This window comes from Carcharodon carcharias, chromosome 15, assembly GCF_017639515.1.
Source record: "Carcharodon carcharias isolate sCarCar2 chromosome 15, sCarCar2.pri, whole genome shotgun sequence".
Taxonomy (NCBI): Eukaryota; Metazoa; Chordata; class Chondrichthyes; order Lamniformes; family Lamnidae; genus Carcharodon; species Carcharodon carcharias.
The window spans coordinates 45,198,555-45,435,595 of NC_054481.1; the positions used below are offsets into that span (position 1 = coordinate 45,198,555).

At 43.4% G+C, this 237,041-nt stretch overlaps 2 protein-coding genes across 3 annotated transcripts; one reads left to right on the forward strand and one right to left on the reverse strand.

Moving 5' to 3' along the window:
• Positions 1-6,641: 6,641 nt before the first annotated feature.
• Positions 6,642-72,942, reverse strand: wipi2 (WD repeat domain, phosphoinositide interacting 2). 2 transcript variants are annotated; one of them, XM_041206199.1, is made up of 12 exons: positions 72,693-72,942; positions 48,375-48,457; positions 45,984-46,153; positions 38,895-38,991; positions 38,104-38,201; positions 31,076-31,168; positions 22,413-22,483; positions 19,286-19,393; positions 18,501-18,665; positions 14,836-14,943; positions 8,982-9,112; positions 6,642-7,494 (listed from the first exon to the last, which is right to left on the reverse strand). In XM_041206199.1, the coding sequence occupies exons 1-12, from the start codon at positions 72,764-72,766 to the stop codon at positions 7,376-7,378; spliced, it is 1,317 nt and encodes a 438-aa protein (XP_041062133.1). In that variant the 5' UTR covers positions 72,767-72,942; the 3' UTR covers positions 6,642-7,375. The 2 variants fall into 2 exon arrangements, with proteins under 2 accessions (XP_041062133.1, XP_041062134.1); XM_041206200.1 differs by lacking the exon at positions 48,375-48,457 and having other exon boundaries at positions 72,693-72,932.
• A 29,754-nt stretch (positions 72,943-102,696) lies between these two features.
• On the forward strand, positions 102,697-236,641 carry mmd2a (monocyte to macrophage differentiation-associated 2a). Its single transcript, XM_041207078.1, has 7 exons — positions 102,697-102,751; positions 161,833-161,914; positions 189,563-189,723; positions 201,310-201,384; positions 222,818-222,919; positions 232,042-232,111; positions 236,283-236,641. The coding sequence occupies exons 1-7, from the start codon at positions 102,720-102,722 to the stop codon at positions 236,484-236,486; spliced, it is 726 nt and encodes a 241-aa protein (XP_041063012.1). The 5' UTR covers positions 102,697-102,719; the 3' UTR covers positions 236,487-236,641.
• The last annotated feature ends 400 nt before the right edge of the window (positions 236,642-237,041 follow it).

Genomic DNA, 237,041 nt, shown 5'->3' on the forward strand with positions numbered 1-237,041 from the left:
AGAATGCTGGAGTGTCAGCCTTGTTTTTTTTGTTCAAGCACCGGAGTTAATGTTTCAAGTTGATTATCTTTCATGTTCCAATTTTGATGCAACGTCACTGACCTGAAATATTAACTCTGTTGCTCTCTTCACAGCTGACCTGCTGAATATTACACACCAGCATCTATCCAGTTATTGGTAGTTGTCCTGTGTGACATCCTTGACTCGATAACTATGTCTTTCCAAAATTACTACCATTCTGTATAAAGAACACACTTGGAGATACTTTCAAAATGCATCCTAAATCATTACAAAACACTTGTGAAAAAGGATTTGAGTCAAAAATTTTCAGATGCACACATTTAGAAGCATGAGTTATAGTCATAAGGAAAAAAACGTGTGAAATGCTCGTGTGAAGATGCAGTGAAGTAACATGATTTTAGTAGAACTGTAGAATTTCTAATATCCAGTACTCTTACTCTCAACCATATGGTGTGTTCTTCAATCTGCTTCCTAGCCCTGTTTGCTTTCTGTGAACGACAGTATTCAAGTAAAAGCAGCACCCAAAATTCTGATGAAACCTGAAGATATAATGGAAGTTCATACAGCCTGACATGTGGTGTTGCCAAGAAAGGGAAAAGACAAACATACTTGTAAGCCACTTTTAACAGTTGTATCAATATTAGTTCATTTGATATGAGTGTTATTCTTCCTGCTTCAGCTCTCAGCATTCACAGGCTTCTGGCAACACTTGGCTAAATGACCTGATTTTGTGCAATTGCGGCATCTAGTCCTCAGGCAAAAACATCGGTTAGGATGATTATTTTTACATGATCTCCAACACGGTTGAGTGACTCTTCAATTGAAGTTTTGGACCCACGGGCATGTAACATGCTAATATGGCTTGCAGCAGTCTCCACAACAAGTGCTATTTTGAGAATTCTTTATACTGACCTTTCCTTCAAAGCACAATCTCCCAGTTGTGTTTCAGTTTCCTCAGTTCTGCCATAAACCATCATTCCTTTGACACCTTAGGTAGATGTGAAATGTTGCTCTTTGACCACTTGGTCTAACTCTTCATACGTTTTTTCTTTAGGTTGAACAAGAGCAATCAGATTCTTAAATTTTGTGTTCTGGGTCCGCAGAGAGTAACCAAAACTACTCACTTATCTTCCTCAAAATAAAAATTAAATATTCCTTTACGCATAATCCAGCTCAACCCATTTGACACTCTCCAATTTTTCCAACTGATGTTGACATCATTAAAAAGAAAATTCAGAAATAAGGCAGATCACTGTCTGAGTAACAAAGATGTGCAATATTCAATTTATTTAACAATGCATTGCCCTTTAACCTCATCACCACTGTTGTGTCTGAATAGCTACACGTATTGGTGTGGTATTAACCAGGTGCTTTTATTTCCCAATCTTCTAGATTTCTAAGCCTCACAAGGCTATGATGGTGCCAACCTCTCTGCCTGCATTTGTCCTCCCCCACCTGATGGTTTCCTAACAATTCAAATGCGATTAGGAATCTATCGCTGTTATCATCATTAAGAACTGGAATAAAATTAGATTCAATAAATTTAATCTGACTAGAGATATGGGCTGAATCAGCTAGGCTCTCGTTGATCAGTACAAATTTCTTCCAATTCAAGGACCCAATAGTGTTATCTCTCCTTTTCATGAACTTCATGTTAGCTCTAGTACGCCTTCTCGTTAGCCTTATGTTGGTGTTTTTCCAATCAGCTTTCTGCCTGACCACTCCTTTTTCTCATCCAATGCCAGTCTACATGCTTCAGCTTCATCCTGTGCAGTCTTTCTACCATTAGGGAAGCCAATTCAAATTATTTATCTGTCCTTTGTAAGATCATATGCTCAGAGTACCTAAGTTTGCTTCCAATAATTTAAATTGGGCTTGTTTGGCCTGCATTTGATATTTATCCACTTCAGCTGGCACCAGTTTTTACAACCAAGACTTATTTTACTTATGCTCGTTGGCAGACAATTTCCATAAGCAGAGTCCTTTACATAATAAATCTTATACAACACCCATATGGTTTAGCTTGCCAGAGGTTAATAATTAATTGCACTAAATTGTTCACTGGAGAATATGTGGAATGCTAACCACACATTCCTATCAACTCAGAATAGAAAATAACATTGTTCAGGTACTCATAATTAGTCTGGCAATCTGAAGCTCTTTTCTCTAGAAAAGACTTATGGATGACCTAATAGAAGGCTTTAATTATGATAGGGTAGACAAAGATGTTTCCACTTGATGAGGAGACAAGAATTAGGGATTATAAGATGGTCAACAATAAAGATGGTCACCAATAAATCCATTAAGAGATTCAGGAGAAACTTCTTTACCCAAAGAGTAGTAGGAATGTGAAACTTGCTGCAACAAGCAGTTGCATTTAAAAAGGAAATTAGATAAGCAAAAGGGAGAAAGTAATAGGTTATGCTGAAAGGGTTAAATGAAGAGGGGTAGGAGGCGGCATAAACACTGGCATAGACCAGTTGGGTTGAGTAACGTTTCATTCGTTCATGGGCTCTGTGCTGCCACGGCCAACATTGAGTGCCCATCCCTAATTGCCCCCAAGAAGGTTTATGTACTGTAGATTCAATGTAATTTTATTTAATGCCTACAGGTTGAAAGCACATGGTCAAATTTATTTACAGGTAAAAAAAATACAGAAGCAAAAGGATATTAGGCTAACCATGAGCAAGCCTACACAGTATATAAACTGACAAATCTAAAATCCTTACATTTTAAATAAATTCTTAGTAACAGTTTCTGATGAGGATTACAGAAGAGTACTTCCTGAGTTCCTGTTCATACTCTGCATGAAGGTTAGACAAAGGTGACTGAAAACTCAAAGCTGAGGCATGATCATCATCCAAGATCAAATAATTTATCAATAGCCAGGCAGTCAAAAGGATTTTAACACTAAAGTAGACCGAGATCTGTTTTTGATATCCGACAATTGGAAAACACAATCCCAATTTGAAATTAAAGAGCCTATAAATTGATTAATTCGGAATAAAGACTTAATGAACTACAGTCCAGTGATGCCATCTGTGGCAGCCATTACAATTTTCCAAGGAAGCACTGGACATCAACTCAAGCTGACACAACGTAAACTATAATGTGAACACACAACTCCAAGGGGCAAGCCTCTATATATCAGCACACACTCAACAAAAAGGTAGATAGGAACATCCTTTGCAAACAAAAGAAAAATCACTGAGCTGTTGAGTCTGTGAAGCAAGCACAATTTACAGATGACTCATCCAAAGCACAATTCAATGCTTTTCCTGATGGCACACTTAAGCCCAGATAGTAAATAGCTGCATTCTTATTCAAAACTGTTACAAGGATTATTTGTCAGTCCTTGGCTGGAGTTTCCCACCCCGCTCCCCTCCCCTCCCCATTACCCACAGGAGTAAGCAAGCTGTCAGTTGTATACCCAGGTACCATTCCCCATCTACATTCCTGAACCTGATCTTAGAAGTGGCCAAGGACTAGTCAATAGAGGTACATCATAACCAAACCACACCTGGTGTCGACTTCATTGACTGGAAAGGACTGAGACATCTTCTGGCCTTATTTTGTTTTCTTTGGCACATGGAGTAGAGATGAATAGATGAGGAGGAACAGGAGCATTCCTCTCCCTAGCTGCAGGACACCAAGGTCAATTGTACTGCATCCAGAGGCCCAGTTGAGGTCTGACAATTCAGTACAGATCAGAAAGCTTCTTTGTTGATTGGAGCTGAAGGCAGCCAAAGTATGTGGTGCATTTATTCACCAAGTTGCTGGGAGCATCAAGATCAATCTGTTGGACATTGAGCATCACAGTCACAAGCTGTTCAATATTGGATGAAGGTAAAGGGGAAAACAACAGCCACACACGCTCAATCTCAGCGGCCTGTAGTGAGGTAGTTTAAAAGATAGGATTAAAAAGTAGCATTTCTTGCTAATTAATTGTTTTTAATCATTTTCTGTTGAAACCTTTCTTCAATACAGAGCCACCGGTGCTAAAATGTGCAAATTCATTGTCTCTCATCTCTGATGCAAACTGAATTATTCAATTTATGACTTCAATTTTTCCAAATTCAGTTTTAAACTGGCAAAAACTGTTACTGTAACTTTAATCGGAGTTATGTGATGAGGAAAGCAGGAACAATTTTTCCATGGGCGATAGATACCCTTCCACAGATTATATTTCCTATTTAGGTAACAATCCAACTTAGTCAGTCAAAGTTAAAAACTTACTCTACACATAAGAATGATGCCCTCAAACTACGAAACAAGTGTTTACACCACAAGTATTTTTGCTATCAGAAGGACATTGCTGCGTTAGCATACATAAAATGTAATCTTTTGAGGATAACTGCAGAACTGATCTAGAACAATTAATGTATCAGAAGTATATCATAATTCTGGGATCATACTTTTAGATAGCAAATATAAGTGGGTTTACAGTAAATAAGTATAGAAAATGTCAGTGCCCAAAGGCTGATTAAAACATACAAAATGCATTTCTGTTCAGTGTATAATTTGGTTAGGCATAAGCAGAGTTCACAGAATACACTTTTATTTTACTCTCTCTGCCAGTTGATCTCTCCCACCCTTTCCTCACCTTAACCCAACCCTCAAACCATGAAGGTAAAGATTCTTTGCTGAGGTAAAGTCCCGCATTCTCCCAAGGCAGGCTCCTGTACTGCATCCAATTAGCTACTCTTCACATGCGAGTCTGGACTTTAGTGGATTGGCAGGCTTTTTGGACAGGAGCTATTGCAGAGCTGAGCTCAATTCTCTCCTCACATTGTATCCTTATTTTAAATAGGGCTTTTTGGATACCAATCATGAGTACGGAAGTTGCTTTGAATTTCCCTTCCCTAGCCCTGGAGCTCTGAGGCCAACCTTTAATGCAGCCATGTTTGAGATCAGCTAATTCGAATCAAATGAGTCTTTTCTGGTTCCAATGGCTCAGTTACTCATGCTCCACTCAACACCCCCACCGGAGAAGCCCTGCAGTATACAATTCCTCCAATATAGAAATATTAAATCTTAGTTTGTTAAGGAAACAGGAACTCTGAACAGTTGAGCACAGAAAATCCAACAAATGCTACCTGTGTTTTCACATCTTCAGCAATTTAACTGAGATGGGTCTCCCTTTGCCACCCAAGGTTTAATCATCATAGATTTCCAGTTGTTACAGTACACAGTGCAAATTGCTGCTGAGAGTTACATTGGTCTAATATAGACTTAAAAATACACAAGCATTGTTGCCGTTCAGGGACATTTTTAGCCTCCTCCAAAAAAGGTTTGCTCCAATAACCCCATAAGCAGTTGCTGGGGAAAAAGAATGCAACGTAAGGATTACATCTGCTGCAATGCCAACTATTGCAAAATAGTTTTCACATTGTTCTGTCAATCTTTAAACAAACTTCAATAAAAATGAAATATTTCAGCTACACACATCAAAATAGTGGAACATTTTAGCATCACTAATCACATCCTTGTACATATCTGATTACAATATTGGCAAAAGGGCATGCAAGGCACCTACCAGCACAATGATACCCCTTGGGTTACAGTGCATTGCCGATGGGACAATTGTTAAGAATACTGGGTTAACTCTAGGCTGGTGCACTCTTCTATTAAGCATGGCCACCGACATAAGCTTAAAGGAAATGGCTAATAATTTGCCTGAAAAGCTGCAGAGGAGTTAAACAAAGTAGCAGCCGATTTCCTCAATACCACTATCATGAAATTTATATTACTAACTACTGGAGAATTTTTAAGACTGATTGCTTATAATCAATGGGCATCTATGAATACTAGAAGAACAGAGAGACTGCTCTACATCATCATTAAGATGACCAAGGGGCATCTGGTGTCATTGCCCAGATTTTCAATAACTTTCGGTGGTACTAATTCCAAACATGATACGTGCTGAACAACATCTATCATAGATTAGGTGCAAATCATAAGTGTGTTGCTTTTCTCCATCATAAATAGAGGGGTTGTAAGTAGAACATTGTTGCTTTGATTTGATCCAGTCATTTTATACCTATGTAACAAAAAAATTGGTCTCTCCTGCATTATTTAGTTGTGGAAATAGCCAAATTCCAGCAAACCATTACTGCTCCTTGGCAATTCTTGCAAATTAACTTTCTGTATCATGTTAAACTACTGAACTTTAATAAATATAAAGGCAAAACCTTCACATTTTCAACTTACAGCTGCAAAATAGAAATATTCCATGGTCCCTTCCATATACCTCATTTAACAGCCAGCACTTGAAATGTACTTCTTTATTGCTACAATTGTCAAAATAAAGCCATTATTATAGGAATTCCACTCACTGCAAGAATTTCTGAAACACTTTACCGATCAAAGGGCACAAGTGGGCTTCAGTGCTGACTCGACACTGGCTTGCTGAAGTTTAGCCATTTGGACAATAAACACAAACTCAAAAACCTTCAGATTGCCAAGCCTTTCTACAATTTTAGGCTAAAAGTAGCAACCCCACCCCATCTGATACAAGCAATTGCAGCCCTGCCGGCAGAAATGTAAGGGGGTCAGGAGGCAGGAGAGAAGTAGTGTCATAAATATCGCTTCTCTGGAAAAGAAACTGTCATACTCACAAGATTCAAAAACATGTGGGATACCAGCTTTTATTTTCAGAGTAAATTACAAATATTCACTCAATATTTAAACCCTTAGGATTAAGTTGAGATCATTCTTAGTGTCACACTCAATGAACTGTCCCTGTTTGGAGCAAGTTTTTTCTTAAAAAGTCACCAATTTCCCCCAAAAGATTGAAATTTGAAGCAGCTCAACAAACAAACTTTCAATAAATTCTAAATACAGGAGGAAAGAAAGAATGTTTTATTTTTAAAAATTGGATTGGGTGGGGTTGCTACCTTACAACTCTTTAGAAACCTATTTCCCTGGATGGAGGAACAAAAAGGTCCAGTAATCTTTTCGTTTGGGTGACAAAAACAAAAAGATGAAGTCAATGGGAAAACAGCTAGACTGGCAACATTATAATGGCTTCTAAACTCTCAACTCTTGGCACATGTATACACGCAAAGCTAAAAGGCTCCAGGGCTGCATCAGGCAGCTGTTTTTGGCCAGAAAAGGGAAAAAAGACATACTTACTCTAATTCTTTACAGGAATTAAAAGCCACTGGGGGAAAAAAAACAATATATTTTTTATCCAATATTATAGAATTAAGCTACAGCTACAATTTTCTTTAAAATTTTCCTTTCATATTTTTCTTCACTTTCTGTCCTGCAACGATGAAAGTCTGTAGCAGCATCACAATACAGTCAATTGCAAGTGTTCTCTGCCAACATGTGCCAGTTCACAAGTCAAAGGTCACTCGCTCTTAAGAATCAGGGGAGGGGTCTCATTGTCCTCATCTAATCGCAGTGTGCCAATATTCAAATCGTCATCTGGTTCAACTCCGCCCACTGCTCCTTGGTCCTCCGGGTAGGCTGCATAGAACAGATGATATAAAAGCACAAGTTCCAATCATTCCATTTTATCACAGGAAACAACTTGAGCAGAACTTTGAGGCCCCACCATCAGTAATTTTCTCTTCACTGACATTAATGGGAGGTAAATAGTAGGCAAAACGCTCCTGGTTTTCCCAATAGGTTATACACTGTGTGCAGAGCCTTGCTGACAGCATGGAGCATTGCACAGTTCAACCTGTTATGTTTAAGTCACACCAAGTGAGAAAAGTTACTGAACCAGACATCTGAGAGAGCTGACAAACTTCAATGAAGACCAGCAGTTAAACATGTCTCAGTGATCCATGATCCACTATTGTAACAAATGACAACATCCATTAGTTTGCACCTTCCACATAACTGATCAGTTTACACTGGTTTATGAATATCCTGGGACATAGGTCTAATATTTTGGATGCTCACTCCCTATTTATTATCAGGGGTACAGGAAGACACTTCCAGAAATCCATCAGAAGAGTAAACGGTTTGGGTAGATTTAAGGATGGGGCATGCATGACCTATTGAAGGAACAGAGTTCATTGCTCAAATATCCTTTTGCCAATCTACTTGCTTTTCTTAACAAAAATACTCAAGCTATCCTCTAATTAGAACTTCTCTACAATTAACATTACAGAGTTTCTACAGTGATGTTCCAGTAGACTGAAAACAGTTTCCATTTATTTGGGAATTTGATATCATGCATCAGGATCATGCAATCAGCGCTAAGACTTCTAACTTATTTAACAAGCTGCATTACTAAACTGTAATTTTTCATTTCAATGGAATCAATTTGATTCACACCAACAGACTGAAGTAGAATTGAGCAAGTCTGGTCAAAATGAATGCAATGTATAATGCAAACAAAAAAACCCATAGAAATCAATCAAGATCTTAAAATGTTTCAAGTTGGAGCCAAAAACTAAACATTTATTACAGTGTAAAATACCCAGCTACAATCAAATTCTCAAGATCAATATCACAATTAAATTACTTACAGCCACATAGACACTCGCCACCAGTAATGTGCTCTGAAATGTCAGAGCAATTATTGATGAAAGTTACTACCGCTGTAGTTAAATTTCTAAACACTTGAAGATTAATGCACAAATAAATAAAAACAGTTCATGTAGATTCCACAGTCACTAGAATAACACAATACAACCTCACTCTTTTTCACTCTTCTGCTCTATCCTATTAGCTCTCTGAATTTATAAAGTAATGTTACCCCAGTGATTAATATTCTGAATGCAATCTGCATAGGCTAAGAAAGAAAATCTGTGCACCTCCGAATAAATGGTGCCTTGAAGTGACTCTCAGAATGACAGAATTTACAGTAGTGTTTACACTTAATTATCATCACACTGTTCTATCCCTTTCTCCTTTATGTACTTATCTAGCTTCCTCTTAAATGCATCTACAAATCAAAAATTGGGAAAATACGATTATTTCAGGCTACTACAACTCCTTACCATGTCTTGTTGGCGACGAAGGGGTATAAGTAACTTTGGCAGCAGGTGAACTATATGTCTGAGACACTAACGGCCGATCGTGTGGTGAAGGCTCCAGAATCTCATTGGCTGGCTCCACGCTACCATCTAGCCTGCAAAAGACAACAGAGAAATCAATTTTTTTAAAGAATGTAATGTGAAATATATTCACCTTCATTGCCAAATAATCTTCAGTGGGCTAAGAATTATGCTGACGACTAATTTAAGACTGTCAGTCAGGCTTGCAGTGTGGCGCGTGTGTGTGTGTACTGGAAGCTACATATATTAATACACAGGGCCTTGTTCTTTTCAGACAGGCAGAACATGTACAGACATTGCACCTGTTTCCGCTAAACAAGTGACAGCCATTACAAAAACAGAATTACCTGGAAAAACTCAGGTCTGGCAGCATCGGGGGAGAAGAAAAGAGTTGACGTTTCGAGTCCTCATGACCCTTCAACAGAACTAGGTGAATCCAAGAAGAGGGGTGAAATATAAGCTGGTTTAAGGTGGGGGGAGAGAAGTTGGGGGGGGGGGGGGGGGGGGGGGGGCGGTGGTGGTTGTAGGGACAAGCAAGCAGTGATAGGAGCAGATAATCAAAAGATGTCACAGACAAAAGAACACAGAGGTGTTGAAGTTGGTGATATTATCTAAACAAATGTGCTAATTAAGAATGGATGGTAGGGCACTCAAGGTACAGCTCTAGTGGGGGTGGGGAGGCATAAAAGATTTAAAAATAATGGAAATAGGTGGGAAAAGAAAAATCTATATAAATTATTGGAAAAAACAAAAGGAAGGGGGAAACAGAAAGGGGGTGGGGATGGAGGAGGGAGGTCAAGACCTAAAGTTGTTGAATTCAATATTCAGTCCGGAAGGCTGCAAAGTGCCTAGTCGGAAGATGAGGTGCTGTTCCTCCAGTTTGCGTTGGGCTTCACTGGAACAATGCAGCAAGCCAAGGACAGACATGTGGGCAAGAGAGCAGGGTGGAGTGTTAAAATGGCAAGCGACAGGGAGGTTTCAGTCATTCTTGCAGACAGACCGCAGGTGTTCTGCAAAGCGGTCGCCCAGTTTACGTTTGATCTCTCCAATGTAAAGGAGACCGCATTGGGAGCAACGAATTCAGTAGACTAAGTTGGGGGAAATGCAAGTGAAATGATGCTTCACTTGAAAGGAGTGTTTGGGCCCTTGGACGGTGAGGAGAGAGGAAGTGAAGGGGCAGGTGTTACATCTTTTGCGTGGGCATGGGGAGGTGCCATAGGTGGGGGTTGAGGAGTAGGGGGTGATGGAGGAGTGGATCAGGGTGTCCCGGAGGGAACGATCCCTACGGAATGCCGCCGGGGGGGTGAAGGGAAGATGCGTTTGGTGGTGGCATCATGCTGGAGTTGGCGGAAATGGCGGAGGATGATCTTTTGAATGCGGAGGCTAGTGGGATGATAAGTGAGGACAAGGGGGACCCTATCATGTTTCTGGGAGGGAGGAGAAGGCGTGAGGGCGGATGCGCAGGAGATGGGCCGGACACGGTTGAGGGCCCTGTCAACAACCGTGGGTGGAAAACCTCAGTTAAGGAAGGAGGACATGTCAGAGGAACTGTTTTTGAAGGTAGCATCATCAGAACAGATGCAACGGAGGCGAAGGAACTGAGAGAATGAGATGGAGTCCTTACAGGAAGCGGGGTGTGAGGAGCTGTAGTCGAGGTAGCTGTGGGAGTCGGTAGGCTTGTAATGGATATTGGTGGACAGTGTATCACCAGAGATTGAGACAGAGAGGTCAAGGAAGGGAAGTGTCAGAGATGAACCACGCGAAAATGATGGAGGGGTGGAGATTGGAAGCAAAATTAATAAATTTTTCCAAGTCCCGACGAGAGCATGAAGCGGCACCGAAGTAATCATCGATGTACCGGAGAAAGAGTTGTGGAAGGGGGCTGGGGTAGGACTGGAACAAGGAATGTTCCACATACTCCATAAAGAGACAGGCATAGCTGGGGCCCATGCGGGTACCCATAGCCACACCTTTTATTCGGAGGAAGTGAGAGGAGTTGAAGGAGAAATTGTTCAGTGTGAGAACAAGTTCAGCCAGACAGAGGAGAGTAGTGGTGGATGGGGATTGTTCGCGTCTCTGTTTGAGGAAGAAGCTAAGGGCCCTCAGACCATCCTGGTGGGGGATGGAGGTGTAGAGGGATTGGATGTCCATGGTGAAGAGGAAGCGGTTGGGGCCAGGGAACTGGAAATTGTTGATGTGACGTAAGGTGTCAGAGGAATCACGGATGTAGGTGAGAAGGGACTGGACAAGGGGAGAGAGAAGGGAGTCAATATAACGAGAAACGAGTTCCGTGGGGCAGGAGCAAGCTGACACGACCGGTCTACCGGGACAGTTCTGTTTGTGGATTTTGGGTAGAAGCGGGCCATCCGAGGTTGGGCGACTATCAGGTTGGAAGCTGTGGGAGGAAGAACCCCAGAGGAGATGAGGTCAGTGACAGTCCTGGAAACAATGGCTTGATGTTCAGTGGTGGGGTCATGGTCCAGGGAGAGGTAGGAGGAAGTGTCTGCGAGTTGACGCTCAGCCAAGTGACAGCCATTCACTGACTCATTCCTCAGGGCAATGCCTTGACCAATCAAGTTTAAGTAAATTTCAGACAATGCTTGGCAATTAACTGTCAGTCAATAAATTTGGTGCATTCTCTATGGCAACGTCTCTACCAGAATCCACTTGCCAAAAAATCAGCACTCTCTTCTCCTACAGCATAAATTGCTGTTTTCCCCTTACATTGGTATCCTTGCAAATGTCCTGATGAGTGCAAGACGAAAAGCTTTGACGTCTCTTTTTCAGAAATAATCAAGTTCTGTACTATCAAATGACTGTTCAATCAAGTTGTATGAATCAATAGTAAGGAAGCAGATTTTAATTTAAGAACTTATTTAAATTCCTGTAAAAGCAATCTGGGGGAATAAAGCACGTTATGAATTTTGGGAAGGGAGAGAAAAAAAGGTCAGGATCATAACAAGAATACTGAAGCTGGCCAAAACCATTGTGATTGTATTAAACTGTATCTTTGACTTTTAAGGGAGCAAATTTGAATGCATTGACTGACCATCTCCCAGTGTTCATTAGTCCCACCCTCAGGAGAAGCCATAAACTTGTGTGAAATGCCCAGCTCCTGCTGCAGATTCACAACCAAACCTAAACTATCCATGCATATTTCAAGTATAAGTATAGCTACACTAGATGACCGACAGCAGTTCAAGAAGGCAGCTCACCACTACCTATTCAAGGGCAATTAGGGGTGCACAACAAATGTTGGCCTTGCCAGCAACCTCACATCCCATGAAGGAATAAAAGAAAAACAGGAGCCATTAAAATTCAAAAGATGTAATAAAATCACATCACTTCAGCTCAATTCGTATCTATTTGTTTTCCTCAATTCATCATTGATGCTTTGTAATTTGCATTTTGCAAATTAAAAATGTACCATTTCTTGTTTTGGATATCCGCATACATGCGGATTTTCTAGTGTGGAAGATCTGTTCCCTGATCAGGTCAGGCTTATTAATGACAGTACATCAATAAATGTATTTGGCACCAATTCACTGCTCCATCATGCATTTTATTTCATGATTGTCAATTCAAAACTTGCAACATACTCTCAAGTTGACTGGCACAAAGTGATTTGGTAACTTGAACTACAATTAATATGGAAGGTTCCCTCAGTACTGATAGGTGAATAAAGCAGTTGTGAAAATCCAGGGAGAACAGTTCTAACGCCTGAAGTGGTCAACAACACATCTATATAATATTACGCATAGTGGGATGGAACTCTGCACCACCTGAGCTGTAATCTGGCAGAGGGGATTACTCACTATTATAGAACCTGCCTGATTGCATTGGTTTCATTGGGATAACAATGAAAGTCAGGCAGCTTTTATAAGAAGTGAGTGACCTACCCTGCCAATTTATAGCCCAGGTGGTAAAGGTGAAGTCTGATACAGGTATTTTAAATACAGCACATTAAGCTCAATTGTTATGATGAGAAACACATTCAACAAATATTCAAGTGACTGAAAAACACAATATATTTAGATTGCTTATCCAAAGGCTGATTGGAAATACCAATTCTACCTAAATGGAACTTTCCATATCTGATTATTTGACAGAAAGTCACACAGCTGTAGATCTACAAAATTACTTCTGATAACAATATAGTTCATATGCTCAGAAACTTCTGCTCAGTCAACATTGGAAAAAGACTCAAGAGGTTGAGGCATTAACCACAACATAACCAAAAGTAAACATATTATCAAGAATATGTAGGCCTATTACATCTCCATTTGAATGAGATTACATCTCTGTATTAATCAACAGAGGATGTGAGCAAGGTAGTACTTCCGGAGAACTAATATGTTATTTCCAGTCACTTACAGTCATTCCAATCCTTGTACAATAAAAGTTGATTCAACTTCACAAAAGGGCATATACTAACATAATTCAAACTGCTTCTAGAATAACACAGCCACCAATTTCTAATGTAAGTTTCCAAATGAAACACTGGGGGAATGACAATTTACGTGCCGAAAAGCATTACTAAATGCAGATAAAAGATTAAGCAGAATATTTAAGATCGAAAAGGATTACATCAAATCAATGGTATTTAGAAGATTGCCCAAGTCTCTCAAACATGCAGTGCTAATTTATTTCTCCAAATGTTTATTTTCTGTCTCATTGCCAATGCTGTAATTCTTATACAGCAATTTATATTTACATTACACACAGCAAGTTGGTGAGTCAGTTGAAATAGGCACTATTGCAAATATGCAGCATGATCCTCCTGAACAATGAAAGTTCAGCTTCTGTGCATTTTCTGGTCGCTAGAGTGCAGTAATTCCAAGGAAGATGGTTTAAGTCTTACAGTGCGACAAGTGTGTTCAACTATTTTTACTGGATCTGTAATGCAGCTACAATGCATTTTTTTCTCCAAAAAAGGTAGATTTATTTTTTGCCTCAGTTCGGGTCTCTCCACATTCTTCTACTTCTCAGTCAAAGAAACAAAATGGGTGGAAAATATTGACCTGGATTTCACAGTCAGCAGCGAAGCAGATTTCCCCTTTCCCAAAGTCAGTTTAAATCCGGCGCAAAGGAAATTTCCAGGCACGTAACAGCAGTAATGTCATCAGGCAGGATAAGTAGCCAATCAGATTGAATGACTGACACAGACAGCAAAACCAGAAGTTAGAAGCATTTTTTCCTTCGCTTTTAATTGAAATGTCAAGATAGGGAAATAAGTAATGATTGAATTTAGATAGAAGCTAAAATATCAATATAATTTTTAAAAATTTAAAAATGTTTTTAATCATAATGGAGAAAGTTGACATTCCACAAATATAAAAAAAAATTTCAGGCCCAGTTAGGGTGTTAAGCAGTAATTATGAAGTCACTATGCAATTAAAACCCAGTTACACCTCATCTAACAAGGTGCAACTTTTTCAAGGATTTTTTACAGCAACTTTAACAGTGTAAGAGAGAATTTTCTTGTCAATTCATAAATTTCAAATACATTCCTCTTTGGGGGGCAGGGGAGAGAAGAGAGGAAGTCTCAACAGCACACCACCTGGAGAAGCATAAGAGTCACTGACAGCAACTGCTGGTTATTCTGTACACGTAATGACTCCAGAAGATTTTATCAGTTTCAGTGAAGAAATGACAGCTAATGTGGACAGTTTCGACATCAGCACTGACAAAAAATCTGGACTACCATGCTTCATCTTACAGCTGATAGCTTCAAATAATCATTTTATGCAGCTACTTCTGGAACGTACTTCCAGCAGGCCAATGCCGTGTTGCTTACTTGTGCTGTTTCATTAGTGTGCACTCGCCTCCTTCTTGTGGGTCCAAGTTATACATGTAGAGATAACCATCGGCTGCTGCTACCAATAGTCGAGGAATCTTCTGAATTCTGGAACAACAGAACCAAACGTCAAGTTAAGATAATAGGAGCTATTGTTTTATTTCTCTTATTCCTGGTGAGGTGAAGAACAGATAACAACTTTCACTGCTTTACACTTGTTCAAATAAAATGTATCTCATCTTTCCTTATTTATGCACCTTAGATTTTTTTCTATTCCTAACCTCTCCAATTCCTTCCTAATGTCCCACTTCTTCCTTTCAGGTTAATTTTTGATTCTTTCTTTTAGCTAACTGATTTATTTTGCTCAATTTGTTTCAACGTTTATTTCTTTATTTATTGTTTTATTATCCCAGGCCATACAAACATATGAATTAGGAGTAGGCCGCTCGGCCCTTCGAACCTGCTCCACCATTCAATAAGATCATGGCTGGTCTGATTTTAATCTCAACTCCGCATTCCTGCCTACCTCTGATAACCTTTCATCCCCTTTCTGATCAAGAATTTATCTACTTCTGCCTTAAAAATATTTAAAGATTCTGCCTCCACCGCCTTTTGAGGAAGAGAGATCCAAAGACTCACAACCCTCAGAAAAAATGCCTACTTATTTTTAGATTTTCCCAGAGGAAGCATCCTTTCTACATCCACCCTGTCAAGTCCCCTCAGAATCTTACATGTGTCAACCGCCTCTTACTCTTCTAACCTCCAGCAGATATAAGTCTACCCTGTCCAGCCTTTTCTCATAAGACAACCCGCCCATTCCAGGTCTAGTTTAGTAAACCTTCTCTGAACTTTTTTTCCTTTATTCGTTCATGGGATGTGGGTGTCACTGCCCAGGCCAGCATTTATTGCCCATTCCCAATTGCCCTTGTTCAAAGTCGACCATATTGCTCTGGACCTGGAGTCACATGTAGGCCAGACCAGGTAAGGACAGCAGATTTCCTTCCCTAAAGGACATTAGTGAATCAGATGGGTGTTTACGACAATCTGCAATGGTTTTGTGGTCATTTTAGTTCCAGATTTTTATTAAATTCAAATTTCACCATCTGCCATGGTGGGATTTAAACCTGGGTCCCCAGGGCATTACCCTGGGTCTCTGGAATACAAGTCCAGTGACAATACCACTATGCCACCACCTCCCCAATGCATCCATGCATTTACATCCTTCCTTAAATAAGATGATCAATACTGTACACAATACTCCAGATGTGGTCTCACCAATGACCTGTATAACTGAAGCATACCCTCCCTGCTCTTGCATTCAATTCCTCTCACAGTAAGTGATGGCATTCTATTTGCTTTACTAATTACTTACTGTACCTGCATACTAACCTTTTGCAACTCATGCACTAGGATACCCAGATTCCTCTGCATCTCAGAGCTCTGCAATCTCTCACCATTTAGATAATATGGTTCCTTTTATTTTTCCTGCCAAAATGGACAATTTCACATTTCCCCATATTATACTCCCATTTGCCAGATCTTTGCTCACTCACCTCACCTATCTATATCCTTTTGCAGCTTCCTTATGTCCTTTTCAGAACTTACTTATCTGTGTGGCAAACTTAGCAAGCATACCTTTGGTCCCTTCATCCAAATCATATATTTAGATCGTAAAGAGTTGAGGCCCTAGTACTGGTCCCTGCGGCACACCACACATCACATCTTGCCAACCAGAAAATGACCTATTTATGCCTAATCTCTGTTTCCTGTAAGCTAGACAATCTTCTATCCGTGCCAATATGTTACCCACTACACCATGAGCTGTTATTTTCTGTAATAACCTTTGATGTGACAACTTATCAAATGCCTTCTGTAAATCTAAGTATAGTACATCCACTGGTTCTCCATTATCCACAGCACACGTTACTTCTTCAAAGAACTCCAGTAAATTGGTTCAACACAATTTCCTTTTCACAAAACCATGCTGCCTCTGCCCGATTACTTTGAATTTATCTAAGTACGCTGTTATATATCTTTAACAATAGCTTCTAACATTTTCCCAATGACAGATGTTAAGCTAACTGGCTTATAGTTTCCTGTTTTCTGTCTCCTTCCCTTTTTGAATAAAGGAGTTACGTTAGCTATTTTCCAATCTAATGGAACCTTCCCCAAATCAAATGAATTTTGGAAAATTAAAACCAACGCATCAACAATCTCAATAGTCACTTCTTTTAAGGCCCTAGGATGAAATCTAATAAGGACCCGGAGATTTAATCAACTTGCAGTTCTAAAAATTTGCTAAGTACTACTTCCCTGATGATTGCAACTTTTTTTTCCAGTTCCTCCCTCCCTTCCAATTCATTTTTTACAGCTATTTCTGGGATGTTATTTGTATCCTCTATAGTGAAGGCTGACGCAAAGTACCGGTTCACTTCATCCGTCATCTCCTTATTTTCCATTATTAATTCCCCAGACTCACTTTCTATCGGACCAATGCTCACTTTCTTAACTCTTTTCTTTTTAAAATATCTGTAGAAATTCTTACGGTCTGTATTTATATTTCTAACTAGTTTTCTCTTGTACTCTAACTCTTCCTTTCCTATTAATCTTTTAGGTTTTTTTTGCTATTTTTTATATTCTATTCAATCTTCTGACCTGCCACATGTCTTTGCGCAATTAAATGCTTTTCTTTAAGTCCGATACCATCTTTACCTTTTTAGTTAACCAGGGATGGTGGGTCCTCCCCTTGGAATTTTTCTTTCTCGTTGGAAAGTATCTATTGTGCATCTCTAGTGACCTATCCCTTAACCTAAATTGCCAGTTCACTTTCACTAGCTCTGCTTTCATGCCCTCACGATTGCCCTTATTTAAACTTAAAATATTAGTCTTAGACCCACTCTTCCCTGCCTCAAATTGAAATTAAAACTCAATCATATCACTGCTACTTGGGGGCACCTTCATTTTGTGGTCATTAATTAATCCTATCTCGTTGATCAATACCAAGTCTAGTATAGCCTGCTCGTTGGTTGGTGTCAGAACTTACTGTTCTAAGAAACTATCCCAAAAACATTCAATGAACTCCTCACCTAGGCTACCTTTCCCCATCTAATTTTTCCAGTCTTTTTGTAGATTAAAACCCCCCATGATAATCACCGCACCCTTCTGACAAGCTCCCATTAGTTCTTCTTTGGTACCCCATCCTACCATGTGGCTACTGTTGGGTGGCTTGTACACCACTCCTACAAGTGACTTTATCATTCCTCATCTCTACCCAAACCGCTTCTGTATCCTGGCTTCCTGAATTTAGACCCTTCCTCTCTATTGTGCCAATATCATCTTTAATTAACGGAGCCACCCCTCCACCTTTTCCTAGCTTCCTGTCCTTCCCAAATGTCACATACCATTTAATATTCAGGTCCCAATCTATGTCACCCTACAAGCAACAAACATTGTAGCAAGAGTGGCAACTTCGCAATCAGACTGTAACATTGAACAATCACAGCTTACTGTCTATCCAATGGATTTTATATCACTAACAACTCAGATATTGAAATGCTCAGTTTGATGGTCTATAAAGGTCTATGCATTTGTTTTTACAACAAAGTCCAAAACTGGAGTCTTTAAACTTTGCCATTGTCTAATGTTTAGCAAAATGTTATACTTACGATGCCAATGCACAGATATTTCTGTGCCCCGAGAATGGCAGTCGAACTGTTGCGAATGCCCTGCCCTGGTTGAACATCTCAGTGACCTGAGAAGGTAGATAACTAGTGGAAGCCATGAGCACCTTCCCAAAGTAACCAGTCCACGTGGTTGGCTCTTCCTGTGGTCTGAACAAAGATGCATTCAGAAATATGCTGTAACCAGTTCTCCTCCTTGCCCCCATCTCCCCAGAGGCCCACACTGTCAGAGGCAGGGTTGTCTACATCATCTCTTTTTAAAAAAAAACATATTCCCCATCTGTATCATTTATTGGCCGAATTGGGCAAGTAGGTAAATTGCTCCCAGACCCATTTCTGAAACAGCTGCTGGAAAGTGTACAACAGTAATGGAACACAGGAACAGCAGTAGACCATTCAGCCTCACAAGCCTGTTCCACAATTGGTGACAAGCCCCCTGATTTTCTCCCCTTACAGGTAGAGAAGTCTGAATATGTATGTATATCTTACAGTTAAAATTAATACTCAAGGATTAAAAATCATGACACAGGATGTATCCGTTTTAGATGGGTGGAGAAGGAGCGAGAGAGGGATAGGGTGAGGGAGAAAGGCTAATACCCACATCTGGATATTTTAAGTAATGACAAATTGCACAGAACATTCTGGAAAGTGTTTGAAAATAGTGTAATCACAAACATAACCCTGTGTTGCTCTGAAGGCACTTAATTGAGAACTTTTTACTCATGAGGCTTGTCAGTCAATTATTGACAATTATTTCAGTGTTTACTTACTTTTCTTTTTGTGTCTCCAGTTTGAAGATATGTACCGTCTCTGTGTTACTGGATGCAGACAGGAACATTCCATCCATACTGAATGCTAGTGAACAAATACTCACACACCTAAATAACAAGAAACAAGTCACTGAGGAAACAAGAACCTGCTTATAAAACTGAAGACTAGAAATTAATGTTAACAATCTTATGAAAGGAACATTTAAAAATTTAAAAATATAAAATTTCTCTCTATGCTACCTTTCTGCTAAAATACCAGAGCATTTGGCTGGAATGCTATTCAAGAAAGGATGGAGAGAAAACAGAACTGTAGGCCAGTTTCCATGTGTTAGTCAACTTTGAGTGACCCTAATGCAGACCCGAATGGCAGTCTTAAACATAATTTTAATTAGTTTGAACGGGTGTTGCCTTGCCCTGTTCCCTCAATTTAGCTTAGTATAACATTCCAGATTTACTTTTTCCATCTGGTTTATTACAGCATCTTAAATACCTTAGTTCATGTGATAAAAGCCTCCTTTTAGGCTAAAAAGTTTAAATTTCTTCAGTTTTTCTTCATATTTCATCCTTACACCAGAGATTAGTCTTGTGATTCTTACCTGCACTGCCTCTAACACTTAAATATCTCTGAGACTCAGCCATCAGAGCTGGGCAAAATGTGAGACCAGAGCACTATGTGGTTTAATCACAACTTTCTCTGACTTGTACTAAATTGCATTTGTCATTTAGTTCATTGCTCTATTGACTGTTCTGAATGGGTTAGGTATGTGGAGGTATCTGTCGAAGGGTCATGAGGACTCGAAACGTCAACTCTTTTCTTCTCCGTCGATGCTGCCAGACCTGCTGAGTTTTTCCAGGTAATTCTGTTTTTGTTTTTGTTTAGGTATGTGGAGCACCGCTTTATTAAGGCTCGTAGATCTCTTTCACCTTCTTCCTTAGTAATTTCAATACCATTCATGGAGTACCTACATCATCCCATTTTCCTTATGTACATTGTCAACATTAAATTTCTGTCACTGTCCTCCCCACCTACATATTTTGCTTAACTCAGACTGCTAATTTGTGCTTCTTTCCTCTAATTTAGTATCATCTGCAAATCTTACATTGTATTTGGAATCCAAGTCATTGGTTTCAAATAGAAACAGTAGTGACCCTAAACATTGAGCAACCAGCTCACATCTCCCACCACCCGAGCCAATATCATTCCTTTAACAAGCAGCCATTGATTTCTATTCTTCAGCAAGTCTGTAATCCAGTTACATTATTTACCATGAATCACTGCAACTTTTAGCTTAATTTGCAACTGCTTTTGTGAAACTGTCAAGTATCTTTTGGAAGTTACTGTAGAAGACACAAAAAACATACTGAGAACAGTAAGGAACCCAAAGGTTCCTTTGAGAATAAGTAACTTAAAGAAATTAGGATTAATAAAGAAATGGTACTGGAAAAATTAATGGGAATAAAATCAAAATTCCTGCAGATTTAAAGGCCTGCGTCCCAGGGCTTTAAAAGGTGGCTACAGAGATAGCGGATTCATTGGTTTTGATATTCCTAAATTCCCTAAGTTTTAGTATGGATCCTGTGAATTGTAGAGTAGCAAACATAACCTCGCTATTTAAGAAATGATAAAGAGAAAACAGGGAACCATAGGCCAGCTACCCTAACATCAATTGTAGAGAGAGAGAGAGAGAGTTATTACAGCCATGGTAACAGAGTGCTTAGAGATCATAATATGATTGGATAGAGTCAATGTGGATTGACCAAAAGGAAATAATGTTTGACAAATCAGTTAGAATTTTTTGAGGTTGTAGATAAAGGGGAACCAATGGAGGTAGTATATTTGCATTTTCAAAAAGCATTCAATAAAGTAGCACTTAAGAGAATATTACACAAAACTAGGAATTGGAGGATAGGATTGATATTAACAAGGGTTGAAGATTGCTGAAGGGACAGAAAACAGCTATTTTTGGGTTGCCAGGCTCTAAACTAGTAGGGTGCTACAAAGATGAGTACTTGGGCATCAGCTATTTACAATCTATATGAGGGAACAGAGTGTAACGTATCCAAGTTTGCTAACATTACAAAGATTGGTGGGAAAGTAAGCTAAGAGAAGGATGCAAAAAGACTGCAAAGGGATATAGACAGGTTAAGTGAGTGAGCAAGAACGTGCCAGATGGAATCCAAAGTGGAGATATCCACTTTGGCAGGAAAAACAGAAAATTGATGAGAGGCTGGAAAACGTTAGTATGTGGAGGGACCTACGTGTCCTTGTACACAAATCACAGCAAGATAACATGAAGGTACAGCAAACAATTCGGAAATCAAATGTAATGTTAGATTTATTACAAAGAGATTGGACTGTAAGAACAAAGTCTTACTTCAATTATGTAGGGCCTTGGCGAGACCACACCTAGAATACAGTTTTGGTCTCTCCAAATAAGGTAGGATATACTTTCCTTAAAGAGAGTGCGACAAAGGTTCACCAGACTGATTGCTGAGACAAAGGGGAATCCCTAAGAGGACAAATTGAGTAGTGGTTGAGTAGACCAGGCTTATAGTCCCTAGATTTCTGAAAAATAAGAGGTGACCTCATTGAAACATATGAAATTCTTAAAGGGGTTTGAGAGGGTAGATAATGAGAGGATGTTTCCCTGGCTGGAAAGTCTGGAGCTAGGGATCACAGTATCAGAATAAGGTTTGACCAGTTAGGACAGAGATGAGGGTAGACTTATTCACTCAAAGGATTGTGAACCTTTGGAATTCCCTATCGCAAAGGGCTGTGGATGCTAAGTTGTTGACTACATTCAAGACAGAGTTTGACAAGATTTCTAGACACTAGGGCAACTGAGGAATATCAAGATAGGTGTGGGATTGTGGAGTTGCGGTAGAAAATCAGCCATGATCTTTTGAATAGTGGAACAGGCTTGAATGGCCTACTTGTGCTCCTATTTGTTATATTCTCATATCCTTACATTTCCCAAAGTTTACTTGGTTGTTAATTCCTTACAAGTCCAGCAGGTTTGTCAAACTGGATTATACCCCGTGTAAAACCACAGTGACTACTGTTTACCATATTACTGTTAGTAATGTATGGATAACCCTCAAGTTTAACATTGCCCAATTTTCTTACCTCTTAACTCCCCTTCGGAATTCAAAGAGTTTCTGACCCTCTGGAATGGAGAACACTCGGATTACTGTTCCCTGCAGAATCAAAGCAAAAGAAACAAAATCAACAAAAGAGGCATGAAAGCAAAAGTTATACTAAGCAAAGCTATTTAAATAAGGAAATGATGATTGTTCAGTAGTATATAAATATATTTATTTAAAAAACTCCAGGGTTGTTTATAAGATGAACTCAAATATCTTCATATACATAGAGCATAGGCTTTATCAACAATCTGAATATAAAGTGGTTGATTAGCAGCCTGGTGCAGCTGTGCATTATGTCAGAGTGTTAACCAATATATACTCAACCACTATGTTCTAGGTCTTAGTGAAGCTGCCACAGGGGATGGAACGTATACTGGTAGGCCAATAACACTAGGCCAGCCCCAAATGCCTTGTAGCAGCAGGTCACATGTGCTATAGGGCCAGGAATGGCTCACCCGTCTGACCTCTAGGCCCAGGAATGGTCCCACATGCTTCAAATTTTCCATCACAACTTATGTTTTAGTAATTGTAAAGGAAGAATATAAAAGGATAAGGGGAACCACTAGAGAAATAGAATTAGAGTAAGCACTCCAACTACTGTTAATGGAGGTGTGGCGATTACAATACTGGATTAGCAATAATATTCCATCTGGCAGGTTCTTGCTCATTCACTTAACCTGTCTATGTCCCTTTGCAGTCTTTTTGCATCCTCCTCTTAGCTTACATTCCCACCAATCTTTGTAATGTTAGCAAACTTGGACACATTACACTCTGTTCCCTCATCTAAATTGTTGATGTAGATTGTAAATAGCTGATGCCCAAGCATTCATCTTTGTAGCACCCTACTAGTTTAGAGCCTGGCAACCCAAAAATAGCTGTTTTCTGTCCCTTCAGCAATCTTCAACCCTTGTTAATATCAATCCTATCCTCCAATTCCTAGTTTTGTGTAATATTCTCTTAAGTGCTACTTTATTGAATGCTTTTTGAAAATGCAAATATACTACATCCATTGGTTCCCCTTTATGTACAACCTCATAATCCCACCATGGCAAGTCATGAAAATGAATTAAACAAATTCAGTAAAGCTGATGGCTGTTGTAAAAATACAACTAGCTGATTAATGTATTTAGGGAACAGAACCAACTAGCCTCCCAATTAGGGTCAACACAAAACTTCAGACTTATGAAATGTGGTCAACTCCTAATGTCCTCTGAAATGGCCTAGGAAATCTCACACTTTGCTGTAAAACAATTGCTGCATTCAAAAGTTGAAAGTAGGGGTGGACAATAAATACTGCCATGTCATCATTGCCCACATTCCAAGGAATGTTTTTAAAAAGAGCAAGCACCCTAAAGGCAGGAACAAATGACTTCCTCCTGTGCTGTAACTGTCATGATTCTACACCGAGATTCTTAAAAGTTCTCAATTCAGGGTTCAACAGATATTTCTTAAAGCAGAATTAATTTAACCCCTTTTAGAGTGTAATATTTTAAGCCAAGATTTTGATACACATTACTTCATCATTAGATGAACATCATGCTGGCAAGACTGTAGCATACAGCATGGTAGAATTATTTGTCAGTGGTGAATTTTTAGCAGAGAGAATCAGGCTGGCATATGTACAACTTTAGACCCATTCTATGTAGCCAACTCAGTGAACAAACGAAATTGGAGAAGTAGGTCAATCGGTCCCTCAAGACTGCTCCGCCGTTCAATAAGATCATGGCTGATCTGCTTGTGTTTCAAGTTCCACATTCCCATTTACCCCCGATGACCTTTGATTCCCTTGCCTAACAAGAATCTACCTACCCTTTCCTTAAAAATCTTCAGGGACTCCGCTTCCACCACCTTTTGAGGGAGGGAGTTCCAAAGTCGCACAACTTGGAGAAAATATTTCTCCTCATCTCTGTCCTAAAAGTGCGTCCCCTAATTTTAAAACAGTGCTCCCTAGTTCTGGACTCACCCACAAGAGTAAACATCCTTTCCATGTCCACCTTGTCATGACCATTCAGGATCTTATATGCTTCAAACAAATCACCCCCTCACTCTTCTGAACTCCAGTGGAAACAAGCCCAGCCTGTCTAACCTATCCTCATTAGGCAGCCCACTTATTCTAGATATCAATTGAGTAAACCGCCTCCAACGCATTTACTTCCTTCCTTAAACAAGGAGACCAAAACGGCACACACTATTCGAGATGTCGTCTCATCAATGACTGTGTAACTGAAGCATAACACCTATGCTTTTATGTTCAATTCTTCTCATAATAAAAAGGACAGCATTCCATTACCATTCTTGGTTACATGCTGTACCTGCATACTAACTTCTTGTGACTCATGCATGAGAACACCTAAATCTTGCTGCACCTCGGAGTTTTGCAGTCGTTCTCCGTTTAAGTAATATTGTGCTTTTTTATTCTTCTTGCCAAAGTGAACAACTTCACATTTTCCCACATTAAACTCCATCTGCCAGATTTGTGCCCACTCACTCAACCTATCTATATTCATCCGCAAACTCCTTATGTTTTCTCCATAACATACTTTCCTACCAATCTTTGTGTCATCTGAAAATCTGGCTACCATGCCTTCACTCCCCTAATCTAAGTCATTGATGTAAATTGTAAATAGTTGAGGCCTCAGCACAGATACCTGTGGGACTCCGCACGTCACATCCTGCCAACCAGACAAAGGCCCATTTATGCATACTCTCAGTTTTCTGTCAGCCAACCAATCTTCTATCCAGGCTAATATGTTACCCCCTACACCATGAGCTTTTATTTTCCACAATAACCTTTAATGTGGCAGCTTATCAAATGTCTACTGGAAATCCAAGTACAGTACATTTACAGGCTCCCCATTATCCACAGCACATGTTACTCCTTCAAGGAACTCTAATAAATTGGTTAAATTTAATTTCCCTTTCACCAAACCATGTTGACTCTTCCCCATTACCTTGTGTTTTCCAAGTGCCTAGCTATAACCTCAATGATCAACTCTAACATATTCCCCATGACAGACATCAAGTTAACTGGCCAACAGTTATCTGTTTTCTGCCTCCCTCCCTTCTTGAACACAGGGGTAAAATTTGTTACTTTCCAGTCTGATGGCACCTTTCCAGAATCTAGAGAATTTTGCAAAATTAATACCAACACATCTACTACCTCATTAGCCACCTCTTTTAAGACCCTAGGATGAAGTCCATCTGGACCCAGAACTGCAGGCTGACAAATCTCCATCAGTTTGTTCAGTATTGCTTCCCTAGTGATTGTAATTTCACCAAATTCCTCTCTCCCCTTCACTTCCTGATTTACAGCTATTACTGGAATATTTTTTGCATCCTCTGTAGTGAGGAGAAAAGCAAAATATTTGTTCATTTCACCCACCATTTCCTTATTATCTACTTTTAACTCCCCATTCTCACTTCCTAGAGGAACAACACTCACTTTACTTACTCTTTTCCTGTTTAAATACCTGTCGAAACTCTTGCTACCTGTTTTTACATTTTTAGCTAGCTCCTCTCATACTCTTAATTTCCTTCTCCTGATTAACCTTTTAGTCATTCTCTGCCATTCTTTATATTCTAACCAATCATCTGACCTGCCACTCATCTTTGCACAGTTATATACTTTTTCCTTAAGTTTAATGCTTTCCCTAACTTTAGTTAACCATGGATGGTGGGTCCTCTCTTTAGAATTTTCCCTTTATAGTAGGAATATACTTATTCTAAGCATTCTGAAATATCCTCTTAAGTATCTGCCACTGTTTCTCTATTGATCTATCCCCAAGCCTAGTATTCCAGTTCACTTCAGCTAACTCAGCTTTCATGCCCACATAGTTGCCTTTATTTAAGTTTAAAATACTAGTCTTAGACCCACTCTTCTCCTTTTCAAACTGGATGTAAAATTCAATCATACCATGGTTGCTGCTAACTAGGGCAGCCTGAACTCTGTGGAATGTGACAGGATTAATAAATAACCTCAAAGCAAGTCTAATACAACCTGCTCTCTGGTTGGTTCCGAAATGTGCTGTTCTAAGAAACTCTATTGAAAGCATTCTATGCACTCCTCATCCAGGCTACCACTGCCAATCTGATTTTTCCAGTTCGTATGTAAAGTCACCCATGATTATTGCTGTCCCTTTATTACAAACACCCAATATTTCTTCTTGTATACTTTGTCCTACATTGTGGTTACTGTTAAGGGGCCTGTTGACCACTCCCATTAGTGACTTCTTTTCCCTACTATTCCTCATCTCCACCCAAACTGATTCTACATCCTGATCTCCTGAACCAAGGTCATCTTTAACCATTGTACAAATGCCATTCTTGATTAACAGTGCTACTCCTCCACCTTTACCTAGCCTGATCTTCTCGAATGTCATATATCCCTCAATATACAGGACCCAATCTTTGTCATCCTGCAGTGTGGTCTCTGCATTGGCTATCAGACCATTTTTATTTACGGCAATGTGTGTTATCAATTCATTTACTTTGTTCTGAATGCTACGTGCATTTAGATACAGAGCCTTTAGCTTAGTCATTTTGTTATTCTTGTAACAGCTAGTCTTGATCCTTTGTGCATTCTCATGTGTTTTTCTCTCTATCCCTTCCTGCCATTCTCTGACTCTCATTTCCTAGCTCCTCAGACTCTGTGCAGAACCTCTTTCCTAGTTCTACCTATATCATTGGTACCTACATGGACCACGACAACTGGATCCTCCCCCTCCCACTGCAAGTTCCTCTCCAGCCCTGAGCAGATGTCCTGAACCCTGGCACCGGGCAGGCAGCACAGTCCTTTGGACTCTCGCTCTTTGTTGCAGAGAACAGTGTCAATCCCTCTCATTACACTGTCCCCCTACTACCACGACCATCATACTGTCCCTTAGTACCACGTTCCTTGTTGTTCCCACCATTTGAACTGCTTCCTTACCACGGTACCATGGTCAGTTTGCTTATTCACCCTGCAACCCCTACTCTCATCCAAACAAGCTGAAAGAACCTCAAACCTATAGGACAATTGCAGAGGCTCACACTCCTGCCTTCTGGATCCCCTTGCCTACCTCACGCGCAGTCACATCCTCCCTGATCACTGACCAAATCAGAAGACTCTATCCTAAGTGGTTTGACTGCCTCCTGCACCCGGGTGACTTTCCCCTTCCCTGATGTGCAGAGTCTTCAGCTCAGCTTCCAGCTCAATGACTCTGAGCTGAAGTTCCTCAAGCCACAAACACTTACTGCAGATGCATTTTCTCTGGATCACAATGTTACCCTGGAGCACCCATAGGCTGTAGCCTTGATACATCACTTGTCCCGCCATTCTTAATGTGTTTTAAATAATTACTTAACTATATTATTCACTTATTTATGTTGCTTTTTTATATATTGTATTAACTTTACCACCAATTTGCATTCTATTTTAAACCTTAGGGATAGAACTTACCTGATACTCTACCACAGGGAAAGGAGTTTGATGAGTAAGAACCAATTCCTACCGGGTGAGAAAGGCAAAAAAAGGAAACAAATACCCACTTCTCACCCAACTCACTAAACTCCAAGTCCACAGTCAGTTTCCTCAGCTGCATTCTTTTGCCTAGTGCCCTCTGAAATGGCCTAGAAAACCATCCATTCACTTAGAAATACACAAAAAGTCAGCTGTTGGAATTGGTGCTTGAGCAGAGGTCTTAGGTCCCAGTAGATACTTTAAAAACATACAGATGATTGATATCTTTAAAACAAATCACCTGTGGGTGGATTTAAGGGAATCAATAACTGGGATTTGATGGATTGAGGTACAACAAACTAGTTCAATGCAAAATAGAGTTTAGCATAGCATTCAGCATCTAATGAGGCCATTCAGCCCATTGTGCCCATGCTGGTTCTTATTTTTAAAATATATTCATTCACGGGATGTGGGCTTCGCTGGCTGGGCCAGCATTTATTGCCCATCCCTATTTGCCCTTGAGAGGATGGTGGTGAGCAGCCTGCTTGAACCACTGCAGTCCATGTGGTGTAGGTACACCCACAGCGCTGTTAGGAAGGGAATTCCAGGATTCTAGCGACGGTGAAGGAATGGCAATATACTTCCAAGTCAGGATGGTGAGCAACTTGAGAGGGGAACTTCCAGGTGGTGGTGTTCCCATCTATCTGCTGCCCTTGTCCTGCTATATGGTAGTGGGTTTGGAAGGTGCAGGAGCCTTGGTGAATTCTTGCAGTGCATCTGTAGATACAAACTGCTGCTACTGTGCGTTGGTGGTGGAGGGAGTGAATGTTTGTGGATGTGGTGCCAATCAAGCATGCTGCTTTGTCCTGGGCAGTGTCAAGCTTCTTGAGAGTTGTGGGAGTTGCACTCATCCAGGCAAGTGAGGAGTTCTCCATCACACTCCTGACTTGTGCCTTGTAGATAGTGGGCAGGCTTTGGGGAGTCAGAAGGGGAGTTACTCATCACATGATTCCTAGCTTCTGACCTGCTCTTGTAGCCACAATATTTATATAGCTAGTTCAGTTCAGTTTCTGGTCAATGGTAACCCCCAGGATGTTGATAGTGGGGGATTCAGCGATGGTAATGCCATTGAACATCAAGGGGCGATGACTGAATTCTCTCTTGTTGAAGACGGTCATTTCTTGACACACGTGTGACGCGAATATTACTTGCCACTTGTCAGCCCAAGCCTGGATACTGTCCAGGTCTTGCTGCATTTGGACATGGACTGCTTCAGTATCTGGAAGAACTCAGCCAACCCCACAATCCCTCCTTTTCCTCATAGCCCTGAAAACTTTCTCTCTTTGGGTGCTTATCTAATTCCTTTTTGAAAGCCACAATTAAACTACCTCCACCACGCTCTCAGACAATGTATCACAAATCCTAACTACTCACTGTGTAAACAAGTTCTTCCTCATGTTGCTGTTGATTCTTTTGTCAATCATCCTAAATCAGTGTTCTCTAATTCTTGAGCCCTCTGCCAATGGGGACAGCTGTCTATCTTTTCGGTCTAGACCCCTCATGATTTTTAACACCTTTATGATATCTCTCTCAACCGTTTCTTCTCTAAGGAAAACAACTTCTGTTTCTCCAACTATCCATGTAACCAAAGTCCCTCATCCCTGGAACCATTTTCATGAATCTTTTCTGCAGCCTCGCTAAAGCCCTGACATTCTTAAGGGTGCCCAAAATTGGACACAATACTCCAGGTGAGGCCGAAGCAGTGCTTTTATAAAGCTTCATCATAACTTTACTTTTATACTCAACTCCTCTATTTATAAAGCCAAGTATGCCTCTTTAATCACTTTCTCAAGCTTCTTTGCCACTTTTAATGATTTTTGCACATACACCCAAGTTTCTCTGTTCTGCACCCCGTTTAGAATTGTATTCTTTATTTTATATTGCTTAACCACATTCTTCCTATCAAGATGTATCACTTCACACTTCTCTGCATTAAATTCCATCTCTCATTTGTCTACCTGTTTATATTCTCTTAAGTTTATCGCTACCCTCCTCAGTCAACAATGCTTTCCTGTTTTGTGTTATCAGCAAATTTTGAAATTGTGCCCTGTACACCTAAGTCTAGTTATTTGTATCACCAAAAGCAATGGTCCTAGAACTGAGCCCTTGAGAACCATGCTATCTACCACCTTCCAGTTCAAAAAATTATTTACCACTACTCTGTTTCCTGCCACTAAGCTAACTTTGTATCTATACTGTCACTGCCCCTTTTATCCCATGTGCACAACTTAAAGTTGTAGCAATCTAATTTAAGTAGGATGAACTGCCCTGCTTCTAGTTTATTAGCTCAAGTTAGTCAACACAAAAATACAACATTGTGTGCATGTATATAAATACTTTTTGTTCTTATGCCTACAACTCTCCAAGATATCTGTGCTCCAATTCTGATCTCTTGTGCATCTGCTATTTTCACTACTCCATTGCTTGGCAGCTGTGGCATCAGTTGCCTATGCAGCCATGATCACACTGAATGGTGGAGCAGGCTCGAGGGGTTGTATTGTGTATTTCTCCTCCTATTTCTTATGATCTTATAAAATTCTTAAGCAGGGTAGATAGTAGGATGTTGCTCCTGGCTTGGGAGTCCAGAACTATAAGCCACAGTCTCAGAATAAGGGATCAGTCATTTAGGACTGAGATGAGGTGAAATTTTATCACTCAAAGGATTGTGAACCTTTGGAATTTTTTTGTGGATGATCAGTTGTTGAATATTTTCAAGAGAGATAGGTCAATCGATTTCTGCCTACTTATGGGTGGAAGCAAGGGACATGTGAATAGTGGGGGAAGGAGTAGCTGAGATACATGATCCTATTCAATGAAGGAGGATGTTCAAGGACCAAATGGCATACTTCTGCTCCTAGTCCTCAAATCCATATGTTCTCAAAACCTACCTCTTTGGCTAAGTTTTTGATCACCTGCCCTAAAATCTCCTTATCCAGCTCAGTATTAAAATTTTGTTTGATAATGTTCCACGGATAATGCCCTAGAATGCTTTGCTATGTTAAGGATGCTATGCAAATGCAAGATGTTGTTGTAAAATGTTTTGCCTATCAAAAAATAGCTCCTTTATCATATCCAATTGTTATTGTGAAAATATCATCGTTAAAACTCACTACGCAAAACATATACATCCGCCTCAAATGGCTTACCTTTTCAGAGGCTGTTGCCAGTTTCGTACCACTTGCATCAAATGCCAGAGCAGCAAGGGGACTGTCATGAGCTGGGATCATATTTGCAGCTCTCTAAGCCAAACAAAAACAGTGAATGAAAACTTGCCTTACATGAATATTCTGTTTACTGAACACTAAAAAGGTAAAAATAAATCTATTCTCTTTTACTTGTGTGCATATTACTTTAAGGAATAACAGCTCAGGGTCAAATATGATTTTACAAGCAAGGGAGTGAATAATTCAGAATTTGATCATGCTAAAAAATCAATTACATAAGCATATATGATTAATATCAAGTATTTAGTTAGGTCAAAGGCCTTCAACCCATTGGCATCGCAATGCAAGGGCCATGAAAAAATTGTATACCAGATATTTGAAAGCTTCATATTCAAAAATATTCCATTACAATGCTTTGCAAAAATTATGCAGCACAAGTAAATCAATACTGGGTGCAAGGATCAAGCTTTAACAAGTCATTTGAAGCAAAGGATTATGCAATTGTACTGCAATTCAACCCCTGCTCATCTCAAATTGCATGCATGCTACGACAGCATGTATAAAATCCAAATAACTAAAATTGGTTGTTCTGTTTTTTTGCATAGTGACAATGTACACCAGAGGGACCAAATAGACTAGAGCAGGGTCTTCAGTTGTACAAAATGGTTATGTTTGGTAGAAACATCACAGAAACTGTCCCATATATTGATACCGTTACATTTGCATGCATCAATTGTGATATTTACTTTGGAGAACTTGGCTTTGCTGAAGACTGATACCCAAAGGAAATGAAATTGAAAATCCAATTCAGAATTATTACTAACCAGAGGAGAAAGTGAATATATGCTTTCATAGCTCATTCTCTCTGTCTGGGTTTGATTTCAAACTTGATCCATTAGCATACAGGCAAGGTTTTAAACCACAATGCTGTCCAGTACAGTTAAAATATTGCTCTTTCGCAAACCAAACCTAAGAACCATTGACCCAATTCTGGGCCTCCCAGACAGTTCAGTAAACAGGACAAATGTAGGGGTACTTCTAGCTTTGCTAACTCACACCAGCTGATAAATGGGCAATAAATTCCCAGAAATTTATTTTTGCTAGCATGGTTATTATAAGCAAGAACATCACTTCATGTGGATCTCAATGAATGGCAGAACAGGCTTCAGGGACTAAATAGCCTACATTCCTGTTCCTATGTTAATGGATTATACTTAAATCCCAATTTACAAATCAAAAGCACAGTCACCAGAAAGAATCTATATCAGGTATGCTAATGCATCTTAAAATAAAAATATACTTGTACATTATTTAAGGAACATAGTATGAAAACTCTTCCATGTATTATCAAACCTAAATATATTCTTGAGTCAGTTGCATTATAGATTTCCAATCACTGGAAGCCTTTATTCTATCAATTTACAAATCCAACAGTGAAACCCAGCAATATTCAAAAGATAAAACACATACTTCTTTATTTCTTTTGTTCTTACAGATGGGTTTTACCAGGTACTGATTCAACCGTGCAATAACGAGCAAAGACTACGGACTAAAAAATGGTTGCACTATTTTTTGAGCACAGGGCACAATTTACGATTTTCCAGGGCTGGTTCCAGTGACAGTAGGCATCATGCAAAATTGTTGCTGCCACTTCTTGCTGCTACCGCTTCAATTGTATGATTGTAGCAGAGAACCAAATATCTACCGCCGCCCTGCGGTTGCCTTTCTATTCAGCCAAGGGTCGAGCAGCATTTGCTCATCTCATGCGGTGCAGCTAGTCTTCCATTCTTAAAGACAGACTGTCCTTCTTCAAGGAAGCTTCACCGAATGACAGAGGCAGATGCTGTAATACTGTTTTTGCAATTCTAAACAAGGAAAATGGAACATCAGTGCTGAGAGGGGGCTTCGGATTCACAGATGTGATGCTGGAGTATTAGTGGTGAAGATTAACATGAGGAAAGATGCCATGGTTTTATGGGGAGAAGGCACCTGGGGACAGGTGTCCAGGGAGGTCATATCCTGGCATCAGGACCAGACGGCTTTGCTGCAGTGCCATAAGGTCAGTGAATGCATCTTTATATGACATTTCCTCACCATCACTCCACCAGCTTCTTAAACTACCCAATACATTACACTCCCATCACTCACCCAGCAGCACTCCCTGGCACTCAGGACTCGCACCTAAAATCCAGATATTCCACTTCACACTCTCTAATCCTCCAATGCTGTCACTCCCACACCTCTCGCTGCCTTCATATGTTTTCAGCACTTCAGCTATGGCAGGCACATCACCCAAACACAGTGCTAATTGATCACAGACATTCTTCCCTCTCTCTTGCATGAGAGCCACAGCATAGAAGAGAGCAGAGCAAAAATGGCAAGGAACAAGGATGTCTGCATCTCCTGATCCTGACAGAAGAGATGGTTCTCAGCATCATGGGGCTAGCTGTGACAGAACCCAGGGCACCTGGTGTTGCTGAGGGCATTCAGAGTGACAGTACCTACCTGCCTTATATCCCATCTCAACTCACAGCTCACCCTCAAGCATAATGATCAAGCTACAGATGTTGATGTCTTGCTTTCCACTTCATCTCCTTCCTTCACTACAACTTCTAGTTTTCTGCTTTCAGATACCCAAGGACTGCCTGCTGTACAGCCATAGCAGACCCAGGTGGAGGGGAAAGAGCATCAGCGCAGCAATGAGGTCACACCACTTGTTTCTGAAGCTCAGCTAAGGGCATGGCACATAACCTAAAGGATGGTACAGAATTGGGATCAGAACATGGGGAATCACCAGACACAAATAGTTTACAGCCTGGCCAGAGGTAAATGAGGGTAATGGAGGGTGTGCCAGCTCACCAGAGGGCAAGGTCACAGATGAATCCTGCTACAGGGGCTCAGGTGAGGACCTCAATGGGGTGGCATACATGAGAATGATGATGGGCATGTTCACCAAGATGCTGGGTATATTAGCTGGTCTTTTAGGTAGCCTTCCAAAACGGTCCAGGATCATGGATGATCCAGCTCCATACTGGTATTGCACCAAGCTTACCTTTTCCACAGCCTACTTGCTGCATCATGTGTCAAACTGACAGACACTGCAGCTGCAGCCCCGATAGCTGTTGCATCTGGTGTGTGGACAGATTACCTACTCCACTGTCCTGCCTGTGTGCCACACTCCCTGTCAAATTCAGAAATCCTCCAAAAAAACTCCAGAGTACTTTATGACACTTTACAATAGCAGAACGTCTTGCCTGCAAGTTGGGTGCTTAGCATTTTAAATACTTAGTAGCACTAGGCCCCTCTTGCAGCTGAACACTTGACTTTCAGTGAGTTTAGTACAACTTTGTTAAATTTGCCTGCACGGTCTAAATTTGGAAAATGGGTGTCACATCAGCATGTGGGGCTGTGTGACATCATATTGCCTGTGCATTTACTTCTGGCGCTTGTAGGTAATGCCCACTCAAGTGTTCTTCTCAAGGCAGTGCACAATGCAGGCTGTGCCAGAAGCAGTTGGCAGCACAGCTTGTGCTCCCAGGAGGGCAAATGGCTTCTGTAGCACCATTGCCAGCAGTGCTCCTGATCCAAATTTCATGCCCTATAGTTTTTTTAAAATCACTTGTAGAACATGGAAAGTGGAATGAAGAACAATCTGACGAGGCAAGCTTAAAATGTTACATTTAGTTTGGTGAATGGTGTCAGAAAACAATGGGTTCTAAACTATTTTAGGTGTCTGGGCTGCCAGAGAGTTAAGGGGCAAAGACTCCGGATACCTACTCCTCATAATGGAAAATAGAACATTCAGGTCACTAGGACTAATTTCTTCATAAATGGAGGAGCCCAACCAATTAGATTTGGGGATAGAAAGTAAAATGGAATACAGCTGCAGGTTCCTGGAAGCATTATCTGAGTAAGCATTCTATTTGTCAGAGTTTGTGTATTTATTATTGTTTGTGATCAAAGTTCTTTTCATACGCATGAGGTTCGTGCATATTCTTGCCCTCAGAGGGATTTGCCCCAATTCAAATAATTTCCAGCAGCCAGCTATTGTGAATTAATATCACACTCTTGCCCCAGAGGTTTTAACACAACGTCTCACACATACTGTCACACACAAATAGAGAACCAATGTTGTAGCTGGAGTGGAGGTCAGGTAAAAGTGAAGGATTCTCAATAAGCTGCGAGGTTTTTTGTAGTTGAATTGTCAGGAAGTCAGCTGTCAGGTGAACATGAAGTTGGAACAGGTTGGCGGTAAGATTGCTTCTCCCTCTTTCAAGGTATAGCTATTTTACCTTGGCTGCTTTGTCTTGTAGCTGGTTCAATGGCTTTCTGGATGGTATTTATTATGGTGTTTCTCTGATCCAAACAGCTTCTGCTATAACTTTTAAAAGCAGAGGCAAACCTGGCTGCCTTAACGATATAACCAACACAAGTCCAAAGACCCATAGTGGGTAGGGCCAATACACATCCTGTACCAAGGCATTTCACTTTGAATGTTTTGAGATGAGGGACCATCATGATATGAAAGATAGATGAGACTCATTTCATATTCGCCTGACACCCATCAAGTTTCGACATCTCTATTGTCTATGGTGAAGCAGAAAGATGAATCGATTGGTATCATTGCCTTGGTTGTTTACAATTCATCCTTAACAAAGGGACTTGAGTTTCACAAGTGGCTGAAATTGTTCATATTTTAATGAGGCACTTGCTTGAGTTTCAGGTCTTGTCTGGAGCGAATATTGCCAGAGTCACATGATATGATGTCAGCATTTTTAAAAACTGTTGAGTCCATTTTAAAAAAATACAGCTTTAATATAGATAGTTTGGAACATAACATTAAATAAGATTAAGTCACTGCAAGTTCAGTGGTAATGCTTCTTGTAACTGGCTAAGTTTTTATCAAGTAGATGTGAAGGTATTTTCATTTTTGTTTATATGATAATGGTGAGAGCCATATTGACAGCTTGGGCCTTCTAGTAACACTTTTACTTGTGTTCCCAGTTTGAAAATAGTTTTCATAAGCAATCTTCTGTCAACTAAAACTTGCATCTTTATCCATCATCATATTGGAATTATTGTAACCCTAATTATGGTAAATTATAGGAGACCCACCATTTTTATCCATCAATTCAGAAGTGGACTGATAGGTTTTAAAACCTGTCTGTAGGTTTTTCTTATAAAAATCTTTTGCTAAGTTCTTAAAAAGACACAACCTTCGAAATTTGATGATGCTACACCAATTTTTCAGGGCTAAATGAGAGTCTAAGCTTCCAATATGGCAGGCAGGAAGTGCATGCTCAATATAAGCTCAAAGTGTGCCACTCATTGTGTTGGAGACAAAAAAAATAGGTATCATGGGTCCATAACCTAAACAAGTAGGGTTAATACCATTTTGAGTTGCTGTTTGCAATATTGGCTTGCCCAGAGGTAGCTGGCAAACCAATGGCTTCATTTAGGAGAATTAGGTGTATAGCTGGGTTCCATAAAAGGGCTGCTGGTCAGCACCCAAAAGGAATGTGTTAAAAATGCCTAAATGAATGCAGTGGCAGGAGGAGTTGGACTGCTGTTCCCAATCCTAAGGCCGTCACTTTCGGCCCTAAAACGTTTCCAGTGTGCCTCAGATTATCCTGGAAGGGCAAGGTATCTCAAAGATTTGAGCAACAAGTGAAGCTGTTCCATGCTGCTACTATGCAAGTGGTATTCGCCACTAACAGGATGCTCCCGTCAAGCCAAAAAAGATGTTCTGCCTATCACACAAATGGGTAATGTGGTATATGAATTAAACTGCCAGTGTGATGCTACACATGTAGGCGGATCGGATCAAACAGCATGTCCCAGCCACTGTTTGCATCAGGCAAGGTACAGACCATACCGAGCCAGCCCGTGCTTGCAAAACTCAAAACAGTGTCCCAGATTAGGTGTGATTCTGTGATTGGACAACATTTGCTAAATAATCCTCAGTGTGCTGAGAATTACACTGACAACCAATTTAAGATTGTCAGTCGGGCTCGCAGTGTGGTGTATTTGCCTGCGCTGGAAGCTACATATATTAATATACAGCACCCTGTTCTTTGCAGATAGAAAAAGCGTGCACACATCAGGCGTGCTTCCCGACATCATCGCGCTGTCCCGCAGTGCTTTGTTCGGCGGGCGCGTGGAATCGGCTGCGTGCCCGCTGATATGTAAACGGCAGCCATTAAGGAACTGATTAAGGTAATTATTAACGCTGCCTGTCCAATCTTAAAGTTGGCAGGCAGGCAAAAAGGCCAAGGGGCCTTTGTGTTTTTTTAGGAAACCTCATCCACAAGCAGGATGAGGTTTCCTAAAACTTTTATTAATTTAATAAAAGATTTTTCCTAAATATAAAAACATGTTTAAATAAACTTTTAAACCTTTAATTCATTATTTACAGTAGTGATTCAATCTCCCTGAGGCAGCTCCGTGTCTCAGGGAGATTGAAGCACACGGCCCTGGCTCTCTCTCCTCCCCCCACCTGCACAGGTAGCGTTGAGCACTATGACTCACGTGTTATGCTGGGCAGGCCTTAATTGGCCCACCCGCGTAAAATAGTGGCGCAGAGTCGATCATGGACGGCGATTGGCTCCACGGCTGCCCCCATCGGCCGCCTGAAAAATTCAGACCATTGTGCCTGTTGCAGCTAAACAAGTGACAGCCATTCACTGACACATTCCTCAGGGCAATACCTTGACCAATCAGGGCCAAGCTGCTTCGTTTAAATTTCAAACAACGCTCAGCAGTTAACTGTCAGTCACCAATTAGTGCATTCTCCATGGCAACGTCTCTATCAATGAGAACCCACTTGCCAACCAATCAGCACACTCTTTTCATACAGTATAAATTGTTGTTTTCCCTTTATATTGGTATTCTTACAAAATCTCCTGATGAGTGCAGGATGACAAACTTTGACATGTCTCTCTTTTCAACAATACAGGAGTTAAATACATAAACAGTTAAATCAGTTTTTATCTATTCAATATGTAACTTACCAGATTGATAGTATCGAAGACCTGTACCTCCCCAATTGTTGCACTCCCAGGGTATGCAAGGTAGCAATTATCATTATTAATGGAAAGTGCACATAGTCCTGAAAATAACACAACCGTCTTGAATAAGGAATTTCATAAATGCTTCAGGATTTAATATACATTGTAAAATGGGGAAGTGGGAGGGCACTGTGCTTATGCACTTATTAACTAAATCAACTGATGAGAATTCCAGAATAAAACAATGTAGCACAATTTATAATCCATCCAAGATTTTGTTTGCACACAGAGAACCACTGTTCTTACCTTACTCAATTAGGTCACTGCACTCAATGAACTCACTCAGAACCCAGCAATAAAAGATGAGTTCAAATATACAATACAATGCAATAGGACTTACTTAATCTGAACAGTACAATGCTGATTTTATGCATGAACAGCAGTTGTTGAGTTTGAGAAACTATCTGATTTTCTTGGTATTTGTTTTGCTGCCTACATCCTGCAGCTGATTTGCAGCTCTTCAGTAACATTTGAGGTATTGTTCAATTAAGAGTGATTTGATGCATTTTTACAACTATAATATTTTAGCTAATCAAACAAGTAGGATAAACACTTTGTATGCAAGATGGATAATTTTCCCATAGGTGCATACTGGATGCTATTTTTTAATTAAATAGGCTCATTGCGGTTGTTGGCTGGAAAATACATACTGGTGGTTCTAAAAGAAACCTAGTGCATAAAGTCACTATCCCGGCTCTTGGTATTATAGCTGATATTTACTGCGTAGGGATTACCTGTGGGGTTTGGTGGCGTTTCTCGGATGGTATGCAGTACTTTCATATCTCGGATATTGTGAATGTATAAACTCTCTTCCAAGCATACTATCAATCTCTACATGAGGGAAAACAAGAAAATATTAGCCTTAGGGAACCACAACACCGTGTTTATACCACAAAAAAAACTAATACCACTAGTATTTTAAATCAAAGAGTTGGCAGAATTCTACTCTACAAGCCTTTTCACTAACGGCATATGGGATTGGGGATGCAATTATTGAAGGACTGAGGAACAATCATATGTGAGATGCAAGCTATAAAAGTCAGTGCTTAAAGGCATAAAGCTGTAAACCAGCCCTCTACAGATGTAATGCTTTCAAGAACATTCTAAATATCTTTTTTATTAAATTTGTGCCACAAAATATTCCCAATGCAGCACAAAATGTTCTCTTACTAACCACTTTAAATGACAACATGCCAAGTGTAGTCAGACCACTATCAAATTTCAGCTGGACATAATTGTTCCAATGAATGTCCCATAGAATACGTTTTGATTGCAGAAGATTTTCTGTTGGTTTTGTTTAGATTGAACCTATGCAACAGTTTATATTGATAAATAAGTTATACCACACATGGTGTAACTTCTAAAAGCAACAAACTTGAAAACACTTTATAAGGTTCTGTAACCAAAGCACACAGATTTGAGGTAACTGGCAAAGAAACATAGGCAAATGAAAATTATGCAGTGAATTGTTATGATCTAGGATGCACTGCTTGAAAGGTTGGTGGAAGCAGATTCAATCATATCTTCCAAATAAAAATTGGATAAATACTTGAAAAGGAACAAGTTGCTGGTATATGGGAAAAGAGCAGGGATTGGGGCTAATTGGATAGCTCTTTCAAACAGCTGGCACAGGTACGATGAGCCAAATGGCTGCCTTCTGTTTCATTCTAAGATTCATTAAGATAGCAACTTCATCATCTGACACAAAAAACAGACAAGCACTTAATTTCTTTATCTCACATTTATAGACTTCCTGATAATCAACTGAAAAATAGCAAGTTAATGAATTTACAGAATTATATTACAAATATTCATTATTCATGTGGATATCATGTTTTTTTTAATCAATTTGTTAATTTTATTCAGGTGGTAGGCATTAATTGAGGGCTCATCGGTGCTCATATATAGGAGCAGGCTAAGCTTGGCCTAAATAGCCAAGTGGTTATGGTACTGGGTTTGTAACCCTAAGATTAAGAGTTCAAATCTCACAATGGCAAACTATGAAACAATGTAACTTCATCTGAAACAGATGGAAACAGGTTTACTCAAAAAAAGAGTATCAAGAGCTCAAATCTCACAATGGCAAACTATGAAACAATGTAACTTCATCTGAATAGGAACAGATGGAAACGTGTTTGTACTCAAAAGAGTTATAGGAGCAGGCTGAAAGGTTGGTTGGAGGTGTGTGGTATGTAAAGTATGTCTCTGTCAATGAAAGCTTGAAAGTGTATCAAGACTTTAACCACCTGGCTAACCAAATCCTAACATTATGTACTAATGTTCAACTACTAGCATTTAATTCACAGTCTCTGACAGGGAAAACAAAACACCTCACAAAACCCCAGAAACTCTACAATGCATAGCTTATATGAAAACAAAGATTGTGTAGGAGCGTTACATCTGTTGGTTCTGGTGATAGTTCAATGAGATAGCGATCTTAAAATCACCATCATCCATTTCACTTCACTGCCAATAGTCTAATACACAGATCAACCCATTATGAAAATACAGCAGACGCTGGAAATAAAAGCAGAAAATGTTGGAAATACTCAGCAGGTCGGGTAGCATCTGTGGAGAGACAAAGAATTAACATTTCAAGTATGTAACCTTTCATAACTGGAAAACTAGAAACTAGAAATGCAATTGCTTTTGAGCAAATGAAAGGAGAGAGGGTGGGAAAAGAACAAAATAGTAGGTCTGTGATAGGGTGGAAGGTAAGAGAAATTAAATGACAAAGTGTTCATGGTACAAGGCCAAAGGGAGTGGTCAGAGAACAAGTAGCATAAGAACATAAAAAATAGGAGCAGCAGCAGGCCATATAACCTCTGGAGCCTGCCCCGCCATTCAAAAAGGTCATGGCTTGTCTGATCTTGGCCTCAGCTCCACTTTTCTGTCTGTTTCCCATAACCCTCGACTCCCCTTTAGTTCGAAAACCCGTCTATTTCAGTCTTGAATATATTCAACGACTCAGCCTCCATACTTCTCTAGGGTTCAGAATTCAAAACATTCATGACCATCCGAACAAATTCTTCCTCATCTCCATCTTAAATATGTGACTTTTCAAAAGGACAGGCAGGAAGGAAAGGGTGGTGGGGTAGCTGTATTAGTACGAGATGGAATAAGTATGACAGCAAGAAATGATCTTGTGTCAGAAGATGTTAAATCCAATATGGGTGGAGGTAAGAAATAAGGGGAAGATGACACTGGAGGGAGTAGTCTCTAGGCCCCCTAGCAGTAGCTATACTGTAGGACAGAGAATAATCAGGAAATAATGAGGGCATGTAAAAAAGGCTGTACATTAATCATGGGTGACTTTAACCTTCATGTAGATTGGGAAAATCAAATTGGCAGAGGTAGCCATAAGCAAGAATTCATAGAGTGATTTGGGACAGTTTCCTAGAACAATATGTTGTGGATCCAACCAGGGATCGGGCTATTTTGGATCTGGTAATGCATAATGAGGCAGGTTTAATAAATGATCTGAGTAAAAAATCCCCTAGGAAACAGTGACCATAACATGGTTAAATTTAGCATTCACTTTGAGTGTGAGAAACTTGGGTCGGAAACAACTGTGCTAAACTTAATTAAGGGTAATTACAAAGGAATGAGGGCAGAGCTGGCTGGAGTGGACTGGGAAAGGAGTTTAGCAGAAAAGACGGTTGATGAACAATGGCAAACTTTTAAGAAAATAGTTCATGACTCATAACAAAGGTATATCGCAGTGAGGAAGAAAGATTCTAGGAAGGGGATAAACCAACCATGGTTAACCAAGGAAGTTAAAGGTAGTATCAAATTGAAAGAAAAAATATAGAATGTGGCAAATATTAGTGGGAAGCCAGAAGATTTGGAACATTTTAAAAACCAACAAATGAGATCAAAAAATAATAAAGAGGGAGAAAATAAACTTTGAGGGTAAACTAGCAAATAATATAAAAATGGACAGTAAGAGCTTCTTTAAATGTATAAAAAGGAAGAGAGGCCAAAGTGAACATAGACTCCTTAGAGAATGAGGCTGAGGAAATAATAATGGGGAGCCAGGAAACGGCAGAGGAATTGAATAAATACTATGCATCAGTCTTCATGATAGAAGACACCAATGGCATTCCAAAAATACTAAATAATCTAGGGGCAAAAGGCTGGCTGGGGGGGGGGGGGTAATAAATACAATAACTATCCCCAGGGAAACTAATGGGGCTAAAGGCTGATGAGTCCCCTGGGCCTGATGGGTGGCACCTGAGGGTATTAAAGGGAGTAGCTACAGAGATAATTGACAGTAATCTTCCAAGAATCCTTAGATTCTGGAAAAGTTCCACAGGATTCGAAAACTGCCAATGTAACACCTTTATTCAAAAAGGGAGACAAAAAACAGGTAACTATAGGCCAGTTAGCTTAACATTTTCCCAATGATGGATGTTAGAGTATATTATAAAGGATATAATAGCAGAGCACTTAGAAATGCATAATATAATCAAGCAGAGCCAGCATGGCTTCATGAAGGGGAAATCATGCCTGACAAACTTATTAGAATTCTTTGAGGAGGTAACAAGCAGGATAGATAAAGGGGAACCAGTAGATGTAACATAACATTGGATTTTCAAAAGGCGTTCACTAAGTTACCGCACATAAAGCTACTTAACAAGATAAGAGCCCATGGCATTGAGGGTATTATGTTAGCATGGGTAGAGGATTGGCTAACTGATAGAAGACAGAGTTGGGATAAGGGGGGATATTTTCAGGATGGCAACCTGTAACAATGGAGTGCCACAAGGATTAGTGCTGGGGCCACAAATATTTACAATATATACTAATGACTTGGATGAAGGAAGTGAATGTACTATCGCCAAGTTTGTGGATGACAAAAAATAGGTGGGGAGGCAAACAATGAGGATGACACAAAGAGTCTACAGAGGGAAGTAGACAGGTTAAGTGAGTGGGCAAAAACTTGGCAGATGGAATATAATGTGGGAAAATGTGAGGTTATGCACTTTGACAGTAAGAATAGAGGAGCTGAATATTATTCAAATGGAGAAAGACTGCAGAAAGCTGCTACACAGAGGGATTTGGGGGCCCTTGTTCCTGAATCACAAAAAACTAGCATAGACGTTCAGCAGGTAATAGGGAAGGCAAATGGAATGTTGGCCTTTATTTCAAAGGGAATGGAGTATAAAAAGAGAAGTCTTAATAAATCTATACAAAGCGCTAGTTGGACCAAACATAGAATACTGTGAACAGTTTTGGTCCTTTTATCTAAGGAACGATATACTGGCATTGGAGGCAGTCCAGAGAAGGTTCACTGAGTTGATCCTGGGTATGGAGGGATTTTCTTATGAGGAAGAGGTTCAGTAAGTTGGGCCTGTACTCATTAGAGTTTAGGAGAATGAGAGGCAACCTTATTGAAACATAAGATTCTTATGGGGGCTTGACAGGGTAGTTGCTGAGAGGTTGTTTCCCCTTGTGGGAGAGTCTAGGACTAGAGGGCATAATCTCATAGTAAGGGGTCGCCCATTTAAAACAGAGATGAGGAGGAATTTCTTCTCTGAGAGTAGTGAATCTGTGGAATTCTTTACTGCAGAGGGCTGGGTCATTAAGTATATTCAAGGCTGAGATAGACAGGTTTTTAATCAGTAAGGGAATCAAGGGTTATGGGGAAAAGTCGGGAAAATGAAGTTGAAAATTATCAGATCAGTCATGATCTCATTGAATGGCAGAGCAGATTCGATGGGCCGAATGGCCTACTTCTGCTCCTACGTCTTATGATCTTATGGACCCCTTCTGAATATATGCTCCTCATTCTGGATTCCCTCTTGAAGGGAAATATTCTCTCACAGCACTACCCTGTCAACCCCACCACCACCCCCTTACTGTTCCCCTGTTTCAATAATTTTACCTTTCATTCTTCTAAACTCCAATATGTATGGGCCCAACCTACTCAAGCATTCTCATAGTCAACCCCTTCAAAACCAGCAATCAACCTAGTCTAAAATGCCTCCAATGCAAGTATATTCCTCCTTAAATGAGACCAGAAATTAATGTAGTGGTATGGCCTCACCAAGACCCTGTACAGTTGTAGCAAGGCATCCTTACTTTCACACTCATCTCCCTTGCAATAAAGGCCAACATTCCATTTGCCTTCCTAAATAATTAGGACAAAGATGTGTCTTCAGGAGGTGTGAATGGCATGCTCATGAATAGCTGCTGCCCAAAAGCAAAGGGAAAGAAAAACAAAATAGGAAAAAAAAAACAAAGAGAAAGGAAACAAAATGGGGCAGACATCACAATCTAAAACTGTTGAGCTCCATGTTGAACCCAAAAAGCTGTAAAGTGACCAGGCAAAAGATGAGGTCATTTGGCATGCTGAAAGGGGAGGATGTGTTTGGTGGTGGCAGCACACTAGAGGTGGCTGAAGTGGCAGAGGATGTTGGGGTGGAAGGTAAGGACAAGTAGAATCTTCTTGTAGTTCTGAGAGAGGGAAAGAGGTGAGGGCAGAAGTATGTGAAATGGAGGACCCTGTCAACCATGGTACAGGGGAATTTCCGGTTGAGGAAAAAGATATATCAGCAGCACAAAGATGAGGAGTTCCACCATCAGAATGGAGGAGGAGAAACTGGCAGAATGGAACTGAGTCCTTACAGGAAGTGGGATGTGAGGAAGTGTAGTCAAGGTAGCTGTGGGAGTCAGTGGGCTTATAGTGAATATTGTTTGCTAGCCTATCCTTAAGAGAGGGAAGGGAAGAGCTGGAGATGTGAAGGTGAGAGAAGGGTGGAAATTGGAAAATTTTCCAATTCAGGCCAAGAGTTAGAAGCAGCACCGATACAGTCATCAATGTATCAGAATAAGAGTTGAGAGAATGGGCCCAAGTAGGGCTGGAACAAGAAATGTTCCATGTACCCCACAAAAAGACAGGCATTGCCATGACTCAAGTGGGTACACATAGCAACACCATTTAATTGGAGGAAGTGAGTGGAATTGAAGAAGTTGTTCAATGTCAGAACAAGGTCAGCCAGGCAGAGGAGGGTAGTAGTTAAAGAGAACTGGTTGGGCCTTCATTAAGGAAAGAAGCAGAGAGCTCTAAGACCATCCTTGTCATCAGTTTGATGTCAAATTTAAAGATTGGACCTGTGAGAACAGTCTGCCAATGACATTAAAAAGTAGGGACTCTGGGAAACGTGGCCAGCTCTCTCTGGTGTTTTTAGCCACCCCTCCCATTGTGTTTAGGCTATTAACTCTCCCCCTCTTCCCCCCACCAGAGCCAAGAGGTGGCACATCCTGTTGAGTTCATCAGCTGACAACGAGCTTTGCATGGCTTACAAGTTTTTACGGCACTATTTTAGTACTCACCAATGGCGGACATTTCTGACTCTGCATATAAATTGCTTTTGATCCATGCAAAGAAGAAATGCAGCAAAACGCTCAGGAGCAGTTCAGCAACAGGGATTGGCAACTATGTAGCATGAGATGGCTTTGGTGCTTGGGGAAGGACTAGTGATAGGCAGGATCAGCAGAGGGAAAAGAAGTTTAGACACACCAGCAGTTGGGCACAGAGGGAGGCTCAGATTGGCTCAGAGTGCCAAACAAAAGGACAATTTTTGCACAAGTTTGATGGGTGATACTTAGAAGTGAAGCTAGAAGGGCTAAGAGGCACATAAGCCTAAATAAGCTTATGACAAAACAGGTGTAACAGAAATATCATGATAGGAAAGTGTTACATTTAAGGAAGTGTATACTTAAGTAAGATTTGAGTAATATATTTCGGGAAGACTGATCCCTTATGCTCTGGTATTACCCAATGGAAGGCTTTGAAAAATTATGTCACAGATCCTCACCTGTCTATTTAGTTTGACTGCCAGGATTGTATTGGAATAACTGTAGTTGCAGATTTCTGTTCCTTTCTTAAAGTGACAAACCTTCAACTTTCTGGGTGCTTTAAGGCTCACAATAGCTACTAGACTGCTGGAAAACAGTCGTTCCACAATACATACATCTTCTGTGTCAGCTGTAAATAGACATCAAGGAAAAAAAAAAGTCACATTAATTTCCAGCAATTTATTAATTTCATCACAGTTGTTTAAACATACTCAGTGCAGTATAATCAACTGTAGCTCACTCAGCTGAACTGAAATGACTCCCCTCTACCAAAAAGACATTCCATTACTCATATGGCATTTCAAATAATAAACACAAGAACTTTATTTATCAGGGCATGTGCCAATCAATTAAATCACGAGTCTGGGGCTAATTATATTACATTTTATATAAACAAACCTCCCAGGTCAAAGGACATTTGTCTTATAATATAACATTCTCCCACTCAGTTCCATGAACCAACGATATTCTCTTAACTTCCCAGCTGCATACAAGGAACTATCGTTGGCACAGATCTCTCAAAGTTACACTCACAATATTATTCATCAGTCAAAATGTAGACGTGCATCCTTGAACAATTTCCTTTCTTTATATATTTTTCTTTGCAATATGACAGAGAGGAAAAGCATGCTACAAGGACTGTTTATATGGACAGATAAAACTTTGAATCTAATGCAGGCACAATACACTGCATTACAAATGCAAAATGATCTTAAACAGCCTGGCCTTCCATCCTGTGTCCTTCTAATGGAGAGCATGAAATTTCCAATCTACTGATTTCCAATTCACCTTAAGAATTTACAATCAACTATAATTCAAAGAATTACCATCGTCAATACTTGAGCACTCAGTTTAAATGAGCAGGCCAGGTTGTCAGCTGAATATCACAGCCATGCTGCAGACCCAGAACATCATCACAGGAGATCTGCTATTACAAAAGTTTCCTTCTGCTGACTGTAACGTTCTTGATGTAACTTGGTATATGCAGTCTCAAGCCAGCTCCCCTATGAGTAATATCCACACTTAAAACTGTCCAACAGATTTGATTCAGGGGGTTAGGGAGATGTTTAGTATAAGCAGAACTACAAGCACTGTGCAGGGGGTAGTGTTTTGTAGACTTGGGTAAAAATACATTGTTGGCAACACCTAAGCTTTACTCTGCATCTAAAAATTAATGTTCAACCTTAATCTGGAACTCACTAAAATGCAGACCATTTACAAGCACCACAGTGCTGCCCATAACCTGACTCTCACCAAATCCCTTTCACCCATCGTCCCTATGTCTGCTGACTTACATCCAGGAGCATCCTAAATTTTAATTTCTCATCCTTCTAATCAAATCCCTCCACGGCCTAACTGCTCCGTGAAACGTGTGTTCATCTAATTTTAGCCTCTTGCGCATCTCTGGTTTCCTTTGCTCACCATTGGTGGCTTTGGCTTCTGCCATCCAAGCGCTTAATTTCTGAAATTCCCTCCCTAGCTCGCTCTTTCTACCTATCTCTTTCCTTTAAGATGCTCCTTAAAATCTACCACTCCGGCCAAGCTCTTGGTCACCTTTCCTAAATCTCCTTATGTAGACGTGTGTCAAATTTTGTCTAATAACACTCCTGTGAAACCCTGTGGGACATTTTACTATGTTGAAGAAGGTGCTATGTAAATCCAAGTTCTTGTTACATGTAGGGATTATAGTAGTGGAGGAATTCACAGAGGCCCATTCCAAAAAGGGATTTAACCACAGGGATGGTAATTTTAAATCTGAGGTATTAGGGGACTAGAAGCCAATGTAGATCAGAGAAGGCATGGATGATGGATTAATGGGTGAGCCGGATATTTGGAGTGGGGATAGAGAACAGGCAGCAAAGTTTTAGATGCTCTGAAATTTACAGGGGGTGGAGGAAGGGAGGACAACCAGGAGAGCATTGGAACAGTTAAACCTGTAAGTGGCAAAGACATGGCTGAGGGTTTAACAGAAGATAGACTGAGGTAATAATGGAGACAATCATTGTGATGGGGGTTGATTTAATTCATCCTCCTACGAGGAACACCCCTTCCCCCAACCACATGTAAAATACAAGCATTCCAATTTCCAGAGGCCTATTTAAAATTAATTTTTTTTGGTTATCTTTGATTTCTACCCTGCCCAAAATGAGAACGTTGTTCACATAACAATTGATTAGAATGGTCTAATTACCTCACTGCCAACATTTCCACTGACCAGAAGGATAACGTACCCCTTGAGGTGGGTAATTTGGTTATTACATTAATACAGTGATGAGGAACACAACAATTTTTACACTTACACCGCATCATAAACAGCTTTGGGCAATTGCAATTCAATTTGGGTCACTTACTGCATTCATAGATCTGTTCTAATTTATCCACCGATGAAAGTGAGAAAAACTTGTAACCAGATTTGGTGCCAACAGCAAGGGACCTATTTTTAAAAATAAAAAAAAAGATTACTTTCAATGGAAAATTGAAAGGAGGTCAGTTTTAATCAGTGGCTGCTCAAAATAACAGCTACTTTAATCTAATCATACAGGTGAGGACAGGACTTATCCTGCCACATGTGTGGGTCGTTTCCATATTTTGCACTCAGCTCCCATATCTTAGGCCATTCTTGCAGCTGTCTTTGAGAATGCATTAGGCCTGATATCAAGGTTAGCCTTCAGTAACTCACTCAGAATAATGAACAGAATGACCTTTCCATTAATTATTTTAGCTGCTGTAAGCAATCCGTTCCTCCATAAATCTCTCTCTCTTCTTCAATAATGGTGCAACATCACATCCGAACTTGTTTTAGGCTTAAACAATTAAGCAAATTTACTTTAACAAAAGGATGAGTAAGTGAATCACATTATTAGAGCATATTTATTGCAGAAATGCTTCTAGTTAGTTACGCAATAAAAGATCTCAAGTTAAATGCTAAGTCTGTTATTTGTAAATAACTTTTTTGCATATGATTTTTGTTCCCTGTATTTCTTACGTGCAGGAAGAGTGTACTCTGAACTTTATCTCTTGGGAGTTTCCAAACTGACTCTCCCAGAGTTGAATGGAACAGCACTAAACATCCTGAAGAAAAACAACTAGTACATCCTGGATTTGGCAAAAATAAAATGGCTGTCATAAACATAACTAAGCAAATCCCACAATCTGCATTTGCTTGAAAGTAGCATGGATCATCCCTCAAGATTTAAAGTAATTGGCAAAAGAAGCAAAAGCAACATGAGCAAAAACCTTTACACGCAGCAAGTGGTTAATGTCTGGAATACGCTGCCTGATAGTGTGGTGGAGGCAGGTTCAATCGAAGCATTCAAAAGGTAATCAGACTGTTAACTGAAAAGGAAGAATTGCAGAGATGCAAGGAGAAGACAGGGAATGGCACAAGGTGAATTGCTCAATGACAAATGGCAACATTTGCAACATCTGTATCGAGTTAAATGTGGACAGGATTCTAGCTGCAGCCAGTTTTATGAAACCTGATGTTTGACTTAAAGGGGCCTCAATAAAGGTAAAATAGGATTCTTTCATTTTGTCACACTCTCCACAACCAGACTATTTCAATGGTACAAGTGGTAAATATCTAATACTTAGCAAAAATCAAGGCTCAAAATCTTCCCACTTTGCCTCTGGCTTAATGGTTAAAGGCACTACCATACCAAAATGTGGTGTTTCGCAATACAAACTGGGAAGATCGTGGATTTCAGTGCCAGAGTAGGAAAGTGTAAAAAAAAATCAGCCAGCTTTCGACACACTGGCAAGGTGCAGGTGTGTGGATATCAGGGAATTACAAGGTTGGTCTGTCTAAGACGTCCCCATGTTCAAAAACTTACTGGCACTTTCACTCTAGGCTCACACATAAGGGAGTTGTAGTGGAGAGCAGATGTTGCTTATGGAATGGTACTTCTGCATATAAGGAAGAGGAACTGATGGCAGGGAGAAAATCTGATGTTCAAACTGAATTGCAGTTTCAAAGGTATCACAATTTCTAAAGATAATACATTTCAAATGCTAAGCAGGTTTAGCCTGGCTAACACCAAGTGTAAATAAGCATAACCTTCAGGGGAAAGGGGACAATTGGAAATCAAGACGTGTTTGAGCAAGGGTGTCCAAGCTTATTAACTTTTTAGACATATTAGTTGCATATCACGAAGCCACAAAGAAAGAACTACAGTGCTCAACACAGAATTGAAGAAAAACAGATGCAAGTACCTTTACAGAACCTGTAAAGATTTGCTTTCGTGTTGCTACTGATGTACAGGTCTTGTGCCATCAGAAGCAAGCTGAAGCACAGCAACACAAAGGGGAGTGGGGAAAACACCAAAGAAAGAAAAAATAAAAAGCACGTTATAGATGAGAAGGAGGACCACAGTATTTTGGAACCTTGTGGTTTCTTCAGGAGAGATCCAGTAGCTGTTTTCTTAATGGTTTCATACAAAGATCTGTTTAGTTTCACATTGTGCAACCCATGGAACAACTTGAAAGGAACAGTGAGTTATCCTGGGTAGCATTCTTTCCTCAGCCAAAACCAATGCAAAGCAATAGAATACTATAATGAAAAACAATAGCCATTACTCTTGTTGCCGTCTGATAGACGCTGATGTTTCAGAAGAGTAGCAGCAGTTGCTGACTTAATTACAGTCAGAGCCCAGAGTTTTGAAATGTATTGATAATACATCATGCTATATAAATGCAAGTATTTACTTTGTTAATGCTTTTTTTTGGCAAAATTAAATCCCCAATTATAATTTCATCACCAGCTGATCAATTTTAACAAGAAAACCCTGTTAAGTCCAAATGGAAAAATAGAATCCCAATGAAAAATTAAACTCAAAGTTTACAGCATCAGACAGGAAAAGACTGGCCAATTCAAAACATTAAGGAAACACAGGAAACCAAAGAATAACCTGCACAAGAATAACAAGATTATATGCCTGAACCTGCAAGACCACAGCTGAACATTGAAGAGACATTTAAAAACTCAAAAGTTTAAGAGAACAGCCAAAGAAAACATACACATCTTTAAGCAAATCAACAATGAAAACATACAAACAGGTTATACACCAACCATATAACTAAGCCAAATACAAGAGGTGTTAGGGAGAAAAAGACACACTACACACATCACTAAGAGAAAGTGTTCAGATATTGGAACTAAAAACAAGTAAAATTACAAAAGGAATAGACTTCTCACAATCTGGGAATGCACTCTACTGTACCTACATTCATTTTTAAACTAGAAAAGGAGGAAAGCAGAAGGACAACGTGACCTGAAAGATAAAATTAACAAAACTGTGCAAGAGGCCAACTAGCAAATCATACACTTTCATAATCTCTAGCCAAAACTGCAGCTTTATTTCAAGGCCTCAATAAATATGGGACATGTCTAAACAACAGGAAGATAAAAATCAAGATCCTTGGCAGGAAGCTGTTGAATTGTGACAAAATCGACTAAAGGGCTCAAATAATTTGCATTATTACCAATGCCTGTGACTAGGAATGAATTAACTCTTTAGATCACAATTGCTGGACCTTACTGAGGCAAAACAAAATTAATTTGTGCTTTCTACTCAACTGTGTGGAGAAGATACCCTTTAACCCCAGATTCTAGTCATTTTGAATTCAATAAAAGGCCAGTTTAATGACAGTAGTATCAACAGGTTGTTGCACAGAGTAATTTTTGCAGTACTAACTGGGCAACGTTAATTTGAGGTAATGATAGAGCTATTGAAAGTGCTACAATTGGATTAAGTGTTATGACTGCTGTGATTCTGATCCCTGCAGCCTGGTTTCTGGCTCACATCGAGAACCACATTAAGAAGCAGGAGTGATGGAGTGTCCGCAGCCTGACCAAGAAACCAAAGCTCAAACTTTAACACTCCATTTTCTCTCCCCTTGAACTGTCTCCCTGGAGATCAACATTCCACCCGTCTCTCTCAGAACCATTCTTTACTGCAATGTTAAACATTTTCTTTGTTGCTTGATACTGTAGCTGATGTCAGTTACAATAAAGCTTATTTAAAACGTTTTAAAAAATCACAAGCAACAAGACAACTTGTACATTGTGACCGTGCAACCTTGAAGATGGGCACGGGGGGGCGGGGGGGAGAGATCAATTGTGTATTTTACTGGATAGAAGATTATAAATAGAGAATGAGTACAGTAATATTATAACACAATTCAAGGAGAGGATGCCAAAGTTTTTCAGCATTTTATCTTTCCCTACCGCAGACCAAAATGTGGACTTCCTGAGCTCTATCACAGACCAAAATGTGGACTTCCTGAGCTCTATCACATCTTATAAACCACAAAACTACCAACTACCAAACACAACTTCATGTTACAAATTACAAGATCAAATAGCACTCCTAGGTTTGTATACTGTTTATTTTGCAGCAGTACTGGACCAGTGTTCATTCTCCAAACGAGCTTCCTCCCATTCTTATTAATCTGACCCTATTAGTATAACTTACTATTCCTTTATTTCACGTACTTATCTAGCTTTGCCTTAAATGCATCTTTGCTATTTGCCTTAACACGCAATGTGAGAGCAAGTTCCACATTCCAATAAGTTCCAACTCACTGAGACATCCCACCGAAACTTTAATCCTTTTCAATGCTGATTGACCTGCTGTGCAATCCTGTTTGCTTTAATGATGTGCTGCCTTTGGTCAGCTAATAATCAAGGCTCAAACTACAGCAAAGTGAAAAAAAGGTGATTCTCTATTCACATGGCCATGTGGCTTTGGATTTATGCAGAGTTTGTAGTATAATTCAGGTAAAGTCTCAGGCATCAAATTCTACATACAAGTGTTTGAATGATGACATTATGATGGTAGCCTCACAGCACTTCAGGACAACTGCAACTGATGCAAACATATTCAATTTAACATCTGGTAAAACAAAGACTTCATAAAATGAAAGAGGTCACTTGGCCCATTGTGTCCACACCAGCTGTAAAACGAGCCACCCAGCCTAATCCCACTTTCCAGCATTTGGTCTGTAGGCCTGCAGGTAACATCACTGGAGGTGCATATCCAGACACCTTTTAAATTAGCTGAGGGTTTCTGCCCCCACCACCCCCTGGGTGAAAAATTGTTTCCTCATTTCCTCTCTAATCTTTCTAGCAATCACTTTAAATCTATGGCCCCTAGTTACTGACCTCTCTGCTAAAGTAAAAAGGCCCTTCCCATCCCCTCTATTCAGACCCCTTACAATTTTGTACATCTCAATCAAATCTCTCCTCAACCTCCTCTGTTCAAAGGGGAACAGCCCCAGCCTATCCAAACTTATCTCACAGCTGCAATTTTCCAGTCCTGCAATATCCTCATAAATCTCCTCTGTGCCCTCTCTAATGCAATTACGTCCTTTCTGTAATGAGGTGACCAAAACTGCACACAGTACTCAAGTCATAGCCTAACTAATTTTTTTAAATATTTAATGGTGTTTATTTTGTAAAGTGCACATTTTCATTTGAAACAAAAATAGATCAATGTATTTAAATCATTTAAAGTAAATTATGGATGAGACACAATAGCAACTGTTATAGAGCTAATGGGGAAGTTCATGATGCTCAAGCTTATAGTGAGATCTACAGGATGGACAGCACTGGGGATTTCCTGAATGCAGCCAGAACCAAATGATTGCAGTGTTGTCTTATTCACAAATGCAGCCTCGTGTCGGTGACTGAAGATTCAATATGAAGATCCTCCTTGGTACCTGCATACTCTTTAGGCTTGAAGATACAGTAGGGATCCATCCCTTTCTGCATAGCTTGCAATGTTTTCTGCTCAGGTCCAGTCGATTGTTCTTCCTCTGTTGGAATGCCTGTGGATGCCATGGGCCTGGCTATAACTCCGGCAGCAGGGATCCTTGATGCCGCCAGACGGCTCAGGCTGCAGAACAACAACCTCCACCTAAAAACGGCCGTCACCATCCCGGAACCATCTTAGCTCCAGCATAACCTCCCAGCTCTTACATTCTATGCCTCGGCTAATAAATGAAAGGATTCCATATGTCATCTTAACTAGCTTATCAACCTGCCCTGCTACCTTCAGAGATCTGTGGATATTCACTCTGAGGTCCCTCATTTCCTCTACACCTCCCAGCATCCTCTCATTTGTGTACTCCTTTGTCTTGTTTGACCTCCCCAAATGCATCACTTCACACTTCTCTGGGTTGAATTCCATTTGCCATTTTTCTGCCCACCTGACCAGTCCATTGATATTTTCTTGTAGTCTACAGCAATCCTCCTTGTTACCAACTGAGTGGCCAGTTTTTGTATTGTCTGCAAACTTCTTGATCAGTCCCTCTACATTTACATCCAAATCATTAACATGCACCACAAAAAGCAGGGGGTGTCATACTGAGCCCTGCGGAACCCCACTGGAAACAGCCTTCCAGTCACAAAAAAATCCATCAACAATGACCCTTTGTTTTCTTTTCTTTGTGTGTACGTTGACTCTGAATCCCTTGAATCTCCCCTTTGAATGCCTCCCACTGCCCTGACACTGATTTACCTTCAAGTAGCTGTTTCCTGTCCACTTTTACTAAATACTCCTCAGCTTAGTAAAATTGGCCTTGCCCCAATTTAGAACTTTAACTCCTGTTTTATCTTTGTCCTTTTCCATAATTATGTTAAAACTAACTGAATTATGATCACTACTACCAAAATGCTCTCACACTGATAATCCTTCCACCTGCCCAGCCTCATTTCCTAAAACTACATTCAGAACTGTGCCCTCTCTTGTTGGACTTGCTATATACAGGCCAAAAAAGTTCTCCTAGATGCACTTTAAGAATTCTGTTCCCTCCAGTCCTTTCACACTAAAACTATCCCAGTTAACATTGGGGTGGTTAAAATCCCCTATTACTGTCCTTATTTGCTCTTCTATCTCCCTCTGATTATTTGGAGGGTCTATGGTACACTCCCAATATTGTGACTGCCCCTTGTTTGTTCCTAAATTAAATCCATATGGCCTCAATTTATGATCCTTTTACCATACTGACTTGGAAATATATTGCTGTTCCTTCACTGTCACTGGGTCAAAATCCTGGAACTCCCTTCCTAACAGCACTGTGGGTGTACCTACATGACATGGACTGCAGCAGTTCAAGAAGACAGCTTATCACCACCTTCTCAAGGGCAACTAGGGATGGGCAATAAATGCTGGCCCAACCAGCGAAGCCCACATCCCATGAATGAATAAAAACATCCCTCCTCACAGCTTTAAATTGCTTCTCTAACCAAAATTGTCACCCCCCCCTCCCTTTTTATCCACCTATCTCATCTGAAAACCCTGTAAACAGGAATGTTGAGCTGCTATTCTTGTCCCACTTTAAGCCATGTTTCTGTAATAGCTATGATATCACACTGCCATGTTTCTATCTGCCCTCAGCTGGTCTACTTTATTTGCTATATTCCTTGCATCGAGGTATATACCCTTGAGAACTGCCAACTCTATTTTCTATCTTTTGTTTCCTCTGTATTCCAGACTCCTTGATTTTCTGCCTTCCATTACGATTTCTGATTTTGCCCCATCTGAGTCTATTCTCAAGTTCCCATCCCTCTGCCAAACTAATTTAAGGCCTCCCCAACAGCACTAGCAAACCTCCCAGCAATGATACTGATCCCACCCCCATGGAGGTACAAGCTGTTTGCACAGGTCCCACCTCCCCAGAGCCAGTCCCAATGCCCCAGGAATCTGAATCCCTTCCTCCTACACCATTCTTCAGCCACACACTGATCAGCTCTAAGCTCCTGCTTCTATGCTCAGTACAGCATGGCACTGGTAGTAATGTATTACCTTTTAATGTCTTACCTAACTCCCTAAAATCTGCTTTCAGGGCCCCATTCCTCTTTCTACCTCTGCCATTGGTACCAATGTGAACCACAACCACTGGCTGTTCATCTTCCCACTTAAGAATGTCCTGCAGCCACTCTGTGATATCCTTAACACTGGCACCAGAATGGCAACATACCATCCTGGAGTCACGTCTACAGCCGCAGAAAAGTCTGTCTGTTCCCCTAACTACAGAATCCCCTACCACTATATCTCTGACTCCTCTTCCTTCCTGTCCGTGCAGCTGAGACACCCGTGGTGTCCCAAACTTGGCTCTTGTTGCACTCCCCTGACTAGCTGCATCTTCATTGATAGTATTAAGATTTTAAACAGCATTCAGAACTGACCAGAGAAACTATGTGCACTGATGTAAACATACATTTTGACAGTATAATTTCATATGGCTGACTCTGCATCACTCTAAGCAGTTGGGGGTCTCCAACTAGTATCTGTAATTAAATATCATAATGTGCAACAAAGTGGGCAAGATCAAAACCTGCAAGTGCTAACAGCTCCAGCAAAACTGAACAAGAGAAAAAATGTCCATCTTCCTCGACAACATTAAAGGATACCCTCCCCAATTTATAACAATAATTGCTGATTGTGCATTAATAAAACCTTTCTACTTATCAACAGCTTAACAGGCTCAAGCCTATCATTTATAATTTATGCTCTCCCTCTAAAGAGAGCATTTGAATCCATCAGGACCTCAAAAACATGCTGTTATGGGCCTCATTTATGGAAATAACAACAGCTGGTGCCAACTGTTTTAGGCAAATACATGTGCTCTTAGATATGAAAGGGTAGGTGGAATATGAAACTGACAGCAATTTCTCAAAAATTAATGTTTCTCAAATCACTAAAAGACAGCTATCTTGCTATTTCTCCCAAAACCTAGTAAACAGCCTTTCCACTCCCATCCTCTGCTGAAAACTGGACAAGGTCTTTTTTTGATCCATCCTTCTAGAAAATCTGAAAGAGATGTCCTAATGAATTGCCATGAAGGTTCTAGCAATGGAAGTTTATTTCTGTAATTCATTCAGTTACAATATCTTGCAGATTGTATAATGTATGGGAAGGTGTCCACAAATGACATAACCTTTCTTGGTGAATACAGCAGGAGGCGTACTCAAGCAATGTTCTATAGGATTCCCATAGCACACTTCTTGTACGATTAAAAATCTGAGTATTTAACAGTGCAACAAAATGGGGAGTGTCAAGTCAATAAAAAGGATCCAGTTGTGGAGCAGGGAGGAAGAGAAATACTTTGGAGGCATTTGAAGGCAGGGAGCGAGATAAAGGCATTCTGGGAGCAAACTCCAAGGCACAGTGGCATAGTGCCTGAAAAATCATCAACAATACTGGAATGGAGAACTTGGGGTTCAGATGAGCTGAGAATGTGTTGAGGATGCTAGAAGGTCAAACAGACTACAGCAAAGGCCTGGAAAGATTTGAAGTCACGATGTGGTTCCTGAAGTTGAAACACAGAAATCTAGTAGAGTATAAAATAAAGAATTCCAAGGAAGAGTCAGGATAATTAAATTTGATTTTAATTTGAAGCTGCAGAATTAAGTTAAAATATGACAACATCTTATTTGCCAATTGATTTGTTCTTGCCCAAATGCAGACAAGATCCAACTTTAGTCAAGTACAAAACAGATACCAGATTAAGGAAAGTGAGTGGGTATCTGGCAAGGCGGGGTGGGGAACCTCACTCCATTACTAGATAATTCAATGTAGAAGTTTTTTCAGTATTCTTACATGACAATACAGGATATTAATACAAGAATATTATATTAATATTTATTAGTTAGAAGGTGTGGGTTCAAGCCCCACACCAGCTGGCATGTCAGTGCAATACTGGGAGATTGCTGCATTGTCAGAGGTATTGGCTGAGAATTTCTTCATGTGGCCACCATAACACTGCCAGAAGTAACATGACAGCTTTGAGGAAATTATCCACCAATGCCTTTCGGATGGGATGTTAAACCAAAGGATAGTCTGCCAAACCAAGGTATTCAGATCCCATGACACTATTTGAAGAATGGAGGTGGGAAAGGAGGGCTCACTTTGTGGTCTGGCCAATATCTATCCCTCACCCAATACTGCCAAATAGATCAACTGGCCATTTCTTTCTTTGCAAACTGCAAGGTCCCACAAATGGCAAATTGGCTGTCACATGTGTCTACAAGGCAACAATGGCCACACTGCAAAAGTAATTCAAAAGCAAAATACTGCAGATGCTGGAAATTTAAATAAAAACAAAATGTTTTAAATACTCAGTAGGTCAGGCAGCATCCATGGAGACAGAAAAAGAGTCAACCTTTCAGGTCGATGACTTTTCCTGAGGATGCAAATATGCAGGTTCTTTCTTAATTCTTAGAACTTTAAATGAAACCATTTACTAAAATTTCAATTTTGCCCCATTTTTCAATACATATAATATATATATTATTGGCACACAATGCGCAATTATATAGAGCATCAGCAAAAGCTCAAGTGGAAAAAAATCATAGGCATTCATTCACAGAAACCTAATATTATCTGCACTATACAATTGGTATCTTCAAGTATTTTGCAGTGCTGGGAACCTGTTGGCTGTTCATTGATGCTGATATTATTGTATGTCTCCTCAGCCAATTACTGCGCTGGAGTGATGATTGGGAATACTAAGTCATTGCAGTAAACAGCTAAAAAGGCTGCCAGCACTCACATAAGCAATGACGACAGTGACAGGGGTCAAATATGCCAACTCGACCAACCACCATCCCAAAAAAGAATATGGAAGCATTTTTTGATTAGGTTGTTCAAATTGCACAGTAAAACACTGTTGAGTAAGGATCTGCTCAGCGCATGCAGGGGAGTCAACCAGACTGCACACATTACAACTCTGCATAAACATTGACACAGCAGCAGAATTTAAGTATCTAAACTGATAAAGAGTTGACTATTCAACTTACAATAAAGGCTTGTTAACTTATAACCTGTCAAGACTAAACAACGGGAACTGTTACAATATGGGCTCTCTTCCACTTCAGTGTTAACAGTGAATTGAAGTTTTCATAAACAACCCCTCACCCCTAAAACTTGCAACTTTTTTTATGTGCTGTGAATATGGCACTACATAATTCTATGAATACTTATAAAACAAAGGTTGAATCAGTCCCAAGAGCTAAAAATAAAAACAATCCTATAAATTCAACAATCTGCACAGAAATGAAACATTGAAAAACAAATAGGGACAATCATCTGCATTTATCGCATGCAAGCAGGTTTACAACACCCCAGATGTCCTATTGCGCTCAGTACCTTCCTTTTGAAGCCTCTGATCCTTTCTCAACAAGCCAGGAAATATCCTTCTATCTCCCATGTGGATGAGAGTTGTTTACAAGGCCAAACCTGAAACAAAGCTTCTTGGAATTTCAATATGGCACATGGTTAATGGTTATGGCAATCACAGGCAACTGCAGTTTGCATCTGTCCCTACAGTGACAAGCTTGCATTAATCAAACAGCCTTGACCAAGCCAGGTTGTTTTTAGGTAAGGACTTAAACAGTGTGGGGCTACTTACCTTGAAAATAATGATGTATTGACCTTCTGCTTCACTACCTTTCACACGTAAAGCTAACTGAAATTCAATTCAAATTCACCGTTATTTTCCAAACTCTGCTTCCACCATGGGACCAGCAATCCATTTCTGTGCAGGGAGCTTACATTTTCCCCAAATGGTGACCACCATCTCAAAACTGTTCAATTAGCAACAATAAAACTTTAAGTAAAATAAAAACAGAAAACACTGGAAACACTCAACAGATCAGGCAGTATCTGCAGAGAGAAACAGATAACATTTCAGGTTGATGGTTCTCAGCAGAACCAGATGAAGTTAGAAATTAAGTTTTTAAACAATCCACAAGGGGCCAAGCAAAATATTTGGCAGCAAAAAGAGCAAGCTGTTATTTTTATCATTCTACATTCTTGCATACCACGCTTAAAATTTACTGTTAAACCCAGCAGAGAAGCAAATTGAAAGGTTGGCCATGTAAACAAGCCCTCAAACTTTCTCCTTCTCCTGATGTCTGTGACTCATGTGGTAGTACAATTTCATAGGTATTTGGCCAATTAACTATTTTTCAAGTGAAACCTAGACACCAAGTGTCGACAGGCTCATGATGGCCATCACAGCTGAATTTGGATCTCATGTTTATCCAGCGTCTATGCACTTGCAATTTTCCAAATGAAAAAGTGAAAAGAAAGACTTGCATTATATAGCGTTTTCCACAATCACAGGACATCCCCAAAGTACTTTGCACCCAATGAAACAAAGAAAGACAAGAGCAAAATACTGTGGATGCTAGAAATCTGAAATAAAGACAGAGAAGACTGGAAGTACTCAGCAGGTGAGGCAGCAACTGTGGAGAGAGAAACAGGGTTATGTTTCAGGTCAATAACCTTCCATCAGAGCAACAAGGGTCTGATGAAAGATTAACTCTGAAGTAAAGAAAGACTTGCATTTAAATAATGCCTTTCGCAACCTCAGGACACCGCAAAGTACTTTACACCCAATGAAGTTCTTCTGAACTGCAGTCAGTTTTGTAACGTAGGAACATTGAAAATTTATGGCACTGAGTGGAAGCCATTCGGCCTGTGTCTATGGCGGCCAATTAAGAGCTATCCAGCTTAATCCTACTTTCCAGCATTTGGTCCTTGGCTCTACAGGTTACAATCACTTCAAGTGTATAACCAAATATTTTCTAAATGTGATGAGCGTTTTGTCTCTACCACCCTTTCAGAGTTAAAGACCCCTACTACCATCTGGGTGAAAGAATTACTCCTCAACTCCCCTCTAAGTGTTCATCCAATTACTTTAAATCCATGAGCCTTGGTTATTGACCTTTGTACTGGGAAATGGGTCCTTTCTATCCACAGTATCTAGGCCCTCAATTTTATACAGCACAACTAAATCTCTCCTTAGCCTCCTCTATTCCAAAGAGGACAACCCTAGTGTATCCAATTTTTCCTTATAGCTAAAATTCTCCATTCCTAACAACATTCTTGTGAATCACCTCTGTACTATCTAGTGCAATCAGATCCTTCCTGTAATAAGAGTCATAGGGTGTCAAGAACTGTACACAGTACTCTACTGGCCTAAGTAGTGTTTTATACAATTCTGCCATATCCACCCTGCTCAGCTAACAAGTATCCTGTATCCCTTCTGAATCATCTTATTTACCTATCATGCTACCCCTCTATACTTCTCAGCACTCTACCACCTTACAAACATGGCAGCCAATTTGCCTATAATAAGCTCCCACAAAACAATAAATCTGGTGATAATGATCCACATTTTAAGGGGTTTTACTTAAAAGATAAATATTGGTCAGGACAACAAGGAGAACTCCCCAGCTCTTCCTCAAAATAGTGTCTTGGGGTCTTTTACATTACTGAGATAGCAGACAAAACTTAGGCCTCATCTGAAAGACAGCACCTCTGACAGTGCAGCACTCCCTCTGGAATGTCAGACTAAATTTTTTGTGTTCAAGTCTCTAGAATGGGTCTGGAACTCTCAATCTTCTGATTGAAGAGGCAAGAGTGCTCATTGAACAATAACTGCCATTCCCCACAGTAGTTCAGAAGAAGCCCTAGTGCCTCCAACAGTAAAATCAACTAATTCACCAAAAACTAATGGTCAAATCAGGGACATTCTGCAGCATGTCTCAGTTTGTTAACACAACTATTTTCTTATTGGCTTAAACATTGCATCAGATTGCTAGAGAAATATAACTGGAATTTAATTTTAACATAGAGGTTGTAAATTGTTACTTTTTACACCCTATTATAAAAATGCTTTATTTGGCTGTTTATTTCCTTTGTTCTTTTAAAGTTTCTCAGTTTCCCTAAAACTGAACAATCAGAAAAAGGCTAAAACTGCCATACATTTACATAAACCAGAATCAACCCCGAAAACATTCAATACAGAGAGGTTATGGGTTCTGAATTAGTGCTGGTGTAACCCAGAATTACTTCAAAGGTAGTGCTGTAGTCATTTCAGCAAAAAAGCCCTGGGATCAGATTGGATACATTAAGATGGAGGATATACAAACAGCTGGTGGTGTATCATTCTTTAGCACCAAGCATCAATCCTCAACTCCTACATTCACCCAGCCCTCCCGACTACTTTCCCTCTACACCCATGCTATAAAGCTCTCAGAGAATATAAATGAAATGCCCAAGATCTCAGAGATAAGTTCAAAAGCACATTAATGTGCTTCACCACCTGTTAAGATCTGGCTGTAAAACAGCAATCTCCTCAATCCTGCACGAGGGTCATTAAGGGGTAGCAGCTGACAATCATAAAACTGTTAGTTAACACAGGAATTCACCATTGCCTAGGTCTCCAATTAAGTCCTTAAAACTCCAAGTTACCAAAAGACATTTACTTGAGCCTTTTGCTGTCCTGCTAGGTTTTAAAAAAGGAAATTTTAAAGTGTGCCCCAAAAACAGGACGGCCCTTGTTCTCTATCTGCCCAATTATATTTCCAGTGTGGCAACCAAAATATATTGTAAAGAACACTACTGTTAGTAGTAGGACAGGGAGTTGCATGCTTGACGTTATTAGGAACAACTCAATATTAGGCACATTGGCCTTCCAACACTGATTTTTCATAAGAGGCTTCTCATCAGTCCCATTTTCAACAGATCTGTATTACTTAATATCTTGTGCACATCTAACTAAATCTAGGGTCCAGACTTCAATTTTATGATCCAAACTAGTCAAGGAAACCTTGGTTCTGTATTTGACTGAAGCCAAAGTGAAATACAGGTAAAGTGTCTCAAATCCATGCAACCTCGAGACTGGTTCATGCCAGATTTCAGATCTTGCCAGTTTTCGGAGTCTTATACATATTGCAATATGTCTGCTCCTATGTGTTTGTCCGTCCCTTATGAGTCTTGCTTGACCTTAAAGTCTGGCTACTTCCCTCTATGTTGCTTCTTTTCATTCTAAAGATCACATAAGGCATAGTTTCCATGCTGGTTATTGGTACTACTTATCTGTCAGTAATAGAGGAAACTGCAGTACAGTACTTTCATTCACTAGCTATACCTACAGCGGTACGGAGAGACTGGCAACATGTTGTGACTAAGGTTTATGTTGGATGAGGTCAAGGGTTGCTCCAACCACCTGGAGCACAGGAAATGACAGGTGCGCTATATAGCATGAAAGTGTTCATTTTGTTCTTCATTCTACTACTGGCCAGAGGGCACATTTGGAATTTTGCCTCCTACTGTGGATTTGTGGCTAATTAATTAAAATTAGCAGAATAATACAAATCTTTTGGGTCTGAACGTTTAAATTATTAAGCTTTTAATTATGCACTGCTTCCATGGAGTGTTCTTGCATAGCCCACTTAAAAACGTATGGTTTTCGGACATTGCTGGATTTCAGATAGCCAAATTTGAGGTGCCGCACCTGTATCAAAGACACAGCTAAAACAATTTCAAGAAAACATTTAAACACGTTGTCATGTCAGGTCTGCTCAAATAGCTTTTGCTTTTTACTATGAAATTGAGGGAGCTCCAGAATAACTACTCTGCAATTGGAAGATTGAAGCAGGGAGGCATGTGTAGCAAACGCCAATCTATTACAATAGTTTTAGTTTGTCCGGATTGTTTTGATTGGTTAGTTTAAGGGTTGCGAGTGTTAGTGGGTTTATTTGGTGGGCAGTGTCTGACACACATGGAGGCATATGAGGCGTGTTGAGGGCTGGAGGTGCGAAGCATGTGTGGCTGCCAACAGTTAGTGGCGACAGCAGGCAGGTTGGCGGGAAAAGGGGGTGAAGTTGAGGAAAGCTCCAAGTTATCCTGACGGGGAGATTGTTTCTGTAAGGGATGGGGTTTGGCAGGGGAGGGAGGGATAAGATGATGGTTGTTTCTGAGAGGAATGGGGTTTGGTAGGGGAGGGATGAGATGATGGAATTAGTTAATTGTGGCAAAATGGCACAGACAATTATTTGTTACAATTCACTGTTCAAAAGCAATTCTGTAGGCTAACAATGAAGATTCACTTGATTTGAATGAAAAGGTTTTAGAAAAGCTTTTAGGGGAATTAAAAGAATACATCAGTGATTCCATAGACGAAAACGACAATAACAGACTTTACCCTCCAGAACTTCTACACAGACAAACTCCATTAGGCATGCCATCTCACAAACTTAGACTCAAGGAAGTAGTAGTTATAATGTTGCTATGAAACTTGATTCCTAAACAAGGATTTTGTCATTAAGTTTGGTCATTAGGGACCTGTTTTCTCCAATGATAGATACTGAAATAATAACAGGCAGATCTGAAGGAAATATAATGTTTATTCATTGAATAATATTGAGCCTATTAGATATAAACCTGCCTTTTCAATCTGGAAAAACAGGTCCCAATTAGACTTTCATATGCTATGATTATAAACAAAGTCAGACTCTAGAATAAAATTTGCATTTATATTCCTAAGCCTGTTATATGCAAGGAAGTTTTATGTAGCTTTTTCCAGAGTGAGAAGTTCTGATTCTGTTAAAGTGTTTTGTGAAAGAATATCGAGAAATCCTATATTTAAAGTAAAGTTTCAATAAAGATACAAATTTGATAGCAAACATTTTGCGGCTCTTTGGTGGGGGTTTACATAAAAACTCAGTACAGAAGGCTCTATGGTCTTTCCTACTAGTGCCAGCTCCACATCCAAGCACTGATCCTGTACCTTTGGAAGATTTTTGGTCGAAGTGGTAAACTAATTTGTATTGGATACTCTTTGCTCCTGACTAAAAATTAAACTGAGGTTAATTTCACAGTGCCCTTACAAACCTACTCCTTTCATTGTCATCATTATTAGCTGTCCCTCAATTTTAGGATGACGTCTACTCAGGGTCGCGAATTTCTGCCATGGGACTTCATATGGCCGAACAGGGTAATTTTGGACCTGCAGATCTTCGGGTACATGGGGCAGGGTATTTCATCAGGTAGTGGGATCCGGATTGCAGGAGTTGTTTCCTTTTCTTTCCTTCTCTGCTGCCGTTCTACCTCATCGTTAAGGCGTTGTGGCTCAAAGCGTGATGCTGCTTGATGGCCAAGTTATTGCCAATCTGAACAACGGATAGCAAGCTCCTCCCAGTCATTAATGTCAATGCTGCTGCACTTCAAGGAGAGCTTCAGAGTGTCTTTGAAGTGTTTTATTTGTCCTCCCTGGAATGTTGGCCACTTGAGAGTTGAGAAAACAAGACCTTGTGGGGTAAAAGCAAAAAACTACAGATGCTGGAAATCCAAAACAAAAACAAAAATACCTGGAAAAACTCAGCAGGTCTGGCAACATCTGCGGAGAGGAACACAGTTAACGTTTCGAGTCCGAATGACCCTTCTGTCAGACCTGCTGAGTTTTACCTGGTGGGGTAGATGGTTTTTGGCCATCTGGACACAGCGTCCTGTTCGTCATAGTTGATTCTGCAGGAATCTTGCCTGAATGCTTGTGGAGCTGGCTTCAAGAAGGACATTAGCATTTCTTCAATGGTCCTCCTATTGAATTCAGAGGATGCAGCGGAAGAATTGTTGATGGAATTTCTCTAGCACTCATGTGCCGCTGATACACAGTCCACAGCAGTACATGAGTGGCGACAACTACTCTGTACACTTGGACTTCTAATGATTTGCGGAGGCCTTTGTTGTCAAACACTTGCTGCCGTGGTTTCTAGAAGGTTGAGCTGGCACAGCTAATCCGGTGTTGGATTGCCTCGTTAACAGTGGTCTTTTAAGAGAGGTGGCTAATGGATGGGAAGTGCTCAACATATCCCAGATATCAACATATCAATTGTAACGTTGCACATAGATCCTGTGAAAACAGTCTTTCATCTTCCTCTCCCTTCCATCCCTACCTGCCAGCAAACATCCATAGCTGTTTAAAGGCCTCAGTGTATGGCATTTGTCATAATTCTAACTTCAGCAGAAACATTTATCTCAATCACTGTTTGTGAGGCCTTGCTAATGCGCAAATTGTCTGCCATGTTTACTCACATTACAACAGTAACTACACTACTAAAAGATAATACTTCATTGGTCGTAAAGCACTTTGGGACAGGCTAAGATTGTGAAAGGCATTATACAAGTTCAAATTTTTTTTGTCTTTATTCACTTCCTATCTGCAGAGTTTCTGCTTAATGATACCAGTGCTTAGATCTGAGAGAGGGATTAGAAATGTTTATAATATCACAGCTACTGTGCACATAAAAGTGTTTTACTCTCCAGAATTTTTAATTATCATGATCCCCAGAAGAAAACAAAAAAGTACATCCACTGAGAACTGAATGCATAAATCAAGTTAGTACAATGTCACAATTCCTTGGGGTTACAACACACTAGGCTATGGGGTGATGGAACTGAAAGGGCAAACAAATCACTGAGATGGTCCTTTCTGTAGCTGGTTCAAAAGTGACATCTGAGAGATTCACCAGAACAGATTATTCATCTTCTCAACTGGGTAATGGTGTACAACACTGGAAAGATATAAATTATAGGTGTGAAAATAAAACTAAAGGGTTAGAAATACAACATACCTGTGCATATAATGAGTGGTCATACTTCACTAAACGAACACACAAAAATACACTAGGACAAGCTAAAACAGATTTACTGTGATTTGGCTCTAGGACACATCAGGTCCTCATTGTTCAATACTAACCAAACCATAAGAGAGGTATCAAAAGTATTACAGAAAATCAACCAGATTGTAACTTGAGAAGGAAAGGATTTGACCATTTGCAATTTGGTGAATCCAACATCTAGGAGGGAACCTAAATGGTAAAGAGAACAGATGTATTCATATGTTGGCTAGGGACAGTGGCATTTCAACCAATCACAAGCTATCTATTCTATTCCAAATGCACTGTTAACATCAGACTTGCAAGCTCAGCAATAACATTTCAACTGAGGGGCTTGAGAGTATTTTAAATTTTTTGAACAATACTTTCACTTTCCACTAAGGAGTCATCTGAAAACAGTTTCATTCTTACTCCAAAATGCATCTTATAACTTAGCTAATCATCCTATCCCACATGTAAAAAAAAATGCTTTAAAGTTCAATTGACCAATTAATCGTAGTCTGGAAAGGATGAGTCATTATTGCTGTTCTTTGAGTACAGCTATTGCTGAGGGGTTTTTCCCCCCATTTGGTGTTACATCATTTTATTTTTTCTCTGCATCCCAAATCACATGTTATCTGTGGCTTAAAAGCAGGTTAGGCATTCTTTTCTCAGTCCTCTGTGACTACTGCTCCACACTTATCACTACGAGTAGGCAACAGCAACATGGGAAGAAACCCCCTGATAGCTTTCTCCCACTGAAGAGATAGTGGGGCCCAGCTCGTTGGAAAATTACAATTCTAGCTAGATAGAGTAAAAAATGAAGTCTTCATTCTCTCAATTATGGCACAGCACTACATTATAAACATATTTCTATCTCACAAGCGAAGGAATACCAGTGCTGGAGACTGGATCGGCAGCTGGTGCCAACATCAAGCAGTTCCAGGTCATTATGATCTAGATGCAAAATAAACCCTCTTCCTCTCTGCTTAACAACAGCCCAACACAAGGTGAGGTGCCCTTACTGAACTAGAATAAAGTTTTATGTTTCCATACTGGATAGGTGCTCTTTTGTGCTGTCTCGATGAGAAGGCAGCTTCATCAAATGTGTGAAATTACTCGAATAGTTTTGTGATGTGGAATTCCACCCACTAAGAAGCTGGCTGAAACCCACCAGAACTCAAACTCTTCAGGTTAATTACAAATGACAGAGACTTTCAATTCATCAGTTTGAACTGGATTCAGTCAGGTCTCAGATGTAACTAAACTAACATACTATGTTGTTTTTAAAAAATGGATGCTTACTTTCCTCAGCAGTTTATACATTTAACTGGCGGGGGGTGGGTGGGGAAGACACTTCAATGCTCACAAACGAACCCTAAACTAAAAGGAAACACTATCAGCCACCAATGAATCTGCTGTACATCTGGGCAAATTGCAAGAACATTTGACATAACATGAAGTGGAAATTCAGCAGCTGAGTTCAACACAAAGAACAAGAGCAGTCACACTACAAAGACATCACCAGAGGAAATATCATCTGTGGATTTAAAACCACCTGCCACAATATGAAAAATATCCTCAACACAGCTCAGGGTCCATAACAAAAATGATAAGTTGACAAAAAGCATTAATCAAGAAAGTAAGATATCATCGCCCTCAAGCTCAGAACTTTCCTAAACTCCTTTCAGACTGAATAACAACTTGCAAGAGAGAATCAGAAAGATAAAATACAATGAAAAAGGTAAAGGCTTTAGGAGGCTTCTGAAAGCAGAGACGTTGTAAGACATAAAAACAAAAAAACTCCGGATGCTGGAAATCCAAAACAAAAACAGAATTACCTGGAAAAACTCAGCAGGTCTGGCAGCATCTTCTCCGCCGATGCTGCCAGACCTGCTGAGTTTTTCCAGGTAATTCTGTTTACGTTGTAAGACAAATGTTTTAGAGGAGAGTTTCAGATGCCAACAGAATAGTGACTGCAAGTGTGACTAGTTTTGGAATCAACAAAAATGGGGAGAGAAGACTCAACCAGAGTCAGAAGAATTGAAATGGTAGGCAGAGATTTACAGCCTCAGCAGGGCAAGGCTGTCAAAGAACAATCTTGAAAGCAATTTACTGTGGCACGGGAGTCCAAGAGAGCTTTTCAAGAATAAGGGTGACTGTAAATATAAAAGCAAAATACTGCAGATGCGGGAAATCTGAAACAAAACCAGAAAATGCTGGAAAATCTCAGCAGGCCTGACAGCGCCTGTAGAAAGAGAAACAGAGTTGACGTTTCGAGCCCGTATGGCCCTTCTTCAGAGCTAAAGAGAAATAGAAATGTGATGAAATTTATACTGTTTAAGGGGCGCAGCAGGTGAAGCTGGATAGAAGACCAGCAATAGGTGGGGGCAAAGGAGAGATTGACAAAGATGTCATGAACAAAAGGCAAAGGGAGTGTTAATGGTAGTGGTTAGGGCTAAAAAATGTGCTGATAGCAGCAAAGGTAAGAAAGCAGAATGTGATAATAGCAGAACAAGGGTAAACACTCTGAAAAGAACAACATAAACAAGTAATAGATGACCCTTGTGGGGATAGGGTGGGGAGAGGGATGGTAGTGGGGAAAAAAGGATTGAAAATGAGATAAAAGGGGGATAAAAAAGGGGATAAAACAATGAATAAAGGTAAAAATAAATAAAAATAAGTGAATATAAAATAAAAATGAATTTTGAAAAAAGGTGAATTTAGAGGAGAGAGTTCATGCTCTGAAGTTGTTGAACTCAATGCTAAGTCTGGAAGGCTGTAAATGTCTAATCGGAAGATGAGGTGCTGTTCCTCCAGTTTGTGTTGAGCTTCACTGGAACATTACAGCAGGTCAAGGACGGACATGTGGGCATGGGAGCAGGATGTGGTGTTGAAACAGCAAGCAACAGGAAGGTCTGGGTCATGCTTGCGGACAGACTGGAGTTGTTCCACAAAGCGGTCTCCCAGTCTGCATTTGGTCTCTCCAATGTAGAGGAGACCTGCATTGGTAGCAGCGAATGCAGTAGACCAAATTGAAGGAGGTGCAAATGAAGTGCTGCTTTACCTGAAAGGAGTGTTTGGGCCCTTGGATGGTGAGGAGGTAAAGGGGCAGGTGTTGCACCTTCTGTGACTGCATGGTAAGGTGCCGTGGGAAGGGGATGAGGTGTTGGGGGTGATGGAGGAGGGGACCAGGGTGTCACAGAGAGAATGTTCCCTATGGAATGCTGGCGGCGGCGAAGGGGGTGCCGTGAGCGGAAAGTTTGTTTGGTGGTGACATCATGCTGGAGTTGGCAGAAATGGCAGAGGATGATCCTTTGAATGTGGAGGCTGGCAGGGTGAAAAGTGAGGACACGGGGGACCCTATCATGGATCTGGAAGGGAGAGAAAGGTGTGAGGGCAGAGTCACGGGAGATGGGTCGGACACGGTTGAGGGCTCTGTCAACCATAGTGGGTGGGAAACCTCGGTTAAGGAAGAAGGAAGCGCCGTTTTTGAAAGTGGCATCACCTGAACAGATGCAATGGAGGCAAAGGAACTGAGAGAACGGGAGGCAGCAGGGTGTGAGGAGCTGTAGTCAAGGTAGTTGTGGGAGACGGTGGGCTTGTAATGAATATTGGTGGACAGTCTATCACCAGAAATGGAGACAGAGAGTTCAAAGAAGGGAAGGGAAGTGTCAGAGATGGACCATGTGAAGGTGATTGAGGGGTGGAAATTGGAGGCGAAATTGATAAATCTTTCCAAGTCCAGATGACAGCATGAAGCGGCACCGAAACAGTCATCGATGTACTGAGAAAAGAGTTGTGGGAGGGGACCTGAGTAGGACTAGAACAAATAATGTTCCACATACTCCATAAAGAGACAGGCATAACTAGGGCCCATGTGGGTACCCATTGAGACACACCTTTTATTCGAAGGGAGAGTGAGTGTAACTATGGCTCCAGGCCATGGCAATCCGAATCAGCTGTCACTAGAAGTGGGCCATAAAAGTGGTGGGGAAAAGCTCTGAGGTGTGAAGGATTTGGATTAGAGCTGCACCAATACTGGGAGAGAAGTAGTGGCAATGTTTTGAAGGTGGCAGAAAGCAACCCAGGTAAGGGACTGGACATGGAGAAGGAAATGGAGCTTGGACTCAGGTAGCACACATCAAGGATCCATACCTGTGTACTTAGATTGATGTGACAGTCAGGATGATCAAAGTCACATAGAAGAAAAGCTTTAGTTTTCCAACATTTAATTGAAGGAAATTGTAACTCATCCACATCTTGTCAGACCGGCTGCTGAAGAATGCAACATCCCATCTGCCTTGTCGTCAATAAAGGAGATGGAAGGGTAGAGCAGCAAGGCATCGTCATGCTACGGAAACAGGTCCCATATTTCTAGATGACATTGTTGACAGCAACATATACATGATGAAGAGGGACCCAAGGTTGCAGCCAGAAATATTCATTTCTGCACTTAAAATTTAACAAGATTACCCCCTCCCTAAACCTTTCCTCCTTTAAGACATTCTGTAAAAGCTACATATCCTAATATCTCATGTGGCTCAATGACAAATTTGTGTGATAATAGCTCCTGTGAAGCATCTTGGGACTTCTTACATTAAAGTTACTGTATAAATGTAAGTGGTTGTTGTCGTAAATATCTTGTGATGGCTGCCCTTTGTGCAACATCAGTGGGCTCACTTATACCCCAATTTACCCCATAGTTGGTCTACACAAAGTGGTCCTTTAAAGATGCATTATTTATGAAAGGTCTGGCTGGGTTTGAAAAAAGTACGAAGAGACACTAAATGGAGGAGGAATCAAGTTGTTTCCTATTAAACCCTTTTCAAACCACAGTGCAATAAATTCTCCGTCACAGGTAGATAGCACCCTTTACTAAAGGAAATCAAGCCACATTTGTAAAGATGGTCCGAACACTGGCAAACTAATACTAGGTTTCTCTATTGCCCCCATCCAACTAAGTTCTACATGGATGCTGCAAAATCTGCCAGCACTACCACTCCAAGACACTATTAATTAGTGTAATACTGGAGAATTCACCATGAGAAGCAGCATTCAAAAATACTTGTAATCAAATAAGGCACAAGTATAATAGATGCATACACATAGATTAGGTCACCAGAGTCAATCTCATTTATACTGCTTCCAAACTATGCAGCCTACAACATTTTGAACTGTGAAAGCCCACCTTATTGTTAATCATCTCAAATCACTCCCATCTATGAAAGGGCAGTGAAGCAGGAACATTCTCAGAATAAAGTGCTCCTGATCAACATAACTTTAAAGAAAATCAAGAGCTAAAATCTCCCACTTTGAAAGAAACACCCTCCCTACTGTCCCCAGAGTGACCCTGGGGATTAGTCTAATGTGAGAACATACCTATATTGTTGGTTACAAGTGCACCTGGGTGAGGTTCTATAGCTGAGGCCTGAATCAGCACAATGAACCTCAAGCGTGACATGCTAGAAACAAAATATTAGCAGCAATCAAGTCTTTTGTACTGATAACACTCTCTTTGATAATTCAACACAAATGGAGGGCTGAACTATCATATTCAATACAAGAGATAATAAACAGGCATGCAAATGTAAACAGTTGCTATACAGTAGATGTTCACCTAATACTGCAGTAATAGTCCACACTGAAAATACATCTCCATACACTATCCTTCCTCTCCAGCTATTGGATTGAACGTGAACCTATACGACAAGATGAACTGTATTTACAAACTACCACAGGATCAGTCTCTACTAATGCATACCTTTCTTTAAATAAAAAAGAAACTTGTTGCTAACACATTACACAAATCACATCATGCTGGTTATGCAAGACATTATAATAAATGTAGAGACGATTTCCATTTTTTTTTAAAATGCAGAAAGTGTCGCTTTAAATTGGATGTTGCAGCCACACACAAAGCTGACATTTTTTTTTCCTGTTGCATCTGTCTTTAAAAATAAAATGCATCCCCAGGGATGTTTTCCTCAATGTTTGGCTTTTAACAAATTTAGAATCCTTTTATGATGTTCTAAACAGCCTTTCATGAAGGAAAATAATTAAAATTACAAAAAAATGGCAGCAGAAGTAGTGAGAAGATTGGCAGAGGGATGAGTGCCAGCATTGCTGGTCCCTTTCTGCCTCCCCTGCAGCCTCGGCCGCAGATCCCCGGCCTTGCCTAACCCTCGGCCCCTCCAGCCCCCCCGGCCCTCCTTACGTGGTGTCCTGGTTGAAGTTGGCGAAGAGAAGCAGGCTGCTGCCGCCCTCCCCGCTCTGACTGGCCAGGTTCATCGGTCCCGGTGTTTCCCTCCCCCCTATGGGGGGAAGGAAGGCCCGCACCGCTCCGGCTTCTCCGATTATTTTCGATTTAAATCGCCCCCGAGGTTTTGTTTTCTTTTCTTTAATGAAGCAGCTCGCGCTCCGCAGCTGTCATGGTGTTTGTGCAACGGCAGCCGCACTGCGCATGCGCCACCTCCCTCCCTCACCACACAACAATAACATGGCACTCAGGCCTGAAAGCTGCAGAAAGTTGCATCAAACTCCCTGCGTTATCTCCCCACTCCCACCACCCTTATTGACTCCACTTTTCCCCTCTACTCCACTCTTCTCATTGCCTCTGATAACTCCCCCCAGTGATCATACATCCCAAGGTTTATGGTAAGGTGTGTGGCAAGGTGAGCAGTGGGTAGGGCCAGGTGAGCTGTGGGTAGGGCAAGGTGTCCATTGGGTAGGGCTAGGAGTGCAATGGGTAGGGCCAGGTCATTGAATCATAGAGGTCTACAGCACAGAAAAAGGCCCTTCGGCCCATCGAGTCTGCGCTGGTCAAACAAGTATTCACTAACTATTCTAATCCCATTTTCCAGCACTAGACCCATAGCCTTGTATGCCATGGCATCGCTAGTGCACATCCAAATACTACTTAAATGTTATGAGGGTTTCTGCCTTTACCGCCCTTTCAGGCAGTGAGTTCCAGATTCCCACCACCCTCTGGGTGAAAAAATTCTTACTCACATCCCCTCTAAACCTTCTGCCCCTTACCTTAAATCTATGCCCCCGGTTATTGATCCCTCCGCCAAGAGGATAAGTTCCTTCCTGTCTACCCTATCTATGCCCCTCTTAATTTTAAATACCTCAATCATGTCCCTCCTCAATCTCCACTGCTCCAGGGAAAATAACCCCAGTCTATCTAATCTCTCCTCATAACTAAAACTCTCCAGCCCAGGCAACATCCTGGTAAATCTTCTCTGCACTCTTTTTAATGCAATCACATCCTTCCTATAATGTGGATTCCAGAACTGCACACAATACTCTAGCTGTGGCCTAACCAATGTTTTATACAGTTCCAGCATAACCTCCCGGCTCTTATATTCTATGGCTTGGCTAATAAAGGCAAGTATCCCATATGCCTTCTTAACCACCTTATGTACCTGTCCTGCTACCTTAAGGGACCAGAGGATATGCACACCAAGGTCCCTCTGATCCTCGGTACTTCCCAGAGTCTGACCATTCATCGTGTATTCCCGTGCCTTGTTTGTCCTGCCCAAGTGCATCACCTCACACTTATCCTGATTGAATTCCATTTGCCACTGATCAGCCAATCTGACCAGCCTGTCTATATCCTCCTGTAATCTAAGGCTATCCTCATTACCACCCCACCAATTTTCGTGTCATCTGCGAACTTACCGATCAACACTCCTACATTCAAGTCTAAATCGTTTATATTACCACAAACAGCAAGGGACCTAACATTAATCCCTGTGGAACCCCACAGGACACAGGCATCCAGTCACAAAAACACCCCTCGACCATCACCCTCGCTACTGCCACTCAGCCAATTCTGGTTCCAATTTACCAAATTGCCTTGGATCCCATGGGCTCTTATCTTTGTTATCAGTCTCCCATACAGGACCTTATCAAAAGCCTCGCTGAAGTCCAAGTAGACTACGTCAAATGCATTGCCCTCATCTACACAACTGGTCACCTCTTCAAAAAATTCAATCAAATTGGTCAGACATAACCTCCCCTTAACAAAACCATGCTGACTGTCCTTGATTAATCCCTGCCTCTCCAAGTGTAGATTAATTCTGTCCCTCAGAATTGCTTCCAATAGTTTCTCCCCCATTGAGGTTAGACTGACTGGCCTGTAGTTCCCTGGTTTATCCCTTCCTCCCTTCTTGAATAACGGTACCACATTGGCTGTCCTCCAGTCCTCTGGCACCTTCCCTGTGGCCAGAGAAGTATTGATTATTGCGCGCACTCCTGCTACCTCCTCTCTTGCCTCACTCAGCAGCCTGGGATACATTTCATCCAGGCCTGGAGATTTGTCTACTTTTAAGCCTGCCAGACCACTTAGAACTTCCTCCCTTTCTATGCTAATTTATTTAATTATACCACAGTCCTTCTGCCTGATTTCCATACCCATGTCATCCCTCTCGCTTGTGAACACTGACACAAAGTAATCATTTAGAACCCTGCCTGCATCTTCTGGCTCCACACACAAATTACCACTATGGTGGGTGTGCAGTGGCTAGGGCAAGGTGTCCACTTGGTAGGGCCAGGTGTGCAGTGGGTAGGGCCAAGTGAGCAGTGGGTAGGGCAAAGTGTCCATTGGGTAGGGCCAGATGTGCAGTGGGTAGGGCAAAGTGTCCATTGGGTAGGGCCAGGTGTTCAGTGGGTAGGGCCAGGTGTGCATTGGTTAGGGTTTGGTGTGCAGTTTGTAGGGCAAGGTGTCTATTGGGTAGAGCCTGATGTGCAATGGGTAGGGCCAGGCATGCAGTGGGTCAGGCAAGGTGTGCAGTGGGTAGGGTTGCCAACTGTGATTAAATGTATTCCTGCAGGTTCCATTGCATGACTTGCCAGTCATTAGTCAGCCAACACATCCATCTTTGTGATGTACTGCACCAACTGGAAAAGAAATAGACTCATTACCCAATTGGATGATGCTTGACTGTCAGCCAAACAGCCTTGTTCTCCCTGCCATTTTCATTATTTTTAGAGAAGAATGTTGGAACGAAAATTTTTAAAAATATTTTTTAATGTCTCTATGAGGTTTCTCCAGGTTTGCATACAGCAGTGTCCTGGAAAATGATCTTCAATTCCTGGAGACTCCAGGCCAATCCTGGAGGGTTGGCAAGCCTAGCAGTGGGCATTACAGACAAGGTCAATTCTGTCCCCACCCAATATCCACATGCATGCACACACTTTGAGCAGAGCCCTCTCAATAGCAACCATGAGCTCTCGTCCAGGCCATGAACAAGAATGAGAACTTTCAAATTGAAGCACTATCGGATCAGGCACCAATGCATGTCAGTGGACACATTTACATTCTTCATTCAAAGATTCACAGAATTGTTACAGTGCAGGGGGCCATTCGGCCCATCATGGCCACACCCTGAATGAACAATTAATTAGTGCTATTCTCCCAACTTCTCCCCGTAACCTTGCACATTCTTTCTATTCAGATAACAGTCCAATTAAATGTTGAATGCTTCAATCGGACCTGCCTCCACCACAATCTCAGTCAGTGCATTCCAGATTTTAACGACCCGCTCCAAAAAAATGTTTTTCTCATTTCGCTTTTGCTTCTCTTGCCAGTTACTTTAAATCTGTGCCCTCTCATTCACAAGTGGGAACAATTTTTCCCTATTTATTCTGTCTTGATCCGTCATGATTTTGTATACCTCTATCAAATCTCCTCTTAGCCCTCTTTCCTCTGAGGAAAACAGTCCTAACTTCTTCAATCTATCTTCATACCTAAAGTTCCTCATTCATATTCTTATGAATCTTTTATGCCCTCTCCCCAATGCATTCATGTCATTCCTAAAGTGTGGTGCCCAGAACTGGATGCAATACCCCAGTTGAGACCAAACCAGTTTTGATACAAACTAAATATTTATAATTGACAGAAACATTAAAAGTGGCTCCAAGTTCTTAAAATGCCTCAAAACTACTCTGAAAACTCAAGCAATATAGGGCAGAATCTTCTGGCTGGCGTGCAGGTGGCAGAGTTGGCACGCCAGCGCTTAAATTGTCACGGGCTGACATCATGCGAGCGTCCCAACATCAGCACGTGGCATCGTGATATTTCGGTTGGCAGGTGCGCCATGCAGCGGGACGCATGCCCGCCATTAATTAAAGGCCTTGTTAAGGCCATTAACTCTCCAATCGACCAAGATTTTGTAGGGTCCGTGCAAACTTCAGGTCGGTGCACGGGCCCAATGGGCAGGCGGATAAGTGATTTTTTTACAAACCTCATCCAGTAACAGGAAGAGGTTTGATATCGTGTTTAAAAACTTTTAATAAAGTGTTTGTGTTCTTCACTAACGTCCCATCTCATGTGACATTTTCACATGAGGGGGACATGTTAATGATTTTTAAATTTTTCTATTTTTAGACTTTCACAGAGTTTCAGCAATCTCCCTGAGGCAGCACTTTGCCTCAGGGAGATGTGCGCTCTTTCGTATGCATGCGCGAAAGGGCGCACTCTGGCAGTTGGGGAATCCCCCACCCCCCCGGCCCGCACAGGAAGTGCATAGTGCTTCCCATCAGGCGACACACTGGGTGGGCCTTAATTGGCCCGCCCACTTAAAATGACGACAGGGCCCTTTTCGGCGGTGACGATCGGCTGCCTGCCCGCCGCTGAGTCGGTCGGGCCCGCCCACCCATCAAGGGCAAAATTCTGCCCATAATGTTTATCAAAGTCTGCAGCATTTCTTTGAGCAGCAATGTCTATTAATTATTAAGATAAAAAGAACTGAGACATAATAGAAAGATACTTGAAAATTTAGTGGGATATTTGCTAATAATTTTATTTTAGCATCAAGATTATTCAATAAGATAAAAGCAAAAAACTGCGGATGCTGGAAATCCAAAACAAAAACAAAAATACCTGGAAAAACTCAGCAGGTCTGGCAGCATCTGTGGAGAGATGCACAGTTAATGTTTTGAGTCCGAATGACCCTTCAACAGAACTAAGTAAAAATAGAAGAGAGGTGAAATATAAGCTGGTTTAAGGGGGGTGGGTGGGACAAGTAGAGCTAGATAGAGGGCCAGTGATAGGTGGAGATAACCAAAGGATGTCACAGACAAAAGGACAAAGAGGTGTTAAAGGTGGTGATATTATCTGAGGAATGTGCTAATTAAGGGTAGAAAGCAAGATAAGCAAGGTACAGATAGCCCTGGTGGGGGTGGGGAGGGGTGAAGGAATCGAAAAAGGCTAAAAGGTAGAGATAAAGCAATGGATGGAAATACATTTAAAAATAATGGAAATAGGTAGGAAAAGAAAAATCTATATAAATTATTGGAAAAAAAGGGAGGGGAATTGGAATGGGGGTAGGGATGGAGGAGAGGATTCATGATCTAAAATTGTTGAACTCAATATTCAGTCCGGAAGGCTGTAAAGTGCCTAGTCAGAAGATGAGGTGCTGTTCCTCCAGTTTGCGTTGAGCTTCACTGGAACAGTGCAGCAAGCCAAGGACGGACATGTGGGCATGAGAGCAGGGTGGAGTGTTGAAATGGCAAGCGACAGGGAGGTCTGGGTAATGCTTGCGGACAGAACGAAGGTGTTCTGCAAAGCGGTCACCCAGTCTGCGCTTGGTCTCTCCAATGTTGAGGAAGCATTGCAGAACACCTTCGGCCTGTCCGCAAGCATTACCCAGACCTCCCTGTCGCTTGCCATTTCAACACTCCACCCTGCTCTCATGCCCACATGTCCGTCCTTGGCTTGCTGCACTGTTCCAGTGAAGCTCAACGCAAACTGGAGGAACAGCACCTCATCTTCTGACTAGGCACTTTACAGCCTTCCGGACTGAATATTGAGTTCAACAATTTTAGATCATGAACTCTCTCCTCTGTCCCCACCCCCTTTCCGATTCCCACCCCCCCCCCTTTTTTTCCAATAATTTATACAGATTTTTCTTTTCCCACCTACTTCCATTATTTTTAAATGTATTTCCATCCATTGTTTTAGATCTACCTTTTAGCCTTTTTCGATTCCTTCACCCTCACCCCACCCCCACTAGGGCTATCTGTACCTTGCTTGTCCTGCTTTCTACCCTTAATTAGCACATTTCTCAGATAATATCACCACCTTTGGCACCTCTTTGTCCTTTTGTCTGTGACATCCTTTGGTTATCTCCACCTATCACTGGCCCTCTATCCAGTTCTACTTGTTCCACAACCCTCACCCCCCCACCCCCGGCCCCAGCACTACCCCGCCTGTAAACTAGCTTATATTTCACCTCTATTCTACTTTTACTTAGTTCTGTTGAAGGGTCATTCGGACTCGAAATGTTAACTGTGCCCCTCTCCACAGATGCTGCCAGAACTGCTGAGTTTTTCCAGGTATTTTTGTTTTTGTTCAAGATTATTCAATGTTATTAGGGTTTTAGACATGTGAAACCTAGCTTCCAAATCTCAGGAAAAAGATTGATTATGAAAGCTTATCCCAGAGGAACGGATCCACTGGGAAAAGCTGGGCATATGGACGAAAAACTGTGGCAAGACTTTTTGTGTGTGTTAGGTTGTTTCATTTATGTCATGTAATAACCAATCTGTGATGCCCTTTTCTCCCCTTCTTCTGTGTTTCCACACAACATACAGACCCTGGATTGTCAGAGACCGGAGATGACCCCAAAGATGTTCTTCAGGACCCCTCGGAAGTCCTGACACATTGACTCCGTGGGAGTTGCCTGGGAAGTTTGAATTTCCAGTGGGCTTTTCCCTTGCTCCCTGGGATCCTCTGTCAAAGTCTCTAACTCTGAGTTAGACTTTGGACAGTTCCTATTTACTTACCTGGATAGTTACCCAGGAAATGTTAGACAGAAAATCCGAGCCTAACTCCTGGGTAGCTGTAAAACTGACCCCCTAACTCCCCCCTCGACCTCTCTGATTCCCCCCTGAAACCCAATTACCCACCCTGTACCTCCAACTTTCCCTTATCCAACCTGACTAGCCCCCGCCTACCAACTACCCTCCCCGACCCCTGACTCCCGCCGACCTGACTGCCTAGCTCCCACCTGACCCCATGACCATCCCCCTGATCTGACCTGACTAGCCTTGACCTGACAACCCCTCCCAACCTGTCTACCCCCAACCCACCTATCCACCTCAGCCACCTGCCACCCTACCCAGCTGCCAGTCTAACCAGGTGCCGCATTACCTGCCTGCCACCCTACCCACCTGCCACCCTACCCAACTGCCAACCTATCCACTTACCTCACCCACCCTATCCACTTACACACCTACGCATTCACCCTGTCACTCACCCATTCACTAACACACTGAAAAACTGTTTAAATGTCCCAAAGCTTTTCACTGTGTTAGTGAATACTTACCAGAATACAGCAGGTAGTGCCTTAAAAAGGAGATATGGCTTGTCCTCCCCTGACAATCTACTACAAGGAAGCAGTTCCAATGGTGAAGCCAGGATCAGAAGACCTGGCCAGAAGTGCAGAGCTCCGTCATGGTGCAGAAAAATAGGAACAGAGCAGCAATCCAAAAGTGATTGCCGCTTGTCGGAGGATTTAGGCCATGGTAGCATAGATTTTTTGATCACGTTACACCTATGCTGTTGTGCAAGCAACTGACTCACACAACGCATAGTGCAGCTACCCTTTGAACACATTTTCATACACAGCTTAAAAAGAAAAAGACTCACTTCTATATAGCACCTTTCATGTCCTTAGGCCAAACGCGCTTTACAATCCATGGAGAACTTTTGAAGTGGAGTCACTGTTGCCATGTCAAAAAGGCAGCAGCCAATTTGACACAGCAAGATCCCACAAACAGCAGTGCGATCATGACCAGAAAATCTGTTCTGGTGATGTTGATTGAGTGAAAGGTTTTGGCCAGAACATAGGACAACTCCCCTGTTCTTCTTCGAAATAGTGTCATGGGATCTTATGTCCATTGGAGAGAATACACGGAGCCTCGATTTAACGTCTCGTTCTAAAGACGCATCTCCAGCAGAGCCGTACTGCCTCAATACTGCACTAGGGTGTCAGCTTAGATTTCTATGCTCTGGAGTTGGAATTTTTATACAGTGCACAAGTTTAAGGAATGGACATATTGGTCAATAAGAGGTGGTCTAGGTCCTGTCATACAATAAAGCCATTAAGCTTCCTACGAGGGTCAGACAATATTAAAATTTGAAGCTGCCAGCCAGTGAATACCACCTTCACAACACTGCACATCTGAAAGCAGTCCAGAAAATCTTTCAATGGCCTTACCAAATCCATCAAGCTAAATGGACAGTGTAGCATTTAAAATATGGCAATTGCAGATACCTCAGGAAGTCTCCAAATTTGGTTACTGGTGCAATGCAGGAAACGCAGCAGCCAAGGTCCCACAAACAGGAATGTGATAGTGACCAGATAACCTGCTTTTTAGTGATGCTGGGTGAGGTATTACTATCAGCCCAATCACCAGACAGAACTCCCCTGCTCTTTTTCAAGCTGATCCGCGAGACCTTTTACATCTACCTGAGAGGGCAGATGGGACTTCGATTTAATAATCAAAGCGGCATCCAAAAGACGGCATCTCCCACAGCGCAGCACTCCCTCAGTACTTGCGCTGGAGTATCAGCTTGGATTGTGTGCTCAGGTATAGGGATTGTGACTTACAATTTTGCAATTCAAAGGCAAGAGGGCTACCAACTGAATCAGAGCTAACACTTTGCTCATTTCCTTCTGTGTTGCAACTCCTGTTGTGTCACTTAGGTATTGCTGCATGACATCTTAATGATTGGAACCTCCCTTTTACACATCTTGCATGGAAAGACTGACCATTACAACCATAAGAGGTTATATATAGGGTGATCTCTATCTTGGATGATTTCTACCTATGTCGACTGACCCCATATAAGGAATCAGCTCTCAAAATTCTGGGAAGGAAATTTGTTGAGGTTGCCAGACTTGGGAAAATAGGAGGGTCAAGTTCTATTATCAACTTATCTAGAATAAGCAGCATTGAAACAGGCCCAACTAGCCTGAGCTGGTGTTCATACCGCACACAAGTCTCCTTCCATTCCAACCACTGCACCTCAGACTTTCTGATCTTTCTTCTCATCCAATTCTCACGGTGTTAAAAAGTTTCCTAATATCGTTCTTGAAAAGTCTAATTTTTAGATTATGCTCCCCTAGTCACCTTGATTTGTGTGCAATCTCAGGATGCATTACTATACTTTTGTGGTCACTATTGTAATGTTAGATAGCCTTGCATGAGGGTTTCACATCACTACAGTCACCAGAGAGCATATGCCAAGTCCAGAAGTAACTCCAATGTAACAAAGCAACTCTGATGTCAGAGACCCTAAGGGCATTCAGTGCTACCATTGAGACTTGGGGTTCCTAAGGGAAAGGGTTTACTTCCACTGATTGACTTGCCTAAAATCCATCCATTAGTCCTACTTTTCTTCCTCCATTACGCACAGATACAAAGGGAGAACAATGAAAAGCCATTGTGGCATTATTGGGGGAGGGGTTGGGGGGGGGGTGGGGGCGGGGTGCGGCAGCAGCAGAAGAAGATTGCCATGAAGATTTCTAAAACCTTAACTTAAAAAGAGCTCAACAATTGTCTGACAATTTTAATTCTATCCCTTTAATTTCCCTTTTGATTTCTTTCTCCTTGATTTCTGATGCATTCTGCCTATCTATTAAGATGAAATCCATTGGATTTCTTAGGTCAAATTCCTCCTCCCAGTGGTTTTGTGGAAAGCGAAGCATATGGTGTGTGCTGAGTTATACAGAAACAGAGGCTTCTAGATATAAAAACAAAAATATAAACAAAAAACTGCGGATGCTGGAAATCCAAAACAAAAACAGAATTACCTGGAAAAACTCAGCAGGTCTGGCAGCATTGGCGGAGAAGAAAATAGTTGACATTTCGAGTCCTCATGACCCTTCAACAGAACTGAATAAAAGCAGGGAAGTTCTCCCTTGTGTACTGGCCAATATTTATCTGTCAACCAACATCAATAAAACAGATTATCTGATTATCATATTGCTCTGTGTGAGAGTTTGAGGTGCGCAAGTTGGTTGTCAAGTATCCTACATTATTAAAGTCATTACACTTCAAAAGTACTTTGATGCTGTAAAATGTTTTTGGACATCCTGAGGTTATAAAAGGCACTGTAGAAATTGAAGCTTTTCCTTTGACTTGTAACCCAGAATGAGTCATCACAGAGATAATGAAAAACAATAGAAAAAAAGCAAGGAAATGACTAAGTTCCAGACAATTGCTAATTTATTCTGATTTTTCTTCAAGGTGCGGAGCAATTTAAGGAGCAACTTCATCCACTGGTTACAGTACATAGTCATTCAGATTGAATAATGCTGTCTTTAGGTTACACAACCACTTCAAGAAGCTGACCCAAAGCTCAACTGTGAAATCTGTCTTGTGGAATGACACGAAAACAAATCTGTTTGTGAAGATAGCTTAAAGTCACGGCTGCTAAATTTGCTTCTGTTATACCTTCCCATTCCTCCACTGCTACTCCCACGCACCCACTCCCCCACTGCCTCACCCAACCCACAACACCCTGGCTGGGTTGACTCTTTACAGATCAATGAATGGAAACCACATCCTGGCCTGATTGATTCATGTTTATGCTAAGCTCCTCAGCCAACCAGCAATTAGAAAAGATAGCAGTCTCAGCCATCAGTGTTTTTCATCTGTCACATTGAAATAAAGCAGGAAACGTGATCCCAGGCTCCATAAAGTATGGAATTTTGTGTTCCTCCATGTATGTGGATTCATATTGGGTGAAGCACTGTTGATCTGAGAAGACTGTAAAAAACATATTGAAATATATCATGTGGTTACAAAGTGGAAATCAACATGGCTTTTTGCCATTCCAGTGACCAGCAGTTCTCCACAGGGTAAGCTCATCCAGCACATTACTGGAAGAGCTGACTAGACTAACATAACAATCATGTGATTTGGGTTACGAATATTTTTGGCAGGTACCCAGGTTTGATGCGTGTGTGTAGCCTGCCTGGCTCACATTGAGAGAAAAAAGACATTGATTGTGACATATAGCATGTGACATGTGGTGTTCACTCACTTGCAATAGACTAGGGCTGATGTAGAAATGTACTCAACAGTTTCTTTATGAGGGTCAGTCACTTTTCTAAAGCAAAATTCTGTGGATGCTGGAAATCTTAAATTAAAACAGAAAACGTTGGATGCTGCTCTGGCAGCATCTGTGGCGAGTCAGAGTTAGCATTTCACATCCATGACCTTTCATCGGGACTGTTAGAGATGTAATCAGTTTTAAGCAAATGAAAGAAAGACGGTGTGAAAAGGAACAAAAGGAAGATCTGAGAAGGATGGAGGACAGGAAACATTGAATGACAAAAGGGATGATGGTGCAAGGCCAAAGAGAGTGTTGATAGGACACCGAAAGAAATAAAAGCTGTGTCTAGAGGAGGTGTGAATGGCAGAATCATAATCAGCTGCCACCCCAAAGGTTTAAAAAAAGAGTGTAAAACAAGAGAGAAAAATCAAAACCAGCAAAGATAAAGGAAACAAAATGGGGTGCAGAGGTCACCGTCTGAAATTGTTGAACTCAACATTGATCTGGAAGGCTGTTAAGTGCCAAACCAAAAGCTAAGGTGCTGGAGCTTACGTTGAGCTTCATTGGAACACAGTAGGGGGCCAAAGATAGTGAGGTCAAAGTGAGAGCAAGGCGGAGAATTAAAATGGCAGGTGACTGTATGCTTGGGGTTGTCCTTGCAGACGGAAGGGAGGTGTTCCTCAAAGTGATCACCCAGTCTATGTTTAGTCTCCCAATATAGAAGAGAGTTCATCATGAGCAGTTCACAAAGTATACTAAAGTGAAAGAAGTGCAAGTAAATTGCTGTTTCAAATGGAAGGAGTGTTGGGATCTTGAGTGGTGAAAAGGGAGGAGGTCAAAGGACAGCTGATGCATCTCCTGCACTTGCATGGAAAGGTGCTGTGGAAGGAGAGGATTGGGGGTGATAGAGAATCTAGGATGGTTACAGATCAGAAGGAGGCCATTTGGCCCATCATACAGTTCTCTACAAGAGCAACTCACTAGTCCCACTCCCCTGCCTTTCCCATAGAGCCCTGCAATTTTTTTCTCTTCATGTGCTTAATCAATTCCCTTTTGGAAGCCACATTTGAATCTGCCTCCAACAGACTCTCAGGCAGTGTAGTCCAGATCCTAACCACTCACTGTATTAAAAAGTTTTGCTTCATGTCACCTTTGGTTCTTTTGCCAATCACCTTAATTTGGTGTCCTCTTGTTCTTGACCCTTCTGTCAATGGGAACAGTTTCTCCATGACTGCTCTGTCTGGATTGCTCATGATTTTGAACACCTCCATCAATTCTCATTTCTAAGGAGAACAGTCTTCTTCAATCTAACCACATAACTGAAGTCCCTTATCCCTGGAACCTTCTCCTAAATCTTTTCTGCCCCCTCGCCAATGCCTTCACATCCTTCCTAAAGCATAGTGTTTAAAATTGGACGCAATACTCCAGTCAAGGCTGAACCAGTTGTGGTTCACCATAACTTCCTTGCTTTTGTACTCTTTGCCTCTATTTATTAAATCCAGGATCCTGTATGCCTTATTAACCACTTTCTCAACTCTCCCTGCCACCCTTAATAATTTGTGCACATATACCCCCAGGTCTCTCTGTTCCTGCAACCCCTTTGGAATTGTCCCCTTTCTTTTATATTGCCTCCCCTCACTCTTCCTACCAAAATGTATCACTTCATACTTCTCTGCACTAAATTTCATCTGCCATGTGTTCTACCAGCCTGTCTATGACATCTTGAAGTCTATTACTATCCTCCTCAAATTTCACAATACCTCCAAGTTTTGTGTTAGCCACAAGTTTTGAAATTATGCTGCACACATAAGTGTATGTCATTAATATGGATCAAGAAAAGCAGTGGTTCTACTACTGAGCCCTGAGCCACTATATTCCTTCCTCCAGTCTGTAAAATAACTGTTCACCATTACTCTCTGTTTCCTGTCATTCAGCCAACTTCATGTCCATGTGGATTTATTCTGTGGGCTTTAACTTTGCTGGCAAGCATGTTATGTGACACTTTATCAAATGTCTTTTGGAAGTCCATACACATCAGTCACAATACCCTCATCAATCTTCTCTTTTGCCACATCAAAAAACTCAAGCAGGTTAGGTAAACATGATTTGCCCTTAACAAACCAGCGCTGGCTTTCCTTAATTAATCAGGTCTCAAAGGGAAGAAGAGGGGAAGATATGCTGATTGTACTATCACATTGGAGGTGGAAGAATTGGTGTAAGATGATGCATTGAATACAAAGGTTGGTGGGGTGGAAAGTGAGGACAAGGGGCACTCCATCATAGGAGGGAGAGGAAGGGGAGAGAGAAGTGTGTGAATTAGAATGGACAAGGTCAAGGCATTGTCAAGCATGGTGAGGGGTAATCATTGGTTGAGGAAAAAGAAAGACATATTATAAGCCCTAGTATGGAGGGTAGCAACATCAGAATAGATGCAACAGAAATGGAGAAACTGGGAGAATGGAATAGAACCCTTTTAGGAAGCAGGGTGTGAGGAGGTATAATCAGGGTAAGGTTGAGAGTCAGTGGACCTATCGTGAATATTGGTTGTTAGCCTATCCCCAGATATAGAGACAGATAAGTCAAGGAAGGGAAGGAAAGAGTTGGAGATGGACCATGTGAAGAGAAGGGTGGAAATTGGAAGCAAAGTCAATGAAATTTTCCAGTTCAGGGCAAGAGCAGGAACTGTCTCTGGTACAGTCATCAATGTACCAGAAAAAGAGATGAGGCAAGGGACCTGAGTAGGAATAGTACAAGAAATGTTCCACATATCCCACAAAAAGGCAAGAATAGCTAGGACTCATGCAGGTTCCAATAGCAACACCTTTATTTGGAGGAAGTGATTGATGTTAAAGCAAAAGTTATTCAACTTGAGAACAAGGGCAGAATTTTACAGCCCCTCCTGTCAGCGGGATTTTACAGTACCACCGAAGTCAGTGGACTTTTGAACACTTCGCTGCATTTTACGACCCCACCCCCACCATGGCAGGGCCATGAAATTCTGCCCCAAGTTAATCCAAGCATTTGCTGGTGGATGCAAGAGGTCAGTTTGGGTCTCCATTCAAGGAAGGAGTGGGCCCTCAGACCATCCTGGTGCGGAAGGTGGTATAGAGAGATTGAATACCTCTGGTGTAAAGGAGAAGATTAGGATGAGGAAACCGTTAACTGGAAATAAAGGCACCAGAGGAGTCACCAATATAGGTGGGAAGATGCTGGCTGGGGGATAAAAAAAGTCGAGATTGGCAGAAACCAGATCAGTAGGGCAGGCTGAAGCAATGGGCGGAATCATCTCAGATTTGCACGAAGTGCAGCAGCGGGTGAGAAAGTGACATTTTACCCACCAGGCGCAATGATGGGTTTTCACACCGTATCATCACAAACCCGCTGCATTACTTATGCATTCCCAGGAAACATGCTATTTCTATGGTGGAAATATCCCCATTCGCGCCCGATACAATCACCTTGCCGCTTCATCACGCTGGGCGCCATCTTAAAGTCCAGCCGCACAGACATATCTCAGTGCTTCCGGTGCACGCCTATTGCAGGGAAGATGTCCACGAAAGACAAAAAGACTGCAGCCCCCAGGTTTAATGATGCATCACTGGAATGCCATTTGTATGCCGTGGAGCCCCGCCGTGATGTCCTCTACCCCCGCTCTGGTCACAGGGCAGACAGCGGCATCACCAATCCAGTATGGGAGGTGGTGGCAGCGGTGGTCAGTGCCAATGCTGCACAGATGTTTGTCATTCAATGCAGATACAGGATGAATGATCTCATCTGTGCAGCCAGGGTATGGCAACTATCTTGTTACTCTAAACTCACTCACTCAAGTCCATCACACATTCACTTGCATCTCACTCACTGCCAGCTCAAGGAACATCACCACTCACTCTCTCACACACACCTTCACATCTCCATCTGGCCTCATCTTCTCTGGAGACTGCCTTCTCAGCCCTCACCACCTTGAGGCCATTTGCACAGATCAACACGTGCTCCACACACACACCCTGGCTTACCCTCCTTCCCCAGTACAGCTCTCATCCTGCAGCCTCTTTCCTTGCCTGAGGCCACTTCTCCCCTTTCCCCAAGCAAGACCTTGCCCTGCAGCCATTGAAAAGCCACCCACATGTGGTTGATCTGGTAGATAGAGACCTGCCGTGAGCCCCCCTAAAAGTGATGTGGTGCTTTCTGTGAAGCCTGGCACTGATGATTGTGAGTGCTGCCTGAAGCAAGTTAGGAAAACAAACCTCAAAGTCCTGAGCAAAGTTCCTGCCAGGTGCATGTCACTTATGTGCTGTTCTGAAACACGTTGGTGTGTTTTCCTGCTGACGTGGGCAGACAATCCAGCAGGGAGGGATGCGTCAGGCAGGCTGGCTTTATAATGATAAGCTGATGTATTACAACGAGGTTCCTGATGTCTGGTGGCAGGAAACACAGCCCGCCATTGGCGGGCGGAGCGGACGATCATAAATTGGTTTCACAATGCAAAACTGATTTTTGACCTTCTCGCCATATTGTCCACTCACACCACCAAACACACCAGACGCCAGAGAGCATGGAAAATCCCAGCCAATGAGACTACCAGGGCAGTCCTGCTTGTGGATTTTGGGAAAGAGGTAGAAATGGACTATCCAGGATTGTAGGCCATGAGATTGGCCTATTATTCCTGTCCCTTTTTATCTTAGAAGGTCATACACAGACCACTTTTTCTCTATGTGCATCTACAGTAATGCAAATAATTACCTGCCCCAGAGAGAACCATGGAAACCAAATGTGGGTGATGATGTCCATTCGGACCATTTCTCCTCTAGTCCACAAGGAAAGGGTTAAGAGGGGTTGCTGTTAATAATATTTAGAATTATTTCACCATATATAACTTAACTGCGAAATATTTAACTCTGCCACAGTCAAGCCAAAGGCATTTCAGCACAATCTCTAGTTTCTGAAAGAAAAAGGACACTTGAAGTAATTGAAATAACACCATTTGTCCTTTCAAACAATTTCAGTCACAGCTTAGCCTTTTTGTTAATGAATTCTATAGCTCAGATTTGCAATTAAAAACTGCTTTGGAGAGCCTATTAGGTATAACTTTCCAGATTATAGGAAATCTAATAATCAAGATGAGCACAGTCATTGTGAGCTTTATTTGCAGCTATAGCCTATCTTATCTAATTTTATAACAGGACCAGTTTCTTAACGATTCTGATCTTGTACCAAGTCATCCTTTAATCACAGCAGGCAAATGGTAATTAATACATCTTGATTTTAGTCAGAGGGCATATCCAGCTCCCATGTCTCCTCATCAAATGACTATTCAGAGATGCCTAGGAGAATCTTCGTGTAGTGGTGGTGAATGTAAGAATCTAGTTCTCCTGCTGTGTGTTCCCAATCTTGCTTGTAGGGAACACCGAATAGAAGCCAGGTCCTTTCCCAAAGGTAAAAAGGAAGATCAAATTTACAAAAAAACAACTTGCATTTAAATTCCAGCTTTAGTACACAAGCGTGTCAGAAAGTGCTCCACAGATCAAGAAAGGACACAAGCTTTTGTGGGGAGCTGAGAGAAGTGACCAAAGGGTGGGTTGAAGAGATAGATTTTAAAGAGGCTTTTCTGGGCAGAGATAAACTGAAACCTCCAACTACCCCAGGATAATCACAGCTCCCTTTTGTCCATGATATACTGTCCCTTCCTCCACCAGAATCTTCCAATGCAAAATGTAAGGAGCACGTGGTTTGCTCGCAACTTGCTGTTGAACATCTTTGGAGATTGGAGAAAAATTTCTCAGAAATGTTTTATCCCCTAAATTGGCCTTTTTTAAATGTATTTTTCTGCTTCTTCCAACAAGGTGCAGAGTATTGGGAATTGAATTGCTTTTTGCACTGAGACTATATATTTTTATTCATTCATGAGGTGTGGGTGTCTCTGGCTAGGCCAACAGTTATTGCCCATTCCTAATTGCCAATGAGAAGGTGGTGGTGAGCTGCCTTCTTGAACCGCTGCAGTCCATGTGGTGTAGGTACACACACAGTGCTGTTAGGGAGGGAGTTCCAGGATTTTGACCCAGCAACAGTGAAGGAATGGTGATATACTTCCAAGTCAGGATGGTGAGTGGCTTGGAGGGGAACTTCCAGGTGGTGGTGTTCCCATCTATCTGCTGCCCTTGTCCTTCTAGATGGTAGTGATCATGGGTTTGGAAGGTGCTGTCTCAGGAGTCTGGGTGAGTTCCTGCAGTACATCTTGTAGATGGTACACACTGCAGTCATTTTGCATCGCTGGTTTATAGAGTGAAGGTTTGCCAATCCAGCAGGCTGCTTTTTCTTGGATGGTGTTGAACTTCTTGAGTGTTGTTTGAGTTGCACTCATCCAGGCAAATGGCGAGTATTCCATCACACTCCTGACTTGTGCTTTGTAAACGATGGACAGGCTTTGGAGAATCAGGAGGCGAGTTACTTGCTGCAGGATTCCTAGCCTCTGAACAGCTCTTGTAGCCACAGTATTTATATGGCTAGTCCAGTTCCGTTTCTGGTCAATGGTAACCTCCAGGATGCTAATAAGAGGACTCAGTGATGACAATGCCATTGAATGTCAAGGGGGGGATTGTTAGATTCTCTCTTGTTGAAGATGGTCATTGCCTGATGCTTGTGTGGCATGAATGTTACTTGCCACTTGTCAGCCCAAGCTTGGATATTGTCCAGGTTTTGTTGCATTTGGACACGGACTGCTTCAGTATTTGAGGAGTTGCGAACAGTGCTGAACATTGTGCAAACATCAGCGAACATCCCCACTTCTGATCTTATGATGGAAGGAAGGTCATTGATGAAGCAACTGAAGATGGTTGGGCCAAAGACGCTACTGTGGGGAACTCATGCAGTGATGTCCTGGAACTGGGATGATTGACCTCCAACAGCTACAACCATCTTTCTTTATGCTAGGCATGACTCCAATCAGCTGAGAGTTTTCCCCCTGATTCCCATTGACTCCAGTTTTGCTAGGGCTCCTTGATGCCACACTCAGTCAAATGCAGCCATAATACCAAGGGTAGTCACTCTCACCTCACCTCTGGTGTTCGGCTTTTTTGTCAATGTTTGAACCAAGGCTGTAATGAGGTCAGGAGCTGACTGGCTCTGGCTGAACCCAAACTGGGTGTCAGTGAGCAGGTTATTGCTAAGCAAGTGCCGCTTGATAGCACTGTTGATGAGCCCTTTTATTACTTTACTGATGATCAAGAGTAGGCTGATGGGGCAGGGTTTGTTTTGTCCTGCTGTTTGTGCACAGGGCATACCTGGGCAATTTTCCACATAGCTAGTTAGATGCAAGTGTTGTAGCTGTACTGGAACAGCTTGTCTAGGGGCGCGGCAAGTTCTGGAGCACAAGTCTTCAGTACTATTGGCAGAATATTGTCAGGGCCCATAGCCTTTGCATATCTAGTGCCTTCAGCCATTTCTTGATATCACGTGGAGTGAATTGAACTGGTTGAAGACTGGCATCTGTGATGCTGGGGACCTCCGGAGTAGGCTGAGATGGATCATCCACTTGATGCTTCTGGCTGAAGATTGTTGCAAATGCTTCAGCCTTACCTTTTGCACTGATATTCTGGGCTCTTCCATCATTTAGGATTGGGCTATTTGTGGAGCCTCCTCCTCCAGTGAGTTGTTTAATCATCCACCACCATTCACAACTGGATGTGGCAGGAATGCAGATCTTGGATCTGATCCATTGGTTGTGGAATCACTTAGCTCTGCCTATCACTTGCTGCTTATGTTGTTTGGCACATACCTAGTCCTGTATTGTAGCTTCAGCAGGTTGACACCTCATTTTTAGGTATGCCTGGTGCTGCTCCTGTCATGCCCTTCTGCACTCTTCTTTGAACCAGGGTTGATCCCCTGGTTTGGTGGTAATGGTAGAGTGGGGGACATGCTGGGCCACGAGGTTACAGATTGTGGTTGAATACAATTCTGCTGCTGTTGATGGCCCACAGCGCCTCATGGTTGTCCAGTCTTGAGTTGCTAGATCTGTTTGAAATCTATCCCATTTAATGGGATAATCCCATCAATGGTAGTGCCACACAACACGATGGAGGGTATCCTCAATGTGAAGACGGGACTTCATCTCCACAGGCACTGTGTGGTGGTTACTCGTACCGATACATTCCTGGACAGATGCATCTGCAGCAGGCAGGTTGGTGAGGATGAGGTCAAATACATTTTTCCCTCTTGTTGGTTCCCTCACCACCTGCCATAGACCCAGTCTAGCAGCTATGTCCTTTAGGACTCGGTCAGCTTGGTCTGTAGTGGTGCTACTGAGCTACTCTTGGTGACGGACATTGAAGCCCCCCACCCAGAGTACATTCTGCAGTTTTTCCACCCTCAGTGCTTCCTCCAAGTGGTGTTCAACATGGTGCAGCACTGATTCATCAGCTGAGGGATGTGGGGGGGAGAGGTATGTGGTAATCAGCAGGAAGTTTCCTTGCCCATGTTTGACCTAGTGCCATAAGACTTCATGTAGACCGGAGTCAACGTTGAGGACTCTTAGGACAACTCCCTCCCAACTGTATACCACTGGGCCATCACTTCTGTTGGGTCTATTCTGCGGGCGGGGCAGAACATACCCAGGGATGGTGATGGGGGCACTGTCAGGAAGATGTTATTGGAATTTACTGTAAAGCAATGGTATCTGTGTCTATATGTGTGTATGTATGTGTGTAACTTAATTGGATTAAAGGCAGCTGGTCTGAAGGCTTTGCTGTATTAGAAGATAAGCTAGGTTTGAAATATTAAGTAGGTAAACGTTTAGAATGTAAGGGGTAAAATGATATTTGAATTTTTAAATAAACTAGACTAGCTTGAATTCAAAAGATGGAGTGAAATATTATGTCTAACCAGCAGAAGTTAAGAAACAGCATATTTATTTTTCTCAAAAATTACTGGTAAAATTGGTACTATGATAATTTTTTATGATCAAGGAGGTGAAGTCCAAAGACATAGTGAAACAATGGGAATTTGCATTCAATGGAAAAGTATGTATAAAGGAGAGAAGGCTGTGTGCAAATGCAAATATTTTAAGATCTAACATGTGTGAAAAGCCTTCAGAATCTATGCCTCAAGCTGCTGTCTACAATGAACTGAAGTTAAGAAAACTCATTTTGAATTGAATTGTTCAGGGTATCATGTTTCTTTGCCTGGGTCTTTTAAAATCTATGTCTTACTGTTGCCTTAATAGAGGTGTAACTGGGAGTTAGGTTAATTAGGGGATTTAGAAGCTATTATAGTAGTAATGTGTAGACATATGTATGTGCTTAAAACTATTTCTCTTATTAATAAATGTTTAATCTAGTTTTGTAAAAATCTATAAAGCTCGCTGGCCTTATTACTACTGAATTCTACTGGTATAGACAGTCGGGTAGAAGTGGGCAGGCTGTTTTTAAAGGCCAACAAAGCAGGAACGAAGGAGGGTGCACTTCATTTGGAGTGGGGTGGGGGTAATGCCCTCCATACATTGGCGGGGGGCACACCCCCACCCCAAGATGTCAGCCCCCCCTTCCTTCCGCGTCAGCTCCCAGGCAGAACATAGCACCCCAACCCCTCCCTGGGCTCTGGGATTCCTCCCCACCCTCAAGGGATGTACCTTCTTGGGGCAGCCATGTTCCTTTCAGCCTTCTTCCTGCAGTCCTGGCAGTGCGTACTACCCAGCCCTGGTGCTGCTGGGAGTGATGGAGCTGCTGGCCAATCGGATTGGGTGGAGCTCCCGAAGGCAGGGCATCCTCCCGAGTGAGGGGTGAAAGTCCCCTTCTCTACCAAATTAAAGCGCCCGCAATGTGTTATGTCTTTGGGGCAGGTTGACATGCAGTAAGTTGGCTTCTGACTGACTTTACTTTGTTTACATCTACTCTTTTAAACATAACCCTACTGTATAGCCACAGTATGAGCCAAATTTTGTTATCTGTCAATGACTTTTATCTCAACTCTAGCCTATAACACTGTCTTTTGCCTTTTGAACATTCTGATATATAAACTAGGGGGTCATTTTGACTTTAGGTGTGAGCTTAAAACAAATGATATCAGATCAGGTGCCCATTACATCTCCCCCAATTTACATTTCCATTGCATCCAGGAAAGACGAGCACAAGGCGCCTGATCCACTTTACACAGAACTGGTGCAAGAGTATTAAGCACCCAAGAACCTTCAGCCTTGCTCCTCCCACAATTAACTTTGGAAATGAATACAGTATAATAGCACTAATTCTTGTTCCCCATCAGTCCCACTCTCACACAACCGCTAAAAATTGTCAAACTCATGGGTAGTTGTTATCCACAGCCTGCCCTTGCACCAGTCTCAGCCTCCCACTGTTCTACAACACCATGTTCCCTCAGCTCCTCTCACGAGACTCATGTGCTCCCACACCTCTCGCAAGATCTCAGCCTCCTCATCACAAGATCACCCTGGACCTTTCTGATTAATTGAAGACATGAACTCTTAGGTAACTGGCATGAGTAGTGCAGAGAACTGGAACGGAAGGAAATGTGAGGGGGCAAGGAAAGGGTAAGATAATTGGATGGTCAGCGAGCACAGAGGGGAAAGAGAGGCTGTGATTGGTGGATCAGTGAGCACAAAGGGGAAGGGGAGGTTGTGATTGGTGGATCAGCTAGCACGGAGAGGATGGGGTTGCTGTCATTGGAGGTTTCACATACATGCCCGGGGGTATAGGCAGGGCCAGGAAAGAGCTGCTTCAGGATTTCGCACACTTGTGTAAAATTGCTCATATTTTAATGCACTATGTGGCTTTGGTTCAGCTTTTTGCTGCCCCCAAAACTTTGCTGCACTAGGTGACCATCTAGTTTGCCTTATGATTGCACCAGCCCTAAATTTACACTACTTCCTAAATCCTGTATTACCCCCAGCAAGTCGAAGTACGTGACCTCTTTCTCTTGCTCTTATTTGCTTCTGTCAACTTCAAGTAAAAGGCAAAATTACAGAAGTTGGAAATTTGAAAGAAAAAACCCTGGAAACATAGGCCTGAATTTTGCATTCTTCATGCGCGCATGATCGGCTGGCTGGCCAATTAACTGGGGCCTGGGTGAAATGTGCACTGAGAGAGGCTCGGCGCTGTCTATGGTGGTGGTGGGGGGCCGCAGGGCTGGTGACGGAAAGGGGACAGATGCCGAGGCAGGTGAGGGTACGGGCAGGCGGTTTGCAACAAGCTCCCTGAAGGCTGACAACTCCTGTGGAACTGCCTCAGGGAGCTGCAGTATTGTTCGGAGGATATTTGCGCCCAAAAAATGCCACAAAGTATCTCTAATGTAACTACAAACAACTGGCAGCAGTACTCATAACTCCCCAAAATTCAAATATCTTTTGCCTTGGATCGACAATGATGCAAAAATGTGAAGGCCGATTGGCCCCCGCGCCAAGTGTAAAAGCTCACAGGCCACTAAAAATCCAGGTCGATTGGGCCTTTAATTGGCTTAATTGGAACTTTGATTGTTGGCGGGCACACTCCCGACTCCCACGTGTGCCCACTGACCGTGATTTGGCAGGCGTCGTTAAGACATTGGGACACCCGCCTGACGTTTTCTCACGCAATTTTGCATTAGTTCGGGCCGGCCATGCATCCAATTGTGGCACATAAAATTCCAGCCATTAGCAGCATCTGTAAAGAGAACAGGTAAAGCAACATTTTGGGAGCAGATCCTCCATTAGAGCTGAACATTTGGAGGCGGTCAGGAATATTAATGCAATCAGATAGAAAACAAGGAGGAAAATAAATTATGCATAAAAACGCAAAGAATTACTAAACGAGATTATGAGCGGAATGGTGCAATAGATTATTTCAGTCTGATGAAAGATCATTGGCTGTAAGCATTAACTCTCTGCACAGATGCTGCCTGACCTGTTGAGCACTTCTTTTTTATATTTCAGATTTCTAGCATCCACAATATTTTGTATTCCAGTCAAATAATGAATGGAAAAATTAAGCCATTAATGAAGCACAAGGACATGTCAATAATCAAGGAAATGTGAGCGCTAGGGGAACGCAAGAAAATGGAAAACCTAAGAGTTGGGACCGGAATTAAAACAGGTTTGAACAACAGCTAAAGTCTGAAGTTACTGAAGCCAATGTTCAGACCAGGGGATTGCAAGCTGCCTAGGGGAAGGATGAGACTGGATCAGGTAGAATGCCCGTTGTACAATCCACAATATAAAACAAAAGCAAAATACTGCAGATGCTGGGGATCTGAAATAAAAACAGAAAATGCTGGAAATACTCAGCAGGTTAAGCAGCAGCTGTGGAGAGAGAGATAGTTAATGTTTCAGATTGATGGCGACCCTTCATCAGAATGGGAAATATGACTCCCCATAGAGCTCGATACAGGAATAAAATGGCGTGAGATTTAAACTAGTTTCCTGACAGACAGATTACATTAAAATTGGCCCCCAGGATCTGATTGAGATTTGTCCAATACTTGCAAAACCGCTTTACACTGACTCCACCACAGTAATGATGGAAAGACTAAGGTGGACACCACAGGTGTGAGACCCTGGGAATAAATGAGTTAAGGTAGATGATTTCAGGGAGGGAACCAGTGCAAACGCAGTTGATGCAATGCCTGCACAGTCCCCTCCTCTCACATCAGGGTCTCAAACACTTCTTCTGCACAAGACAATTTATTTTTGTTCATCTAGTTGAGCATTGACTACTCACATGGAGGAAACTAAGTGCAAATTAAGTGACTATTTTGCCAGACAAGCTCTTAATTGCTGCAAGTGCAAGCTTGAGCTGCCCATGTCTTGCCACTTTAACTCCCAGCCCAGTTCCCACTCTGACCTCTCTGTGATTGGCCTTGTGTACGGTTCTAAACTTCAGCAACAAAATTAACTCCAGATTCACACAATTCCATAATATTGGTTATAATTGGGGAAAAAAGATCATATCTTCCACCTTCTGTGTTCTTTTTGTTTTATGTTCGTGTTTACATCTTTTATACCCTGGTCAAATCAATTATCCACTTTTTGTTCAAATCAACTTCTTGCTCATTATTATCCAAATATTGTACAGAAAGATCCATTTTTAAGCTCCCCTGTTTTAAGTTGTTTCGCTCTAACTTTGGTCAGCTAATGGGGGCCTGCATTCTCGTTTAGCATTGTGAGCTTCACTTTAAAGTTGTTTCACACTGGGTCTGACAAAGGGCTACGTGACCCGATTGGCTTTTTTGGACCAACCCCTGCTGCCCCCTTACCCTCGGTCTGGCTGCCAACCCTCCAGTTCGCGACCTCTGCTGCTCCCTGACCCACCCTCTCGCTGGCGACCCTCTGGCTTGTGTCTTACCTCCTGCAAGTCGGATCTGCTCTTTCTGCATCCCACCGCTCATCTCCAGAGCCCTTGCACATCTCCAGGATTCGCAAGTGGCAAGCGGGAGAGGCGGAGAACGTGAGGTTCGGCGAGAGCACGGTTCCGCAGCAGCTGAGTAGCTATTGGTGTAACCCTGGTGGAACCATCCGAAGTTTGCAATTTAAACCGCATTTTCGGATGGTTCTCAGCGCAGTGCAATTGTCCAGAGGAAGTTAGCACTTCTGGGCAATTGCTGTGCAAACGCTTACCTGGGAACTTCCTAGAGGGATTCCCCAGTGCATCTTTGGGGTACCCCCCCAAATCTGGCGTTGGGGAGCTCGGAAGTTATGGCCCAAAGTGTACTGTTCCTGCATGATGTTAATAAGGGGTTAACTGGCACCATCAAGTGGCAGAAGTGAGTATTACCATGGTGAATAATTGAACTCAAACTCTGCTCTGGCCATTAAACTTTATTGCCCTTAGTTATCAGAGAAATGAGACAAAATAAGGATGGAGGGAACAAAAATGGAAAAGAACATGATCGGCATTGAGCCAAAGAAGACAAAAAGACAGGTGACCAAAAATTTGATCAAAGAAGTAGGTTCTAAGAAGTATCTTAATGGGGAGAGACAGATGGAGAGCACCACACAAGCGGCGACTTTCTGATTCTGTACTCCCAGCAGTAAAACTGTGCATCCACAATGCTTCCATTGGAGATAGAGCAACAACATTGTAGCCCCAATTCCCTGAACCATGATCCCTGGAGGTGCAGTAGCCTGTGCGATTGCAAATCACCCCTCAATTGTATTATATCTTCAGTGTACATGCCACATTACTCATTATTCTAAGATAAATTTGTTTAACATAATAAAAATAGCAACATCTTCCATTTCACATTCTCTTCCAATCAAAGAAAATGGCCTTGGAATTGTCCTAGCACTTGTAGTACTGATAATTCTTTATATCTTGCCTGAAATGAGAGAAAAAGCTAAGAGGCATTGGCCTATTAACATTTTTGGAATAAGATAAAACCACAAGATGGTTACAGTTTTTAACATTACTCTAAATCAACTACAGAGAAATAATTGGTTAATGGATTTTACGACATATGCACCACATGCTAAATACACACAGTACAAATGACAGGAGTTCTGTTAATGAAGAAATCTGTGATTCAATATTTTTCTTCTCCCTTAAAAGTATATTTTCTCCCCTCGTTTTTGCTCTTCTTGCTCCAATATTAATCTCCAGTTGCACAAAGTGTGTGAATGGGTGGGAGGGGCTAGAGATGGGAATTGGAAAGCGATTAACTCCTCATTTCTCTCTCCTTTACTCTTGGGTCCCACTGTATGATATATTCATGAGAGTGGTTTGGCTCAAGATGCTGATGATTTTTGTTCCTTCTCCAGGGCAGATTATTTATTGAGTGAAAATCTTTGGCCGCCAAACTACAATTCAATGATATACTGTTATCATTTTGATATATTCACCCTACCACATTTAGAGTCATGCAGTTTTGTATACCAACTGTAGTCTCCGAGACTTGTGTCAACCATGTTAGCACACTCGTTTCTGGCTAAGACAGTTTTGGGTTCAAGCCCCATTCCTGATACTTGAACACAAAATCCAGCCTTACACTTCAGTGCAGCACTGAGGGAGGACTGCATTGTCAAAGGTGCCACCTTTCAAATGAGATGCTAAAAAGAGACTCTGACTGTCTTTTGAGATGGATGTAAAATATCCCTTGGCATTATTTTAATAACACCAGAGGAGTTCTTCTGACCAACATTTTTCCCTCAATCAACAACACAAAAATGGATGACCTGATAATTATCCCACTGCTGTTTGTGAAAGCTTGCTGTGTGCAAATTGGCTATTGTGTTCTTACAATACAACAGTGACTACCCTTCAGAAATAAGTACTCTGTTGACTGTAAATTGCTTTGGGATGTCCTGAGGTTGTGAAATGTTCAAAGGATACGAATGTCGCTGGCAAGACTAGCATTTATTGCCCATCTCTAATCGTCCTTAAGAAGGTGGTGGATTAGCTGGCCTTCTTGAACTGTTGCAGTCCTGGTTGTGTAGGTACCCCACAGTGCCATTAGGGGGAAGTTTCAGGATTTTGGCCCAGTGACATTGAAGGAGCGGTGACTTGCAAGTGGTGGTGTTCCCATGCATCTGCTGTGCTAGTTCTTCTGGGTGACAGAATTGCAGGTTTGGAAGGTGCTGTTGAAAGGGGCTTGGCAAGCATCTGTAGTGCATCTTGTACATGATACACATTGCTGCTGCTGTGCACCAGTGATGGAGGGAGTGCATGTTTAAGGTGGTGTATGGGGTGCAGATCAAATGGGCTGTGCTCATCCAGGCAAATGGGAATATTCCATCACAATCCTGATTTTTGCCTTGTAGGTGGTGCGCAGGCTTTGGGAGACAGGAGGTGACTTATTCCCAACAGAATTCCCAGCTTCTGACTTCCTCTTGTAATCACAGTATTTATATGGCTAACATAATGGGAATCGTATTAGCTAATGTTTACCAATCCCTCCTGTGTTGTTCTGTGACTTGCCACTGGGAGGCAAATGAGAGCAGGCCAGAGAAGGTCCCAGTGCACTAAGAGTAGGCCCTAACTGGTGCCTTAATGAGACATCACTGTGTGGCATTGGAAATTGTAAAAGAATTCCATGAGAACAAAAGAAACATAATCATTATGTGCTACATGTATTATGAATGAAATGTTCCTCAATACTTCTATAACCTGTCAGAAAGATGAATTCGGTCTTCCCTTAAAGTCATTCGCTACTGGACAGAGGCACTAGGACTGTCCCTTTAAACGCTAGCCAAAAAAATGAATTTTCCTAACTTGTAAAGAATTAAAAGCTGTAACTAATTACAAGATTCAAGTGATATTTATAAATTTTTCATGTTTCCTGACTCCTACAATTAAGATACATTAAAGAGCAATTCAAGAGCAAAATCTCAGCAATTTGTTATTGTCACATCAATCTCTGGGTCACTTTAAGTTGACAACTCCAGGGAAGGAGTGCTGCACCATTGGATGCTGCACTATTTGATGGTGCACCATTGAATGTTGCACCGTTGGATGCTGCATTGTTGGATGCTGCACTATTGGATTCTGCACAGTTGGATTCTGCACCGTTGGATGCTGCACTGTTGGATTCTGCACTATTGGATGCTGCACCATTGGATGCTGCACTATTGGATTCTGCACAGCTGGATGTTGCACTGTTGGATGCTGCACTATTGGATTCTGCACTGTTGGATGCTGCACTATTGGATTCTGCACAGTTGGATGCTGCACCATTGATGCTGCTCTATTGGATTCTGCACAGTTGGATGCTGCACCATTGATGTTGCACTATTGGATTCTGCACAGTTGCATGCTGCACAGTTGGATGCTGCACTACTGGATTTTGCATAGTTGGATGCTGCACTATTGTGTGTGTTGTTTTTGGGTGAGTCATTAATCCAAGGCCCCACCTGTCCTCTCAGGTGCATGGAAAAGATCCTATGGCACCATTTAATTTCCCCCAGCCTCCTGGCCAATATTTGTCCTTCAGTCAACATTACTGAAATCTTGGGCAGGATTTTTCACTGAATGGGCGGGCGAGCACCCAACCCGCTTGAGCGTCAAATGACGCGCGATGATGTCGGGTGAGTGTCCCAATACTGTCACTCGGCAGGTGCACATGGGAGTCGGCAGCGCACCCATCAACAATTAACAGGCTTATTAAGGCCATTAAAGTATTAACTGAATGTAATTTTTCACTGCCCATCCAACCTTACAGTTGGTGGGCAGGCGAATCGGCCAGGCGGCCTTTGGATATTTTATGAAAACCTCATCCATGGGTGGGGTGAGGTTTCCAACAGAATTAATAATAAAATAAAACTGTTGAAATATCATTTATAATATGTTCCTGTTCATGTGATAGAGTCATGTGAGGGGACATGTTTTTAACATTTGTAAAACCTTTATTTGTGTGTTTTAAAAAATCCTCAGCTTCCTGAGGCAGCTCTGTGTGTGCACCCACGTGCCTGCATAAACTTCCCCGCTCGCCCTCCTCCCGCCCCCACCCTGGCAGTGTTCAGTGCTGCAGCGCGCCTTTCATGATGGCCGGCCATTCATTGGACAGCAGTTGGCTTCGCATCCATTCCCGGGCCCGCCCACCGTGCCTGCCCGATGAGGTAAAAATCCTGCCCACTATCACATTGCCATTTATGGAATCCTGCTGTGCACAAATGCTTTTACATTACAATAGTGACTACACTTCAAATGTAACTCATATTGGTTGGAAAGTGCTTTGGGATGCCCTTGGGCCACGAAAAGCTGGTTACAAGGAATAGGTCCCATCTCATGCCCCAAATCCATTGGTCGGGATCCTCTCCCTTTGCAATTTCTTCCCAAGATCTCTTTTAGTTAAATACAAGTCTTACATGGCGTATTAAATAGCTGAGGTTTTATTTTAAAGGATAGCTTTATCAACCTAATATTTCAGACACATGGTGAGAACGTGCAGCAGATTTTTACTAGGTGTCTCCGTCAAATTAATGATGTTTGTGATTATTGGGTTATCAATAAGTCCTATGGATCAAATGATGCATTTGGGGACCTTCCAGGAGGCTGTCATGTTCCACTGCACTTATTACTACAATTGAAAATGTTGGAACAATCCAAATCTGCTTGATTCGAAGAGTTAGAACCCTCAATGACATGGCGTACAAATGTTATCCATGAATTTAAACGGAATGGTCCAAGTTGGATTTAATTTTGGTCCATGGACTATAATTCAAATAAACTTCAACGTCACTATTATTAAGGGGTAACCAACATTTTTGAAGTCACCCTGACCGCAAGTGACAAGAAACTCAAGACAAGCCAACTGAAAAGGTAGTTGTAATTAATAAGCCCGTCGGCCCGCCATTCCTTGCTTTAAATAGCGGATCATATCTGATCTTTCCTATCAACCCACCCCCCTACTCCTCACATCGTTCTGTGTTCCTTTTAAATAGCTGTAATTTAAAGAGACCCATTTACTGCAAATACACAGAGGAAACAACGATGTGCCCGCACGGTTATGATATGTACAAGAAATTACATTGTAGAGAAATGTACTGATTTGTGCTGTGTTCAATTTCGCCTTAACTAGCAACAAGAGGAAATCTTTTGGAGGATGTAACAAAAAGCAAACAGCGCGATCGAAGCCCATTGTGTCTCTGAGCACAGGTCTCCTTGCAACATTTTCCAGAAAACTGTTGCTTTTTTCCCCGTTTTACTTTCATCTGTAATTGGTAAGTGTGTACAATCCTGGGGGCATTTGCAAAATAGATCAGCGATTGAAAATGAATTCGTTTCTGTTTTTGACCAGCCTTGTAATTTTATAACTAGTCTTTTGGTTACTTTTGTGTCTCTCCCCCCCCCACACAAAAGAAATCTTTAACCTTAGCTTTGACCGCCACGCAGCGCTTCAAGCTCGGGGATGTCCATCTGGGGCGACAGTTTGTCAACACATCGCGGCTCTCAGTCAGTAAGAAAAAATAAGGCGAGGGCTATTTTTTTTAATCAATCGGATGGGATTTATCAAACTATTGTAATTTGCAGGGGCGAGGTGGTCGGCCAGGCGTTTGAATCCCCGACGAGATGCCAGAGAGGAGTGAACTGGAGGTGGGAAGGAGAGACGGAAAGGTCTGACTGAATTGAACTCCCTAAAGTGGGCGCGATGGAGCTGAGAGGGCAGGTCCACCTCCTTCTCTGAGCAGGGATGTTGGAGCAGGCGAGAGTTTGCAGGCACCAGTAATGCTGCTTTGGTCGGCAAAGCCTTACCACCTCAAAAATGATGAATTTTCGGAAGACCAAGTTTGCAAGGTAAGATTATTTTTGAGTTATTTGCTAAATCAAATATATATATATATATATGTGTGTGTGTGTGTGTGTTTTAGGAATGACAATTGTCGAGTATACAGTATCTATTCAAATGGTGATCCATTTTGTAGTTCTGCTTTGTTTGAAAAAATGCTGTTTTAAAAGAACACCTTGGCAAATATGAAGGCGTTTGTGTAACCCTTTCCTTTATAAAGGTACAACATAGCCTCAGTACTTTTAATAGAAAGAAAAGAGCTTGTTTTTACATCTGTCAGGTTGTTCCAAAGTGCTTTACTGGCTATGAAGTACATCTGAAGTGCAGTCACCGTTGTAATATAGGGAACCAGACCGCCAGTTTGCATATAGCAAGCTCCCACAGGCAGCAATGTGACCATGACCAGATAATCAGTTTGAGTGATGTTGACTGAGGGAGAAATATTAACCAGAACAGTCGGGAGAACAACTCTTCTTCAAAATAGTGGCATGGGATTATTAATATCTACTTGAAGGGGCAGATAGAGTGTTTCACATTATCACCTCACCTGAAAGACAGCCCATCTGACAGTGCAGCACTCCTTCAGTACTGCACTGGCATATCAGCCTAGACTTTAGGCTCAAGTCTCTGGTGTGGGACTTGAACCCACAAGCTTCTGACATTTGAGGTAAGAGTGGTACCTACTGAGCCACAGCTGATATACTGGAAGGATATAATCAAACAGGTCAACTGTCTTTTACGTAGCACCATGAAGAAATTTTTAACATGGAAACAGTCCGTCTGGCCTTTGTTGGGTGTTTATCCCTGCCATGAGCACATGCTCACCGTAATCCCAAATCTCAACGTGCAGCCTGCCCGATTTCCCATCCATTTGAGATAATGGCTGAAAACTCTGGCACTGCACAATGCTTTCAACACCCAATAATCCATTGCACATTCCTACATGAGCCACACTGTACCAAGGCCACAAAAGGTAAAATGACTCCTTTACCATGTAAACTAGCTGTGTTATCAAGTTATATAATTTCACATTTAGTCCTCCATAAAGAATAGTTTCTGTTTTGGGCATGTTTTCTTTTCCTGAAAATTATGCTTCATTCATAAAACTTGTAAAGGTGCTTTGTCAATTCACTTGTGGCAGTACATAAAATACTTTACAGATTAATTTGGTTGAATGCATTATGTAACATTGTAGTCTCACTCCACTTACAGTGCAGATTGCTTCTACATTTACCTTGCATGCAAACATATAGCCCAAGGGATTTTACTCTGCTTCCAGCCGCTCGGTGTCCACTGTGATGGGAGGGCCCTAGACTTCCCCATTGAGCCTTTGCGGTAGCTGCCCCAAACTTCAGTGTGTCCCTCAGTGCGTGGTCCTGGGTCTTGTAATATGCAAGTGTACATCGCCCAGTTGTGGGCAACCCCTTGCACTGGAAGACTAACAAATTTCGGGCAGACCAAAGAGCATCTCTCATCAAGTCGATGGCCTCCCAGCAGCAGTTGCTGTTTGTCTCAGTGCAAGGCCTTGGGAAGAAGGCGTAAAACACAGAGCCTTGCATCACAGAGCTGCCTGAAATGAACTTTGACAAAACCACTGCATCACTCTCCAAACATTCTTTGCAAACACACGTTCCAGAAGGAGATGGGTGATGGACTCTTCCCCGCTGTAGCAGCCTTGAAGGCAGTGTCACTGGGTGTGCATGAAGGATCTGACATGAAAAGCCCTTCTCACTACCATCCAAGCTACATCTTGGTGCTTGTTTGAAAACTCTGGTGATGAGGCGTTTTGCCAAATGACTTGGGTATGCTTAGTTGCTCACCAAGGTTAGATGCATCAGCACTGTTAATTTGAGATAGTTTGCTGCTTTTCAGTGGCAGAATGAAGCACTGCAAAGTCAAAGAGAGCAGGGTAAAGTTCCCAACACTCTGTCTCAATATTGTGCCTCAAGCAAATTTGTTCTTAGACAGCTTGAAGTTAATCAGTAGGTTCATAAGGGACAATGTTGACTCACTTCCCCAATACCCTGGTTCAGCTGCAATGGTGTGGGAAGACGAGAGATTAGGGGCTAAGATGTTAGGGGTTGGTGCTGTGTTCTCCTCTCCCACTTGCCAGTTTACCTCAACTGAATTCAGGCACGGGAAGACCACCTGTGGCAAGCAGGGTCTAACTTTGATGGCAAAGTCACATCCTGTTGACATCATTGGGGTGCCATGCCCTTCTAACCACAGGCTCCCCTAAGGCCCGCCTGTTCTCCAATCTGCCAGCAAAAACTAGGAGAAGCTATGAATTCTGGCTGCAGGAAACTCAGGTAAGTTTGAATCAAAACATGAAAAAAAAATTTCCTCGTAGACCAGCAGGAGCATCTCCCACACACTCCACCCCCGCAACCCCACATCTTCCGCAGCATACCTCCCCCACCCCCCACCCTCTCCAATGTTTCCTGAAGTTCATCTTCTACCATTCTGGGAGTTGCATATGATAATTGAGTTGCTGACCAATCATAGCAATTAACCTCTATCAGTCCACCTTCAACAGACTCAGAAATTATATGAAGAAAACTGCAGAGGTGGAAAGCTTTAGGAACCGTAGGCCCGAAGTAATTTTTTTCTTTCTAATCACTTACCAGCGTGTTAAATCTGAAATTACTTATTTGCTGTATGTATCCCAAAATATTATTTTCCGAAAGAAATAGATCTAATTTGGATTTGAATGAATCAATACTAACTGCTTTTATCATCTCCGTAGTGAGGCTTTTCCATAGATACACTACTCACTCACTGACATCTCCGCCGTTAGATTTAAATACCCCGCTCTTCGAGCAGAGGATGTGTCCTCTGGCTCAATGGTTCTGGACAAGATAAAACAGCTTGTCATGGTCAAACATGATCCAGTCCCTTTAGAAACCTAAAAGTAGCAATATATTCATACAATTTCACATATATTTATTATTTTTATATAATTTAGATTTTATTCATAGAAGTCATATATTCTGCATTTTAGAACACTGTTGCAGACAGGGTCAAGCGAGAACTGAAACCCTTGTACCCTTTTCCTTACTGTCCATAATTATTGTGATTTTGGAGAGTAAGTTATTTAGTCCCCCCCTGCTGGAGTATGCGCAGTCAATGTAAACAACAGCAGCAAGCTTTTGTGGATTTAAATGAACAGGATTATTTATTCACGCATTCACCCTGAAAATCTAAATGCTACATCACTCGTGCACGCGTGCGCGCACACACACACACACACACACACACACACACATACCAGAAGGATACAGTTCAAGAGAATAGTGCACTTTTGCAAATAGTAAACAAAAGAATAGTTCATACTTCATGGATTTGGATCATCTTAGGAAAAACTGTCATTGTGGGCCCAGCAAAGGAGGCGATATATGTGGTTTCAATAAACTGTTGTCATATACCAGGGATTATTGTAGGATTCCCTCGAAGAGTTGGATGTTCAGCAAATTGCAAAGTTAGTCACCTGTAGTGTCTTCTTGTCAGGATATCAAGTTTTTTTACAGGTGGGCTTGGAATAGGAGACTTTTAAGATGATATAGTTTCCAGGTTTAAGAAGCCGTGGGTCTACTGCTTTTTCTGCTGCTGATGTCTTGTAGCTGGTAGCCTGTGTAGACTGATTGATTAGTTTCTCTCTGCTTCTTGGAATAATAAAAGATTTGCTATCAGAAGCTAGTTTCGGGCACATGATGGCAAGTTTCAGTGCCTTCCATTGTCCACATAATGGATTGGAGCCAGAGAGATTGATACACAATGGGGGAATGATTGGTAACCCATCAACATACCAGCTATGAATAGCCCACTGGAAGACCTTATTTGGTATTCCATCCTCATGGCTCTGACATGTCTGACAGCGATTATTTGTTAGATCTCGTCCATCTAGCTGGTAAGGATGGTCTCTATCCATCTGAGAAACCCATTTGCATTTGAGAATTTTCCAGAGGCATTTTCCAACATGATTTAATCCTTTGTGCAGAAATTGTGCCTGACCTTTGGCAAGCATCTTAGCCACGTTGTTAGTGTACATTTTGAAGTAAAAGTTAGTTCCAGAAATTTATTTACTGAATACATTCCATGTTTAAAGGTATACATAAAACATGCCTTCATTGGACATGACAAAACTAACCATTCCATTTATAGTTATTAAATATCATAACTTCCAAAAACAGAGCAGTTGCATACATAAACTACATTATACATTTATCTCCTTATCAACCTGCAATGATCAATAGAACATGCTATTTATCTAGTAAATTTTTAAAATAATTTTACTCATAAAAAAATCACATGGCCAATTATTAATATCTAGGCTCAACTATCTGTGTATTCCTTGATGTCAAATAGCAACTGAAAATATTTTAATTGATGGAAGGAGCCACGGGGGTTAATCTTCAATGGATTGCTGCAGTCAAATACTGTCTCTGGCAGAGGAGAGTGGGCTTTTGTTGTAAAGTCTGCTTGACTTTCTTTTCCACTCAATGAAATGAATAACAAGTGCAATCAGTAGTTTTTATATCGGCCACAGCACCAGTGGCAAATTCAAAACCTCTCCAGCAATTTCTGATAAACCTACCAGTCACATGTACAAAACCTGAAGGAAAAGCCATCTGTAGGACTGAAGAACATTCAAAGTCTCCTAACATAGAATCACAGAACCTTTAGAGTGCAGAAGGAGGCCATTCGGCCCATCGAGTCTGCACTGGCTCTCTGAAAGAACATTCTACCTGCCCTCCCCTGCCTCATCACTGTAACCTTGCACATTCTTTCTTCTCAGATAGCAATCCAATCCCCTTTTGAAATCTTGATTGAACCTGCCTCCACCACCCTATCAGGAAGCTTGTTCTAGTCTCCAGCCACCCTCTAGGTGAAAAAAAAATCCTCACATCACTTTTACTCCTTTTGCCAATTATTTTGAATCTGTGCCCTCTAGTTCTTGATGCTCTCTTAAGAGGGAACAGTTTCTCACTATTTATCCGGTCCATACCCCTCAGGACCTTGAAAACCTCTATCAAGTCTCCTCTAAGCCTTCTTTTCTCCAAGGAAAACAGTCCCAACCTCTCCAATTTATCCTCATAGCTACAGTTCTTTATCCCTGGAATCATTCTTGTGAACCTCCTCTGTTCTCTCTCCAGCGCCTTCACATCTTTCCACAAGTATGGTGCCCAGAATTGGACGTAGCACTCCAGATGAGGCCTAACTAGCTTCATATACAAATTCAACATGACCTCCTTACAGTTGTACTCAATGCCCCTATTAATTAAACCTAAGATACTATATGCTTTTTTAATTGCTCTCACCAAATGCCCTGCCACCTTCAATGACTTATGTGTATATACACCAAGATCCCTCTGTTCCTGCACCTCCTTCAGACTTCTTCCCTTTATTTTATACTGCTTAGGACAACTCAGTACATCCCTAAAGGGACACTTTCATGTGGGCAGCAGCATAATATTTACGCACTGCATGGTATAATGCTTGTTGTTTTACAAGACTGTATATCACTTCCTCTGAGCTACACCATGGGAGAGCTAGTAGTATCAAAACATTTTGCACCTCGTATGTGTCCATCACACACCAGATGAAAAGTTTTAATATGTCGCACTTTGCTGCACAGAGCCAAAACAATCTTTAAAAAGAACAAGATAGCTACTCACTGACCTTGAGCGTCAAAGTTACATTTTGCTACCAGTTTAGAAGTGGCTACATTTGTATGGATTTATCTATTAAGAGGAGGAGTTTTAGAGAGAGGTCAGTTTAGCAATTAAACACCACAACCATGATCCAGACCCAGACTACCATGTGTAATATTTCCTGATCCTTTCTTATTGTTGACAGTTAACACATATTTGAGTCAGAAGTTAAATATAATCCATTATGATTCAACAACAACTTCTATTATGTAACACCTATATGGTAGTGTTAGGTGAGCAGATCTTTGTGCGGATCGGAATACAGGCAGCAGACTTATGGATGAGCTGAAGATTATGGAAGGTGGAGGTTGGGAGGGTGAACATGAGACCATTGGAGTAGTGAAGTCAGAAGCTGACAAAAGCATGGATGAGGGTTTCAGCAGCAGATGGACTGAAGCAATGGTAGGAATGGACAATGTTGTGGAGATGTGATCTTTGCAATAGAGACGATATGTGGTCAGAAGTTTAAGTCAAAATGAAATAGGGTGCTGAAGTTGCAAACAGTTTGGTTCAATCTGATGCAGTGGCCAGCCAATGGGATGGAATTAGTGATGGTGTGAGGGGTCTTGTAGCAGGGCCTGAAGACAATGGCTTCTTCCCAATGTTTGATGGGGGGAAATTATGTCTCCTCCAGGATTGGATGTTGAACAAACAGTCAGGCAACACAGAGGCAGCAGAGGGTTCTGTATTGTCTGTAGAAAGATGGAACTGGCTGTCATCGACATAAATGTGGAATCTGATCCCATGCCTTCAGATGATGTAAGAGGCTGAATGTAGACAATAATGAGAGGGTAGGACAAGGATTGATACATGGAGATAAGGGAAAAGAACAGGACTGTAGACACTGTTGTTAAGAGTGGAATCAAGAAAGAGCAATCACACTGAGCTGGACAATGGAGGAGAGACATTGGTGTGGTCGATCTTATCAAAGGCTACAAATGGGTTGAGAAGGGTCAGGAGGGATAGTGCACCTGCAGAAGTTAAGAGAGGGGACAGACGAGAAGCTAGGGTAAGATGCAGTTCAGGGCCAGGACATGGGGAACAGCCTTGAGGGATTTCCAGCATCCGCAGTTTTTTGTTTTTAGCCTTGAGGAATGTTTGGTTTGGTAGGTAAGGGAAAAGAGGGGATGTAGCAAAGGCAGCTGGGTGGAAGGTTTCAATCTTAGTATCAAAAAGCCCATAAGCTTCATGTACTTCTTGGAGGGGACAGGAGAGAGTTACCTAAGGAGATAGTAGGGAGCAGAGAAAAGAAGAGATTATTTTTGCTCTTCAGGATGATTCTGAAGCAGTGAAAGACTCAGTGAGCAGACAGGAACCACAAACGACATATTGCTTTCTATTAAGGGCTGTTTTTGAGATAAAATCTTCCTGTTGTGTAGGCAGTTGTCTCACTCTCTGGTTGAATAATGTTATTATGTTGACCAGTTCGTCATTGTGCTCTGTTTACATGACGTGAATAATGCTTGTTTCTTTGTTGACTGGTTCAAACCAAGACAGGAAAATCAGATAAATTGTTATGACATGTTTGCATATAGCAGATGTCTCATCTGTTAGTTTATGGTACCAAGGATTTAGAAGCAGCAAGTTCTCCGGGGGGTATATTTTACTTCAGTCTCTAACTTGAGTGAGATGTCGAAATCCTTTTTGTTAACCTTGCACCAACTTTTTGTGCTGACGTTAGTGACTGGATTAAAATGGGCCATCTGGGGTAGAAACAGAGCCAGAATAGGGACCAACTAATGACTACTAGTTTCCATGATTTGACAATTGCTACTGGTTTCGTAATCCAGAGGCCAGAACAAATAACCCAGAGAAAATTGATTCAAATCCCACCTTAATAGTTTGAGAATTTTACTTCAGTTTAAAATGTTTGTAAATAAAAATCTGATATCAGTACAAAAGTGACCATGAAGCTGTTGAATTTTCATAAGAAGCCAATGGGTGTGATAATGATCTTTAGAAAGGAAAGATGCCATCTTTACTCAGATAAAAGCAAAATACTGGGAATGCTGGAAACCTGAAACAAAAACTCAGCAGGATCTATGGAGAGAGAAACAGAGTTAATCTTTCGAGTCCATATGACCCTTCTTCAGAGCTCTGAAGCACTCAGTCAAGGTTCACCACAGCCAAAGATAATCTGAAATGATCGTGCACTTTCCAGCCATTAGTCTTAAATTGGATTTGAACCCAAACCTAGAACCCATTGGTTCACTGTGCATTAGGGTTGCCTACCCTCCAGGCTTGTCCTGGAGTCTCCAGTAATTCAGAGCTCTGAAGAAGGGTCATACGGATTTGAAATGTTAACTCTGTTTCTCTCTCCACAGATGCTGCCAGACCTGCTGAGTTTTTCCAGCATTTTCTGTTTTAGTGCCATCGTTACCCAACCTGGATGACTCAAAGTGGTTGACTCTTAAATGCCATCTGAAGTGCCCTGGCAAGTCTCTCTGTAAGATCAAACAGCTGGACTGCAAAGATTCAAGAAGGCAGCCCACCACCACCACTGTCAGAGGTCAACCCTGGATGAGCAGTAAATACAATTTTTTCCATCGGCACCTGCCAATCAAATTATTAGTTTATTGAATAGTTTGCCCAAAAATTATTTTCGCCTTTTTCCCTGTCTTTCCCACATGTTACGGTTATGAGTACTTGTTCTGGCCTCCAGCTCATCATCTGATTTTTCCAATCTTCGGGCTGGATTTTATGGCCCCTAGCTGGGTGTATTTTTGGCACTGGGGGGGTGTGTGTGTGTGTGGGGCAGGGTGGTGGGGGGGTGCTGCGTCACATGGCTAGCCCACCATCATGTTGTGTGGCTAGCCCACCATCTTCCTGCCCACCCCCAACTTGGTTCCAATAATATAGGGGGTGGATAGGGCACCCATTAGCTCACCCAGTCTTAGGCCTTTTGAGGGCCTTAAGTGGCCAATTATTGCCCACTTAAGACCCTCAAACTGCCTGCACTGACATAAAACACTGGATAGTGGCAGGCGGGTGAGAGTGGGAAGGCTGTTTTCTAAACAACTTTGTGGTAAGTACAAAAGGAAGGAGGGCACATCATTCCGGAGGTGCTCTGTATGTATTGGGTGCATACCACCACCCACCCCCTATTTGTTTCTCTCCACTGACCTCCAAAACCCGAATCCCCCACCCCTCTTGCCCCAGCCCATGCCGAGATGCTCCCCTCTACCCACCCCCATCACCAGGCTCCACAATCCCTCCCCGTCCAAAACCTGAGACTTAGTTCTCTCTGGCTGCAATGTTCTCTTCATCCTGAGGCCTGCTTGCAGTCCCAGCATTGCCTACAACTGAATTTGAGGGCGGGACTTCTTCCCACTGAGGGGTGGAAGTCCAACTCTCAGGTACTGTAGAGTGCCGGCTGTGTGTGTTATCATTGCGGGGCAGCCTTATTTAAAATCAATCAGTTTGGAACTGTTAATTCAAGCCCGAGGTGTGAAACTGGGTGATGAGCACTCAGCCAAGGGTCACCACAGCCAAAGATGAACTGAAACCCGCACATGCACTTTCCAGCCATTAGCCTCAAATGGATTTGAACCCAAATCTAGAACCCATTGGTTCACTGTGCATTAGGGTTGTCTACCCTCCAGGTTTGTCCTGGAGTCTCCAGCAATTAAAAATTAATCTGCTGTGAGCAGCCTGGATGAAAAATCATAACGACATTAAAAATAATTGAGTGCTTTTTTTCATTTTCTTTCAACATGTTCATTTATTAGTAGTAAAAATATTGGAGATGGTTTTAAAAAAAAGGCTGTTTGACTGGGCAAGGCATTTGGAGACCTTTTGCACTTGCCTGTATAACTGCACCAAAGCCATCAGTACAACTCATGTTTGAAGTCTGCAAGATAAGTGGAAATCTTCTTTACGCTCTTGATGATCTTGGAAACGTTAAAGGAATTCAGCGCAGTTTAAACATAAAGTCTTTTGTCTCTTTTCTGAAGTAAAGAAGTACATAGGAATCCATTCAAATTCACAAACTTTGTATGGAGTTTCTGTAGGCCTTTCAAATTTCTTGAGACCAGTTTGCTTATTACCTAATCTTCTGGCACTTGCCCGTTGTCAGCAATGCATGTATTAACATGCATTGGACATTTCACCAACAGAATTGGGCAAAGCAGCACTGACGTTTCACTCAAATTAATCACTTTATTGAAAGACGGACCCTTCTTTCCAGTCTTTTGCTGTTTTTAGAAATGAACATGTTCAAAGAATATGAAACACAAGAACGTGTTTGTCCTTGTGTGCCTAAAATAATAGCAGGAGCCTTAGTTTCTTATACACATCTTTCGTAAAGGGACAGATGAATTGCTGACAAACAGAAATAAAGGGCTATGATGTGATAGTCATAACAGAGACGTGTTTGCAAGTTGGCCAAGGCTGGGAACTGAATTTTCAAGGGTATTTGACGTTACAAATAGGTAGGAAGAAAGGAAAAGGAAATGGGGCAGCCCTGTCAATAAAGGATGAGATCAGTACAGTCGTGAGAAATTATCCTGACTTGGAAGATGACATGAGGAAAGTTTGGGCAGGTTGGACCTGTATCTGTTGGAGTATTGAAGATTGAAAATGACCTTATTGAAGCATAAGATCCTGAGAGGACTTGACAGAGTAGATGCTGAAAGGATGTTTCCCCTCTTGGGAGAGACTACAACTAAAGGACACAATTTAAAAATAAGGGGTGTCCCATTTAAGATGGAGATGAGGAGAATTTTTTTCTCTCAGAGGGTTGTTAGTCTGTGGAATTCTCTTCCCCAGAGAGCAGTGGAGGCAGGATCATTGAATATTTTTAAAGCTGAGTTAGATAAATTCTTGACTGACAAGGGAATCAAGGGTATGGGGAAAGTAGAGGTCAAAATCAGACCAGCCAGGATTTCATCAAATAGCAGAACAGGCTCGAGGGGCCGAATGGCCTACTCCTGCTCCTAATTCATATGCTGATGTGTAAGATCAGATGTAGAATCTGCTTTAGTGGAGATAAGAAATACCGAGGGAAAGAATTCATTGGTGGGAGCAGTTTATAGGCCCCCTAAAAGTAGTTACACTGTAGGACAAAGTATAAATCAAGAAATAGTGAGGACTTGTAAGAAAGATAATGCAAAAATTGTGGGTGATTTTAATCTTCATAACAATTAGACAAATCAAATTGGCAAAGGTAGCTTTGAGGACAAGTTCATAAAGCATATTCAAAATTGTGGAACCAGTCTGGTAACAGGCTATTTTAGACCTGGAAATGTGTAATGAGACAGGATTAATTGATGGTCTCACGTAAAGGATCCTCCAGAGAAGAGTGATCAGAAAATGATAAAATTTCACATTCAGGTTGAGGGTGATCAAGTTGCTACTGAAACTAGTGTATTAAAATTAACTAAATGCAACTGCATAGATATGAAGACAGAATTGGCTAAAATAAACAAGGAAATAACTTAAAAGGTAAAACAATAGAGAAGCTTAGCAGAAATTCAAGGGGATATTTCTTGCCTCTCAACAAATATATTCCATTGAGAAAGAAAGACTTTAGGAAAAAGATGAAACATCTGTGGCTAATTAAGGAAGTTAAGGATTGTATCAAATTGAAAGAAATGATGTATAGAATGCTGCAAAGATTTTAGTGTGCCAGAAAATTGGGAATATTTTAGAATCCAGCAAAGAATGACTTTTAAAAAAGTGAGAACTTAGAAAATGAGAGTAAAATAGCAAGAAATATAAAAACAGACAGTAACCTTTTCTATGGCACCTTATAGAATTACTTCTGGAAATTTGAATACACTACAGGCGGAATTTTCCATGCCCACTGGCAGCGGGCATTATAGGTGGCGTGCATGGACAATATGTTGTGATCTGTTTCACGATGGCTGGAAGGCAGGTCGCAATCGTCTGCTCAGCCCACTGACGGCGGGCTGCACTTCCTGCCAGTGGTTGTCAGGGAGCTCTCTGTAATACATCAGCATATCATTAAAAGGCCATCCCGCCAGGCTCTTGGTTCCCACCAGATAGTCTGTCCACATCGGCGGGCACGCACACTAGCATGTTTCACAAGAGCACACAGGCAACGTGCACTTGGCAGCCTTCACTTTGGGGGAGCTGAGGTGAGTGAACAGCATTGTTTTCCATAGCTTGCCAGGGTTGCCTGTTGTTTTGCAGGCTTCAGGGGCATCAGGGGGCCTGGGTGAACTGCCACCCTGCCACGGGGGCAACTATTTTCAGGAGGGTTGCTGTCCAGGACCAACTGTTGCCTTGCCTCTGCGACCACTTTACTGGACCTTGGAGCAGTTGGACTGCACACATTGTACAATCTCCTCACCAACACTGGCCATGTAGCAGTCCCTGCTGGAGGTGCTCACAGTCCCTTGCAATCTCAGCATCCTGGTTTGGACCAGTGTTCCCCATGTCTCAGGTTGACAGGGCAGCCATGCAGCGCACTCATCTCTGGCCATCCGAGGGGTGACCAGCGCTCTCTGGGAAGTGTTAAGGGGTGGTCACACAGGGCCAGGAAAGGTGCTAAGTACAGCCATGATAACCAGACCGCTCTCTCTTTCATGCTGCAGGAGGACCACATCAGGAGCATGGATCATGGTGACCTAGCTTGATGGCCTACAGAGAGTGAACAAGATGGAGAGAGAAACTGAGGCTCCTGGCCACATAAAGGCAGCAAAAGCAACCTCATGAAGAAGGGGCAGCAGAGGCTCCCACATGCGCTGCCCAGGAGTGACAGCGAGCTGTGGCTGCTCGGCGCCTAGTGACACCCAGGGTCTATAGACACCGCCTGTCATTCCTGCAGGTGACCGAGAACCAGTGTCGCCAACAACTGCGCATGTCTAGGGACCTGGTTGCTCATGTCTGCCACTTGCTGCAGGACTTGGCATCATGGGGACATGGAGGGCATCCAGTGCCAGTGGCTGTGAAAGTGACCATGGCGCTCAATTTCTACACCAGTGGCTCCTTTCAGGGCTCCACAAGCCGCCCAAAAATGCATCCATGAGTTCACGGATGCCATCTTCTCCATGGCACACAACTTTGTACATTTTGCCCGGGACCGGGACAGCCAGGATGCAAGAGCCATTGTATTCGCCCGGATCTCGGGATTCCCACAGTGCAGGGTGCGATTGACTGCACTCGTGGCGCTCAGGTCTCCTTCGCTGCATATGATGGACTTCATCAACTGCAAGGGCTTCCATTCACTGAACATGTAGCTGGTATGTGACCACCAGAAACACATCCTGCAGGTGTGCGCATGGTTTCCAGGGAGTGTGCACAACACCTACATTCTCAGTCGGTCACAGATCCCTGACGTCTTCCAGGGTCCACAGAGGCTGCAGGGTTGGCTCCTTGGGGACAAGGGCTACCCACAGAGGCCGTGGCTGATGACACCCATGCAGTGGCCTCAGAATGCAGCAGAGCGACGGTTAATGAGGCTCATGCAGTAGCTCGCAACTTGGTGGAGCAAACCATCGGGATGCTGAAGATGCGGTTCCAGTCCCTGGACCAGTCTGGTGGAGCTCTGCAATACAGTCTGCAGAGGGTGTCACGCATCATTGTCGTCCGCTGCCCTCTTTACAACCTGGCGCTGCAATGGGGAGAGGAGCTGGCTGAGGAGGAGATGGAGGAGCTGCACGTCTCCTTTGATGAGGAGGACACTGATGGGGATGATGATGAGGGGGTCCTCGGAGACGATGATGACAGGGATGAAGCTCTCGCACTGGTCAGATGAGGCAGGCTTGCTTGGAAGGCCCTCAAAGCCGCTAGATTTGTGGAGGATGATGACGACATGCAGTGAGGAGGCACCATATATCCTCACTTTGCATTTGCAAAGGTTTGACTCCAGTCTGGCTTATGGCAGCGTGAATACCCTCTGAGAATGCTCCTGTCATGGAGACATAGTGGAGGCCCTAATAGTTGCTCGATTGCAGGAGGATGATGATGACATGCAAGTGAGGACACTCCATAAATCTTCACATAGCCTCTGAGAATGTGTGACTTCTGTCTGGCTGAGGGCAGCTCGCTTGCACTCTGTGATCATATCATAGAGACGCAACCATGAAATTTACAAGCATCTGATGCTGTGTTTGCCTTCAGCACCTGAGCCCTTCAGGAGCACAGCATCAGTGTCACAGATGCTGAAGGATGGGGGGGGCCAGCCCCTCTTTAAAGGTGCTGAGAGCAATGAGAGAATGAGGGAACTCTGTGATGCCTGCCCACAACAATCTGGCAGCAATGACAAGCACCATTGAGGTGCAGGCATCAGTAATGTTTCCAGTGAGTGTGAGGCCGGACCATCACTTTGGTCTGAAGGCTGCACAGAGGACAGGGAAGAGGCCCTGGACTGAGAGACCTGCATTTATCTTGTGCAGAAAGGTTTCACATCTGAGCAGCAAGAACATTGCTCATCAGAACAAGGAGCCACAGGCAGGGAGACATTCTTGAGAGTTTGACAATAGTGAACAGTATATACGAATGATTAACATCCGTGCCCAGGCTGTGCAGCTAATTCTCCTTAACTTTTCTAACCCTGCCTCTAGGTCTTGGTGCTCCCCGGACATCCACAGCCGGGGTGAAGGCAGCCTGCTGACTGTGACGCCCTGTCTGTGATGACTTTGGCGGGTGTCCTCTGGAGGGCCGAGATTTGGAGGGCCCCAGCCTGCTTTCAGGGTCCTCTTTTGTGGTAGTGGCACCCTCCTCGTCCTGTGGAGCTGGAGCTGCTGAGGTCACAGGAAGAGGGGATTCGGATGGGCCGGTCACTCCTGGAGTCTCCTTGGTGGATGGGCCCGGAGAGTACCCACCAGCTGATCTTCCTCCCTGTGGGTGCCCGTGGGCCCCTGGCTGACTCCTTGAGGGGAAGGGGTAACTGGAGTGAGACCGAGCTGCTCCAAACCCCTCGTGCGTACACATTGTTGTAGGCCAAATATGGCATCAGCGACGGAGTTGAGCCCGCGCAGCAGTACAGGAGCGACATCCTGGACCACAGCCTCCATGTCAGCCGCAATCCTACCAGTGTTGACCTCAGTGCATTGGCATGCCAGCTCTATCACCTCAGCCTGAAGGCGGACGGACACAGACTACCTCAGTATCTGAGGGGTCATGAATGCTACTGAATATTGTTCGTGATGATGCACATTCTCAATCTGACCTTATGATGGAAGGAAAATCAATGATGAAGCAGCTAAAGTGTCCTTGGCTCACCAGTGAGTCTATCAGCAGCAAATGCAGGAGGGGAACAGCCTGTGATTTCAGGAGCAGCGTGAAGGAGAGTGGCCATGGTGCTTTCTCTCCCTCACCCTCCCATGCAGGTGCCTGCCCTCTGAAGGGGCACTGGGATCAAGATGGCAGAGCAGGCAGAGGAGGCCACAAGGAACAGTAGTCACAGCGACAGTGCCTAACCGCCCGGCCCCCCAGGGCAGCTGGGGTCTTAGGCAGGGCGGAGTGAGGAAATGCATGTTGACACCTTCACAGCTGTCCAGAATTTCTCTTCAGCAGGAAAATGTCCAAACTTTCTGGACCCAGGTGTGAGTGAATGAGCCTGTGGGAGTGAGTATGTGAGTCTGTGTGTGTGTGTGTGAGTAAGTGAGTGAGTGAGAGTGTGGCTGTGTGAGTGAGTGAGTGTGTGAGTCTTTGTGAGTGAGTGAGAGTGTGTGTGTGAGACTGGGAGTGAGCCAGATGTACACACACCCTTACCCTCCTCCTTGTCCCTCTTCAAAAACCTAATCACAAAGCTGGCTGAGAGAGGAGGAAAACCCAGGCTGGAGGCAGCCTGCTTCCGACACCCACTTTTGTATGAAATCCTCAGAGGTCAGCTCGGAGTGTGTGCCACAGAGGCAAACGCAAGGTTAGTTAAACGCTCGGCCCCCCAGTCTTCACCCTTGGAGCCTAGTCTGTCTCTCTAGCTCTGCTTCATAAGCAAAAAGGTAAAAATGGTTTTATTGGTTAGCTTTGCTGCTTGGCACTTTTTAGTTTTATTAATTACTCTTTTTTTAAATAATCAGTTTATTGCTCTGACAATGATTGTTATTTTAAATTCATGTTTATCATTGTGCCAACCCTTACCTTTCTGAACTTGCTCATCGGCTCCTTGAGTGAGAAGAAAATTGAAATGTGGCCCTTCATACAAAAAGGTTGGCCAACCCTGACTGGAGGCTTTCAGAAAAGGTTCACTAGGTTGATTCCTGGGATGTAGGGGTTGTCTTATGGGGAAAGGTTGAACTTGTTGGGCCTGTACTCATTGGAGTTTAGAAGAATAAGAGGTGAGCTTTTTGAAACTTACAAGGTTCTGAGGGGGCTTAACAGAGTAGATGCTGAGAGGATGTTTGCTCTCATAGGGGAATCGAGAATAGGGGGCACAGTTTGAAAATAGGGGCAGTTTAAGACAGAAACAAGGAGGAATTTTGTCTCTCAGAGGGTTGTTAATCTTTGAAATTCTCTACCTCACAAAGCAGTGGAGGCTGGGTCCTTGAATATATTCAAGATTGACTTAGACAGATTTTTGACCTGGAAGGGAATCCAGGGTTATTGTGGGAGGTAGGGGGAGGCGTGTGCACAGGCAGGAAAGTGGAGTTGAGGAAATCAGCTATGATTTTATTGAATGGCAGAGCAGGCTCGAGGGGCTGAATGGCCTACTCCTGCTTCTATTCTTATGTTTGTGTCAAGAGATATGGAGCTAAGGGAAATGAATGGAGTTGAGGTAGAGATCAGCAACAATCTAATTGAATAGTTGAGCAGGTTCATGGAACTGAACAGTCTACTCCTGTTCCTAGTTTCTCCTAATACCAAAACTTATAGTTTAGATAATAGTTAAAGCAGTTGTTACAATCAGTTACAATAACTAAAAGAAAGTAGAAAATAGTTGATAAGGTAAGTTGAGGAAATGGGTTAAAATATTGAACTACTTAGCATAAGAGGAAGAGTATGTGAAAGTATTTTGGTGTCCGGGTGGAATCTCAGTTTCCTACAGATACCAAAAGTAAAATGACACAGCCATGACAAAGGGCACTCAGATTGACTGGGCAACCCCATCTCTTTGTGGCAGTTTTCCGTATTTGTCTTATATTGTGTCACTGCACCAAGCAGGTCCTTTGGAGGTTGAAGGCCTTTGGATAACATGGAAGAAACCTGGCTTTGTACGTGCAGTTTTCATGCACAGAAAACTCTTCTGCTTAGTAACTAGCCTGATATCCTGATGTCATTTCAAATTAAAGAAAAGACCGCCCACACTAACATTTAACTAGCACAGTGAAATGTGATTAAATTGACATTGATTTTGCTAGCTAAAAATATGCATTAAATTGGGATATCCATTTAGCCAGCGTAACACTGAAATTAGTCGATGCTGTTCAGTGCCCAGGTGCAAGTGTGAAAGATGTAAAACAAGGCAATTTTATTTCATAAAAATGTGAAAACCCAATGGAGAAATTTGAAGTTGATTTTGCAGGAGTTTTGCCTGAATGCTTGTGGACTGTCTATAATAAGGACACTGGCACTTGCTTGAGTATTTTCCCATTGAATTTGAAGGATGTGGCAGAGATGTTGCTGATGTAATTTCTCTGGCACTCTTAGGTGTCACTGCTACTCAGTCTGGGTCTCACTGCAGTACAGGAGCACAAATCCAAGCACAATGTCGAGCATAGCACCAGGAACTCTTCATTGCATTCACTGGCCTGACCAAAGCATTTGACTCAGTAAATTGCAAGGCTCTGTGGATTGTACTCCAACGATTTGGATGTCCAAGAAACTTCTTCATAAATCCTGGAATTGCTTCAGCCATGATCATGGCCGAATGGGCTACTCCTGCTCCTATTTTTTATGTTTCTATGAAATGGCTACAACTAAAAGGCTACAGTGAAAATAGTACAAATGGACAGTCCCAATTAATGGTCACCTGCAAAAAGGGAGCACTTATTGGCAGTGCCAAATAACTTACAACTAACAGATATAAGCTGCACCTTTCAAATCACAGACACTCGCAAATTGTGAACAATAGACAGCGATTGATGTACCGAGTCTGTTTACAATTCAAAACACAGGTCAGTGCAAGATGGCAATGGATGAAAGAAATGGCTCCTGTGGAACGGGGTGCTCTTTACCCAGCATCTATAGTAGCAGGGATACTGCTCTGTCTCTAAAATTGAATGTTTGCCTGTCAGAAATAGAGAGATTTCTCTGCTGCTATGAACACTGGGTAAAGAACTCCCCATTTGACAGAAGCTGGGAACTGTGCTGTGCAATACATTCCTCACTCCACTAGTACGTCAAGTACTAATGAACTCTGAACATCCCCCAATCCACCTCCAGTACTTCAAATATTAGCAGCGGTGGCACATGGCGCCAGGGGCTCCCAGGACATTGATTTCCCCCTCCCCAACCCCTGCTGTCCCCTCCCCGCAGATGGAGGTGATCTCCCAGGCACTCCGGCATTATAGCACCCACCAAGCGCAGTGTAAGCTGCCAATCCAGCAGATTCCCAGTGTCAGGAAATCCCTTCCTCAGTGGAGAAGGGCCACAGGATGGCAATGAACTGGGAAATCCAAGAAGCAGAAAACGAATTGAAATCGCATCCTGCTGGCAGGGCTGCAGAATTAGACACAATCTTGGGCAAGGGTGAAAAATTGAAGGAGGTAAAGCCAATCCCAGGGTATATAGTTCATCCAGTTTACTGAATATAGGTACAAAGTTGATGACCGTTTTGAAAATATGGACATGCAAAAAAGAAAGGACACCTGAGGAAGTCCCTTATGTGTCCATAATTTAAAGGTTTCACTTTATTGGCTACTGTAACCAAATAATTTATCATTAATTACACGTTAGTGAAAATGATTTTCTGTCACAAGTACAAGAAGAGGGATTAAAACTGACTTTGACAGATTAATAATCAGCAGCAGTCCAGAACAAACAGAACTTTACTCATAAGCAGCAGTGAGATCAGTGGGCTGGATTTAATAGAGGCAGTGGGTGTCTCACTCACCAGCTGGAAAGCTGGCAAGGGAACACACTGCCTCTCCTCAGGAAGGCGTGTCACATCTCGTGCCAATCAAGCACTTGACAGGCCAGTACCAGGCCTACCCCCAGGACCAAGGCCCCTGGGGGCAGAAGTCCCGTCCGTCAAGAGCAACTGGGGAGGCGATGGAACCCAGCTGAGTCCCAAGATTTTGCTGGATCCCAGGCCAGAGGCGGGTGATGGTGGGAAGGGTGTCACAGGGTGGGGATCATGGGGGAGGGATGGAGAGAAGGGATAGTAGCAGGGTTTTTAAAAATTCTTTCACAGGATGTGGACGCTAATGGTTGGGCCAGCATTTGTTCAGCATTTGTTGCCCACTCCTAAGAAGGTAGTGGTGAACTGGCATCTTGAACCACTGCAGTCCATGTGGTGTAGGTACAGTGCTGTTAGAGAGGGAGTTCCAGGATTTTGACCCAGCGACACTGAAGAAACAGCGATATTTTTCCAAATCAGGATGGTTTGTGACTTCGAAGGGAACCTGCAGGTGATGGCGTTCCTATACATCTGCTACCCTTGTCCTTCTAGGTGGTAGAGGCCACAGATTTGGAAGGTGCTGTCGAAGGAACCTTGGTGAATTGCTGCAGTGCATTGCATAGATGTTACACACTGTTGCCACTGTGCGTTGGTGATGGAGGCAGTGAATGTTGTCTTTCAGCAGGTCCCCCTCTTCCCAATGCTGGGTCCCTCAATCAGACACTGAGTGCCTTTGAACAAGGGAGCTCCCCCTCACCAGGAACTTGCAAAGAATGCTAAAGGAGTTTGCTTGTTGTGCTCCCCACATGGTGAGCCCCCCGTCAGCCAATAGGTTAATACTCATGGTGGCAGGATGAGACCTTTAAGTGGGCATTAATTTCCCACTTAAGGTCTCAATGGGTGGCAGGGCAGGAAGGCCGTCCATGGGCCTTCCTGCCATGGACTTAATTGGGGTGGAGATGGGAAGACAGCGGGGTCCTCACCCGCCACCCTCCCACCGGATTAAATACCCTGCCGACTCAGTGTTACTGAGCCAGTAACTCAGGAGCAGTGACTTCCAGTGTGGGATATTGCTCAGCCTCAAAACCAGAATTGTGAATCGTATTTCACAGGCTGGTTGATATATATTCAATTAATGGCATCTGGCTAAAATAATTCCTTTCTCAGTTATTTGAGAAGACATTTTTGGATTTTAAATTGAGTTATAGGCACATGGTATGCTTTAATGTTCCCCTTTAAGCCACTTGAGTGGCCTCTCACCCTGCCAGAGTTGACAAGACATTATTTTGAATCATTCCCAAACAGGGATATCATATCAAATTTAACCCAGGCCACCTCAGCCCAAATAAAGCTTGATTATGCTGATAGATCACATAGACAAGTTCTCTAATGTACTGGAAGCGCAAGACGATAGCAAGTCTGCCAAAAATCACTCAGCTAATCCTCTCAAATGTAGCTCTCAGGAGGGCTGTGGGGGGGAGTGGAAACAAAGAGGAGATGAAATAGTGAAAGTTAATTGGGCAACAAGTGTGAAAATTGTCTGTCCCTGCATCCATATATGCATCTAAAGATAAGAAAAGTAGTTTGCATACTTCCTGGTAAATATAATGTAACAGGTCACATCCCTTGATTGAGGAGCCTTGGATACCCTGGACCTGAGCTGCTTGTTAAATCTTTCTCTTTATTGAATGGAAGACCTTGTCCTTGTAGCATCTTTCAGTATTCTACAAGAGAAATTCCTGACAATTAGAAGTGATTATAACTCATGGGGTTCGGTCTATCACTGTTGTAAGACAGGGAGTAACGCGCAATCATCTACAAAATGCTGGAGGATCCAAGGGAACTATGCCCATTGATTTGGCCAACTGAGAATTTATCTCCATTTAATATATACCAATTTTCATTCCATGAGGGATAGCTCTGCACTTCCAGTTATCAATTCCACAAGAATAACAGAGACTGGGGCTATTCTGTGCCTTGTAATGTCCCATTCCTTTGTTATCTCTCAATGCAGCTGTCACAAAGCTCTTCACCAGCCTCCAACCTTGCACCCTCCATAAATTTGAGTTCACCTGAATCTCTTGTTGCCTGTATCCTAATTCACACTAAGTCCTGTTCACCAATCACCCCTGTGCTTGCCGACCTACATTGACTGCCTGTCCAGCAATGACTTGGAAATTCTCATCCATGTTTTCAAATCCCACCATAACTTCACCCCCTCCTTCTTTCTGGAACTTTCTCCAACTCTACAACTCTCCAAGATTTCTGTGTTCCTTCAAGTTGGGCCTCTAGCATTTTTCTGTTTTTCATTGCTCCGTCATTAGCAGTTGTACCTCCAATTACCCAGATCCTATCTTTGGAATTCCCTCCATAGATCTATCCGCATCGCTACCTCACTCCTCTTTTAAAGCATTTCTTGTTGACTATGCTTTTAGTCACCAGACCTAATTTCTCCTTACATGGTTTGGTGTTTTGTTTGTCAACGCTCCTGGGAAGCTGCTTGGGCCATTTTCCTATGTGAATGCCGCTCTATTATTAGAGGTTTGGTTTCTTTTTTGCTGCTGATTTTGCTGTGTTTTAGCATTTAAAGGCCAAACCCCATAGCATTGACATGTGCAGCTCATGAGTTTGTTCTCCCTAACTGCAAACTCTAGGGCTTGGATGTCCTGGTCCATTGCAGAGGGAATGAAAAATTTGGAGAGCCAACCAAATGTCCATTGACTTTCAGCAGCACCAGAAAATCCCGGCCACAACGGGGCTGCAAATTCCGGCCTGGGGGTCTGAAATCATCCACAATCTCAGGAGTGTGAACATCTACCAGTGACTTCTTTCTGATTTGATGTTCGATTAATGGTACATCTGTAAAATTCTTCAAAGTTATTTGATGCAGTTAACTTAGATCTCATTGAAATTCTGCAGACAACAGCTCTGCTTCCACCAGTGATTACTTCAGGGCTGATGAAGTTCATCAATTAAGCGGAAAGTGCCAATTTACTATGACAGAACCCTCCTGTTTCAAAGAGACTTGCTTGTGTCAAAGCTTATCACCACATTGTTTTGAGCGAAGTTTTAATTTTAACCCGAGGAACAACCAGTTCAACAGCCAAGAGCTTGAAGTGACCCATATTTTGAACTAACCTCCAGTTACCAGCTCTCGCCTGAGATGGAGGCATGCTCTTAGTGAACTAACATTATTCATTTCTGTCTGTTTTGGAGGTGGAGTATCTGCTTGTGGCGATGTGCATTTCCACAAATTAAAACTAGAGTTCCTCCTGGCCAAATGTCATTCAACCCTGAGACTTTTGTACCTGCCCAGCAGTGTTGGCATTTCACTGTATCCCCAGCCTATATGGCAGGCTGGGCACTCAGTTTGCCAACAGCCAGGAAAGAAAGCCCCTCCAATGCCAGAATTTGTCTTTACTGTCAGACTTGTTGCACCCACTGCAGGTGGTGGTAGAACTGACCTGGTTGGTCAGTCTTCCAAAGATGCCATTTTATTTCCATTACAGCACTACCACTAAAGTTATGGTGGTTGTCAGTGGGTTGGAGCCAGAGTGGTTAGGTTTCCTCATATTGCGACACATGTAACATCATTGATGCGTTCCCAAATACAAAATTCTGTGTCATATGATTGGTGGAATCTTGTTGAGGGGTCTCGCCTGACCGTTTGAGTGCTGTTTAGCTTAATCTAGGGCTACCCATCATGAATGTGTATGTGCTGTGGTTCATTTGGCTCTTGGGAGAATATTTATTTTTGTAAATGCAAAATTGCAAAATACTACAGATGCTGGAAATCTGAAACAAAAACAGAAAATGCTGGCAAAACTCAGCAGGTCAACTCTGTTTCTCTCATGCTGTCAGACCTGCTGAGTTTTTCCAGCATTTTCTGTATTTATTTTTGTGTCTGATTATTTCTCACTCATTGGTATGAAGAAAGTAACCTCAAAATACTTCAGACTTATGGGGGAGAATTTTCTCCCTGACAGGTGGGCGGTTTGGGAGGGGGCGCAGGCTGGCGTGTAGCCGATCGCCACCTGCGATTGGTTGCGTGCTGCCGTTTTGCGTGGGCTCCCTGTGTGGGGCAGGGGGAGGAGGGAGAGTCGGGGCCTGCGCTCTTTTGCACATGCATGCGAAAGAGTGCTGAAATCTCCCTGAGGCACGGAGCTGCCTCAGGGAGATTACTTGGCTTATGGAAAATTTAAATAAAGGAAAAATTAGTCAGACATGTCCCCTCATGTGACAGTGTCACATGAGCTGGGACATGTCAATGAATTTTAATAAACATTTTTACTAAATTTATAAACACTTCATGAAGCCTCATCCTGCCCATGAATGAAGTTTCATGATAAATGTGAAGGCCGCCTGGGCTCTTCACCTGCCCCCCACCAACTTTAATTGATTCAAATGGTTTTTAAATGGCCTTAATAGGCCTTTAACAGTTTGGCGTGCGCACAGCCAACTCCAGTGCACCCGCCGAACTAAAGATCGGAATGATGCGCGGTGACATCGGGACGCACGCCTGATGTCACCGCGTGTCATTTTACGCGTCGGTGAGCAGGGCCCGCCCCCACACGCCCACCAGAAGATTCAGGCCATAGTTCCCAAAACTTTCCAACACTGCAGTTTTTCCTCACTTCATGTCTGCCTTTATTGTAGACGAATTGATAGAAATTGATTGCTGTGATTGGTCAACAGCTCCACTGATATCCTATTAGTGTTCATTAATGCCCATAAGGGAAGGAAACCTGCTGTCCTTAACCGAAAAATTCTATATGTGACCCGCAGCAATTTCATTTACTCCTAACTGCCCTCAAAAATGACCTAGCCACTTAGTTGTATTCAAGAAGGTGACTGATCACCATTTTCACAAGAGCATTTAGGGATAGATAATAAATGTTGGCCTTGCTATCAGTGAATGAATGAACCCCTGAATGAATTTTAAAATATGCGCCTGTCAGCATGGTGCAGGGGTACTAGGTGAACCTCAATCAGTTTTTGACTAGCAGTCCCTATATGTCAGGACTTGACAGTTCGGGTAACATGTTACAAAAACGCAAGAGCTTGACAATACAGGGAGCAGAGTGCTCTCATTGTTGGTGTTGACCTGACTGATGAAGTGAATAGCTCTGCTTAGCAGCACCTTGGAAGAGTTGTACTTAACTTGGCAGCACAGTGTGTAATTGCACACCACAGAAAGAATATCACAAGTTTTAATTCTTCAGCAGAGCAGGGGATGAAATGGGCACTCACGACACAAGCCCTTCATGACAAATTGCCCCCCCCACCCCCCATCTGTTAGTGAGCATCAAGTAACCAAATTATTAAAGGCTGAGGCAAATGCTAATAAAGAGCAAGGGTCAACTGCTGTCATACTTGGTCCATTCAGGCACTACTGTGTCCATTTTTGGACTGGTTTTGAGTTTGCTGCCTTCTAGGCTGCTAGCTGGTGATAATAAAGTGGATATTTTCCAACTTCAACTGCCAGCATTGGAAATAGGCCACCTTCATGTGTAATGCACACCGAATTCCTGATATACGTTGCTGGCGGACAAGCTTCCCTCTCTGCTGGTAGTGGAAAGTTGAAAAAATTAACTTGTTAAAGTCTTTAATTTGAATTAAAATAAGCAGTGGATCTGACTGGGCAGTGCTTGGGGAAAATTGTTGTAAATGAGGCCCCTTCATTGACATCGGATGGGTCTCAATGTTCCTAGACTCACCTGGTTTCACTGCCTGCTTCACAGACTCGCAACAACTGTACCCACTCCCCCTTCAAAATTGGGCACTATGTGTCATTGCACAATATTAGGTTTAATCAACAAAGCAATTTAATGGCTTTGACTAATAGATGCTTACAACAGTCACCAAAAAAGATAATGCAAAAGATGAGCTGTTAGAATCTTCAGTATGTCCCTTCATCGATGGAACTTCATCTGGACATTGATACCTGACAGAGATGAGTTATGGCGCACTGCACCTTGATATAGGGCAATACAGAGAGAAGATGAAATCCTTTATGTGCCAATAGTTAAATTATTTGCATGTGTTACACCAGAATGGTAGTGGACGAGCATTGTTGTTTCTGAGCTTGAACAGGATTAGTCCTAACTTTGGTATTCATCTTGTGGGGCCAATTATTGGGTTCAACCCTAAACATAAAAATGTTTTTTGGGGTTTTCATGAATTTTCATTGTCAACAAAGCACACTACAGGATTCAAACCAGGACCCCAACCTCTGTCCTCTCTCGATTCCACCTCTTCGTGTGAGTCCTGGAAAAAGCTGCTTACCATTTTGTCAGCAAAATAAATACCATTTTTACATTGTGCTGTAGCCCATCAGAAGGCTTTAGTTGACTTTCACCCTCAGTAATAGCAGGCTGGATTGCTAATTGAAGAAGCAAAGTATCTTGATCCAATTGCATTGTGTTAATGCTATTTTAACAATGGCATGTAATGGGAATCATTTTCTATCTGTGATGTTTTTTAACTCACTGCCCTTATTGATCAAAATTAGATGCATTTTGTATTTTAATGTACAAGAAATCTGACTGGTCTGAGTTGGAAAGTTAACCCAGACTGGAGAGAAGTGGATGTACTGTAAAAAATGTAAAGTTACTCTTATCTTGGCAACACAAATCTTCTCTTGATCTACATCTACTGGTATTGCATATCAGTGAAAAAGGGCTTTGGAGGGGATGAGACAATACGCTCACTTGCATACTGAGAGAACACTGTTGATGCCAAGCCCAAAATACTTACTCAGTGGCACAAAGTTTTATCAGCAGCACACTTTAATACAAAGGACCCAATCCCCAACTCCTGATGGTATAAGAAAACCACATCTTCAGGGGCCCCAAGAGCTGCTGATTCAACTCCCTCGATACATGAACTCAGTTCAGAGCATCTGCATGTATGCCTGTCACATCCGTCAATAGCATCACAATGCAACGTTGGGCCAATTTTAACCTAACACACCCAACAGGATTAAATGCAACACCCTACCCAATTTTCCTCTCCATTAAAGCAACAGCAATAATTGCTTACCAAGAATCTATCCACCTTTGCCTTAAAAATATTCAAAGATTTTGCTTCCGCCATCTTTTCAGGAAGAGAGTTGCAAAGACTCATGATCCTCTGAGTGAAAAAATTTCGTCCCATCTCTGTTTTAAACATGCGATCCCTAATCTTTAAACAGTGACCCCTAGTTGGAGATTTTTCCACAAGAGGAAACATCGTCTCCACATCCACCCTGTCAAGACCCCTCAGGACCTTATACGTTTCATCCTTTTCATACCGCATTCTTTTATATCATTCATTACATTGACCTATTTATAGACTAGGTATAAATGGGAATAACTCCTGAACAATGTCTTATGGTGTTCTCATTGGAACTTCAGTGAAATGTAAAGGTTTTCACACTGTCTGGTTGAACTGTAAAAACATCCAGCAATTCAATTATAGGTTTTGCCCTTTCAAATTTGGCTTGTGTCTGAAGGGAATATCTCGAGCTCTATTATGTCAAGATAAAGAACTAATGTTTTACCTTTAGCTCATCCACCATTTTAACCACAGCTCAGATTCTTGTGAAGAATTGCAAGCTGCAACAACAAAATCATTAAAATGCCAGTGGCTTTGCGAATACCGAAGTGTTGATTGTGCTTGACCTCTGAGCATTGCTGAAAATAGCTGCGATCTATATCAGAGACAGTGAATATAATTTCACAAAAGCTATATTTAAACACTGCTAAAAATATTTCGATACAATATTTCCTTTCACTTGGTATCTTACAAGGAAAAATGGTTCAGACTAATTTTCTTAAAGGACAGGTCCTGCCCAAATCTTTAATTTGGTTGTAAGTGAGGGAGATTCCTAGTATATAGATTGTAAATGTTATGTGAAAAGAGTAGGTTTAATGGGCCAGGCCATTTTTTCTTGTTGCATGCTATCTAAAGTCCTTAAATCAGACAAGGGGCGGGGCTTTCCGCACCCGCCTGCCGCCGGGAACTTCTGGTGAGTACCCATTTAAAAAGCCAGTTAAGCAATTATCTGAGCTGCCCATCCAACCTTAAGGTTGGCGGGCAGGCGAAGAGCCCAGGCGACCTTCGCATTTTTCATGGAACCTCATCCACGGTTTTAAATTTTCACAAAAATTTTTATTAAAATTAATGCACATGTCCCAGCTCATGTGACAGTTTCACATGAGGGGACATGTCATGAAAATTTTTTCACACTGTATTAAACTGCTTAACCTTAAAACTTATCCCCCTGAGGCACCTGTTTCGCATGCACTCCCGACTCAGGCAACCCCCCCCCACCCCGGGCCGCACAGCGCTTCCAGGTGCGCGGCACATTGGGTGGGCCTTAATTGGCCCGCCCACGTAAAATGGCTGCGCGGACCCGATCAGGTGCACTGATCAGGTCCGCGCCCACTCCCGCACTGCCCGCCCGACAGACAGAAAATTCTGCCCATATTTGTTCTTTATTCAGACTATTAATTCAGTCCTTTTGTACTTATGTCCTCCAGCACTGAACTCAAAGTCCAAGTCAAATAGCTACGAGCTTACCCATGGCTCCTAGCATGTTTAAAGCTGCTTTTAGATTTTTCTGGAAGCTGTTCTTGGCAAGTTTATTATGGACCTCCCGACTTGAAACCCTCCCCAACTAAAGCACCTAACGACTTGCATTGTGTCTCCTCCCAGATTTATTTACCATGATAAAAGCATCTGCCACTATTTGAGTCTTCACTTCATAAATTGCTACCTGAATTCCTGGAATCCCTGGATGGCAAACTCCACGACAGCTCCACTTTGCAACTTCCCTGCTGGCAGACGAGATCGGGAGCTGGAGGGTGGCTGGTAAGGGGAGAGCATAGTTTTTTGTCCTCAGTGCCTGGGCAATGACCTAATTGAGTTGATCACTCGCTCTTTAAAGAACCTGCCTGACTTTAATTCCATTGATTTCAAAAGAGCAGAAATAGAGTGAGTTCTACAAAGGGCAGGCTAACCAGTCAACCAGATTACTGGCCAAGTGGAGAAGACACAAATCAACTCCATCTCCCCTTTCCGCCGCTGCCACCAATTTTATCTGCCAGTTGGGAAGTTGCAGAGTGGAGGTGCCAGGATTCCTTATAGGGTAGGGTTGCCAACCCTAGCTGGGTGCATTCCTGGAGGTTTCAACATTTCACCTCCCACCTCAAACCATCCCACCCCCACACTCCCGGCATTGACCCATCCTACGGGCACACATGTGGCCTACTGGAAAGAGAACAAACTCGTTGTTACCCGATTGGATTAATATTGACTGTTAGTCAAGCTGCTTTTGTTCTCCATCTCTGATATTTTTACAACCAATAAACTGAAATGTTTAAAGGAAATTAAAAAATAACATTTTCTTTTAATGCCTTTGTGATTTTTCTCCCGGGTTGCTCGCAGCGATGTCCTGGAGACTCATCTTCAATTTCCGGAGACTACAGGACAATCCTGCATGGTTGGCAACCCCGCTACTGGGAGAGAAGAAAAGCCCTGTGGCACCTCTCACATACAGCAATCAGCCATCTCCAGTATCTGAGCTCTAGAACAGAGCACACCCTTCTCCCTTTCGCTGCGAAATAAGACCTAACTAGGAATTTAAAAACTGGACAAGGAGGATGCAGGGAGGGATGGCAACTGGAATACATTTTTTTTTCATTATTATTTTTATAGGATATAGATGTTGTTGGCAAAACCAGCATTTGTTGCCCATCCCTAATTGCCATTGAGCTGAACATTTCAGAGCGCAGTTAACGTTGCTGTGGGTCTGGAGTCACATGTAGGCCACACTGGGTAAGGACAGCAGATTTCCTTCCCTAAAGGGGATTAGTGAACCAGATGAGTCTTTATGATGGTTTCATGGCCACCATTACTGAGACTAGCTTTATATTCCAGGTTTATTAATTGTATTAAAATTCCACCGGGTGCTGTGGTGGGATTTGAACCCATGTGCCCAGGGCATTAACCCAGGCCTTGGGATTAACAGATATTACCACTATGCCATCACCTCACTCCCTGTACTGTTTCAGAATGATGTAAGTATGTCACAATTGTGCTGAAAGGCTCAATTAATTAAAACAAAGAACAGTACCTATCATTTTACCAAGTTGCATTACACAAAACATAACAAAAACTTGTATTCATATAGTGCCTTTAATGTGGTCAAACATCCCAAGGCAGCTCACTGGAGTGTTATCAAATAAAATTTGACAGCCAACCACGAAAGAAAGTATTAGGCCGGGCATGGAGCAAAAGCTTGGTCAAAGAGGTAGGAGTCTCTTAAAGGAGGGGAGCACAGAAAAGGGAGAGGTTTGGGAGTAGCAGAGCATAGGCAGCCCAAGGCTAAAAGAAAGGAAATGATTTGGTGGACAATTCAGATATGCCACAGGTTAGGTAAAGGGTAGGTTCAATGTAGTTTGATTTCAACTGCAGATCTAATTGAGATTTTTTTGTTGTACTCTCAGAAAGCAAAGACACAGTATGTACACAAAAAAAAAGGGCTTGTGAAAAAAAATCACCTTCGATTGGTTACTATAGCAACAATAACAGCAATTCAGAATTTTTAGCACTTAAACAAAAACTTGGATCCAAAATGAAACTGAAGCACGGTTTTAAAGTGGTTGCTCGGCAACAATAGAGCAGATTGAGGGGCTAGGGAGCAACTGTCTTACAGTCTTTTGTATTAAGCAGATAGAGAAACAGCTATGTGATTAGAATGTAGATTGGCAGAAGGATAGCAGGCTGAAATAATGGTGTATATTCACTTAAATCCTGGCTGCATTTATGATCTGACTTCGACTGGCTTACATGAGATGCACTGGGATCATTTAAGCACAGCTTAGTTTCAACAAGTTAGGAAAAGATGCAATAATTATATTAATTTTCTTTTAGAGCCTTGCCTCATTTACCTCATCATCCTCCTCCCCTCCATCACCCACAGGGCCTCTCGCCTGTTCTTTCTCGATTCATTAGTTTTGGCTTTCTTCCACTTCTTTGCTATTGCTTTCATTATTCCTGACAGTTACTTTTGCAAATCCTCTCTAAAAGCAGAGGGAGCAGATAACTCTCTCTCCTCAACTTGAGGTGACAGTGTGGTCCAACCCCCACAACTCCCACCAAGATACAAGATGGATAGGGCAAGGCTGCATGAATTTCTATCTGTGGGGCCCAGACTATCAAATATTCAGAACTCTAAGTTCTGGAATTCCCTCCCTAACTCTCCCTGACGTCCTTTAACACGCTCCTTAAAACCTATGGGTAGAAATTAACGGGCCCCCATCAGTGAGTTTGCTGGTGGGGATGGGGGCGGTGGGAGGGTGCCATTAAATTACCTAGATGGCCTTCCCGTCATACTCCTGCAGCCTCTAAGCTGTCCACAATTTTATGGGAGGGCACTCGAGGGTGGCCTGCCCGTCCTCATCCTAATTGAGGCCCTTAAGTGAGCAACTAATGGCCACTTCCCACTCGGTCTCAGTTTTAAGGCTGGTGGATGGAGATCAGGGGTGGGGCATGGGGGAATCCAGCAGGTCGCCTTGCTTGAGCCTTGGGCAGAAAGGGTAGGGTGCCTCCCTCACTGGCCCTCTTTGCAGATTGGTGCCCCCCAAGGTATTCTGCCCCCCTCCTGGGTGCTCCCTCTCCCCTCCCACCCCCTGTGGTCCATCCATCAAGACCTCCCAACACCCCCTTCCCCCTCTACCACCCCAGCCTCCCCACCCATCACCGTTGATTTACTCCCCAGTGCATACCTCCATCCTGGCTCCAGGACTTAGATTTCTGTTCTCCCATTGGCCCGAAGCTCTGTAGTTCCAGCAGAGCCAATCAGATTGGTTGGCAGCTCTCTGAGACAGGACTTCTTCCCGACTGGCAGAAGTCTCACCTCCTGCCAGTTAATTCTCCTCAGAGTGTTGAATGGCTGAGGGGCAGGGATGTGTTCCCTGTCGACTCTTCAGGTGGCAGAGCAGGAAACCCTGCCATCGGTTAAATTCTGCCCTATCTCTTTGACAAAGCTTTTGATCACATGTCCTAATGTCTCCATATGTGGTTCAGTGTCCAGTCTTGTCCAATAACTCTCCTTTGGGTCATCTTGCTGCATTATAGGGACTATATTTAAATGGATGTTGTTGTTGTAAACTTAACTCTTTTGAAAAGAAAATCCAAGGGGTGCTTAATGGTGCACATAGGGCTGCTTCTTGCAGTCAATGGATATTTATTTAAGTCAATGGATGTAAAAATCTGGAGAGATGCAAGATGGGCTGGTGAGTTCCTAACCATTTAACACAATCACACAAAGTCACTATCTATTCTTCCTTCTTTCAAAAGAACATATCTTGGATCACTTGATTGAACACAGAAACAACAGATGCTCCCTCAGAGCTGCCCAGTTCTACAATTTGACCAGGGAAAGCCAATACTTGCAATGGTCATTGGGATTTAGTAGTTTAACAAAGTTGTTGATAGACTAGTGATGTATAGTAAATTGACCCAAAGTATATCATAGGAGCATCATTGGACTAAACTGGACACTGAGCTACTTGGAGCATTAATTGGCTGGAGGTGAGACTTCCGCCTCTAAGTCAAGACACCTCAGAGAGCTATCAGCAATCTAATAGTAGCTCTGTAATCCCAACAGTGCGACTGGGAGCAGTCCCCATAGTCTAAGTTCTGGAGCCAGGATAGAGATATGTTCTGGGGGAGGGGGGTTGCATTGGGGAGGGAGGGGACGCTGGGGCAGGAGTAGGGGTTTATGTAAGGAAGAGGGGTGTGGGGGAATCTTGATGGAGAGGTTGAGGGGAAGAGAATTCCCAGAAGGGGCAGACCTTGGGAGGGGATGCCTAATGGTGAAAAGGGGCCAGTGAAAGAGGTGACCTCCCCCCACCAAGGCCCAAACAAGGTGACCCAAGTCAGGCTTCCCACTTTGCCCTTGAGAGGTGGTAGTGAGCTGCCCTCTTGAACTGCTGTAGTCTGTGTGGTGTAGGTACACCTACAGTGCTGTTAGGGGGGAAGTTCCAGGCTTTTGTCCCAATGCCATTCAAAGAATGGCAAACTAATTCCATGTCAGGCTGCTTCGTGACTTGAAGGGGAACTTGCAAGTCCCCTTCTGCCCTTATCCTAGGTGGTAAAGGTTGTGGATTTGGGAGGTTCTGTTGAAGAAGGCTTGGCGAGTTGCTGCAGTGTATCTTATAGATGGTGGATATTGAAGCCATGGTGGGCCGGTGGTAGAGGGAGTTAATGTTTAAGGTGTGGATGGGACGCAGATCCAGTGGGTTGCTTTAGTTCTGGATAGTTTTGAGCTTCTTGTGTGTGTTGTTAGAGCTGCTCTCATCTAAGCAAGTGGAGAGTATTCCTTAAGGCTACTGGCTTGTGCCTTGTAGATGGTGGACAGGCTTTGGGGAATCAGGAAATAAAACACTTGCCACAGAGTTCCCAACCTCTGGCCTGCTGTTGTCGCCTTTTATGTGGCTGATCCAGTTAAGTTTCTGATCAATGGTGACTCTGATATGTTGATGGTGACGTGCTTGACACCACTGATAGCATTGAATGTGGGAGGTGGTTAGACTTTCTCTTGTTGAATCTGCTTGTGAAATTCCTGTTTGGAAAAACTGGTCCTTTTGCAGTAGTTTTGTTCGGCCTGCTAAACTCATGTTCAGCAGCCCGTATGCCACACCCCACTGAGAAACAATCTCACCTACTGCACTGGCACTGGCAACATGAATGAGTGATCTTACCACATTATGTCAGAGCATGTTGGAAATCCAAAATGCTGCATCATCATGGGCAGAATTTGAGGTCCCGCGGGCAGGTGGGCGGGTGCGCACACGACCTAATCGGGCATAAACTTGCAAGAGAAGACATTGGGTGAGCATCCTGATGTCATTGCGCACTCGCGCGATATTTCACTCAGCGAAGTCAGAAGTGCTCCTGCCGACAATTAAGAGGGCAATTAAGCCCATTAACAGCTTAATTTCTGCTATGAAACAAAATAAAAATAAATATCTGTGGGCAGCATTTTTATCGGCTATACTTTTAGCTGATTGATTGTGATGCGTGGACTTTTTTTTACAGCTTTTAAAAGCTTTTTATTTTAGCTTTTTCAGGTCTCCAGCTCCCTGAGGCAGCTGTCTGCCTTACAGGGAGCTCTCTTGCAGCGCTCACCCATGCCTACGGGAACATCATTGCCCATCCTCTTCCCGCCCCCACCCCGGCAGTGCTGAGCTCTTCAGCGCGCATTTGACGCTAGCTGGCTGTTTCCCGACTGCTCCCAGGCCCGCCGATCTGGCCCGCCCGCCAAAGGTAAAATTTAGGCCCATCTGCCCAAGTTCAGGTTTTTCAAAAGGAAACATAATCCACGATGATGCTGCTTTTGTACATAACGTGATTTTTTTCTGCATCTTTTCTTGGTTGTCCCTTGTTGCTTTTGTCAGTGCACATTTGGGCCACCTACTTTGTCATGAACTCTTTACCTGTAAAATTATGGGTAATTATCATAAATATAACCTCTGCAGAAATCTCTGCAATAATCTATGGGAATCAAAATATTTTCTGCATGAATTAAAATGTGAGGAGACATTAATGCAAACTCACGGGGCAGCATCATGCCAGATTTTCACCAAGTGCAGTAAGTAACAGCTGGGAAAAACAACATTCTACCCACCGGCTACAATGGCGGCTTTTCTCACCATATCATCCCAAACCCATTGTATAAACGATGCATTCCCAGGAAACACACCGTTTCCATGGTGGGCAGGCTTTCGTTTGTCCACCACACTGTCACCTCGCCGCTTCATCACGCTGGGCGCCATATTTAAAAGTCCAGACGCCGGCACCTTTCCCAGTGCTTCCAGCCCACAGTTACTGCAGAGAAGATGTCCAGGAAAGGCAAAAAGATTGCAGCCCACAGGTTTTTACATGCCGTGGAGGCCCGCTGTGCTGTCCTCTACCTGCCGCTTTGGCCGCAGGATGGGCAGCAGTGTGACCAACCAGGCTTGGGTGGGGGTGGCAGTGGTGGTTAGTGCCAATGCTGCACAGAAGAGGTTGGCCATCCAATGCAGATAGAGGATGAATAATCTCATCTGTGCAGCCTGGCTGGGACAACCATCTCATCACTCTAAACTCACACACTCAAACCCATCACACATTCATTGGCATCTCACTCACTGCCAGCTTAAGGGACATCACCACCCATTCTCACACACATATTGTCACATTTCCATCTGGTCTCATCTCGTCTGGAGACTGCCTCCTCAGCCCTCACCATCTTGAAGCCACTTGCATATATCAACATGTGCCCCCTCACACACCCTGGGTTACCCTCCTTCCCCAGTACAGCCCTAATCCAGCAGCTTCTTCCCTTGCCTGAGGCCACTTCTCCCCCTTCCCCAAGCAAGACCTTGCCCTGTAGCTTTTAAAAAGCCACCCACATATGGATGATCTGGTCGGTAGAGAACTGCTCCTAAAAGTTACATGATGCTGTCTGTGAAGCCTGGTGCTGATGACTGTGAGTGCTGACCAAAGCAAGGTAGGCAAACAAACCTCGAAGTCCCGAGCGAAGTGCGGCTGCCATATGCACGTTGCTTATGTGCTGTTGTGACTCACATCGGCGTATTTCCCCACCAACGCGGGCGGACGATCCAATGGGGGTCGGGGGGAAGCGATCCCAGCTGGCTGACTTAATAATGATCTGCAGATGTATTACAATGAGGTTTCCAATGGCGGGGATGGCAGGCCAAGCGGACGATTGCAAACTGGTTTCACAACGTGGTGAAACCAATTGGGCCAAAATGTCCGCTCATGCCTGATGCCAGCTGGCACGGAAAAGCCCGACCACAGATTTCTTGTTCAGCTCAGTACTTTTAAGAGGCATTTGATTCCCCCGGTTGACTCTTCTTAAATCAGTGTGAACTCAAATTTGTATTGAAGCACATACTGGACCAATTGTTAAGTTGGCTGCTGACAATGCAATTGTTTCCATTTGGAGTAATGGGGTTAATTTGAACAAGTCTCAGAGTTCTGTTTAGTGTAGATTTCCTAAGGACTACTTAGGTTCATGAAGTGGCCATTTCATTGAGATGATTAATAGACAAAGGCTGGCCTCATGCTCAATTTAATGGCCATTGGTAGAACGGTGTTGGTTCAAGTTTATCTGTCACTTCCAACGTGGTTGATGCACGGCACAAGGAAGCACAGAGTGGAAGGAATGGCAATAATAAATTGTCCATTTATTTTGTCATGGATTTTCTTATTTCCACAACCATGGGTCCCCCCTTCTCCTCCATAGCTCCTTAATGAGAGGATAGGTTAGAGGCTTCATCCTGATCCCATACCAGTCAAGTGTGAGTGACATGGGAATGTTCTGTCAACTGGATTCAACCAGTTGTTTTCCAAAAGTGCTCAAGGTGTTCTACTCCACTCAGGGCAAAGCAGTTCACTTGACTGGCACTTCAAACCGCTAGCTTAAACATCCAGTCTGACCACCACAAATGCACCATTTCTGTTGTGTACACCATCTACAGGATGCATTGCAGCAATTTGCCAAACCTGTGATCTCCACTGCCTAGAAAGGCAAGGAAAGCAAGTGTATGGGAACACCATCACCCCAGTTACACAAATCTCAAGCCATCCTTACTTGGAGGCATATTGCCATTCTTTCATTCTCGCTGTGTTAAGATCCTGGTCTCCCTACCTAATAGTATGGAAACAATGGTACCAGAAGAAGACCTAGCACCACCTTATCAAGGGCAATTGGGGATGTCACTAAATGCCAACCTTGCCAGTATTGCCCACATCTTAATAACAGATGAAAAAATGTTGATTTAAAGTAACTCTGGTCCTTTATGCCCTGATGCCACCACTTGTGCATTTGTGCACATGGAATGGTTAGGATGCAACTTTAGGTTCATGTTTACTGTTTCCCTGCTGATGGTAAGAAACAAAAATCCCCATCTTGGCGCTCTCCAAGTTTTGGGTAATGGTTGCCAGTTGTCAGCCAGAAGGCTAATGGCTCCTTGTCATGGGAGAAATTAATCAGTGCTTAGCGAGTTAGGTCCAAGACCAGAATGAAAGTTAAATGCTGGTCAATATTTGGCAGCATTGACACTGGCCAAACTAGTGATTAAGGGCAGAAAATTTGGAGGAAGAGTAAAATTGGGAAGTCAGAGTATTTCTGTGCTTCTAGTGGGGCTTACAGAGAGCATAGGTTGGAGATTTGGTGCCGTATTATATTAACCATCTCCATACCCAAACCTCTTTGGAACATGGCCTGTGCTGAGAGCTAAATGTACCCCTTATAAAGGGTTGCTGTAAAGACCAAAGAGTTAATGATTTTGTCTAAGCTTGGCTCTTAGTATCTGAGAAAATTGAACACAGATGGCAGTGAAGCTCCTAAAGGAAAATAAGCTTCTGTTTGGACACATATATGTATGTTGTGGTAGCTCTTAATCCCTTGGAGAATAAATTTGCTGGAATACCTCTGCTGTGTACGTTGTGCAGTCATTATTCCATTTAACGCTGCAGGTGTGAAATTACCTTTTTTATAGTGTTGCCAGCTCTGGGTGGATATATTCCTGGAGGCTTTATCACATGACCTTGCACTTCCAACTGTCCGCCCAGTCAAACATTCTTTTATCCCCCATTCTAATAATCCTACCTAATAAACCTACCTAATAAACTAAAAAAAATACATTTTTAAAATGTCGCTTATGATTTTTCCCCAGGATTGCTTGGAATGATGTCCAGGAGCTTCATCATTAACTCCTGGATGCTCCAGGGCAATTTTGGAGGTTGGCAACCCTCAGTGCATGCGCTGCTGCTGCTGCACTAGTTTGCCATTTGATTTTAACTGTATACTGGAGTAATTTGGTGCTTTACACAACACCAGATCTTCTCCTTATTGCCTTGCTTTTATGTCTGTTACTATACTTTAACTAAATCAGCAGCATGTTAGTGGACTTAATGAGAGAGTGCTTTGGAGTGACTGTGCAATTTTCTACCAACAAGGGATAAATCTTCTGAGTTTGCAGCCATTGTTCAAGGGCCTTGCTAAACAGGAAGACAGATTGGACAATTAGCTGTGGAGATTAGCACACTCAATCCGATTTTCTGGTCATAAAAATGAATGGCCGGTAAAGCTGGAGGGCTGTGAATGTAATGTACTGTACATTGTCCCATATACCATTCTGTCAAATAAGGCTCTATAAGTGCTACTTTTTTAAGACACACCCATACGTTTCCCTGGTCTTTTCTCAGACAAATAGGTTGAAAAGGGAGGAGGTGGCGATGCTGGTTATATTTCACCTAATCACTATAAACATAGGGAGAGATAATAGTGATGTCCTACGCACAAGGATTGCCTTAAAGCTCCAGCATTGAAGGTGTACAGCAATGCTGTCTAGGATACTGGGTTTGTGAAAAGATGGGGAGCTTACTAAGAAAACTGTGCATGTTAATGATTGGCAGGCAACATGGTTTGCAAACAGCAACCCTAGGTCTTAGGTATCGGAACACTTAGAGAAACCTTTTACAGGTGCCTTTCTTCCTGCCCGTTTTGGAGAGCCCACATCCTGGCAGTCTAATTGGATGGCCCAACCCGTCTCTTACTGAATCAAGATCCCAGCCCAGGGAAAAATCGCTGCTGGTTCCAGTTTCGCGACAAGTTCAGAATTGAACCCGCCTCCCGCTTCCCATCTCCCTATGGGAAATTCCAGCTCTAATTAGTTTCTAATTGAAGAGTGCCATTCAAACAACAGTTTGTACCACAAAGAAAGTATAGCTTCTCAATGCTACCACTATTGCGAGCACAACTCGAGGATGAAGGAATTATCAAGTCCTTTATCCTGGGAAGATAAGAAAGTGTCCCCCAAATGTCATGGCGTTCAAAAATCGCATTTGATTCTGATAAAACTGTGCAGAACGGGCTGTTTCTGTTTTTCCCCTTCAGATCAGCTACTAGCACAATAACAAGTGTTTCCTGATTCTAAAAGTTCTTCAGATCTTGGGTGGAATCACCCCAGATTTGCACTAAGTGCAGTAGCGGGCGGGGAAAACGCCATTTTACCCGCCGGCCACAAAGGCAGGTTTTCACACTGTATCGTGCCAAACCCAACATTATTTATGCATTTCTGGGAAACAAGCCATTTCCATGATGGTCAGGCTCTCATTCGCTCACCCACCATCACCCCACCGCTGCATCACGCCAGGTGCCATGCCTAAAGTCCTGCCGCAAGGACACATCTCAGTGCTTCCAGCTCAACACTTGCTGCATGGAAGACACAGGCCCCGAAACTGAAGGAGACTCCAGCCCCCAGGTTCAGCGACGCATCCCTCGAGTGCCTTTTGGATGCCGTGGAGGCCACTGGGATATACTCTACCCCCACTCTGGCTGCAAGATGGGCAGCGATAGTACTAACCCGGCTTGGGAAACGGTGGTAGTGGTGGTCAGCACCAATGCCCTTCAAAAGAGGACAGCCACCCAGTGCCGCAAGAGGATGAATGATCTCCTCTGTTCTGCCAGGGTAAGTCACACTTCTCACCGCTCTCAACTCACGCAATCACAAACCCATCACACATCCACAGGGCCCTCACTCACTGCCAGATCAAGGGACATAACGATTCACTCTCTCACACTCACCGTCATTGTCCTCATCCCATCCATGGGACCACCCACCACCCACACAGGCCACTTATCATCTGCCCTGGCAGGCATCCTGCATACACTTTCTCCATCTCTATCATGCAGGACAAGCTGGCACACAACAAGAGGGAGAGGTCACAGACCAGTGAGGAATGTCTGAATTCAAGGACCTCATGGACTTTGCATCCAGTTGGCTGGTGACGATCTGGACAGGTCCTGCGCTGACGGTGAGGTCGGTGGTGATCTACCAAGTGAGGATCCAGCAGTGCAACATCCATCAGGCAACCATGCTGTGAGTGATGTGTCTTGTTTCACAGGCCATTGCCATGCACTAATTATCTCCCCGTGCTTCCGCAGGCACATCTGCCAAACAGCCGACAGAGTCCAATCTCCAATCAAGCCCCGAAGAAATCTCTGGAGGAGAATCTGGAGGCACCTCCCTGAAGCCGCGCATGCTGCTCACCCACACCCTCCACCAATGCTGACACACACCTCGGTGGGACCTAGCTTCAGAGTATCCTCGGGAACACAATCTGGTGAGCACATTGCACTGCCTGATCCACAGCAGATGGAGGCAGGGACTTCCCAGATCTCCGGCACTCGGAGGACTGCTGGAGGCCAGAGTGTTGCTGAGTCCGAGTCAGATGACGAGCCTCTGGACTCGGCCATGTCACAGTTGCTGGAGCTGCAAAGGCAAGCTCGGGAACATCAGGAAGGGATGTCCCCAGATTGCAAGGCACGATGGAGGAGTCCGACTGCTTTCAGTCTGAGGTGATAGCACTGACATGCCAATGCACCGAGGTCAACACTGGTAGGATGGTGGCCGCCATGGAGGCCGTGGTCCAGGACATCACTCTTGTACTGCTGCGCGGGCTCAACTCCATCGCTGATGCCATAGTTGGCCTCCAACAGCGTGTACGCGAGAGGGGTGCTGGGCAGTTCCATCTCACTCCAGTTACCCCTTCCCATCAAGGGGTCAGCCTCTATGGGGCCCCCGGGCACCCATAGAGAGGAGGATCAGCAGGTACACACTCCGGGCCCATCCATCCAGGTGAGCCCGAGAGTGTCCAACCCATCCGACTCCCTCTTTCTGCAACCTCAGCAGCTCCAGGTCCACAGGCCGAGGAGGGTGCCACTGCCATCCAGAAGGACCCTGAAAGCAGGCCAGGGCCCTCCAAGTCTCTGCCTCCAGAGGACGGCTGCCAAGGTCAACACAGACAGGGCGTCACAGTCAGCAGGCTGCCACCACCTCCACTGTGGATGTCTGGGGAGCACCAAGACGTAGTGGCAGGGTAGGAAAGTTGAGGAGAATTAGCTGCACAGCCTGGGCACGGGTGTTAGTCACTTGTACAAACTGTTCACTATTGTCAATAAACTCCCAAGAATGTCTCCCTGCCTATGGCTCCTTGTTCTGATGAGCAGTGTTCGTATCACTCAGATGAGAAACCTTTCTGCACAAGATAAAGGCAGGGATCTTGGTCCAGGGCCTCTTCCCTATGCTTTGTGCAGCCTCCAGACCAAAGTGATGGTCTGGACTCACCCTCCCTGGACACATTAGTGTCTGATCCACACCAGGTGGAGCAAGGACTTCCCAGGTCCCCGGCGGTGCTTGTCGTTGCTGCCAGAATGTAGCAGGCAGGCGCCACAGAGTTCCATCATTCTCTATGTGTGCTCTCAGCATCTTTAAGGTGGGGCTGGCCGCCATCTCTTCTGCATCTGTGACCAATGATGCTGTGCTCCTGAAGGGCTCAGGTGCTGAAGGTGGACAAAGGATCAGATGCTTCTAAAGTTTCATAGCTGTGTCTTTATGTTATGACCCTGATCACAGAGCGCAAGCGAGCTGCCCTCGACCAGACAGGAGTCAGACATTCTTAGAGCCTATATAAAGATTTATGGAGTGTCCTCACTGCATGTCATAATCATCCTCCTGCAATTGAGCAACTATTAGGGACTCCACTGCGTCTCCATGACAGGAGCATTCTCACAGAGGGTATTCACGCTGCCATAAGCCAGACTGGGGTCAAACGTTCACAAATGCAAAGTGAGGATCTATGGGGTCACCTCACTGCATGTCGTCATCAGCCTCCACAAAGCCAGCAGCTGAGGGCCCCCTGAGCATGCCTGCCTCATCTGGCCAGTGCGAGCGCCTCATCCCCATCCTCGTTGGCGTCCTCATTGGAGTAGACATGCAGCACCTCCACCTCCTCCTCAGCCAGCTCCTTTTCCTGTTGCAGCACCAGGGCACAGCAGACGACAAGGATGCATGACACCCTCTGTGGTCTGTATTGCAGGGCTCCACCAGACCGGTCAAGGCACTGAAACCTCATTTTCAGCATCCCGATGGTTTGCTCCACCAAGTTGCGAGTTGCTGCATGAGCCTTGATATACCTTTGCCCTGCTGCAATCTGAGGCTACCGCACTGGTGTCATCAGCCACGGCCTCTGTGGGTGGCCCTTGTCCCTGAGGAGCCAACCCTGCAGCCTCTGTGGACCCTGGAAGAAGTGAGGATGCAGGTGTTGTGCACACTCCTTGGAAACCGTGCACATACTTGCAGGATGCGTTTCTGGTGGTCACATACCAGCTGCACATTCAGTGAATGGAATCTCTTGTGGTTGGTGTAGTCCCCCATGTGTTGTCATGGAGACCTGAGTGTCATGTGAGTGCAGTCAATCGCACCCTGCACCTGTGGGAATCCCGAGATCCGGGTGAATCCACTGGCCCTTGCATCCTGGGTGTCCCGGTCTGGGCGAGATGCGCAAAGTTGTGTGCCATGAAGAAGGTGGCATCTGTGACCTCATGGATGCATTTGTGGGTGGGGGCTTGTGATATCCCACAGAGGTCACCTATGGAGCCCTGAAAGGAGCCACTGGCATAGAAATTGAACACCGCGGTCACTTTCACAGCCACTGGCAGTGGATGTCCTCCAATTCCCCTTGGCGCCAAATCCTGCAGTAGCTGGCAGAGGTGACTGACCAGCTCCCTTGTCATGTGCAGTCTTCAGTGAGAGTGGTTCTTGGTCATCTGCAGGAATAGACCCTGGGCCTAGCTAGGTACCAACTAGCGATGTCTTGCTGTGGCTCTTCGGCAGTGTGCGTGGGAACCCCAGCCGTCCCTTCTTCCTGAGGTTGCTGCTCCTGTCCCCGCGCAGCCAGGAGCCTCAGTCGTTCTCTCCTCTGTTGTCTTCACTGTCTGTAGGCCATCAGGCATATAGCCTGGTTCACCAGGCTCCATGATCCTGATGCAGTCCTCCTGCAGGATGAAAGAGAGAGACATGTGGTTAGCATGGGTGTACTAAGAACCTGCCCTGGTTAAGTGTAACGGCCCCTCAATGCTTCCTGGAGAGTGCTGGCCACCACTAGAATGGCCAGAGATTAGCGCGCTGCATGGCTGCCCGAAACCCCACCACCTCTGCCCCACTCCACCCGACTGAATGGCAGCAACTTTGCCCATTGGACTACATGCTGTGCTTTCAGCTCAGGGACAGGCTGCACTGTTAGCTTGAACCATGGGGGAGAGTAGTTCAAAACGACATGCTGACATTGCAAGGGGCTGTGAGCGCCTCTACCAATTACTGCACCACGGCCAGCTTCAGTGAGGAGATTGTACGACGTATGCAGTCGTCCAACTGTTCTGCAGTCCACTAAAATGTTCATGACTTTGCAGTCTGTGCCCGAGGGGAGGGGGGATTTGGGGGGGGGGGGTGGGGGGGGGGGTGAAAAGCTTTGGAGTACTTGGTTACTCGACTTCGATGCCTCTGCGTTGCAGTTAAGCTTGAAGCCCGACTCCAAAAACATCAATGTGGCAGCGCCTGAACTGTCTTGAGTTGTAGAGGAATGGTCACTTTATACAGGTTTCCCTAATGCGTGGCCACTTTCCCCGCCCACCCTACCCCCACCAATTCACCTCATTGGCAGGGCTGCCCTTGCCATGTCCCCCCCCACAAGTCGCCTCAATGGCAGGGCTGCCCTTAACCCTGACCCCCCCAGTACCCCTCAAGCTTGAAGTCCAACAGGCGACCCTGTTGAGCGCTGCACAACTTTACTGAATACTCACCTCCGAGTTCCCCTCAAAATACAGGCTGCCAAGTGCATGTCGCTTATGTGCTGTTGTGAAACACGTCGGCGTGCTTTCCTGCCGACGTGGGCAGACAATCCAGTGGGGGGGTGAACAATTTCGGTGGGCTGACCTGATAATGATAATTTGATGTACTACAGTGTGGTTCCCGACGTCCGATGGCGGGAAACACTGCCTGCCATTGGTGGGCTGAGTGGACGATTACAAACTGGTTTTGCGCCATCATAAAACCGATAGCGCATATTGTCTGCTCATGCCACCAATCACGCCCGACGCCAGCGGGCACAGAAAATTCCGCTCCTTGTCTCTCATCGCTGTAGCAGTCAGCATGTTTACTATGTCCTGGCCTTGTGGCCTCCTGAGGGCTCCAATCAATATTGATGACTGCATTTTCTCCCAGGCACCTTAGACATTATGCAAAGGCTGATTTGAACTAAGGTGACAGTCCTGTGTGCTTTCTTTTATTTTAAAGCGAATTTGCTTATTTTACCAAGACCATTCTTTCTTCTTTAAAAGCAGGTACTAAAAGTCCATATTGAAAAGTTCAAATGCTTCACTTTTGTTTGTCAGGCTGCTGTGGCTACCATGGGGAAAGAATTTATCTAAGTTATTTAATGATCTGTTTGAAGCTTATCCCAGAATTTGAATTGTTGCTTTTTATGTGTGCGTTCACGTGGGTGTTCTTACCTCATGTAGCCCTGTGGATTAATGTCTCAGTCCCTGTGAGATGTAGAAATATTTTACTTCCTCTAATCTCATGAATTTACTTTGAAACACTGGAATTGATTGAAACTAAAAGCAGAACAACAATCAAAAATGAGAAAAGGCCATTTGGCCCTTTGAAATTTATCTCCCTAGCCCTCCGACTGTCATATTGTAGCATACAGCTGTGTTTTTCACAAACCTGATGGAGTGTTTCTCCTCCACAGTTCTCTCTGACGTATGACTCCAAAGGTTTATCTTAAACCCTAATGTCTGCTTTCAATTTGCTGTTGGAAAAGTTAACTTCTTGTCCTCACATTGACTCACTTAGCAATGACGGATGAGACAGAATGATCACCTGATCTAAAATAACTAATCATACATCTGGAGACCCCAGTGTGGAGCAGGATAGCAGGCATGCACAATCTCTTTTTGTCTATGTCAAAATATATGTGGGTGAAAAGCTACAATACCAAAATAGAGGCACTTTTGGATAAAAAGTGCAATTAAAACAAACAGGGAGGGACCCTTTTGTACTGAGTTAGAATGTAAGGAGAAAAACAAAGCAGTCTGCTTAATTGACACCCCATCTACACCTTAAGCAAGCACACTCTCCTCTGCAGGCAGTACACGGCAGTAGTATGTACCATCGACAAGCAGCAATTTGCCAAGGCTTCATTGCAGCATCCTCCTTTGCCACTGAGGAGGTCAAGGACAGAAGATGCAAGGGAACATAACCACCTCCAAGTTCCCCTCCATCCTGACTTGGAAATGTATTTCTGTTTCTTCTTTGTTGCTGGGTCAAAATCTTGGAACTCCCTATCTAACAGCACTGTGGGAATACCTTTACCACACTGAGTGGAGGTTCAAGGAGGTGACTCACCAATACCTACTCAAGGGCAGTTAGAGATGAACAATAAATGCTGGTTTTGCAAGTGATGCACTCAGCCCATGAATTAATATAAATTTTCAAAATTGTAGTGACTTATTTACATATTCTACATCCCCTCACTATTTTATTTATTTAGTGAATACAAATGCCCAAAGCCATGCAATATCCACCATACGGTGATTGACTAGTCCGTCACTTAGTCTGTAGCGGAGACACTCCTGATAATGTGTAGCATTGTTTCTGTCCCTCCACAAGTGCCTAAGAGGTTTGTACTGAGGCCCTATCAGTGGAGGTTGGCTGCATAGGGGCGCTGGCCTGTCCTGAACCTGTTTAGCAAGGACCACTGATTCTGTGGCAGTTCAAAGTCTGCCATTCAAAAGATTGGGTTTGTCGCAAGGAACTTATTAGTGCCTTCCTGTGTTTCCCATTCCTTGATCCGGAGGATGTCTGCTAGTAGATCTTGCTCAGGAACGGTGCTCTATATGGGGCACCGAGATGGAAGGTTGAACAGGTCATCGTGGAATGGTAGTGAGATGCAGCACAGATGTTTTCAACCAGCTTGTGGGTTTTTGTCAGTCGGTGGATGTGTGGCGGAGTGATGTTTGCGATGACAGGGAGTCAGGGAAAGGATGTTGAGTGGAGAGTCCTAGTTAGGAGGCGCATCTACAAATCAGAGTCCATTTGCCAAACAATCAGCACTCTCTTCTCATACAGTACAAATATGTTTCCCCTGCCATTGGTATTTTCTTGCGAATTATCCTGATAAGTGCAAGATGAAAAGTTTTGACAAAATTTTTTCGGCTGTAACCAGATGTCTGGACGCAATTTGCCTGCAGCTGAAATGTTTATTTACTGTGAATTCCAAACAGAGGATTATTGAGTTGGCTTCAGGTCAGAAACTTCAGCTCTTGAAGCCAAACCATTTACAGTTTGGAGCCTAAACCATGTAATATGTTTGTACTCTTCTCCCTGGCACCCAAAGCTGTAGTTTCACAACTTCACTAGGCAGCAATTGGAGCTAATAATCAATAGTGAAAGAAAAGACATTATAGATTTCAACCAATTAAAGCCATGCCAAGTAGCCATGCTGGTGGGGAGACTAGGGGTGGAATTTTCTATGCCCATTCATGTCTGGCCTCATGGTGGGCCTGAGCAGAGGTTTGCGATTGTCCGCTCCGTCTATAAACGGCGGGCTGCCTTTCCTGCCACCACGTCAGGCACTTCATTTTATACATCTACACATCATTATAAGCCCTGCTAGCCTGAATCGGCCTGTTTGCACAACGATGTGTTTCATAACTGTACATAAGCAATATGCACCTGGTGGGCTGCACTTTGCTGGGGACTTTGAGGCTTGTTTGCCTACCCTGCTTTGGGCAGCACTCACAATCATTAGCACCAGGCTTTACAGACAGCAGCCATCACTTTTAGGGGGACTCACGGGCAGGTCTCTACCTACCAGGCCAGCTGTAAGGTGGGGCTGGCTTTTCAATAGCAGTAGGGCTAGGGCTTGCTTGGGGAAGGGGGAGAAGTGGCCTCAAGTAAGGGAAGAGGCTGCAGGATGAAGGCTATACTGGGTAAGGGGGGTATCCCAGGGTGTTTGAGGGGGCAAATGTTGCAAGTGGCCTCAAGAGGGTGAGAGCTGAGGAGGCAGTCTCCTGAAGAGATGAGGCCTGATGGAGATGTGAAGATGTGTGTGAGAGAGTAAGTGATGATGTCCCTTGAGCTGGCAGTGAGTGAGATGCCAGTGAATATGTGTTGGTCTTGTGAGTGGGTGAGTTTAGAGTGATGAGATGGTTGCCTTATCCTGGTGGCACAGATGAGATCATACATCCTCTTTCTGCACTGAATGGTGTGATGACTCTGCGGGGCAGGCCGGTTTCGTTAAGAAACATTTAAACTTTATTACAGAGATATTTTCAGTGCTTGAACGCTCAACCAGATCTCTCATCGGGAAAAAAACCCCGCCCCGTGGATTACCCGCGCTAAAGAGCTCACTGGTCGGAGCCTGCCACAGTACATCACATGACCCGTGATTGGCAGGAGGCAGTGACTATACATCCAGTTACCACATTTCCTCCCCCTTTACAATTTTTACAAGTACTCTTTACAGATAAACATTTCAACAATCCAACAAACATACATACAATTGCAGGTCTCTGAGGTGCTCTTCTTATATGGTTACAGCGATGTAGCTCCACCACTGGAGGTTCCTGAACAGGATTGACAGGATCTGGAGCTGCACTGTGAGGCACATCTTCACAACTAGGAAGTTCAGGATTTGGCAACTCTTCTGAAACATCTGGAATGTCTATTCTAGATCGATCACACACCTCAGAAGTCAACGTTAATCACAGGTTGATCAATTCATTGTTGGAATGTCTCTCTGGCATGAATGTGATTTATGTGCTTACGGATGATTTCATCTCCCACTTGTACGTGGAAAGTTCATGGACCTGTCTCTGAAACAATGGCTCCCAGAGCCCAGCAGGGTCCACTGCCACAATTTCGCATGTATACCGTGTCGCCTAAACTGTGCAAGCCTTACTGTGTATGTCATGGTTAAATTTCTGATTACTCTGGTTCGGCGCTACCTTCCCCTCTAAACTAGGAAACACCACATGTAAATGTGTACACAGACGGCATTTCAACTCCGACGGTGCTGAACCTGTAGTCGAATGTTGCGTTGTACGATAACTGAAGAGAAACCAGGAAAGTTGAGATTCCAGAGTGTCTTCCAATAATTTTTTTCATACCAGACTTAAAAGTTTGCACTGCCCTCTTGGCTAGACCATTTGATGAGGAATGCCAAGGGGCTGCCTTAATTTTTCAGATTCCATTCAGATCCATCAATTTCTGAAATTTGGTGCTGATAAAGGCTGTACCATTATCAGAAACAACAACTTCTGGTAGGCCATGTATGCTGAAACAGTGATGTAGCTTCTCGATAATTACATTTGACATTGGCGATCTGACTTCGTACACATCCATCCATTTTGAATGGGCATCTGCAATTAACAAGGACACGGTACCTAAGAATGGTCCTGCATAATTGATACGTAGTTGCGCCCAGGGTCAACCAGGTCACGCCCACGGATGCAGGAGAGCTGAAACAGGCAGCTTCTGTTGTTGTTGACAGTGGAGACAGTGCTTGACCATGCTTTCAATGTCACTGTCAATGCCTGGCCACCAGACATAACTTTGCGCAAACATTTTCATCTTTGATATGCCTGGATGTGCTCTGTGCATCTCTGTTGAGTGGCTCGCTACCTTGTGATGGTATGACAACTCTTGAACCCCACAACACAATTCTGTCTTGACAGCTTAATTCCATATTTCTGACATGGAATGGTCTCAATTCCTCAGATACAGGTGAGTTTGGCCATTCTTGCAAAACAAAGTCTCTGACTTTCGACAATATTGGATCTCTGTTCATTCAATTTCTAATTTGTTTCACAAACACAGGCGAAGAATCTAAGAAAGTTAATAATAGCACTAATTCTTGTGGAATGGGAGTATTTACAATACTTTCTGGTAATGGGAGATGACTCAGTGCATCTGCATTTGCAACTTGTATACCAGGGCAGTACATAAAAGTATATTCATGGACAGATAATGTCAGAGCCCCGCATTGTATTCTTGCTGATGCTATTGGTGGAATGGCCTTATTCTCACTGAGTAATCCCATTAATGGTTTATGGCCCGATACAGTGGTAAAATGTCATTCATTAGGTACTGGTGAAATGTTTTTACACCGAACATGACTGATAATCCTTTTTCTAACTGAGAATAGCCCTTCTTGACTTGAGAAGGGGTTCTCGAGTCATAGACAATGGACCTTTCTGATCCATTTTCCATTTTATGTGATAACACAGCTCCTACACTGTAAGAGAGGCATCACATGTTAACACCAGCTCTTTTGATGGGTTGTAGTGTACCAATAAACATGATGAACGCAGCAATTTCTTTGCTTCACAAAGGCTTCTTCCTGTTGTGAACCCCAAGACCAACGGTCGTTGTTTTAACAGCGAGTGTAATGATGCCAAAATAGTTGACAGGTTGGGGAAGAAGCGGCTATAGTAGTTGATCATATCCAGAAAGGACTTGAGTTCTGTTATTTTGGATGGTATCTTTTATTACCTGAACTTTATCTTCCACAGGATGCCAACCCCTGGCGTCCACCCTGTGACCTAGATAAGTTACTTCTGATGCTTGAAATGCGCATTTTTCCTTCTTTAACCACATGCCGGTTTCCATGACCCTTTTTAGCATCTCCTCCAGGTTGGCCACATGTTCAGTCTCGGTTGACCGAGTGATGAGGACGTCATCCAAATATACTACCTACCACTCATGGGAGTCCTTGAAAAGACTCTCCATTGTTCTCTGTAAAATAGCGCATGTTGATGAGACTCCAAAGGGTAGACGAGTGTACTGATAAAAACCCTTGTGTGTGTTAATAGTCATGTATTCTCTCAACATGCTATCCAGTTCGAATTGTTGGTCGGCGTGGCTCATATCCAATTTCGTATAAGACTTGTCTCCAGCCAGCCTGGCGTATAAGTCATCTATCCTTAGAATAGGGTACTCATTGGCCAGAATCTTCGGGTCGGCAAGCAGGGGTGGGTCCCGCTCACCAACATGTAAAATGACGTGCAGTGATGTGAGGCGTGCGTTCCAGTGTCACCTTGCGTCATTCAGATCTTCAGTTCGGTGCGCGCGCATCGGAGTCGGCTGTGCACCTGCCGAGCTGTCAAAGGCTTATTAAGGCCATTTAAATATCAATTAAAATAATTAACAGATCTGCCCATCCAGCCTTAAGGTTGGCAGGCAGGTGAAGAGCCCAGGCGGCCTTCGCATTTATCATGGAACAGCATCAACGGGAGGGATGAGGTTTCATGAAGGTTTTTAAACTTTAATAAAAATTTTTAATAAAATTCATAGACATGTCCCAGCTCATATGACACTGTCATATGAGGGGACATGTCTTAAATTTTTTTTTCTTTATTTAAACTTTTAAAAGTCAAAATAATCTCCCTCAGGCAGCTCTGTGCCTCAGGGAGATGTCTGCGCTATTTCGCACGCATGCTCCCCCCTTCGGCCTTCTCCCCCCACCCACACAGGGAGCGCTCAGCGCTTCCGGGTGTGCATCACGCTGGGCGCTCACGTAAAATGGTGACGCACAGTCAATCGTGGGCGGTGATTGGCTGCTTACCTGCTCCCACCCAGCCCCCACAACGGGTAGAAAATTCTCCCCATCTAGTTTTGCTGTCTTACATTTAGGAGTTAGATATAGCTCTTGGGGTGAAAGGGATCAAAGGGTATGGGGAGAAAGCGGGAGCAGGCTATTGAGTTGGATGATTAGCCATGATCATAATGTATGGCGGAGCCGGCTTGAAGGGCCGAATGGCCTACTCCTGCTCCTAGTTTCTATGTTTCTATGTAATTTATAATCTCCACAGATAAGTTTGGTATGGTCAGACTTAATCACTGGAGCTATGGGTGCGGCCCACTCCGAGAATTGGACAGGTTGGATGATGCCCGGCTTTTCTAACCTGCCGAGCTCTGCATCCACCTTTTCTTTCAATGTGTAAGGCACAGGCCTTTAAGGACATTAAAGACCCATGGTGTCCCTTGAGGATCAACATGTATCTTGGTGTGCATACCTTTTAACTTCCCTAAATCATCCCAAAAAACCATGTTGTATTTCCTTAGAAATTCTGGGATTCCACCTGATTTTAGGTAAAATATCTCAGACCAGTTGAGTTTTATCTTCTGTAGCCAATACCGACCTAAAAGACCGGGTCTCCCTCCTTTCACTATTCTTACGGGCAGTTGGGCTGCCTGTTGCTTGTAAGAGACTGGGACAGTGGCAATGCCCTTTACTTGAATAGATTCTCCCATGTAAGTTTTTAATTTAGTGGTTATCCGCTCCAAGTTTATTGGCTGTCTGTCTTCATTAAGGTATCTGAAAGTGTGCCCTGTAGTTGAGGCACCAGTATCCACTTCCATTGTCAGTGGCTCCTCATTCACTTGTACTGTCATCGGCGTAGGCTCAGTCTTCACAGAGTCACATTATATAAGGAGTTAATATCAGGAGCAGCAGTTTCAGCCTTTGCTGTACCCACTACTCGTATCATGTTTGCTGTTTTGCCGACTGCTTCAACTTTGTTTGGCATTGCCTAACCACGTGACCCTTCTTTTGGCAGTAATAGCATTCTGCCTGTTTGAATTTACAGGTATCTGTTCCATGGTCACCTCCACATCTATAGCAATTTTGTCTTGAAACCGATGATGAACAAGCGTTCCTGTTAGGCTTCTAAATGTTTCTCGCAGTGGCCATTGAATCGCACTTTAATTCTGCAGGTCTGGCTTTCGTGCCACGCTCGGCAGCAGGTTCCCGCCCAACATGGGGCTGCATCTTCCAGTCGGCGAGCGGGGGCAGGGCCCACTCGCCGATACGTAAAATCAGGTGTGTGTCCCAATGTCACCCTGCATCATCTTGATTTTCAGTTCGGCGGGTGCGCAGCCGACTCAGCTGCGTGCCCGCCAATTTGTCAATGGCCACTTAAGGCCTTTAAAAAAATAATTAAACCAATTAATGGAAATGCGACATGTCAGGAATATTTTTTCTACCCTTCCAAAAAATTTTTGCAACTTCCACCGATCCCCCTGAGGCAGCACTTAGCCTCAGGGAGATCTGTGCGCTGTTTCACACGCATGTACGAAAGAGCACACTCCCGGCTCAGGGAATCTCCCCCCCCCAACCCCCCCCCCACCCCCCCGGCCCGCACAGGGAGCACACAGCGTTTCCGAGCGGATGTTGCGCTGGGTGGGCCTTAATTGGCCCGCCCACATAAAACGGAGGCGCGCCCCGATCGGGGGTGCTGATCGGGAACCCGCCTGCCTGGGCCCACTCCCGCACATCGCCCCAACGGTGGGGGGGTATCCTGCCTATGAAGTGCAGCACCATTATCCATGTGTTACAAAGCTTGCCAGTCCCTCGCAGCACTTTCCATGGCGAGGGAGATTTCCAGGTTGCGTTTAAAATCAAGAGCAATCTTGGCAAGCAATTGACGCTGAACGGGATTGTTCTTGATGCCACATAGCAATCGGTTCCGCAGCAAATCGTTTTAAACGTCTCCGAAGTTGCAGTATTCTGTTAACTGCTTGAGGTTTGCTACATAGGTTGTGATGGACTCTCCCGGGATCTGAACTGTTGAATTGAATTTAAAGCGCTTCATTATCACGGATGGCTTCCGTTGGAAGTATGTTTTCACTAGGTCCACTAATTCGCTATTTGACTTTGGCATTGGGCGCGCTTGAGGCAATCAGGTTACAAATCAGGTTATATGTTTTATTGCAGCACACACTTAAGCTTTCCACTTTTCTGCAGCGGTTATTTCATTTGTGACAAAGTAAAATCCGAGGCGCTCAACTTACTGGCTCCAATCTTTAATATTAGCATCATGGGGATTTATCCTTCCAAACAGCAGCCTGACTGGTGAGTAGTTTTTAAAATTTGATTTACTCATAGTACCATGCAAATTCGAAGTTGATCACATCCTCATCGCCAAATGTGATGACTCTATGGAGTAAACTGGTTTCGCAGGAAACAGTTAAACTTTATTACAGAGACATTTTCAGTGCTTGCACACTCGACCAGACCTCTCATCGGAAAAAAGCCCTGCCCCATGGATTTCCCACACTAAGAGCTCACTGGTCGGAGCCCCACATACATCACATGACCCGTGATTGGCCAGAGGGAGTGACTATACATCAATTTGCCACAGATAGCCAACCTCTTCACTGACCATCGCCTCCAAAGACGGAGTGGTGAGATTGCTGGACCCCCTGCGGGCAGAGCAGGGGTGGGGGACATCGCAACGGGCCCCAAAAGGCATTCCAGTGATGGGTCGCTGAACTTTTCTTGGCTTTCAGGGCTATGTCTTCACTGGAGCTGTCCTGAACTGCAAGCATTGAGAACTGGGTGTGCAGCTGCAGTTTAGATATGGCACCTGGAGTGAGGAAACAATGAGGTAACGGCATGGGGGGCAATTCAGAGGCTACCCCACCAGTGAGACGGTGTGCTTCCTGTGCATAATTAATGAGGTGGGAAGCAGACGAAATGGTGTGCAAAGCTGCCATTGCACCTGGTGAGTCGTTTTTTTCCATCTGCTACCACACATAGTGCAAATCTGGGACAATTCGCCCTAGGACAAGGATACACATCCTTAAAATCAGAGCCAGACAATTTAGGAGAGGTGAGGAAAAACTTCTTCACACAAGAGAACTTTCTTCACAAAACGCATCAGATTCAAGCTCAATTAATAATTTTTACTCAGTGATCGATAGATATTCGCTAAAAATAAAGTTATGGAGGGATTGGAGCCAAAGGGGATGGATGGAGTTTGGCTCCAGATTGGTCATGATATCACTGAATGGTGGAACTGGCTCGAGGGCAGAATGGCCTAATCCTGTTCCTGTGAGTAAGTGGATTCACAAGAAGCGTCTAAAAAATTCTCGACCCAAAGCTGGTATCACCTTTCATGGTTCGGTGTGCCCAGCTGTAGTATTTTATAATTCTCTCAATATTCCCATACTATACTGGGAACCATCTGCATTTTATCCATGTATACTAAAGGACTTTGATCCTGGTTGAAAATCTTGGTTGGTGTGAACCATGTGGAATGCAGTTCATCAGATGAGACGTTAAATCATATCTGTTCCTTCAGATGGATGTAAAAGTTCCCATTCAAGGAATGGCAGGGGGGTTATCCCTGAGATGCTGGCTGATATTTATCCCTCAACCAACACCATCTAAAACAGCTCATGTGGTCAAATATATCATTGCTGTTTATGGAAGCTTGCTCTGCGCAAATCAGCTGCTTCGCTTCCAACATTACCCTTCAAAAGTACCTCATTGACTGTAAAAGGATTTGAGACATCCTGACATCATGAAAGGTGTTATATAAATGCAAGTTCTTCCTTTAAATGAGGATAAGAACTAGATGGACAACTGTACCGCTGTCCTCATGAATCCTTCTCCAGTTGACTTTACATTAGATGATAACCTCTGGGTCTACCATTCACATCAGGTTACTCAGTGACAACTACACCAAAGTCCATCTGTGTGAATATTCCACCATTAAATAAACATGCCTGGCAGGGGAGGAGGGTGCAATTCAAAATTTGGTTGGAGTGGGGGGGACACTGGCGATTGTGGGTCAGCTGTCTGTTATACACCCGCATAATTTCCTCCCTATTGAAGTTAACAGATTGAAAGGAAAATTAGGCAGGGCATGTAATGGATTGCCAGTCACCTACTGCCTGTTTTGTACTCTTGCTCAAGGTGAATTTCACCCCTTTCCCGTTCGATGTGTTTTACAGGGGCAACAATTAAAGCCTGAACCCCAATTACACTGACACAAAATCCAATGTGAATGCTATGTGCTCAAAGTATGGTTGAATATCACCTTTTATCGCCAAGTGGCTTAGCACTGGCAACTTCACCCAGCAGGTTCGATGAGTCCTATCCTCAGTGTAATGTTAAAGGAAGAAATAAAGCACTTTTAAGAAGTTGGGTTTTTTGCCAAAATAATTTATGTTCTAGACTAGCAACAGACAAAGTAGTCTGGTGTAAGGAAGATAGGATTTGCACCTACTTTGCACCTACTTTGTCCAATTTACATGTGGTTCCTTTAATGGATACAGCGGAATAGTTCAATTAAAATTGCACAAATTAGGGTCAGAGTCAAATTGCCTGTGTTGCCAACTCTGATTGGGTGGCTTACTTTTGTCACACGACCTCCTGCCTCCAACTACTCCCGCCATTGGTCAATCCTCCTGATGCACTGCCTTTCCAAGGTCAATTGAAAACACTTTATTGTCCAATTGGATTAACCTTGACTATTATTGATAATGTGCTTCCTTTCCCAACCCGCCAACCCTCCCCCTGCTGCCTTTCTAAAATATTTTTATGAACAGAACAGTGTGAGAACTGTGAAAAAAACACTGTTTAATGGCCCTATGATTTTTCTCCTGGGTTGCTCATTGCAGTGTCCTAGAGTTTAATCTTCAATTCTTGGAGACTCCAGGACAATCCTGGACATGAGGTGCATTTAGAGCAGATAGAGATGGAAAATTTACCGCTAACCCCGGCAACCCTATCCCAAGCGAGTGATGTCCCACTAGAGTGACACGATGGTCAACTGCTCTGAGGATTGGCAAGGCACATTCCAGCAACCATGAGAAAAAATCACTTGCAAGACAGCGTTTCACCCAGAATTCTACCATCCAGATATAAAACTAAGACATGAAGTATGGAAAGCCCAGGAAATTCAGTGTCATGACTTTGTAAACTTATCAAAGGATCAGCCTCACTTTGTAGTTGTCCATAGCCATTAGACAGCCTGGCAGTATTGACTAACTCAGCAATGATTTAAGCAGTGAGGAGATTTGATACATGGAATAATATCAGTCTCACTACCTCCGGTTCAAGCAACTATAACTGGTGGTAATTGAGTGAAAAGGATTGCTTTCCCAAAGGAAGCATTGAATAAGCCTCAATGGATTTACCATCTGGAGTATTTTGTTTCATTTGGTTCTGCTCCAGAAAAGCTCTCAGTTTGTTTGCTTTGAATAACATGGTCAGAAGACTTAACCAGAATACTAAGGAGCTTTCCTTATGGGAATCTTTTGATTAGTAAGGTAAGATTGAGTTAGGGCCCCCATCGGTCTCCTTTAAGACTGATGGGAAGCAAGTTCTTCCCTGCCTTTGCCTGTGTTATGGACTTCTGCATGGAGGAAAAATGATAATGACATGGAATTTCCTTGTAATTGTTCTCGCTGCACACCAGAAAAGCAGCAGAAACTCCATTCGCACAAGAGGTTATGGTGGAGGGGCAAGAATAGCTCTGAGAGAATTCTGCTCCAATGTAGATTGGTGTGTGTTCCAGTCACATTGTTGCCTCATCTCCCATCTTTCAGTTGAACCAAGGCCCCATCTGCTCACGCAGGTGATCGTAAAAGATCCCACAGCTCCATTTTGAAGAAGAGCAGGGGAGTTCTACCAGGTATCCTGAACTATATTTGGCTTTCAACCAACATCACTGAATCAAATAATCTGGTCATTGTCACATTGCTGTGTCTGGGAGTTTGCTGTGTGCAAATTGGTTGCTGCATTTCCTACATTCCAACAGTGACTATACTTCAAAAGTATTTAATTGCTGTAAGGCATTTTGGAATGTCCTGAGGTTGTGAAAGTTGCTAAACAAATGCAAGCCTTTCTTTATTCTTCCTCCACTGCAAACACCTGTCCCTTGTGTGGCTTTACTCCTTTAATTAGAGCACTTCCACTGTAGGCAAGTATAGTAAATAAGAGAGCAATTTTGGCCAGGGGACCAGAAGAACTCCCTGCATGTCTTCAATACCTTACTACAACTGTATATATATAAAATATAAATATATAAAAAATAATGTATGTAAATTATATATAGCGTATAATACATATAATTTATATGTGTATATATATTGTGTGTGTGTATATATTATGTACACATACTATAAAACATTTAATATAGAAAATGTTTCAAGTGCAATATAATAATATGGGCTGGAATTTTACAGCACTGTCGTAGTGAGGTTAGGGCCGTAAAATGCAGTGATCCATTCTAAACTCCATTGACTTCGGCAGGACCGTAAAATCCTGTTGGTGTAAAATTCTGCCCCAATGACCCTGAACCACCAGAAAAGGGACAAATGAGTTCTCAATTTGAGTACCTCAATGCAGCACCCTGATATTGGGAACTCAATAGGAAAAGGAGCCAAACTTGTGCCCTCACATTCTGTAATAAGCTGCTCTTGTGTGTTATATTACCACACCAGCCAGCCCTTTTGATATTTAATTTAATACAGCTTTCGCATCTCTCAGCAAAGGTCGACCAAGAAATTAATAAAGAGAAAAGAGAATGTGAGAGTAAACTAGCAAGAGATATAAAAACCTTTTGTAAAAGCTTCTATAGGTGTGTAAAAAGGAAGCAATTAGCAAAAGTAAATGTGGGTTAGAGGCAGAGACGAGAGAAATTCCAATGGGGACTAAAGAAATGGCAGAGACATTAAACAAATACTTTCTATCTGCCTTCATGGTAGAAGACACAAAAACCATTCTGGATGTCATAGGGAACCAAGGTTCTAGCAAGAGTAAGGAATTTAAAGAAATAAATATTAGTGAAGAAATAGTGCTGGAGAAATTAATAGGATGAAAAGTTGACAAATACCCTAGATGACAACCTACTTTCAAGAGTTCTAAAAGAAGTCGCTACAGAATAGTGAATGTATTGACTTTGCAGAATTCCCCAAATTCTAGAACACTCCCTGTTGATTGGGAGGTTGCAAACATAACTCTGCTATTCAAGTAAGTAAGGAGGGAGAAAATAGGGGATTATAGGCCGGTTAGCTTGACACCAGCAGCAGGGAAAATGCTAAGATCCACCATTAGGGATGTAACAGGGCACTTAGAATATCAATATGAATTAGGCAGAGTCAACATGGATTTATGAAAGAAAAATCGTCTTTGACAAATTTGTTTGTGAGGTTTCTTGAGGTTGTAACTAGCAGATTGGATAAGGGAGATTTTCAAAAAGCACTCAAGAAGGTGGCAGCCTTCCGCCTTGTAAGATGATGGTTTGTACCGCAGTGTTCAACTCTGTGTTAAGCATCGCCTGGTGTGGCTTAGGAAGCTGCTGCCTGGTATAGCAGTCTCTGCTACATTTGCTGCAGGTTGAGAAGGTGCACGATTTGGGGGTGGCCTCTGTATTTTCCCACGTCAGAACAGTTCTGACGAAAGGCCATCAGCCTGAAACGTTAGCTCTGTTTCTGTCTCCACAAATACTGCCTGACCTGCTGAGAATTTCCAGCATTTTCTGTTTTTATTTCAGGCTGTAAAGCGATATGGGCAGGTGGAGTGAGTGGGCAATAATAAGGCACATAGAATATAACGTGGGGAAGTGCAAAGTTATCCACTTTTGTAGGAAAAATAGAAAAGCAGAATATTTTTAAGTCGTGAGAGACTGGGAAGTATTGGGACCTGGGTAACCTTGTATACAGATCACAGAAAGTTAACAGAAAGCAATTAGGAAGGCAAATGATATGTTAGCATTTATTAAAAAGGCATTGGCGTATAGGAGTACTGCAACCATTTAGGACCTTGGTGAGACTACACCAACAGTAGCTGTACACTTTTAGAGCAGAAATTTTCTCTTGTCGGGCAGGCAAGTGCCCAATGTGAACGGGAGAAAAATAGTGTGTTGGGCATGGGTCCTGATGTCATCACGCACTCAAGCAATATTTCAGTCGGCAGGCACGCACAAGAGGTGGCAGCACGCCCGCCAACAATTAAGAGGCCTTACAGTTGGCGGGCGGGCAAATAGGCCAAGCGGCCTTTGCATTTTTTGCGAAACCTCATCCATGGCCGGGATGAGGTTTCGACCAGTGATTAAAAAAAAATGAAAACTTTTAAAACTAATTTTTAACATGTCCCTGCTCATGTGACAGAGTCACATGATGGGACATGTTTTCCTTAATTTTACCATCTTTATTTGTAAAGTTAAAAATCTTCAGCTCCCTGAGGCAGCTCTGTGCCTTCAGGGAGCTTTCAGTGAGTGCACCCTCAGTCATGCGCTGACTTCTGTGCTCGCCCTCCTCCCCTCCCCCCACCCAGGCAGCGCTGAGCGTTTCAGTGCACAGTTCACGCTGGCTGGCTGTTAATTGACCAGCCAGCGTGAACTTGTGATCGGGGCCCAATTGCAGGCGGCAGTCGGTTTTGCAGCCGCTCCCGGGCCCACCTTCCACGCCCGCCTGACGAGGTAAAAATCCTGCCCTTGGTCTCCTCGTTGGCAGAATAGAATCCTTGTCTTAGAGGGATTGCAACAAAGGTTCACAAGACTGATTCCTGAGATGGGAGAAGCCTACAAGGAGAGATTGAGTAGGCTAGACCAATTCTTCAGTTCTCTGCCCGAAGGCAGGTCTGACCGACAGCACCAGGACCTCTACCATGACCAGGGCAAGGAGGGAGGACCCCAATCCACCCCAGTCAGAATGGGGATTGAACCCCATTGTTGTTGTCATCAATATGATCCACTTTGGCCATCTTGACAACTGAACCAATGGCACCCCATCCCCAACAAGGAGCCCAAGTTGCTGTGGCAATATGCACTTATACATGCATGTTGCAGCCTGGAGCTTTGGATAGTGATGGTAGAAGCTCGAGTTTCTTTCCATCATGCTCTTACCATCTGCCATTGGTGTATGTTGGAAAGATTTACAAGTTGATACTCAACCTGTTTGGCCATGTTATGAATGCACCTTCCTTGACCATCAAGTAATGGAGTGGAATTTGAACCTAGAGCTTCAGGCTCGGTGGGAGGGGCGTTATCCACTGCACTACGAGACCTCCTACTAGGTCTATATTTCCTAGAATTTAGAAGAATGTAAAGTCATCTATGAAACATATAACATTTTTAAAGGAGCTTAGGATGGATGCTAGGAGAACGTTTCTGCTGGTTTGGGAGTCTGAAGCTAGGGTTCTTAGTCTCAGACTAAGGGGCTGTCATTTAGGAATGACATGAGGAGAAATTTCTTCACTCAAGTGTTCTGAATCTTCAGAATTCCCTGCCCTCGAGATCTATGAATGCTCAGTCATTTGAGCATGGTCAAGAGACATTGATGGATTGTTGGTTACTAAGGGAATTAAGGGACACAGGGATAGGTAGGGAAGGTGAAGTTGAGGTCGGAGATCAGGCATGATCTTACTGAATGGTGCAGCAGGCTTGGAGGGCTGAATGGCCTACTCACGCTCCTATTTCCTATCTTCTTATGTACTCTGCATCTCACACCAAATAGGAGTGTAGGCCGCTTGCTGCTCAGTTAACAGCTGAGTCCAGCTGCATCAGTTTGAAGGGAAAGAGTCATGTGGGGAAAAGAGGAAAAAAATGAGAGCCATTGGGAAATGTCATAAATGCAAATTAATAAAGGCAAGAAAAAGCCCCTTCTACTGAGATGGCCTGTCACAGATCATGATTTATTTTTCTTTACAGGTTTATGAATAACAGAGTGCCTGCCAATCGAAGGTATGAACCCACAGAGTATGAACATGCAGCAAACTGTGCCACCCATGCAGTAAGTTACATGTATGGTGATGTATCACTGAATGTCATTTAAATGATTAAAGCAGAAAGGTTCTTACTTAAAAGAATAACTATGCAATGTTGAACTGACAGTAAGTGCAGCTCTGAAAGATAGAATTAGTGCTGAAAGTATTGGCAGCTCCATTGGCAGCGATCTCACTCTGTGAGGCAGAAATTTATGGGTTACAATCCAACTCCAGATGCTTGCACCCATAACCTAGGCGAACAGTTCTGGTATTAGCATTGTCAGATAAGATGTTAAACAAGGCCCTGTCTACTCTCTCAAGTTGATGTGAAAGATCCTGTGGCATTATAGAATGAAGAGGAGAGGAATTCTCCTTGGGTGTCCTGGCCAATATTTATCTCTCAACCAGGATCACTAGAAAATAGATTATCTGGACATTATCTCATTGCTATTTGTGGGGCATTGATTTCTGCGTAAAAATTCAAATAGCACAGGACTGTGGCTGTAAAGTGCTTTGGGATGTCCTGAGCTCGTGAAAGTTGGTATCTAAATGCAAGTTCTTTCTTTGAATAAAAGCAAAATACCTCGGATGCTGGAAATCTGAAACAAAAACAGAAAGTGCTGGAAAAGCGTATGAAACATTAATTCAGTCTTTCTCTCCACAGATGCTGTTAGACCTGCTGAGTTTTTCCATCATTTTCTGTCTCTCTTTCTTTGAATGCTTGACTGTTTCACTATCCAACAATTTTTAAAGATGAAAGGCAAGTCTGGAGGTAATGCTTAAAAGTAATATAGGTGAATCCCAGAACTGGCATCATTTTGTTTCAAATAAACTTTCACATTTGCAGGACTACTCAGTGTGAGCTTCTTTTCAAGCTGACCAACATAACATCCATCCACAGGCAGGAACAGCAATGTAGGAGCAGAACAGGTCCCACTGTCAATATTGCTTATAATCTTTATGTGAGAACCCAGGGCATTTGTAGATGTAGAACAAGTGGGCAAGATTTAACAACAGTGATTTTGTTTTTAAAGAAAGATCTGACGATTGTCATGTAGGCTGGGATTTTCCAGTGGCGGGATCCGTCATAGGTGGGAATGGGAAATTTGGAGAAGTAGCCAAAGCCCATTGACTTTCGACAGGACCAGAAAATCCTGCCAGTGGTGTTCTTCCACTATTGAAACACGAGTTCAATTTTAGCCTGACAAAATAAAAATCTCTGTTTGTTGATTGTTGTGAGAAATGAATTTAGTTAGTCTGAGCCTTGTTTATTATTAGCTATTGTCCCCAGATGCACAGCTTGCACTAATTGACAATTCTAGTCAGAGATGTTACAGGATGGTTGGAATGGTAAATATCACGCTGGTTTAGTAGGTGTCCTTATCTAATTGTGGGTTTAAGTTTTGTTGTTGGGTCAACAGAGAGGGAGAATGACTCTGAAACATATGACAGTCATTCTAACTGAGATCAACTGATGGGAAGCTCATGGGGTTAGGTGAAATTGTGGATTTTCATCTTACCCAATAATACTGCTTTTTGATTTTAATGCAGATGAGAATCAGGCATGATGTAAAGCCGGTATTCCACCCAGGTTAATATTACCCCTCTTCTGTACTATGGCTGGCTCTGTTGCTACCTATTGTTTGAAATGAGAAAATACTCAATTTTTCTTCCACCTTCATCAGTGTGAAAATTTACTAATTTCTTGTTCAAGGAAAGCAAAGTAAAGCCATGTTACAGAATAGAATCTACTAGCACAGAAGAATGCCATTCAGCCCACTGCACCTGTGCAGGCTCTTTGAAAGAATTGTCCAATTAGTTTCTTTCCCCAGCCCTTTCCCTATAGTCCTGTAACTTCTGAAACCTTCAAATAGTTATCTAGTTTCCTTTTGAATGTTAGTATTATATATGAACATACATACAAACATACAAATCAGGAGTAGGAGTAGGCCATTTGGAGCCTTGTGCCTGCTTCGCCATTTGATAAATCATGGCTGATTTGATTGTGGCCTCATCCCTACTTTCCTATCTACCCTCATACCCTTTGACTCCCTTATCAATCAAGAATCTATCTAACTCAATCTTAAAAATATTCAATGACCCAGCCTCCACTACCCTTTGGTGAAGTGGATTCCACAGACTAACAACCCTATGAGAGAAAAAATGTCTTCTCATCTCCGTCTTAAATGGGAAATGTCTATTTTTAAACTGTGTCCTCTAGTTCTAGTTTCTCCCATGAGGGGAAACATCCTTTCAGCATCCACCCTGCAAAGTCCCTTCAATATCTTCTATGTTTCAATAAGATCATCTCTCATTCTTCTAACCTCTAATGGATAGAGGCCCAACCTGTCTAACCTTTCCTCATAAGATAACTCCTTCATCCCAGGAATCAATCATGTGAACCTTTTCTAAACTGCTTCCACCACTCTTTCAGGTAGTGTGGTATTCCAGGTTGTAACAACTTGCTGTGTAAAAAAATAAAAATCTCACCCCCCCTGGTTCTTTTGCCAATTACCTTAGATATATATTTTCTCTGAGCCTCTTGTAACAGTTTCTGCTTATTTACACCATCAATGCCCTTTATGATTTTGAACTCCTTTATTAAAAATCCCCTCAGTCTAATCTGCTCTAAGGAGATTAATCCTAGTTTCTCTATTTTGTCAACACAACTGAAGTAATTCATTCTAGTAAACCTCCCGTGCACCCTCTCTAATTATGTACAATCTCCTTAAGTACAGAGCAACCTAAAGAAAAGTAAAATGAAAATGTGTCACACAAAGTAAAATCATGAAGAATTGAAATGCCCGATCGGGGAGTTGAATCTATCCAAGTATTATTTTTGTTGAATTAGCTGCCAATAATGCCAAGGTCATGCAGGAAAAAATGGCCTTTTGGAAAGTGGTGTGGTGGGCACTCAATGTGCAAAGAGCTTTCGTCAGCTCCTTCAGGGGAGAAACGGAGGAAATGGGGCAAAACAATCTCCTCTTCCCAAGGCAGTCACTGCAAGCTCATAAAGAACATTAACCTCGATGTAAGATGTGAATTACCCGATAGCCCTTCCAATCTCTGCGATCTTCTAATTCTGGCCTCAGCATTTCCTCCACTCTACCATTCTCTTTTTAAACCACTGCACTATGCTCGCCTCCTTTAAGTCATTCCTTAAATCTGCCTTTTTGATCAAGTTTTTGGTCAGCTACCCTAATATCTCTTAATATGGCTCAGTAAAAAATATGGTCTAATAATGCTGCTGCAAATCATTTGTGATGCATTAAAGGAGCTATATAAGTGCAAGCTGCAGTTGTTGTTGCATTTATGTACACTGGAATTTTCCGCTCCCGATCATGGCGGGCACAAAATCTAAATCTCACGAGAAGACCCAAAGCCAGTTTTACAACGGCGTAAAACGAGAAAGCGATTGAGTGCATTTGCTATCAATGGTAAGCCACATTTTCACCACTGAACATCCTGAACATCATTAGCATAAATCAGCATCTCATTGTGATGCCTGCTCACTAGAATCATCCCTCCATGCTGGATTAAGAGCCCATGTCGACATGTAATTTAAAAAAGAGTCATTTACTGGGTGTGGGCATCGCTGGCTAGGTCAGCATTTATTGCCTATCCTTAATTCCCCTTGAGAAGGTGGTGGTGAGCTGTGTTCTTGAGCCACTGCAGTTCATGTGGTGTAGGTACACCCACAGTGCTGTTAGGAAGGGAGTTCCAGGAGTTTGACCCAGTGACAGTGAAGGAACGGCGATATATTTCCAAGTCAGGTTGGTGTGTGGTGTGGAGGAGAACTTCCAGGTGGTGGTGTTCCCATGCATCTGCTGCCCTTGTCTTTCTAGATAGTAGCAGTCGTGGGTTTGGAAGGTGCTATCTAAGGAGCCTTGGTGAATTCCTGCAGTGCATCTTGTAGATAGTACACACTGCTGCTACTGTGCGCCGGTGTTGGAGGGAGTGAATGTTTGTGGATGTGGTGCCAATCAAGTGGGCTGCTTTGTCCTGGATGGTGTCAAGCTTCTTGAGTATCGTAGGAGCTGCATTCATCCAGGCAAGCAGAGTGTATTCCATTACACGCCTGACTTGTGCCTTACAGATGATGGACAGGCTCTGGGGAGTCAGGAAGTGAGTTACTCGCTGTAGGATTCCTAGCCTCTAACCTGCTCTTGTAGCCACAGTATTTATATGGATAGTCCACTTCAGTTCCTGGTCAATGGTAACCCCCAGGATGTTGATAGTGGGGGATTCAGTGATGGTAATGTCATTGAATGTCAAGCGGCGATGGTTAGACTCTCTTGTTGGAGATGTTCATTACCTGGCACTTGTGTGGCACGAATGTTACTTGCCACTTGTCAGCCCAAGTCTGGATATTGTCCAGATCTTGCTGCATTTGGACATGGACTGTTTCAGTATCTGATGAAGCAGTCGAAGATGGTTGGGCTGAGGACACTACCCTGAGGAACTCCTGCAGTGATGTCCTGGAACTAAGATGATTGACCTCCAATAACCACAACCAGGTTCCTTTGTGCTAGGTATGACTCCAACCAGTGGAGAGTTTTCCCCCTGATTCCCATTGACTCCAATTAGAATGATGTGTTTCACAACAAGAGCTCAATGACATGCAACTGGCGATCTGCACTTCACTCGAGACTCTGAGGTTATTTCCCATACCTTGTATCGCACAATGCTTGCGGGGTTCAGCACCAGGCTTTGCACGCTGCACCGCATTGGTTTCAGGGAGGTCTCAGAGGCAAGTCTGTACAGCTACCACACCAGGCCTAAGGCTTTTACTGTGCTGCTGGGCAAGGGCTCCACTGGGAAGGGGATGGGCAGGGTTGAGGGAAGGGAATGCGCTGCAAGGCAAGGGCTGCAGGCGAAGGTTGCGCTGAGACACATGACTGGGCGGGGGTGCGCACCAAAGGGTCACCTGATTGAATTGATCGTTCCAAAATGAGGACAGAGTCATAGTTTGAGACAGTTTAGTAGCTGTTCAATTGACATGCAGGGAGTCAGGAAAGTGAAGTAATAAGGAATTCATGCAACACTGATCCCTCAAATTGACACTGATTGTTCGCCTAGTTTTAAACCCTCATTTGCAGCCTTCAAATTCACCAGAGTGTATGGAGCTGCAGAGTTATTGGGTGATTGGAAGAACTTGAGAACTCCCTTGGAAATGTGTCCATTCACCACTCACAGAGGAGAAGCCTCCAGACCCCCTAAGTTAATCTCATGTACTCACTGAACAGTCACCTTCATGTTTAGTCCAAACAGCGCAGTCTTGGAGTGCAGGTAATGATGATCCTAGCTCCCGGGCTGAAAGCAGAACATTTAATTGCCTGGCCAAACCTGCTGCCAATTGGCCATGTGGGCTGGGGATGGGGGGGACATTTGTTGTGAACCTTCATGTCCATCCCACACTGGACATCATTTCAAGGGCCAATACTCTGTGGCATGAAAGAGCCTTGAGCCTACAATCATGGACAGAAAGTGGACCTTTGGGAACAGATGCTGACTCTCGCATGTTTCTCATTGATACTGCAGTGAGGAGACCATTAGGAAGATGGAGCTTGGTGTTATCGCTGCCTGCATTATTGTTAATAGGCAGGAGAGAAGAATGTGACAGAAGTGTCTGGCTCGCCAAAGGGAGGAGCAGAACCCTCAAGACCAAGGGGCAGCAGGTCCTCCTCCAAGCGCAGAGGGTGATCCTCAGAGAACCTTCATTCTTAGGCGCCTTGCTAGACCCAGGGCGTATGGATATCACATGTGGGAGATGGCAGCGTAGTGGTACTGTCACTTGACTAGTATTCTGGAGACCTATTGTAATACTCTGAGGACCTGGGTTTGAATCCCACCATGGCAGATGGTGAAATTTGAATTCAATAAAAATCTGGAATTAAAAGCCAAATGATGACTGCAAAACCATTGCCAATCCTCAGGAAAAACCCATCTGATTCACTAATGTCCTTTAAAATACTCCCTGAACAAGGGCAGTTAGGGCCTAGCCAGTGATGCCCACATGCCCATGAATGAGTTAAAAAAAATGTTATCTGCAGATGAGAACCTGTGTTGCAGATGCCTCTGTCAAAGGACCTGGTGACTCACATTTGCCACATTCTGCAGGACTTGATCCATTGCCTGTGGCTGTGAAAGAAACTGCTGCTCAACTTCTAGGTCAGTGGCTCCACTGGGGTTCTCCGTGGGATCTCCCAAGTGTCCACCCACAAATGCATCCAGGGAGTCACAAGCACCATTTTTGCCAAAGACCTGCAATTTTGTCAATGTTGACAGAGATCAAGCAAGCCAGGATGCATCACTGGGCTTTGCTGAGATTTCCACTCTCCTACATGTGCAGGCTGCCATCAACTGCACTTGTGGCTATAAAAGCTCCCTGGCAACAGGCAGTGCAGTACATCAACCAGAAAGGCTACCACTTGTTCAAAGTGCAGCTGGTGGCGACCATAACAAACTTATCATGAAGGTTTGTGCTAGATACCCAGAAAGCATCCATGACATACATCCTGAGTGCGCCTCAGATCATAACACATTCCAGGGACCACACAGGATGCAGGGTTGGCTCCTTGGGGATAAGGGTTACCCAAAAAGGACTTGGCTGATGACACCCATGCAGCGGCCTCAGACTCCTGCGGAGAGAAGGTACAATTAGGCTCATGCCGCAACCTGGACATTGGTGGAACACACCATGTGGATCCTGAAAATGTGATTCCGATGCCTGGACAGATCAGGCGGAGCACTCCAGTACACTCCCCAGAGAGCCTCATGCATCATCTTGGCTTGCTGTGCGCTACATAACCTGGCTCTGAAAATGGGGGAGGACTTGGCAGATGACGAGATGGAGGGAGCTGCACATCTCCTCTAATGAGGACCTCAAAGGGGATGATGGTAATGACATCGTGGAAGCCGAGCATACAGGCGAAGAGGCCATTGCACAGGCCAGAAGAGACAGGCGTACTCATGAGGCCCTCACTGCCAGCAGGATCTAGAAGGAGGATGGCAAGATGCACTGAGGATCCTTCTGGACAACTCTCCTCTGTCATGGGCCAACATGAGCATCAGCATAACTACTCTAATTTCACCCATGAATTTCCAGATGACAGTGCATTGTTGCACAGAACGCTGACGTAGCCCTGATGCTGTGAAGGATGAGCAAGCCTCGAGGGTATGTGTCCGTGCTGAGATGAGGTGCTACCTGGAGGAGGGCCTCCTGACATCAGACATCAGAAAGTGCTGCTTCTTCACATGTCCATCCAGCACCCCAGTCGCAACAGCACCCTGCAAGATACAGGGGCACTTACACGATCCTCAGTGGCCTAGTGCCTCCAGGCCTTCAATCTGGCAAGACTCCTCATGGAGATCCATTGGAACCAACACAGCCACACATGATGAGTTACATCGATAGTGACACAGAAACATAACAATTTGGACAAAGCAGCCTATGAAATACTGCTGCTGTCACTGCACTTGGAGATGACTCAGTCAGCTGTGATACGCTCCTCATAATGACACTGACATCTAGCAGTTTAAGTTAGGGATCCTGAGCTGCATTTCTCCTAACATGGAGGAGGATCACCTGAGTATGATGAGGTCAGATGCTTCGTTGCCTGATACTGACATGCCTGCTCTTACACACAACCAGTGTGCCCTTGTGGCCAGCCCTGGCCCTAGTGAAGTCCAATATGATCAGAGAACATGAGGCCCTCAAGGGCGCATGCCATTGCTAATGAGGAGAACTGTTCTGCTTCCATCACATACTAGCTCCTATCCCATTGCTCCCCTCCATATTGTCTGAAATAACTATCAGCGATTCCAGAGCATGCTTGAAGGCTGTTTTGGACTCCAGAAAACACCATTTGGAAGCAGCATCAGTAACCTCTTGGAGTGTCAAGATGATGGGATGCACACCGCTGTCTACCAACTTTGTGACCTGACCCTTCTCCCCACATTAGTCACAACTACAGGTTGAGAGACACTTAAGGTTGGATGTCTCAGTGCCTGCACACAAATGTGCCATTGCTTCGCCACCTTGAGATGGCAACGTTGTCCCAGTTTTTGCTGTGCTCAGTAGATTGACACTGGGAACATCAGAAACCTGTTCGGATGAGGGCAGTGCACATAAACTCTGAGCTCATATCATTATAAGCCTGCCAAGAGACAGCGGACAGATGGAGTTGGATGGTACATTAATCTTCTGCATGCATGAGCACATCTCTCCTTAAACACCACACCTTCACCTGTCAAGAATGCAGACAAGATAGGGGCATACCTCTGCCTCAATCATTCAGTGCCAAGAATGCACAAGACAGGACCCTATGAGGAATGGGAACGAGGTTCATTCCACAAGTACACTTAACATGAAGGTGCAGGCATTACTGATATGAGAATTATGTTGAAACGGGACACTCACTGTGGTGAGATGGTAGCACACTGCACAGAAGCGTGGCCCAGGATAGAGACAATTGCCATAATTGGGTGCAAGAACGAAGGTACCACTCGTAATTGACAGTAACACAGCTCATCGTAAAAAGGAGGCATTGCCAAAAGGGGATATGAACTGATTACGAGCCTATATACATTTGTGAATATTATATACATGTGGTTAATGCCCTACATCTTTTTCTCTTTCCTTACCCTGCTACTACATCCTGGTACTCCCCTGACATGCACAGCAGAGGTGGAGGTAGCCTGCTGACTGCTATCCCCTGTTGTCTTACCTTGGCAGGTGTCCTCTGGAGGGCCGAAAACTGGAGGGCCCCAGCCTGCTTTGGGTGCACCCTCCTTGGCCTGTGTAGCTGGAGCTGATGGGATCACAGGAAGAGGGGATTTGCATCGGCTGGATACTCCTGGATGGCCCCAGGGTGATGAGCTGCTGGTTCTCGCCCTTTTGGGTGCCCAAGGGCCTCTGGCTGACTCCTTGAGGAGAAGGGTCAGTTGGAGTGAGAACGAGGTGCCCCATAGCCCTCTTGTGTTGACACTGATGGATGGATGTCACCAATGGCTACAGCAGAGGAGTGCAGCTCCTGCAGCAGTACAGGAGCAATGTCCTGGACCAATGTCTCCATGGTGGCAGCCATCCTACCATTGTGGACCTTGGTGTATTGGCATGCCGGCGCTATCACCTCAGCCTGAAGGCGGATGGATTCCTCCAACGCGTGTTGCAATCTGAGGAGTGCAGCTGACATCCCTTCCTGATATTCCCGTGCTTGTCTTTGCAGCTCCAGCAACTGATTTAGGACTGAGTCTGGTGGCTGATCATTGGACTCAGCTGAATCGTGGCCTCCAGCAGTCCTCCGAGTGCCAGTGATCTATGATGTCCCTGCCTCCGCCTGCTATGGAGCAGATGGTGCGTTGTGCTCACCAGATTGTGACCCTGAAGTTTATCTAGAACTAGATGCCACCGATGTGTGTCTCTGAGGTGGTGGAGGGTATGGGTGAGCGCTGTGACAGTGTGCAAAGGTGCTGTCCTCAGTTCCTCATCCAAGGTAGCATTGGGGCTGGAGTTGAGGGCCTGGCTCATGGATGCCATCAGCAGCTTCCCAGAGGTGCCTACGAAAGAAAGGAGAAGCGGTTAGTGCATGGCAGGTGACCCTAGAACAGAAGAAATCACTCACAGTATGGTTGTCTGATCGATATTCTAGTGCAGGATCCTCACTTGGGCGTGTGCCACCGACCTCGCTGTTAGCGCAGGCACAGTCTACATCCTCTCCAGCCAGCTCGATGACCCTGTTCTCAAAGTCCATGAGAACCTTGATCTCGGGAACTCCACCCTGGGCCTGGGACCTCTCATTCATACTGTGAGCCAACTTGCCCTTACTGAAGACAGATGGAGAGAATGTGAGCAAGATGCATGCGAAGGCAGATGATAAGGATGCCTGGCATGTGTGGGTGGCAAGAGGAGCCCTGGACAAGATTAGGACGCAAACTTTAGAGGAGATGAGGCCAGATGGAGTTGTGGAGGTGTGTGAGAGTGACTGGTGATGTTCCTTGAGATGGTAGTGAGTGAGATCCTTGCAAATGTGGTATGGGTTTGAGAGTGTGTGAGTTGAGAGTAATGAGATGTTTGACTTACTCTGGCGGAAAGGAGGAGATCATTCAACCTCTTCCTGCACTGAGTGGCTGTCCTCTTCTGCAGGGCGTTTCCACTGCGACTGCCTCCGAAGTTGGATTGGTCACCTTGGTGGAAAGCCTGCGGCCAGACCAGGGGCAGAGGACATCGTGGCAGGCCTCGACTGCGTTCAACAGGCGCTGTAGTGAGGCGTCACTGAATTTGGATGCAGCATGCTTTTTGCCTTTGGAAGCCGTGTCTTCACTGGAGGAGTCCTGGGCTGCAGCAAGCGCGAGCACATTGCAGGGACGCCATTTAAATATGACGCCCAGAGTCAGGGAGCGCTAAGGTCACGGCGGGGGCAGGAAGATCGGATGCTGCCGGCCAGCAAAATGGCGTGTTCCCCGTGGATGAATACTTAATGCAGTCTGAAGCGCACAATACGGCACGAAAACCTGTCATTGCAGCCAGCAGGTGGAACACCATTTTTTACGGCGGCTAATGCACTTAATGCGTTTCACAGAAATTCCCGGCCATAGTATCTTATTACACTAAAACATCTCAATCTTCCTCACACAGCGAGTGCTAGATAAGATAAGACAAGAAATAGGAGCTGGAATAAACCATCTGCCTCAAGCCTGCTCTGCCATTTTGTATGACCTTTAACCTCAACTCCACTTTCCCACTTGATTCCCACATTCCTTGAGTCACTTAGAGCCAAGTCATATAACAGGAAACAGTATGACTCTCTACATGACTTTGGCTGCGCCGACGCAGTGAACTAGAAGCAGTGAAATTAGTTTGAGAAAAATACTGAGGTAGTGAACAACCTAATTGGAATGAAATGAAGCTGCGGCCTATATATTTATTCACCATGAGACGCAGAGGAAAGGGATCATAGTTTTCATGGAAAAAATGTCCAGTGATAGTCACTGGAAGTGAGTAAGACTTACAGATTCCCCAGCACTGACACACACGCATCATCCAATCATACATAGTCAGAGACAACCCAGATCAATTTGTATGAGACTGAGAAGATATTGGAGACATTTAACATTAAAACCACACCGCTTCTCACCTGGCAGCTGCTTATACTTTAGAATTCTGAACAAAATTATCACTGAATAATTTATTAACCTTTAGAAGCAAGAGAACAGCTCGGTTTAAAATCTAAAGTAAATCAACTGATTTAATATTAATCAAGTGGATTAAATTTGTCGAGTTGGAACAAGTGAGAGCTGAAGAGAATAAACAGCAGACCATTAGCAGTATTGACATTATAGTGATGTCACCCTTGTCTGTCCTGTATCATTATATAAATCGTTGTGGTTTGAATTATGTCACAAAATTGTCCATGGGGATGGCGTAGGGTGGGGCAAAGGGAAATGATGCCTGGTTGGTGATTGTTGCTTTTGTTTAAAAATCAGAAGCCCTTCCTCTTCACTGTCATTTTTAATGAATTCATTTTTATTTTTAACCAGGCGATCAATGAAATCGTACATTATCCTACATCCTTTGCATAACTTCCTGCACTAATTCATCCATTTCCTGGACCTTAAAACCACAGCATTCCTTCCTTAGACCTCCTTTCTTTCTAAAGTCTACAGACTCTTAACACCCAAGCTTGTCATCATCAAACCTCCACCTAATTTGCCTCACCTTGTTCATTGTCCTTTTCAACCTGGGCCAAGTCTGTCACCATGGAACATGGCCCTTGAACTAAGCTTCTCAATTTAATATCAAATCTTGACAACTCTCCAAGTATGAAACAAATGCTTGTTACTTACAATATTTGCCAGGTCAGTTGTGGCTCAGTTTGTAGCACTTACAAACCCTGAGTTAGAAGGTTGTGTGTTCAAACCCTGCTCCAGAGGCTTAAGTATAAAATCTAGGCTGGCACTCCAGTCCAATACTGAGGGAAAGCTGCACTGTTAAGGATGCTGTCTTCTTTTGGATGAGCTGTTAAACTAAGGCCCTGTCTGGCACCTAGGGTGGACATGAAGACCACTATTCCAAAGAAAAGTAGAGTGATACTCCCAGGGCCCAAGAGGGAGGGGGGGTTGCAGATGATGCCAAACACTAGAGTCCGGGGTTTGGGGGGAGCCGGGCTCGGTGTTTTCAGTTTCTCATCATCCACACTGCGGATAATGTTGGGGGGAAGTTTGAAGGAGGGGCTGGGAGAAGATTGGAGGGGTTTGGGAGGAAAAGTTGGAAAGGGGATTGAGGGAAAGGTTGGAGGGGGGTTGGGGGAGGTTGGAGTGGGGGTTGGGGGAGGTTAGGGGGGTTTGGAGGGGAGGTTGCGGGAAGGTTAGAGGGGGGCTTTGGGAGCAGATTAACTACAGATTGAATTGTTTTTGTAAATGTAGTGATTTCTTTGTGGCCATTTTCCTAACATTAGTTGGTTGTTCTTTGATTAATTATCCTTAGAAAATCAGCATTGGGCCTCCAACTTCATCATTGCTACAGTCACTGCCTACTGCATGCAGGTGTAATGAAAGAAAGAAAGAAAGAAAGACAAAACCCATATTTATGCAGCACCTTTACAGCCAATTAAGTACTTTTGAGTTGTAGTCACTGATATAATGTAGGTAATGTTATCAAATGGCTGAGCAGGCTCGAGGGGCCAAATGGCTTATTCCTACTCCTGGTACGTATGTTCATATGTGAGTCTGGATGGATGAGATGAACTGAGCTAGGTGGCCTCTATCATCCATAATTATCTTGTGAGTAGAGGGTGGAATCACGGCTGGAATTCTGTTTGTTTTGTTGTGAATGAAAGTTTACTGTGAATGGGCTTTGTGGGGTGAGATTGCCAGGGCAGGAGTGTGTAATGGGCTCATAGTGAATCAGTAACCTCTTTTACACTGCACATGATTCTCAGGGGTCTTTTCCATTGACTTCAATCTTGTCTTTTTGTCCACTTACCTATTATCCCACTCTACCTTGGTGCTTTTTATGAGGTTTTTTGAAATATCATGATAAAGTTGTGTTGCATATTAGATATTGAAAACACATCACAGTGAGAAGAAGCAATCAGCAGTCCTCAGACTTGCTGATCATGAAATGGATACAATTGTGAACCATTCAGTCTTCGTTCTCTGGCCTTTTAAAAGTTCTGTTACATAGACACACCTGAGGGGCCAGAAACAGGACAAACACTGGGGCCCATGATTTCTCCCCCCCTGCCCCAGTCCTGGCTAAGATTTATCCCTCAATGAACACCACTGGTTGTGGGACTTCTCTGTGTGCAAATTAGTTGATGCATTTCAACAACAACAAGGACTTGTATTTAAATAACACTGTAATGTAATAACATGTATCAGGGTGCTCCACAGGAAGGTTATCAAAAGAAGTTGACCAAACCATATAAGGAGATATTTAGGGTAAATGACCAAATGCTTAGTCAAAAATGTAGGCTTTTAAGAGCATCATAAAGGGGAAAAGAGAGGAGAGAGGCACACAGTATTATGGGGCCGGAGTTTCAGAACGAGGGCCTCAGCCGTTAAAGGCACAGCCACTAGTGGAGGAGCAATTAAAATTGGGATTGAGCAAGAGGCCAGAACTGGATGAGCGCAGATATCTTTCAGGGTTGTAGGGATAGAGGGATATAGAGATAGGGAAGGGAAAGGCCATGAAGGGATTTTAAAACAAGGATAAGAATTTTAAAATCCAAGTATGGCTTAACCAGAAGCTAATGTAGGTCAGCGAGAACAGGCGTGATAAGTGAACGGGACTTGTTATGAGCAAGGACAGAGGCAGCAGAGTTTTGGATGACTGCATGTATATAGAGGGCAGAAGATAGGAGGTCAGCCAGGAGAGCATTGGAATAGTCAAGTCTAGAAGTAACAAAGGCATGGCTGAGGGTTCCAGCAGCAGATAAGCTGAGACAGAGAAGGAAATCTGCCGGCCCTATCTGGTCTGGCTTACACGTGACTGCAGACCCAGAGCAATGTGGTTGACTCTTAAATGCTTTCTGAAATGGCCTAGCAAACCACTTAGTTGTATCAAACCGCTACAAAGACTCATAAAAGGAATGAAACAGGATGAACCACCCGGCATCGACCTAAGCACCGGAAATGACAACTGCAAACTCAGCCCTGTTGACCCTGCAAAGTCCTCTTTGCTAACACCTGGGGGCTAGTGCCAAAATTGGGAGAGCTGTCTCACAGACTAGTTAAGCAACATCCTGACGTAGTCATCCTAACAGAATCATACCTTACAGATAATGTCACAGAAACCACTGTCACCAAGCCTGGATATGTCCTGTCCCACCGAGAGGACAGGCCCAGCAAGGGTGGCAGCACAGTGGTATAGAGTCGGGAGGGAGTTGCCCTGGGAGTCCTCAACATTGACTCCGGACCCTATGAAGTCTCATGGCATCAGGTCAAAGATGGGCAAGGAAACATCTTGCTGATTACCACGTACCGCCAACACCACCCCCCCCCCAACCACACACACACACACACACACACACACACACACACACACACACACACACACACAGCTCCTCCATGCTGAACACCATTTGGGGGAAGCACTGAGGGTGACAAGGGTGCAGAATGCACTCTGTGTGGGGGACTTCAATGTCCATCACCAAGTGTGGCTCGGTAGCACCACTACTGACCAAGCTGGCCGAATCCTAAAGGACATAGCTGTTAGACTGGGTCTACAGCAGGTGGCGAGGGAACCAATAAGAGGGAAAAACATACTTGACCTCATCCTCACCAAACTGCCTCCTGTACATGCATCTGTCCATGACAGTATCAGTAGGATTGACCACCACACAGTCGTTGTGGAGACAAAGTCCTGCCTTCACATTGAGGATACCCTCCATCATGTTGTGTGGCACTACCAACGTGCTAAATGGGATAGAATTCAAACAGGTCTAGCAACTCAAGACTGGGCATCCATAAGGCGCTGTGGGCCATCAGCAGCAACAGAACTATTCTCGAATTCAATCTGTAACCTCTTGGCCCGGCATATTCCCCACTCTACCATTACCATCAAGCCGGGATCACCCCTGGTTCAACAAAGAGTGCAGGTGAGCATGCCAGGAGCAGCACCAGGCATACCTAAAAATGAGGTGTCAACCTGTTGAAGCTATGACACAGGAATACTTGCATGCCAAACAGCATAAGCAGCAAGTGATAGATAGGGCTAAGCAATCGCACAACCAACAGATCAGATCCAAGCTCTGTAGTCCTGCCACATCCAGCCATGAATGGTGGTGGACAATTGAGCAGCTCACTGGAGGAGGAGGCTCCAGAAATATCCCCATTGTCAACGATGGAAGAGCCCAGCACATCAGTGCAAAAGATAAAGCTGAAGCATTCACAACGATCTTCAGCCAGAAGTGCCAAGTGGATGATCCATCTTGGCTTTCTCCAGAGGTCCACAGCATCACAGATGCCAGTCTTCAGCCAATTCGATTCACTCCATGTGATACCAAGAAACAGCTGAAGGCACTGGATAGTGCCAAGGCTATGGGCCCTGACAATATTCCAGCAATGGTGCTGAAGATTTGTGCTCCAGAACTTGCCGCACCTCTAGCCAAGCCGTTCCAGTACTGCAACAACATTGGCATCTACACGGCAATGTGGAAAATTGCCCAGGTATGTCCTGTACACAAAAAGCAGGACAAATCCAACCCACCCAATTACCACCCCACCAGTCTACTCTCCATCAACAGTAAAGTAATGGAAGGGGTCATCAACAGTGCTATCAAGCAACACTTGCTTAGCAATAGCCTGCTCACTGACACCCAATTTGGGCTCCGCCAGGGCCACTGAGCTCCTGACCTCATTACAGCCTTGGTTCAAACATGGACAAAAGAGTTGAACTCCCGAGGTGAGGCGAGAGTAACTGCCCTTGACATCAAGGCCACATTTGAATGAGTATGGCATCAAGGAGCCCTAGCAAAACTGGAGACAATGGGAATCAGGAGGAAAACTCTCCACTAGTTGGAGTCATACCTTGTGGTTGTTGGAGGTCAGTCATCTCAGCTCCAGGACATCACTGTAGGAGTTCCTCAGGGTAGTGTCCTCAGCCCAACCATCTTGCTGCTTCATCAATGACCTTCCTTCCATTATAAGGTCAGAGGTGGGGATGTTTACTGATGATTGCACAATGTTCAGTATCACTCATGACTCCTCAGATAAGCAGTCTATGTCCAAATGCAGCAAGACCTGGACAATATCCAGGCTTGTGCTGACAAGTGGCAAGTAACATTCACGCCACACAGGTGCCAGGCAATGACCATCTCCACAAGAGGTAATCTAACCTTTGCCCCTTGACATTCAATGGCATTACCATCCCTAAATCCTTCACTATCAACACCCTGGGTTTACCATTGATCAGAAACTGAACTGGACTGGCTGTATAAATACTGTGGCTAAAAGTGCAGGTCAGAGGCTAGGAATCCTGCAGTAAGTAACTCACCTCCTGGCTCCCCAAAGCCTGTCCACCATCTACAAGGCACAAGTCAAGAGCATGATGGAATATTCCCCACTTGCTTGGATGAGTGCAGCTCCCACAACACTCAAGAAGCCTAACAAAGCAGCCTGCTTGATTGGCACAACATCGACAAACATTCGCTCCCTCCACCACCGACACACAGTGGCAGCAGTGTGTACCATCTACAAGATGCACAGCAGGAACTCACCAAGGCTCCTTAGACAGCACCTTCCAAATCCACGATTACTACCATCTAGAAGGACAAGGGCAGCAGATAGATGGGAGCACCACCATCTGGAAGTTCCCCTCCAAGTCACTCACCAACCTGACTTGGAAATTTATCGCTGTTCCTTAACTGTCACTGGGTCAAAATCCTGGAACTCCCTCCCTAACAGCACTGTTGGCATACCTACACCACATGGACTCCAGTGATTCAAGAAGGCAGCTCACCGCCACCTTCTTAAGGGCAACTAGGAATGGGCAATAAATGCTGGCCTAGCCAGTGAAGCCCACGTCCTCTGAATGAATTTTTTAAAAGTTGGACAATGTTATGGAGGTAGAAATGGGTGACTTAGTGATGTCAGAAGCTCATCTTGTGATCATATATAGCACCAAGTTTGCAGACAGTCAGGCTCGGCCTCAGATATTTGCCAGGAAGAGGGAGCGAGTCAGTAGCTAGGAAACTGAGTTTGTGGAGGAAATTACTGCTTTTCCAGTAATGGATGTTGGAAAAGCAGTCAGACAATTTAGAGACAGTGGGGGGTCGACGGAGGTGGTGGTGAGGTCAAGCAGGGTGTTGCCAGCGTACACGGAACCGCTGCTGTATTTTCAGATGATTTTGCTGAGGGGCATGTAGACAAGAAATAGGAGGAATCTAAAGAAAGATCTCAGGAGGACTCAGCAGTAACTGTGGGAGAGCTGGAGGAGAAGCCATTGCAGGTGATTCTCTGGCTGTGTCTGAATAGTTAAGAATAGAGCCAGGCGATTAGTTCCCCCAAGCTGGATAATGGAGGAGAGATGTTGCAGTAGGATGGTATCATTAACTCCTTGCGGACAGGTTGAGACAGACAAGGAGGGAAGGTTCACCCTTGTCAAAGTCACATTAGATGTCATTTGTGATGAGGCTGTGATAAGAGCTTTTTGTGGCGGGGCAGAATTCCAATTGGTGAGTTTCAGATGCAGAGTTGGGAGAGCATGGATTTGGAAGGCAACATCACATTAAGGACTTTGAAGAGGAAAGGGAAGCTGAAGATGGCTTGGTAGTTTCCAGGGACAGAGGGAGCAGGGTTTTGAGGAGGGGGGCAATGATGATAGTTTTGAAGGAGAGAGGGTCAGTGACTGAGGAGAGCAGCTTATTCATAATTTTGGCTAACATTGGGGCCAGAATGCGTTGATCAGCTATTTAGTGGGACTTGGGTGGATGGAGCAGGAGGTGGGTCTCGTGGACAAAAGGAACTTTGGGAGGGCATGAGGGAAGATAGAGAAACTAGAGAAAGAAAGTTCCAGGCTGGAGAAAATTAGAGGAAGTTAGGTCAGGTGGATGGGACAGGAGGAAGGAAGGGATGGAAGTGGCAGAGACAGCTGAACAAAAGGTCTCTAACTTAGTGTCAGATAAGTTCTCAAATTTGCTGTTGGAGATGAGAGAGGAGGAGACAAGGGAGAGAGTTTTAACAAAGCCGTTTGCTGTAGAGAAATGAAACTGGGAGTTATGTTTGCATTCCAGGATGATCCAGTGAGCAGTTTTAGCAGATGAGAGCAGGGCCAATAGTGCTTTGTGTGGTCCAACCAGATCTGGTGGTGCATGATAACAATATACATGAAAGTCTGCATCCCCTGGGCTTAAGGGCATGGAGATGAGTGCCACACCAGGGACAACGATCAGGTTAAGGGAAAGTAAAAGTTTTAATGGGGACTAAGACATCAAAGATGTAGGTGAGTGTGTGGTTGAGCAGATTGGCAGCTACAGAAATGTTGAAATGAGAGGGCCCAAGGCTAAGCAGTTGGAATTTCCTACATTACGACAGTGACTACATCTCAGAAGTACGTCATTGGCTGTGAAGTGCTTTGGAACCTCCTGAGGCTGCGAAAGGCAGAAGTCTTTCTTTTCGATTTATTTTGAAGAGACAAGATACTTCCACTGAACAATGCAGAATCTATATGTCATTTAAGTTCTGCTCAGGATATAATCTTTAACATCACAGTGAAGCTTTATACGTTATGGGAAGTTTGTCAACAGCATTCATCCAACAAAGGAGAATGGATAGGAAATGAGCAGTGTGCAACTCACATTAATTATTAGAGCACCATACTCTTCCTGCAGCAAGGCACCACAAAAATTGTTCAGCTGCAGCATTTCTGTGGTCAGGTACCCTTCATATGAACTGATGTTTTTGGGACTGATATCTGCTCCCTCGGGGTCACTGTCCATTGTGTCCTGTGTGCACCTGCACACAATGGAGCTGAGCCTGTCCATTCATGAGAGGGCAGCTCATTTCATTAAGCATCTGGTGTCCCTGGCGTACCGCTCATAATGCCATTGACATGCTGACAGACAAAGGGGTGGGGCCGCAATATTGGATGGCGATGCCCATTGGAACACTGCTAAATTACCCACAGGGTTTTCAGCATTGGGAAGAAGGTGGTCCCGGGACAGAGACAGAGACACACAAATAACAGAAGGAAAATTAAAGCAGGGATAGGGCCGCTAAGGGGTGAACAAGATAACCCACAGCTGGTTTTGATTGCTTATAGATGGATCAGAGAGGAGTTCCTCATATTTTCTTCCTCAAGTTTACCTTGGGTTTTACCCTGCCCCCAGAAGATCACGTAGTTTTGGGTGTGGTCAAGAGCGTATATATTGGGATACACGTCACAATTTTGTGGGACAGGCTAGATGGGCCAAAGGGTCTTTACCTGTCCTTAATTGTTCTTCTAACGTATGTTCGTAAATGGCAGAATTATTGAATAATTGCTTTGCCTTAGTTTGTGCTAGAGAAGATAACAAAACAGACACTTCACGAAAAGATGTGCTTAAAAAGAATATTAATACAGTTGGGATAGAAAGGGAGAAAATAACTGACAAATTAGCAAAATTAAAAGAGGATAAAACCTCAGGTCCTGACGTTATGTACCCATGTATATTGAAGAAAACTAGGGAAGAGATAGCAGAGGAATTAATTTATATATAAAATTGAAGTTCCACAGAAGAAGGGATACTGCCAGAGGACTGGTGGGCAGCTAAAGTTGGTCCTATATATAAAAAGAAAGTAGAACCAAAACCTGGGACCAGTCAGCTTAATGTTAACAGTAGGAATTGTTACAATATATACTAAACAAATGGATAGAAGTGCCTCTACAGATAGAAAGTATAACACTAAGCAGTCAGCATGGATTCCAAAAGGCTGAGCCATGATAGAATTCTTTGATGCAGAACAGAAAGTGTCAACAAGAGTAATACAGTACGTCTCACTTGGATTTTCAAAAGGCCTTCAGAAAGGTACCACAATGTTCATGAGAGAAAAGGAGATAGAAAGATATGCTGAAAGGCTGAGGTAAGGTAGGTAGATTGGCTTGTTTCTGAGCTGCATGTGCTTTGTAGTTCTGTGTAACTCTGCTGAAGTACTCCAGTTGCATAATGGGGTGCCCTTTAATTGTAAAATGTTATGTGGTCCTAGTGAATCTGGTGCAGATATGTACAGAAACCTAGCACCCTACGTGATGGCTAAATGTGTTAGAAATGCATTTTTGTCATAATATATTGCTTACTACCAAGAATGAGTTATTGGACATTTGCGGCTTATTAAAAGTTATATGTTAAATGTGGCCAACAGCAAGATTACAAATGATGCTTTGCCATGGATGATACACACATTACAGTCCATGAACTGAACTCTCCACCTACCTGCCTTCTTGTAACCTTGACATTACAATTTTGCCAATCTTCTGCCTTTCTAACTGCATTATTTTACATGAACTCGATGAACTTTCCGCCAATCCTCAACATTCTTATCAAGTGTCTTTTCGCTTTCTAAACATTTATCGTTCTGACTGGTGTTTAGGGTTAACAAGGTATAAAATGTAAAATTATGGATAAACTAAGCCCTAAATGTCAAAATGTGCAACCTGCCCTCGAAGTAGGCTGCTCACAATCTCTGTACAGAAATTCATTGCTAATCACTGTCAGCTTTATTTAACTATAGAGCATACCATAACAATGGAATTTATTGTAAGTAAATTCTTTTTGTGCAAGATAAATTCCTCCACTAATTCTCAATCTTAATCCCTAACAAGCACATCTGGCACAGGCCTCGAGGCTCCTTTGCCCTATAACATGAGAAGCAGGCACCCAGCATAACATTATTGACCCCTTTAAGTTGCTGACTGAGGTACTCACTGTGACTGTGAGATGTTGAGGGAGGTTTATTAATAAGTTAATGGGTTCTAATTTACTTCTCTGCTGTGATGATGAAGATAAGTGAAATGAGCTCTGCTTCAAAAAAGAGTATGATAATAGTGCAAAATAGCGATTTGCACAATGACAAGAAAATGCGAATTTATCTTTTTGAAGTTCTGTAGTCCTGTAACAGAACTCTCTATGTGCCTGTTCTTTACACTGATGGCTGTGGATTTGTTCCCACCTGCCCCTGTTCCTCAAGGATAGAAAGTAAAGGAGGGAGGCTTAAATGAATAGAAAGTGCGATGCAGCTCAGGCTGATTTTCATGTACTTTTGGATAGCCAGTTCGGGAGATGTATTGGTGCTGGCCACCCATCCACAGAGTTGCAAATTGCTATATGGCTAAGGAACATCCAACCAGAGAGGAGGAGGTAAACTATGGTATGATTTGGCAAACAATTGTGCAAAATCATTCCTCGAAAGTTAAAGAAAATCAAAATAAATAAAGGTACCAGCTGTGGTTCAGTATAGTGTTCATGCGTCTGAGTCAGAAGATAGGGGGCAGGATTTTCCCCTTGTTGGGCAGGCGGGTGGGCCTGGGAGTGGCCATGAAATGGTCCACTGCCTGCTATCGGGCCCCGACCACGATTTCATGCTGGCTGGCCAGTTAATGGCCAGCGAAAGTGAAATGTACACTAAGAGCCTCAGCGCTGCTGGGGTGGGGGCAGGATGAGCGCAATTGCTGAAGTTTGCGCATGCGTGGAGGGTGCGCTCAGTGAAGGCTCTGTATGACTCTTCATCAGAACTATAGAGAAATAGAAATGTGGTGAAGTATAAGCTGTTTGAGGGTGGTGGGAGCTGGATAGAGGGCCAGTGATAGGTGGAGGCAAAGGAGAGATTGCCAAAGATGTCATAGACAAAAGGGCAAAGGATGTTGACAATGGTGATATTAGCTAAGGAATGTGCTAATGGTGACATTAAGGGGAGAAAGCAGGATGAGCAAGTGACAGATAGCCCTAGTGGGGGTGGGGTGGGGGGAAGGGATCGAAATAGGCTAAAAGGTGGAGATAAAACAATGGATGGAAATAAATTTTAAAACCGATAATAGAAATATGTGGGAAAAGAAAGAAAAAATATCAAAAAATATACAATAATTATTAGAAAAAAGGGATCAAAAAGGGGGTGGGGCTGGAGGAGGGAGTTCATGATCTGCAGTTGTTGAACTTAATATTCTGTAAAGTGCCTAGTCGGAAGATGAGGTGCTGTTCCTCCAGTGTGCGTTGAGCTTCATTGGAACATTGCAGCAGGCCAAGGACGTACATGTGGGCATGAGAGCAAGTTGTTGTGCTGAAATGGCAAGCAACAGGAAGGTCTGGGTCACGCTTGCAAACAGACCGAAGGTGTTCCGCAAAGCGGTCACCCAGTCTGCGTTTGGTCTCTCCAATGTAGAGGAGACTGCAATGGGAGCAGCGAATGCAGTAGACTAAATTGAGGGAAGTGCAAGTGAAGTGCTGCTTCACTTGAAAGGAGTGTCTGGGCCCTGGGATGGTGAGGAGGGGGGAAGTAAAGGGGCAGGTGTTGCACCTTCTGCGGATACAAGGGAAGGTGCCATGGGAGGGGGCTTGAGGTGTAGGGGGTGATGGAGGAGTGGACCAGAGTGTCCCAGAGGGAATGGTCCCTACAGAGTGCCGACGGGGGTGTGTGAAGGGAAAATGTGTTTGGTGGTGGCATCATGCTGGAGTTGGCGAAAATGGCAGAGGATGAACCTTTGAATGCGGAGGTGTTAGGGTGATAAGTGAGGACAAGGGGGACCCTGTCATGGCTCTGGGAGGGAGAGGAAGGTGTGAGGGCGGATGCGCGGAAGATGGGCTGGACCCAATTGAGGGCCCTGTCAACCACTGACGGTGGAAAACCTCGGTTAAGGAAGAAGGAAGACATGTGAGAAGAACTGTTTTGGAAAGTGGCATTATCAGAACTGATGCAACGGAGGCGAAGGAACTGAGAGAATGGGATGGAGTCCTTACAGGAAGCAGGGTGTGAGGAGCTGTAGTCAAGGTAGCTGTGGGAGTTGGTGGGCTTGTATCCACCAACATTCATTACAAGCCCTGTCACATGACTTTCCCCCATGCTCCAGCCTTTAGTCAGCCAACACATCAATCCCTGAGCTGCCTTCCTGTGTCAATGGGAAAGCAAAAATACTCGTTACCCAATTGGGTGATGGTGACAGTCAGCCAAACAGCCATTTTTACCCTATTTTCAATATTTTTACATCTGTTAAAGAGAAATGTTGAAAGAAAAACAATATTTCTCCTGCTAGAAGGAGAGGAAACTCTTAGATAGATAAACTTTCTTTTGTGCCTGAAGACAATTCTGCTGTAATAGATGCCAATCTTCCCCCATGCTCCAAAACATCACTTGCAGGTTTCTTGTGAGAGCAAGGAAAGATTAGCTGCCAGTCCAAATGTGGGTAGGGAAAGCAATCTTCATGCTAACTTTGACCTTAATAATTTGATTGTATTCATAACTGTGAAGCTGATCATAGCCAGAGCTGAGAGCAGCTTAGTGGTTAGATTCTATTGTGACTGCTACCTTAGAACCCATCTCTTATTTCAAACAAGTATAGTATAACGGAATATACTGTGGGTAATCCTCTAACCTGATTAAAAATGGTGCCTCATTTAAACTCAAAATCCAACTCCAAAAGGAAAAGAAGCTACAAAATTATCACGTGGAAGTGACCTGGCACAAAAGGTCATGGAGTTTACTCCGAATTTCTGACAAGTTTACGAAAATGTTGAAATGTAACATTCTAAGTGCTAAAACGTTAAAACAAAGCAGAACATTCTAAATTACCATCAAAAGATTAAGGGAATAATATGTTTCAAAAGTCACATGATGACCTTTCAGCAAATTTTTTTTCTATTATAAAACCTGGTGAATTGTAAATTTTCCACCCAAGATTATTTTTTAAACAGTTGTTCTAATTTGCAAATGGTCTCGGTACAGAAGTCACTCCTCCCACAGGTTTGCAGATGAGAAATAGTGGCAAAAAAAGGCAATGAATTATGCAATAACTTTGTTGGTAACTTTAGACTAAATGTGTTAAATGAGCCAACACTTTGAATGTGTTGATTTCCTTGGAGAGATATGTTGGGATATGGATTACTAGCAGGTGGATTTCCTCGTTATAAATAGCCACATAATGTTTTCACCCAATCTGCCTGGGAAGGAGGGAGTGGAAATTTTCAACAAAAGGGAGGATAAATTGAAGGAAAAGCCAGCCATTCAGGCCACCCTTCAACGTGTTGTAGCCTCACACTCTATAAATACTCCAAAAGTGGCACACTTGCACATGTCCAGTATCACAGCATGTTATCTCACATGTAACATATCCTAGTCTGTGTGTTATCTCACATGTAGTACATTGTAGTCTGCTTGTAATCTCACACATGAAACATGCCAGCCTGCATGTTATCACAAATTTATCACATTCTGGTCTGTATGTAATCTCACATAGAACACATGCCAGTCAAAATGTTACGATCTGTATGATACACTTACCTGTGTTGTCCTGCTATTTTTTCACATTTGTGTCATAATGAGGGACTGACAATACCAAACAGTTTGTTCCTCAGTCCCCATATCGAAATTATTCAAAATTATCTACAACTTTAAAAACTGAAACCATCATCAGGCTGGTTTCCATGAGTTATGCAAATACATGAGTTGTGTAAATAAATATAAAAGTATAAATAATTTCACACATATGGAATAATTTTAATGAGTTTATATGACCCGTTGAATGCTAACTTGATCTAAAGAAGTCAATTCCTGCGTTGGCAGGCAAAACTGTAATGGAATAGTGGGCTGCCTTTAAAGAAGGTTCAGGTACAGTTGAGGTATGTTCCTGTGAGAGGGAAAGGTGGGGCAAACAAAGCAATAACTCTGTGGATGATGAAAGAGACAGAGTAGGATGAAACAGAAAATGCTGTGTATGACAAAAGTCAGATTGATATTACAAGTGATAACCAGGCTGAATGTAGCAAGTTCCAAGGGGGAAGTGGAAAAAGTAATAAGAGAAGCAAAGAGAGAATATGAGAAGAGACTGGCAGCTAAAAGAAAGTGGAATACAAGAGCCTTCTGTAGGTATTCAAGTAGTACAATGGTAGTTAAAGGAGGGGTGGGACTGATTGGGGACCGAAAAGGGGATTTACACATGAAGGCAGAGAGCATGGGTGAGGTACTAAAATTTGCATCTGTTTTTAACAAGGAAAAAGATGCTGCCAATGTCAGAGTGAAAGAGGAGGTAGTTGAGAGACTGGAAGGGCAAAAAATTGATAAAGAGGAACATTAAAAAGGTGGCTTGCACTTAAAGTTGATAAGTCAACAGGATGAGATGCATCGAAGAATGCTGAAGGATGTAGGGTGGAAATTGCAGAGGCACTGGCAATAATCTTCCAATTGTCCTTAGATACAGAAGTGGTGGCAGAGGACTGGAGAATGGTCTATGTTACATACTTTTTCAAAAAAGAGTGTAAGGTTATGCACAGCAAGTACTGCCAATCAGTTTAACATCAGTGTGGGAAAGCTTTTAGAAATGATAATCCAGGCAAAATTAACAATGACTTGGACAAATGTGGCTAAACTAAGGAAATCCAGTACGAATTTGTTAAAGGCAAACTGTATTTAATTAACTTGATGGCTTTTTTAGATTAGGTAACGGAGAGTATTGATGAGGATAATGCAGTTGATGTGGTATATGTGGATTTCCAGAAGACGTTTGATAAAGTGCCACATAACAGGCTTGTCAGCTAAGTCAGAGCCTATGAAATAAAAAGAACAGTGGATATGAATAATTGTTTTTTTGGACTGGAGGAAGGTATTTGGTTGGGTTCCCCAGGGTTGTATTAAGAGCAGTGCTTTTCTTATTCTACATTGATGACCTAGACTTGGATGTGTAGAGCACAATTTCAAAATTTGAAGATAACACAAAACCTGGAAGTAATGTGAACTATGAGTAGGATAGTGATGGTTGGTGATTGTTTATTCAAGGCAGCAGCAAACACAGTGAGAGTGTGATGAAGGTAGATTCAATTGTGGCTTTCAAAAGGAATTGGATAATTACAGAAGGGAAAAAAAATGGCAGGGTTGTAGGGAGAAGGTGGGAAAATGGGTTTAGCTGAGTTGCTCTTTCAGAGAGTCAGCACAGACACAATGGGCTGAATGGCCTCCTTCTATGCTGTAACCATATGATTCTATGATTAACAAAGATGCAAACAAGAAAATCCTCCTCAGCCATCTCTCATTTTAATAGAAGTTTCAGGCCTTATTTTTTCACATCAATTACTCCCCTAATATCTTGATCGCAACTTAATTCACAAAGTTTGAAATTTGTTTTTCTTGTGTAGATGAAATTATAAAATTGAACTACTTCCTGGTAATTTTGGATGAGTTAATTAGACACAGTTTGGAGGTTGAAGTTTCGCTTTTGAAGGAAGTACCTTTTCTATACAGCAACTATTGTTCATTGGTTTGAATCATTATTGGAATATATCCTGAGACTGAGATCGGAACTAAAAATCAACCAATTTAGGTGACACAGTTTTTAAACTTTATGTTCTATGCCCTCTTCCTTTGAACAGCACTTTAAGTTATGAGGAATGTTATCAGCTGATTTGATAGGCTAAACTGAGCTAATTTTCTCCAAATCTTTAATTGTAAGCCAGTCAGTACAGAGATGCTTGACTTGAAAACACCTGCATTATCAAGCAACCTAGAGATTGTAGACATGAGCATTCCTATTCCTCCTGGCTAAGGCACTGATGGTACATCAGTGATGCTGCTAACCAGGATTTTCAAGAAGCTGGTTTGCTCATTCAGCCATGTCTAACTGATTATATACTGGTTGTTATGATTAATCAACAACTCCATTACCATCGTATTAGGCCACTGCCAGGATGGTAGAAGGTAAACTGAATGCTCTGTGGTTTTTTTCATCCGCAGTTCCTATATTCCCCACAAGCTATTCTGGTCTAAAAGAACAGAAGAAGTCCCAGGTTTGCTTGACTGCCAATAACTTCAGGTAGCCTGGAGCAATCTTTCAAAGTGCAATCTTTCAAAGTGCAATTGTTCATCATGCTCATGTCAATGAAACTTTAGAAATAATAGATTAGCTCAGAGCCAAAGGGCTTTGATAGAATAAGAACATAAGAAATAGGAGCAAGAGTAGACCACACGGCCCCTTGAGCCTGCTCCACCATTCAGTATGATCATGGCTGATCTTGGGCTTCAACTCCATTTTCCCATCTGCTCCTCATATCCCTTGATTCCTTAAGAGACCAAAAATCATCCCTCTCAGCCTTAAATATATTTAACCCTCTGGACTGGAGAATTCCAAAGATTCACAATAACACCATAGGTCATAACCTGGGCGGAACAATTCCTTACCCAGTGAGATTGTGATCTGAAGCAGGCCCCGAGTGGGTGGGATATGCCTGAATGGTGGAGAAGAAGGAGAATCTGAAGGTGAGTCTCTTGTGGTTTCCTACAGCCCAGTTGGAAAGCAACACCAGAAGAGGTCCATGAGATGTCCTTTGGGGAAAGGTGGTTAACAGAAAGGAATTAAGAAAGTAACAAATAAGAAACAGTTGGAGCATAGAGAACCTAACTAAAATTTTACATTTAAATCTCACTGCTGCTTTGGGATATTTATGAGCAACCAAGTCAGTGACCTCACATATCCTTCCTGCACCTGTTTTTGCTTTCAGTTCTGGATTATTCCCAGCATCCTTGGCAGTTCCATTCTATGTGGCCTTTCAGATGACCAATGGGAGATGATCTCAGCATGGATCTATGGGTTCGGGCTGTGTGGCCTTTTTATTGTCTCCACCGTCTTTCACACTATTTCCTGGAAGAAAAGCCATTTCCGGTAAGTGACATTTTTTCACAATCCGAACACTGGAACAGGTTATTTAGCAGTAGCTGTACTTCAGATAATCAGACACAGAACACATAGCAAAAAGGTTTCATTTCAGGGGTGTTGGTGAGGTTGAGGGGTGCAGGACAATACCATGTAAAATACTGTTCTTACACTTTTAAGAGCTGGGCCAAAACCAGCCAAGCCTCTGCGAAGTTGGAAGTCTCCTCTTTTCAGTGTGTAACTGATAGAATGCTGTGTGAGAACGCTGTACTTCCACTGCTGGGTAAGGTTTATTTCAGACCAAATTCTTCACAAAGCTGTTTTACTCACACCACTCACTGACCTGATTGATAGTATGCCTCAGTGGGACATGCGTAGGGGGGGTGATTGTTGTTGCTCAGACACTATGAGGTGAGAGCTGAAAACGTAGGCCACATCCACACTCCTTGAATTGCCAGTGTTGCTTGTGCTGCTATGGGAGGCTTGTAATATTGTCTTAGTCACAGTATCAATAAATAGAAACCAGTCATTGAACTTAATTTTCTGGCCAATGTCACTGACTTTGATTTTTTGTAGATATTCTGCTAATTGTCTATTGGTCAATTAAATACAAAGCTTAAACCATCAACTACAAGGAAATAGGTTATAATAATGACTAAACTTAATGAAGCTGACTTAGAGGCCAACTTTATTGATTTGTATGTAAATTGGGCCACTGGCATTCTACATGAGCACTGTTCAGATAACAGAAATGTTGACCTTAGTTTAGAAAGTTACAAATATCAAAATTATATCTTTTTCTAAAGCTAAAGCCATTTTAAAGTCCTCTTGTTGGTAAAATATTTTATTTTAAGGTTTTTTAAAATTCATTCATGGGATGTGGGCATCACTGTTTAGGCCCATATTTATTGCCCATCCCTAATTGCCCTTGAGAAGGTGATGGTGAACCAGCTTCTTGAACCGCTGCAGTCCATTGTTGTAGGAGCACCCACAGTGCTGTTAGGAAGGGAGTTCCAGGATTTTGACCCAGCGACAGTGAAGGGATGGTGATTAGATCGGGACTTTCCGGCCCGGCAACGTGGGCCCTGTCGCGATGAATGCGGCAGGGCATTCAAACTTCCATTTACTTCAGCAGGACCGGAAGATCCAGCCAGAGGGAGGGGCCAGAAAATTCCTGCCGTAGTTCTAAGTCAGGGCGGTGCGTGGCTTGGAGGGGATCTTGTAGATGGTGATGTTCCCATGCATCTGCTGCCCTTGTCCTTCTAGAGGTGGAGGTTGCAGGTTTGAAAGGTACTGCTGAAGGTATTAAAAAGGTAATTAATATTCTCCTACAGTCTGTATTCTTTGAGGGACAGGAGTTTGTTTTAAGGTATATTAATTTTGCATTTATTTAGCGCCTTTTACAATGCCAAGGCATCCCAAAGAAGCTCATAGTCAATTAAGTGTACCGTACAGTAAGAAAATACAGCAGCCAATTTACACGCAGCAAGGACCCACAAACAGCAATTGGGTGAATGAGTTTATTAACGATTAAATGTTGACTAGGATACCAGGAGAATGCCCTGCTCCTCTTTAAATATTGCTATGGGGTTTTTCAGGGCAGCCAAATTCCCGGTTTAACATATCATCCAAAACACATCATCTCCAACATTGCAGCACACCCACAGCATTGCACTGGAATGTCAGCATGGATTATGTGCTCAAATGCCTGGAATAGGAGTTGAATCTACTACAACTTTCTAAATCAAAGGCTAGGGTGCTACCATTGGAGCAAAGAATGGTAATTTTAACCCTACCAAACTGCTAGAAACGGGATCGATGGCCAGCTGAGGTTATTTATCTGCCTGAAAGCTGCTAGGAGCTTACTGCTCTGAATTTTAACTTGCTAAAGGCAATGGTGTCCATCTTTACATATGCATGTCAGGTCCCAGTGACATAGTTGGATCCTGACTGCAGTGGCCTGAGTGGGAAGCTGCTGCATCGTTCCATCAAGTGAAGGAAGTAGGGACGAAAAGCCAGGGAAAGAAGAAGCCCAAGCAGGGAATGGAGTGCTCCACGAGAACCCACATTCACTAAGAACCCGTTAATAAAGCAACGATGAAGGTGGGATTCGAACCAACGCGTGTAAAGCACAATGAATTAGCAGCCCATCGACTTAACCTCTCGGCCACCTCGTCAGGGGCCTCCATCAGAACCCATGTTAGCATCCAATAGGTTCTGTTGATGGATGTTAAATACCCAGTAATTTAAGGTAATAAGGTTAACAGGTGTTGGTTATTGACTAGTTAATTATACTGATATATGTATATAAAGAAGAGTCAGCCAGCACTAGATGTGACGGTGTTAGAGTGGAGAAGTAAGCTCTGTGACAAGCAATGAACAGTCTCCACCTAATCATCCTAGTCTCAGTGACTTCTTCACAGATCCCATTACAGCCTTGGTTCAAACATGGACAGAAGAGCTGGACTCCAGGGGTGAGATGAGAGTGACTGTCCTTGACATCAAGGCAGCATTTGACTGAGTGTGGCATCAAGGAGCCTTAGCAAAACTGGGGTCAGTGGGAATCAGGGGAAAACCCACCGCTGGTTGGAGTCATGCCTAGCACAAAAGAAAATGGTTGTGGTTGTTGGAGATCAATCATCTCAGCTCCAGGATATCACTGCGGGCATTCTTCCGGGTACGGTCCTTGGCCCAATCATCTTCAGCTGCTTCATCAATGACCTTCCTTCCATCAAAAGGTCAGAAGTGGGGAAACTCGCTGTTGATGATTGCACAATGTTCAGCACCATTCGTGACTCCTCTGATACTGAAGCAGTCCACATCCAAATGCACCAAGATCTGGACAATATCCAGGCTTAGGCTAACAAGTGACAAGTAACATTCGTGTCACACAAGTGTCAGGCAATGAGCCTCTCCAACAAAGGAGAATCTAACCATTGCCCCTTAACATTCAATGACATTACTACCACTGAATCCCCACTATCAACATCCTGGGAGTTACCATTGACCAGAAACTGAGCTGGATTGGTCATATAAATACTGTAGCTATAAGAGCAGGTCAGGGGCTGGGAATCATGCGGTGAGTATTTCACCTACTGACTTCCCAAAGCTGTCCACCATCTACAAGGCACAAGTCAGGAGTGTGATGGAATACTCTTTGTTTGCCTAGATGAGTACAGCTCCAACAATGCTCAAAGTTGACACCATCCAGGACAAAGCAGCCCCACTTGATTGGCACCTCTTCCACAAACATTTACTCCCTCCACCACCGAAGCACAGTGGCAGCAATGTGTACCATCTACAAGATACACTGCAGAAACTCACCAGACCTCCTTGGGCAGCACCTTCCTAACCCACAACCACTGTCATCTAGAAGGACAAGGGCAGCAAATAGATGGAAACACCATCACCTGGAAGTTCACCTCACCATCCTGACTTAAAAATATACTGCCATTCCTATCCTGTCGCTGGGTCAAAGTCCTGGAACACCCTTCCTAACAGCACTGTGGGTTTACCTACACCACATGGACTGCAACAATTCAGGAAGGCAGCTCACCACCTCAAGAGCACTTAGGGATGGACAATAAAAATGCTGGCCTAGCCAGCTACACCCACATCCTATGAACAAATAAAGAAACAGGCTTTGAAGTTTCTCTGACATTTGGAAGCAGAGGATGGTTGCCTGAAAGTGAAGATTGGAGACTAAGATTTATTTCGAGACAGAGACTGCAATTGGAAACTCTTTGAAGAAAGATGACTGGAACCAGGTGTAAGGTGGCAGGATATGATTTTCCACCACTGTTTTGTGAAACGGAACCTTATGATCAAGGGAAAAATGAAGTCGAGACATGGACATGGGTTACATCTCTACTAAAAAAAAGCAAGGGATAGCTCTGGCACTTTCACTTCCTGCCAGGAGTGAGATCCTCCACAGTGTTCAAACAACTAGATACTCAAGAACTGAACAATGATGAAGGTTTGGACATTCTCTTGACATTCATGAATAAAATTTATATGAAAGATGACTTACTGAATGCCTATGAGGCTTGGTCGGACCTTGATAATTTTTTTAAAAAATGGATGATCCTCCCGTTGAAGGGTAGGTACATCACGGAGTTTAACCCACTAGAATGCAGCAATTCCACTTGGAAATTCCTAAATCAGTACTTGCCTTTAAATTATTGGCCTGTGCTAGGCTATCAAACGTAGATAGGCTCTTGATTTTAACCAAGAGAGGTTCAAAGAGAGAGATATGCTTTTGAATCAAATGTCCGAAGCCTTAAAATAATTCCTGGGAAAGCATTCATTTCCAGCTGCTTTTATGGTACAAATGGGCTCTTCAGCTGTAACACCAAAGATGGAGGATGCAATGCTAGCAGCTTTCTGAGACTGTTTGAATATAGGTCCCAAACGTCTGTACAAGAAAAAACTTACAAAGTATGAGGGCAGAGACCCCTTGGGGAGCTATAATAGGCAGCAGGAGTTGGGCAGTTATGGAAAAAGGATGAACCCCAGGAATAACCAAGGGATGGGCAACAGGTGCTTCAGATGCAAGCCTAAATATCATTATGTGTTGAATTGCCCCAAAATGAAAAATGGGGTTTTTGAGGCAACTCATGACATGGAAGGTACAGAAGGTGAGGAGGACGAGACTTATCAACTGGAAGGAATTGTATTGGTCACCAGAAGCTTCATTCCAGTAATGAGTATCCTAGTTGCATATTCATTCATTTGCAGTTCTAGATCCATGGTATGTGGAGTGCACTTACATGGATTCTTTAGGTGAGTAAAGTCCAAAGAAGATGACAGTTCTACTTGTTTCCGTTTCGGCGATGGTAACAAGTTGAAATCACGAAAAAGAATAGTAATTCCGTGTAAAATAGGGGTAAATCACTTTATCAGTACTGATGTGGTATCGAGTGAAATACCTTTACTGTTAAGTAAGCCTTCAATGAAAAAGGCCCAAATGAAATTGGACATGGAGCATGATAAAGCGACTTTGTGTTTGGGGGATCTATAGATTAGCAATTTACACAGTCGGGACATCATTGTATTCCTTTAAGGCTTATTATCTCTAGACAGAATGTTAAAAAGGTATTAATGGCAGCTGGGGATAGGGATTTAAAGGAGAAGAAGCAAATTATTACCAAACTACATCGACAATTTGCACATCCCTCAGGCCATAGGTTGAAGATTCTGTTAAAGTATGCAGGGGCACTGGATGGGAAATACTCTAGACTTGTCAAGGATATTGGTGAAAAATGTGATATTTGTAAAAATGTATAGGAGAACGCTATCGTGACCAGTAGTAAGTCTTCCATTGGCGAGAGACTTTATTGAAACTGTAGCGATAGGTCTCAAAGTATGGAATAAAGACAAAAATAATTTTTCTTAATTTTGTAGATGTAGTGACTAGATTTAGTCTGTCAATGGCAATTTATAATAAAAACAAAAAAGTAATTGTCAATAAAGTAATGGAAAGATTGATAGGAACAGGGAAGGGAGCACCAGCTAAATTCTTAACGGACAACAGAGGAGCATTTACCAATGATGGATTCAGGAGTATAAGTAAAAATCTGAAATTTATAGTAATGCACAGCAGAAAGTCCTTTTAGCAATGGGATATGTGAGACTGTGATTGATGAAATGCTCCGCAAAATCTTAGCTGACCAACTGAATTGTAAATTGACAACTGCTCCAGCATGGGCAGTACATGCAGAAAGCATGCTCCAAATGGTTGGGGGCTATAGCCCCTATCATTAGTTCATGGCAGGAATCCAAAGATACCTTCAATAACGTGGGACCATCATCCATTTTTGCAGAACATTTGATTGCCACACATGCAGGGAGGAGAGCATTTCTTAAGGCGGAGGTTTCAGGGGAAAACAATCAGGAGAGCTTTGAGTTATCGAATCAGGCCGTCAGAAATGAATTTTAAGCCTGGGGAACGTAGTGTATTATAAGAGAAGGGCAGAAAGAATGCAGAAGCCCAGGAAAAGTTATAGGCACTGATGGAAAAAAGATAATCTTGCAACAAGGTAACCAAACTGTTAGAGTACATTCCACGCAGCTTACCGGCACTGATTACACATTGACAGAAGCAGAACAGATGATGGAAACTGAAGGTGCATCATGCACCTCACACACATATATGCCAGACATGCATGAACAACAGATTGTGGCAGATAACGGGCTAACTGAGAATAGACCAAGTGACAGTGAAGATCAGGATAGGGCCATCTATCCAAAGATCAACTATGAAAGTTGGAACTAGGGTGGCATTTATGCCAGAAGGGGCTAGTGAGTGGAGGGAGGCCACTGTAGTAGGAAGAGCAGGTAAGACCACAGGGATATACAAATATTGGCTGAATGTACAAGACAAGGGGCAGGATACTGGATCTATGGATTGGCAGAAGGAAGTAAAAATGTGGAAAGCCAGGAAATGTAGTATAAGTTCAGACACTGGGCCTAATGGTAATCACAGCCCAAGATAAAGATCAAGAACTTGTGAAAGGAAGTGTAATCACAGGAGGGACAGGTCGGATAGTAGTAGTCTAAATAGGGACAGGAGATCTAGTAGGGAATGTAGTTTAACTAGAGCAATTGAACCAAAGAACAGGCGAGGAGTGATACAGGAAGAAGGAGCTCCTGCAATAGAGAAGTTCTAGTGGCTACTAACAAGTTATTAGGTAAATTGATAAAGGAGGCAAAACAAAAAGAACTTGACAGTTGGAGAGAGTTTGGTGGTTACACAGAGCTGCCAGACAATGGACAGCCAGCTTGTCCCATGGATGGATTTGTATGGAGGAAGTACTTCCCAGATGGTACATACAAAGCTAAAGCCAGACTTGTAGCTCAGGAATTTGAGGAACAACTGGGCAACTAGGAAGTTAGAATAGATTCCCCAACAGCAGGAAAAGTAAGTTTGTGGATTTTCTAGTATTTTTACCAATATACTCATGGGAATGTGAATCCATTGATGTCAAAGCTGCATATTTATAAGGGGAACAGTTTCAAAGAGAAATATTCTTAAAGCCTTCAAAAGAAGCTGGAGATATAGAGGGGAAATTATGGAGGTTAAACAAGTGTGTTTAATAGCTAAGTGATGCTTCCAGGCTATGATATTTTTCAGTTAGGTCCATCCTACTTAAAGCTGGTTGCATTCAGCTAAAGGCAGATCCAGCAATGTTTTATTGGTGCTATTAAGGAAAACTAGCAGGCATTTTCTTAATGCATATAGATGATTTCCTGTGGGGGTGGGGGGGTGTGGATCTGTGGCATTTGAGAAATTTGTGATGGAAGAAATTATAAAAATTTCAAAATTGGAAGCTGGACTTCTGGAGCTTTTAAGTATATAGGGTTGGACATTAGACAGACTAAGTTGGGAATTACCCTGAACGAACAGTCTTGCCTAGAGAATGGTAATAAAGTCCTGATAAATTGTGCCAGATCCTCACAAAAGGAAGACACTGGAACCAAGGAAGAAGCAGATAAATTAAGAAGCTTAATTGGGCAATTAAACTGGTTATGCACATAAACTAGACAGATGAGTGCTATGATGTATTAGAATTGAGCATCATGCTGAAATATGCTACTGTTGGGCAAGTACTGAAAGCAAATAATTTCTTCAATGTCTTAAGTTTAGAAGAATGTATGCACAGATTTCCAGACCTTGGTGACCCAAAACGAATGAAATTAGTCATTTTTAGTGACACCTCACATGCTGCTTCCTGATGGTTATTCAAGTACAGCAGGATTCATTATATTTTTAGTGGGAAGAAATGATAAATGTTGTCCACTAGCTTGGTAATCAAAAGAAATAGAGTAGTGAAAAGCACCTTAGCTGCAGAGACACTTGCACTGGTAGAAGTGATAGATATGGCTACGTAATTATCCAGTATTTTAAAGGAACTCCTATATAAGGGGCAACTGGGGAAAAATGTGCCAATAAACTGCCATATAGATAATCCTGCATTCTGGGACAATGTCCATTCAATAAAGAGTGTCATGGAAAAGAGGTTGAGGATTGATCTCGCGAGTATAAAAGAGATGTTGGAAAGGAAGGCGATTTCCAAAATAACATGGGTCGACGCAAATCACCAGTTGTCAGATTGTTTCACAGAAAGAACTGCTTGTCCAAAGAAATTGTTGGATATTCTCAAAGAGGGACACCTTGTGTTATAATGGATTATGAGAACACAGAAATATTTATACTGTAGCCTTACTAAATTTTTTTGTTTTCTCAAGATGGGTGGTGGGGCAATATGAGCCAGAATTTCTCCCTGGTCAGGCGGGCTCGGCAGGAGCAGGAGGGGGCGGTCAGGAAGCCGCCTGCCGCCTGCAATCGGCTCCGCACCGCAATTTCAAATTTACCGCCCTGCATGGATTTCGAGCGGCAGCTCTACCTGTGCATGCGCGGGGGAGGAGGGAGAGCGGGTCTAGCGTGCAGTTCACGCATGTGCACGAAAGAGCGCTTCAAACTCCCTGAGGCACAGAGCTGCTTCAGGGAGATTGAAGCACATTATAAAAAAATTAATAAATAACAATAAAAATGTAGTGAAACATGTCCCCTCATATGACTGTGTCACATGAGATGGGACATGTTTTTAAATTCAAAATAAAGTTTTTATTTAATTTGTATTAGCTTTAGGAAACCTCATCCCACTCGTGGATGAGATTTCCTAAAAAAAAGTAAATGCCGCTTGGCCATTTTGCCTGCCCGCCAACCGTTAGGTTGGACGGGCAGTGTAAAGTTCAAGTTAATTAGCTCGTTAATGGCCTTAATAGGCCTTTCAATTATTGGCGGGCATGCAGCTAACTCCAATGCGCACCCGCCGAAAGAGATATTGTGTGTCATATTACAATACACGCCGAAGGTAAAATTCTGGCCATGGAGTATATTAAAGGTTGATTGTATAATAAGATAACATTTATTATCATTTTGTATTTTTATGAATTGTTTTTGTTTGCATATCAATTTAATTTAAAGGAGAGGGGAATCTGTTAGCATCTAATAGGTTCTATTGATGGATGTTAAATACCCAGTGGTTTTAGTTAATAAGGCTAACAGGTGTTGATTATTGATTAGTTAATTATAATAAGATGTGTATATAAAGAGTCAGCCAGCACTGGGTGTGACAGTGTTAGAATAGAGAAGTAAGCTCTGTAATAAACAGCCTCTACCAAAAGCATCCTGGTCTGTGTCTTCTTCACAACCAGGCTTGGAAATTCTCTCGCACTCCACAAGGAAAATTTAGGGCTACCCTCCACTGGCACCAACTCCTCATTTCCTTCCTGACGACTGAATCCAATGTATTCATAAATCTCACATGATCAGATGGTCACCATGCTGAAAAATTGTTCACTGCTTCCCACTGACTATTCGGCAGACAAGTGCAAACAACCCTGCCCAGTCATCACTAGTTGATACTTCCAAGAATACAATATGCATTAATTGAAAATTGGGAAGATAAAAGATGCCCATGACCGGTAACCAATTACCCAACCTGAATGTCGGACAAAAAGTTTGAGTATAAAGTCCAACTGACGGCACATGGAATCCAGCAGAAATTGTGGGCTTATGCCCAGAACCAAGATCACATCAAGCACAAACATCAAATGGCATGACAAAACAGATGCCAAATCAGAACAGTACCACAGCCAGAAACAACAAGTAACCCTATTGCAAACAGAACACGGCCTAAGATGCAGCATAAACAAAGCACCCCTAACCAGCATTCTGAAAACATACAGCAGCCTCCAGCAAAGATCTCTGTAATTAAATATGTTTCAGAGATTTTTAAATTTATTGCTTTGTTTTATGGTACGTTCAGACAAAGTTATTTTCTCTTGCTGTCATGTAAATAGTTTGATTCTCTAAGGGTATACCTCTAGTTTAGAAAAAAGGGGGATGTTGTGATATGATGTATATGTCCCTTTAAGAGAGAATATCTTAAACTGCTGTCAATCATTACCACTGAGACAGGATGTGATGTAGCAGTCCCATGACTTGTTACCCTCTATATAGCACCAGCTTGTAGAAGTCAGACAGGTATGCATAGCCTCCCAGTTGACATTGTTTGTATGCAGTCTTATCTTCGAATAAAGAATCCAGATTATTCTTTTACCAATCCCTGCCTTATGATTGATAATTTATGTTGAATAGAAGAACGTAACAGCACCAGCTTTCTGCCTTGAATGGTTGGGAGGTTGTCTGCTGGGATTGAGATGAGGCCCAGGAGTTAAAATAGCCGAGGCCTGATTTCTGAAGCAGCAGGTGAATTTCTAGTCCACCTCACTTCCTGGGTGACCATTCCCCACCTAATTAAAACCATGGCCAATGTCTTTCCATCAGTGGGCAGGATTTTATGTTGGTGGCTATGGTCCCACCCCCGCGGGTAAAACCCGAGGCAAGCCCGCCTCAGCTCAGGGGGAAAAGAAAATCTTGGAGGAGGGGGCTCTCCGATGGGCCCAGGGGTTAAATCCCAGTCGTGGAAAGATGGGACCCTTGAGTGGCCATTAATTGGCTCCCCCGCTGCTGGTAAAATTGTAGGTAGGCAGCGAGCACGGTGACCATGGCATCTTGCAGCCCCTCTTATCGCCAACCCTGTATGTGTGTGTGTGTGTGTGTGTGCGTCTTATTTATTCACACCCCCCCACCGTAAAATCAGGCATGGTGGGGGGGGGGGGGGGGCACTGTGCCCATCACCTACCTCCCAGCGGCAGCCTGCCTGCCCTCGGGCCAATAGAATCCATTGAATGGCTAATTAATAGTCACTGGCCACTTAAGAATCTCGTCTTGTCCCACCACGACTGGTACTTTAACAGTGGCATAGGGTCTTCACACCACTTGGCACAACTGCCAAGTAAACCCTGGTAGTGGGCTCAGGGGAGTGTGGGGTTGGCTCCTGATGGACACCCTGTGCTCAAATGATAATCCCCCACCCATCGATGACAAACACTGTCTTCACTTGTTCCCCTGCCCCCCCCCTCCCTGGGCCCTGCCTGACTGGCCCCATTGATTGAAGCCGCCGATTAACCTCAGGATTCGCTCTCCATCACTGCACTTCACGGTGGACTGGCTGCAATCTCAACAGGGACCACTGCTCCCAGTGGCACTGCAGTGACTGGAAAGCTGTGCAACAATTTAATTGGCCAGCAGGTCTGGGAGGAGCGACATCCTCCCACACGGGTCGCAGGGCATGACCTCAGATTCTTAACAGTCTGACAACCATAAAATCTGGTCGTGGCTTCCCAGTCCAGCAGAGGTGTGCTCATCTCTGACTTTTCAGCTTGGGAGGGGAAGGGACCACAACCTCTGTGAAAAATTTCAGCCTACATGTGTGCTTATCTAGATTCAGAAGACCTAACCTAGTTCACATACTCAAAAACAAAAGAGCCTGTCCCATATTTTAGTTCTGATTGCAATAGTTTAATCTGAAACATTCCTTATAGGAGAGCCAAGGATACAGTTAGAGTGAGAACGTCCTACTTTTCCTCTGTGATGCTCATCAGTGTGTTAGAATACAATGTAAACCTGTGCCACTGTACTGCACCCAGCGTAATTCTATCCAAATATTTCCTTTGTTTATCCAGAACAATGGAGCATTGCTTCCACATGTTTGACAGGATGGTGATCTACTTCTTCATTGCTGCATCTTATGCCCCCTGGTGAGTTAATGAAGAACTGTTGAGTATTGAATTTGTGACAACACTGGTTGAGTGGGCTTGAAAGAAAATTGAAATAAATCTCAAACATAGTTCATCCATTAACCTTAAGATGTCCCAAAGTGCTTCACACCAAGTGAATTCTTCTCAAGGAGCAGTCACTGTTGTTGTGTAGGTGAACGCTGCAGTTAATTGGCACATCTCAAAATCCTGCAAACAAAAAAATGTTAAGATTATTGGTTTTGTGGAGATTGGCTGAGGGAGGAATACTGGCCAGTGTATCAGGAGAACCCCATACTTTTTTAAATTAAATATTATCATGCGGTCTTCTACAGACACCTGAAAGTCAGCAATCCCAACAGTGCTACACTTCTTCAGTGCTGCGTTGGAATGTCAGCAACTATATTAGTTGTTTCAAACACGAGGCAACAGGTTATTTTTAGTGTGTCATCACAATGTGCTTCAGATGGATCAATGGTTTACTTATATGTTGGGAGTTAAATGGCCATTCGTAGCTACAGTAACTCGCAGACATATTCCTATCTCCATTAATGTTTTCAGCCAGTTTAATACTTAGGAACTGGACCAAGCAGTGAATTAAGAAGCTGTCTGTCCAACTCTGGAGCCTGTCTTGTAGTTTATTCCATACTGATCTAACTTAGACGTGCAACCTGGGCTACCAGCATCTTTTGGAAAGCTAACATTTTTTGTCATATCATCAAAACAATTCTGACGTTCAAGCCCTTAAGGAGACACAGAGCAGAATCAGAGGATTGATCCCTAATGTCAGAGGTTCATATTTGTTGATATCAAAACATTTAATAGCCTTAGAATAGACAATGTGGCTGGCCCATTCTCAGTATGATGGGATGTGTAGCCATCACTGTGGGAACACAGATGAGAATGCAAGTCATAAAATTCAATGGCCTTCACAGCTTGGGTAAACAAGGTGTGCAGGAGATAAGAAAACAGATGGGGCTGGACACCCATTGCTAACGGACTTTCCAAAGCCAAGAGGGTGAGATAACAGGGAACATCTGCAAGCTTGAACTGTCCAGCTCATTAATTTGGTTTTGTGGTGTATATGTTAAAGTAATTGAAGGTTGTACCAAACAGTGTAATGAAATGTGATAACTAAAAGCTATACATTTATTACACAGGCTTTGTGTCATAGAGACCCTGGAAACCAACCAGGACACATCTGGACACATCTCTCCCAGCATATACTTGAATTAGAATCTTTACTTACTTGAAGCTCACAGACTCAGAGTGGTTGATTTATTGTTTTTACCATAACAAAAGGAACAGTGGAACTGGAGTAGCCTATTCAGCCTCTTGAGCTTTGTCCCCCATTCAGTGAGACCATGGCTGACTCATAGACGTTTACAGCACAGGAGGAGGCCATTCAGCCCATTGTGTCCACACTGGTCAACAAAGATCTGACTGTACTAATCCCGTTTTTCAGTGCTTGGTCCAGAGCCCTGGAGGCTATGGCAATGCAAGTGAATATCTAAATACTTCTTAAATGTTACGAGAGTTTCTGACTCAACTACCCTTTCAGGCAGTGAGTTCCAGACTCCCACCACCCACTGGGTGAAAAAATTTCTCCTCAACTCCACTCTTAGCCTTCTACCTCTTATCTTAAATCTATGCCCCTGGTTATTGACCCCTCAACTAATAGGAAAAGGTGAAAAAGAAGAAAAAGGAAAAAGCTGATCTTAACTCCATCCACTTTCCTTGGCTCCATATCCTTTTATACCTTGTCAAGCAAGAACCTATCAATCCAAGATTTAAAATTATTAAATGAGCTAACACCTTCTGCTTTTTTCTTGGAGAGAGTTCCACACCTTAACCTCTCTTTGTGTGAAGAAGTGCATCCTAAATTCTCTGTGAAATGGCCTAACTCAGATTTTAGGGTTTTGTCCCCTTGTCTGAGACTCTCCCGCTATTGGCTCCCCACACCAGCAGAAAAGGTTTACCCTATCAATTTCTCTCAAAGTCACAGAATAGAATCATTGAAAGTTTACAGCGCAGAAGGAGGGCCCATTGTGCCCGTGCCGGCCAAAAGAGAAACTACTCAGCCTAATCCCATTTTCCAGCATTTGGTCTGTAGCCCTGCAGGCTGCGGCAGGGGCACACCCAGACACTTTGTAAATTAGCTGAGGGTTTCTGCCTCTAATACCCTCTCAGGCAGTGAGTTCCAGACTCCCACTACCCGCTGAGTGAAAATTTTCCCCTCATCTCCCCTCTGATCCTTCTACCTTTCACTTTAAATTTATGCCTTCTAGTCACTGATCTCTCTGCTAAATTAAATAGGCCTTTCCCATCCACTCTATCCAGGCCTAAAAATCTCAATCAAATCACCCTTCTATGTTCCAGGGAATATAACCCTGGCTAATGCCACCCATCCTCAAAATCTAACCCTTGAAGCCCTGATAACATCCTGGTGAGTCTGCATTGCACTCTTTCCAAGGTCAGTATATCCCTTCCATGATATAGTGCCCAGAGCCGTACATAGTACTCCAGATGTGGTTTTACCAATGTGGTATAGCTGTGTTGACTAGCACCTCTGGTGGGTCTACCCTGACAGTAGGACAGGATATATCTAGAGGTGGTGATAGAGGAATCTGGGACATTGTCTGTAAGGTATAATTCGGTGAGTATGACTATGTCAGGTTATTGCTTGATTTGCTTTTTGGGACAGCTTTCCCAATTTTGGCACAAGTCCCCATTTGCTAGTGAGGAGGACCCTGCGAGGTCGACTGGGCAGGGTGTGCCTTCCTTGTTTCCAGTAGCTAGGTCGATGCCGGGGTGGTTAGTCCGGTTTTATTCTCCTTCGCCTTTTCTGTAGCAGTTTGATACAACTGGGTGCTTGCTATGCCATTTCAGGGGGCAGTTAAGAGTCAACCACACTGCTATGTGTCTGGAAGCCAGACCAGGTAAGAACGACAGATTTTCTTCCCTAAAGGACATTAGTGAACCAGTTGGGTGCTTATGACAATTTGGTAGTTTCTTGGTCATCAGTAGTGATAATAGCTCTTTAATTTGTGGTGCGATTTGAACTCTCATCTCTGGACCATGCATTCAGGCCTCTGGATTAATGATCCAGTCTCATATCACAATGCTACCATCCCTCAAAGAATGATCAACATATGGCCTTGGAGGGGAATACAGGCACAAACCCCAGGAACAATTAAAAATGGTTGGTATCAGATGTTATTATGGGGTGGGGCTATAGGACTTTTTTTTTCCTAAACTAATAACCTGGAATAAATCAAATCATCTGCCACCTTCAGATTTCCATTTTTGGCACTTTGATAAGCAACATATAAGGACACAGCCATTCTACTAGGGTTTGTCAGTCTCAGGTACAGTTGAGAGGCACATATGGGCAAGAAGTGTCTTCACATTTGCTGCAGCTTTTGTAACTTCTGATTACGTTGTGGATCAAGGGCGGGAGCATCACTGAGGAATTCCCAGCCTATACCTATATCATCTCTAGGCTGCTTTTTACTTACTTCATCTAACTTTTCCATTTGACTGCATTTACTGCCAATGCGGTGCATGCGCAGTTATACCTTTTCTCTCCGACAGGGATCAGACTCATTCCCCCAACCTCAGTGTGATACTTAACTTCTCCATATAGTTTCCCATTTTTTTTTAAGCAAAATTCAAACTCACGGCAATCCTAATGAGAACTGAAACCAAAGAACAAAATTAAATTAACAATCCTAGAGAGTGGATTTTAGTTTCAGAAACCCTGAGCAGCTCATTCCTGAAACATTTTGCTATTCTCTGCACTGTCTCTGGCCGGGATTTTCCAGTCCTGCCTGCTGCGGGACCAGAAATTCCTGCCCAAGTCAATGGACCTTTCCCTGGTCCATCAAATTTTGAAATGACCGGAGAATCCCAGTCTCTTTATTTTTAATATAAAGTCAAATACAATCCACTGTTTTCTTTCACACAATCTGTAACATACATAGTTTGTTAACAATAACTATGGAAAGTCAAACTATGGTTTGACTTTCCAATGTTTTTGACTGGGCTGCGTTTGCTGCTCACAGGACCAGCCAATGATCTCAGTGGTTTTCTGCGCATGCACGGACAAGTGCACATACGCAGACGGGGTGTTGGCGGCCATCTTCTGTGGCCATATTGCATTGGCAGAAGACACAGTGTTCCCATTTAGCCCATTTGTTGTCCCATTTGTGAAATAATATCCTTTTCTTTTGTGTCTCCTGCCCGTTATCTGACACTGATTGCTGGCAGAAATCAGGGGAGGGGGTAGCAATCTCCTTGCTAGGCTCCATTCTGCAGCTGATGAAAGGAATACTTGGGGTTAACCCACTTCAGCATGGAGTCTGAGCTTTTACTTTCACCTCACGTTATCATACATTTAGAGCATTTATTGTAAGTAGGAACAGAGGAGCATAGGAACAGGAATATCTAGTCCCCTCAAGTCTGTTCCGCCATTAGCTGATCCACACCTCAACTTCACTTACCTGCCTTGATTCCATATCCCTTCCCTTAATACCTTTCACTGACAAAAAGCCATCGATTTCAGTTTTGAAACTTTCAGTTGGTGCCCAGCCTTGACAGGCTTTTTGGAGAGAGAGTTTCAGCTACCCTTTGTGTAAAGAAATGTTTCCTAACATCACCCTGCCACAGCTAAGACCTAATTTTAAGGCTATGCTTCCTTGTTCTGCATTCCCTATCATGTCCTTTAATCACCTTAAAGATTCAATTAAAACAGCCCTTCATCTTTTATACTTACAGAATACGAGCTTGATCTACGCAACCTGCCCTCATAATTTAACACTCTAAACCCCAAAGAGTACAAAGCATAATTTCTTTATATGTACCTACCCATAACAATAAAAGGACACTTTTTAGAAAGCTGAAAATGGATCCTTTTCTTACATTTTACATATGGGGCATTAGCCCAGCTTCTGAATATTCCTGGTATTATCTGAGGTGGAAAACTATTAAGGATAATCTCTGTAATTCTGTTGCACAATGAGAAAATTGTTAGTTAAAAGTGAAGTTGTTGCAGTTCCTACAATTATAGGGCACAGAAGGAGGCCATTCAGTCCGTCATGCGGGCTATCAAATTAGTCCCATTACCCCTGCTTTTTCCCTAGAGCCAGCAATTTTTTCGCTTTTGCAGGTATATATATCACATTTCCTTTTGAAAGTTTCTATTCAGTCTGTTTCCACAACCTTTCAGGCAGTGCGTTCCAGATTATAACATCCAGTTGCATAAGAGAATTTTTCCTCATCTCCTCTCTGGTTCTTTTGTCAATTATCTTAAGAATATTCACAAAAATCAGATCCTTTACTAGCATACGCTGCACATATTTACCAGAAAATGGAAAAGAGCCCCTTCACAATCAACAGCGGTTTTATAATGATGGTGACAAAGTCTTGTAAAGAACACCTTTATAAAATAGATTTTACTTTATAAAAATGTCAATAGCTGTTCTGCTATTGTGGGTTCACCACAGGATTTGTTAGCTTCTCACTCTAGAAGAGATCTTGCTGGAGGCAATGTTCTTTAGTTCATAAACATTCGTTTACATGCTATTTACAAAGATTAAGTAAAACATGGAACTATTCTCTGAGATGCTTCACACTCATCACCTCTCAATGTGACATCACTGTGACATAGCTCCTTACGCACATGCTCAGTAGCTATCATTAGAGTTAACACTTTACTCTACAGCTATACAAATTGAAGTAACGTCCATGCGCAAATGCATTGGATTATGTTAGGGAGAAATCACACTAGCCCTGTGGAGGAGGTTTTGGAGGCCGGGGGCTGGGGAATTTTTAAAAGTTGCACATCAGGTCAGTTCCTTGTCGCTGTCCCGCCTCCGGGCAACTTTCCCAGAGCTGCCAAGGAATTGGCAACCAGTTCCAAGGAGGTGGGCAGCCAATTAGGCCAATTAAGGTCCCACTTAGGGGCCATTTCTGGAATTTACCAGCATATTTCTTGGCGTGGACCAGCCCCTGCTGAGGCCAGAGCCTGGCAGCTACCTGGAGGCAGCCACTTGGCCGGGGGGGGGCTCCAAAGCCTGCATTCAATCCCCCAGTCACAGAGGGGCTCAAATGAAAAGGCCACAGCCATGTACACTATCAATCCTATTGAGGAGGGTGTTTCCCCCTCCCCACACATCTGTGGGCTTCCAAGAGCGCCTCCATTTTCATTCACCCTCATGCTCCCCTACCAGCCTCAGCATGCCCGCCTCTCCTGGTGGAGCTGCCGGCCATCCAGTGCTGTGTACCCTCAGATTGGGCCTTTCACCTTGGGAACTCGCCCGGCATCCTTAATTGGACAGCGAGCACAGAGGTGGCCCCTTAGCTGGCTGCCTCCCGCAGGATCACAATGCTGTGTGACTAGCAGACAGCAGTGGGGTTGAGACCCACAAATGGTCCCACGCCTGACATTTTTTAAAGCTGATACGATTCTGCTCTTAATGTGCTCATCCCTTTGAGAGTACTAAATGATAATAATATAATAATTAGCCAACAAGAAACTACTGATTTCAACCAAATTTATGAAACTTGTCTTCATAATTTATATCCTGAAGTCCAAGTATGATTTGTTGAAACTGCACTGTACCCATTACAATGCAATCATATCTGTCCAGTGGTGCAGTGCCCAAAACTAAGCTCCAGATGACACCTAAATCTCTTTGCTCCTCACAGTTCCTAGTCTCTTGTTGGTAGGAACATAATGAGGAAAGTAATTGAAAATGAGATCTTTTTGGACCGTGCTTATCTGGTTCGGAATAGCTGCGGGTTAACCCACAGCACAAAGTTGCCACTTCATTTGCACTAAATTGACAATCTCATTGGGAATGCCTTCCCGATAGCCAGCGCAGGTAATGTAAAAATGTCAGAATTGGATAGTCAGGATCTCACGAGATTGATGCTGAGGCTCGGTTTTGGACCAAGTTGAGATTCTTCACTCTGCATCTAACATTGCTAAACCTGAGTCAATAGCAAAATACTGCAAATTCTGGAAAACTGAAATAAGAACAGAAATTCTGGAAATACTCCGCAGGTCAGGCAACATCTGAAGGGATGAGATATAAGGTAGAATCCTACGTTCCCACCAGCAGTGGGAATCATGGTAGGCGGGGGAGCAGGATTTGACAGGAGGCCAAAAATCAGTTTTCTGATGGCAGGAAATTAGCTTGGAATCTTGTTCCCCTGACTTTCATGGCGACTTAAATGTCCTGCGGAGCTACGTCGGGAACCCCATTTGCTTCTCATGGATGCTCATTAAAAGGCCAACACTCTGGAATCTTGCTCCCTCTCCAAATTTAGCACCCTGCCAGCAGAAATTTAGAGCATTCTGCTTCACAACTGGATCTAAGTGGCGTGGCCCTGGCGAAGTCAACTTCTCCTGGACTTTCAGGTCAGTAGATACTGCTTTCGCCTCCCTTTCACACCGTCACTGAAAGATATCAGCTGCCTGTAGTACAAGCTGTGCCAAGGCTGGGCACAGGGGAGGGGTGAGACCGGGGAAGGACTGGGGGCGAGTCAAGGAGCAGAGTGAATAGCTGTCTGGATGCCTGAACGTGGAGCCGATGAGGGAATGGTGGGCCGGGCCACTTCCTGCCTGCCCCGCCACAAGATTCAACATGTTTCTCACCAATGCATAATTAATGAGCTGAACAGCATAGAGTCTTGCATGTTCAGCTGTCCCACACTCCAGCGGAAGTCACTCTGAATTCCACCACTGCCATCGGACATAGGGTGGGATCGTCCGGTCCCACTGAAAGTCAATGGACCTTTGGCTGGGACGCCAAATCTCCCACGTTAGGGCTGGAAAATCCCGGCCATTGTCTGCAGAGAGGAAGATTGCGCGCTTTGTGTTTCCTGGTCATCTTTAGATGTGTGCCGCTTGCAAAATTTGGCAATAATTGACTTAAAAGGTGGTGGAAGCAGATTCAGTTGTAAGTTTCAAAAGGGAACTGGATAAATACTTGAAGAGGAAAGAGCAGAAAATGAGATTAATTGGATAACTTTTTCAAAGGCACAGGAAGGATAGGTTGAGTGGCTTCCTCCTGTGCTCTATCATTCTACGATTCAAAAATAAAAATTGTTCCTTGATGCCTATAGCATGGCTTACTTTGTAATTTAAATTTTGCCAGATTATGATGTTGATACGAAAACATTGTATCAACTGAGTTATATTTCACAAACTGTTTCTTGCTCAAAATATGGAATGGGCGTGATGGGCTGAATGGCTCCCTTCTTTGCTAAGTGATTCTCTGATTCTGTGGGTGAAATCTTACTGGTTTAGCCTGATGGTTTGGATCCCAACTCCTCGATGTTTGGGCTTTATGGTTGCTTTTTCCGGGAAAACCAAGTACGAACCCGCCTTCGGGTTCCCCACCCCAGTTAGCGAGGGCAATCGGGATGACACATTTGGTCTGTAAAGGAAGGATTTTTAACGAAAGGAGCCATGGCATGTTTCAGGAAAGTTAATCGGTGCTTGGAATTTTGAGTCTGCAGCACCCACAGGAATGGAGAGGAGACCTGGGAAGGCTGGTCCCCGGATCTCTCACTATTCCCCGGAGATCCTGCTGAAGGGCAATAATTAGGTGAACTCTACCAAGGATAGAGAAAAAGGACAACCTCTCCAACCAAGCAGGCATGGATGGAAATGGCAGAGGAGGTCAGTGGCAGGAGTGGGGTCCCTTAAGCCAGGAGACAGGACACCAGGAGGATTCAGGACCTCAGGAGAACAGGAAAGTGGCATAATACTTTCAGGTACCAAGCCCCACATTGATCTGCCCAGCATTCTTCTGCACAGCACTCCTCAGGATTTTGCATTTCCATTCTTTCCTGTCCCTGTAGGTGCCTCACAACCTCACCTGAACAGCTAACACTGTCACTGGCCATCAGTCCATTGTTCTTTCATGCACAAGCTTCACAATCACTTTCCACAAATGTTGTCCTTCCCTCCTCTCCACACAAGCCATTTTTTTTTCATGCATTCATGGGATGAGGGCTTCACTGGCTGGGCCAGCATTTATTGCCCACCCCTAGTTGCCCTTGAGAAGGTGGTGATGAGCTGCTGCCTTGAACCGCTGCAGTCCGTGTGATGTAGGTACACCCACAGTGCTGTTAGGAAGGCAGTTCCAGGATTTTGACCCAGCGACAATGAAGGTACGGCGATATATTTCCAAGTCAGGATGGTGAGTGGCTCAGAGGGGAACACAATCACATCTCTCCTGCTTTTTCTTCTTTCAGGAGAAGAGAGAACACAACTTGGCGAGAGGCAGCAAATCAGTTGGGAAGGAAGGAGTTGTTGGTTTCCAGCAACAGGCACCTTATTAGCCTTTGGCAATACCTGCTCACCTGCTGCACTCACCTGGAAGGAGATCATGTTCCAGGGGCTGCAGGTGTCAGCAGTAACCTTGCTGCCGTGTGAGCCTGAGCCTCCTGAGGCACTGGCGTTCAGACATGAGAGAGAGCGGGTCCTCTGTCTGTAGACCCTGATTTCAGGGCCTTGCTTCCTGCAAGCTTTATCTCAGTGTCCACCCCTTCTGCCCTCTGGATGGGCATGCAGCTGAGAGAAGGCAGCTCCTGGACTTGTTCAGCAGTGGTAAGGACTCTGCTGTTAACCCTTAGGAAAGGTGTGAGCCAGAGCTGCATAAGCTGCTCCCGTGCCTTGGTCAAGGTTGGCGGCAGGGAAGTGGAAGAGGAGCAGCGAATACCAGCGGCGGTGTGTGCTGAGGGCCGCCGGGACCTAGGGGTGTGGCAGGGGGAGGGGGGAGTGCAGCGGGCCTAAGGGAGAAAGTGCAGTGGGCCCTGGGAGCAAAGGTGTGCAGAACCGGTTTGCAGGTCTGCCACTGCTGCATTGACTAAGCTGCTGGGAGATCTACAGATCCTATATAGATGAGTGCAGTAACTCGTTTTTCTTTCTGTAGTTAGCAAGGTCCTTTAAACAACTTTTAAGTTGTTTTAAACAGTGAGTATTTATTATTGACATTAGCTAAGCAAGGAGCATTGACAATGGCCAAGAGCTAAATGTCTCATCTTCTCAGGGACAGAGCAGGTTACCTCTCAAGATTGAATAAGTCACTATGAGAGTCCAATATAGGCTTTACATTGTCTATTGGAAGGACTGGAGTAGATGCAGTGAATGGCTTTTTCCTGTTCCATTTTCTTAAGGTATTGTTACATTCTCAGCCTCGACTTCCTCACAATCCCATCTGACCAGCAATTGCTGTTGCTGAAGTGTCAGCTAGGTCACCGGCTCCCAGAATCTGCCTTTGGCACTCATTGGCAAACTGACCAGCGAGGACTTTACCCTGTTATTTATAACAGGAGAAAGCTCTGTCCTTTCCTTGCTGGTTTGCCATAGTCGGAAGCCAGTGATCAGATGGATAGCAGAGCAGAGGATTGAACATGTATCCCTCCATTCCATCGCACCACTCCAACACGGCTTCAACATATCCCATCACTGTCTTTGGCCCATACCTTCTTACCATACTGTATCGAACCCAAAATGGAACATCATCTCATCAATGTTACTTCTATCACATTAATTTATGATTAATATGATTAATATAATATCCAAGACATTATGTTGTAGTTTATTAGACACACTTCATTGCCACTATAACAGGTAAAATCAGAGAACCCCATCCAGAATGAACTTAAGTAAAGGTGTTTCCATCAGAAACTTCAATCCTTTGCATTTAATTAAGCTTTTCATTCAGGCTCTGCATTTATGTGCCATGTTCTTTATAAGTTCTATCAATGTTACTTGTGCTCTCTCTAGATTTCTTTATTTTTTGGTACATTTTATTCACTATTTTTCTCCGTCCTCCTCAGTAATCCATGATGCTTCCGTCAAGAGACATGGCAGACAGATAACCTGCTTCCTATTCTCTGCCAAAGCCAATCTCTGGCCAGTCATTAGGATACGTGCAGGATTGGCCTGAGTAATTATCCCTTCTTCCCTATAAGGAAATGCCAGGTTCCAATCCATCAAATCCCTCCACAAGTTCACATAAATGCATAGACTAGTATGTACACATACACACAGACATATACAACACACAGGCACACGCACAGACATATACAACACACACACAGATGTATACAACACACACACAGACATATACAACACTCACACTCACAGATATATTCAACACACATATACAATGCACATACACAAACAGAAGCATATTCGCACAGCTAGTCATACGCACGCACACATGCACACACAAAACAGAAAGAAATTTATATCTTGCCAAGTAGGAGTTACAGTTGAATTGCTCCTTCAGAAGGACAGCACAGACATGACAGGCTGAATGGCCTCCTTCTGTGATATAACCATTCTGTGATTCTATAAACCCATATCCTGTCACTCTGTGAAATCGCAGATGAAAGTTCCAATGGCCAAAGGCAGTTGGAACATGGTTTATCTGGCCACGCTTCTCAGAATGTTCACACTTATCAAAATGGTTGCATTTTCCCAATAAAACAAACACAGCCTTCAATTTGCAAATCTTTAGGATATCTCAGTCATGATAAAGTGACCCTGGTTATCATGATAAACTGATTGACTTGAGAGGAAGAAGGTTGAGGATTGATGAAAAGACATGTAGACAGACGGATGAGCAAACAAAGAATAATCCTGACTGGGATTCCCCATTTTTGACAGCAGTGTCTTTAATATATCCTGTCGCCTTATATCATTATGGGTGGAATATTCCATTCTGGAGGCAAAGGGTGGGGAAAAGGACGTTTTACCCGCCGGCTGCAATGGCGGCTTCCTACACCGTATCGTCCCAATCCCGCCTTATTAATTATGCAGCCACAGGAAACACGCCGTCTTGCTGGCGGGCTGCCTCTGAATCGCCCGCCATGCTGTTACTTCACTGTTTCCTTACTCTGGGTGCCAAATCTAAACTGCAGCTGCCCACACAGTTCTCAATGCCTGCACCCCAGGACTGCTCCAGTGAAGACATGACCCTGAAAGCCAAGAGTTCAATGACATGTGAATATCTTTTGGAGGTGCATCGGGATGTCCTCCACTCCCGCTCTGGCCACAGGAGGTCCATCAGTCTCACCATTCTGACTTGGGAGGTGGTAGCATCAGTGGTCAGTGCCAATGCTGCACACAAGAGGTTGGCCATCCAGTGCAGAAGCCGATGAATGATCTCACCCGTGCCGCCAGGGTAAGGCAACCATCTCATCACTCTAAACTCACACACTCACAAGGCAATCACACATTCACTGGCATCTCACTTGCTGCCAGCTCAAGGGACATCACCACTCACTCTCTCACACAAACCCTCGCATCTCCATCTGGCCTCAAGCCCTCTGGAGACTGTCTCCTCAGCCCTCACCATCTTGAGGCCACTTGCACAGATCGACATGAGCTCTCTGTTATGATCCTGGCTGATGTTACTACTGGACAAGCCAGATCCAGGATGGAACCTGGCTTGATAGATCCTAATTTATTTTTTGTTTAGAAATGTTAAGGGCAGCTACAGAGCAGAGTCACAGGAGCCAGCTGATGGACTTTTAACAAAAGAATAAAACATTTATAAAACAAGAAAAGATGAACGATATTACAATACCCCTTCATTCATACCTATACCTTTACAGATACAGATTCGCAAGGTAACACAAGTTACAAAAGCTATCTTATATAAGACACACACACGCACACACACACACACACACACACACAGAGACATATTCACATTAAGTACATAGTCCATGTAAACCAATAGGTGACCTGTGTCATATACACTGCACTTTGAAACAAGGTGACAGATGCCATCCCAAACAAACTCCCCCCACACACTTGTCACCCCATGAACCAACTGGTTTCACTGAACTCTGTCTCTTACATGAGAGTGTCCAATATCCACTCACAAAAAGCCCACTCTGGAACCTTCTCCCAAACAACACTTTTTCTCGGACACATTCCACAAGAGTCCATCTCCAGGGTTTCGAACTCTCCTTCCAGTGTTCCTCTACCCTGGTTCGCCATGTGCATTCAAGCTTTGCCTTCCACACACTCTCTCTCAGGCTCAGCCAAGCGAACAGAACACCACAGCTTCACATGCCCATAGTAAAGAGTTATAGAGCTTCAACTGTCTTCTTGGATCTTCTGGCTTCTCACAAGCCTATTTTGCTTTAAGTCTGCATCCTATGGCTTTCTCTCTTTAAGTTTAGAGTGTTCCACTCCCTGGTTTTGGGGACTTTCTTCTTTAGTCTTTGGAACCCGCTTTCTACAGCTCCCTCTGCTGTGTCCAGCTTCTCCTGGCAGCTGCTACCAACCTTACAGCATAATCACCAACTGAACTCAAACTGCTTTCAGTTTCTCTCTGTCCTTGTAGGGGCCTCCTGTTGCTAGGCAACAACTCAGATTTTTCTACCTTGCATTTGTTTTAACTCCCCTTCAAGAGTCATGAAACCTCATTATAATGCAGGCATCTTTAAAAGTGAAACTAAAACTCAAGTTCCCCTTTTCTGACACATAAATACTGAAACACAAATTAAACTTAAAACTTAAAGCTAAAACTCATTCCTGGCACCCACAGATATTAATATAAATTACTTAAAATTATCTCTAGTTCCTAACACCCCACACACACCCTGGGATACGCCCTTCCCCAGTGATGTCCACGCCCTGCAGCCTCTTCCTTTGTCTGAGGCCACTTCTCCCCTTCCCCAAACAAGCCCTAGCCCTGCAGCCTTTGAAAAGCCACCCCTGCCTTACGGCTGGTCTGGTAGGTAGAGACTTGCCCATGAGCCCCCCTAAAAGTGATGGGGTGCTGCCTACAAAGCCTGGCGCTGATGACTATGTGTGCTGCCCGAAGCAAGGTAGGCAAACAAACCTCGGAGTCCCAAGTGAAATGCAGCTCGCCAGGTGCACATCATTTATGTACAGTTATGAAACATACTCCAACGTGTCTGGAAGATCCAGTGTGGGGGAGGGGGGATGATTCTGATGAGCAGGGGCTTATAATGATATGCAGATTTATAAAATGAAGTTCCCGACATCCAGCAGTGGAGAAGGCAGCCTGACATTGGCGGGTGGAGCAGATGGTCGCAAACTGGTTTCACGATGGTGTGAAACTGATTTGTGGCCCTCCTGCCATGTTGTCCACTCACGCCCGACATGACGCCTGACGTCAACAGGTATGGAAAATTCCGCTGTAAGTGCAGTAGGCAGACAGGAAAGTTCAGTGTGATTCCCGCTGGACGGCTGATTGGCTGAACTTGCGCGATCATCCGCTTTTCAGTTCATTGGTGAGGAGCTCAGCCAATCTCGTGGCAGGGCGGGCGGGCGTTCGTCCACTCTGCCGTTAACCCATGGAGGCTGAATGTCCTGGTGCCATATTTAAATGGCAGCTGTATAGACGCTCACTGCAGCCCAGGAGTTCTGTCAGACATAATCCATGGCGCCGACAAGATCAAAGCTGTTAGCCCCACGGTTCACCGAAGCCTCCCCGGGGATTCTCCTCCAAGCCATCCAGGAAAGGCGGGAGGGCCTTTTTCCGAGGGATGGGAGCAGGAGGCCTGGGAGAAGGTCGACGGGGAGGTTAGCACCTCCGAAATATGATGAATGATCTGCTCCACTCCGCCAGGGTAAACAAAGCTTCAACTCACTCCAAACTCACACTCTCATAAGGGCATCAGGCAGTCTAAGGGTTAGAGCCCACAGGGATGTCACACACGACCAGCTGATGGGACATCAGCACTGAGTGCCTGCCAGTCACTTTATGCTCATCATCTCATGTAAGACCCTGCGCACACAGCGCCCTAATCCCTTACGGGGGTGGGTTTGGCAGACACAGCAGATGTGCATGTTCCTGAACTGTTCTTTCCTCCATAGTGCTCACAGTCAATCCATCTTTCTTCATGCAGGATAAGATTACCCACAATAAAAGGCAGAGAGTCAAGACCAGAGGGGGTTCACGGACTTGAGGACACTCTCTTCCTATGCGGAATAGGTAGCAGAGCTGACTGGAGAGGACAGGGATCATTCTTGTTTGGAAGGCGAGATCGGCCTCCCTCCACCAAACCAGTGAGGGTGCATCCAGTGGACATCAGCCTCATGCGGACAATGATGAGGATTTTTATTCATTTATGGGATGTGGGCATCGCTGACTGGGCCAGCATTTATTGCCCATCCCTAACTGCCCTTGAGAAGGTGGTGGTGAGCTACCTTCATGAACCACTGCAGTTCATTAGATGTAGGTACACCCATAATGCTATTAGAGAGGGAGTTCCAGGATTTTGACCCAGCGACAATGAAGGAAATGCAATATATTTCCAAGTCAGGATGGTGAGTGACTTGGAGGAGAACTTGCAGGTGGTGGTGTTCCCATCTATCTGCTGTCCCTGTCCTTCTAGATGGTCAGTAGCCGTGGGTTTGGAAGGTGCTGTCAAAGGAGCCTTGGCGAGTTTCTGTAATGCAGCTTGTAGATGGTACACACTGCTGCTACTGTTCATCGGTGATGGAGGGCCTGAATGTTTGTGATCTATAATGTAGGAATCTGCCTAGTCAATCACTAATTCTTTCTCCTCTCTATTCCAGCTCCAAGCAAGAAAAGGGAAAGTATCCCATTCCCCAGACCGCCTCAGATGAGGAGGCAGATCAACAATCTTTTAGAAAACCATCTGATGTTAATTTTCCAAAATTCACCAGATTCTGGAAGGTTCCATCAGGAAAGTAGCAAATATAACCCCTCTATTCAAGAGGAGAGGGAGGCAGAAAACAGGAAACTATATGCCAGTTAGTTTGACACTTATCATGGGAAAGTTGTTAGAATCGATCATTAAGGAGGTTATAGCTGGGCACATAGAGAAACTCAAGATAACCGGGAAGAGTCAGCATGGTTTTGTGAAAGGAAAATCATGTTTAACCAATTTACTGGAGTTTTTCGAAGGAGTAACATGCACAGTGAATAAAGGGGAACCTGTAGATATACTGTACTTGGATTTTCAGAAGGCATTTGATAAGGTGCCATATCAATGGTTATTGCAGAAAATGAAAGCTCATGGTGTAGGGGGTAACATATTAGCATGGATAGAAGATTGGCTGGCTGCTAGACAACAGAGTGTAGGCATTAATGGATCTTTTTCTGGCGGGCAGGATGTGACGAGTGGCATCCTGCAGGAGTTTGTACTGGGGCCTCAACTTTTTACAATTTATATCAATGACTTAGATGAGGGGAGCGATGGCATGGTAGCTAAATTTGCAGATGACACAAAGATAGGTAGGAGAGTATATTGTGAAGAGGACGTAAGGAGGTTGCAGACAGATATAGGTAGGTTGAGTGAGTGGGCAAAGATCTGGAAAATGGAGTTTAATGTGGGAAAATGTGAAGTTGTTCACTTTGGCAGGAAGAACAAAAAAGCAGAGCATTACTTAAACAAAGAACGCATGCAGAATTCTGAGGTGCAGAGGGATCTAGATAATCTAGTACATGAGTCACAAAACGTTAGTATGCAGGTACAGCATGTAATCAAGAAAGCTAATGGAATGTTATCCTTTATTACGAGAGGGATTGAACATAAAAGTAAGGATGTTATGCTTCAGTTATACAGGGCATTGGTGAGATTGCATCTCGAATACTGTGCGCAGTTTTGGTCTCCTTATTTAAGGAAGGATGTAAATGCATTGGAGGTGGTTCACAGGAGGTTTACTAGATTGATGCCTGGGATGAGTGGGTTGTCTTATGAGGAAAGGTTGGACAGATTGGGCTTGTTTCCGCTGGAGTTTAGAAGAGTGAGGGGTAATTTGATTGAAGTAAACAAGATTCTGAACAGCCTTGATAAGGTAGACATCGAAAGGATGTTTCGTCTTGTGGGTGAGTCCAGAACTAGGGGACACTTTTGAAATTAAGACAGAGATGAGGAGGAATTTTTTCTCTCAGAGTGTTGTCCGACTTTGGAAATCTGCCTCAGAAGGTGGTGGAGGCGGGATCATTAAATATTTTTAAGGCGGAGGTGGATAGATTCTTGTTCGGCAAGGGAATCAAAGAACATGGGGATAGATAGGAATGTGAAAATCAAAACACACAAAAACAGTCATGATCTTATTGAATGGCAGAGCAGGCTCAAAGAGCAGAATGGCCTATTCCTGCTCTTATTTCTTATGTTCTAATCACCGCGATCACCTGCACCCTCCACCAGCACAGATACACATGCCTTGATGGGACCCAGTTCTAGGGTAGGCTCGGCTTCATAATCTGGTGATCACCTCTCCGACACGGGTCCAAAGTAGGCAGAGATAGTGACAGCCAAGGCCTCTGACATTTGGAGGACTGCTGGAGGCCAGGCCCCTGCTGGGTCCGAGTCCGATGACAAGTCTCTGGAATTGGCCCTCAGAGATATGTTGGCAATGCAAAGACATGCAGGGGAACATCAGGCAGAGTTGTCGGAGGCCACCGTCAGACTGGAACGGGATATGGGAGTCTGTCCTTGTTCAGTCTGATGTCGTGACTCTGGCATGTGAGTGTGTTGAATTCTCCCTGGGAAGGGTAGCATCCGCCTTGGGAGACCCAAGTCCAGCAGTTTCTGCCAGATATGCGCCCAAGCCTGCGCACCATCACTCTAGCCATGGGTGCATTCCAGCAGTAGCTAGGCGAGAGGAAGATAGGGCACTTCAGCCTCCCTCCAGGTGTCCCTTCTCCTCAAAGAGAGGAGGAGGGGCCACTGGGCACCAAAAGAGAGGAGGAATGCCAGCCAGGTCCCCTGGGGATATCCACCCGGGACACTCCAAGCGTGCCCTGCCGCTCCAACTCCTCTCTGCCAGTGACCCGATCAACTCCAGTCTATCAGGTTGAGGAGGGTACACCTGCCCCAGAGCAGGAGGCCCTTAGTAGGCTGGGGCCTTCAGGGCCTCAGGCCACCAGAGGACGCCTACCAAAGTCATCTCAGGCAACAGGGCATAGCAACCAGCACAAAAACAGAATTACCTGGAAAAACTCAGCAGGTCTGGCAGCATCGGCGGAGAAGAAAAGAGTTGACGTTTCGAGTCCTCATGACCCTTCGACAGAACTTGCGTCGAAGGGTCATGAGGACTCGAAACGTCAACTCTTTTCTTCTCCGCCGATGCTGCCAGACCTGCTGAGTTTTTCCAGGTAATTCTGTTTTTGTTTTGGATTTCCAGCATCCGCAGTTTTTTTGTTTTTATAGCAACCAGCAGGCTGCCTCCACCTCTGCTGCAGATATCAGGGCTGCACCTAGGTGTAGTGGTAGGGTTAGAAAAGTAAGAAGTTTTGAATGCACACTGGTGACACGGGGGTTCACTCATTGTATGTACTTTTCACATTTGTAATTTCGCATGAATTCGTCTCCAAACCTCAGGGATTTAATAATTGATGTGATTCAAGTTCTTGGGTTCATTCAATGGTCAAAAATATACCACCCCAATGAGCTCCCAGCTGCATCCTCAGGGGCCTGAATTCTCACACAATCTTACCACAGTGAGAAGCCTTTATTTCCACATCTAGGCCATACAACAATGATGACTGGCCAATACACCAGTGACCCTTAGATCTCAGACAGACATTATTTGGCCTCAGGAGAATTGTTCATCAAGGTTAGTAATTATCCTGCTGCTGTCACACTGATGTCTGTTGTTAGTGGATGTAGCAAGTATTTGTCACAACGAACGTTAGAATTGTTCCTCCAAAGTGTACTTTGCAATGGTGTTTATTTTAGGATAGCAAGCGTTTGGGAAAAGTAATATTCATCATTGAGCACCATAAGCTTTAATGTCTCCCTGCAGCATGTTACCGTCTCTGCGTTTAAGGCTGAACGTTTTCCATTCTTAGTTCCCACTCTACCCATACCTGACCGTGAACAATTGAGGTTGGGTTCATTCGGTGACATTACAAATGTCTGTAAGAAGGGTATGAGTGTGTGATATCAGAGCTGTGTGCTCATCCAGATGAAGCCACCTGCTTACCTGGGAGGATCTGACCTTGCTCCTGAATGGCTGTCCAATGGTGCTTTCCATGATCCTTCTGTAAAGGCACAGCACGCAACTCGAAATGGAACTCACTGCATGATTGTGCACTCGTTGACTTCGGGCAGGGTTGTTTAACCGGTAGGATGTGGCCACATTGTAGCCTGTGAAGCCCCTCCATGTGGACCCCGGAGCCACTGTATAAAATAACAGGGAAGCGAAATTGAAGATTCCTCCAATCACAAGCCACTCCTTATGTTTGCTGTTGATAGGCTCAGTAGTGAGCCTATTAGCAGCAAATGAGGGAGAGAAGCAGTCTCTGATTGGAGGAACAGTGAACACCAGTAACGGTGAGTGTGCTGAGGGTTGCCGGGGCCCAGAGCAGCAAAGATGCGGCAGGCCTGGGGGTGGGTGGGTGGTGGGGCAAGCCAGCAGGCCCGGGGTTGGGGGAGGAGGTGCAGCAGGCCCGGGGTTGGGGGAGGTGTGACAGGGCCAGGGTGGGGCGGAAGGTGTGACAGGCCCGCATCAGGGATGAGAAGAAGGTGCAGGGAGCGAAGGGGTGGCAGGCCCGAGGAGTGTGAGAGGCTGCCTGACCAGAGAGGAGAAGGTGTGTGTTTGTGTGTGTGTGTGGAGGGTGTGTGCGAGAGCATGTGTGCGTATGCGAGAGTGTGGCGAGTGCAGACTTGATGGGCCGAATGGCCTCCTTCTGCACTGTAAAGATTCTGTGATTCTATGTTTCATTTCAAGAGCAGTGGAAAGAACGCATAATTTATCAAATTGATTTAAATAAGGGTTTCAGGCTAAATTCATAATTACACTGAACCTACAGTAGGAATTCTTCCTCATCATCTGTGATTTAATGAGTTACTCACACAAAAATAACGTACGCACTGGCATCCAAGGAAATGCAGATGTGAATGAATTTGCTAAATAAAGCAGGCAACAGCCATGTAAGTTTGTTGCTCAGCGCCCTGTTCAGGTTCTGTACTATGTCCAGCTTTTTATTTTATTGCTCAGCGATGGGTTCCTTGTCAGGCAATCACAAGGTTTACACAGACAAGAAAGACTCATCAGTTCACCCTAACTTATCCCAACTGGATCAGGTGGGCACTTTGGCTGCCTAAATATATTTACGGCCCTGTTAAGTGGCAGCGGGAATGGAGTGGAAAGATTGCAGTACTTTTTCAGAGACAATTTTAACTGTGCTAAGGGAGGTGGGTTAAGAACACCAAACCCCTCCCCCCCGCCCTCAGCGCAGTGTTTCTTAAATGATTCCACAGTTTTTGCCTCTCCTGTTCCATTCCAAGATGATTTTAGGATTTTCCCACTGCTTATGTCTCAAACTGGAGGTATCCAAGTTAATCCCACCCAAGCAGCCATTTTTTTGTGTGACAGCCTGGATGGTGAGTTTCAATAGGTTATTCAACCACAGAAGGCATCGCAGCTGAGCCCAGTCCCATCATGGCTCGGTGTTGCAGTTTGTGCTTTTCAGCCGGCTTCCCTGGATTGTTCCTCACCATTATCCAGGCTAAGATTAACTAATTCGGAAAAGACCAGGGAGTCAAGCTGGGATCTCCTCGTTTCCTGCATCACAACAGTTAATACGCTTCAAAAGTACTTCATTGGCTGTAAAGCACATTGGGAAGCCCTGAATTCACGAGAGGCACCATATAAATGCACGTATTTCTTTTCTCAGCACTCAGTACTGCCACCATGTGTTGTATTTGTTCACCGTAAATTAAAGGAGCCAAGATGAGGGATAGTGTAAGCTTAGCGTCAGTGACTATTGAACTAGTGTTTTATAGTATGAAAGGCAACAAAAGACTACCATAAGATCATAATGTTTATAGCACAGTAAGAAGTCATTCGACCTATTAGATCCGTACCAGCTCTTTGCTGGAGCAAACCCATTGCTTTGCACCCTCCCCTTCGCTCTTTGTCTTGCCTTGCTTCAAATACTGAAGCACAATTTCCCTAAAAGATGCCTTGGCTTTTGCCTCGACCTCTGTGTCAAAGCATTCCAAGCTCTGGCAACTCTCTGCATAAAAAAATTCCTCCAAATATTTCTCCTCGCTTCCATGCCGCTAATTTAAAAATTGCTGGTGATCGAAGGTGAAACAGTTTATGGTAACATCCCCCAGACCTTATGCATACAACCACTCTGACAAATGCTAAAGATGTTGCATATGCCATATATCCCAGCACTGACAGACCAAATGCCATAACCAGTCATAGAATTTTAGACAACAGTCCAATCCTGGAGTTCAGGATTACTTGAACTTTACCCTCACAGATCATGGCATCGTAAGAGCAACTTCCACACCCCTAACCAGCCCTAGAACCGGCTGAGTAACACCAGTGTCACAGCAGCCTCTAAAATTAGAGTCTGATCCATTCACAAGATCCTGGCTTTGCCCCTTTGTTGAACTGAACCAAGTTAATGTGCTGCTGTTCCCTTCCATATAGGCTGAATCTCCGGGAGCTGGGTCCCTGGGCATCTCACATGCGCTGGATCATATGGATAATGGCCTGTGTAGGGACCGTCTATGTGTTTCTGTTTCATGAACGGTGAGTACCTAGACTGACTGAAAGTGAAACAGAAATGAAGGGCGTAGTGAGGAGGAGCTGGTATGTACTTACAACCGCATTATAGTTATTACCTACTTAGTTAAAACTCACTAACAAAGAAGATTTGTTACACTAACATACTAAACCATGGAATGCTGGATATTGATCCTACCCCATTCTCAGCCCATTTATTCCCATTTTCCCCTATTTTCCACAGCACCCCCCCCCCCCCCTTTAGAAAGTTGGGCCTTTAGAAAGAGACAATAGGCGTCCCAACAGCACAAACTGAAGGCCACGTCTGCTTGCCCCACCCACAGAGGCTGGCCTAGGAACAGCACTTATCACAAACCAGTCCACCTTCCCAACCAGATTTACTGGTACAGATTCTGTTTGGTGGGAAGAGTAGAGGGCAGACTATTTAAAGAGGCTGAAATCTTTCTTAAATTACTGTTTTGAATTCTGGTATATATATATATATATATATATATATACAGCCAAGCCATATTTTAATACTTCACAAATACCTGAACTTCTGTTTGGAAATGACAAGACTAGTAGAATATAAAAGACCAAAAATGGATCAGGAAGCTTTGCAAATGCAGACAACCCTCTCCTGGAGTGACATACATGGATATCAATGAACACTAGCTGACGGAGTTGCTTAGAGTGCAGAGGAGGTGGAAACTCATGTAGAATTTTATTCAGATGTGTACTTTTAATAGAAACAGTTATCTAAGCCTGAACTCTAGCACAGGGTGAGTTGCAGTGCGTAGTAACAGGAGGAGGCCATTCAGCTTCTTGAGCTTGTTCTGCCATTCAATCAATCATGGCTGATCTGTATCTTAATTCCATTTACCCTTCTTTGTTCCCTATGTCTCATTACCCTTGCCTAACACAAACCTACCAATTTGAAATTTTCAATTACCCCCAACTACAAAACTTTTTGGGGAAGTGAGTTCCTGATTTACACTACCCTTGGAGTGAAGAAGTGCTGTCTGATCAAACAGTATATCTCTCCCTTTAAGATTATGTCTCCTTGTTCTGGACACCCCACCAGAGGAAATAGTTCCTCTCTATCTACCCTATCAGATCATTTAATCATCTTAAATACCTCAGTTAGATCATCCCTTACTCTTCAGTACTCAAGGGGATACAAAGCCTAGTCTATGCTACATGTCCTCATAATTAACCCAAGTTTCATTCTGGTGAATCGGTACCAGATGCTCTCTATGGCCAGTATATCCTTCCTGAGGTGCAGTGTCCAGAATTTAATGCAGCCTACCAGTTGGGATCTAACCAGAGCCTTTACTTAACTGTAACGAGATCACCTATGGTGAGAGTTCATCTTGTTAACTGATGGGCATTGGGCAAGACTGTAGACTGATTGATCTCCATTGCCTTTCCCTCAGCAGTGATGCAGCTGTGAGAACAAAAAATCTTTCAGCACATTACTAATATATTACAAAATGACCAGCAGTTTAAAACCTTTATTGTGGCCAAACAGTATTATAGGCTCATCGCTGCAGGGATCTCACTGCTAGGGACTGGGAACACATTTTTATTTTTGCCACCCAGTGCCATAATGCAGTTTCTCCCAGATCATGTGGCCTAGGCAGGAATGTAACTGTGCCGCAGCCAGCGTAATGCTATTCCCTGTACCCTACTATCAGTATGTTTGAATGGATTCTTTATTCAGGGCCAAGGTGTGTGCAGGATCCTTGCAGTGGGTACAGAGGGAACTTCTGACCCATGTGACCTGGACTGAGCCCAGTTTCTAGAGGTGAAACCATACAATCACCATCCACTCTACCCCCATCAGTCCAACCTCTCTTGTTTTGTTATGTTGGTTTAAGTAAAACAAAGTTTGGAATTGCCAGTTTGCTTTGTTGATATCATGCACTTGCGTTGTGTTGAGGGAATGTATGAAGTTAATGAGTGTACTCTACAAATGGTTTTTCTCATTGTCCCACCTGATGAAATAATCGATGGATTGACAGTGTGTGTGTAAATTTGCTACCAACGTATTCCAACAGCACCAATGTTCAGGCACCAATGTTAAGCTCAGGTAAAGGATATCAACCCTACTACAGTTAAACATATTGGTAAAGTGCACACCCCTCACTGGATAAAGCTGTCGACTTGTAACTCTTCTCAAACTATGGGACAGAACAAACATTAAGACACTCCTGAGCTAAATCCTTCTCAGTGGTAACAATGCAGATCAATCATAATCAATTTTTTACTAAAATCCCAAGACATTATAGAAACCATTTCACACTCATTCCTGCAATTTATTTTATCTTATGCGAAACCGATTTTAATGCTTCATTTTCTGGGATAATGGATCATAGTCACAACCAGTTTGAATTTAACATACCTCAATATAAAGTATACTTTAGCTTCTTTATACATCAATTAAATGCGAGTTATACTATCAACTTTCTCATTAATAGTAAAATATAAATAACTGCAACCACTAAAGTCATCCCTTAACACTCTTCATTCCCATTTTTCAATATTATTTCAATCTCTTCTCTCATTTTCCTTCAGTCTCTTGGTGCATGGCTTCCATTAGTTTGATTTTTACATTTTTTTAATTGCTGCTTTTGTAATCCTCTGAATAATATGACATCGGAACAGGAGTAGGCCATTCAGCCCCACGAGCCTATTCTGCACACTGTTGTCTCTGAAGGTGAGAATGATGGAAACATCCCAATTGGAAAATCCCATTCAAGCTCCATTGATCCTTTTTTTCTTTTGATCTTTTCTGATGTGTCATAAGCAAACTTGATCTTCAAGTAGGATTTGATTGGCACACATTTCCAGAGATGGTTGCTGCTGAATCCAACTTTCTGTCACAGTGCAATGCTAGATCACTTTATATATATCAAATATCCTCAAAGTGGGGGAGAGAAATGTAAAGGGTTAATGGGTACTGCACTATAATGTAATAGGGTCATTATAGCACTGAAGGAAGTCATTCAGCCCATTGAGTCCATCCTGGCTCCCTTAGAACAATCCAGTCAGTCCCATTCCCTCACTCTATCCTTGTAGCCCTATAAGTTTATTTCCCTCAAATGCTCATCCAATTTCCTTTTGAAATCATTGCACTTCCACCACCTTCGTAGGTAGTGAGTTCCGGGTCATTACCACTCCCTGTGTAGATAAGTTCTTCCCCACATCCCCCCTGCATCTCTTGGCCAAAATCTTAATCTGTGCCCCTGAATCCTTGTACAATCAGCACATTATTGAAACCTGTCATAATCTTGTATACCTCTATTAAGTCTCCCCGCAAACTCCTTTGCTCTAAGGAGAACAGCCCCGACTTCTCCAGTCTAACCTTGTAGCTAAAATCCCTCATCCTTGGCTCCATCCTCTGCACCCTCTCAAGGACCTTCACACCCATGCTAAAGTGTGGTGACCAGAACTGGGTGCAATACAATAGTTGTGGCCTAACAAGAGCTTTATAAAGGCTCAACGTAACTTTTCTGCGTCTGTGCTCAATCCCTCTAATTATGAAGCCCAACATCCCAAATGCTTTGTTAACTGCTCTCTCAATATGTCCTGCCACGTTCACCAGATGGGCCTTGGTGCTTCAACACTTCCCTTAACCTGATCATTAGTAGAAAGGTAAGGAAGTTCTACATTTGCTTGATATCAAGTCCTAGTTACGCAGTGAGTAATGAGCCAGTATGATCTGGAGAGGTAGAAAGTAAGAGTTTGATCTGTCAATGACTGTGGACTATCATTGTGATCTTAAAAGTTGTCCTTAATGAGATCATTGTTATAGAATTATTCCTAACCATATGTCCACACTGCAAAGAATGGAAGTGGCTGACCTGAGGTCACTAAAGGCAGTAAGTGTCCAGAACACTAACTATCTTCCATTAGATTGCTTGTGACAAATAAATGACAGGTTAGTGTTACACCCCCAGGCAGTGAAGGATGAAACACTAGAGCCTAGTTTTTACACACTTATACATACAATTTTCATACACAAGTTTTTACTCGGAGACACACATTAGATATCATGCACCTCCAACCAATAACCCCCTTTCAGCTTGTTCCTATATGGTGAGGGGGCACAGGTTAGTCCTCGAGTATTGTTGAGAAAAGAATCTAAGATTGCACTCTCCATGTCCACGCCACTTGCCAACCAATCAGCACTCTCTTCACATACAGTATAAATTGTTGTTTTCCCCCTTTTGAGTGTCCTGATGAGTGCAAAGTGAAAAGCTTAGACCAGCAGGTTAGTCCTCATTAATGCCTGCCACCAGAATGTAATTAAACACCTAAATGATGTACTGATTCCCTTCTCTCTGTAACAAAAATAGATGGACTATATACACAGCTGAAATTTCAAAAAAAGTCTAAAACTTCCATACTCTGTACAAAACATTATATTGAGAGACAAAAGCAAAATACTCCAGATGCTGAAGATTTGAAATAAAAACAGAAGTGCTCGAAAAATTCAGCAGGTCTGGCAGCATCTGTGGAGAGAGAAATGGAGTTAACATTTTGAGTTCAATATGACTTCTTCAGAGCTGAAGAGAGGTGGAAATGTGGTGGGTTGTATGCTGTTGAAAAAGGGGGCAGGGCAGGTGGAGCAAAAGAGAAGTCCAGGGATTGGTTAGACTGAGGGTTCATTAAATGACAAAGATGTCATGGAACGCAGACAAAGGGAGTGGTAATAATAGTATTAAAAACACAAATCTTGGTCAGAGTAGGTGTTAATAGCAGAATAAAGGTCAACACTGAAAGCAGAAATATGAGAACAAGATATAGACTAGCGCTAGGGGTAAAATACAAAATGGAGGAAAGAGTTCATGGTCTGAAGTTGTTGAATGCAATGTTGAGTCCAGAAGGCTGTAAAGTGCCTAATCGAAAGATGAGGTATTGTTTTTCCAGCTTGCCTTGGCTTTCACTGGAACATCGTAACAGGCCGAGGACAAAAATGTAAGCAAATGCCCCTCAAGACTGCTCCACCATTTAATTAGATTGTGGCTGATCTTCTGCCTGAACCCCCATCTTACCACACAATTCCCATTTCTCTTGATGCCATTGGTATCTAGGAATCTATTGACCTCTGCTTTGAACATATTCAATGACTGAACCTCCACAGCCCTCTGGGATAAAGAATTCCAAAGATTCACCACCCTCCAACTGGAGAAATTCCACCTCCTCTTGGTCTTAAATGGCCTACCCCTTACTGTGAGACTGTGTTGCCTGGTTCTAGAACCCCCCCCCCCCCCCCCCCCCCCCCCCCCCCGCCCACCAACCAACGTCCTTCCTGCATCTATCCTGTTGAACCCTCTAGGAATTTTGTACACTTCACTTTCCAATCTCTCCCCATTTAAGAAATACTCTGCACTTCTGTTTTTCCTAACAAAGTGGATACATTGACATTTTTCCACATCATATTCTATCTGCCTTGTTCTTGCCCATTCACTTAGCCTGTCTAAGTGAATCCTCCTCACAACTCACATTCCCACCAAGTTTTGTGTCATCATCAAACTTGGAAATATTATATTTGGTCCCCATATCCAAATCAGTGGTATAGATTGTGGGGTCCAAGCACTGATCCTTGCAGTACCCCACTAGTCACAGCCCGCCAACCTGAGAATGATCCAATTATCCCTACCCTCTGTTTTCTATCCATTAACCAATCCTCAAACCATGCCAGTATATTACCCCCAATCCTATGTGCTCTAATTTTGCTTACTAACCTCTTGTGTGGGACTGTATCAAAAGCCTTCTGAAAATCCAAATACACCTCATCCATTGGTTCTTCCCTTATCTATCCTGCTAGTAACATCCTCAAGGTTTGTCAAGCATGATTTTCCTTTCATAAATCCATGTTGACTCTGCCCAATTCTACCATTATTTTTTAAGTGCCCAGTTATCACATCCTCTATAATAGATTCTAGTATTTTCCCAACTACTGATGTCAGGCTAACAGGTCTGTATTTCCGTTTTCTCTCTCCCTCCTTTCTGAAATAGTGGGGCTATATTTGCTTCCAACCTCCAGGCACCATTCCAGAATCTATAGAATTTTGAAGATGATCATCAACGCATCCATTATGCCTACAGCCACCTCTTTCAATACTCTGGGGTGTAGATCATCAGGTCCAGGGGATTTATCCACTCTCAGTCCCATTAATTTCTCCAGCACTACTTTTTTACTAGTACTAATTTCTTTCAGATCCTCAATCTCATGAGTCCATTGGCTCCCCAATATTTCGGGGAGGTCTTTTTGTATCATCAGACATGAGGGGCCACGACAGGGCTGTAAAATCCCACCCAAAGTATTTGTTTAGTCTCGCTGCCATTTCCTTATTATCCATTGTAAATTTTCCATTCGCTGCCTGTAATGGGCCCACGTTTGGCTTTACTAACCTTTTCCTTTTTACTTACCTATGGAAGCTTTTATACTCTGTTTTATGTTCCCCACTAGTTTACTTTCATATTTTATTTTCTCTCTCTTCATTAATTTCTTGGTTCTCTTTTGCTGAATTTTAAAATGCTCCCAATCCTCAGGCTTCCTACTTTTTTGGACAACTTTACACAGCACTGTGCCTAGTCTGAGTGCCCAGCCAGTTTAACTGACCAATCAAGTTTCACAATTGCTCCATCTCTTGAGACATAGTATTAGTTTTCAATGATGACCTCGTATGATTAACTGGGAGGAGAGTAACCCTATCTAAATAGGATTGCTGATTTAAGGTTACACAAGACCTACTTTGTTCAATATCCAATGTATTTAAGAACTCCAATTTTAAATTCTACTCTCATCTTATTAATGATGCTTTTCTCAAATTCTGTCGTAGCGCCCCATAAGAAATCATCACATGCATCATGAAGATGCTTGAAATAAAAACAGAAAATGCTGGAAATACTCAGCAGGTCTGGCAGCACCTGTGGAGAGAGAAACAGAGTTAACGTTTCGAGTCCAAGGCCAACATTTTCCCCCCTGTCGCGGGGGAAGTGTGGGAGTGGGCAGTGGCGAGTGGGCCTCCGATCGGTGCCACCAGTTGGGGGCGCGCAGCCATTTTAAGTGGGCGGGTCAATTAAGGCCCGCCCAGTATGATGTGTACCAGGAAGCATTGTGCGCTTCCTGTGCGGGCGGTGGGGGGATTCCCCTCAGCCTGGTGTGCGCTCTTTCGCGCATGTGCGTGAAAAAGCGCACAGATCTCCCTGAGGTTAAGTGCTGCCTCAGGGAGATTGAGTTGGGACATGTCCATAACTTTTATTGAAACCTTTTGTAAAAATTTAAAGACCCTCATGAAACCTCATCCCGCCCGTGGATGAGGTTTTATGTTTTTTCCAAGGCCCGCCTGGGCTCCCAGCCTGCCCACCAACCTTAAGGTTGGATGGGCAGGTCCATCAATCACGTTAATTGGTTTTTTAATGGCCTTAATAGGCTGTTGACAGTTCGGTGGGTGCGCAGCCAAATCGGCTGCGCACCCGCCAAACTGACAATCTAAATGATGCGGGGTGACGTCGGGACACACGCCCAATGTATTACCCGCATCATCTTACGCGTTGGTTAGCAGGCCCCGCCCCTGCTCACTGACCAGAAAAACCCTACCCCATATGACTCTTCTTCAAAACACTAATTCTGTTTCTCTCTCCACGGAATGCTGCCAGGTCTGCTGAGCTTTTCCAGCATTTTTTGTTTTTATTTCAGATTTCCAGCATCTGCAGTATTTTGCTTTCACGAAGATACTTGAAATTGGCACCATAAAGCTAACACACTGTGGGATCTGCTTTTAGTTGAACGTAACCTATTTTCACCTATCCCAAAACTTGCCACACTCTGGCAGCATCATTCAGGCCGTGGGCACTTCTTAGCTTCCATTGATGTCCTTCCACAACCTCTTCAGGCAGCTTCAGAAATTCTTCTCTCTGAAAAGCGTTGCACTGCAGAAATGTTACTTTTACATTGACTGACCTACACTGCCTGGAAAAGGTGGCCAAAAGAACCAAAAAGGTTTTACTTTTCCAGGAGTGGCAGGGTCCACTCTAACATCTGCATCACTCGGTTGCTCTTCAAAGCCCTCAGCTACTGACCTCGTTTTCGCCTTATAAGTCCCATATGCAGGAACTTTTTCAGTACAAACCCATCTATGCAGCAAAGCTGGTTGACTCCCTTTTGGTACCTCAGAACAAATTCCAAATTCTCTCCAGATATCTAGCTCCCTTTGTTTTACCTCCCTTACACATTTATCCTCAAGTTTATTGGCAATCACCAAAACATCACAATAATGAGAATATCATTTCCTGATTCTGTCAGGTGACTTTCTGAGTCCTTTGTTATATTGTCTGATCTATTCAAGCTATAGCCTCTACTTCCACTTTTATATGTGATCTTCGCCTTATACTGTCGGGGTCTCTTACTGTAATTCATGATCATTTTCACATGTACGAGTCACTTTCAGACTATCTATCATTACTTGCATGGAGCTTTGTGACTTCCACTCGTTCGCCCCATTCTGCCAGCCATGGACCTTGCAATTTGTCCATCATCCTTACCATTCAAGCAGCAGCTATCCCTGCCTGTCCCACACCCTGTGGTCTTTCATGGCCTCTGGACATATGTCACCCTGAGTATCCACTCTAAGTAATTGTCTTGTGGATGTGACAACTTTATTATGTATGTCGTGATCACTCGTTAGCCTTAATCTGCGACATTCTGTTCCTCAAGACCCTTATCAGAAAACACGTGCATTTGAGGTACACTGTGTCTTGTTTAATTCTATTAACTGCTCAGAGTCGACTTTTTTTATAATTTACTCTGATTAATAGTGAGGAATGAACCTTAACAGTTTGATTGCCATGTTTGACAAGTGCAATCTTACCATCAAGCCCTTTAACCTTATCAGGGCCTTTCCATTCCTGATGATGCTCTCTTTTATCGTATATCACCACCTGAATACAATTAACACCCAAATGATATTTATATGTTGACACTTCCAATTAACTGTCAGTCCTTCTGTGGAAGATTTAATTAGTTTTTAATTTTACCCATGCTGGACATGATTATAGTAATAAACTCATTCTCAAGATTATACCCTTTCTCTTTCTCTCTCACACCCCATGCCCTCTGATGTTTCCTCTCGTAGGTATAAAATTGTGGAGCTGATCTGCTACATGGTCATGGGCATCTTTCCTGCACTCGTCATTCTATCAATGGTAAGGTTCCTTCCTTTGTGTGTGTGTGTGTGTCTGAGTGTTGCTAGAGCAAGGAGGTTATGTTGAACTTGTATAAGTTACCTGCTTGGCCTCAGCTGGAGTATTGTGTCCAGTTCTGGGCGCCACACTTTAGCAACGATTTGAAAGCATTAGGGAGGGTGCAAGAAAGATTCATGAGAATGGTTCCAGGGATGAGGAACTTCAGTTATGAAGTTAGATTGGAGAAGTTAGGACTGTTTTCCTTAGAGAATCGAAGGCTGAGAGAAGATTTGATAGAGGTATTCAAAATCACGAGGGGTCTGGGCAGAGTAGATAGGGAGAAACTGCTTCCGTTCATGAAAGGATTGATAACAAGAGTGCACAAATTTGAAGTGATTAGTAAAAGAAGCATAAGAAATAAAGAGGAAAAAATTTTTCACGCACAAGTGGTCAGGGTTTGAAATGCACTGCCTGAGAGTGTGGTGGAGAAAGTTTCAATTGAACCATTCAAAAGGCGATTAGACTATTATCTGAAAAGGAAGAATGTGCAGGGGTACAGGGAGAAGTCAGGGGAATGGCACTATGAGTTGCTCATTTGGAGAGCCAGTGAAAACATAATGGACAAATCAGCCCTCTTCTGCGCCATAAAAATTCCATGTTTGTGTGTGTGTATATCTGAGTGTTTGTGTGTGTGTGCTTCTGAGTATTATATACATGTGTGTTTGAGTGTTGTGTGTGTGTGCTTCTGAGTATTATATATATGTGTGTTTGAGTGTTGTGTGTGTGTGTCTGAGTGTTATATGTGTGTGTGCGTCTGTGTTTTGTATGTGTTTGTGTGTGTATCTGAGTGTTATATGTGTGAGAGTGTGTGTTTCAGTGTTTGTGTGTGGGGGAGTTATAAGTACAAGGTCTTTCTCTCTTATAGTGATGTCACTGAAATGCTATACCAATAAATTCAGGATGTAATTGCATTTCTGTAACATCTTTCATGAACTCAAGGCGTCCCAAAGAACTTCACAGCTAATGAACTATCTCTGTTGTAATATAGGAAAATTTGGTGGCCATTTCTCCAGAAACAGCAATGTGCTGAATGGCCACTTTAGGGATTTTTGGTGATGTTGAGACATACTGTCCAGAAAATAGTGAGAGTGAAGATACCCCCACAACCATAAACCTCACCGCTATTTATTTGTGTTTGATAAATATGGTTTATATTTGATAAACAGTATGATAATCAGAATTCTGAATGTCAAAAAAATCACTTTTATGTAATATCTTGACTGGAGAACAAGGGGCAATCAGTCTGCGAATCACTGAATAAAGCTTGCATTTATATAGCACCTTTCATGATATCCCAAAGCTCTTTACAGCTAATTAAATACTTTTGAAGTGGAGTCTCATTGTAATGTAGGTAAAGAGGTAACTGATTTGTGCACAGCAAGCTCCCACAAACAGCAACCCCCCCCCCCCCAAATGGCTTCTGAGACAGGGGTGGGGGGCGTGAAATTGCATGAATGGGATTCATGGGATTCCCTCCAGGGTCCCACCTGCTCCGACCTTGGAGTGATTTTACCCTGGGGCAGGCAGGGTCTAGGACAGGAAGCCAGCCCTTGTCCCAATTAATGGCCACTTAAGGGCTGTTTCCTACCTAGCCTCAATGTCTAGGTTGGGCAGGGGGGTGGGGGGGGTGATGACAGATCGGGGTGCTAACCCAAAAATGAACAGAGTTCGATCTCAGGCAGGAAGGTGCGGGATGAGGGGACCCCATCAGAAGCCCGCGTCTGACTGGGGCCGCCCTCCCCTTAAGACCTGGTGACCTCTAGACCTCCCCCCATTCTAATTGGCCGGCAGCTCTCCAAGGCACAACTTGCTCCCGCCTTATGCCAATCAACGCTTGTTAGAGTGTAATGTGGTATCGGGGCTGCTGGAGTCAGGGGGATGTGCTCCCCAACGACTCTTCAGATGGCGGGGGCTTGGCCCAGATAAGGTCAGGGCTGGATTATCTGTTTTAGTGAGGCTGGTTAAACTTCAAATAGTGCCATGGAATCTTTTGCTTCCACCTGAGAGGCAGACATTTAACTTCTCATCCGAGAGATGGTACCTCTGACCAAATAGCACTCCCTGAGTGCTGCACTAGGAATGTCAGCCAGGATGAGCAGTCACCAACCTTTCTGAAGAACATTTCCAAAGAAAACTTGCCTAAAACAAAAGCCGCAAGACAAAAATTTGGCAATTCTAAACTAAAACTTGGCAAAATGCCAAGCGTCTCTGGTAGAATGCATAATTTGCATATGTACATTGGATTTATGTATCAATAGAAAAAAATCAAAATTAAAATAGAACTGACTCTGAATTATCGCTTTTGTTTTTACATTTTTTTTATCATAATTCTGTCAATAAAGTCATGTTCAAAACAAAGTTTAAGTTAAGATGTTTAGAATTAACACAATTTTTTTGGCTATTGATTCTTGTGATTTAAAATAAAACTTCCAATAGCACATTCAGAATAATTTGTCTTTTCAGCTACATTAGAAACAATAATAGTCACAACCATAAAACCCGCTCTTCAAATCAAAGGTGTTATCTATGACCGTAGTGTAGCTCTACCGCGCAACAGGTTCATTTAGAGCACAATGTTTTTTTGTTTAAAATAATAATTTGAAACCATTAAGTACAATATAATTATTCGCCTTTATCCCCACAATAAAAATACAACGCTCACTTTTCTTGACTTAATTTTTTTTTTAGGCTTTTTGCATATTAATTTGATCCAGCTTGAAAAGATTGGGGGGCGCCCATGATGTTAAAGAGCTGCGTGCGACTCTCGAGCTGTGGGCTCCAGACCCCTGGGGGCAGGCGGCGCGCCCGACCTGGACAGGAGTGAAATAGTTTGCGATCTTTCGGTTGGCGGGTGCGCACAAGAGGTGGCAGCGCGCCTGCCAACAATTAGGAGGCCTATTAAGGCCCTCAGTAATGAATTAAGCTGAATTTATCGCTGCCCTCTCAACCGATAGGTTGGCCGGCGGGCGAATGGGCCAGGTGGCCTTTGCATTTTTAACAAAACCTCATCCACTGACGGGATGAGGCTCCCAGCGGTTACTGAAAAAAACAATAACATTTATTTAACATCCTTTTTAACATGTTCCTCTTCATGTGACTGAGTCACATGTGGGGACAGGTTTATCTCACATGTTCAAACTTTAGTTTTGTGTTTAAAATCTGCGAGGCACCCCGTTGCCTTCAGGGAGCTGTCAGACCGCGTTCCCCCTGCTTTCACCCCGCAATCCCCGTGTTCCCCCCGCAATACCCGCTCACCCCCCCCTGCTCTCTCCCCGTGCTCCCCCGCTCTCCCCCTGCTCTCCCGCCGCAATCCCCGTGTTCCCCCGGGCTCCCCCTGCTCTCCCCGCGCATTCCCCACTCTCCCCCTGCGCTCCCCCGCTCTCCCCCGCAATCCCCGTGTTACCTCCGCTCTCCCCCTGTGCTCCCCCCACGCTCTCCCCCTGCTCTTCCCGCACATTCCCCGCTCTCACCCCGCGCTTCCCTGCTCTCCCCCCACTCTCCCCCTGCGTTCCCCCCGGGCTCCCGCTGCATTCCCTGCGCTCCCCCCGCGCACGCACAGACTTCAGCGCTCACGCTCTTCCCACTCCCACCCCAGCAATGCCGAGGCTCCCAGGCCCGGCCTGCTCTGCCCGCACGTCAAGTGGAAAATTATGCCCCTGGTCTGGATTGTGTCTGGAGCAGGAATTAAACCCTCGACCTTCTGACTCAGGAATAAAAGTGCTCCCAACTGAGCCGTGCCTGTTCCCCGACTATCGGAGAGAGACATAGCAGTTACGTTAAGATGCTGAAGGAAGGCTCAAATGAAACCAGTTGCAAACAACCTTTCTTTGTACTTTTCTCATGTCAGCAGTTGGCTGAGTTATGGGCAGTACACCCATCTAAACTAAAACAGGTGCCCTGGTCCTTATCACAACACTATTTGTGGGACCTTGCTGTACACACATTGTCGGCAGTGTTTCTCTGTATCACTGGCAAGGTGAAAATATGCTAATAACGTGTTTTGCCATCTGATTACCTTTAAGTTATTCAGGGCGTTAATAAGATGCATACAATTTAATTACAGCATTGATGAAGTGTTACTTAGCCAAGTGCTTTATTGGAATAAATGTGTTTCCTTGCTCTCTTGACTCAGCCTAACACTGATGGACTGTTTGAGTTGCTGATGGGCGGTTTCTTCTACTGCCTGGGAATGCTTTTCTTCAAGAGCGACGGCCGGATTCCATTCGCACACGCAATATGGCATCTCTTTGTGGCCATTGGAGCAGGCGTCCACTACTATGCCATCTGGAGGTATCTGTACTGCCCAGCCATGCTGGACATGAGGACTTCCAAGTGATCAGATTGCAATCTGTGAGAAACAGTGCACAAAGTGATCAAATCAGATGAACGGAGCAAACAAAAATGGCTTGAGAACATTAAAAGGACCTCTGGGCCATGATGTAGAAGTGTGAAGATCAAAGCCCGACATTCCAGGATCTTTTGTAGGTCTTTCAGCACTGAATCGCCAACTCAAAAGCCAGTATTAAACACAGATGCACAGACACAAACACAGATATACAGATGGAAATACACACATGACACAAACACACGCCCACAGACACAAACATGCACAGAGACAACACACAAACACACACGTGCACAGACACAAACACACAGAGACAAACAAATGCACAGACACAGACATACACACACATTTAATGGATAGTCACACATGCACACACACACACACATACACATACACACGTATATACACACACATACACAGATACAAACAGCCACACAGACATTCCTTCAAGCTATTGACTGGACTAGCTTTTATAGCTGCCCCATAATTGTTCACTAACTACAGAGTTTTATAGTCATATTTCTCCCAAAAAAACTTGAATTCTTA

Bases quoted from the DNA above. Each gene is read 5' to 3' on its own strand.
- wipi2 (XM_041206199.1), bottom strand. From the start codon at position 72,766: ATGAACCTGGCCAGTCAGAGCGGGGAGGGCGGCAGCAGCCTGCTTCTC. The intron at 38,992-45,983 runs GTGAGGATCTGT...TCCCTCATGTAG, and splicing joins CAGTCAAACTAAATAGACAG to AGATTGATAGTATGCTTGGA. The intron at 19,394-22,412 runs GTAAGAAAATTG...CTTGTTATTTAG, and splicing joins TTCCGAAGGGGAGTTAAGAG to GTGTGTGAGTATTTGTTCAC.
- mmd2a (XM_041207078.1), top strand. From the start codon at position 102,720: ATGATGAATTTTCGGAAGACCAAGTTTGCAAG. The intron at 161,915-189,562 runs GTAAGTTACATG...TTTTGCTTTCAG, and splicing joins CAAACTGTGCCACCCATGCA to TTCTGGATTATTCCCAGCAT. The intron at 232,112-236,282 runs GTAAGGTTCCTT...CTCTTGACTCAG, and splicing joins CACTCGTCATTCTATCAATG to CCTAACACTGATGGACTGTT.